Source organism: Heptranchias perlo, chromosome 7, assembly GCF_035084215.1.
Source record: "Heptranchias perlo isolate sHepPer1 chromosome 7, sHepPer1.hap1, whole genome shotgun sequence".
NCBI classification, from domain to species: domain Eukaryota; kingdom Metazoa; phylum Chordata; class Chondrichthyes; order Hexanchiformes; family Hexanchidae; genus Heptranchias; species Heptranchias perlo.
The window spans coordinates 10,288,593-10,576,950 of record NC_090331.1 but is presented as its reverse complement, the minus strand read 5'-3'; the positions used below and the strand labels follow the sequence as shown (position 1 = coordinate 10,576,950).

Sequence of the window (288,358 nt, the reverse complement as noted above, 5' to 3'; positions counted from 1 at the left end):
CACGTGAGTGCAAAAGACAAGGCTGAAGCGTTTGCAACCATCTTCAGCCAGAAGTGCCGAGTGGATGATCCATCTCAGCCTCCTCCCGATATCCCCACCATCACAGAAGCCAGTCTTCAGCCAATTCGATTCACTCCACGTGATATCAAGAAACGGCTGAGTGCACTGGATACAGCAAAGGCTATGGGCCCCGACAACATCCCAGCTGCAGTGCTGAAGATTTATACTCCAGAACTAGCTGCACCTCGAGCCAAGCTGTTCCAGTACAGCGACAACACTGGCATCCACCCGACAATGTGGAAAATTGCCCAGGTATGTCCTGTCCACAAAAAGCAGGACAAATCCAATCCGGCCAATTACCGCCCCATCAGTCTACTCTCAATCATCGGCAAAGTGATGGAAGGTGTCGTCAACAGTGCTATCAAGCGGCACTTACTCACCAATAACCTGCTCACCGATGCTCAGTTTGGGTTCCGCCAGGACCACTCGGCTCCAGACCTCATTACAGCCTTGGTCCAAACATGGACAAAAGAGCTGAATTCCAGGGGTGAGGTGAGAGTGACTGCCCTTGACATCAAGGCAGCATTTGACCGAGTGTGGCACCAAGGAGCCCTAGTAAAATTGAAGTCAATGGGAATCAGGGGGAAAACTCTCCAGTGGCTGGAGTCATACCTAGCACAAAGGAAGATGGTAGTGGTTGTTGGAGGCCAAGCATCTCAGCCCCAGGACATTGCTGCAGGAGTTCCTCAGGGCAGTGTCCGAGGCCCAACCATCTTCAGCTGCTTCATCAATGACCTTCCCTCCATCATAAGGTCAGAAATGGGGATGTTCGCTGATGATTGCACTGTGTTCAGTTCCATTCGCAACCCCTCAAATAATGAAGCAGTCCGAGCCCGCATGCAGCAAGACCGGGATAACATCCAGGCTTGGCCTCATAAGTGGCAAGTAACATTCGCGCCAGATAAGTGCCAGGCAGTGACCATCTCCAACAAGAGAGAGTCTAACCACCTCCCCTTGACATTCAACGGCATTAACATCACCGAATCCCCCACCATCAACATCCTGGGGGTCACCATTGACCAGAAACTTAACTGGACCAGCCATATAAATATTGTGGCTACGAGAGCAGGTCAGAGGCTGGGTATTCTGCAGCGAGTGACTCACCTCCTGACTCCCCAAAGCCTTTCCACCATCTACAAGGCACAAGTCAGGAGTGTGATGGAATAATCTCCACTTGCCTGGATGAGTGCAGCTCAAACAACACTCAAGAAGCTCGACACCATCCAAGATAAAGCAGCCCGCTTGATTGGCACCCCATCCACCACCCTAAACATTCACTCCCTTCACCGGTGCACTGTGGCTACAGTGTGTACCATCTACAGGATGCACTGCAGCAATTCGCCAAGGCTTCTTCGACAGCACCTCCCAAACCCGCGACCTCTACCACCTAGAAGGACAAGACCAGCAGGCACATGGGAACAACACCACCTGCATGTTCCCCTCCAAGTCACACAACATCCCGACTTGGAAATATATCGCCGTTCCTTCATCGTCGCTGGGTCAAAATCCTGGAACTCCCTTCCTAACAGCACTGTGGGAGAACCTTCACCACACGGACTGCAGCGGTTCAAGAAGGCGGCTCACCACCACCTTCTCAAGGGCAATTAGGGATGGGCAATAAATGCCGGCCTCGCCAGCGACGCCCACATCCCATGAACGAATAAAAAAAACATTCTGAGAATATAACGTCACTTTATACGAGGAGAATATAACATCACTTTATTTGAGGAGAATATACCATCACCTTACATGAGGAATATATAACATCACTTTATACGGGGAAAATATAATATCATTTTATATGGGAGATGTGGGGTGAAAATCCCTTGAACGGTGTTACATTGGAAGGAAGAGGTTAACTTGTGTCCCTTTCAAACCAGAACATTTGAAAACTACAAACACAACAACTGCCAGAATTTGACAAGCTTTCAGAGCAACTGCAGGAAGTTAAAGAGGTTTCAGAAGTTTATAACAGGCCTTTGACTTGTAAAAAGCCAACTGATAAGAAAGAGACCACAAAGTTAATTGGAGAAACCATGGCTATAAAACGAGTCTGTGTCCAGATAAAAGAAGCCGTGCGCATTCTAAATTGTTGTCCTACGCATTCGTAACTGTTGTTCACCATTTACATAAAAGATTTGGACTCGGCAATCGGAAGAACAATTTCAAAACTTGCGGACGACACCAAATTGGGGGGTGTAGTTAATACCGAGGAGGACTGGGACAAAATACAGGAAGACATTAATAAACTTGCAGAATGGACGTGTAATTGACAAATGAATTTCAATATAGGTAAGTGTGAGGTGGTACATTTTGGTAGGAAGAATAAAGTGGCCACATACTGCTTGGAAAATAAGAGTCTAAAAGTGGTAGAGGAACAAAGGGATCAGGCGGTACAGATTCACAAATCACTAAAAGTAGCGACGCAGGTTAATAAGGCCACAAAAAAAAGCAAATAACGCACTGGGGTTCATTTCGAGAGGGATAGAACTGAAATCCAGAGAAGTTATGTTAAACTTGTATAGAACCTTGGTTAGACCACACTTGGAGTACTGTGAACAGTTCTGGCCTTCATATTATAAAAAGGATATGGAGGCACTGGAGTAGGCACAAAAAAAGATTTACTAGGGGCCATAAATATAAGATAGTCACTAAAGAATCCAATGGGGAATTCAGGAGAAACTTCTTTACCCAGAGAGTGGTGAGAATGTGGAACTCGCTACCACAAGGAGTAGTTGAGGGGACTAGCATAGCTGCATTTAAGGGGAAGCAAGATAAACACATGAGGGAGAAGGGAATAGAAGGATATGCTGATCGGGTGAGATGAAATAGGGAGGGAGGAGGCTCATGTGGAGCATAAACACCAGAATAGACCTGTTGGGCCGAATGGCCTGATTCTGTGCTGTAAATTCTCCATAATTCTATGTAAATTGCCCAAGAGGAGGATTTGCATGCAGATAAGAGAGGCCTATGCATTCCAGTGGTCTGAGATAATTGCACATGGTTTTTACTGAGGTACATCAAAGAAGCTCTACTAACAGGGGTGATGATTGGACAAAAAAAATGACACTTTCCCCCAACCCTAAAAGATGATCACTTTAACTGCCTTGATGCAAATCCACATGATTTCGAAAGGTTGTATGTATTTCGTGATTTGCCTGATGTTCGTATGAATTGCTAATTCATTAAATAATCATGTTGCAAAGCACCAAGTGTATAAGGGGTGGAGTAAGGTGTCAGCCGTGGCTCAGTGGGCAGCACTCTCGCTTCTGAGGCAGAAGCTCGTGGGTTCAAGTCCCACTCCAGAGACTTGAGCACTCAATCCAGGCTGACACGCTCGACGCAGCACTGAGGGAGCGCTGCACTGTCGGAGTTGCCACCTTTTGGATGAGGCGTTAAACCGAGGCCCCATCTGCCTTTTCAGTTGGACGTAGAAGATCCCATAGCACAATTTCGAAGAAAAGATGGGGAGTTCTCCCCGGTGTCCTGGCCAATGTTTATCCCTCAACCAACATCACTAAAAAAAAAACAGATTATCTGGCCATTATCTCATTGCTGTTTGTGGGATCTTGCTGTGCACAACAGAAACTACACTTCAAAAAAAACTACTTCATTGGCTATCAAGCGCTTTGGGACATGCTGAGGTCATGAAAGATGCTATATAAATGCAAGTCTTTCTTTCTTATATGTATCCTTTGATTTTGCTTCATGAATGCTCGTATGAATTATAGCATCATTAAATAATTACTTCAGCTTAACAAAACTGCTGTAAGTATGACTTTCTTTGACTGACTATTGTCCAGGTTCAAGAATCATTGGAAAATCAGGATTTCCCTACAGCAATTATAACATCACTTCATACAAACGGAATACAATATCACTTTATACGAGTGGAATATAATATCACTTTATACCAGGGGAACACAGCACCAATTTATACAGAGAGAATATAACATCGCTTCATACAGGGAGAACATAACATCACTTTACACTCAGAGAATATAACATAATTTCAAGCACTAGGCAAATCAAGCACTAGTGTTCATTTCTAGAGGGATAGAATTGAAAAGCAAAGAAGTTATCATCTCCATATTATAGAAAGGATAAAAACAGAATATAGAGGCATTGGAGAAGGTGCAAAAAAGATTCACCAGGATGATACCAGAACTAAGAGGATATACTTATCAGGAAAGGCTGAACAGACAGTCACTCCAGAAAAGGGAAGTCTGAGGGGTGACCTGATAGAGGTCTTTAAGATGAGGATAGGGTTTTTTGATTCGTTCATGGGATGTGGGCGTCGCTGGCGAGGCCGGCATTTATTGCCCATCCCTAATTGCCCTTGAGAAGGTGGTGGTGAGCCGCCTTCTTGAACCGCTGCAGTCTGTGTGGTGAAGGTTCTCCCACAGTGCTGTTAGGAAGGGAGTTCCAGGATTTTGACCCAGTGACGATGAAGGAACGGTGATATATTTCCAAGTCGGGATGGTGCATGATTTGGAGGGGAACGTGCAGGTGGAGTTGTTCCCATGTACCTGCTGGTCTTGTCCTTCCAGGTGGTAGACGTCGTGGGTTTGGGAGGTGCTGTCGAAGAAGCCTTGGCGAGTTGCTGCAGTGCATCCTGTGGATGGTACACACTGCAGCCACTGTGGTGAAGGGAGTGAATGTTTAGGGTAGTGGATGGGGTGCCAATCAAGCGGGCTGCTTTAACCTGGATGGTGTCGAGCTTCTTGAGTGTTGTTGGAGCTGCACTCATCCAGGCAAGTGGAGATTATTCCATCACACTCCTGACTTGTGCCTCGTAGATGGTGGAAAGGCTTTGGGGAGTCAGGAGGTGAGTCACTCACCGCAGAATACCCAGCCTCTGACCTGCTCTTGTAGCCACAGTATTTATGTGGCAGGTACAGTTAAGTTTCTGGTCAATGGTGACCCCCAGGATGTTGATGGTGGGGGATTCGGCGATGGCAATGCCGTTGAATGTCAAGGGGAGGTGGTTAGACTCTCTCTTGTTGGAGATGGTCATTGCCTGGCACTTGTCTGGCATGAATGTTACTTGCCACTTATCAACCCAAGCCTGGATGTTGTCCAGGTCTTGCTGCATGCAGGCTCGGACTGCTTCATTATCTGAGGGGTTGCGAATGGAACTGAACATTGTGCAATCATCAGCGAACATCCCCATTTCTGACCTTATGATGGAGGGAAGGGTCATTGATGAAGCAGCTGAAGATGGTTGGGCCTAGGACACTGCCCTGAGGAACTCCTGCAGCAATGCGCTGGGGCTGAGATGATTAGCCTCCAACAACCACTACCATCTTCCTTTGTGCTAGGTACGACTCCAGCCACTGGAGAGTTTTCCCCCTGATTCTCATTGACTTCAATTTTACTAGGGCTCCTTGGTGCCATACTTGGTCAAATGCTGCCTTGATGTCAAGGGCAGTCACTCTCACCTCACCTCTGGAATTCAGCTCTTTTGTCCATGTTTGGACCAGGGCTGTAATGAGGTCTGGAGCCGAGTGGTCCTGGCGGAACCCAAACTGAGCATTGGTGAGCAGGTTATTGGTGAGTAAGTGCCGCTTCATAGCACTGTCGATGACACCTTCCATCACTTTGCTGATGATTGAGAGTAGACTGATGGGGCGGTAATTGGCCAGATTGGATCTGTCCTGCTTTTTGTGGACAGGACATACCTGGACAATTTTCCACATTGTTGGGTAGATGCCAGTGTTGTAGCTGTACTGGAACAGCTTGGCTAGAGGCGCAGCTAGTTCTGGAGCACAAGTCTTCAGCACTACAGCTGGGATGTTGTCGGGGCCCATAGCCTTTGCTGTATCCAGTATCGGGAGGAGGCCGAGATGGATCATCCACTTGGCACTTCTGGCTGAAGATGGTTGCAAACACTTCAGCCTTGTCTTTTGCACTCACGTGCTGGACTCCGCCATCATTGAGGATGGGGATGTTTACAGAGCCTCCTCCTCCCGTTAGTTGTTTAATTGTCCACCACCATTCACGACCGGATGTGGCAGGACTGCAGAGCTTTGATCTGATCCGTTGGTTGTGGAATCGCTTAGCTTTGAATATAGCATGTTGCTTCCGCTGTTTAGCATGCATGTCGTCCTGAGTTGTAGCTTCACCAGGTTGGCACCTCATTTTTTGGTACGCCTGGTGCTGCTCCTGGCATGCTCTTCTACACTCCTCATTGAACCAGCGTTGATCCCCTGGCTTGTTGGTAATGGTAGAGTGAAGAATATGCCAGGCCATGAGGTTACAGATTGTGCTGGAATACAATTCTGCTGCTGCTGATGGCCCACAGCGCCTCATGGATGCCCAGTTTTGAGCTGCTAGATCTGTTCTGAATCTATCCCATTTAGCACGGTGGTAGTGCCACACAATACGTTGGATGGTGTCCTCAGTGCGAAGATGGGACTTGGTCTCCACGAGGACTGTGCGGTGGTCACTCCTACCAATACTGTCATGGACAAATGCATCTGCGACAGGTAGATTGGTGAGGACGAGGTCAAGTAAGTTTTTCCCTCATGTTGGTTCGCTCACCACCTGCCGCAGGCCCAGTCTGGCAGCTATGTCCTTCAGGACTTGGCCAGCTCGATCAGTAGTGGTGCTACCGAGCCACTCTTGGTGATGGTCATTGAAGTCCCCCACCCAGAGTACATTCTGTGCCCTTGCTACCCTCAGTGCTACGTAGAGACGTAGAGAAAATGTTTCCACTTGTGGGCGAGCCCAAAACTAGAGGTTAATAATGTAAAATAGTCGCTAATAAATCCAATAGGGAATTCAGGAGAAACTTCTTTACCCAGAGAGTGGTGAGAATGTGGAACTTGTTACCATTCGGCCCAACTGGTCAATGCCGGTGTTTATGCTCCACACAAGCCTCCTCCCTCCCTACTTCATCTCACCCTATCAACGTATCCTTCTATTCCTTTCTCCCTAATGTGCTTATCTAGCTTCCCCTTAAATGCATCTATATTAGTCGCCTTGACTACTCCTTGTGGTAGCGAGTTCCACATTCTAACCACTCTCTGGGTAAAGAAGTTTCTCCTGAATTCCCCATTGGATTTATTAGTGGCTATCTTATATTTATGGCCCACTAGTTTTGGTCTCCCCCCCACAAGTGGCAACATCTTGTCTATGTCTACCCTATCAAACCCTTTCAGAATCTTAAAGATCTCTATCAGGTCACCCCTTAGTCTTCTCTTTTCTAGAGAAAAAAGCCCCATTCTGCTTAATCGTTCCTGAGAGATATAACCTCTCAGTTCTGGTATCATCCTAATAAATCTTTTTTGCACTCCTGTGCCTCTATATCCTTTTTATAATATGGAGGCCAGAACTGTTCACAGTACTCCAAGTGTGGTCTAACCAAGGTTCTATACAAGTTTAACATAGCTTCTCTGGATTTCAGTTCTATCCCTCTCGAAATGAACCCCAGTGCTGGATTTGTTTTTTTTGATGGCCTTATTAACCTGCGTCGCTACTTTTAGTGATTTGTGTATCTGTCCCCCCAGATCCCTCTGCTCTTCTACCACATCTAGACTCATATTTTCCAAGCAGTTTGTGGCCCCCTTATTCTTCCTAACAAAATGTACCACCTCACACTTATCTATATTGAAACTCATTCGTCAATTACACGCCCATTCTGCAAGTTTATTAATCCCTTCCTGTATTTTGTCCCAGTCCTCCTCGGTATTAACTATAACCTCTAATTTGGTGTCGACGCGCAAATTTTGAAATTGTACTTCTGATTCCAGACTTCAAATCGTTTATGTAAATAGTAAACAAAAGCGGTCCCAGCACCGATCCTGTGGAACACAACCTCCCACCTTTTGCCAAACAGAGAATATAACATCACTTCATACGTTGAGAATATAACATCAATTTATACAGGGAGAATACAACATCACCTTTTACACTTTTTACAGGGAGAGTATAAGGTCACTTTACAATCAGAGAATACAGCACCACTTTATACGAGTATATAACACCACTTTATAGGGGCCAGATAAGTGCCAGGCAATGACCATCTCCAACAAGAGAGAGTCTAACCACCTCCCCTTGACATTCAACGGCATTACCATCGCCAAATCCCCCACTATCAGCATCCTGGGGCTCACCATTGACCAGAAACTTAACTGGACCAGCCATATAAATATTGTGGCTACAAGAACAGGTCAGAGGCTGAGTATTCTGCGGCGAGTGACTCACCTCCTGACTCCCCAAAGCCTTTCCACCATCTACAAGGCACAAGTCAGGAGTGTGATGGAATACTCTCCACTTGCCTGGATGAGGGCAACTCCAACAACACTCAAGAAGCTTGACACCATCCAGGACAAAGCAGCCCGTTTGATTGACACCCCATCCACCACCCTAAACATTCTCTCCCTTCACCACCGGCGCACCGTGGCTGCAGTGTGTACCATCCACAGGATGCACTGCAGCAACTCGCCAAGGCTTCTTCGACAGCACCTCCCAAACCCGCGACCTCTACCACCTAGAAGGACAAGGGCAGTAGGCACATGGGAACAACACCACCTGCACGTTCCCCTCCGAGTCACACACCATCCCGACTTGGAAATATATTGCCGTTCCTTCATCGTCGCTGGGTCAAAATCCTGGCACTCCCTTCCTAACAGCACTGTGGGAGAACCTTCACCACACAGACTGCAGCGGTTCAAGAAGGCGGCTCACCACCACCTTCTCAAGGGCAATTAGGGATGGGCAATAAATGCTGGCCTCGCCAGCGACGCCCACATCCCATGAATGAATAAAAAAAAATAACTTTATACGAGCAGAATATAACATCACTTTATTCAGGCAGAATATAACAGCACTTTATACGAAGGGACTATAACATCACTTTACACGGGGAGAATATAACATCATATTTGAACGAGGAGAAAATAATATCACTTTTCAGTCACCATTCTAAGGAGAACAATCCCAGTTTCTCCAGTCTTTCCACATAACTGAAGTCCCTCATCCCCAGTACCATTCTAGTAAATCTCTTTTGCACCCTCTCTAAGGCCTTGACATCCTTCCTAAAGTGTGGTGCCCAAAACTAACTAAAATATTCCAGCTGGGGCCTAACCAGTGTTTTATAAAGGTTCAGCATAACTTCCTTGCTTTTGTACTCTATGCCTCTATTTATAAAGCCAAGTATGCCATTTTAACAGCCTTCTCAACTGTTCCCGCCACCTTCAAAGACTTTAGAACGTATACCCCCAGGTCTCTCTGTTCCTGCACCCCCTTTAAAATTGTACCATTTAGTTTATATTGTCTCTCTCCTCATTCGTCCTACCAAAATGAATCACTTCACATTTCTCTGCATTAAATTTCATCTGCCATATGGCTGCCCAGTTTACCAGTCTGTCTATGTTCTTCTGAAATCTGGTGCTATCCTCCTCACTATTTACGGCATTTCCGAGTTTTGTGTCATCTCCAAACTTTGAAATTATGCCCCGTATACCCAAGTCCAAGTCATTAATATATATCATAAAGAGCAGTGGTCCTAATACCGACCCCTGGGGAACACCACTGTATACTTCCCTCCAGTCTGAAAAACAACCATTCACCACTACTCTCTGCTTTCTGTCCCTCGGCCAATTTTATATCCACGCTGCCACTGTCCCTTTAATCCCATGGGCTTCAATTTTGCTAATATGTTTATTATGTGGTGCTTTATCAAACGCCTTTTGAAAGTCCATATACACATCATCGCCCGCACTACCCTCATCCGTTACTTCATCAAAGAACTCAATCAAATTAGTCAAACATCATTTGTCTTTAACAAATTCCCCCCCATGCTGACTTTCATTTATTAACCTATACTTTTCCAAGTGCCAATTAATTTTGGCCTGAATTAATGTCTCCAAAAGTTTCCCCACCACACATTAGTCTGACTGGCCTGTAATTGCTGGGTTTATCCCTCTCCCCTTTTTTGAACAGGGGTGCAACATTTGCAATCCTCCAGTCCTCCGACACCGTCCCCATATCTAAGGAGGATTGGAAGATTGTGGCCAGAGCCTTCGCAATTTCCACCCTTACTTCCCTCAGTAACCGAGGATGCATCCCATCTGGATCGGGTGACTTTTCTACTTTGAGTACTGCCAATCTTTTAAGCACCTCCTCTTTATTTTTATCCTATCCAATATCACTACTACCTCCTCCTTTACTACTACAATGGCAGCATCCTCTTTAGTGAAGACAGATACAAAGTACCTCAAGCATGTCCTCTGCCTCCACAAGAAGTTCCCTAATCAGCCCCACCCTTACTTTGACTACCCTTTTATTATTTATATGTTTATAAAAGACCTTTGCATTCCCTTTTATATTACCCGCTAATCTATTCTCATACACTCTCTTTGCCCCTCTTATTTCCTTTTTCAGTTCACCTCTGAATACACCACTTTATACGGGGGGAATATAACATCACTTTATACGGGGAGAATATAACATCACTTTATACGAGGAGAATATAACATCACTTTATACGGGGAGAATATAACATCACTTTATACGGGGAGAATATAACATCACTTTATATGGGGAGAATATAACATCACTTTGTACGGGGAGAATATAACATCACTTTGTACGAGGAGAATATAACATCACTTTGTACGGGGAGAATATAACATCACTTTGTACGGGGAGAATATAACATCACTTTATACGTGGGGAATATTAGATCACTTTACACTCAGAGAATCCACCTCCTGAGGTCCCACCATCACAGAAGCCAGTCTTCAGCCAATTCGATTCACTCCACGTGATATCAAGAAACGGCTGAGAGCACTGGAAACAGCAAAGGCTACAAGTCCCGACAACATCCCGGCTGTAGTGCTGAAGACCTGTGCTCCAGAACTAGCCGTGTCTTTAGCCAAGCTGTTCCAGTGCAGCTACAACACTGGCATCTACCCGACAACGTGGAAAATTGCTCGGGTGCGTCCTGTCCACCAAAAGCAGGTCAAATCCAACCCGGCCAATTACCGTCCTATCAGCCTACTCTCAATCGTCAGCAAAGTGATGGAAGGAGTTATCAAGAGGCACTTACTCACCAATAACCTGCTCACTGATGCTTAGTTTGGGTTCCGCCAGGACCACTCGGCTCCGGACCTCATTACAGCCTTGGTCCAAACATGGACACAAGAGCTGAATTCCAGAGGCGAGGTGATAGTAACTGCCCTTGACATCAAGGCAGCATTTGACTGAGTGTGGCACCAAGAAGCTCTAGTAAAATTGAAGTCAATGTGGATCGGGGGAAAACTCTCCAATGGCTGGAGTCACATCTGGCACAAAGGAAGATGATTTTGGTTGTTGGAGGCCAATCATTTCAGCCCCAGGATCTCGCTACAGGAGCTCCTCAGAGCAGTGTCCCAGGCCCAACTATCTTCAGCTGCTTCATCAATGACCTTCCCTCAATCCTGAGGTCAGAAGTGGGGCTGTCTGCTGGTGATTGCACAGTGATCAGCTCCATTCGCAATTCCTCAGATGGCTTGGGTCCTCCCAATATTTAGTTGGAGGAAATTTCTGCTCATCCAGTACTGGATGTCAGGCAAGCAGTGTAACAAACCAGATGCAGCACCACCCAAAGATGACGATCTCCTGGTCTGGGAAACAAAAGAAAGAACTTGCCTTTACACAGCGCCTTTCACCACCTCAGGACGTCAAAAAGCACTTTTGAATTGTTGTCACTGTTGTAATGTAGGAAGCGTGTCAGCCAATTTGCACACAGCAAGATCCCACAAACAGCATTGAGATAATGACCAGATAATCTGTTTTACTGATGTTGGTTGAGGGATAAATATTGGCCAGGACACCGGGCAGAACTCCCCTGCTCCTCTTCAAAGTAGTGTCACCTGAGAGGGCAGACAGGGCCTCGGTTTAACGTCGCATCCGAAAGACGGCACCTGTGACGGTGCAGCACTCCCTCAGCACTGCACTGGAGTGTCAGCCTGGATTTCGTGCATCAAGTCTCTGGAGTGGGACTTGAACCCACAACCTTCTGATTCAGAGGCGAGAGTGCTGCCCACTGAGCCACGGCTGACAGCTCATCATTGATAAGGTTATCTCCCTTCTCATAGAATCATAGGACTTTTCGGCACAGGAGGCCGTCATTCTGCCCCTCGTGCCGGCTGCAAAAGAGCTACCCAGCGCAATCCCACTTTCCAGCACTTGGTCCGTAGCCCTGTAGGTTACGGCACTTCAAGTGCACATCCAAGTACTTTTTAAATGAGTTGAGGGTTTCTGCCTCTACCACCCTTTCAGGCAGTGAGTTCCAGACCCCCACCACCCTCTGGGTGAAAAAAATTCTCCTCAGCTCCCCTCTAATCCTTCTACCAGTTATTTTAAATCTATGCTCCCCTGGTCACTGACCCCTCTGCTAAGGGAAATAGGTCCTCCCTGTACACTCTATCCAGGCCCCTCATAATTTTATATGCCTCAATTAAATCTCCCCTCAGCCTTCTCTGTTCCAAAGAAAACAACCCCAGCCTATCCAATCTTTTCTCATAGCTAAAATTCTATAGTTCTGGCAACATTCTCGTAAATCTCCTCTGTACCCTCTCTAGTGCAATCACATCTTTCCTGTAATGTGGTGACCAGAACTGTACGCAGTACTCCAGCTGTGGCCTAAATAGTGTTTTATATAGTTCGAGCACAACCTCCTTGCTCTTATATTCTATGATGTGGAGATCATAGAATCATAGAATCATAGAAGTTACAACATGGAAACAGGCCCTTCGGCCCAACATGTCCATGTCGCCCAGTTTATACCACTAAGCTAGTCCCAATTGCCTGCACTTGGCCCATATCCCTCGATACCCATCTTCCCCATGTAACTGTCCAAATGCTTTTTAAAAGACAAAATTGTACCCGCCTCTACTACTGCCTCTGGCAGCTCGTTCCAGACACTCACCACCCTTTGAGTGAAAAAATTGCCCCTCTGGATCCTTTTGTATCTCTCCCCTCTCACCTTAAATCTGTGCCCCCTCGTTATAGACTCCCCTACCTTTGGGAAAAGATTTTGACTATCGACCTTATCTATGCCCCTCATTATTTTATAGACTTCTATAAGATCACCCCTTAACCTCCTACTCTCCAGGGAATAAAGTCCCAGTCTGTCTAACCTCTCCCTGTAAGTCAAACCATCAAGTCCCTGTAGCATCCTAGTAAATCTTTTCTGCACTCTTTCTAGTTTAATAATATCCTTTCTATAATAGGGTGACCAGAACTGTACACAGTACTCCAAGTGTGGCCTCACCAATGCCCTGTACAACTTCAACAAGACATCCCAACTCCTGCATTCAATGTTCTGACCAATGAAACCAAGCATGCTGAATGCCTTCTTCACCACCCTATCCACCTGTGACTCCACTTTCAAGGAGCTATGAATCTGTACTCCTAGATCTCTTTGTTCTATAACTCTCCCCAACGCCCTACCATTAACGGAGTAGGTCCTGGCCCGATTCGATCTACCAAAATGCATCACCTCACATTTATCTAAATTAAACTCCATCTGCCATTCATCGGCCCACTGGCCCAATTTATCAAGATCCCGTTGCAATCCTAGATAACCTTCTTCACTGTCCACAATGCCACCAATCTTGGTGTCATCTGCAAACTTACTAACCATGCCTCCTAAATTCTCATCCAAATCATTAATATAAATAACAAATAACAGCGGACCCAGCACCGATCCCTGAGGCACACCGCTGGACACAGGCATCCAGTTTGAAAAACAACCCTCGACAACCACCCTCTGTCTTCTGTCGTCAAGCCAATTTTGTATCCAATTGGCTACCTCACCTTGGATCCCATGAGATTTAACCTTATGTAACAACCTACCATGCGGTACCTTGTCAAATGCTTTGCTGAAGTCCATGTAGACCACGTCTACTGCACAGCCCTCATCTATCTTCTTGGTTACCCCTTCAAAAAACTCAATCAAATTCGTGAGACATGATTTTCCTCTCACAAAACCATGCTGACTGTTCCTAATTAGTCCCTGCCTCTCCAAATGCCTGTAGATTCTGTCCCTCAGAATACCCTCTAACAACTTACCCACTACAGATGTCAGGCTCACTGGTCTGTAGTTCCCAGGCTTTTCCCTGCCGCCCTTCTTAAACAAAGGCACAACATTTGCTACCCTCCAATCTTCAGGCACCTCACCTGTAGCGGTGGATGATTCAAATATCTCTGCTAGGGGACCCGCAATTTCCTCCCTAACCTCCCATAACGTCCTGGGATACATTTCATCAGGTCCCGGAGATTTATCTACTTTGATGCGCGTTAAGACTTCCAGCACCTCCCTCTCTGTAATATGTACACTCCTCAAGACATCACTATTTATTTCCCCAAGTTCCCTAACATCCATGCCTTTCTCAACCATAAATACCGATGTGAAATATTCATTCAGGATCTCACCCATCTCTTGTGGTTCCGCACATAGATGACCTTGTTGATCCTTAAGAGGCCCTACTCTCTCCCTAGTTACCCTTTTGCCCTTTATGTATTTGTAGAAGCTCTTTGGATTCACCTTTGCCTGATCTGCCAAAGCAATCTCATATCCCCTTTTTGCCCTCCTGATTTCTCTCTTAACTCTACTCCGGCAATCTCTATACTCTTCAAGGGATCCACTTGATCCCAGCTGCCTATGCATGTCATATGCCTCCTTCTTATTTTTGACTAGTGCCTCAATCTCCCGAGTCATCCAAGGTTCCCTACTTCTACCAGCCTTGCCCTTCACTTTATAAGGAATGTGCTTACACTGAACCCTGGTTAACACAGGATGGACTGGGGTTGACAAATGTAAGGAATCTTACAACACCAGGTTATAGTCCTGGTGGACTATAACAGTTGGACTATAACCTGGTGTTGTAAGATTCCTTACACTTATATTCTATTCCTCGGTTCATAAAGGAAAGTATCCCATACGCCTTTTTAACCACCTTATCTACCTGTTCTGCTACCTTCAGGGATCTGTGGACATGCACTCCAAGGTCCCTCTGTTCCTCTACACTTCTGAGTATGCTCCCATTTATTGTGTACTCCCTTGCCTTGTTTGCCCTCCCCAAATGCATTCCCTCACTTCTCTGGATTGAATTCCATTTTCTCCCACCTATCCCAGTTAATATTATCTCCTCGGCGTGTGGAGTGCCACTTTATTGGGTGGGGGTGGGGGGGCAGGGGGTAAAAGAGATATCCTAGACTGTCCTCTAGCACCTTCCAGGACCTCTCTCAGAGTGGCGTTAGAAGGTGTTTATCAGTAGATATTGTGACCACCTTCCTGGTCAGGGAGCGGCACACGATGCAACTGGAAGCCTAAAAGGGTGAAGAAACAGAACTGAAGAAATGTTAAATCGCATTTGTTGACAAGAACTCCCCCTCCCAATTAGCTTAGTATCTGGACTTAGCCAATCGAAATAAATCCAAAATCAGAATGAGATGGAGATGAGCAGCAACTCACGGGAAGGTAAGAATCAACTGCAGGTCATCCAAGGAAAGATCTAGAAGGAAGCAGTCCATAAAACATGGAACTTTTCCATTTCTTGGCAGTTTTGAGTCTATTTTTTAATCTTCTACTGCTTCACTCTTCTACTGCTAATCCTCGGCCTATGCCCCCGGTTACCGATTCACCGACCAAGGAAAACAGTCATTCATTATTTACCCTCTCAAAACCTCTCGTCGTTTTTGAAAACCTCTATCAGGCCGACCCCCCCTCCCACCCGATAACCTACTCTGTTCCAGTGGGGGAAAAAAAAGGATGCTTAGTTTTTGCACCTTAATTAAAATTCCCTCGACAAAATGGCGACAGCCCCCTTGAAAAAGTGCCATTTCTTCCCAGCTTTCCAAAATACGCAATCGCTTATAAAATCCTGGCTTGATACGAGCATAAAAGCAATGGATCTTGGTTCTTGGCTGGAGCAGAGATCGCATCATATCGGTGAGTAGCTTTAGAGATAACACTTGGTCCGTTTGAGGGTGGTGGGTCGGAGAGGAATTTTCCAGAGTACTTTTTCCCTTGTCGGCCTTGGGTGTTTTTCTGTGGTTTTTTTTTTTGCCTCTCGCAGAAGATTACATGGCTGTGGGGGTGAGGAGGAGAAAGTGGGGTGGGGGTAGGAAGTGTTTGGTCAAGATGCTCCAGCCATCACGGGGCGGGGCAAGCTTGATGGACCAGCTAGGTCTTTTGCTGCCTATCAATTTTGCACGTTCGTAATTTCAACCGATGGTTGGCTACATGACCTGCAAATATCAAGCAACAGGCCATAAACACTGAAGGTAGCCTATCAGGAAATAACGGACGCCACTGCAGTAAATCTCTTCCTTTGCGTGAAAGGTTCAACAAAGGTTTGGAGCGAGCAGGATGAACAGACTGAGGGATCCCAAACTGTGGAATCGGCACACCGAGATGCTACTTACAGGCCCAGTTGGTTGATTGGTGCTCATTTACGCCTTGCTAGAGGCTTCCAGTCATCATGTTGGAGAACAGCATACGTCCCCTCCAAGGGTGGGATGCCTTGTTATCAAATATAGTTCATTTGTTGGGGTAAGCCCGAAACTAAGGGTCATAAATATAAGATAGTCACTAATAAATCCAATGGGGAACTCAGGAGAAACTTCTTTCCGCAGAGAGTGGTTGGAACGTGGAACTCGCTACCACAAGGAATGGTTGAGGCAAATATCATAGATGCATTTAAGGGGAAGCTAGATAAACACGTGAGGGAGAAAGGAACGGAAGGATATGATAATAGGGTTGCATGAAGTAGGGTGGGAGGAGGCTTGTGTGCAGCATAAACACCGGTATAGACCAGTTGGGCCAAATGGCCTGTTTCCGTGCTGTGTAGACTCGATGTATTTCTATGTAAGTTGGATTAAATCCCGCATTATAGTTAAATAACGAGTAATTGGACTTATGTCTACCTTCCTTGGGCAGGTTAAGTGGGGATTCATTGGGGTTGAAGTGGCCCCCAAGTTGATACTCCAGTGATCCCCCGTTCAGTTAAAAAGCCGTTAGCTTTGCTGCACTTATAGGGATCGATTTTCACTTGGGGGTTAATCCGCGTTACCGGGGCAGTAAGGGCCTAAAAAGATGTGGTGGGTAGCCTTGTCGCCCCGGTAACCCCCACGATCGAGGCACTGGAACTTTCACAGGGGCCTTACCGCAGATCGGCTGAAACGTTTGCCTGAAACGAGCGGTCGGCCTCTTTCCCCACGTAAATCAGGATCCCGATGACGTGGTTAGGACCCCGATTGGAATTTTAAGGGGCACGTGGGCAGAGCTGGCAAACACTCCCCCACCCCCCACCCCCCACCCCGTGCAACGGCGTTCCGAACCAGAAACGGCGCTTCTCCTCCTGGCTCCACAAAAATACCGCGAGCCCCTGTCGGCCTGTCCTCGCCCCCTTCCTCGTCATCGCACGTCCCCCCCCCCCTGCCCCCACCCCTCCCCAACTCTGCGCCCCAACCCAGCGGGGCCTCTGTCCACCTCCCAGGGCCCCTGTTTGGCGTCCGCAGCTCGCCTGCCGAATTCAACAGGAACAGCCGCCCAAAAGTCAAAATCGACCCCGTGATGGTTTTCAAACTTGGCCTGTGTGGTGATGCCCTAATAGCCAGCTGGCATTGGCTGTCCAGGCTCGCACACGATCGGGAAGGGGGGGGGGGTCGCAGGAGAGCTGCCGGTGACCGTGGAGATTCAGGAGGCTGAGGGGGAGAGGGGAGGAAGTCGGAAAGGAGAGAAGAAAAAAGCACATCCGAGTTTTAGTCTCGATCCTGCCTCGCGCGGCACTGCTTTCATCTTCAAACGGCATCGGAAGATGGTGACATCAAAAAAAAAACCACAGGCGGCACGGCAAAGGTGAGGGAAGCAGATGGATTCGACGGCTATGGGCAGCAGGGCCCGTTATAAACAAGGCGTCAGTCAGCCAGGCACAGGTGAGAATTCGTCTCGCATGAAAGGTCATTGGATGGGATGAAAGGGTTTTAACAGCCTTTACCTCAAAACGTGTTGTCATGACAGCCAGGCTGCTTTCTTCTTACTCTATCTGGGGAAGCACAATCGACGTGGTGGTCACTTGTTGTGACGAATTTCCTGGTCTCCTTTCTAAAATTGCCTTTCACTGGTTTGAACGCGGAAGGCATGTTAAAAAAGACTTCTGGCCGACAACCTGAACCATAGTTCCAGCTTGTGAGATGTGAAAGAGGAAAAGCTCAGAAGGTCTCAGGTGTCACCTAATCGCCGCGTCTCAATTTATCCAGTCTTCTCTCCGATACTTTTCAACCGTGATGGTACTGAATGGTCCTTCGCCTAGATTTCTCAACTTAGAGTAAAGAAGAGTTGAGTCCTTGCGAGCAAATGGTGTATGGAATGGAGAACAAACATCTATTGAGAAGGTGCATCCCGCACCTCTGTAACCTGAGGGGCGACAGTTCTCTTCCATCACTTCCCTCATCTCTTCTCACAATTCCTGCTTGATGTCAGATTTCTCCCCTCTCTCGTGAAACACCTCGAATCTTTTTTTTTTAAACCTCGACTGTGCGCCAAAAGTGATTCATTCATCGTGGGTTTCCACAGGCTTTGTCCAGTGTTCAGCACCTCGATCCAGTGGCCACTCTTCACGTGTAAACATAGGCAAGCAAGTATTGGTGGGCTATTCAACTTTAGAGGCATCGCATGAAATTCCAGCTCGGTCCTCAACGGATGTCCCCCCCAAAACAGACACACACACACACACACACGCTCGTGCACAGACACACACACACACACACACACACGCTCGTGCACACACACACACACACACACGCTCGTGCACACACACACGCTCACACACACACACACACACACACACACACACGCTCACACACACACGCTCGTGCACACACACACACACGCTCGTGCACACACACGCTCACACACACACGCTCGTGCACACACACACACACGCTCGTGCACACACACACACACACACGCTCGTGCACACACACACGCTCGTGCACACACACACACACACACACGTGCTTTCCATCGAGAATCACTGGAGAACAGGTAGGAGGCCCCTTGTAGCAACCCAATTCCTGCCTCGGTTCTGATCGCCAACTCAAGACATCTTGCAAACTGGGAGATTAGCCATTACTCTGGGGACCTGCCAGTTGGTGTGGTTCAGTTCCATATTGCACAGCAAATTTTTTTTTTTTTTTTTTAAAAAGAATTGTTTGAAAAATAAAAGCAGGCACGTTTCGCCTGCTGTGATAGCAGCTGGCAATGAGGTCCTCTCCAGCTAGTGTCAGATAAGGCACAATTGGCAAAATGATCTCCCGGCCCTCGCCGGTGCCTAGGCGTGACCAGCAATGAGAATTGTACAATAAATATCAAATGGGAAAGGGGAAAGAATATCAGAGATGACTGGATTCTTTCTTATCTTGCGAGACACTTGCTGCAAAGTTTCTGAAAATGGAAACCTCGAGCTTTATCAAACTGCGAAACTCCCAAGCCCAGTTCCAGAGCCCAATATAACCTCACAAGACAACCATAAGTCCCCCTGTTCTGAGTCTCCTAATAGGAGATCAACAGGAGGCCTGTCATTCGCGGGCAGTGCTAGCAGCTCCCAGCAAGGACAATCCCAACTGCGAATACGAAAGAAAGAACGTGCATTTATATCGGGCTTTCCGCGACCTCGGGACGTCCCGAAGCGCTTTACAGGCGACGAAGCACTTTTGAAGTGTAGTCACTGTTGTGATGTGGAAAACGCAGCAGCCAATTTGCGCACAGCAAGATCCCGCAAACAGCAATGAACAGCCTAGCTGAAGGGCCTTTTGTCACTTGATGCTTTCCAAAACGAAATAACGGCTAAAAAGTCACTGACATTGCAGTGCAATTTTCTCTTGATTAAAGACACTTTTTATTAGTATTCTTGCTGGCCAGAAGTGGTGCAGTGTTGCCCCTGTAGCGTCAGATGCACCTTGGCACCGTCACAGTGAGGGCACAGGATGTTGTTGTTGAGTCAATGAAACGATCATCAAGGTCATAATGAAAGACTTAAGTAGTTGAGAGTGAGGTGCAAGGTTACTGAAAAGAAGCCATTCTATTTAAGGCCCCACCTCAACCAAGGATTTCCAGGACCCCGGGAGAACTATTTGCTCCTCTTTGAATAGTGCCGTGGAATCGTTAACATCCACACGAAGCAGGAGAAAAGGCAGACGAGACCTGTGTTTAACGTCTCATGCGGAGCACGGCTCCTCTAACAATGCAGCAGGTCCCTCGGTAATACAGTGGAAGGTCTCCCTCGTGTCCTGGGGTGAGGCTCCAACCCACAACCTTCTGACCAAGAGGCAAGTACCACTTTTGCCTGGTTACCCTGTCTATGGAGGAAGCATATATCCAGCCTGTTCTGCTTCCCACACTGTATAATGGCCCGCTTTTCAAAACGTCCTACAAAAATGACAGGAATTCCAGTGGATAGATGGGAACACTTTACTTCTTTGCAACCCAAGAGTCATTTGGGGCTTGGTTTGCAAAGAAGTAGAAGTGTCTTGTGTCAGCCGTGGTTCAGTGGGTCGCACTCTCACCTCATAAGGTTGTGGGCTCAAGTCCCACTCCAGCGATTTGAGCACGTAATCTAGGCTGACGCTCCCAGTGCCAGTACTGAGGGAGTGCTGCACTGCTGGAGGTGCCGTCTTCCGGGTGAGAAGTTAATCCGAGGCCCCGTCTGCCCTCTCAGGTGAACGTAAAAGATCCCATGGCCACTATTCAAAGGAGAGCAGGGGAGTTCTCCCCGGTGTCCTGGCCAATATTTAACCCTCAACCAACATCACTAAAAACAAATGATCTGGTGATTATCACAGTGCTGTTTGTGGGATCTTGCTGTACACAAATTGGCTGCCGTGTTTCCTCCATTCCAACCGTGACTACACTTCAAAAGTATTTCATTGGCTGTAAAGTGCTTTGGGACGTCCTGAAGTCATGAAAGGCGTGGTATAAATGTGATATATTTATTTATTTTATTTCTGTCTTTCCCATTCTATTCAAATCTATTAAAAGGCCTGGCCTTCTGAGGAATGAAGAAACAATTTTACAAAGAAAATACACAGATCAGATTTCTGAATCTGAGATTTGGAGATTGTTCAGGTTTGGATAGTGTGCAAGCGATAAGCAGAGCTGCCAAGTGCAGGGAGTTATCCTTAACTGGAGATTTCTATGAAATGGGATAAAAATAGCCAGTTTGAAAATGCTTTTATTAAATTGCATTTAATTCCTTTATTCAGCAATTCAACCTGGACAAAAGCAAAACATGAACTAGATCTGATGAACAGATTACAGCTGTATAAGAACATAAGAAATAGGAGCAGGAGTAGGGCATCCGGCCCCTCGAGCCTGCTCCGCCATTCAACAAGATCACGGCTGATCTTCTACCTCAACGCCATTTTCCTGCCCTATCCCAATATCCCTTGATGCCTTTAATATCTAGAAATCTAACAATCTCTGTTTTGAATATACTCAATGATCACAGCCCTCTGGGGTAGAGAATTCCAAAGATTTACCACCCTCTGAGTGAAGAAATTTCTCCTCATCTCAGTCCTAAATGGCCGACCCTTTATTCGGAGACTATGACCCCCTGGTTCTAGATTCCCCAGCCAGGGGAAACATCCTCCTTGCAGCTACCCTATCGAGCCCTGTAAGAATTTTGCATGTTTCAATGAGATCACCTCTCATTCTTCTAAACTCTAGAGAATACAGGCCTAGTCTACTCAATCTCTCCTCATACAACAATCCCATCATCCCAGGAATCAGTCTGGTGAACCTTCGTTGCTCTCCCTCTATGGTAAGTATATCATTTCTTAGGTAAGGAGACCAAAATTGCACACAATGCACTAGGTGAGGTCTCACCAAGGCCCTATATAATTGCAGTAAGACATCTTTACTCCTGTACTCAAATCCTCTTATAATAAAGGCCAACATACCATTTGCCTTCCTAATTGCTTGCTTTCAGTGATTCATGTACAAGGGCACCCAGGTCCCTTTGAACATCAACATTTCCCAATCTCTCACCATTTAAACAATACTCTGCAATTCTGTTTTTCCTACTAAAGTGGATAACTTCACATTTTTCCACTTTATATTCATGCAATTGCCTGCAGGACATATTTGGAAGTGAGTTGGTTATGTTTTGGGCAATGAGCAATGAACCTCCCTCCCCACTGAGCAACTTGGGAATATTCATACTTGGATCAGGAATTATTGTAGGTAGAATTGTAAGGGTTTTGGTCCATTGGGGACTCTATTCATGAATGGGAAGGGGTTTAGTTTATTGAAATTCTATACAACGAGAATGAATGAGGATATGGTTTGGTCCACCTAAATTCTACATTCTGATTTGATTTTGCTGATATTCAACTACAGATGTTTTGGGAAAACAAGCAGAGCCTGAATTTTTCTGTTAGGCCTCAGTGCCTTGTCCCCGACCCCAGCCTATATCCTGGGGTCACGGTCATTAAGGGCAGGTGAAGGGTTGGGCATCGCGGCCATTTACTGTGTCGCTAGGGCGCCCACCTCGCATTCGGGGGGGGGGGGGAGGGGAATCACTGTAGTACTTTGCCGCTGTGTAGCACGACTGGCTATGCTTGCTGAAGTTAAACAGTTACACGTTTTTTAAATTGAGGCCTTGTATAATGAGAATAGCCATTACAATTTTAAAATTCTAATCCATGTTTTCAAATCTATCCATGGCCTCGCCCCCCTCCCTACCTATGCACCCTCTTCCATCCCTATAGCCCTCCAAGATCTCTGCGCTCCTCCGATTCTGGCCTCTTGCGCATCCCCGATTTCCATCGCTCCACCATTGACGGCCGTGCCTTCAGCTGCCTAGGCCCTAAGCTGTGGAATTACCTCCCTAAACCTCTCTGCCTCTCTCTCCTCCTTTAAGACGCTCCTTAAAACCTATCTCTGTGACCAAGTCCTGTCCTAATATCTCTTTATGTCAAATTTTGTTTGATAACGCTTCTATGAAACGCCTTGGGATATTTTACGACATTAAAAGGCGCTATTATAAATGCAAGTTGATGTTGTTGATGAGTGGCAGTAGCTGTTTTATTTGAACTTTGACATCTAGATATTTTTACCCCATTTAAGGTTATCGGGGTAGAAATTGGTTATGGCTCATTTTGAAGGCACGTAGACAGTGTGCCCAAACCATGGAGGCAAAATTTGAAATTATACCCACTGTACCCAAGTCCAGCTCATTAATATCTATCAAAAAGAGCAGTGGTCCTAATACTGACCCCCCCCTGGGGAACACCACTGTATACGTCCCTCCAATCTGAAAAACAACCAACCGTTCACCACCGTTCTCTGCTTTCTGTCCCTTAGCCAATTTTGTATCCACTCTGCCACTGTCCCTTTAATCCCATGGACTTTAATTTTGCCAACAAGTCTATTATGTGGTACTTTATCAAATGCTTTTTGAAAGTCCATATACACAGCATCAGCCACACTAGCCTCATCAACCCTCTCTGTTACTTCATCAAAGAACTCAATCAAATTAGTCAAACAAGCTTTTCCTTTAACAAATCCGTGCTGACTTTAATTTATTAGCCCATACTTTTCCAAGTGCCAATTTATTTTGTTCCGGATTATTGTCTCTAAAAGTTTCCCCACCACCGACATCAGGCTGATTAGCCTGTAATTGCCGGGTTTATCCCTCTCCCCTTTTTTGAACAGGGGTGTGACATTTGCAATCCTCCAGTCCTCTGACACCATCCCCATATCAAAGGAGGATTGGAAGATTGTGGCAATTTCCATCCTTACTTCCCTCAGTAACCTAGGATGCATCCCATCTGGACCAGGTGACTTTTCTACTTTGAGTACTGCCAACTTTTTAAGTGCCTCCTCTTTATCTATTTTTATCCCATCCAATATCGCTACTACCTCCTCCTTTACTGCGACATTGGCAGCATCCTCTTCTCTAGTGAAGACAGATGTGAAGTATTCGTTTAGTACCTCAGCCATGCCCTCTGCCTCCACAAGAAGATCTCCTTTTTTGTCCCTAATCAATCCCACACTTCCTTTGACTACCCTTTAACTATCTATAAAAAACTTTTGGGTTCCCTTTTATGTTAGCCTCTAATCTATTCTCATACTCTCTCTTTGCCCCTCTTACTCCCTTTTTAGTTTGGCAAAAGAACCAGAGGCGACATTTTTTACGCAGAGTTGTTATGATCTGGAATGCACCGCGCCAAAGGATGATGGAAGCAAATTCAATAACTTTCAAAAGGAAATTGGATAAATACTTGAAGGGAAAAAATTCACAGGGCTATGGGGAAAGAGCGGGGGAATGGGACTAATTGGATATCTCTTTCAAAGCGCCAGCACTGGCATGATGGGCCGAATGGCCTCCTTCTGTGCTGTAACATACTCTGATACTATGGGCCTTGCCCCTTTGTTTAGGTATCTCCATTTGAAAAAAAAAATCACATATGCCAACTAGACATCCTCCCACTCCATGACCCTGGCATTTTCTGGAGTTCCAACACAAGTATGCTACAGTGCTGGATTCAGTAAGCATTAATGCTTTGAATTATTGCACAGCGGTTGGAATCTCTAACTGCCTGGTTGGCTGCCAGACGACACTGACTGGCAAGGGCCAAAAGGTGTGGGAACAGTAGAACCCTCCCCTGCAGACCAAAGTTTGCCAACAAGTTCAAGCAATCACTTTACAAGAGGTCACGAGTGCTGTATTTCACTAGTAGGAGAGACAGTGTAATTGGAGAGGCAATGTCAACATGGCCTGCACGCACACTGCCTTGGCATGTCCCACGTAGCATGTCAAAACCACAAATACAAACGGTTTTTTTTTGGAAATCCATCTCTGCTCTTAACTGTACTATCTCCTTGATGTGGTGGCTGATCTCAACATTTTCAACTTGAATCCACTGCTTCCTCTCACCTTTTGAATCCTCCCCTAACAAAGAACTCGGCGACTGCAATGAACCAACTAGCATTCACTGGGGAGCTCGGACTAGAATCGTAGAATGATACAGCACAGAAGGAGGCCATTCTTCCCTTCGTGCCTGTGCCGGCTTTTTGTAAGAGCGATCCAATTAGTGCTACTCCCCTCTGCCCTTTCCCCACAGCCCTGCAAATTTTTCCCCTTCAAGTGTATATCCAATTCTCTAACGTGGAAATTAAATTCTAACGCATGGCACCAAACATTGATGCCGATTGCCTGGGACTGACAACTCTCCAATTTCTGAGAAGTCTGCTTTTTTTGATTAATACGTTGACCCTTTCCCTTCATATCTTGAAACTTAAGTCTTTTGGACTGAATTCCTCTTGCCTGGTTCCATGGGAATGGGTAGTGAGTTCACCCACTCGGCCTCGTGCTTTCTATGTGTCGGTGGGTGCCGCACCATCACATCCCACCCACCCTCAACGTTTCTGGGACGTTTTATTACGTTAAAAAAGACACTACAGAAGTACAAGAAGTTGCCCTTGGTTTTCACAGATCCAATTTTTTGTTTGAATGAAAGAACTTGCATTTATATAGCGCCTTTCATGACCTCAGGGCGCCCCAAAGCGCTTCACCGCCAATGAAGTGCTTTTGAAGCGTATTCGCTGTTGTAATGTAGGGAATCGCGGCAGCCAATTTGCGCACAGCAAGATCCCACAAACAGCAATGAGCTAACGGCCAGATAACCAGTGTTTTTTTTTTTTAAAGTGGTGTCGGGGTTGAGAGATAAATGTTGGCCAGGACATCGGGGAGAACTGCCCCTGCTCATCATCGAAATAGCGGCCACGGGATCTTTGGCGTCCACCCGAGAGAGCAGACGGGGGCCTCGGTTTAATGTCTCACCTGAAAGACGGCACCTCCGACAGTGCGGCGCTCCCTCCGCACTGGCACCGGGAGCGTCAGCCTAGATTTTGTGCTCAAGTCTCTGGAGCGGAACTTAAACCCACGACCTTCTGACTCAAAAGAGGTGAGGGTGCGCCATTAAGCAAATCGCTAAGAGACACCGCTGTCAGTTTATGCCATTAGCACTTGGCAAAATCTGCCTCTCAGAGAATAATTCAACTCCAACTGTAAATGCTAAAAATAAAAGCTGTTTAGGAACTAAAAATAAAAACGATTAGGGTTTGCTCATTGGATTTAGTTATTAAAAGCCACTTTATGTTCTCCCATGCCTCTTTGCCAAAGTCCATCACACGAGAGCCTGGATTAGTAGCTGGTGACGAGTATGCTTTGGCAGGTGGCATTGGATTTGGGCGTCTGGAACGTCAAAGTGACTGGCAAATTGGAAGCAATCATGGGTTATCTGCGCCACCCACGTCCTATCCTGCACCAAGTCCTGCTCTCCTTTCAATTGCACCTTTCCCAAACGTCCATCCTCCCACTCCGGCCGCCACCCGCGCGACGCGTTAAATTAAAAATCTTAATTTTCATCTTCAACGCCAGTACTGAGGGACTGCTGCGCTGTCGGAGATGCCGTCTTTCGGATGAGACGTTAAATCGAGGTTCCGTCTGCCATCTCGGGTGGATGTAAAAGATTCTCTTATTTCGAAGAAGTCCAGGGGAGTTCTCCTCAGTGTCCTGGCCGACGTTTATTCCTCAACCAACATCGGAAAACAGATTATAAGGTCATTATCACATTGCACTTTGTAGGACTTTGCGACGCACAAATTGGAACTATCAGCCTAAATTCCTACCCCAAGCTCCTTCTCTCCCCAAAACCTACTTCTTCAAAAATGTCTTTGGTGACCTCCCGTACTCTTCCATTACTGTTTCTCCTTGGGGAGCTCCTTACATTTTGAAATCTTTTCTACCTTCTTATTTGAGATTACTACGGTTCTTATATCTTTCCTAGGACCTTTTTTTTTTATTCGTTCATGGGATGTGGGCGTCGCTGGCAAGGCCAGCATTTATTGCCCATCTCCAATTGCCCTTGAGAAGGTGGTGGTGAGCCGCCTTCTTGAACGGCTGCGGTGAAGGTGTTAGGAAGGGAGTTCCAGGATTTTGACCCAGCGACGATGAAGGAACGGCGGTATATTTCCAAGTAGGGATGGTGTGTGACTTGGAGGGGAACGTTCAGGTGGTGTTGTTCCCATGTGCCTCCTGCCCTTGTCCTTCTAGGTAGTAGAGGTCGTGGGTTTGGGAGGTGCTGTCCATTAAGCCTTGGCTCTCCACTTGCCTGGATGAGTGCCACTGCAACAACACTCAAGAAGCTCGACACCATCCAGGACAAAGCAGCCCGGTTGATCGACACCCCATCCACCACCCTAAACGTTCACTCCCTTCACCACCGGCGCACTGTGGCTGCAGTGTGTACCGTCCACAGGATGCACTGCAGCAACTCGCCAAGGCCTCGTCAGCAGCACCTCCCAAACCCATGATCTCCATCATCGAGAAGAAGGACAAGGGCAGCAGGCATATGGGAACACCACCACCTGCACGCTCCCCTCCAAATCACGCACCATCCCGACATGGAAATATATCGCCGGTCCTTCATCGTCGCTGGGTCAAAATCCTGGAACTCCCTTCCTAACAGCACTGTGGGAGAACCTTCACCACACGGACTGCAGCGGTTCAAGAAGGAGGTTCACCACCACCTTCTCAAGGGGCAACTAGGGACGGGCGATAAATGCCGGCCCTTATCGACTATATCCCCAAGAACGAATTAAAAACTGTGGAACTCGGTAACTCCACCAGGCTTTCTCTAACAATCGCCAGCTCTTGAAACCAAAACTCGATGTCTTCCTGATTTACCTCTTCATTAAACCCAACCTTCTCTAGCCTCGCTGGTATTCAACATCTTGGGCTTTCACGCAAGTTTAAAAAAAGACACCATATATATATATATATACTTTGACTCCCTCCCTCCCTCCCTCCCTCCTTCCCCACAGGCTGCACTCTGAATTGAGCTCCTCTCTCCTAAGTAGACCACCACGTCCTTTTCAGTAAATATTAAGCAAGCGCTCTCCCCCAGTTTAATGATGCTGAACCAGTAATTTGAGTTTACTGGGGTGAACATGTCTGTTGATTGCACCTTGGATTCCACCTCCGCTCATCCGATGACACGTAGCCAGTCAACGCAGACACATGCCGATCTACACTCACCACTAACTACTGACAACAAGTGAGAGACTCACAAGTGACTGAGAACGAAGAGAAAGCCATAGTACAGCAGGCGATCCCACTGTGGGTATGCGCGTGTTTCTAAAATCTTACTTGTTATCAATCTTTCGCTCTCTCTTCCTCTCTCGTGGTTAATTAAAATATGGAGAGAAGCGATTAAAAGCCTTCTAGATGAGCTGGAAAATGTTATTTCCCCTGAGAGGCAAGAAGTCGATTTGCATCTTGGCTTTTGTCCAGAATATATATCTTCTCAAACTTCTGCTTTTGGCTTGGGCTCGCAGCTAAGCAGCAGCCACTAGAACATATCGAGCTGATTTGCTGCTTCCCCCTCTCTGTCGCCTCTCTCCACTCTGCCTGGGTTTCAAGGGGCCTCTGGCACCTCCAACAAGTGACCGTTGCTCTTGAGTGAGGCCAGATGGTCAGTGTCCACGCGCGGGCTATCTGATCACAGGAAACACCCATGTGAGCGAGGTCCTGTCCGATACAACAACAACAACTTGCATTTATATAGCGCCTTCAACATAGTAAAACGTCCCAAGGAGCTTCAGAGGAGCGTTTATCAAACAAAATTTGACACCGAGCCATATAAGGAGATATTAGGACAGGTGACCAAAAGCTTGGTCAAAGAGGTAGGTTTTAAGGAGCGTCTTAAAGGAGGGCAGCGAGGTAGCGAAAGGGGTTTAGGGAGGGAATTCCAGATCTTAGGGCCTAGGCAGCCGAAGGTACGGCCGCCAATGGTGGAGCGATTAAAATCGGGGATGCGCAAGAGGCAAGAATTGGAGGAGCGCAGAGATCTCGGAGGGTTGTGGGGCTGGAGGAGGTTACAGAGATGGGGGGGGGGGGGGGGGGGGAGGGCGCGAGGCCATGGAGGGATTTGAAAACAAGGATGAGAATTTTAAAAATCGAGGCGTTCCCGGACCGGGAGCCAATTTAGGTCAGCGAGCGCAGGGGGTGATGGGCGAACAGGACTTGGTGCGAGTTGGGATACGGGCAGCAGAGCTTTGGATGAGTTCAAGTTTATGGAGGGTGGAAGGTGGGAGGCCGAAGATACTAGGGGTTTCTCTTTGTTCGCAGTCACTTGCAAGGTCTGAGAGCCCCCCCTACAGTTGGCCATGCCTGGTGGTCAATGCAGATCAATCCCCAAAGCCAGTCCGGGTACTTGCGTAATCAGCTGACTGGAGATAGAACAGTCATTTGGATGTATTCATCCCAGTGAACTCACTGATTCAGTGCCATGAAGCTGGCAGAGCTGGCAAAGGGTTACTTCTGTCTTAATTGAGCTCTTCTCTCCTACGCATAGAGCAACCTGGGGGTGGGAGGGAGAGGGGTTAAATGTACAGGTGTACAAATTTAGGTGAAGCTCCAGCCTGCACCATTGTGACACTTCCATTTCCCAGACCAGCTATTCAGAGTCCATTCTGAGTAAGACTGTGACTAAATCAGCTGTGGCTCAGTTGGTCTCTCTTTTGCCTCTGAGTCAGAAGGCCGTGGGGTTCAAGTCCCACTCCAGAGACTTCAGCACAAAATCCAGGCTGACGCTCCCAGTGCAGTACCGAGGGAGTGCTGCACTGTCGGAGGTGCTGTCTTTCGGAGGAGATGTTAAACCGGGGCCCCCCGTCTGCCCTCTCTGGTGGATGTAAAAGATCCCATTGCAGTGTTTGAAGAAGAGGGGGGAAGTTCTCCCCAGTGTCCTGGCCAACATTTATCCCTCAACCAACGTCACCAGAACAGATGATCTGGTCATTTATCTCATTGCTGTTTATGGGATCTTGCTGTGTGCAAACTGGCTGTTATATTACAACAGTGACCAAACTTTGTTGGTTGAAAAGTGCTTTGGAACGTCCTGAGGTTGTGAAAGGCGCGATATAAATGCAAGTTCTTTCTTTAAGACTACCAATTTGTGGCATATTTAAGGGTATTTTAGTGCTCGGGGCCTATTCCCACTAGGAGCTGGATTGAGACTGACAAAACTCACTTCACAGTGGGACCCTTACAAACTGCAGAAAGAGGAAACTTCAAGGTTGGATTTGATCTCAGCGTCCAACCCATAATGCTATGCAGATTGTGGCCAAGGCAGAGTTGAGGGAGCTTTACTCTGCATCTAATTATCTTATACCTTACCTGGGGAATGCTTAATGGGTCTGAAATCAAAAGTACTCCGTCTCCCAACAGTAACATCCCTCAACCCAAAATTCAAACACAAAATAAAAGCTCTATGATTCCAGGTTTCTGTCCGTTCCATTCTAGGAGGAGTATAGGGACAGCCAAGTCTGTCTCAGCCTCCCATTTTCTGTCTTTTCACATGTTAAAGTGCCTCCGATCCACTTGCTGCCCATCCTGACAGTCCAGGACAGGTCAAGAACTCATCAGGAGGAGTAGGGGGGGGGGGGTACAAATGTCAACTAGGGTTGCCAACCCTCCAGGATTGCCCGGGAGTCCCGAGGAATTAAAGATTAACCTCCCAGACATTGCTGCGAGCAAAAACCCGGGAGAAAAATCATAGGGGCATTAAAAAAATGGTGAGGTTTCTTTTGTTTATCAGGTGTAAAAGTATTGGGCAGGGGGAGGGGGTTTGACTGGGGAGGTCAGTTGGAGGCCGGAGGTCATGCGACGAGACCTCCAGGAATGCATCCAACCAGAGATGGCAACCCCTAATGTTAACGGAAGAGTTTGTTCTCCTCCATTGGTGGAATATTTGTGTGGGGAGAGGGGAAGGACACTGAGGAAATAACATGTCAGCCATTGTTTGCCACAGCTCCCCACTGTCTGTAAAGTTACAGTTGCCCCTGGATTGGGCAGAGCTCTACTGAAGAGAGCACAAGCCGATGAAAGTTTGGGAATTGGTCCATTCTGCACGCTTCGGATTAGCTGACTGACACTTTAGTGCAACATGCAATCATTTAATAAAATATACGGACCTGTCTTTTGTAGTTTGTGTAAAATATCAATGGGATAGAGGAGCAAAGGGATCCTGGGGGTACACAGTCACAAATCATTAAAAGTAGCGACGCTGGTTAATAAGGCCATTAAAAAAGCAAACCAAGCACTGGGGCTCATTTCTGGAGGGATAGAATTGAAAAGCAGGGAAGTTATGTTAAACATGTATAGAACCTTGGTTAGCCCACACTTGGTGTACTGTGAAGTTCTGGTCTCCATATTATAAAAATGATATAGGGACACTGAAGAAGGTGCAAAAAAGATTTACAAGGATAATACCAGGACTGAGAGGTTATAACTATCAGGAAAGATTGGACACATCTAGAAAAGAGAAGGCTGAGAGGTGACTTAATAGAGGTCTTTAAGATTATGAAAGGGTTTGATATGGTAGATGTAGAGAACATAGGAACAGGAGTAGGCCATTCAGCCCCTCGTGCCTGCTCCGCCATTTGATAAGATCATGGCTGATCTGTGATCTAACTCCATATACCCGCCTTTGGCCCATATCCCTTAATTCCTTTGGTTGCCAAAAAGCTATCTATCTCAGATTTAAATTTAGCAATTGAGCTAGTATCAATTGCCGTTTGCGGAAGAGAGTTCCAAACTTCGACAACCCTTTGTGTGTAGAAATGTTTTCTAATCTCACTCCTGAAAGGTCTGGCTCTAATTTTCAGACTGTGCCCCCTACTCCTAAAATCCCCAACCAGTGGAAATAGTTTCTCTCTATCCACCCTATCCGTTCCCCTTAATATCTTATAAACTTCGATCAGATCAGATCACCCCTTAACCTTCGAAACTCCAGAGAATACAACCCCAATTTGTGTAATCTCTCCTCGTAACTTAACCCTTGAAGTCCGGGTATCATTCTAGTAAACCTACGCTGCACTCCCTCCAAGGCCAGTATGTCCTTCCGAAGGTGCGGTGCCCAGAACTGCTCACAGTACTCCAGGTGCGGTCTAACCAGGGTTTTGTATAGCTGCAGCATAACTTCTGCCCCCTTGTACTCCAGTCCTCTACATATGCTTTAAATTGTGGGGGAGACCAAAACTAGGAGCCATAGATATAAGGTAGTCACCGATAAATCCAATAAGGAATTCAGGAGAAATTTCTTTGCTCAGAGAGTGGTTAGAATGTGGAACTCACTACCACAAGGAGTAGTTGAGGCAAATAGCATAGATGCATTTAAGGGGAAGCAAGATAAACACATGAGTGAGAAAGGAATTGAAGGATATGTCGATAGGGTGAGATGAAGTTGGGAGAGAGGAGGCTCATGTGGAGCATAAACACTGGCATGGACCTGGTGAGCCCAATGGCCTGTTTCTGTGCTGTAAATTCTATGTAATTCTATGATGGATCCCTCCCATCAGTCTTTTGTGAGAATTCTGTACGGCAGTGATTATTTTTGGCACAGACCCAAACTAATTCGATAACACAGCCCGTTCAGCTCGAGTGGATTCCAACCTCTCATTTTCTCTTTGCTTTTCCTTTTTGTTAACCTCACTTCTCACGGTTGCCCTTTTCATTTCACCATTTGCTCCAAATGACCTCGGAGTTAACCCGTAACCATGCCAATCACTTGCGCTGCTGGATTTAGTGATCGCTATGACGTTGTCACCTTGGTAATGAGTTGCCAAGTTAATCCTGCATTTTGAAAGGTGACTTGTTGCTTTTACCTGTAGAACACATCAATTCTGTTGACCTGCTCTGGAACGTGTAGTGTGAGGGAAGGGAGGGGGGGCTCTCCTTAAACCCTGAACGAAATCCTCAATGTGGGAAATCGTAGGCATAGGCCCAAGTTCTAACACTCCATCACGCAGCATATTGTAATATATGTGAGTCTGATAGGAAAAAGGAAAGGGAAGGAAAAGAAAAGAGAACAAAAGAACTTGCATTTATATAGCACCTTTCACGACCTCGGGACGTCCCAAAGCGCTTTACAGCCAATGAAGTACCTTTTGAAGTGTAGTCACTGTTATAATGTAGGAAAAGCAGCATCTCTAATTAAGGGTCGATAGTTGAAACTTTAGCCCTGGACATAAAATTGGTGACCTGCGCTGGGCCACGTAGGGGTTTGAACACGAGGACGAGAATTTTAAATTGGAGGCACTGACGGGCTTGGAGCTAATGTAGGTCAGGGAGCACAGGGGGTGATGGGTGAGCGGGACTTGGTGCGAGTTAGGATACAGGCAGCTGAAGTTTAGGGACGGTTTCTTATTCATTCCCAGGGTTTACCCCGAATCCCCACAGCTTTGAGTTTAACTAAAAGCCTTTCATGAGGGACTTTGTCAAATGCCTTTTAGAAGTCTAGGTACCCTACATTGTAGGGCTTATCGCAATCCACTTGGGATGTTACTTCCTCAAAGAATTCGAGGAGTTTGATCAGACAGGATCTTGCCCTTCTGAATCCTACTATTATTGTAGGCTTTTATTGTACAGATACTCAAATTTACTTCTGATAATTGATTCCATTATTTTACATAAAACAGAAGTGGGATTAATGAGTCTGTAGTTGCCTGTGCCCGTTTTACCCCCCTTTATAAAAATGGACACCGCACTGGCCTATTTCCAATCTACCACTGTCCAGGGACTCCATGTAACAGCTGTCAGAGTCTCACAACTCCCCTCTCTAATCTGTCTCAGTACTGTGGGGTAAATGCCATCTATTCCTGGCTGTTTGTTTGTTTCTAGCCCATTTAGCTTGTCTTTGGCTTGACTAGACTTCCATCTCATTTATTTCAAAGCCGCACTGGCCATAAAACAAGTCATTTATTACATTTACAAACTCTGATTCTAAAACACCTGGGTTTTCCCAGTTTATATTCGCTTGATTGCAATCTCCCGTTAAAATGACTTCCCTATTCTCACATACCCTTCCTACCTACATTACGACATTGACTACACTTCAAAACTACTTCATTGGCTTTAAAGAGCTTTGGGACATCCTGAGGTCATGAAAGGTGCTGTATAAATGCAAGTTCTTTCTTTCGAGTTGATTTTCACCGCCTTGGTCTGGTGTTAACGGGGCCGATAATTGTCTTAAAATGGGGCCAGTAGCCTCACCTCCCCAGTTATCACCAGCGGGGCGGCCGGCTCCATTTTGAATGGGGGCCTACCGCCAAGTGTGCAAGGCGCCCGCCTGTGGCAGGCGATAGGGCTCTTTATTTATTGACATAAATAGGACCCCAATTGCCATTTTAGGTCCGAACTGGTCGAAACCTGCGTCGCGCGCACACTCTGACCGGTTCCGCAAGCGATGTAATCAAAGAGGCCCGGGCCAAAGGTAAGTACCGAGTTATTTTTTTTGCGGGTCGACAAAAATAATCTGGGCCTCTGCCTCCCTCGGGACCCCCTAATTGTCCCGCCCCCTTCCCGCACAAGCCAGAAACTTTGAGAACCCCTGTTGCCATGGGGATTTGAATTCACCTCCGGACTTTCTGTGTGGGCTCAGAAAACGCCAAGGAGTGTGAGAGAGAGAGAGAGAGAGAGAGAGAGAACGTAGATTTAAGACCAGATAAATCCCACCACTCAGAGCTGGCTTGTTGTTTTCCTTTGAGAGACCCCCTGTTCTGTACACTCCACACGAGCTGTAAATGAAGGCCAGTTGCAATTTTGATTTGGAGCCACAAACGTAAACCACCAAAGCCCAGGAGGACAAAACATATGGATTTTTTTTTTTAAAAAGCACCATTTCTCAGGGATGATTTGGAATACAATTAAAAGCACTTAACATTTCCACAACGCAAGCCAAACAACAGGGCAAGTTTGCTAACTAAATAGCGGCTAACTTGAATTACTTCATATATATTTATCACTCATAAAATTTCAAGTGGTTAAGTTCAAGCTGGCTTCAAAGGAGAGCAACCTGGGAGGATTCTAATATCCAATCAAAGCAGATTCCAACAGGACGATGATTGTAGATTTTCTGGATTCACTTCAGACATCCAGAGTGGGGAGCAAAATAGTCTCCAGTCCCACACCCACACTCAATACTTCGTCATAGAATCATACAGCGCAGAAGGAGGCCATTCGGCCCATCGTGCCCGTGCCGGCTCTTTCAAAGAGCTATCCAATTAGTCCCACTCCCCCCCCACCCCCCCCCCTGCTCTTTCCCCGGATTCACCTGCACATTTTTCCTTTTCAAATATTTATCCAGTTCCCCTTTTTGAAAGTTATTATTGAATCTGCTTCCACCGCCCTTTCAGGCAGCGCATTCCAGATCAAAAAAACAACTCGCTGTGTGAAAAAGTTTTGACTCATCTCCCCTCTGGTTCTTTTGCCAATTATCTTCAATCCGTGTCCTCTTGGTTACCGACCCTCCCGCCAATGGAAACGGTTTCTCCCTGTCTACTCTATCAAAACCCTGCATAATTTTAAAGACCTCTATTAAATCTCCTCTTAACCTTCTCTGCTCTAAGGAGAACATCTACCACTCACGGGTCAGTCACCAGCAAACTAAATGTCCCCAACCCGTATGCCTTAACGCCGGCTTTACAACAGCATTCCCACTGCCCCAACATTGCATCGTTTTCATTTCACGCACCAGCTACCCACTGCGGCCTCTCTCTCAGGGAGGGCCACACGTTTGGCAGCGATTAATGCCGAATCAGAGGTGGTTCTTTACCCTGGATTTTGCCCCTTCAGAATTGGGTTACTTCACATGGGACCATTCCAGCCAAAAGGCTTCCATTCCAGAAGTCTGGATTTAATTTGACTCCAATGTCCCGAAAGGTAGAAGGCCAACATGCAGCAATTCAGTTTCTGCCTGAGGCACCTGTATTCACAGATGATGCAGCACCAGAAATGAGGAGCGCTCCGGTTCACTGCTAAAGGACTGAATGTGCCGTTCCTTCATCGGCTCTGGGTCAAAATCCTGGAACTCCCTACCTAACAGCACTGTGGCAGAACCTTCACCACACGGACTGCAGCGGCTCGAAAAGGCGGCTCACCACCACCACCACCTTCTCTACAGGGTCAGCCGTGGCTCAGCGGGTAGCACTCTCGCCTCTGGGTCAGAGGTTGTGGGGTCAAGCCCCACTCCAGAGACTTGAGCTCAAAATCTAGGCCAACACTCCAGTGCAGCACTGAGGGAGCGCTGCACTGTCGGAGGTGCCGTCTTTCAGATGAGACGATAAGCTGAGGCCCTTTCTGCTCTCTCCGGTGGACGTAAAAGATCCCATGGCACTATTTTGAATAAGAGCGGGGCTGTTCTCCCTGATGTTCAACCAGCATCACTAAAACAGTATTACCTGGTCATTATCACATTGCTGTTTGTGGGATCTTGCTTTGTGCAAATTGGCTGCTGTGTTTCCTACATTAGGACAGTGACGACACTTCAGAAGTACTCCGTGGGCTGTGAAGCGCTTTGGGACGATCTGAGGTCGTGAAAGGTGCTATACAAACACAAGTCTTTCTTTCCTTCTTTCAAGGGCAACTGGAGATGGGCAATAAATGGCGGCCTTGCCAGCGACGCCCACAGCCCGAGGACAAATTTTTAAAACTGTGTGCTCATCACAGATGAACGACCGCTGTTCAGTAAATCACCACCAAAGCTCTTGCCCTCAAAGGAGCTTCTGTTCAGTCAGCACCAACCTCTTCGCAGCATGACTGTTTGCACAGAAAGGAAGATATGAACAGCGAGTATGCGGGGAGGTGGGGGGGGGGTGGCATAAAACCGCGAGGCTCCACACAATTGTTCTCAAAGACTCAGTTGCCAGCCTCACTAAAGAGGCTTTTATACCAGGCCAAGTGCCACATTACCGCTGGTGGCTAAAGGCTACGTCGAAAGTACTTCATTGGTCGTGATGCGCTTTAGGGCTTCCTGAGGGCATGGAAGGCGCTATATAAATTCAAATTCTTTCTTTTAACGCGTTGGATTTGCCAAAGGCAGCGGCGGATGGGAGCAGCCATTTTCTCTTGTTGAGCTGATCTTCCGCCTTAGCGAATCGTGCAAATTTCCTTTGACGTTGCTCTCGGTCGCTAAGCGCCAGCACTCTGGGAAGGATGTGGCACTGACAAGACACTTAACCCAGTATAAAAGCAGCTATAAAAGAGATGGGAGGCTCTTTGAATTGGGTAGTACACTAACTGCGGGCGGTCAGAGCTCATAGCCAAGGAAACAACAATGAAGGTGGAAGGGCTTTCCTTAAGGGTCAAACTGCACTTAGCACTAGAACTCACCAACTTTTCTCATTCTCCAGCAAACTTCATGTTGAAAGGGATATTTGTCACTAAGGCCTTCAATCAGAGACAGCAAACGAGGACACATTAACTACAAGTAATAAGGTTGCCCTTTTTTTTTATTATTCTCTCCACGCTTCACTTCAATGTTTTATTGCTGTTCTCCCAACTCCCTGTAATGGCTAACTTAAGCTTCCTCTGCACATTGATGTTTAATTTGTTCTTCGGATGTCAGCAACACCGGCAAGGTAGTATTTATTGCCCAATTCCTCATCGCTTGAGTACATTAAGAGTCAAGCGTGTAATGTGGGACTGCAGTCACCGTGTAGGCCCAGACAGATTCCCGATTCCCTTCCCTTCACAACATCAGTGTGGTTACTACGACACTAAAATAAAAGCAAGAATAGTGCGGATGCCGGAAATCTGAAATAAAAACAGAAAATGCTAGAAAAGGCTCAGCAAGTGAGGCAGCATCTGTGGAGAGAGAAACAGAGTTAACGTTTCAGGTCGATGATCTTTCATCAGAACTGGACGATGTTAGAGATTAATAGTTTATAAGCAAGAACAGAGCCAGGGAAAGGTGGGGGGGGAAAGAGGGAAAGAAAGAACAAAAGGGAAAGGTCTATGACAGGGTGGAGGGCAGGAGTGATTAAATGACAAAAAGGGATGATGGTGCAAGGCCAGGAGGGTGGTAATGGGACAAACATGAAAACAAAAGGTGGGTCCAGAGGAGCTGTAAATGGTTCCAGGATGTCCAAGAGAAAATGGGGCCGGTGGTCATGATCTAAAGTTATTGAACTAAATGTTGAGTCCGGAAGGTTGCAAAGTGCCTAAACGAAAGATGAGGTGCTGTTCCTCGAGAGTCTGTTGTGCTTCATTGGAACAGCGTAGGAGGACGAGAGCAGAGTGGTAAGAGTGGGAGTGGGGTGGAGAATTTAAATGGCAAGCGACCAGACGCTCAGAGTCAAATTGGTTCTATACGGCAATCTGGCAACTTTTCATGGTGAATTTTTGGTGCCATTGAATTCAATTTCACAACTTGGCAGAGTGGGATTGGAACACACGACCTCTAGGTTGCTCGTTCAGAAAGCAAGGAATTTCCTTGGAGTTGCTCCCACTCCACCGCTGTAATTTTACAGGAAAGTGCGGCAGAAACTTTCAGCAAAGTTACGGCAAAGGAGCCATTGCGAGGAAACTTCCAGTCATAGCGTCTTTCAGTCTTTCACGACCTCAGGATGTCCCAAAGCGCTTTACAGCCAATGAAATACTTTTGAAGTATAGTCACTGTTGTAATTGGGAAACACGGCAGCCAATTTGCGCACAGCAAGCTCCCACAAAGAGCAATGAGATAAATGACCGGATAATCTGTTTTAGTGTCGCTGGTTGAGAATTAGACATTGGCCAGAACACCGGGGAGAATTCCCCTGCTCGTCTTCGAAATATTGCCCTGGGATCTTTTGCGCCCACCTCGGAGAGGGGACAGGATCTCGGTTTAACATCTCATCTGAAAGACTGTCACTGCAGCACTCCCTCAGTACTGCACTGAAGTGTCAGCCTGGATTTTGTCCTCAAGTCTGCGGAATAGGCCTGCATCCATCACCTTCTGATTCAGAGCCCAGAGTCACGGCTGACACTTAAATAAGTGACACTTTGATAACCATCGATCAGTTGTACTAACCCTGGCTGATTTTTCCCATCCCTCATCCAAGGGCACGGAGGCTAATCATAGCACCATAAACATCACCCTGTCCAAGTCCACATTAACTCAGGACAGATCAGAGATTTGATGCCAGATGGTTTCTTTTCATTCAGTGACCTGGGATGGCAGTGATCCCCTGGGCCAGTGCAGACCCATGAAAACATTCGAATCCTTCCTAAATCTGGATAAAAAGCTTCCCTGCCATTTGTCAACGAACTTGCCAAATCTACACTGTTATTTTATGGCAGGCAACATAATGACCCTCACTGTGACATAGGTTGCGACCCAAGGAGTGACTTACTGGTACTTAATCACACAGAGTAGTGAGGTCCATGTACGATCCCTGCCCTGTGTAGAGTTTACTGATCTCAGCCAGACAACCGTAAGGGTGATAAGATTTGCCTCAGTGTTCTAAGCTCGGGCGAGGAGAATAAAAACAAACAGCCAGGGTTCCCTTCAGTTATCCAACAGCAAGACTAAAGCCATCGTCATCGACCCCCGTCACAAACTCCGTACCCACACAACCGATTCCATCTCCCTTCCCGGCCACTGTTTCAGGTTGAACCAGATTGTTCACAGCTTCGGGCGTCTTAACCTCAGCTTCTGACCCATATCTTCTCCATCACAAAGACCGTCGATTTCCACCTCGGTAACATCGCCCGTCTCCGCCCCTGCCTCCACCCGTCTGCTGCTGAAACCCTCATTCATGCCTTTGCCACCTCCAGACTCGACTATACCAATGCTCTCCTGGCCGGCCTCCCATCCTCCACCCTCCACGAACTTCAGCTCATCCAAACCTCTGCTGCCCGTGTCCTATCAAACAGCAAGTCCCACTCACCCATCGCCCCTGTGCTCACTGACCTACATTGGCTCCTGGTCCTCCAACACCTCATCTTTAAACTTCTCTTCCTCGTGTTTAAATCCCTTCGTTTCCCTGAGGATCACATGAGTTAAAAGAGAAATGGAGCAAGACACTGATGGTGACAGACAGGAAACAACAGAGACAGAAACTGAGAAACAAAGCTCGAGACATAGGGAGAATGAGAGAGAAAACACACAAGAGAGTGAGAGAAAACATCAGAGAAAGAGACAGAGAAACCGAATGACAGAGAGGAAATGAGAGAAAACATGAGAGAGAGAGAAAATTAGAGAAAGTGCACTAGAGAGAGAAAGCATATTAGAGAGAGAGAGACAGAGGAGAGGTAATAAAGTATGTAAGAGCACGCAAGAGAACAAGAAAAAACGGGCGAGAGATGGTCTTCAAGGTGACGTGAGCAAGAGAATAAAAGAAATGAGAAATGATGAAGGCCACATTCTAACCCTGGACCAAAAAAAGCTTTATTGCTTCCGTTTATTTCTGAGGGGAGGTGTGGTCACCTGTGTGTATGTAAACACAGGAAAACAAACTATAAATACACAGGAAACGTCTGGGAGCATTTTAAGGACAGAAACACTAAAAAGTCAAAAGGTTCTGATGGTTTCGGTAGGGACGCTTGCAATGTTTCTTGATTGCTGCTGAGTTTCATGTTTGTCTCCCAGAAACATGTATTACATCGAATTTACAGCACAGAAACAGGCCATTCAGCCCAACTGGTCTATGCCGGCGTTAATGCTCCACACGAGCCTCCTGCTACCTTACTTCATCTCACCCTATCAGCACAACCTTCCATTCCTCTCCCCTCATGTCATCCAGCGTCTCCTTAAATGCATCTATGTTATTCGCCTCAGCTACTCCTTGTGGTAGAGAGTTCCCCATTCTCACCATTCTCTGGGCAAAGAAGTTTCTCCTGAGTTCCTTATTGGGTTTATTAGTGATTATCTTACATTTACGACAAAGTAAATAGCAAAGTCAAAGTAATCAGACTGAAAAGGCCCTGCCCCACACCATAGTTCAGTAATATATGCAGGGCTGCACCAAGTATGACATTTTTAATTAAAAATAATGAAATCTAAAACCACAAAATGATATAATAGGGGCTCATGGCCAACGCGGAGCGGGCAATGCCTGCTCTGCACAATGAGCTCAGTCACTTGGATCCTGTTCTACACGACACTGTTTCCTTATCTTAATGGTTTCAGCAAACATTCAGTCTTTTAAGCCTATCAGCCGTGCAACAGATTCATGTGTTTGTTGAAAAAATAACAAATACAAGCGAACTCACTCCAGTGAACAGCGTGGCTTTCAGACTGCTGGGTGACGCCACGACCCCGCTTTAACGGCAGCTGTCGGCAAAAGAGTTTTCTAACCAGCCACGTGCCGGCACCGCAGGTTGCTCCAAAGATCAGCCGTAGGGTAGAGGAACACAACAACAACAACAACAACAACATGCATTTATATAGCGCATTAATGTCATAAAACATCCCAAGGCGTTTCACAGGAGCGTAAACTGGACAAAATTTAACATCATTGAATTATAGAATGATACTGCACAGAAGAAGGAGGCCATTCGGCCCATCGTGCCCATGCCGGCGCTTTGAAAGAGCTTTCCAATTAGTCCCATTCCCCTGCCCTTTCTCTGTAGACCTGCCACCGAGCCGCATAAGAAGATATTAGGACAAGTGGCCAAAAGTTTGGTCAAAGAGGTAGGTTTTTAAGGAGCGTCTTAATGGAGAGAGAGGTGGAGAGGCCTAGGGAGGGAATGCTAGGCCTTGGCTCTTAGGCGGCTGAAGGCATGGCCGCCATTGGTGGGGCGAATGAAGTCAGCGATGCACAAGAGGCCAGAATTGAAGGAACGCAGAGATGTCGGAGGGTTGGAGGAGGTTACAGAGATAGGGAGGGGCGAGGTCATGGAGGGATTCGAACACAAGGATGCGAATTTGAAATTTGAGGCATTGCTGGACCGGGAGCCAATGTAGGTCAGCGAGCACAGGGGTGATGGGTGAACGGGACTTGATGCGAGTTAGGATATGGGCAGCAGAGTTTTGGATGAGCTCAAGTTTACAGAGGGTAGAAGATGGAGTGCCGGCCAGGAGGGCCGATTAACGCAAGTTAATTTGCCTTTAATTCCCTCTTCCCTGATCCAACTACAGGAGATTTCCTTCAGTCTCTATTTCTAATGAAATAATAGACACGCTCTTTTCAAAGGTTTTTTATGTTTTCACTAGAAAGAGAGAACATAGGAAATCATCCTACTATTTTGGTACCAACACACAGAAATCAAAGGAAACTTATCCCCAATTTGTCTGGACAGGTTTTGATCGCCTGAGCGGATCGGAGAGGAATTTTCCAGAGTTTTTTTTCCCCCCCCTTATTGACCCTGGGCTTTTCTCTATTTGTTTTGCCTCTCTCAGGAGATTACATGGCTGCGGGGAGGGGGGCAGGAAGTGTCTCGTGATGATGGTCCAGCCATCATGTGTGCGTGGGGTAGGCTTGATGGATCAGGTGGCCCTTTTTCCGCCTGTCATTTTCGTACATCTGTAACGGCGTCTACTACATGAGAGCGATATATCCATTTCACTACACCATCCATCATTGGGGAAATTTATGCGCTGGGAACAGATGCTCAGTGGGATCAAGGTTGAAACCATCCCAAATAACTTCACTTGAAACCTTGCAGGTGACACCGGAAAGACTTTCATCCCATCTGCTTGGGCTGAATTTATACCCAAGCTCCAGAGTTGAAAAGGACGTTCTTCTAAAACACAGCACCATCTAGTCCCTTTGGTAGATTATCAACGGTCTGATTGATGTACAAAAATGCTACTTTAACATTAGCGCCATAGGGCGTGTTTGGTTGCAGTGGGGGTAAGAATCACATTAAATTGAACTTTAAATGAAGTAAGTGCAAAGAACAGTGTGTACTTATTCAAGTCAATTCTAAGGCAATTAATTTCTTTCTTCAATGCTTGTGTCAGTGCGGTGCCACAGAGAGGCTTGCATATCCATGTACCAATCTCAGCACGTCACCAAACAGTCAGTCAGGTCAGAAAGATGACCACCCAACCTCCCCTAGATCTCACGATTGCCAGAAGGCGTTTGTCGCTGTTTGGGCATGTGGCCAGGCTGGACCGACCCACCCCACACCCACTGGAAGGCCGAGAAGCACCCAACTCTTGACCATTACAGCTGACCACAGTCCTCCAGAACATAGGGATCTACTCCGCCATGGGGAGAGACGTACGATCCACCCACCAAGCAACGCACTGAAGGAGCCTGCTACAACGGTGATGAATCTTGGCCATGGTCTTCTGGAGAAGGCCTCGGAGAACAGCAGATGGGCCACCTGCCCTTGTGGCCAGATAATGATGCTGGGTGTTTTCAAGTCCAACCAATAGAAAAATGGGAAATCGAGGTGGGGGGGGGGGGGGGGGACATTTAATGAAAAGAAAACAAATACTGGAAATCTCAGGTAAAATAAGAACATGCACAAAACACACAGCAGATCTGAAAGAGAGAGGACAATACAGATGACGGGTCTCTACCCAAAACATTAGTCCGTCTCTCTCTTTAAGATGTGTTCTGGGGGATGGTGAGGGGAGGGGACGCGGCAGCAAGACCACATTTATTGCCCATCCCTCATTGGCCTGGGAAAGTTGCAGTGGGCCTTCTCCTTGAAACCCATGTCGTCCTTGTGCTGATGGTGCTCCCACAATGGTGTTAGGTGGAGAATTCCAGGATATCGACCCAGTGACAACGAGGTGTATGACTTGGAGGTGACCGTGTCTCCCCCCCCCCCCAAGGTTGCTGCTCTTGTCCGCCTCGGTGATCGGGGATTGGGAAGTGCGGTCGATACAAGTTCGGAGAGTTTTGCTATTATTTGCCGACGCTTGTGGGGCGTTGTCGTACTTTGTTGTTTCTCTCTATTCACAGGCAAAATTCAATCTCACCACTAGCAACTATTACTCCAAACACAGAGGGCAGAGGCCTTCAGTAAATCAGGTTTAATTCGAGTAAACACAGAGTTAATGAATTGTACAGCACATAATGTAATCCCAGTACAATCACCACCCATTCATTTAAGCACTGCATAAAATCATAGACTCTCATAGCACAGAAGGAGGCCATTCTGCCCATCCTGCCTGTGCCGGCTCTTTGAAAGAGTTATCCAATTAATCCCACTCCTCCAGTTCTTTCCCCATAGCCCTGCAAATTTTTGCTTTTCAAATATTTATCTAATTCCCTTTTGAAAGTCACTATTGAATCTGCTTCCACCGATCAAAACAACTCACTGCGTAAAAAAAAAAAATTCTCCGTAACACAGGAATGGTGAAAACGGGCAACATAAAAGAACCTTTAGAAGTTCTCAATGGTCCTCAGGGGTAAGATCAGAGAATAAAGGTGAATATGCCTGGACATCCATTGAAATGCAATTGGATCTGATCCAGGTCACAAGTCGGCAACAGGAGTGAGCTGTGAAATGATGACTCCTTCTCCTCGAGATTTGATGGTCAGTTATGTCTTCGTAATGCTCTTGATGTGTTGGACTTACAGTGACAGGAAGCCACATTTGCAAGGATTAGGTTTTTCTTAAATTCCTTTTCTTTTCCTTTCTTAATTCATGATCGTTAAATTCACAAGTGACAGCTGGATTGCCAAACTCATTAGGTTCTCATTTCCAACTAGTAATACAGGGTAGTTGCTCTAAATCATAGACTAACATTTTCTCCCTGCTACCTTACTGCCCAGACAACCTGATACAAATGATATGGTCTCTTCCCTCCACTGCCCTCAGTCCCCCAACATTAATAAACAATGCAGTCCTACCAGGCTACTTCTTCCCCAGTACCCCCAAGGCTGAATTGTAAATTATATGAAGCCCCATTCGGTTACCTTCTCCCAGTATCCAGTCCCCTCCAGTATAAATCAGATATGCAGTCCCACTGAATTACTCCCTCCTAAACATCTCCCAGCAATGGATTATCATCGGACCTCAGCGGCAGAAATGTTCAGAAACCAATACCTGAAAGAACACAAACAGTGCTCGACCAATAGCACTGATCACACTGTCTAAGAGATGCTCTTATACTTACCGTCTTCCTTTGTTCCAGTCTAGCGAGAGCCACTTCCCTGCGCCACTTTGTTCCAGATTCTACGTAGGCTCGTCGGCGACCAGTTCAGGAGGCGTCCCTTGATAATTCCCTTAGCATTTGCACATAGCGGAGGGCCACAGTATTTGATGCTGAACCTCTGCTACTCATCAGGGTGCTCACACGCCACGTTCAACAGGCCAACACAAGAGGGCCAATATTGAGATGGCAGATTAGAACAGTGGTGCTCCAGTAAGGTAATAGCCCCTCTAAGGTTCAACACTGCAGATAATCGAACACCCATCTTATCATACAGCAACAAATTTAGCTTGTGAGGTAACTAAGTTAACATCAATTGAGGATTAAATAGGTTACACCACATATAATTTGTGTCAAGTCACAAGTGTCCTTATTTGTTATGAACATGTCAACTTCATTCAGAGAGATCCTGCATCAAAAACTTCCCAAGTTTTGCAAAATACAGCAGAGGAGAATTAAATTCAAAATGAAAGTTTGGATTATGGCTGGTTTCTACAGCAACTACTGCTCAAATACAATTGCAATGTTTATCAAAAGTAACTCTCAACCTCAAAAGTTTCGTGTCAAGTTTTCCGAGCGGAACTTTGAGTGATTCTCAGCGACAGACCCACACCTCCGCCAAGGGCTGGCGGTGAATGATGCCGGTCATATTGACAAGCCCTGCATCCCAGTGTGAAGTCCTAATGGGGACAGAACATACCAGAGAAGGGGTCCTGCTAACACGCTGGAGTAGTTGGTGAACTCAATCAAGACAAAGGGTTTAAGAACCAACATAATTTTGTAATCCCAACTATCCAAACTTCTCCACTTTTGACACATACTGTCAATGATGATCAACATCATTTACCCAATGTGATAACCAGTGGGGTACTTCCAGAGTTAAAATAAATGGCCATCAGTAAACTGAGGCTCCAGAGTCAACGTTTCGGAGTCAGGCAAAGCACAGCCAAACACACAATAATTCACCTTTTTCTCTGCCCTCAGAATCCGCCTTATCCCAAACCACACTCAAGAACATCCTCTACTGCACCAATGTGAGCTTTTTCCATTTCCACCTTAGCTGTTCTTGAACCGTCAGTACGATTGCTAGTTCAGTGTCAATATGTTCCAAAACAGTGAGCTGTTCTGTACAGGGGCGAGACTATCTGAAATAAAAGTCAGGCAACATCTGTGAAGAGAGAATCAGAGCTAACGTTTCAGGTCGATGACCTTTCATCAGAACTGGATGGCTACCGGAATTCATTTCATGCAAGATCTTTACATAGGGTAGAAAAACAAGAAGACTTCGTCCCATCAATCTGTGCAGGGTCTGAGCCCAGATCTCAAAGGTGACAGGACTATTTGCTACCTCATTGCACCAACCAGTCCCACCACGTTTGGACCCCAATTATGAAATGAGTGAAGCAGCATCAAAAGTTTTTTCTTATTCATTCTCGGTATATGGGCATCACTGGCAACGCCGGCATTTATTGCCCACCTAGTTGCCCTTGATAAGGTGTTGGCGAGCCGCCTTCTTGAACCGCTCCAGTCCGTGTGGTGAAGGTTCTCCCATGGTGCTGTCGGGTAGGTAGTTCCAGGATATTGACCCAACGGCGATGAAGGAACGGCCGATATACATCCAAGTCGGGATGGCGTGTGACTTGGAGGGGAACTTGGAGGTGGTGGTGTTCCCATGCACCTGCTGCCCTTGTCCTTCTAGGCGGTGGAAGTCGAGTTGATGAAGGAAAGACCTAGGTTTTAAAATCAAAAACCTCTCCTCATTTCTATAAGAATAATTAAACATTAAAAACAGCAGCACTTACGGCAAAACCATGTGAGTTTAGCAGAGAATCCACACACGTGAACAGCAAAGTTGTAGTTTGTCAGTCAAATCTGTAGGCTGAAGACAGTTACAGAAATTCATGAACTATCAAAGGCCATCTACGTTAGTAATGTGGGTTAGTTTACTTTCGCCCGAGGCCGTATTCCTTTCGACAGATGTTGCCTTCGAAGGTGACCTTCCCATACAGCCATTTATAGATCAATACAACCACCTTCAACTTTACAGACATTATCAGATCTCTCCTGTGGTCCGCGAGGTTAAAAGACAAATAATCCATAAAGCGCACACTTCCTGTAAGTGTCACGTTTACTTGTCACACCTTGGCGTATCCTCCGATTCACCGATGAGCAATGCCACGGGAGATCTCCTAATAAGAAGTCAAGAAATCTAAGAAACAAATGTAAAATTTACCAATACAGTTACCCATTGCACCTTGCTATATTTGACCAACTTTTACCTCCATCGATCTCTCCTTTCTCAGGAAGCTCAGCCTTGTGTGCCGCTCCTACCTTTCACTGCTACGTGCCCCTTGAGTGCTTTAAGATCTTCCCGCAGGTACGATCTCTCCCACTCCGTCTTTCAGTCCCTCTCTGCGCACACGACTCTCACCGCCACCGACCAACCTCACGATGTTGAGGGTTGCCCGTTGCCTCCACTCCCTGCAAGCAATGCCACGGGAGATCAGCATAACGTACAGGGCTGCTGCTAGTCACACTACAGTGAACACAGAACATAGGAACAAGAACGTGGCACTCGATTTACATGGAAAACCTTCATTCACTTGTTTCCCAACCTAGAACAAAATAGCGTTACGTGGTGTCGAGACACACGGGAACAGAGGAACAGGAATAGGCCATCAAGGCCTTCGATCCTGTACCGCCACTTAATTAGATTGTGACTGATTTACACAGAAAACCGTCATTCATTTGTTTCCCAACCTAGAATAAAGTAGCGTGAAGTGGTATCAAAACACATAGGAACAGAAGTAGGCCATTCAGCCCCTCGAGCCTTTACAGTCATTCAAACAGACACCTCCACCTTGTAAAAGAGCCCATGGCACTATTTCGAAGAAGAGCAAGGGAGTTCTTCCTGCGATGCTGGCCAATATTGAGTGGTGGGCCGCCTTCTTGAACCGCTGCAGTCCGTGTGGTGAAGGTACTCCCACAGTGCTGTTAGGTAGGGAGTGCTAGGATTTTGACCCAGCGACGATGAAGGAGCGGCCGATATACGTCCAAGTCTGAATGGTGTGTGACTTGGAGGGGACCTGGGAGGTGATGGCGTTTCCATACACCTGCTGCCCTTTTCCATCTGGGTGGTGGAGGTCGAGTTGATGAACGAAAGATCTTGGGTTTTAAAATCAACCACTTCTCCTCATTTCTAGAAGACTTACAAACTGACCCCATGTTGGTTCAGTAGAATGAACACTAATAGTTTATGCAAATTAGTCCAATTAAACCAGGCAGGGATTTTACAAGAAACAGTGGGAGAAAAATCAGTGGTTTAGCAACTTATACAACTAAGCAAGTGATACTTTAATAATTAGCAGAATTTTGACTGGCAACGGAGCAATTAGATCCCAACTATCTCACTGTATCTCTGGCCCATGAAACAGGGGAATGCGCCTCAAACAGTAAGAATCCATGTAGACATCGGAGTGATTGGGTGATCCAGAATCTTTGATGTTCTTGCATAAAACGATATCTTTGGGTTTCATTTTCTTGTGCACCCATAAATGGTTAAAAATAGAGGGGTTAACCAGTGCGTTAAAGTAGTACAGAAAATAAAATTAATCCCATTGATGTAATTATTTAACAATCCCACTGATGTAATTATTTAACAGTTTCAATTGAAGACATTATGAGATTGGATGTTCTTACTTATAAGTTATTGCTCAAAATAATAGGGCTCACAGCATGGCGGGTAGATATTCACAGATTTATTAAGCAGACGATAATAACTATTAATTGACAATAATTAAACATATATTTAACAGCACCACTTACAGCAAAACCCTGCGAATTTCCCGGAGAATCCACACACGATAGCAGCGAAGTTGTCGGCTGATCGAATTCTGAGGTCTCTCTCCCAGCACTATTGTTTTTTTTCCCCAATCCTGTTTGTGCTTTAGCATTACCGAATCTCCCATTCATCTCCCGTCAATGACATTGGTTTTACACATTCTGATTGATCTGTCAATCAAATCCTTAGGCTGCAGACAGTCACAGACAGACATTCATGAACTATCAAAGGCCTTCTAACACTCCTGTATGGGTTAGTTTTCTATCACCCCAGACCGTATTCCTTTCGACAGATGCCACCTTCTAAGGTGGCCTTTTCAGACAGCTGTTTATGTATCAATACCATTACCTTCATTGTCAGATCTCTCCTGTGTCCCTGTGAAGTTAAAAGACAAATAATCTACAAAATGCCATTCTGTCTACGCACCTATTCGTACCTACAAAGGTCTTGTTACAGAATCTGTCCATATCATAGGGATAATCAATCTGCTAGTGAGATTTGTTCCAATTGAAAAGTTATTGGACACAGTTAAATTAATACAAAGAGAAATCAGTAGCATTCCTATTTTAACCCTTCGCTAACAAAGACACAGCATTTACATCACAGTGTAAAAACGAGTGAGTACTGGCTGGATTAGAGCTTTAATGCTTTCAACACCTGCAATGCTCCCAATTTTTTTTTCCCGAAGACTGGGGAAGAGCGCACACTTCCTGTAAGCGTCACACTTTGGCACACCCTCCTACACATCCGCGAGCAATGCCACGGGAGATCGGCGAACAATGCACCTCGCACACCGTGCTCACTTCCTGTGGCAATTCAATGGTTGAGCCAGAATAAATCAGTGGCGAATCAAGAGTGAAGAGCTGGGTAACATAAGACAAGTGGCTCGAAAAGCCAGCGGATTTCACGGTGCCTCGTGTGTTACAAGGGGTGACACCCTATTGTGATGAAGTAGCGTATTCTCCAATTCCTCACGAGTAACGCCACAGGATGTTGGCTCGTACGTGACTGCGTGTCTTGCGCATCATTCTTCAAATGTGTCCACAGCGCGAGAGGGGTCGTACTCTTGATTAGTTCGGATAACCACGTGATTCGCTCAGACGTGGACATTTAGGGTCAAGCTAATATTGGATAGAGCGCTTTCTAAAATCTTTACAAAAAAGCACGTGTAGAATTCAAGAAATCTAAGAAATAAATGTAAAATTTTCCCAATACAGTTACCCATTGCACCTTGCTATATGTGACCAACTTTTACCTCCATCGATCTCTCCTTTCTCAGGAAGTTCAGCGTTCTGTTCCGCTCCTACCTTTCACTGCTATGCTGGATCTGTGCCGCTCAAACGCTTTAAGATCTTCCTGCAGGTACGACCTCTCCCGCTCCGTCTTTTGGTCCCTCTCCACCCAAGTGACCTTTGACCTCCGCGTGCACACGACTCACTCCCCGTGAGCAATTCCACGGGAGATCGGCATAATGTATAGGGCTGCTGCTAGTCACACTACAGCGAGCAGAGGAACAAGAAAATGCCATTCGATTTACATGGAAAACCTTCATTCACTTGCTTGCCAACCTAGAATAAAATAGCGTTAAGTGGCGTCGAAACACATAGGAGGAGGAGTAGGCCAGTCAGCCCCTCAGACCTGTTCCACCATTGAATTGGATCATGGCTGATCTGTACCTCAATTTCACTTACCTGGCGTAGCTCCAATTCCCTTGATACCCTTACCTGACCCTTATGTAACTTCAGTTACATGACATGGCAATTGCACATGCACTGCTTTCCTTCTCTCGTCCCCTCCTTCCAAAAGCTTCGCTCCCTCCAAATGGCTCAGTGGGTAAATGCAAGGTCCAGTGAGGAGCGGAACTGTACAGTCCAGTTCTTGGTTCAATCCCTGGCCCGTGCTGAGCAAGCTGACCTTAGCCAAGGGCAACTATTGTGACACCACAGTTGGCCTCAGTGCCCCTAGTCGAGGAACGGGAAATATTAGTCTGGGTTCCCGCTCCTGATTGCTGGAAACCGCAGGTGTGGATGCTGGGTGAGGATAGGAGAGCATTTTGTAGCAATCAGAAGGTGGTGAACCCAACCTCCACACTTCAACTCCTAACTCAGACTGGTACTCTCGTGCAGTACTGAGGGAGTGCTGCAATGTCCATGGCATTATTTGAAGAAGAGTAGGGAGCTCTCTTAGAAACTTGGCCAACAGTCTATCCCTCAATTAACACCACTAAGAATTAACTAGTCATTTATTTCATTGCTGTTTGTGGGACCTTACTGTGTGCAAATTGGCTGTTGGATTTGCCGACATCACTGCCATGACTAAGTAATTCATTGTTAGCAAGTCCTTAAGAGAAGTTTCTGGCCGAGTAAAACTGAAGTCAATGGAATTTGGGGGGGAAAACAACTTTTATTTGCCACTTAAGTGTCTTTTCAATGGAATTGATCACAGCCCGCCAATACTCAAGACTAGGTTTTACAATCAGCACTTAAACTAAATGCGGTCAACGCTGGTTGGAGGGCGTCATCGTTTATGCCGATTGATGAAGAATCTCGAGTTTACAAGGTACAAGCCTTCCTCAGCATCAAAGTCTTCAGGAGATCAGAGGGAAACAACAAAAACCATATTTAAGCAAAAGTACGACACTCGAATCTCACTCACAGCCCTTGCAACTCAGTGCTGAAGGGCCAAGAAAATATTTCCCCAAACAGAACTGCCCAAAAATAACGGGTAGCTGCAGCCTTGGTCACATCCCAAGAGGTGAATCGTTTTCTCGACTTCCCTCTCTCTCTATTCACGCCCCCACAAACCCCGCCCCACCCCCACCCTCCCCCCCCCAAAAAAAAGTTAGTTGTGAAATTCCAGAGAATATTAAACCCATAAACAGTCAATTGGCAAACAGCAGGCCATCGCATAAAAGAAACAGACACCTCCTCCTCCTTGTAAAGGTCATCCAACGACTGTGGAAAAGTGGTTATTAATAAGTTAACATCTATCCAGAGATGAATGGCTGGCAGCTGCAATTGTTTCCAGTTTCTACAACAAAGGGAAGTGATAAGAAGCAGTGAGCAGTTCAGTGAACTGCACTGCACTTGGCAGCAGTTTCACAACTGGAAACAAATAAAAGATCCAACCGCTGTTTAGTTGCTGAATCTGTGCATGTCTTCACGAGACAAAAAAATTCAGTGCTCCACCAATGGTACAAGAAGGTGAAGACACAGATTTGATCCTGCTCCATGCTGAGCCAGTGGTGTCAGTCCTGGCTCAGTGAGTAGCACTCTCGCATCGGAGTCAGAAGGTCGTGGGTTCAAGTCCCACTCCAGAGACTTGAGCAGATAATCTAGGCGGACACTCCCAGATCAGCACCGAGGGAGCGCTGCACTGTCGGAGGTGCCGTCTTTCGAATGAGATGTTAAAACCGTGCCCTCTCGGCTGGACGTAAAAAAAAAAATCCCACGACGCTATCTGGAAGAAGAGCAGGGGAGTTCTCCCCCGTGCTCTGGCCAATATTTATCCCTCAACCAACATTAAAGCAGATTATCTGGTCATTTATCTCATTGCTGTTTGTGGGATCTTGCTGTGCGCAACGTTGCCTACATTACAACAGTGACTACACTTCAGAAAGTGCTGCATTGGTTGTAAAGTGCTTTGGGACTCCCTGAGGTCGTGTGAATCGCTATATCAATGCAAGTTCTTTCTTTCAGTCAGGACGACATCACAACTCACCTCAGCAGCTTGTTAAAAACAAAATGCCAGGGTTCCTTCCCGTTGCTGATCGCTATCCAGTGACTCCTGCTGGAAAGCCTTCAGAAGAGGAGGGGGGAGAAAACTGAAGAATAAATAATACTTTGTATGTATTTGAAGAGGTGACTCAGTAACCTAGGGTCAGTTATAGAAAGGTCAACGCAAGCTGCCCCATTCCCCCTTGAGAAGGTCACATAGATGAGAGTCAAGACTCATTAAGGAGCAGAGGGTTGGGGGGGAGGGATGGTTCAAGGCTGCAAAGTAATTCTCCCTGCTGGCAGCTTAGATTGGAGATGTTCAACATTTCAGGGATTGTTTTGTCCGATACATTCATCTTGCAAATTCTTCAGTTACGTTGCCAAATGATTCCAACCTTCTCAAAAGTTCTCTCTTCCCCTTAAAGGGGGCAAGATCCCCTTCCCCTCCCCCACAGTGCAAACACCAATTACCAGCGAGAAGGGTCAGAGAAGTGACCTATTCCAAGGCATTTTACAATGCCCCCATTAAATCATTACAGCATTAGTTGGAGGACATGACGCACAAACTGTGCAACTCTGGCCAAACCACACTTCAAGTCTACGTCCAGTTTTGGTCACGGGGGCTCAGAAGGAGACATTCAAGTCCTTGGGGGGGGTGGGCGCAGAGAAGAACCACAAGGCTGATCCCTAACGTCCAGAGGGGCAATTCTGACTCTTTCGGCGCAGACACTTCAGTAGCTTGCAATGTTCTTGTAGATCTCCTCTGCCCTCAGATCGCTGATGGGTGGGTTGTTTGAATACTTGCGCGTGCAACAGCTTCAGAATCACACATTTGTCATTGGCCGCACTCTGTCGTAAAACATGGGCAAATGTACATCAGCTCAAAGATGCATATGGGTCTGTTGGAAGGAGTGGGCTAAATGGAGCAAATAGCATCTCCTTCTTCCCTACGTATTTGCGCAAGTGCGTGGCACTCACAGCTTGTTTTATTTTCAATACGTGAAATGAAAAAATGGTTTTATTTTTCCAAAGATGCAGTTCTCCAATGGTACGGCTCGCGAGGTAGCCTGGAGCACGGTTGTAATGTTTAGCTGTTATCCTGGCCTGTCCCTTTAAGGCCACTGCTGTAACTCGGCAAATCCAGGTAACTCCATGACTGCTGAGGTTAATCCGAAAGCAGTTGTGACTGCTTGTAAATTTCGGGCTTTGCATCCATAACAGGAGTGCGACATCAGGCGCGATGGGCACACTAGGTTCAAGGCTCATGCAGACTCACACTCTTCAGGAAGGGGCAGTAAGCTTGGAATTTGAGACAACTCCGCACACAAAGCAGAACATCTCGTACCCCAACCCCACCGAGACTAAAAGACAGGCAAGGTGGTTGACCAATTGAACGTACAAACCTTCTTACAGTCGATGTTAGGTCCGTGGTGGGAGTGCCACAATTGTTTGCTGCACCCCTGGGCAGAGGTGAGGTGGGTGACTGGTAGCTTCAAAAAAATAACACAGCCAAGGTTCCCATTCCTGATTCCTATCCAAGAATCCCTGCTGGAATATTCACCCGGGTAGATATCAGGCAAGGACGGGTGGGGTTCAGCCGGGATGCCTGGACCCCCCCCCCCGCCCCACTTCCGTCCCCGATATGGTTGACTAGCCTGTCCGTCACATCCTATCTAGGCTCACACATGAAGGGCGGCCATTTGAGTGGCATCTCAGCACCTGCAAAGGGGAGTGAGAAACAGGAGGCGAAGACGCAATTTTGGCACAATTTATGCTTTGATGTCGCGCGCCGGCAAGCAAACGAAAAGAAAGGGCGGCCGAACTCTTTGTCAGGAAGACTGTGTCCCTTTAAATGGGCAAACCTGCAAGAGCTTGAGGAAATGGGCACTGCCCCTTTAAGAGGGGTAAGTTAAGCAGACGCTGAAAATATACAGAATTATTTTTTTTTAATAAAAATGGCTGGATTCATTATTTTTTTTTCTGTGCGCACCGACAGTCTTACTGTGCATCCCCCTCTCTCCACCCACCTCCGCGCCCCATTAACATTATATTCTTATCCACCCACGCATCCTCAGTCAAGAAAGGAATACGCTTGTTCAGCTTCAGGATCCAGAGACTGTAAAGCAGAATTGAGGTTTCCATGATAACCGGCCGTGGCATCAGAGGCCTAGAGCCAGGCAACAGGCCTCTCCTCAACACAGCCGCTTTGCAATAAATTTGGCATCAGAGGCACCAGATCCTTCATTATTTCCTTACCGAGGGAAACACTAGTGTTTCTTCTTCCACCTTGAGTGTTTATTTTTTTTAAAATTCCATTCTCGCGGTCTCCCACAGCCAAACTTTTAATAGTTCTAACGAGGCATACTGCTCAATGCTCCCAGAACACCACCTTAATATAGAAAATGAGGAGCTGAGGGTCCAGTAGCCCGACACTTATCCTTTTAAACGAGGTTGAGTTTAATCAATACATTTTTTTTTTTAAATGACATTTTGGAATTTATTCCAATGACCCATTTTCCATCAACTTAAAGCAGGTTCTCAAGCCCTTTGCCCCATCCGTCTGCTTCAAAACAAAAACAAAACCTTAATTGTACATTGACTTTCACTGGGTTTCCATTTTAATTGCCTTCAGCATCTCTGGGTTAGGATGAATATTATCGCTATTATTATTATCTGGAGATTCTTGCTGGAAAGTGCACACATGTGGACGTCAGGTGAGAACAACTCAACTGTGTCCCTCCACGATCAAATAACACGTCGATCCTCACCGTCTAGGCTCGTACATGAAGAACGTCCACTTAAAGCAGTAACTTTAGCAACATCCAGCATTGCCCTTTGCGCAAGGCTGCGATTTTATCAATGTATCTGTGTGGTGAGGAAGTGGGTGAGGGAGGGAGAGAATAAACAGGACTCCGTACGCATAACCCATTTGTCAAACAACTTCTCCCCCTCTCTTCACTCCCCTTTCCGTTGCACCGATTATTATCTTTAAACATTCAGTTTGAGTACATGCGGTGCTGACCTCTCTACTCTTTATTCCCAATCAGCCAATGCAAACTGGGAACAGCACCAAAGCAACGAAAAGGAGTCGAGCCCAGTATCCCAGCTGTACACACCGAGGAATAAACTGGCTTTAGGCAGAGAGAGAGAGAAAGCTTAAAAGAAACCTCTCATTTGAAACATCATTTTCTCCACATTTTCTAGTACGTTTTTTCTCTTAACAAATATTCAGCAAAGAATATGTGGAAAGAAACAATATTTATGTAATGTACAAGCGACAAGAAAGCCCAATCAAAATCTAGGAAGACAGCAAGAGATTAAGCTCGTGTGAAACAATTTTGCAGGTCTTCTGAAATCAGATTTTGGAAAATCATGAGGGTGAGGCGGGGAGAGCAAGTGAGAAGTGACTAACAAAGTGAAACGCTGAGCTTCTACAAAGGGTCACTGAGTGTACACAGCGAGCGGCTGAGTCATAGCGATCAAGAAGATCCCAGGTTTGATCCCCTGTCTGTGCAGAGTTAGCTGATCTCACCTGGGAGTTGGCAGACGGAGCAGCACGAGTGATCGCACAGATCACAGGACGTGGAGAAGCAGGAGCAAAATACACAACATTTACAAATATGATACGACATCTTGCAAGACAACAAGGAGGAGGACAAAAGCAAAATACTGCGGATGCTGGAAATCTGAAATAAAAACAGGAAACGCTGGAGAAGCTCGGCAAGTGAGGCAGCAGCTGTGGAGAAAAAGGTCTTCGACCTGAAACGTTAACTCTGTTTCTTTCTCCACAGATGCTGCCTGACTTGCTGAGCTTCTCCAGCATTTTCTGTTTTTATTTAAGAAGGAGGACAATGCGCCTTTAAGAAGAATACTTCAGCCTGCTCTCTCGGCATAACAACCAGTGATGCAGCGGAGTCGACCGACATCCCCCATTGCTTTTTTTTTTAGAAAATACACACACACAAAAAACAAATTGACTTTGAACTTTGCATAATGTGTGGAGACTCCCCTTAGATCCACCTCAACTCAACAAACTGCTTTCAAATTAAAAGTTGGAAGATATGCCAATGTTGACAGAAGCCATTTGGTGAAATAAAAGAGCCAGACCTTCCAGACATGATCCAGTGAAACAGTAGAGAAGCAGAGGATGGGTTTTATAATGGCCTTGGCAGGCTCCTTTGAGTCCTGTTTATGTTAATGCACAGAATATTTCCCTCAGCATTTCCATATTGTATATCACAGGGCTGTCTATTTGGTACAAACTAATTTATTATGTACAGGAATGAGAACATGGGAACATACAGGGCAGGGAGAGAGTACTGCGGTCCATGTGGTTGGCCCCAAAGTTCGAATACCATACACTACCCTCTCATTCATACCTGTCAGGCAAATGCCTGTCCAGTTCCCCACCGACAATATCCGGTTCCACTGCCCGGTCAGATAGCCTGTTCCATACATTCACCATTCGCCATGTAAAATGGTTAAACTTAAACCTTCTTTCTTCTGAGCCATAGATTAGGTCAAACACATTCTCAGGATTCAGTCCACCAATACAGTTTACAATCACGAATACCACAATGGGATCTCCGCAGAGCCAATATTTCCCCTACCTATTGTTTCAGTAACTGGTTTAGATTACAAGTAACGTGAAGTGTTGAGGGGGAGATCGACAAGGTCTCATTGACCGGATATCACCTTGGTTACCACGATGACTAGGAATGTGGCCACTATCACTTTAATAGGCAACATTATAAACATGCAACTGCTCACCAAGCATTTTTCAACCAGTAACTTGCACCAAGTTATTGCTGATCTCCCAATAGCAACTCTGCCTACTCAGTCTTGTATATTACCATAAACAATGCTGCCAATTTTTTGAACAAGCTTCGGCAAAAGCAGCAAAACTACTGGTAAAACAATTGAACATAAATCACGAGACGTATTGATCCACCATGATCGGTAAGAGAATATCCAATCAACGCCACATGCATCCAGATCCAACTTCAAGAAAAGACTACTTTCCAAAACTAACAGCCAGCTTCTGGTGGGCCCCAGAAATTTTTAAAAAAACAGATTTCAAGAGGAACTAGCAGAATCCCCTTCAAATCGCACAGTTTAATCATCAAACAAAGCCAATGGATTGTTCTGTTTCAACAGTTTTCTTACCTGCTTCCACAGGAAGGGGTCGACCAGGTTTCTCCTCCAAGAGATGCCGAGGTGCACGGCTGACAAGACGATGCCGCTGATGACGGCGGCCCTCATTCTGATGGGGAGCAAGGTGTAGATGGTGTAAATGAAGAAGACGGTCCACCAGATGCCTTCGGAGGCGGTGCGGGGCTCCACCAGGAGCACCCCGATGACCTCCACCGCAAGGATCACCAGGATCAGCAGGTAGCAGACGATCCACATGTGGTCCTGGTGGAAGCCGTTGCGGTTGCAGACCACCGTCAGCACGAGGACCAGGGCGATGGCCACGGTCAAGACCACCAGGTAAGGGAGCTCGTAGCCGCCGTCGGCGCAATGGAAAGCCAACATGACGGCGCAGGCCAGGGCCAAGACCCCCATCAGCATGGTCAAGCTGCTCTGGTTCAGGCGGAAGAAGTAACGTTGGTACAACTTCTCCAATTTCTCAGATTGGAACTTCTTGGACTGGAAGATCCGGAGGAGCCCGTGGCAGCAATCCACGATGGAGATCTCGACATCTGAAGCCGAGGAGTCAACATCTCCCAGCCTGGACCTGACCCTCTCCTCCAGCCCCAGCTCCACCGATTTGGGTCTGACCTCCCGGTCCAGGCGGTGCTGCTGCCTGGCACCGACCACGTTGTTGCTCCTGGAGCTCCCAGATCCCCCTTCCCTGCCCAGCTGTTCTTGCCAGGCCGACTTGGATCGGAAGCTCAGTCTGGTGGTCTTCCCGGGTAGGTGCCTCTGGCACTCCTCCTCCTCCTCCTCCTCCTCCACATCATCCCTCCAGCGCTTGCCGGAGGCTCTCCTGCCGGGCATCGCGATGCCGTTGGCTTTGGACTCGGGGTTGCCCTCTTCTCTCTCCGCCCAAGCTGCCCGGTGCTCGGTTCCCCGAAGAGGAGGAAGAGCAGGAGGAGACTGATGCCCAACACCCGGAGGACTCACACTGTTCGCCCGCGACATAGTCTCGCCCAAGAGGTGTTTCTTTTTTGTTGCAACTTTTCAACCAGTTTGTTTCACTCCGCTTCCTCTTTAATTTATCCACTGGCTCAGATTATCCACAGCCGTGAAACGCTATTACCCGGATCCCAAACTTTTATGGTGTGTGTGTGTGTGTGTGTTTTTTTTTCCTCTTGTCAATTTCTAGTTAGTTTCTTCCTGGGAACAATTCTTGAATGTCTCTCAAATCGACTTTCCTTCTAATCCCATCGACTTCCAAAGCGAATTGCAAACCCCAGCTTTTAAAAACCACCACCGCCCCCGTGAGAATAATCAGAAGTTTTTCTTCCAAGGAAAAAAAAAAGGAAAATTATTTACCCAAATCCGTCACCGGCGATCTTCCTGTAAATGTAGGGTTTTTTTTTTAAAGAAACCCTTTTAAGAACGCAGGAGTCGGTCCCATCTCCATGTTAAGGAACGATACCATTAAGGATGTGTGTACTTATTTAATAAAATGAAAGCTTGTGGAGGAGCAATTCTTGTCGATAAAATTATATTGTCCTCCGATAGCAGTATAAAAAGACCGGCGAGTTCGGGAGCAATTCCCCACAATAAATTATCCAGAGCAGGTGAGCTGACAAGCTCATGAAACTTCATCAATTGTTCCTTCTGGTCACTCATTAAGGCTTAAAAGCAAAGCTCTCTCTCTCTCTCTCTCTTTTTAAAAATCACCCTTTCCTTTTCCTTCGGAGCAGCAGTGATGTTGCCTTAAAATTCTTCATTTGCTCTCTAGCTGAGTGGAGGGACAAAAATGACCATTAATCGCCTGTGCTGGGTGGAGCAAGCAGACTGGCGGCGGACGAAGCGTAGTTCTTTCATTGGTAGCAATGAGAGAGAGAGAGAGAGATGTGCTCAGACTGCTTTTCCCGATCCAAATAATTCCACCCCTCCCACAAAAAAAAAACAATTCTTGACCAAGGCAAAAAAAAACAAGCAGGACATCAAATCAGCCTTATCGATCTCAGCCCCCTGCAAAAATTCCCCACCTTCACACAGAAAGATACGTGAGCATTTCAAAAGAGACGTATTATCCCATTCACCAACCCCAGCTGATTTGCAGAGCAGAACGCCGGTGTGTGCATTACAGGAGGAGCGCGCCCCGCTAAATGTGTGACTGTTACTTTTATTTTGCCTCCTCCTTTCAAATTCAAAGCAACCACAAGGCAAGAGATTTGCAACAAAATAACCTCAGGCATCAAACATCCTTCTGGGCTCCTTCTTCCAGTATGGTCAAGATTGATTCTCAATGGCAATGCATCGGTCCAAAGAGGCAAATATCCGATGATGAGAAGTAGGATTGGGGGGGAGGAAAATGCATTAAATAAAAACACTATTTTGTAAAAAAAATAAAATGCAATTTGAACGAATAAAGTGCAACTTTCCTGCGCTGGTTTGAAAATGGACACTGTGCGCGTCCCCGCACCCTCTTTTGTGCACCTTGTCAACCAAACTTGATCCAGGGCCAAGGAGACCCCGCCCTCCCAGGGAGTCGGACACGCCCCCCACCACCGCTCTCATTGGTCCGGCGCACGCCTTGATGTGCCGGTCCCGACCTCGCCCGGCCTCTCGATTGGTCGAGCGCCGCTGTCAGTCACCGTCACAATGGCTCATCAGGTTTGACTGTGGCGGCGAGTGGGCGGAGGGGAGGGGGAGAGTGGGCGGAGGGGAGGGGAGGGGAGGGGAGGGGGGGGCTTCGCTTACCTCGCTGGTCGTTGGAGATGGGAGTTCCTGGGAGGGGAGGGAAGAGGAGGAGGAGGAGGAGGAGGAGGGAAGGAAGAGAGAGGGAAGGAAGAGGGAGGGAGGGAAGGAAGAGGGAGGGAAGAGAGAGGGAGGGAAGAGGGAGGGAGGGAAGAGGGAGGGAGGGAAGAGGGAGGGAAGAGGGAGGGAGGGAGGAAAGAGAAGAGGGAAGAAAGAGGGAGGGAGGGAGGGAAGAGGGAGGGAGGGAGGGAGGGAAGAAAGAGAAGAGGGAGGGAGGGAAGAAAGAGAAGAGGGAGGGCAGGCAAAGTGGCTTCTTTAACCCTTTGAGGGGGACAGGCTTTGTAGAAAATCAATGCATTCAATTCATCTTTAAAGCCTTACACTCATCAGGAGTTTTTGTTCTTAAATAGGAAACTTTTTTCCCCCCTTCTGTGAGGAAATTATAAGTTAGGAAATCACTGCTTTCTTTAGATTTTGTCCTCTGCTGTGATTTGGTACTGCAGGTCTGTCTCACTTTTGTTTCCCTAAGCTGTAGTTATACTATTAGTTATGCATGAATTCAAAGCCAAACTGTTTAAGATTCTCTCCAAGAACACACTCATACCAATCTGAATTCATATGACTACAGTGTAACGTGAGCTCATCCAGAACTCTGCTGCCCGTATCCTAACTATGATGTGGCGATGCCGGTGATGGACTGGGGTGGACAAATGTAAGGAATCTTACAACACCAGGTTATAGTCCAACAGTTTTGTTTCAAAATCACAAGCTTTCGGAGGCTTTCTCCTTCGTCCTAACCAGCATCAAGTCCGGTTCACCCGTCACCCATCACCCACCCCGTGCTCGCTGACCTACAGTGGCTCCCAGTCCAGCAACGCTTCGATTTTTAAAATTCAAATCCCTCCATGGCCCCCATCCCTCCCTATCTCTGTAACCTCCTCCAGCCCCACAACCTGTCCGAGATCCGTGTTGCTCCGTTTCTGGCCCCTTCGCACTTCCCTTTGATTTTAATCGCTCCACCGTTGGCGGCCGTGCCTTCAGCTGCCCAGGCCGAAGCTCTGGAATTCCCTCCCTAAACCTCTCTGCCTCTCTGTCTTCCTTTAAGACGCTCCTTAAAACCTACCTCTTTGACCAAACTACACTCCTGTGAAGTGCCTTGGGACTTTTTACTGCGTTAAAGACGCTATATAAATGCTCCTTGTTGTTGTATAACTCCAGTCTGATGTGGAGCTGTATTTTGAATGGTCCATTGTGGTGAGATTGAGGCTTTGGAAAGGATGCAATGGAGGGCCATGAGATTAATTCCCAGTTTGAAGCAATTTAGTTACCAAGATAGACTAAAAGAGCTGGGAGTCTACACTTTAGAGAAGTGTAGACTTAGGGATGAACTGATCGAGGTTTATAAGATGATGAAAGGAATGGATTGTGTTTGTGTAGACACATTATTTCAATTAAATATGTTAAGGAGGACCAGCATGTCAGAATTTTATGTTATATAAGGCCAGAACTAGGTTAGATGTCAGGAGGTGGTTTATTTCCCAGAGAATAATACGCTTGTGAAACAGGCTGCCGGCTCGTGTGGTGAACACTGATTTGCTGAGTTCCATCAAGTGAGATCTGGACCTGTTTCTGGCTGGGGCGGAGATCACCTCTTACAAAAGGTAGGTACTGCACGTCATCAATCAGGGCCCAGAGTGATCTCTTGGACTAGTTTCGATCAGCCTAAGGGGGTCGGAGAGGAACTTTCCAGATTTTTTTTTTCCCTAATTGGCTTGGGGTTTTTACCGGGTTTTCGCCTCTCCCAGGAGATTACACGGTTTCGGGTGGGGTGGGGAGTGTGTATATCTTGTATGGGATGGGCTGGATGGACCAGAGGATCTTTTCCTGTCCGTCATTGTCCGTTTGTTCGTATTTAAAACTTCCTACAAGTCTTTCTAATGTGAGGACAGGGCGGCTGCTGCTGCTGTTGTTTCCCAATATTAAAAGTTAGCACTAGAAAAAGTGGAGCTCTGTGAACAGGTTGAAGTTTGCGTGTGCAGAGCTCTGCGGTTGCTGCATTTTGGTACCAGTTTGGCTGAGTTCATTGTGCAATATAACACAGGTGTGCCAACTCTGCGCTGCAGCCTGCAGGTAACAACTACTACTCCTTGCATTTACATTGCACCATCGATGTAGCAAACATCCCAAGGAGCTTTGCATGGGGAAAGAAAGAAAGGACACCTGGGCCATAATGGGAGACCAAAACCTTGGTTGAAAAGATAGGTGGGTAAAAGAATTGAAGAGGCAGAGGGGTTTAGACAGGGAGTTCGAGAGAATAGATTCCTAGTAGCTGAAGGCTCTGCTACAAATGGTGGGACAAAGTGGTTGCTGGAGGCCAATCATCTCAGCCCCAGGACATCGTTGCAGGAATTCCTCAGGGCAACGTCCTAGGCCCAACCACCTTCAACTGCTTCATCAATGACCTTCCCTTCATCATAAGGTCAGAAGTGGGGCTGTTTGTTGATGATTGCAGTGTTCAGTTCCATTCACAATTCCTCAGATAATGAAGCCGTCCGTGCCCGCATTCAGCAAGACCTGGACAACATCCAGACTTAAACTGGTAAGTGTCAAGTAGCATTTGCGCCACACAAGTGCCAGGCAATGTCCATCTCCAACAAAAGAGAGTCTAAAGCCTTTCCACCATCTACAAGGCACAAGTCAGGAGTGTGATGGAATACTCTCCACTTGCCTGGATGGGTGCAGCTCCAACAACACTCAAGAAGCTCGACATCATCCAGGACAAAGCAGCCCGCTTGATTGGCGCCCCATCCACCACCCTAAACATTCACTCCCTTCACCACCGGCGCACTGTAGCTGCAGTGTGTACCATCCACAGGATGCACTGCAGCAACTCACCAAGGCTTCTTCGACAGCACCTGCCAAACCCGCGACCTCTACCACCTAGAAGGACAAGGGCAGCAGGCACATGGGAACAACACCACCTGCATGTTCCCCTCCAAGTCACACACCATCCCGACTTGGAAATATATCGCCGTTCCTTCATCGTCGCTGGGTCAAAATCCTGGAACTCCCTACCTAACAGCACTGTGGGAGAACCTTCACCACACGGACTGCAGCGGTTCAAGAAGGCGGCTCACCACCACCTTCTCGAGGGAAATTAGGGATGGGCAATAAACGCCGGCCTCGCCAGCGACGCCCACATCCCATGAACGAATAAAAAAAACCCCACCTCCACTTGAAATTCAAAGGGAAGGGATGCACAAAAGGTCAGAGTTGGAGGGTCGAAGGACACAGGAGGTGGTATAAGGCTGGAGGAGATTGCTGAAATAGGTTAGGACAAGGCTGTGGAGGGATTTGAAGATGAAGATGAGAATTTTAAACTTAATGCGTTGGGAGACAGGGAGCCTATGTAATCGGTGACGATGGGGGTGCTGGGTGAGTAGTACTTAGTGCGGCACAGGACAAGGGTAGCTGAGTTTTGAACAGGTTGGAATTCACTGAGGGTGGGAGGCCAGCAAGGAGGATGTTGGAGATATCAAGCCTAAAGCAATAAAAGCATGGATAAGGATTTCAGCGGCAATGGGAGTGAGATAGGTGGCAAGAAGCAGGTGCTGTGGGGAAGGTGGAAATAAGTGGTCTTGGATAGGATATGAGAGTTGATACTCAGTTCTAGGTTGACATGTGCTTCGGTTTCAAATCCATCCATAGCATTGCCCCACCCTGCCTTAGCAATCTCTACCAGCCAGAGGCACCCTCCTCTCCGACACCAGGTTACTCCTCATTTCCCTCTGCTCCACACTTGGTGGCCAATCTTTCCGTCGCTGTGCCCACAGCCTTCTGGAACTCTCTCCGGATACCTTCCATATTTCCTTCTCCCCTCCGCTTTCAAAAACCTCTTCAAAAACCCTTGTCTTCAACTGTGTCTTGTTGCCCCCACTCTTCTCCCTTTCCCTCTGTTTTCTCCTCCAATGTAAAGCAGACTGAGATAAGTTGATAAGGCTGTTTTTAAAACAAAAACATACGAGCTCCTTGGCTTTATAAAGAGAGGCATAGAGTACAAAAGCAAGGAAGTTATGCTTAAACTTTATAAAACGCTCGTTAGGCCTCAGCTAGAGTATTGTGTCCGATTCTGGGCACCACACTTTAGGAAGGATGTCAAGGCCGTGGAGAGGGTGCAGAGGAGATTTACTAGATTGGTACCAGGGATGAGGGACTTCAGTTAAGTGGAGAGACTGGAGAAGCTGGGGTTGTTCTCCTGAGAGCAGAGAAGGTTAAGGGGAGATTTGATAGAGGTGTTCAAAATCATGAAGATCTTTTCCCAAAGGTAGGGGAGTCTATAACGAGGGGGCATAGATTTAAGGTGAGAGGGGAGAGACACAAAAGGGTCCAGAGGGGCAATTTTTTCACTCAAAGGGTGGTGAGTGTCTGGAACGAGCTGCCAGAGGCAGTAGTAGAGGCGGGTACAATTTTGTCTTTTAAAAAGCATTTGGACAGTTACATGGGTAAGATGGGTATAGAGGGATATGGGCCAAGTGCAGGCAATTGGGACTAGCTTAGTGGTATAAACTGGGCGACATGGACATGTTGGGCCGAAGGGCCTGTTTCCATGTTGTAAACTTCTATAAGAGTAGATAAGAAGAAAATGTTTCCACTGGCAGAAGGGTCGGTAACCAGAGGACACAGATTTAAGATAATTGGCAAAAGAGCCAGAGGTGAGATGAGGTGAATTTTTTTTTTACGCAGCGAGTTGTTATGATCTGGAATGCACTGCCTGAAAGGGCGGTGGAAGAAGATTCAATAGTAACTTTCAAAAGGGAATTGGGTAAATACTTTAAGGGGAAAAATTGCAGGGCTATGGGGCAAGAGCAGGGGGAAGTGGGACTAATTGGATAGCTCTTTCAAAGAGCCAGCACAGGCACAATGGGTCGAATGGCCTCCTTCCGTGCTGTAAGATCCTATAATTCTATCTTTCTGTACACAAGGAGCACTACAGAAATGAAAGCTGCTGTTGTTAAAACATAAACTATTTTGGGTTCAATGGGTTTGCAGTCCAGCTCCTTGTATATTTCCTTACACAATCACACTATAGACACCTTGGTGAGCACAGAGTCTTTAACCCGCCCCCCCCCCCCCCCCCGCATCTCAATATTTCCCCTCCTCGCGAGGGTATATTTCTGCAGTCCGCTGGCCATGCCCTGGTACCTTGTCTAAACGTCTATCCTTCATGCATAAGGCTAGATTGGTCACTGTGCGATACCCTGGAACAAGTCCTGCAATTTTGTAAATTACTGTGACAAGCATGGATTTACATGAGTGGTGTTATTTTTATTAAATATGATGCTTATTCCTAAAGAGACCTGCCAGTAGGTCAAACTATGCTGCAAGTTTGATCTTATAAAGCAATCCAAAAGTGGTGATGTAAAAGGAAAGCCTTGCATTTATATCGCGTCTTTCATGACCTCAGGACGCCTCAAAGCACTTGATAGCCAATGAAGTACTTTTTTTGTCAATTACCTTTAGTTACTGTTGTAATACAGGGAAAGTGGCAGCCAATTTGTGCACAGCAAGGTCCCACAAACAGCAATATGATAATAACCAGTTAATCTGTTTTAGTGATGTCGGTTGAGGGATAAACATTGGAGATCTCCCCAGCTCTTCTTCGAAATAATGCCTTGGGATCCTTTATGTCCACCTGAGAGGGCAGACAAGGCCTTGGTTTAATGTCTCATCCGAAAGACAGCACCTCCAACAGTGCAGCACTCCCTCAGTACTGCACTGGGTGTGTCAGCTTAGATATTGTGCTCAAGTCCATTGAGTGGGTCTGTGAACCTACAACCTTCTGACTCAGAGGCAAGAGTGCTACCACTGAGCCACAGCTGACAGATATGTAAAACACTGCCCAAATGCCATGTTCAGCTATCATTAGTAGCAGTATCACAAATATTTGGTCTGTACAGCGAACCACTACCAATGACAGCTGGTCATGGCAGAAGTTATAAAACAACAGCAGTTAACACGCTAAAGTCTTTAGTCTATGACAGACATTGTACTGGTTTCAGATTGTAATTTATACATAAACAACAGATTACACTTATACAATGACTTTAATGCTGCAAAACATTCCTTGGCACTTCACAAAGAGGGCAATCGGAAAAAAAAAAGACTTGCGTTTATACACTGCCTTATCATGTCCCTCAGAACCCATCTCAAAGGGCAGCCATTTTACATGTAGCAAGATCCCATAAACAGCAGCAAAATGAATCATAGAATGTTCCAGCACAGAAATAGGCCATTTGGCACATCAAGTCTGTGCTGTCTCCACATGAGTCACTTTATCTAATTCCTCTCTCTTTACCACTCTTTTTACGGTGCTACATAGCTCAGTGGCTCACTTCTAAATCATGAAGGTCGTGGGTTCAAGTCCCATTCCAGAGACCTGGGCGCATAATCTAGGCTGACACGTCGGTGCAGTACTGAGGGAGTGCTGCACTGTCAGAGGTGCTGTCTTCCAGATGAGACATTAAACCGAAGCCCCGTCTGCCCTCTCGAGTAGGCTTCAAAGATCCCACTATTTCGAAGAAGAGCAGAGGAGTTATCCCCAGTGACCTGGCCAATATTTATCTCTCACCAGTCAACATCTCTAAGGTTATCTGGTCATTGCTGTTTGTGGGACCTTGCCATGCATAAATTGGCGGCTGCATTTCCTACAATACAACAGCGACTACACGTCAAAAAGAGTAGTTAATTGGCTGCAAAGTGCTTTGGGACTTTCTAAGGTCACGAGAGGTGCGATATAAATGCAAGTACTTTCTTTCTGTTTTACCAGCTAATCTGTTTTTGGTGCCATTGGTCGAGGTAGGAATGTTGCCCGGGACACTGGGAGAACAGTTGGGGAAGGTGACTGATGGTGCGGGAAATTTGAAGAGGCTTCCAAAGGTAGGGAGGGATTTGGCAAGGTGGAGGGGATTGGGAAGAATCAACAGTGCAAAGCCTTCAGAATATCTTCGGAACATAGGAACAGGAGTAGGCCATTCAGCCCCTCGAGTCAGTTCCACCATTCAATTAGATCATGGCTGATCTGAATCTTAACTCCATCTACCCGCCTTGGTTCCATAACTCTTTATACTCGAGGAGAAAAATTGGAAAATATATTTCCTCTTTACAATAGGAGGCGTAAATGTCAAAAAAAAAAATTAAATGGTCGCGGGGCCTTTTCATGACAGTTTTAAGGTAATTGACAAAAGAGCCAGTGGGGAGACGAGGAGAACATTTTTTATACAGCGAGTTGTTATAACCTGGAATGCACTGCCTGAAAGGGCGGTGGAAGCAAATTCAACAATAACTTTCAAAAGGGAATTGGATAAATACTTGAAGGGGAGAAAATTGCAGGGCTGCGGGGAAAGAGCAGGGGATTGGGACTAATTGGGATTTTTTTTTTCTCAGAGAGCCGCGCAGGCATGATGGGCCGAATGGCCGCCTTCTTCTGTGCTGTAAGGTTCTATGAAAACACGTTTGGTCTATTTTTCCCCATTACAATTTTATGTTAAATTACTACAAGGCCTTGTACAATAGTTCAAGTAAGCTTGCAATGGCTTTATCGGGAATGTTCACAGGGATTGATCCCAACTGTGAAGGGGATGAGCAATGGGGGTAGATTAGAGAAGCTTAAACTCTGTTGTCGAGAGACAAAAAAAAGTATAAGTGGTGGGGGGGGGGGTTCTCATTGAGCTATATAAAGTATCAAGTGGTATAGATAGGGTGAAAGCAGAATATTCCTTCTAGGTAAGCACAATCGGCAAGACAAAGGATACAAATTTAAATTGGTGAAAAGTAAATTTAAAACAGATCATAGGAGACATTTCTTCGCTCAAGGACTAATAAATGCTGAAATAATTTACGAGATAAGGTTGCAGAGTCAAAGATGTTGGGATGTTCAAAGCACAGTTGGATGCTGGGTTTGAGTGAGTTGGAGTCCATGTACTGTCGCCAACCCTCCAGGATTGTCCTGGAGTCTCCAGGGATTAAAGATTAATCTCCTGCACACTTCTTCCAGCAACCGTAGAGAACAATCATTGGGGGCAATAAAAAAAAATAATGTTTTTTTTTTCATTTTCCTCGAACACTTTTGTTTATTCGTTATAAAAGTATTGGAGATAGAATAATCCAATCGGGTAAGGAAGAGTCTATTCACTTTCCAGTTGGCAGTGGGAAGGCGGGGGGGGGCGCCACGAGGGTGGATGCATCAGGCGACCAATGGCGGGAGCGTGGGGGCGGGGCGGTTGGAGGCAGGAGGGTCATGTGACGATACCTCCAGGAATACGTCCAACCAGAGTTGGCAAACTTAAGTCCGTGGGCCTCGATTGGTTGACTCTGTGCCCGTTTTACAGGCGGGAAAGCATCCAATATGGCAGGCGGTGTGCACGTGCCGCGCCAGGAGTACGCCACCTGCCATGTTGGTAAGGGTGGAAAAAGAGGCATCCGGGGCCCGTGCCTGAAACAGGCATTAGGTCTTTTCGCACGTGCAAATAAGGGGCCTGACGCCCCTTCCGCAAAATCGGTCTGCCTTGCAAGCTGCCAGCGCCGGCTGCGTTCAGGAAAACGTGGTCCACATGCGGCCTAACCTGCCGTCCTTAAAGGGACCACTAAGGGCCGTCACCAAAAACGTAAGTGCCTTGGAAGGTTTTACTGCAATCCTGGTGCTTTATAAATGCAAGCAGCTTAGAGGGTGGGTCTCAGACGTAAAGTCATCTCCCAGACCGTTCTCGTGATCCTCTTCGCACTGACAAGAGGCTTGAGAGCAGGTTGGCTGTTCTCCTTATTGGCTGAGTGCCCTGGGGAGACTGGGAGAAAACAACAGAGTAATTTTTAAAAAAAAAGAATATTAAATAGTTTTTTTTGGAAAAAAAAATGCAGTAAAAGTATTTTTTTTCAAAGAATAATGGGGTAGAAATTGGTTTGCTTTGAGCCCGAATTTTGGGAGTAAAACGGGCACAAAGGAAGCCAATTTAGCACTGGGACGGCATTGGTCCCACTGCTAAATTCGTAGAGGGCCCTTTTTTTTAGGCCTCCCCAGCGGACGCCTAAGTCAGGCGTTAGGTCCCTTAATTATGGAACTTGGGCCCCATCGAGAGGTTCATCAGCGACGAGCAGGGCGGGCGTCAGGCCTACCCCCCCCTCAGGATTCGTACGCGGCCCCTCGTGGCTGCCAACGACAGGTGGGTGTGGTAAATTTTATTTTTTTTAAACCGTATCTGTGGAGCCAGGAGGAGCGGGAGTTCTTAGCCCACTCCCAATAGGCCTCTTCGACTATCAGGAAAGATTCGACAGGCTGGGGCTTTTATCTCTTTTAAAAAAAAAAGAGGGGTGACCTACTAGAGGTCTTTAAAATTATGAAAGGGTTTGATAGGGTAAACGTAGAGAAGATGTTTCCACTCGTGGGGGGGCCAACACGAGGGGCCATAAATATAAGATAGTCTCCATTAAATCCAATAGGGAATTCAGGAGAAACTTCTTTACCCAGAGAGTGGTGAGAATGTGGAACTCACTACCACAAGGAGTAGTTGAGGCGAATAACCATCGATGCATTTAAGGGGAAGCTCGATAAACACATGAGGGAGAAGGGAAGAGAAGGTTATGCTGATCGGGTGAGATGAAGTAGGGAGGGAGGAGGCTCATGTGGAGCATAAACACCAGCATAGACCAGTTGGGCTGAATGGCCTGTTCCTGTGCCGTACAGAATGTAATTCTATGTAATTCTGCGGAACTCCCGGGAACTTATTTGAAGACTGCTGCCGGCAAGGCAGGCGGCTTGACATTTGACGGCTTTGCTCGGGTGAGCTGCCCGTGGACTGACCCTCGGGCCTCTCTGTTCGGGCGCAGGCCGGTCACCCAGTGTCGAGCCTGGACCCGAAAAGCGGGTTTACGTGTGATTTGCGCTTTGTAAAATTTACCTGAGCTCTCTGAAGAAGTTCACCTTGAGTTAACCGAGGGGTTACGGGGAGCGGGCAGGAAATTCAACATGAATTTAGATTTGAGGTTCAGGATCAGATCAGCCGTGATCTTATTGAATGGCGGAGCAGGCTCGAGGGGCCGATTGGCCTACTCCTGCTCCCATTTCTTATGTTCTTATGAAGCGCAGTTGTGGAATATCCAATTCTCAAGTACGGTACTGAGGAATCGCTGCGTTATTGGAGGTCCAACAAGGCCCCACCTCTCTATTCTGCTGATTCAGTTGGCTGATCAAAGCAGAGCAGGGAGTCCTCTGAATATCCTGCCTACTATTCCCACCCTCAACCGTTATTAGTCAAAAACTGACTGCTTGTTCATCTCTTTGCCATCTGTGGGATCTTGCTGTGTGCAAAATGGCTGGTTTTGTTCACCCGCGTAACAGCCACCACGCTCCAGAAATGATTTGTTGAGTGGATTTTGACATTCATAAAGGTGCCATGTTGGTGCAAGTATTTTTTTTAAAAGCCAGACTGTTTACCATACGGCATTTGGGTAAAACAAGATTATATTTATTATATGTTTAAAGGTGCTTAGCAACACTAAGTTTGTTTTGTAAAGGAGAAGAGCCTTGTGACATTTTCAACATTGGTAATATCAAACACACGTGACTCAGGGTTGGGTCTAAACACAACTTACTGTATTATATTTATAAACTAATTAAAGATGATTTTCCAAATACTGTTATGAAGATGGTGAACCAGCTAAGAGACACACACAAAACACTTACTACATTGTATCAACTTTCTACAATTTCTCCCCCCATCTTTATTCTTGATTGGCACCCCATCCACCACCCTAAACATTCACTCCCTTCACCACCGGCGCACTGTGGCTGCAGTGTGTACCATCCACAGGATGCACTGCAGCAACTCGCCAAGGCTCCTTCGACAGCACCTCCCAAACCCGCGACCTCTACCACCTAGAAGGACAAGAGCAGCAGGCACATGGGAACAACACCACCTGCACGTTCCCCTCCAAGTCACACATCATCCCGACTTGGAAATATATCGCCGTTCCTTCATTGTCGCTGGGTCAAAATCCTGGAACTCCCTTCCTAACAGCACTGTGGGAGAACCGTCACCACACGGACTGCAGTGGTTCAAGAAGGTGGATCACCACCACCTTCTCGAGGGCAATTAGGGATGGGCAATAAATGCTGGCCTCGCCAGCGACGCCCACATCCCGTGAACGAATAAAAAAAAAACTATGTGAATGCTTTTGCCAAATAAAGTCCTTCCCAACAAGTGGGAAATGGTTGGCAAAGCCTACCTCCAAAGGCCTCAACAATACTACTCCTTGTTTCTAATCCTTTTTTTCAAATCTCTCCATGGCCTCGCCCCCTCCCTATCTCTGTAACCTCCTCCAGCCCTACAACCCTCCGAGATCTCTGCGTTCCTCCAATTCTGGCCTCTTGCGCATCCCCCGATTTTCATCGCTTCACCATTGGCGGCCGTGCCTTCGGCTGCCTAGGCCCTAAGCTCTGGAATTCCCTCCACGAACCTCTCTGCCTCTCACTCCTCCTTTAAGACGCTCTTTAAAACCAACCTCTTTGAACAAGCTTTTGGTCACCTGTCCTAATAGCTCCTAATGTGGCTCGGTGTCAAATTTTGTTTGATAATCACTCCTGTGAAGCGCCTTGGGATACTTTACTACATTAAAGGCGCTGTATAAATGCAAGTTATTGTTGTTGTTTGGGTCCTGAGGGCAGAGAGGGGACCAGGTGGGCTTTCTTTCTCTCCCTTTTGCACAGTTCTGGGCCTCACAGCCCAACTGAGACTGGGAGATTAACTCTCAATCCTGTGGATTTGAGCGTAGAACCTGAGCTGACACTCCGGTGCAGTACTGAGGGACTGCTACATTATCAGAGGTGCTGTTCATCAAGTGAGATGTTAAACTGAGGTCCTATTTACTCTTCAGGTGAACTTTAAAGATCTCAACACAGTGAAAGAGCAGGCACTCTTGGCCAATATTCCTCTCTTTATCAACACCATCTAAAAATAGACATCTGCCAATGCAATAAGTCACTGCTCTGCAGAAGTAATTTATCGTGTGAAATCCCACTCCAGAGACTCGAGCACACAATCCAGGCTGACACCAGTGCCAGTACTGGGGGGGGGGGCCGCTACACTGTTGGAGATGTCTTTCGAATGAGACGTTAAACCGAGGTCCCGTCTGCCCTCTCAGGGGGTGGTCGTAAAAGACCCCATGGCACTATTTTTTGAAGAAGAGCAGAGGAGTTCTCCCCGGTGCCCTGGCCAATATTTTTATCCCTTAACCAACATCGCTGAGACAGATAATTTGGTCATCATCAATTTGCTGTTCGTGGGATCCTGCTGTGCGCAAAATGGCTGCCGTGTTTCCCTATATTACAACACTGACTACACTTTAAAAAGCACTTCGTTGGCTGTAAAGCGTTTTGGGACATCCTGAGGCCGTGAAGAGGTGCTATATAAATGCAAGTTCCTAGTTTCTAAATGCTTTGAGATGTTTTGATGTGATAAAGCATTATATAAATGCAAGTATTATTTGGCCCAGAATCCCCATGGAGCAAGTGGGATTTCCACCGCACTTACGGCGAAGTTACGACAGAGGGGCAGGAGCAGCACCGAGGAAATTCCGGGCGTTTATTTAGAAATATTAGAAGTGTGCAAGAATGTGGAGTTTCTCAGTTCCTGACACTGGATGAAAGCTAAGTAAACCAATTAGGGACTGAAAACTCCAGACTCCAAATAACTTCTGTTTAATATACAAGAGCGCTGAACCGGTATTAAATTCCAAGCATTATTTCCACTTTATCTACACATTAACGACACGTCTAAAAAAAGGCCTATTTTCCGCTCGCCGACAGCCAGCAGTAACTGTCCTAATAGGACGGTCACTAACGGCCTTTCTTGTTGCCAGATGACGTCACCGCGACCGCTGGAGAGGGAAAGGAAGTAAGGAGGAAAGAGCATTGATGATGTTCCTTATCACATCTTCCAGAAACATTCCAAACCACTTTGCACACAAGTAAATTGCTGTTGTAGTTCAGTGACTGTTTATACGGGGAAACGCGGCAGCCGTTTTGTGCACAGACAGGATCCCACAAAGAGCAGTGAGGTAAACGGCCAAACGGTTGGTGTTGATTGAGGAAGAACTCCCTTCGTGGAATCGTGCCACCGGACCCTTACCATCACCTAAACAAGCATTACCAGGCTTCGTGTGCCAAATGGTCTTGTTCCATGCAAGGGCTGTGTTTATTGCCCATCCCTAATTGCCCTCGAGAAGGTGGTTGGTGAGCCGCCTTCTATTTGAACCGCTGCAGTCCACGGGGGGAAGATGATGTTCCCGCAGTGCTTTCTTCATTTGTAGCGGTTTGATGCAACTGAGTGCCTTGCTCGGCCACTGTCAGAGAGCAGTTAAGAGTCAACCATGTTGGTGTGGGACTGGAGTCACATATAGGACCAGATAAGAACGGCAGGTTTCCTTCCCTAAAGGAAGGGGATTATAGTGAACCAATTGGGTTTTAACGACAATCTGACAGCTTCATGGTCACTTTTACCAGCTTTAGTTAGATTTTTTTTTTAAAAACTGAATTCAAATTCATAAGCTGCTATGGTGGGTTTCTGGATTACTAGTCCAGTAACATAACCACTAGGGCAACGTACCCTTTGTGTTCTGTTGGTGGGGCTGAACGCCTGCCCTAGTAGCCTACATACCAAGTCTTTTGCACATCTGAAGTAAATCATTGTAGAAAGGGGTTTGAGATGTTCCAGTGTGAAAAGTGCTATATAAAGTCAAGTATTATTTACTATTAGCAAAAAAAAAATCAATTTATAAAAGACGGAACACCTGGATTTCCATGTTCAAAGCATTGCAGTCAGCTGAAAGTCATTCTCAGGCCCGCAAGTTACCAGCTAATGGATGTTATCCGTAGGTGGCAAACATGCACTTTGAAACTTGTTTATCTTGTACAGACAAAGTCATAAAAATGTTTTAGTGTGCCAGGAACTAAGATATTGGAGACTGTTCCGTGTGTTGTACAGCATAGAAACAAATTGAAGGCTGGAATTTCTGTGTGTGTCAGCTTGGTGGCACTTTTGCTCTGAGTCAGAAGGATGTGGGTTCAAGCCCCACTCTGGTGCCTGAGCGCATAGTCTTGGCCGACACGTCAACGCAGTACTGAGGGAGTGCTGCATTGTTCGAATTGCTGTCCTTCAGATAAGATGTTAACCGATGCCCAGTCTCCCTGTTCCGCTGGTTAGGCTGAGTGAGAAGGATACCATGGCATGATTTGAGGAAGAGCAGGGGCTTCTATTTATGTCCAACCAACATTATTCCCTTAACCAACACCACCATAAACAGATCAATCGGTCATTAATCTCATTGCTGTTTGTGAGGTGTGTTTGTGTGTTGTCAACTTAATAACAGTTACTGCACGTCAAAGTTAATCATTTCATGTGAAGCGCTTTCAGAGTGATAAGGTTACATAAATTCTCGCTTCCCTGTATCGCTGGGTTGCCAACACACTTTGCCTCTTTGCCTCTGTTCACAGACAAACGTTGGTGCAATCAATCCGAACCTGGATCAACCCACACCTTGTTGGCTTTGATTCTCACATCATCAAAGGGTTTGCCTTAGATCTTCTCTCAGGTACAACAATGCCAATCGCTCGCGTAAGGGATCTGAGCATCCTACGTTTAGAGTGAGCCCATACTGCCCAACGTCGAACCGTACGATAGCATAAGCCAAGGGTTTAACAGTAATCTGAACTGTTAAAAGTTTAGGGTCTGCCTTGGATCTCCTCTCAGATGCACCGGTGCCAATCACCCCCATAAGCAGTCCGAGCATCTTACTTATTGGGGTGTCAAATACTGCTCGGTATGTAACTATACAATGGTGGAACAGTAGGACCTCCTTGTGATCTGAACTGGATATAGTGGGGCTGAAATTTGTCTCTGGCGATAGTGCAAGATGGGCGATAGCGAATCGACCGCTCGTTTTACACCCCGACCAATTTGCTTTTCCACTGAAGTCAATTCTTTATTGCCTGTTCTGTACTATCGCCCAAGTCTGAGGTGACCCAATGTGTCTTGTACATTCCGTCATACACACCTCCGATTGTCACCGTCTGCCTACCACATCTCAATTTGTCACTTTCTCTATCATTATCACTCTTTGTTTGAAACGTTGGCACTCTCTACGTGCAACAACTCTCATTCTTACTTTCAGTACGGCACATCTTAAATCTCATTGCCACTCTCTGATTGGGACATCTCTCACTGTCGCTGTATGAAACGCCTCTTTCATTCTCTGCAGGACACATCCCAATTTGTCACTCTCAGTATGCCATATCTCTCATTGTCACTCTCCCAATGACATATCTTAACTCTCCTTGTCACTCCCTGTATGAACATCCTTCATTTAATTCTCTGTATGACATAACTTTCATTGCCATGCACAGTACAATATAACTCTGTGTATGACATAATTTTCATTGTACAAATTTATTGTAACTCTCTGCATGAGACATCTCTTAGTGTCACTCTCTGTGGGTGTCAGCTGTGGCTCAGTGGGTAGCACTCTCACTTCTGAGTCAAAAAGTTGCGGGTTCATAAACCCACTTCAGACACTTTGAGCACAAAATCTACACCCAGTGCAGTACTGAGGGAGTGCTGCCCTTTCGGAGGTGCAATCCATCAGCTGAGATATTAAACCAAGGCCCTCTCAGGGGCACATAAAAGATCCTATGGTGCCAGTTTGATGAAGAGCAGGGGGAGTTCTCCCCAGTGTCCTGGGCCAATATTTATCCCTCGACCAACACCACAAAAAACAGATTATCTGGTCGTAATATTGCTGTTTGCGGGACCTTGCTGTGCGCAAATTGGCTACTGCGATTCCTACATTACAACAGCGACTACACATCAAAAGTACATCGTCGGCTGTAAAGCACTTTGGGACGTCCTGAGGCCGTGAAAGACACAAGTTCTTTCTTTTAACCTTTCCGTGCAGGGATCGTGAGGTCGGTATCCTGACGGCAGACAACTCGGGGCAAACCTTTCAGTTGACCCGCAATGATGGTGTAATTTCAGCAGGGTGGGCAATTGCACCCGCCCCGTGAATCTGCCTGTACCACCACCCCGCTCCCCCGCTCCCCCCCCACCTCCCAGCCAATTTCTCAGGATCATGGCGATTATCTGAGCCATCCGCCTTGGGTGGAAAGAGGAATAGCCGGTATAAGTTTGAAAAATCAAAAATAAAATTGCTTCTTCAAATCTCCCACCTTGCCCGTGCAATCGATCGCTCCATAAACTCTTGGACGATTATGGAGCAATCAGCCCTACCCCTCCTGCGGCCTATAGCAACCATGGGCACCAGGAAATGCACAACATTCCTAGCGCCCGGCGTGGTTAAGGTGCAGGTGATCGGAAATATCACACATGATATATTCCAATTAAACACGTCTAATCACACTCCGGGTGCCCATATTTGGGCAGGCATATTGTACACACGGCCTGCCTCTTGACAAGGCATCGTGGACGTGGTGTCACGTGGCGGGGAGCCAACAGGACAGCCCCCTACCCGATTTTACGCGGCTGCACGCAAAGCTTATATTAGTTTATCATAGTATCATCATCATAGTAGGTACAGCACAGGAGGAGGCCATTCAGCCCATCATGCCTGTGCCGGCTCCTTGAAAGAGCTATCCAATTAGTCCCACTCCCCTGCTCTCTCTCCATAGCCCTGTAATTTTTTTTCCTTTTCAAGTATATATCCTTTTGAAAGTTATTACTGAATTTGCTTCCACCACCCTTTCAGACAGTGCAGTCCAGATCATTACAATTCGCTGAGTAAAAAAAAAATTCTCTTCATCTCCTTTCTGGTTCTTTTACCAATTTCCTTAAATCTGTCCCCTCTGGTTACCGACCCTCCTGCCACTGGAAATAGTTTCTCCTTATTTACTCTATCAAAATCCTTCATAATTTTGAACGCCTCTATTAAATCTCCCCTTAACCTTCTCTGCTCTAAGGAGAACAATCCCAGCTTCTCCAGTCTCTCCACATAACTGAAGTCCCTCATCCCTGGTACCATTCTAGTAAATCTCCTCCACCCCCTCTTCACGGCCTTGACATCTGATATTGGCTTCCATTTTCACTCTGGCTACTTCAAAACTTCCTTACATTTGTACACCCCAGTCCATCACCAGCATCTCCACATCATGGCTACTTCAAAACCGTATGGAATAAAATGCAGAAATGTCTGTATCTTCTGTTCGGGACAGGTGATATCCCACATTTTAGTGGTGAGTTTCCCGCAATGCTGAGTCTGTAGTTTGAGAGTCTGTGCCCAAGACAATCTAAATCAGAACCTGCTGTAAATCTCCTAACATCTCAATCACCTTGACTCAGTTGGTAGCTCTCTTGCCTCTGATTAGCCCCATTCCATAGCTTTGACCATGTAATCTGACGTCTCCGTGCGGTACTGAGGGAGTGCTGCGCTGTTACATAGAATTTTACAGCGCAGATACAGGCTGTTCGGCCCAACCGGTCTGTGCCGGTGTTGATGCTCCACATGAACCTCCTCCCACTCTATTTACTTCATCTAACCCTATTGGCATATCCTTCTATTCCTTTCTCCTTCATGTACTTATCTAGCTTCCCCTTAAATACATCTATGCCAATTGCCTCAACTACTCCATGTGATAGCGAGTTCCACATTCTAACCACTCGAAGTTTCTTTTGAATTCCTTATTGGATTTATTAGTGAATTATCTTATATTTATGGCCCCTAGTTTTGGACTCCCCCACAATTGGAAACATTATCTCTACTTCTACCCTATCGAACCCCTTCATAATTTCAAGGACCTCTATCAGGTCACCCCTCAGTCTTCTCTTCTTGGAGAAAAGAGCCCCAGCCTGGTCAATCTTTCCTGATAGTCATAACCTCTCAATTCTGGTATCATCCTTGGAAATCTTTTTTGAACTTTCTCCAGTGCTTCAATATCCTTTTTGTAATACGGAGACCAGAACATTGAACAGTACTCCGAGTGTAGTCTAACCGAGGTTCTACACATGTTTAATGTAACTTCTCTGCTTTTCATTTCTATCCCTCTAGAAACGAACCCCAGCTGATGGAGGGGTTATTTTTTGAATGAGCCATTAAGCTAAAGCCCCACCTACCTAATTGGATGGGTGTAGAAGAAGAAAAGCAAGGAGTCTTCCTGGTGTCTTATGGCCAACGTTCATCCCTCAACCAACACTACCAAAACAAATTTGTCTCACCGTTTTTTTTTGTGGGATCTTGCTGTGCGCAGAATGGCTGCTGTGTTTGTCCATATAACAGTAATTGCGCTTCAAAAATAATGGATTGGCTGTGAAGCTTTTTGGAAAATGCCAAGAATGCAATAAGACCTATATAAATATAATTTCTGTTTTCTAATAATCTAACTGTATGTTGCAGAACGATGGTCATCAAAATTTGGTGCAGCTTATATTATTTAACTGTGTTTTCAAATGAGAGTAAAACGTCCAGACAGTGATTGAGGTGTGACAGAGCGATAGGGAACCAGGCAATCTCACTGCTCACAGGCTCAACAAGGTGAATGATGTCAGTGCCAGGGAATGTAATACAGTGTCAGCATCAAACACACCGCGGGCAGGTGCAGCACGGGTTAGATACAGAGTAAAGCTCCCTCTACACCGTCCCATCAAACACTCCCAGGGCAGGTACACCATGGGTTGGATACAGAGTAAAGCTCCCTCTACCCTGTCCCATCAAACACTCCCAGGACAGGTACAGCACGGGTTAGATACAGAGTAAGGCTCCCTCTACCCTGTCCCATCAAACACGCCCAGGGCAGGTACAGCACGGGTTAGATACAGAGTAAGGCTCCCTCTACACTGTCCCATCAAACACTCCCAGGGCAGGTACAGCACGGGTTGGATACAGAGTAAAGCTCCCTCTACACTGTCCCATCAAACACTCCCAGGGCAGGTACAGCACGGGTCCTTGAATTAAAGATTAATCTCCTGGACACCGTTGCGAGCAAAATCCGGGAGGAACATCATAGGGACATTAAAAAAAAATTGTATGTTTTTGTCGTTTTCTTTGAATGCTTTTGTTTATTAGTTATAAAAATATTGGAGATGGGAAACAAGGCTGTTTGGGGCGGGGCAGCTGGAGGCAGGAGGTCATGTGATAAAACCACCAGGAACACATCCAACCAGAGTTGGCAACCCTAAACGCAGCCCTCAACCTGAGAAGAGCGCCCCCTACTGCATTTCTTTATTACCCGCCCCAGCCAGCCAGTGTGAGCTGAGTGAGACTGCCTGACTCCCGATCACTCTATCACACCCTTTTCAATGCGAGGTTCCAGGTAAATTCTAATTCAATACTAAATACGAGTTCCAAGCGTGTTATTTCTTAGCCTCGACTAATTTCGCGTAAATATGTTGTTTTTTGTATCCCGATCATGAATTCGGAAATGGTACAAAGAGCCTGTGAACTGAGTACAGTTCTTGTTTGGTCAGCTGGATGTCATGACACCATGGAAACCATAACCGTGCTTGAGGCTAACAAACCGAGCTGCTGAGAGATTTACAAAGGCAGAGTTTCTGTTTGCCCAGTGTGGAGTGCGCACTCTCTCCCAGGAGGGGCAAACTCCATCGACTTAAACCCAGAGAGCTTTGGTGGCAGTTCCAAGGTGCAAGGGACACCCCTAAGTAGGGTGAGAGGGTGCTGCTGGGATTTAACCAGGTTTAACCTGTGCAGTTTACCAGTTACTGAGCTTCCTGCTGTGTCTCCAGCTAAAGACAACCCTACCCGACAGGGCGTTGGCCTGTAGGGTTACCTGAGTGGGAAGGGTCACCGGTGGGTACCCTTCTCGTTGAGCCAAACGGGCTGGTCAATCACTCACCCCGGAGCTTCAGGGCATTGGTTTACAGAGCCTGCCAGAGAGGGTCGACTTGCACGTCTACAGCGACTTTCACGACCTCAGGACGTCCCAAAGATCTTTACAGCCAATTTAAGTACTTTTTCGAAGTGTCGTCACTGTTGTAATGTAGCAGCCAATTTGCACACAGCAAGCTCCCACAAACAGCAATGAAATAATGGCCAGATAATCTGTTTTTAGTGATGTTGGTTGAGCGATCAATATTGGCTAGGACGCCAGGGAGAAATCCCCTGCTCTTCTTCGAAACAGTGCAATGGGATCTTTTACGTCCAACCTGAGAGGGCAGACGGGGCATCAGTGAGGAGAGAACAGCAGGCAAAGTTCAAGAGCCAGGTTCACTGTTACAAAGATTGCAAGAATCCCACCTGTACTGTGTTTCATTTTTTTAAACCTGTAGTACCTCTCGGTGGTAGTTCTGGAGTACTGCAGCTAGTGACGACCAATTACCTGCACAGAGGCACCATCTCTGGGGTGGGAAATGTGATTTACTCCCTCGCACATATCATCTTCCCCTCTTCCCTTCCCTCCTCCACCCCCCACTTCTGTACACAGGGCTGTGCCTCTAAATTACAGGGCGTATTGGAAGCACAACCCTCAGAATTGGGCCACGTCTCAAGGCCAAATTTTGGTGGCAAGCCCAAACCAAATTTTTGGGGGAAGAGAATTTGGATTCCGTGGCAGGTAGTCAGAGGGTGCCAGCCACTAGGGGTATAAAGGAGAGGCCTGGCCACCTGGGGCACAGGACAGGGCACCAGGCACTAAGGCTACATGGCCACTAGCAGTACAGAGAGGGTGCAGGCTCTGCCTGGATGTACCAGTAAAGGATGCTGGTGCAGAAAGTTACAAAGTGCTCAATATCTGGCAGCTAAGGTGAATCCTACCTTGTGGCATTTTCTTATTATTCACCTCAGGATGTGGGCGTCGCTGAGCAAGGCCGGCATTTATTACCCATTCCTAATTGCCCTTGAGAAGGTGGTGGTGAGCCGCCGCCTTGAACCGCTGCAGTCCGTGTGGTGAAGGTGCTCCCTCAATGCTGTTAGGTAGGGAGTTCCAGGCTTTTGACCCAGCGGTGACGAAGGAACGGCCGATATATGTCCAAGTCAGGATGGCGTGTGACTTGGAGGGAACATAGGAATACAGGAACAGGAGTGGACCATTCAGCCCCTCGTGCCTGCTCCGCCATTTGATAAGATCATGGCTGATCTGTGATCTAACTCCATATACCTGCCTTTGGCCCATATCCCTTAATACCTTTGGTTGCCAAAAAGCTATCGTTCTCAGATTTAAAATGAGCATTTGAGCTAGCATCAATTGCCGTTTGCAGAAGAGAGTTCCAAACTTCTACCACCCTTTGTGTGCAGAAATGTTTTCTCTCACTCCTGAAAGGTCTGGCTCTAATTTTTAGACTGTGCCCCCTACTCCTAGAATCCCCAACCAGCAGAAATAGTTTCTCTCTATCCACCCTATCTGTTCCCCTTAATATCTTACAAACTTCGATCAGATCACCCATTAATCATCTAAACTCGAGAGAATACAACCCCAATTTGTGTCATCTCTCCTCGTAACTTAACCCTTGAAGTCCGGGTATCATTCTAGTAAACCTACGCTGCACTTCCTCCAAGGCCAATATGTCCTTCCGAAGGTGCGGTGCCCAGAACTGCTCACAGTACTCCAGGTGCGGTCTAACCAGGGTTTTGTATAGCTGCAGCATAACTTCAGCCCCCTTGTACTCTAGATATAAAGACCAGCATTCCATGAGCTAGGCCCAACCATCTTCAGCTATTTCGTCAATGACCTTCCCTCCATCATAAGGTCAGAAATGGGGATGTTTGCTGATGATTGCACAGTGTTCAGTTCCATTCGCAACCCCACAAATAACGAAGCAGTCCAAGCCCGCGTGCAGCAAGACTTGGACAACATCCAGGCTTGGGCTGATAAGTGGCAAGTAACATTCGCGCCAGACAAGTGCCAGGCAATGACCATCTCCAACAAGAGAGAGTCCAACCAACTCCCCTTGACATTCAACGGCATTACCATCGCTGAACCCCCGCCATCAACATCCTGGGGGTCACCATTGACCAGAAACTTAACTGGACCAGCCACATAAATACTGTGGCTACGAGAGCAGGTCAGAGGCTGGGTATTCTGCAGCGGGTGACTCACCTCTTGACTCCCCAAAGCCTTTCCACCATCTACAAGGCACAAGTCAGGAGTGTGATGGAATACTCTCCACTTGCCTGGATGAGTGCAGCTCCACCAACACTCAAAAAGCTCGACACCATCCAGGACAAAGCAGCCCACTTGATTGGCACCCCATCCACCACCCTAAACATTCACTCCCTTCATCACCGGCGCACAGTGGCTGCAGTGTGTACCATCCACAGGATGCACTGCAGCAACTCGCCAAGGCTTCTTCGACAGCACCTCCCAAACCCGCAACCTCTACCACCTAGAAGAACAAGGGCAGCAGGTACATGGGAACAACACCACCTGCATGTTCCCCTCCAAGTCACACACCATCCCGACATGGAAATATATCGCCGTTCCTTCATCATCGCTGGGTCAAAATCCTGGAACTCCCTTCCTAACAGCACCGTGGGAGAACCTTCACCACACGGACTGCAGCGGTTCAAGAAGGCGGCTCACCATCACCTTCTCGAGGGCAATTAGGGATGGCCAATAAATGCTGGCCTCGCCAGTGACGCCCACATCCCATGAACGAATAAAAAAAAATTCCATGAGCCTTATTGATTATTTTCATTGACATTTCAATGATCTATGTATCTGAACCCCGAAGTTCCTTTGGACATCCACTGTTTTTAACTTTTTACCATTTAGAAAGTACCCTGTTCTATCCTTTTTTGATCCAAAGTGGATGACCTCACATTAATCGGGTACGGTAGCATAGTGGCCTGGACTAATAATCCAGAGTTATGAGTTCAAATCCCACCACGGCAGCTGGGGAATTTAAATTCAATTAATTAAATAAAAATCTGGAATTAAAAAAAACACTAGTATCAGTAATGAAACTACCGGATTGTCGTAAAAACCCATCTGGTTCACTAATGTCCTTTAGGGAAGGAAACCTGCCGTCCTTACCCGGTCTGGCCTATATGTGACTCCAGACCCAAAGCAATGTGGTTGATTCTTAATCACCCTCTGAAATGGCCTAGCAAGCCATTCAATTGTTCAAGAAGGCGGCTCACCACCACCTTCTCAAGGACAATTAGGGATGGGCAATAAATGCCAGCGACGCCCACATCCCATGAACGAATAAATTTTAAAAAAATGTCTACATTGAATTCCATTTGCCAGTTTTGCCCATTCACCTAATTTATCAATATCGCTTTGTAATTTTATGTTTTCATCTACACTGCTTACAATGCCACCAATCTTTGTGTCATTGGCAAACTTAGATATGAGACTTTCTATGCCTTCATCTAAGTCGTTAATAAATATTGTGAATAATTGAGTCCCCAAGACAGATCCCTGCGGGACACCACTAGTCACATCCTGCCAATGTGAGTACCTTCCCATTATCCCTACTCTCTGTCGCCTTTCGCTCAGCCAACTTCCTAACCAAGTCCGTACTTTTCCCTCGATTCCATGGGCTTCTATCTTAGCTAACAGTCTCTTATGTGGGACTTTATCATATGCCTTCTGGAAGTGCATATAAATAACATCCATTGACATTCCCCTGTCCACTACTTCAGTCACCTCTTCAAAAAATTCAATCAGGTTTGTCAGGCACGACCTACCTTTCACAAATCCATGCTGGCTCTCTCTGATTAACTGAAAATTCTCGAGGTGTTCAGTCACCCTATCCTTAATTATAGACTCCAGCATTTTCCCCACAACTGATGTTAAGCTAACTGGTCTATTATTCCCTGGTTTCCCTCTCTCTCCTTTCTTAAAAAGTGGAGTGACATGTGCAATTTTCCAATCTAGAGGGTCAGTTCCTGAATCTAGAGAACATTGAAAGATTATAGTTCGGACATCTGCAATGTGCTCACCTACTTCCTTTAAAACCCTGAGATGGAAACCATCTGGTCCTGGGGATTTGTCACTCTTTAGTGCTATTATTTTCTTCATTACTGTTGTTTTACTTATGTTAATTTTTTTGAGTCCCTGGCCCCGATTCAATATTAGTTTTCTTGGGATTTCCGACATGCTATCCTCTTTTTCTACTGTAAATACTGACGCAAAGTAATTATTCAACATGTCCGCCATTTCCCCATTGTCAATGACAATATCCCCACTTTCAGTTTTTAAGGGGCCAACACTGCTCCTGACCACCCTCTTTTTCCTAATATAACTATAAAAGTTCTTTGTATCGGTTTTGATATCCCTTGCAAGTTTCTTTTCATACTCTCTTTTTGTAGCTCTTACTATCTGTTTTGTGACCCTTTGTTGATCTTTGTATCTTTCCCATACACCAGGATCTGTACCATTTTTTGCCTTTTTGTGTGCCCTTTCCTTATGTCTTATACTGTCCCTTACCTCTTTAGTTGTCCATGGCTGTTTTTTTTGGCAAGTAGAGTTCTTGCCCCTCAGGGGTATAAACCAATTCTGTATCTCGTTAAATGTTTCTTTAAACATTTCCCACTGATCATCAGTTGTTTTACCAATTAACAGATTTGCCCAGTTTACTGTGGACAGTCTCTGTCTCATCCCATTGAAGTCGGCCATCCCAAGTCTAGAATCTTAGCAGCTGATTCACTTTTATCCCTTTCAAACACTACCTTGAACTCGATCATGTTATGATCGCTATTGGATAGATGTTCACGCACAGTTAAGCTGTTAACCAAATCTGGTTCATTACTCATTACTAAATCTAGTATGGCTTGCCCCTTGTTGCCTCTAGGACATACTACTGTAGTAAACTATCCTGGACACACACGAAATTCACTACCTTCTGACAGTTGCTAGTCTGCTTTTCCCAATCTATGTGAAGGTTAAAGTCCCCCATTAAGACCACTATGCCTTTCTTACACGCTTGTCTAATCTCTGCAATTATACAATCTAGCACTTCAGAGCTGCTGCCAGGGGACCTATACACAACTCCCACTATAGTCTTAGATCCTTTCCTATTTCTCATTTCAACCCATAAGATCTCTGTTGGCTGCTTACCCCTTGTTATATCCTCCTTGATCATTGAAGTGATTTCAAATCTAATCACTAAGGCTACTCCTCTCCCTCTTCCATTTTCCCTATCTCTCCTGTAGACCTTATAACCTGGTATATTTAGTTCCCAATCCTGACCATCCTGCAGCCATGTCTCAGTAATAGCTATAATGTCATACCCTCCAATTTGAATTGGAACCTGTAGTTTATTTAATTTATTCCTTATACTCCGTGCATTTGTTTTTAGAACTCTTAGTTGGGCCACACACCCTAGCCTGACCTTCAACTTTGATGCTGGGTTAATTGCCTTACGCCTTCTAGTTTTCACTTTATCTGTAGTGCCTAAGATACACTTTATTTTTGCTACTCTACACTTTTCCCTTTCACTTGTTCTTGAACAACTGTTTGTACTATTTGTATTATAAATTTCCCCTGGGTCTTCCCCTCTCTTGCTGCTCTCAACTTTACTCCCTTCTGACTCCCCGCTCAGGTTCCCATCCCCCTACCACTCTAGTTTAAACCTTCCCCAACAGCACTAGCAAACACCCCCGCGAGGACATTGGTCCCGGTCCTGCTCGGGTGTAACCCGTCTCGCTTGTACAAGTCCCACCTTCCCCAGAACCGGTCCCAATGTCCCAAGAATCTAAATCCCTCCCTCCTACACCATCCCTGCAGCCACGCATTCATCCGGTCTATTCTCCTGTTCCTATACTCACTAGCACGTGGCACTGGTAGTAATCCTGAGATCACTCCCTTTGAGGTCCTGCTTTTTAATTTATCTCCTAACTCCTTGAATTCACCTTGCAGGACCTCATCCCTTTTTTTTTAAAGCCTATGTCGTCGATACCAATATGGACCACGACTACTGGCTGTTCACCCTCCCCTCCAGAATGCCCTGGAGCCGCTCCATGACATCCTTGACCCGAGCACCAGGGAGGCAACATACCATCCTGGAGTCACGTTTGCAGCCGCAGAAACGCCTATCTGTTCCCCTTACAATTGAATCCCCTATCAATATAGCCCTGCCACTCTTCTTCCTCCCCTCCTGTGCAGTAGAGCCACCCGTGGTGCCACGAACTTGGCTCTTGCTGCTTTCCCCTGATAAGCCATCTCCCCCAACAGTATCCAAAGTGGTATATCTGTTTGAGAGGGAGATGGCTCCAGGGGACTTCTGCTGTACCTGCCCAGTCCTTTTACTCTGCCTGGCGGTCACCCATTTCCTTTCTACCTGCGTAATCTTTACCTGCAATATGACCACCTCACTGAATGTGCTATCCACGATAGTCTCAGCATCACGGATGCTCCACAGTGAATCCACCCGCAGCTCCATCTCCGAAATGCGGTTAGCCAGTTGCTGTAGCTGGACACACTTCCTGCACACATGGTCGCCAGGGACACTGGTAGTGTCCATGACTTCCCACATAGTACAGGAGGAGCATATCACGGGTGCGAGCTGTGCTGCCATGACTTGCCTTAGATTTACACTGCGTTCACCTCTCAGACTCTCCTCCCACTCTCGGACTGTCCTTTTACACTGTGCTCACCTCTCGGACTCTCCTGCCTCACCTGTGACGTCGCACAGTAGTTTTCTCTTGTTGCAGGTCTGCTGCTGCTTTTATCCCCACTCTGTCTTCTGCTGCTCAGGTCCGCCGCCGCTCTGCGGAAAAAAAGTTAGGAAAAGCAAGGCAAAGCAGCACCTCCTTCCCCCACTTCACCGAACTCCCACACTCACCAAACTCTCAGCTGTACTCTGTGCTCCGTTGCACTCAGTCAGGGGAACTTGGAGGAGTTGGTGTTCCCATACACCTGCTGCCCTTGTCATTCTAGGTGCTGTAGGTCGCGGGTTTGAGAGGTGCTGTTGAAGAAGTCTTGGCGAGTTGCTGCAGTGCATCCTGTAGATGGTGCACACTGCAGCAAAGGTACGCCGGCGATGGAGGGAGGGGATGTTTAAGCAAGTGGACGGGGTGCCGATTAAGCGGACTGCTTTGTGCTGGATGGTGACGAGCTTCTTGAGTGTTGTTGCAGCTGCACCCATCCAGGCAAGTGGAGAGTATTCCATCGCACTCCTGACTTGTGCCTTGTAGATGGTGGAGGCGCTTTGGGGAGTCAGGAGGTGAGTCACTTGCCACAGAATACCCAGCCTCTGATCTGCTCTAGCAGCCACAGTATTTATATGGCTGGTCCAATTGAAATTCTGGTCAGTGGTGACCTCCAGAATGTTGATGGTGGGGAACTAAGCAATGGTAATGCCATTGTCAAGGAGTGGGGTGGGTGATTAGGCTCTCTTTTGTTGGAGATGGTCATTGCCTGGCACTTGTGTGGCACGAATGCTACTTGACACTTACCAGCTTAAGTCTGCATGTTGTCCAGATCTCGCTGTATGCAGGCACGGACTGCTTCATTATCTGAGGAATTGCAAATGGAGCTGAACACTGTGTAATCATCAGCGAACAGCCCCACTTCTGACCTTATGATGGAGGGACGGTCATTGATGAAGCAGCTGAAAATGTTTGGGCCTGGGAAGCTGCCCTGAGGAACTCCTGCAGCGATGTCCTGGGGCTGAGATGATTGGCTTCCAACCACAACCATCTTCCTTTGTGCCAGGTCTGATTCTAGTCATTGGAGAGTTTCCCCCCGATTCCCATTGGCTTCAGTTTTACTAAGGCTCCTCGGTACCACAATGGGTCGAATTCTGCCTTGATGTCAAGGGCAGTCACTCTCACCTCACTTCTTGGATTCAGCTCTCGTGTCCAAGTCAGCTTATTGGTGAGTAAGTGCCACTTGATAGCAGCGTTGGTGACTCTTTCCATCACATAGCTGTTGATTGAGAGTATGCTGATAGGGCAGTAATTGGCCAGGTTGGATTTGTTCTGCAATGTGTGGACAGAGTATACCTGAGCAATTTTCCACATTGCCGGGTAGATGCCAGTGTTGTAGCTGCAATGGAACAGCTTGGCGAGGGGCACGGCTAGTTCTGGAGCTCTTCACGATAGCCGGGGTGTAGTCGGGGCCCGTAGCCTTTGCTGTGTCCACTGCACTCAGCCGTTTCTTGATGCCACGTGAAGTGAATCTGATTGGTTGAAGACTGTGATGGTGGGGACCTCGGGCGGAGGCCGAGAAGAATCATCCACTCAGCCGTTCTGGCTGAAGATGGTTGTGAACGCTTCAGTCTTGTCTTTTGCACTCGTGCGCTGGGCTCCGCCATCCTTGAGGATGGGTCTATTCATTGAGCCTTCTCTTCCCGTTAGTTGCTCAATTGTCCCTCATTCGCGACTGGATGTGGTAGGACTGCAGAGCTTTGACCTGTTGGTTATGGGAATCACTCAGCTTTGCCTACAGCACATAGTCCTATGTTGTAGCTTAACCTGGTTGGCACCTCAGCCTGGTGCTATTCCTGGCATGCTCTTCTACACTCCTCATTGAACCAAGGTTGCTCACTTAGCTTTATGGTGATGGAGGAGCGAGGGATATGCCAGGCCATGAAGTTACAGATTGTGGTGGGATACAATTCTGCTGCTGCTGGTGGCCCACATCGCTTCACCGATGCCCAGTTTTGAGCTGCTACTCGATCCTACTGAGTACAGTGGTAGCGCCACACAACACGATGTAGTCAGTGTGAAGATGGGAGTTGGTCTGCACAAGAGCTGTGTGGTGCCGACCAAGAGCGCCACAAACAGACGCAGCCACGACAGATAGATTGATGAGGATGCGGTCAAATAGGTTATTCCCTCGTGTTGGTTTTCTCACCAGCAGCCGCAAGCCCAGTCTGGCAGCTATGTCCTTCAGGACTTGGCTAGCTCAGTCAGAGGTGTCGCCTCATCAGATGAGATGTTAAACCAAGGTCCCGGTTGCCCTCTCAGATGATGTCAGAGTTCTTCTGCCCAACATTTATTCCTCAACCAAGATCTCTAAAACAGATCATCTGGTCATTTATCTCTCTATTGTTTGTGGGATCTTGCTGTGCACAAATTGGCTGGTGTGTTTCCTTACAACAGGGCTACACTTCAAAAAGTACTTCATTGGCTATAAAGCACTTTGGGCTAATGAAAGGTGCTATATAAATGCAAGTTCTTTGTTTTCTTTCACCCAGTTTCCCTTCCTGGCTCCTACGGCAGCTGACATTGTAAATGGTTCCCTCTCAAGTACTGTCCCAATCACTTATAAAACTGCTGTCACTCTCCTCACCCACGGTGGACCCCTCCCTCCTCGCAAACTACTGCTCGATCACTAACGTCCCTTTCTTCCCCAAACTCTTATGTTTAAATCTCTCCAACCAGGTTTCCGCCCCTGCTACAACACTGAAACCACCTAATTCAAGTTAAAAATCTCCTGTGACTAATTGTACTGCATTTGCCCACCTCATCCTTCCTGCAGAGTTTGACATGGTCGACTGCATCATCCTCCTCCGCCGCCTCCTCTCCTCCGTTGTCCAGCTTAGTGGGACTGCCCTCTTATACCCATCTCCAGCAATGGCTTCTCACCATTGCTCCTGCTCTCCTAGCCCGTCTCCCATCTTCCAACGCTCGTAAACTTCAGCTGTTCCAAACTCTGCTGCCCTATTAGCGTACACCAAGTCCCGCTCACCCATCACGCCGGTCCTTGCTGACCTACATAGTCTCCTGGTTCCCTCAACGTCTCCCATTTAAAACGATCATTCTCCCTTCATGGCATTGCCCCACCTCCAGCCCTACGTGGCCCAGAATTCTCCACTCCTCCGACTCTAGCCCCTTGTGCAACCCCATCTCCTTTGGCCACATATCCAGGCTCTGGAATTCCCTCCGTAATTCCTTCCATCTCCCTCTCCTCTTTGACCAACCTTTTGGCTCGGCATTCATTTTTTGTCTGATTACACCTCTGTAAAGCACCTTGTGGTGTTTTTCCATATTAAAAGGCACTATATAATTAGCAGCCCCAAACCCGAAAAAAAATTGCAGCAACACATGCGATTTCTGAGAAGTCGTTTAGTTAGCAGGTCATTAATTACAGAAAAAAAACAGCCAATGTCCTTGCTTAAGAAAAATTTCGCTCCCTTCGCATTGTGCAGAATACATGATCAACCACCACCCCAAACCACAGAAGTATCCAACTCCACTGTTAAAGGGGAGAGAGAATTTCAATGCGCAAAGCAGTGGAATAGTTGGAAGTTTGGTAATTTTTTTTTGGATTTTATTTTTGCTGTGGTGACCCTCAAGTTAGGTCTCCATACCCGCTAGGCCACTCTATTGAAATCAATTATGGGGACCATCACAGAGTGGCTCCAGTGAAAACTCTGCAACTTCAAACTGGCCTACGGTCCTGGTGCGCGGCCCCTTTAAATACAGGCCCGTGCTCTTGCTTCAAGCGCACCACTCAAGTTGCAGGATGGAGCCGACGTTTCAACGAACCTCTTACTCTACGAATAACGGTCAGTGACGTCGCTGCTGTTTCACAAGAGTTTATTACCATGGGCAGGCGCATCTTTTGAGCCGATCTGTGCTGAGGGCAACCGTGCAAACTCAAGTGTGTTTCTTTAAACTCAGGATCTAGACTACGCTACCATTGGCAACAGCACCGCTACATCGCCAAGACAACTTAAAAAGGTTAAAGCAAAACCTCGTCTACAGGGCCTGGTGACTACTGTATAACAAAGCATGAGCTAACAGGAACCTCGCGGTTTAAGAGACAAAATGTACGTTAATGGAAATCATGCTCATTTTTCTTTAAGAGGGGATTGACAAATTGGCGAACAACGATTAATAGCGTCACAGCAATCAGTTACTTTCTCCCCGCTCCCCCTCACATCCACCAAGAGACGGAAAAAGTTTCATTACAAATGTCTGCATGCAAAAAAAAAAGTGCAAACTTGGGAATGCTAAGAGTTTAAATCCTTAATTACAAAGAGCAATCCCTAATATACAAAAAGAACCCATCGAGATCTGTGGAGCATAGGCCGAGCCACAAATGCTCTTAAATCTTTTGTTAAAAAGTTATTTTTTTTTAAGCACAACACGTGATTCAGTTAGAGGCCAAGCAGCCAAGTTAAAAATTGGGGAGGAGTAATCGATCTGTTGAATTTTATTACAAACTGACCATTTGAGTTGGGATTGGCCAGCATTGCTGGAAAGCTGCAATCACGATTCCAGTTGGGTTCTTGTAAAGAAGTAGTGGTCAGATTTGTTGCACCACAAACCGTACACATTCTTCTGACGCAAAAAAAAAAAGCCAAACAGAACAGTCTTATAGTCGTTGGGTAGAAGATGGGGAAATAGGCAGAGGGGGAAAAGAAAACAAACAGGCCACACAGTACAGTTCCCAACAACGGTTTGTCAACAAAAAGCATGGTCAGGGATACCAGTGGTATCGCCAGCCTAGGGTTGCCAACCCTCCAGGATTGCCCTGGACTCTCCAGGAATTAAAGACTAATCTTCAGAACATTGCTGAGCGCAAAACCTGGGAGAAAAATCATAGGGGCATAAAAAATGTTTTTCTTTGAACACTTTTGTTTATTAGTTCTAAAAATATCAAATATGGGGAAAAAAAGGCTGTTTGACTGACAGTCAACAATCATGCAATTGGGTAATGAGTCTACTCGTTTTCCGATTGGTCGTGGGAAGGCGGTGCACTGCATCACTGCATGTATGGGTGTGTTGGGCGACCAATGGCGGCGAGGGGGGGTGGGAGGCAAGAGGTCATGTGATGACACCTCCAGGAATATGTCCAACCAGAGTTGGCAACCCGACATCAGTCTCAAACCAAAGACCAGCCCGACGGTGGGAACTGTCTGCTTGGCTACACATCCGAGCAAAGCCGGCTACTTGTTAAAGTTCTGCAGGGCAGCCATAACACCACTTCACCTCAACATCCTTTAAAAGGATATCTCCTTCCCCTTCTGGGTATCAGCCCCAACAACATGGCCCTGTTGCCAAGATTTCCTGAAGACCACTTGTACACTGAAGGAGTAATGTCGATGGAAGATGAATGGGCACTGGCCAGCCTCAATGGTGCTCTTCAATATATAGGATCCAACCTCTGGACACCCAGACTTTTAATAGGTCTCACGAGTTGCGGTTAGATCTCAACTTGCAACAAAACCCACAGAGCTAGACTCCCTTCTGGCTCTGGGAATCGAGGGGACTCTGCCGTCCCATGGAGCACAATCCGGAAATAATGCAAGTAGAAGAAGGTGACGCATGGAATTCGGGCTCCATTTGAACTCCGCTCCCCAGGGCCCTTTATGACAATATGACTATAAGAAACAAGAAGTTCCCACTTTACGCCACACCTCTCTGAAGACATTGGAAGTACAATTCATTCTTTGGAGGCCCCCCCACCCCACTTTCAGTCAGCCAACAAAAAAGCGACACCACCCCCTTTAAGTGTCGAACACTGATCACAAAGTGGTCTAATAGAAACCATGGAAATCACATCGGTCGAGTTCATCGGACGGAAGCGCACAATCCGGCGGAAACGGAGATCAGCTGATTTGAGGTAAGGTGACCGCCCTCTCCCCCCCACCCCCACCCCATGAAGGCGGCTGCAGCTACTCGCTCTTCTTGCTCTGTTCTCCGGTGGCCAACACCTTCCTCCTCTGGCGAAGCATGTGGAAATAGAGCTGTGGAAAAACTGATTCAGAAAGAATGAGTTAGTGTGGGAGGGGTCTGCGGGGAAAGGGGAGAGGAGATAACATTTTCAGGTTAAATTTCTTACAATCCTCCGAACACGGCATGTTCTACTTTGGGGTTTCACCTCCCCACTTTCACCACATAACTTTCTGCCCTCATCCCTTGAAGGTATAAATTTAAGGCTATCAGAAAAATTAAAAGGGACACAGACACAGATTCAAAATAGTTGGCAAAAACGCCAGAGACTAGGAGAATTTTGTTTTAACGCAGCAAATTGTTTTGATCTGGAATGATGCACTGCCTGAGAGGGCGGTGGAAGCAGATTCAATAGTAACTTTCAAAAGGGAATTGGATAAATACTTGGAAAGGAAAAAATTTCAGGGTTATGAGGAAAGAGCAGGAAAGTGGGACTGATTAGAAAGCTCTTTCAAAGAGCCGGCACAGGCACAATGGGCCGAATGGCCTCCTTCTGTGCCGTGAGATTCTGTAGAAGGAAATATTTCTTTACACAGAGGGTGCAATTCTCGGCCACAAACCGTTGCTGAAGCCAAGTCCATTAATTCTTTTTAAAACAAATTTAATAGTTGCTTGAAAGGAAGGAGTCGTAAAAGGGTGTGATAAGAAGAATGGGATTAGGGTGGCTCACACAGAAAAAACACTGGTGCAGACTTGATGGGCTGAATGGCCCATTTCTGTACTGTAACATTCCCCGGTTGTCTCTTGCTGGAGCACAATTCCAGTCCTCTGGTACCCCACCCAAGTGACCGTTCTTCACGCACGAGCCTAGACAGTACGCACCCCGCCGGGCTATTGGACCACAGAGTGCATCACAGCCAAGCTCAGCACGCTCCTCGCCTTCCAGCACAGGTAACTGGGTAACGATCGGGAGCTGAAACGCCGGCTGAGTTATCCTCTCCCCTAGTGCAGGGGGTACAGAGCCCGAGAGCAGCACCCCCACCTCGACTGTTACCTCGAGGAGGGATCAGCCAACAAGGTCTGAAACCAAACCTGCAGCCTGCCTCCTTCCCCTCCTTCCAAGCAGCTGTTTGGAGTGTAGGGAGAAGCCAGCGGCAAATTTACCAGAGAATTTTTGCCACTTTGCGGTGCCAGTCTCCTTCACCGTACGATAAAAAGGTCTTAGAGGGAGCAAAGATTTACTAGAATGGTACCAGGGATGGGAGACTTCAGTTACTGGCAGAGGCTAGAGAAGCTGGGATTGTTCTCCTTAGAACAGAGAAGGTTAAGGGGGTAATTTAATAGATTTTTTCAAAATCATGAAGGGTTTCGATAACGTAAATAAGGAGAAACTGTTTCCAGTGGCAGAGGCCACAGATTTAAGGTTATTGGCAAGAGAACTGGGGCGGAGGGGGGGGGGGGGGGGGGGGAGAGGAGAATTTTTTTTAAACCCAGAGAATTGTTAATGATCTGGAATGCACTGCCTGAAAGGGCGGTGGAAGCAGATTCAATAATAACTTTCAAAAGGGAATTGGAGAAATACTTGAAGGAAAAATTTACAGGGCTATGGGGAAAGAGCAGGGGAGTGGGACTAATTGGATAGCTCTTTCAAAGAGTCGGCACAGGCACTATGGGCCGAATGGCCTCCTTCTGTGCAGTGTGATTCTATGAAAACCAGTTTGCACTGGTATTATATTGAGCCTAATAGATGTTCAGCCATTTGATATCCCAACAAGGATCAACATGTTTGTTTACTTACGTGGAATATAGGAAATCATGACCAGGATCAGGACTGTGTAATAGTCGAAGGAGATGTTGTACTTGTTTGGCAGGGTTACCGAATACAAGCCAGTCTTTCGAACGTGAGGCAGTGCTGCGTATATGGTCAGCAGCTCCCCTGTGACGCCCATTGGATACAGTGCGATAAACAGCGTATACCTAAGTGGGAAGGGGAAGCGGAGAGCTTTTAAACAAAACGTTAAATCGTGCATTTCATAACAAACTCTGTTCCCAGGGTTATGGTTTCGACACACACTACATCCCGTTCCCAGGGTTATGGTTTCGACACACACTACATCCCGATCCCAGGGTTATGGTTTCTGCACACACTGCATCCCGATCCCAGGGTTATGGTTTCTGCACACACTACATCCCGTTCCCAGGGTTATGGTTTCTGCACACACGACATCCCGTTCCCAGGGTTACGGTTTCTGCACACACTACATCCCGTTCCCAGGGTTATGGTTTCTGCACACACTACATCCCGTTCCCAGGGTTACGGTTTCTGCACACACTACATCCCGTTCCCAGGGTTACGGTCTGCACAGAAACCACACCCCGTTCAGATGCAAGGGCCACAACATGCGGTCAGGGCTCTCTCTCAGCAACATACTAAACGCAAGGCTGCCATCAAGGACAACATTCAGGCAAGGAAACAGTGGCGACTGCAGCTTAACAAAAAGGAGACTGCATCCCTTTACCTGACCATCCACAGGATTAGAGTTTGAGTTTAAGAATGCGAACTAGGATTCTGAGGCAGATTTAGATATCCATGGGACAAGGGGGAAAGATGTGAGGGGAGGAAGATAAAGGGTTGTATCAAATCCCCAGAGGAGTTGGCACATATGTGGAAGACACTAGTTGATATACAAAATGGTCTACATTGTTTGAGTCTGAAAGGTCCCTGTCTTTTGGATGAGACGTTAAACAGAGTCTGCCCTCTCAGGCGGACGTAAAAGATCCCATGGCACTATTCGAAGAACGGGGGAGTTCTCCCCGGTGTGCTGGCCAATATTTAGCCCTCAATCAACACCACTGGAAAACAGATTATCAGGTCAATATCACATTGCTGTTTGTGGGACCTTGCTGTATGCAAATTGGCTGCCGTGTTTCCTTACATTACAACAGTGACTATACTTCAAAAGTACTTAATTGGCTGTAAAGCACTTTTGGACGTCCTGAGGTCGTGAAAGGCGTTATATAAACGGCAAGTTCTTTCTTTCTCTCATTATTGCCGAGTTTTACATTTTGGAACTGCTGGTCAATGATAGCCGGGGAGCAGACACCTTGGTGTAGAACTGTCCCTTCAGTCGCAAATGCTACATTGTGGTCACAGGCCCATTTGCAATGTCTCAGGAGATTGAAAATTAAACTTTTCTGATCTGTATGGGATTCTACACTATAGGTCTCTTCTGCCCCCATGGGCAGACGTCATAGAATCAGAGCGCAAAAGGAGGCCATTCGGCCCATCGTGCCTGTGCCAGCTCTTGAAAATAGCTATCCAATTAGTCCCACTTCCTCTGCTCTTTTCCCCATAGCCCTGCAAATTGTTCCTTTTCAAGCATACATCCAATTCCCCTTTGAAAGTGTTTACATGTCTCTTGGACCATCTCCAGGCACTTCACATGTAGTAAAATCACTTTGTAGGACAGTGACATATGCAAACATAACAGCCACAAAAAGTAATGAGTTGAACGACCAATTAATCTGTTTTTGGTGTTGTTTGAGGGATAGATTAAGCCAGGACACCAAGAGAATGCTGCTCATCTTCAAATAATGCCATGGGATCTTTTACACCCACCTGAACAGGCAGGGAGGGCTTCAGTTTAACATCTCCTCTGACAGACGACACCCCTGCAACAACACATCGCTCCCTCATTGATATGCTGATAGGGTTAGATGAAGTCGGGAGGGAAGAGGCTCGTGTGGAGCATAAACACCGGCACGGACCTGTTGGGTCGAATGGCCTGTTTCTGTGCTGTACATTCTATGTAATTCCTGTACTGGAGCGTCCGCCTAGATTACGTGCTCGAGTGCTGAAGTTGGGCTTAAACCCACTGCCTTCTGACTCGATGCGAGATAAGCTAAGCCAACAGTAAGACTGAATGGTGTCCTTTAGCAGTTAAACTCCTGAAATTTGTACAGTGAAAAAGATGTAGTGCCTGGGTAAATATGCACTATTTCCTCCTTATTACTAAATAATTATGTTTTTAAAAAAAATATTAAGTCTGAATACAGTTTAGGTTTAATAGAGTGACTCAATTTACCTTAAATAGTGCCTTGTCACATCTCAGAGGTCCTAAATTTAAATCCTAGATTTACAAAGATGATACCAGAACTGAGAAATTATACCAATCAGGAAAGACTGAACAGGCTGGGGCTCTTTTCTCTAGAAGAGAGAGAGAGATGAACTGATAGAGGTCTTTAAAATTATGAAGGTGTTCAATAGGGTAGACTTAGAGATGTTTCCACTTGTGGGGGAGTCCAAAACTAGGGGCCATAAATATAAGATAGGTCACTAACAAATCCAATGGGGAATTCAGGAGAAACTTCTTTATCCAGAGAGTGGCGAGAATGTGGAACTCGCTATCACAAGGAGTAGTTGAGGCGACTAGCATAGATTAAGAGGAAGCTAGATAAACACGAGGGAGAATGGAATAGAAGGATATGCTTAAAGGGTTAGATGAAGTAGGGAGGGAGCATAGACCTGTTGGGCTGAATGGCCCGTTTCTGTGCTGTGAAATTCTATGTAAAGAACTTTGCAGACAACAAATTACTCTAAAGTGCAGCGACTTGGGGATTCAACCACCATTATTTCCCCATCTGCCACCCCCTCCCCCCATAAAGCACACAGACAACAGAGAGGCTCAGCAGCGGTTAATGTTAAACTGCTTGCCTTGTGAGTAAACGACCGCAGTTATGGGCTCCGGTTATTTCGACATTCCTCACTCAACACAAGACGAGCAGCGAATGGTCAGAAAACAAAACCATGCTACTTCTCCACGCGCATACACACACACATACACTAAGATAACTCCTGTCTTACAGCGTCTCTTGCAGACGGGGGCTGTGGGTTATATTCTGGGGGAGAGAGGGGGCAGTGCGAGGCACCCTCCTCGCACCTTTCACCCCACTTTTTCTATCTACGTTACAGAAAGCTGCAAAGACAAGAGAAGAACAAAAAAAACACAAAACGAACGGCAAATGCTTGGAAATACACGGCAGGTCGTCAGCATGTAAATAAGAAAACAAAACCCAGGATGACGTCTCAGGTACGGTTCCGGTGAGAGGTCTGCTCCCAGGGTGTTAAACCCTCTCTTCTCCGTCAGCTGCTGGCAGGCCTGTGTATTTTCATCAGTTTATGTTATTACCGCAGACGGCCGCAATTTTACTAGACTAAAAAGAAAAGAGACGAGATGGAACAGAGAGTGGGGCTACATCTGTTGGTCAGAGTTAACTGTGGGGGGGGAATGGGAACAGATGGACGGCCACCAGACCTTTTAACTTTTCACCGAGGTCCGGTCTCAAATACATGACACAGACGTACAGTAAAATGGCAAGTAAACACGCACGCATGGCCATTCCTCATGCGTGAGCCTAGACGGTCAGCAGGATATTTGACCAAGGGTGCGTCACAGCCATGGCCAATCCTGACGTCACCCATCCTCCACTTTCAGCAGAGGTTACTGGACAGCGATCAGGAGGTGGGGGGTGGGGGGTGGGGGGGGGGCTTGGCTGATGGTGCCGACCACACCCCCCCCCCCCCATCCTAATTGAAGCACCAAAACCCAGTTGTGTCATCAATTCGGCAGACAGCAAGGGTCAAATCTGGGATTTCCCTGGCTCAGTAACTTGGTGGGTGAACACACTGGACCACTGGGTACCCCCAACAATGCCCAATTCCCTAACCTGAAGCCTCCGATTCTTGTGGGGGTACGTTTCCTTCGACATTGGCCTCCCCCCTGTAGCCTGCCCTTAGTGGCAGTTCTACAGGTTTGACTCAGAATGAACCGAGCCGTCCATAGACATGTGCGTCACCGAAATGCACCCCTAACTTGCGTCAACGAAACAGCTCTAAAGACTCAGAGTGGTGGGTTTTTGTGGGATGACAGTTACACAACTTTTTGTTTTTGGACAGATAATAAATAACCATGAAAAAAAAATGTTGAGACGTTAAGATTACACTCAACAAAAAGTACCCCATTAACTTCCCCCTTCCTCTTTAAAAGCAGCTGCTATTCAAGGAACTACGGTACCAAACGCGAAGGCGAGGGCAACGGTGGAACGGGGTATTAGCTTTGTGTGCCGCCCCCCCCCCCGCCGACCGGTGTGCAGCGACAAGCGGAACTCTCTTTGGCGAGATGTTACCTGGCCCATTTGATCAGGTAGGGCAGGTGGTTCAGGAGGCTGAAGGTGTAAAAGGAATAACGCACGATCTCAGTCAGCGTCCATGCGGCGACGAACAGGAGCACGCTGTCCTCACTCTGTACCTGAGGAGCACAAAAAGTGAAAAAAAAAGCAACAGCAGCAACAACACTTTGTACTGACACTCAGCGAGATTCACTGAACCTGCACACAACATTTACTCAAATAAGGCACGGTACTGTAGTGATTACAGTGATAGACTTGCAATTCACGAAATCGCACAGCACAGAAGGCGGCCATTTGGCCCGTCGTACCTGTGTCGGCTCTTTGAAAGAGCTATCCAATTAGTCCCACTCCCTCTGCTCTTTCCCCACAGCCTTGTAATTTCTTTTCTTTGAGTATTTATTCAATTCCCTTTTGAAAGTTACTATTGAATCTGCTTTCACCACCCTTTCCAGATCAGAACAACTTGCTGCGTTAAAAAAAAAGGGTCTCCTCATCTCCCCCTCCGGTTCTTTTGCCGATTACCTGTGTCCTCTGGTTACCGACCCTCCCACCGTTGGAAACAGTTTCTCCCTATTTACTCTATCAAAACCCTTCATAATTCAGAGTTCAAATCTCACTATGGCCAAGTTGCGAAGCTGAATTCTGGAGAAGAAAAAAAAATGACCATGAAAGCTGCCAGATTGTCAAATCGAAACACAAATGGTTCACACTAATGGCACTCTGATGACTCTAGTCTCACGCGATGTGGTTGACTCTTAATGCAAGCCACTCAGCTGTAAAAATAGGCAACTGGGGACAGGCAATAAATACGGCGGTGCCAGCGTCATTTACCTCCCAGACAGCGAGAATTTTTTAAAAAACCATTTACCTCAATGGCCTGCACACCAGCACGTCCAACCACTGAGTTACATCAGGTTAACTCTTTTCACATAGTTTCTGCTGTTTGATGACAAGGCTGGTGAACACATTGCCCCGGGTCAAACCGGGGAATACAGGCCAGGAAATACCCATGTTCAGGCCCTGATCTGATAACTGGGTAAGCAGTAGGGATGCTGCAGCTAGCCTCAATACCACTGGATTAAGAGAGGTGGGGGGGGGGGCAGGGGAGATTTGGCCAAGGTTCCCGCCACTAATCACTATCAAGTGACATCTACCTCCACCATCGGAAAGGGCGTGCACCTGGCTGTCAGGACAGGATTGGGCTTTACTGCGATGCCTTCTGTGGTGGAAAAGGCTGCCAGCACATTGTAGGCTCACATAAGGGAGGCCGCTTGATTGAGGTACCGGAAGGTAGCCTGTCCTAGAAAGGAGTCAAGGAACAGGGTGGAGGAGTATCCCTAATTACCAAAGGGAAGGTTACTGGAACACACGCTGATACTATAGAACCCCTTACCTGTTTCACACTGTGTGTAACTGCCCAGGTCAAGAACACCCGCGACATCACCTGGAACACAGTCAGGAGCAGGGAGGATGGAACGATTCCTGTGAAACAACAACAACAACTTGCATTTATTTAGCGCCTTTAATGTAGTAAAACATCCCAGGGCGCTTCACAGGAGCGATTATCATACAAAACTTGACACCGAACCACAGAGATATTAGGACGGATGATCAAAAGCTTGGTCAAAGAGGTAGGTTTTAAGGAGCGCCTTAAAGGAGGCGAGAGGAGGAGATAGCTGGATGGGTTTAGGGAGGGAATTCCAGAGCTTAGGACCTAGACGGCTGAAGGCACAGCCGCCAATGATGGGGCGATGGAAATCGGGGATGCGCAAGAGGCCAGAGTTGGAGGAGTGCAGAGTTCGGAGGGTTGAGGGACTTGGGTTCTGAATACAATGAAGTAACCCAAGAGAATTAGCAAGTAAAGCATGATTTTAAAAAAAGGTTTCTGTGACCAGCTCAGTTCTGCAGTCACTTGCCCTTCGAGCTTGATTTAAATATGTATCAGTAACGTGAAATGCACTGGTTTTTGACATTTGCCATAACATTCACAACCAGACCCAAATAAAATAAAAAGTGCCCCGTGAAGCTCCCCCTCCCCATTGTTTACTTGGTAAGTACACCTCCCTGTGTGGTACTGAGCCACACAGACCAGCACTTTTGGTCCCCCTGGTCTGCATTGAGTTCATAGAATCATACAGCACAGAAGGTGGCCATTTGGCCCATCGTGTCTGTGCACTCTCTTTGAAAGAGCTATCCAATTAGTCCCACTCCCCCCCCCCACCCCGTTCTTTCCCAGAGCCTTGCAAATTTTTCCCCTTCAAGTATTTATCCAATTCCCTTTTGAAAGTTACTATTGAATCTGCTTCCACCGCCCTTTCAGGCAGTGCATTCCAGATCATAACAGCTCGCGTAAAAAAAAAATCATCTCCCCTCTGGTTCATTTGCTAATAAATCTGTGTCCTCTGGTTCCGGACCCTTCTGCCAGTGGAAACATTTTCTCCTTTCTCACTCCATCAAAACCAGTCATAATTTTGAACACCTCTATTAAATCTCCCCTTAACCTTCTCTGCTCTAAGGAGAACAATTCCAGCTTCTCCAGTCTCCCCACATAACTGAAATCCCTCATCCTTCTGCAGGGCAGTGAAAGGGGCACTACAATTGGCCTCAGTACTCATAGCCTAAGGAAGCAAAAATCATCCCGAGTAGGAATCCTTGGGGGATTCCTACTGTGATCCCTCTTCACTGCAGTAATGTATTTATGTGTAGAGACTGTAGCTCCACCAGATGGCATGAGTCAGATATTGCAGCATTGTACCAAAAGGTGCCACCGGTGTCAGAGGAAATCTAGAAAGAAATTGAAAGTCGAAAGAATGCTCCAGATTCAAAAAACACAGAATACCAAGCAGCATCTGTACTCTACTGAAATACCGTGCGCTTGTCTTTTATTTAAGCATTGTTCCTAACGGAGGACCTATGCTTGCTGCATTGTGCTGTCCATTTCCTCCAACGGTGGCTCAGTTCTTGTGCGCCATTTTTCCCATTCAATTTGGCGCTTAGTTCCCACGTGAAAGGGATTTTAGTCTGCACAGCATGGCGGCACTTAAGGAGAGGTTGAAGAGACTTTTATAGCCCGCCTCTCCTTCCCCCATGACCCACGTCAGACACGCTGCACCTGGTATCCCTGGGGTTGCATGCCTGAGCTGGGATTGGGATGCTGTTCAACAAGAGATTGCTATTAGTAAGGAGTTCCCATCAAACAAGTGGAAAGGCCCGAACCACTGATCCCTCCATTCCCTTTTCCTTTCTCACTGTGGGGAAGCGCCTTCCTATATTTGATGCTCACCGTGTGGGGTAAGGTCAGACACAGACCTGCGGCCCATCGATCTGTGGCATTGTGCGCATTACCATATTCCAGAGAGTGGCCCTTGAGCAAGACTTGGTGCAGAGCTGGAGTCTCCAAACCTTTGTGGGCTACTTAGGTGCGTACCACGGGGCAAAAGAACTCTGGTTTAGGATTGTTGAGAGCAGACTTTCCAGATCTGCAGGATTCTAACAACACAAACTAGCACGAGAAATTTAAGTGCAGTTAGGACTTACTGACTTGCCAGATCTCAGAGGTTGCGTGTTAGTAACACTGTCGTAAACTATCAACTTGAATCATTTAAAAAGAGCGTTTTTTTCTTTAGAAAGGACAGAATCCTCTGGTCGGTAACCAGAGGACACAGATTTAAGATAATCAGCAAAAAATCCAGGGGGGAAAATAGGAATTTTTTTTTTAAAACGCTGAGAGTTATGATCTGGAATGCACTGCCTAAAAGGGAGGTGGAAACAGATTTGACAATGACTTTCAAAAGGGATTTGGATATATACTTGAAAAGGAAAAATTTGCAAGGGCTATGGGGTAAGAGAAAGACGAGTGGGACTAATTGGATAGCTCTTTCAAAGAGCCGGTACAGGCACAATGGTCCGAATGGCCTCCTTCTGTCCTGTTTGATTCTATAATACAATTGTGCCTCCAAATAACATTAAGTGTTTTTCTGCTTAAAAAAATTTAATTGACAGGCCTACAAGAATCGAGGAGTGTAACTGGTCGAAGAAAACTTTAAAAGCGCACGACGAGTTTAGCATTGGTACTAAACAGTTTCAACTTCGTACAGACAATGGGTTTGGGGGGCGTAAATCAGGTGCAAAGGAAGTGGAGCAAGACTGTCTCTCTTTGTGCCTTGTTCCAGTTTCAGCCAGCACTCACACTACAGCCGCACCGACATTACAGGCTGTAGGGCAATTGCACTCTTAAATTAACACCTGGTTTGCTGTTGCGATCCAGGGGAGCAGGGACCGAGAGTATCAAGACATCCCATAATATTTTTGAGGTTTGTAATCCGAGTGGTAGTCTCCAGTGCAGAAGCGCAGATTCTGACAGACAACGGCAGAGCCAAGAAAATTTTTAAAAAATGAATGGAATGAGAAGAACTAGCAAAGGGTTTTTTTTTTGGGGGGTGAATTTTAGCATTCGTCAAGGTGAGATTTTTGGACTCTATGGGAATCAAGGGATATGGGGATCGGGCGGGAAAGTGATGTTGAGGTCGAAGATCAGCCATGATCTTACTGAATGGTGGAGCTGGCTCGAGGGGCCGTATGGCCTACTTATGTTCTTTTGTGATGGATATCTGTGCCGGGAATGGATTACTTTCCACCTTTAGCATCCGGTGTCAGCATCATCCACTCTCGGGTCAGGAATATCAAGGCCAGATGCAGAATCAAACCTCCTCCACTCTGTCCCAAGTATACCCTCAGCCCCAACTTCAGGGAAGCACGCTCTATTGTGTTAGTGTCGTCCTATGTTTCCCGTATCGGCTATCCCTGCCGCCTCCGAGCGAGTGTGAAAACTCGCAACGAATCGCACATCAGTGCCCTCGCAGGACTTAGTTGAGGCGACCCAAAACTCATTTCACTAACAAGACTCAGACAGCTGTTGCATCTCAAACTGTTTGAAACCCAGCTTGCAGGTGAAAGGCGTGCCAGTTAACCCACTGAATCACGCAGTGCTGTCTCTTTCCGTCCTTACCCCAGGAATACACTTTAAAAATAATTGATTTTGAATCGGCATATTGCTGGAAAGAGTCACAATGCTAGCGAGATCCACCAACAGCAATTAGAAAATCATGCTCTTTTAAGTTAAGTAACTAAACCAGGGTATTATTTTTGTTAATATAGATCACACATGGCGTTGCTCACTGTGAGCTGGAGGTACACTCTTATCATAAGGGTGTCATCAACAACGTGCGATGGGAAAGTGTCACGGGAAGTGTGACACTTACTGAAAGTGCCCGCTGTACACAAGAGTCTTAATATATTACAGAAGAAAAAAAGCCTATTTTTAAAAAAATGAAATGGCTACCTTGTTCTTGGGGAATAGAGGTGCATACATACCTACAGCACAATGAAGGATCTGAAAGAAACAAAATAAGAGACAAATATTTAATAGTGTGCTCCTACTCCTTTATCGATTCATAAACCGAATTATAGAATGTACAGGACTGGAAGAGCTCATCAGCTTCGCCACAAGGTTCTAAATATCCCACTCACCGCCTCGCTCACACCTCAATCCCACTCACCGCCTCGCTCACACCTCAATCCCACTCACCGCCTCGCTCACACCTCAATCCCACTCACCGCCTCGCTCACACCTCAATCCCACTCACCGCCTCGCTCACACCTCAATCCCACTCACCGCCTCGCTCACACCTCAATCCCACTCACCGCCTCGCTCACACCTCAATCCCACTCACCGCCTCGCTCACACCTCAATCCCACTCACCGCCTCGCTCACACCTCAATCCCACTCACCGCCTCCCTCACACCACAATCCCACTCACCGCCTCGCTCACACCTCAATCCCACTCACCGCCTCGCTCACACCTCAATCCCACTCACCGCCTCGCTCACACCTCAATCCCACTCACCGCCTCGCTCACACCTCAATCCCACTCACCGCCTCGCTCACACCTCAATCCCACTCACCGCCTCGCTCACACCTCAATCCCACTCACCGCCTCGCTCACACCTCAATCCCACTCACCGCCTCGCTCACACCTCAATCCCACTCACCGCCTCGCTCACACCTCAATCCCACTCACCGCCTCGCTCACACCTCAATCCCACTCACCGCCTCGCTCACACCTCAATCCCACTCACCGCCTCGCTCACACCTCAACCCCACTCACCGCCTCGCTCACACCTCAACCCCACTCACCGCCTCGCTCACACCTCAACCCCACTCACCGCCTCGCTCACACCTCAATCCCACTCACCGCCTCGCTCACACCTCAATCCCACTCACCGCCTCGCTCACACCTCAATCCCACTCACCGCCTCGCTCACACCTCAATCCCACTCACCGCCTCGCTCACACCTCAATCCCACTCACCGCCTCGCTCACACCTCAATCCCACTCACCGCCTCGCTCACACCTCAATCCCACTCACCGCCTCGCTCACACCTCAATCCCACTCACCGCCTCGCTCACACCTCAATCCCACTCACCGCCTCGCTCACACCTCAATCCCACTCACCGCCTCGCTCACACCTCAATCCCACTCACCGCCTCGCTCACACCTCAATCCCACTCACCGCCTCGCTCACACCTCAATCCCACTCACCGCCTCGCTCACACCTCAATCCCACTCACCGCCTCGCTCACACCTCAATCCCACTCACCGCGTCGCTCACACCTCAATCCCACTCACCGCGTCCCTCACACCTCAATCCCACTCACCGCCTCGCTCACACCTCAATCCCACTCACCGCCTCGCTCACACCTCAATCCCACTCACCGCCTCGCTCACACCTCAATCCCACTCACCGCCTCGCTCACACCTCAATCCCACTCACCGCCTCGCTCACACCTCAATCCCACTCACCGCCTCGCTCACACCTCAATCCCACTCACCGCCTCGCTCACACCTCAATCCCACTCACCGCCTCGCTCACACCTCAATCCCACTCACCGCCTCGCTCACACCTCAATCCCACTCACCGCCTCGCTCACACCTCAATCCCACTCACCGCCTCGCTCACACCTCAATCCCACTCACCGCCTCGCTCACACCTCAATCCCACTCACCGCCTCGCTCACACCTCAATCCCACTCACCGCCTCGCTCACACCTCAATCCCACTCACCGCCTCGCTCACACCTCAATCCCACTCACCGCCTCGCTCACACCTCAATCCCACTCACCGCCTCGCTCACACCTCAATCCCACTCACCGCCTCGCTCACACCTCAATCCCACTCACCGCGTCCCTCACACCTCAACCCCACTCACCGCGTCCCTCACACCTCAACCCCACTCAACGCGTCCCTCACACCTCAACCCCACTCAACGCGTCCCTCACACCTCAACCCCACTCACCGCGTCCCTCACACCTCAACCCCATTCACCGCGTCCCTCACACCTCAACCCCATTCACCGCGTCCCTCACACCTCAACCCCACTCACCGCCTCGCTCACACCTCAATCCCACTCACCGCGTCGCTCACACCTCAATCCCACTCACCGCGTCGCTCACACCTCAATCCCACTCACCGCCTCGCTCACACCTCAATCCCACTCACCGCCTCGCTCACACCTCAACCCCACTCAAGGCGTCCCTCACACCTCAATCCCACTCACCGCGTCCCTCACACCTCAACCCCACTCACCGCGTCCCTCACACCTCAATCCCACTCACCGCGTCCCTCACACCTCAATCCCACTCACCGCGTCCCTCACACCTCAATCCCACTCACCGCGTCCCTCACACCTCAATCCCACTCACCGCGTCCCTCACACCTCAATCCCACTCACCGCGTCCCTCACACCTCAACCCCACTCACCGCGTCCCTCACACCTCAACCCCATTCACCGCGTCCCTCACACCTCAACCCCATTCACCGCGTCCCTCACACCTCAATCCCATTCACCGCGTCCCTCACACCTCAATCCCATTCACCGCGTCCCTCACACCTCAATCCCACTCACCGCCTCGCTCACACCTCAATCCCACGCACCGCCTCGCTCACACCTCAATCCCACGCACCGCCTCGCTCACACCTCAATCCTACTCACCGCCTCCCTCACACCTCAATCCCATTCACCGCGTCCCTCACACCTCAATCCCATTCACCGCCTCGCTCACACCTCAATCCCACTCACCGCGTCGCTCACACCTCAATCCCACGCACCGCCTCGCTCACACCTCAATCCTACTCACCGCCTCCCTCACACCTCAATCCCATTCACCGCGTCCCTCACACCTCAATCCCATTCACCGCCTCGCTCACACCTCAACCCCATTCACCGCGTCGCTCACACCTCAACCCCATTCACCGCGTCCCTCACACCTCAACCCCATTCACCGCGTCCCTCACACCTCAACCCCATTCACCGCGTCCCTCACACCTCAACCCCATTCACCGCGTCCCTCACACCTCAACCCCATTCACCGCGTCCCTCACACCTCAACCCCATTCACCGCGTCCCTCACACCTCAACCCCATTCACCGCGTCCCTCACACCTCAACCCCATTCACCGCGTCCCTCACACCTCAACCCCATTCACCGCGTCCCTCACACCTCAACCCCATTCACCGCGTCCCTCACACCTCAACCCCATTCACCGCGTCCCTCACACCTCAACCCCATTCACCGCGTCCCTCACACCTCAACCCCATTCACCGCGTCCCTCACACCTCAACCCCATTCACCGCGTCCCTCACACCTCAACCCCATTCACCGCGTCCCTCACACCTCAACCCCATTCACCGCGTCCCTCACAGGAACGTAGGAGCAGAAGTCGGCCATTCAGCCCCTCGAGCCTGTTCTGCCATTCAATTAGATCAGGGCTGATCTATACCTTAACTCCATCTACCCTCCTTGGTTCCGTAACCCTTAATATCCTTGCCGAACAAAACTCTATCAATCTCAGTTTTGAAATTTTCAATTAATCTTGCCTCAACAGCATTTTCTTTTTTGGGGGTCGGGGGAGGGAGGAATGTTCCAGATTTCCACTCCCCTTTGTGTGAAGAAGTTCTTTCTGACATCACCCTGAATGGCCTAGCTCTAATTTTAAGATTATGCCCCCTTGTTCTGGTCTCTCCCACCAGAGGAAATAGTTTCTCTCTATCTACCCTATCAAATCCTTTAATCATCTTAAACACCTCAATCAGATCACCCCTTAATCTTCTATATTCAAGGGAATACAGGCCTAGTCTATGCAACCTGTCCTCATAACTTAATCCTATTAGCCCCGGTATCATTCTGGTGAATCTGTGCTGCACCCCCTCCAAGGCCAATATATCCTTCCTGTGGTGCGGTGCCCAGAACTGAACTCAGTACTCTAGATGGGATCTAGCCAGAGCTTTGTAACGCTGTAATATAACTTCCACCCCTTTGTATTCTCGCCCTCGAGATAAAGGCCAACATTCCATTAGCTTTATAAATTAATTTTTGTATCTGTCCACTAGCTTTTAGTGATTTCTGTACTTGGACCCCTAAATCTCTCTGCTCATCCACAGTTCCTAGCTTTTCGCCATTTAGAAAATACCCTGATCTATCTTTCTTAAGTCCAAAGTGGATGACCTCACACTTCCCCACATGGAACTCCACCTCCAGAGTTTTGTCCACTCATTTAATCTATCAATATTGCAACCTTCTGTTCCTATCTACACTATTTACTGGGCCACCTAACTTAGTATCATCTGCAAATTTAGATGTACGGCTTTCTATTCCTTCATCCAAGTCATTAATAAATATAGTGAAAAGCTGAGGCCCCAGTACAGATCCCTGTGGGACACCACTAGTCACATCCTGCCAATTTGAGTACATACCCATTATCCCTACTCTGTCTCCTACCTTGTAACCAATTCCCAATCCAAGCCAATGGGTTGCCTCCAATTCCATGCGGTCTCATTTTTGTTAACAGTCTCTTATGTGGAACCTTGTCGAATTTTTTTTTTCATTCATGGGGTGTGGGCGTCGCTGGCAAGGCCGGCATTTATTGCCCATCCCTAATTGCCCTCGAGAAGGTGGTGGTGAGCCACCTTCTTGAACCGCTGCAGTCCGTGTGGTGAAGGTTCACCCACAGTTCTGTTAGGAAGGGAGTTCCAGGATTTTGACCCAGCGACGATGAAGGAACAGCGATATATTTCCAAGTCGGGATGGTGTGTGACTTGGAGGGGAACGTGCCTGCTGCTCTTGTCCTTCTAGGTGGTAGAGGTCGTGGGTTTAGGAGGTGCTGTCGAAGAAGCCTTGGTGAGTTGCTGCAGTGCATCCAGTGGATGGTACACACTGCAGCCACAGTGCGCTGGTGGTAAAGGGAGTGAATGTTTAGGGTGATGGATGGGGTGCCAATCAAGTGGGTTGCTTTGTCCTGGATGGTGTTGTTGGCCAGGGGCTGCAGAAATTACTGAGTTTATTCCAAACTGCTGACACACAGGCAAAAGCAACTTTTGAACTGGAGTAACCTGAGTTCAGTCGCTGGCCTGAGCTGGCTGGAACCGGTTTGAATTAGCTAAGTTTTGTGAAAGACAAAGGAGATGTGATAAGACACAAGTCCTTATTTAGAAAAGAAGTAATGAGGTAATGCTACCTAAGTCCTTGGGACAGAGCCAATGAGGAGAAGACACGGATTAGGCGAGCAAACCTAAACCAACGGGAGAGAGACAGCACAGCTTGAAGAGATAAGATTCAGAATAAGAATGAAGGATTTGGGGCGTGGAGCCAGCGAAGACTCTGGAGACCTAGTGGGTGTGCGTTTAGAATCATAGAAGTTTACAACATGGAAACAGGCCCTTCGGCCCAACATGTCCATGTCGCCCAGTTTATACCACTAAGCTAGTCCCAGTTGCCTGCACTTGGCCCATATCCCTCTATACCCATCTTACCCATGTAACTGTCCAAATGCTTTTTAAAAGACAAAATTGTACCCGCCTCTACTACTGCCTCTGGCAGCTCGTTCCAGACACTCACCACCCTTTGAGTGAAAAAATTGCCCCTCTGGACCCTTTTGTATCTCTCCCCTCTCACCTTAAATCTATGCCCCCTCGTTATAGACTCCCCTACCTTTGGGAAAAGATTTTGACTATCTACCTTATCTATGCCCCTCATTATTTTATAGACTTCTCTCAGATCACCCCTAAACCTCCTACTCTCCAGGGAAAAAAGTCTCAGTCTATCCAACCTCTCCCTATAAGTCAAACCATCAAGTCCCGGTAGCATCCTAGTAAATCTTTTCTGCACTCTTTCTAGTTTAATAATATCCTTTCTATAATAGGGTGACCAGAACTGTACACAGTATTCCAAGTGTGGCCTTACTAATGTCTTGTACAACTTCAACAAGACATCCCAACTCCTGTATTCAATGTTCTGACCAATGAAACCAAGCATGCTGAATGCCTTCTTCACCACCCTATCCACCTGTGACTCCACTTTCAAGGAGCTATGAACCTGTACTCCTAGATCTCTTTGTTCTATAACTCTCCCCAACGCCCTACCATTAACGGAGTAGGTCCTGGCCCAATTCGATCTACCAAAATGCATCACCTCACATTTATCTAAATTAAACTCCATCTGCCATTCATCGGCCCACTGGCCCAATTGATCAAGATCCCATTGCAATCCTAGATAACCTTCTTCACTGTCCACAATGCCACCAATCTTGGTGTCATCTGCAAACTTACTAACCATGCCTCCTAAATTCTCATCCAAATCATTAATATAAATAACAAATAACAGCGGACCCAGCACCGATCCCTGAGGCACACCGCTGGTCAAAGGCCTCCAGTTTGAAAAACAACCCTCTACAACCACCCTCTGTCTTCTGTCGTCAAGCCAATTTTGTATCCAATTGGCTACCTCACCTTGGATCCTGTGAGATTTAACCTTATGCGGTACCTTGTCAAAGGCTTTGCTGAAGTCCATGTAGACCACGTCTACTGCACAGCCCTCATCTATCTTCTTGGTTACCCCTTCAAAAAACTCAATCAAATTTGTGAGACATGATTTTCCACTCAAAACCATGCTGACTGTTCCTAATCAGTCCCTGCCTCTCCAAATGCCTGTAGATCCTGTCCCTCAGAATACCCTCTAACAACTTACCCACTACAGATGTCAGGCTCACCGGTCTGTAGTTCCCAGGCTTTTCCCTGCCGCCCTTCTTAAACAAAGGCACAACATTTGCTACCCTCCAATCTTCAGGCACCTCACCTGTAGCTGTCGATGATTCAAATATCTCTGCTAGGGGATCCGCAATTTCCTCCCTAACCTCCCATAACGTCCTGGGATACATTTCATTAAGTCCCGGAGATTTATCTACCTTGATGCGCGTTAAGACTTCCAGCACCTCCCTCTCTGTAATATGTACACTCCTCAAGACATCACTATTTATTTCCCCAAGTTCCCTAACATCCATGCCTTTCTCAACCGTAAATACCGATGTGAAATATTCATTTAGGATCTCACCCATCTCTTGTGGTTCCGCACATAGATGACCTTGTTGATCCTTAAGAGGCCCTACTCTCTCCCTAGTTACCCTTTTGCCCTTTATGTATTTGTAGAAGCTCTTTGGATTCTCCTTTGCCTTATCTGCCAAAGCAATCTCATGTCCCCTTTTTGCCCTCCTGATTTCTCTCTTAACTCTACTCCGGCAATCTCTATACTCTTCAAGGGATCCACTTGATCCCAGCTGCCTATGCATGTCATATGCCTCCTTCTTCTTTTTGACTAGTGCCTCAATCTCCCGAGTCATCCAAGGTTCCCTACTTCTACCAGCCTTGCCCTTCACTTTATAAGGAATGTGCTTACCCTGAACCCTGGTTAACACACTTTTGAAAGCCTCCCACTTACCAGACGTCCCTTTGCCTGCCAATAGACTCTCCCAATCAACTTCTGAAAGTTCCTGTCTAATACCATCAAAATTGGCCTTTGCCCAATTTAGAATTTTAACTTTTGGGCCAGACCTATCATTCTCCATAGCTATCTTAAAACTAATGGAATTATGATCACTGGTCCCGAAGTGATCCCTCACTAACACTTCTGTCACCTTCCCTTCCTTATTTCCCAAGAGGAGGTCAAGTTTTGCCCCCTCTCTAGTCGGGCCATCCACATACTGAATGAGAAATTCCTCCTGAATACACTCAACAAATTTCTCTCCATCCAAGCACCTAATGCTACGGCTGTCCCAGTCAATGTTGGGAAAGTTAAAGTCCCCTACTATTACCACCCTATTTTTCTTGCAGCTGTCTGTAATCTCCTTACATATTTGCTCCTCAATTTCCCGTTGACTATTTGGGGGTCTGTAGTACAATCCTATCAAAGTGATCTCTCCCTTCTTATTTTTCAGTTCTACCCATATAGACTCAGTGGGCGAACCCTCGGATATATCCCCTCTCACTACTGCCGTGATGTTCTCCCTAATCAAGAACGCAACTCCCCCTTCCTCTCTTACCTCCTGCTCTATCTTTCCTATAGCATCTGTACCCTGGAACATTGAGCTGCCAGTCCTGCCCCTCCCTTAGCCATGTTTCAGTAATAGCTATAACATTCCAGTCCCATGTACCCATCCATGCCCTCAGTTCATCTGCCTTGCCCATCAGACTTCTTGCATTGAAATAAATGCAGTTTAATCTGGACTTCCCTTGGTCTTTGCCCTGCTTTCTCAGACCAACTGTCCGGTCATGTTTTGTACACTCTCCCTTACTGCCTTTTGTTTCTGTCACCACTTTACTTCCCACTGACTTCCTGCATCGGTTCCCATCCCCCTGCCACATTAGTTTAAACCCTCCCCAACAGCACCAGCAAACACTCCCCCTAGGACACTGGTTCCAGTCCTGCCCAGATGCAGACCGTCCAATTTGTACTGGTCCCACCTCCCCCAGAACCGGTTCCAATGGCCCAAGAATTTGAATCCCTCCCTCTTGCACCATCTCTCAAGCCACGTATTCATCCTAGCTATCCTGTCATTTCTACTCTGACTAGCCCGTGGCACTGGTAGCAATCCTGAGATTACTACCTTTGAGGTCCTACTTTTTAGTTTAACTCCTAACTCCCTAAATCCAGCTTGTCGGACCTCATCCCGTTTTTTACCTATATCGTTGGTACCTATATGCACCACGACAACTGGCTGTTCACCCTCCCCCTCCAGAATGTCCTGCAGCCGCTCAGAGACATCCCTGACCCTTGCACCAGGGAGGCAACATACCATCCTGGAGTCTCGGTTGCGTCCGCAGAAACGCCTGTCTATTCCCCTTTCAATCGAGTCCCCTATCACTATAGCTCTGCCACTCTTTTTCCTGCCCTCCTGTGCAGCACAGCCAGCCACGGTGCCATGAACCTGGCCGCTGTCACCTTCCCCTGGTGAGCCATCTCCCCCAACAGTATCCAAAACGGTATACCTGTTTTGGAGGGAGGTGACCGCAGGGGACCCCTGCACTGCCTTCCTACTCTTCCTCTGTCTGTTGGTCACCCATTCACTATCTCCCTCAGTAATTTTTATCTGTGGTGTGACCAACTCACTGAACGTGCTATCCACGACTTCCTCAGCATCGCGGATGCCCCAAAGTGAGTCCATCCGCAGCTCCAGAGCCGTCAAGCGGTCAAACAGTAGCTGCAGCTGGACACACTTCCCGCAGGTGAAGGAACCAGGGACACAGGAAGGATCCCTGAATTCCCACATCCCACAAGAGGAACATGACACATACTGAATCCTAGTTTGGGTATAAAACTGTATAACCTGGTGCAAACTGCATGTATAATATCTAACCAGAAGTATAAGCTATATGTATATGATCTAACAACGTGAATAAAGCGAATTGAGAGTTGAGAGAGGATTGACTCTTCTCCTCTTTGTACTATGCCAATAACCGTAACCGGTGACCTCCGGTCAACAGTGACGAGCTTCTTGTGTTGTTGGAGCTGCACTCATCCAGGCAAGTGGAGAATATTCCATCACACTCCTGGACTTGTGCCTTGTAGATGGTGGAAAGGCTTTGGGGAGTCAGGAGGTGAGTCACTCGCCACAGAATACGCAGCCTCTGACCTGCTTTTGTAGCCACAGTATTTACATGGCTGGTCCAGTTAAGTTTCTGGTCGATGGTGACCCCCAGGAGGTTGATGGTGGGGGATTCGGCGATGGTAATACCGTTGAATGTCAAGGGGAGGTGGTTAGACTCTCTCTTGTTGGAGATGGTCATTGCCTGGCACGAATGTTACTTGCCACTTATGAGCCCAAGCCTGGATGTTGTCCAGGTCTTGCTGCATGCAGGCTCGGACTGCTTCATTATCTGAGGGGTTGCAAATGGAACCGAACACTGTGCAATCATCAGCGAACATCCCCATTTCTGACCTTATGATGGAGGGAAGGTCATTGATGAAGCAGCTGAAGGTGGTCGGGCCTAGGACAAGTCCATCGGTTGGGCCTAGGACATGTCCTTCGGGAAGTGCATATAAATAACATCCATCGACACTCCCTTATCACACCGCAACCCCGTTCGCCACGTCACTCACACTGCAACCCCGTTCACTGCTAAATATCTCGAGCTCCCTGCTGAATTTACTGACACTATCCGCTGATGTGTGGGGTTTGGAGGGTGGGGAGGGGAAACAATAATCAGCAGCAGCCACCTGATAATATTTTTGTAGGGAATCCTTGGTTGAATTGGGGCACTGCTTTCAACAAATTGATAATATGTACGCTTCAAGATATCGTTTGCTACTGAAGCTCCAAAGTAGCTTGGCTTTTCACTACGTTAACAAGCTGATTAATTTTTTTTTTAAAAACCAGACAATCCCCCAGTGTTTCAATTGATAAATGCTGTGCCAATACGACACAGAGCAGGGAGGTTCAAGGCTTCACGTCTGGTCTATGATTTCACCTCGAATGGGGAGTGTAAAATCTTCTAAAGTGGCCCAGGAAGCCACTCGATTGTATCAAACTTTCTCAGGGCAACTAGGGATGGGCAAAAAATGCTGGCCTTGCCAGTGACACTGGTTAAGGATGGCATATTCAGAGAATGAATATATTTTAAAAAAACACCTAGTCTCGCCTTCACACCACCTCAATTCTGCAGCCACAGTTAGGAGCGCACTACTTTTACTGCTCGATTAGACGGTGCGTTGGAGCTTTCGTAGGTTACTGTGATGGCAAAAACAGTTACGGTGTCAGCCGTGGCTCAATTGGTAGCACTCTCACCTCTGAGTTAGAAGGTCATGGGTTCAAGTTCCATTACAGAGGCTTGAGCACAAAATCTAGGCTGACACTCCCAGTGCAGCACTGAGGGAGCGCTGCACTGTCGGAGTTGCCGTCTTTTGGATGAGACATTAAATCGAGGCCCTGTCTGCCCTCTCAGGTGGACATAAAAGATCCCATGGCACTATTTCAAAGAAGATCAGGGGAGTTCTTCCCGGTGACCTGGGCCAATATTTATCCCTCAACTAACACCTCAAACTAATGATCTGGTCATCATCACATTCCTGTTTGTGGGACTTTGCTGAGCGCAAATTGGCTGCCATGTTTCCTACATTACAACAGTGACTACACTTCAAAAAGTACTTCATTGGCTATAAACACTCTGGGATCGCTCTGAGGTTATGAAAGGCAGTATATAAATGCAAGTTCTCTTAAGATCTGGGCGAAGCTCAGCTTTTATTTGTGCACCCACAGTGTTGGCGTTGCGCGCTTGCAGATTCAGGTCGGAGAACAAGCAGGTACTGGGACAGGCTGTAAGGGTCAAGTTTAGGACAGTATTACTAAAGGATTGCTGAAGGGCTAAGGGAGGCTCGGGCTCATTTCAGAAAGGGCTAGATGCTGCAATGGGAAGGTGGTTTCGTATTGTGGATGAATGAGATCAAGCAGGCTCGAGGACCTTCTTTATCTAAAGGCATCTTGTGAGGTAGAGCAGTCAGATGCAACTAAAAGTCCGTCTACTCTGCCCAACAATACGCTTCAGCCCCAACTCTAGAAGAGTGCCTCTACCGCGACCAGTGAGATATCACTTCCATTTCCCACACATTTGGTCTTTAATAGCGAGATTGCCACTTCAGGCTCCCACTTTATAAGCCAGTTTCAGCCACATCCTCTTCACACGCAATCCGCAAGAGGAGTGGTGGGTATCCTGCTCTGCAGTCATTGCAGTCACCACTCAAACAGGACAGCGGGAAGAGGGCCACGGGTTTGACTCTCGTCAACTTTCTGCCCGTCCACATGGAGATTCATCTGATCTTCGCTTGACGCCTTCTCATCAGGCTGGTATCCGGACCTTGTTGTGCTGATATACACCCCGTATCCCCCATTCCGTGGCACAGTACGCCAGTGCTCCATCTTTCCGTACATTCCTTTTAGCATCAGTGGGTAGCACTCTGGCCTCAAGTCAGAAAGTTGTGGGTTCAAGCCCCACTCCAGAGACTTGAGCATAAAATCCAGCATGGCACTTCAATGCAGTGTTGAGAGAGTGCTGTCTTTTGGTTGAGACATTAAATGCATCTGCCCTCTCAGCTGACCATAAAAGATCCCATGGCACTACTCAAACAAGAGCAGAGATGTGTTCAGTGTCCTAGCCAACAGTTATCTCTCAATCAACACCAATAAAACATTATCTGGTCATTTATCTTATTGCTGTTTGTGGAAGCTTGCTGTGCACAAATTGGGCTGCCCCATTACACTACACTACAACAATGACTACACTTCAAAAGTACTTCATTGGCTGTAAATCACTTTGGGACTTCCCGAGGTCGTGAAAGGCGCTATATAAATGCAAGGTCTTTCTTTTACCACCACTTATTAATGCAGGATCAAGAGGACATTCCTTAAGTAATCAGCACAATCCTGTAAATGTAATTCAGATAGAATTCGCCTTGAAATGTACACAAGAGTTTTTTGATTGGCGACAATACAAAGTCAAACACAGCCAGTCCCTCCCACAGCCAGTCCCTCCCACAGCCTGTAACCCCAGGAACGCCACAAGGCCAGGCTTCCCTGCAGTCCTAACAATTTACACTAATCATTCTCGCCAGTCTCAGCAGCAAACAGCCAGTCTCACCCAAAGCACCGTCCAACAAGCCTCCTCACCCGCCCCACAGTACCATACAGCCAACTCCCCCTACCCAGCAAAGCACTAACTAGCAGCTCCAGTACCTTTCTCTAGCTTTTGGCTGCAATTAAAGAGAGAACATCACTGTGAATTATGAACAATTGACAGTTCCTGTGCAACCCTGATAAAGGACAGACTCGTTACGTGAATCCTGAGTGTTCCAGACAGAAACGCAACAAAGCTGACGTGACTGTAAAAGGCAGCTCCCCTTGTGGGTGGTAGGCTCTGCCACCATCATCAGTGGCGTGACCCTAGCTTACCCGAGTTGCAAACTGTACTGTTTTCGGGAGCCAAGTTAAATAAATGTTGCAACCCTGTTTATGAGATAAGGAGCGTGCGGCCAGAGGAAAGCCCGGCAGCTATAACTGGCTGGAGTAAAAGGGACCATCTGCACCACCCACCTCCAGCAACGCCCCTGTCTGGAAGAACTTCAGCGGCTTTTCGATGGAATAATAGAGGCCGTGGTATGTGCCCTTCGCCAGGCCAGCTCGGATCAGACACACCGCGATGACTAGCCACCTGGAAGTTAAAACAACAGAATATTTATTAAGACGACGCTGTATTGCAACACCATTCCGCTCGTCACCAGCTTAAGGGGCTCCGAGCTGCAGCACCGTTAAAGGCAGAGTAACGCTCCCTATTCTACCCCAACATGCCTTAGGCCTAAGGCTCAGAACCAGTACCACGTACAGCAGCTGTGTGACATTTCCATTACCCACACCAGCCACCCCCTGAAGCTCCTCTGACAGAAATCCAACATGTGGAGATGCCGATGATGGACTGGGGTGGACAAATGTAAGGAGTCTTACAACACCAGGTTATAGTCCAACAGCTTTATTTGAAATCACAAGCTTTCGGAGCTTTGCTCCTTCGTCAGGTGAGTGTAGGAGGATTCCATATGCTGTACCTTTATGGAATCCTCCTACACTCACCTGACGAAGGAGGAAAGCTCCGAAAGCTTGTGATTTCAAATAAAGCTGTTGGACTATAACCTGGTGTTGTAAGACTCCTTACAGAAATCCAACAGTTTGATGCCTAGTTGCAAGCAGTTTCAACAACAGCTTGAATTTATATAGCGCCTTTAACATAATAAAACGTTCCAAGGCGCTTCACAGGACAAAAATTGACACTGAGCCAAGGGAGGAAGCATTAGGACAGGTGACCAAAAGCTTGGTCAAAGAGGTAGGTTTTAAGGAGCGTCTTAAAGCAAGAGAGGTAGAGCGGTGGAGAGGTTGAGAGAGTGGACCGGGAACCAATGTAGGTCAGCAAGCACAGGGGTGATGGGTGAACGGGACTTTGTGCGAGTTAGGAAACGGGCAGCAGTTCTGGATAAGCTGAAGTTTCACGCTGGGGGCTCAGGCGAGCTGGGTTTGCTTGATGGTGAAGGACGTCTCACTGCCTGTGGTTGAATTGTAAACCTCCTTACTGGTTGACCAGTATCTCATCCATGGGGCGGAACAACGATTGGTGAACGGATAGAGCTCGATGCTGTTGAGGTTACGAGCTGACCTTTTACATTGCAAGAAACAACCAGAACGTGAGAGTGTCAGGATTGTCCAACAGAGGGGCGAGAGTGAGAAACACAAACCCAATAGTACGAATAGACGGAGACGCACAAGACAGGCATCGTGACAAAAAGAGCAAGTGGATTCCATGGCAGAGGGGTTTAAACAGAGAATGACCCCTTGGGAAGCTGTTTTCAAGTATGAAATCATACAGTCCTCTCTGAAGGTTCAGTGAGCAACAGACTAGTTACTTGATCTCAACTAAGATAGTGGTAGGGGTGCTCCAATTGGTCTCGGCACCAATGGGTGCCATGGCACCTAGTCCTGATCGCTATCCAACACCCCCTGCTGGAAGTTTAGCGTGACAGCATTCTGCTCGCCAATGACGACCCCATGGTAGAATTGCAAACGCTCACTGTTAAGACTTACCAATTAACAACAGCCATGTAGGCAAGATATCCAAGGGCATACCCAAGCAAACGTGATGGCCTTCAGGAGTGGGAAAATTGACCGAAAGATGAAGCAAACAGTTTTCCCCTATATACAGCATCACTATTTATTTTCATGCACCTGCATTTACACTAGGCACACTGGGCTTGATTTTAGTGGTTTATATATGCTGGAGTTGCTCTTCGATGCAATCTCCGAGCCTGGATCAACCGACTGTCCAACTATGCAGATTGGGGTGGAAAGACAGCTGAGAGCCCAAAGCACGTTTCCGCTGCTGTCCATGCAAATACTAATTAGGAACCCGTTCCTTTCTCCTGTCCTGCCACCACCCCCCCACCTCCCCCGACCTTAGCTCAGCAGCTCCAACACCAATTGTAACAATCAAATTTGTCCTGTAGCTGAGATCGGCTAGCTCAGCACAACTCGTATAGCGTTTGGAATTTCAGTGATTAGATGCCTTTTAACCCACTTTAGATAAGACACTGTCTCACAAGGCAGAATCTTCCTTCTGTTCAGTCCAGATTGATGAGGTGAATCCATTGGGCCAGATTTCACAGTAGCAGGGCATCTAACAGTTAGTTCGATGTGCTCTTGCACCCTTCAGCTAAAAAAAAAGTGCCCACTAAGTTGCTGGAAGTGTGAGCTGATAAATGGAACAGGGAGGGAAACAGGGCATCTGGGATCTGAGTGAACAGGACAACTAACAGTCTATCTCCTTTACCAATGAGATTGAAGGATTGGGAAATAAACAGAAGGGCTGAGCAGGAGGGTGAATTAAAGGGGGAGAATTCAGTGTCCATTCAGGTACAGAAAGAGAAATAAAGAGGGAAAGAAAGATTGGATTATGAGAAAAAAAAGACAAGGGAAAAGTAAGAAAAAAATTTGACATTTTAAAATTCTCCTTAAACAATTCACAACCTGAAGGAATGAGACGCCACACTTATAGTTAATTTTCGGTGCCAGAGAGGTTGATTGGCGTCATTAACACATATCACATCGTTAACAGGGTACTTACCCTTGTAATTACTAGTCCTCAATATCTGCAGCGGGTTTAGTTCGTATCTACCGCACAAATACAGCAACTTCATGACTTTCAATGCATGTGAGGCAGACAGCGAAATGCCATTTTCATGAAGCTGATGGTGGAGCGGTGCAACTCGGACAGCAACTTTTGGATATTCGCACTTAACCGCACATCTGCCCCTCGCCTGAAGTACTGTATCGTTTATTCATAAACAACGGCGAGTGCCATTAGCCTCACTGTTATTTTGACAGCATAATCTGGCCCATTAATAATTCCAACAAACTTAGGATTCAGACTTTGTTTTGCTGTGCGCTCATCATTCCAAATTCACTTTGTGTCCTCAACATTATTTCCAATCCCCTTGGTCTTGTCAGGCCATCGCATCTCACCTCACCACCGCTCACCGTCACCTCCCCCCTCCCCCCCCCGCTATCCTGATCCCAGGCTCCTGGTAATGCACGGAGGGGATTAGAAGGCAGTTTGGGCTTTGCAAGTGAAACTTCCTCTGATTTGCCCTCCTTTCCCTTGCAGAAAGCCCCCGGTATCTCCTTCAAACAAAACCAAGCTCAGTATCGTTGTGTGTGGGGGAGGTCAGGTCGGAGGAGGGAGCAGGAGAGAATAATTTAAAACTAATTCTAGCAGCTTGCAATTTTCCAAGTGCGCTACACCACTGTGATGCCAGGTTTACTTTTTCCCCCTGGGGCAATATTCTCACTTCCTCCTTTCCTGAAGTGCCTCTTTGCGGGCGGCAGGGGTTAGAGTTCCATCTGTGCCAACCCACCAGTATCTCACTGAGGTGTTCATTCTTCATGTGCCAGCCTACGCAGCTATGTCACACTATTCAACCTTGGGGCCCTTCGCAGCTCAGGCCAATTCTTTTCCAACACCTAAACTTGTCAGTGGGGATGGCTGGACGGTGGGTAGGAGCAGGAACCCCCCCCACCCACCCATGGTGGATTTACCCCTCTTTAATCCAGAGGGGCGGAGCTCAATTACACTGTTGCTATCACCCACCACCCTGGCTGACATCAAGTAATTCAGCACAACTGCCCGTGGCTATCGGCAATTTTAAATCTAATTTCTTAACAATTTATTTTGAATACTAGGAGATGTACTATTGTGTTCACAGTAAATGAGATGATATTAAGGCAGGAGTCGTACGCTGTGTAATGCCCTCTGTATTATTCTGCTGCTAAGGTGGAGCCATGTTTAAGTTCACTTGTCCCTTTTAAGGCCATAGACTAATTGCTGTCAATTGAGGTCAATGAGAGATCAATTGTTGTTGTTGTTGACAGAAGCTTGTAAATTGGTAGGTGCTTGTAAATTCCCTGCACCCCGATCAGAAAGAAACAGCACGAAATGACTCTCCTTTCTTTTTCTGACACACTGCAATGCAACAGAGGTGGAAGATACAGATATTAGGACAAGAGTAATCCCTTGGCATGTTCCTTAAATAGAAACTTTTATGAGGACACAACAGATCAGGTCAGTGATACTGGAATAAATGCAGAGCTTAATTTGAGTCTGAATCCCAAGCCTGTTTAACAAAAAAAAAAATCCACCATCCATCACAAAGCACAAATGCTTCTCTTTAATCAGACCCAGAAAATGAAATCTAATTAAGCACACTAGCAGAAGTACAGTTTCCAAAAAAAAAAGTACAAAAACTGCCTCGTACAAAAGAGGCTGCTGTAGAATTATTTTGAGAAAAAATTTTAGGTGCTCTCCCCATGAGTTTGCAGTAAGTCTCCAGTTTTGAGTGACACATATCAGGGAGGTACTAAGAAAGAAAGAACTTGCATTTATATAGCACCTTTCACAACCTCAGGACGTCCCAAAACGCTTTACAGTCAATTAAGTACTTTTAAAGGAAACACGGCAGCCAATTTGCACACAGCAAGGCCCCATAAACAAAAATGTGATAATGACCAGATAATCTGTTTTTTTTAAAATAAAGTGATGTTGATGGGTAAATATTGGCCAGCTCTCCAGGAGAACTCCCCTGCTCTTCTTCAAATAGTGCAGTAGGATCTTTTACATCCACCTGTAAACCAACATCACTTAAAAAATTAGATTACCTGGTCATTTATCTGATTGCTGTTTGTGGGAGCTTGCTGTACGCAAATTGACTGCTGAGTTTCCTACATTACAAGTGACTACACTTCAATAAAAAGTACTTATTTTTGAAAGGGGCTAGATAAATGCAAGTCTTTATGGTTTTTTCTCTTAACTGCCTTCAAAAGCCTGTCTCTTTGACTGTGTAGTCTGTCTCCACCTTTAATTTATTTACTGTTCAGTGTTCACTTTGTGAAGTGCTTGGAGATGTTCTTTCACAAGTTATTGTATTTTATACAGAAGCTGCAGCCAAATAACAAGAAATCGTTTGATAATATTGAACCTTACTGTTCCTTTCTGCCCCAGGGAAAAAAAAACATTGCTTTTCTGCATATAGTACAGGAGAGAACCCTGAAACTAAACAACTGATTTAATCCGTTCTTTCAGGAGATATTTCAATCCAAAGACGGGTAGTAAACCTACTCCCCAGATATTTGCTGTTTGGAGAGAAATACATTCTCTCCCTCTCTTGTCTATATAAACATGTACCAAGCCCCCAGCCTTATACCCCTCTCCTCCACATTAAAGACATGATGTGGAGATGCCGGTGATGGACTGGGGTGGACAAATGTAAGGAGTCTTACAACACCAGGTTGGACTATAACCTGGTGTTGTAAGACTCCTTACATTTGTCCAGGTTGGACTATAACCTGGTGTTGTAAGACTCCTTACATTTGTCCACATTAAAGACTGCCAATTCAGCATCAGCTCACACTGTACCCCCGGACAACAGTGCACTTAAGCATCGGTTTGAAGAGTAGAGTTTCAACATGGGTGCACATAAGCAGAACAAAGTCCACTGATACACTACAATGACACTCACATACAATTCCCACTTCCTCAACAGTACAACCATTTGGCCAAATAATGAAAGTGTGGTTTAGGTGGGAGAGGGAGGGGGAGGGGGGAGGGAAAGTAATACTCCTATTGCAATATTTAGCCAGGAACTTGCTATATTTCATATACTTTCCCCACAAATAATCTACCCGAGACTCAGCAGCAGCTTCTTCTTCCCCCCACACCCAGTGCCACTGTACCAGGCTCTCGCTCTCATTTAGGGACCATCCATAAACGGCAATCTTTTCCGCCAGCGATAAATAACGAGGCAGTGGAGTGAAACGCTGCTTTGGCACTTGCGACGGTCGTTCCAACGCGTAAACTGACCGCACTGTTGCGATGTTATCGAGGAAGGCGCTCAAGCAACCTTTGTGCGCTTGCAGACAGAGGCGGCAATTTGCGGACGGCCCCTAGGCGGGTTCGCTTTAACAAACATCGAATTCGTCGCCTATTTTTTTTTTTGGGTTAAAAAAAAAGTGCAAGTTCTCACCCGGCCGTCATCACCACGTTGTAAATGACCATATAAGCGGTGGCGATGGGTCCCGGGCCCTTTCTTCTCCTGTGAGCTCCATCACTAGTCTGCTCCAGCCCACTCGCCGCCGCCATGGTGATCGACCGAGCTCCGACTCCAGCTCCACCCCGCTCAGCCCAGCGGTTGCTACGCGATATCTCACCCAACGCGCATGTGCAAAAAAAAAAATAGGTACCCGGTGCTGCCCCCTAGCTCGGCTGATAGGGAATGGCGCCTCCAAGACCAACGAATAAGCAGAGAGGTTCAAGAGATGCCAAGAAACCCGTTGAATTTGCGGGAAAAAAAAGGGGTCACAGCGCTGCCCCCCCTCCCTAATATTTAGATGTGGGGTTGAAAGGCCCTCCGCGCAGAAAGAAAAAGCAGCCAAGAGCCCGGTACAATCTGGCTTGGCTGCTTCAATTCCCAGACGACTAGCTCGTCCTCGCCTTCCCCGATGCTGCCCCCTATCCTGGCTGATGGCGAACTGCGGCTCCAGCTCGTCTCCTCGGTGCTGCCCCCTATCCCGGCTGATAGCGAAATGCGTCACCGGCACTTCTCCTCGGTGCTGCCCCCTATCCTGGCTGATGGCGAACTGCGGCTCCAGCTCGTCTCCTCGGTGCTGCCCCCTATCCTGGCTGATAGCGAATTGCGTCACCGGCACTTCTCCTCGGTGCTGCCCCCTATCCTGGCTGATAGCGAATTGCCGCTCCGGCTCGTCTCCTCGGTGCTGCCCCCTATCCTGGCTGATAGCGAATTGCCGCTCCGGCTCGTCTCCTCGGTGCTGCCCCCTATCCTGGCTGATGGCGAACTGCGGCTCCAGCTCGTCTCCTCGGTGCTGCCCCCTATCCTGGCTGATAGCGAATTGCCGCTCCGGCTCGTCTCCTCGGTGCTGCCCCCTATCCTGGCTGACTGTACTGGATGACCGCGGAACGACACCTCCCAAAGGAAGAAAGCGGGGCGGAGGCGAAGGACGAAAAAAAAAGGAATCACCTGACCGGCATTCGAGTTATTATTTTTTCTCTATTTCCCCTCACCTTCAACCCCTTCCGGAGACGCCATTTAGTTCTTGGCTGATTTCTGGGGAATATTTATTTTAAAAGATATTTGGGGTGATTGAAATTCGATTCGAGGCGAAGAGAAAAAAAAAAATTTCGTTCGAGGCCTCGGCCGTTAGGATGAGTCAGACGGTGGAGGAAGAGGGAGCGCTGTGGGGTTAGAGGTAGGGAGACCCGCCGCGGCCCGGACTGCGGCCCTGTAGACCCGGACACATCTCCCCTTCTTGAGGATCTTTTCCCGGCTGTTGATCGCGACCATGCCGTTCTTCTCCAGCAACCCCTTCGACCAAGATGTCGGTAAGTTGTGGCTGAAGCGATCAGAGTTTTTGGTTCGTGGGGGGATGGCTTCATATTTCTGTACCTTTTCAGTCGAAAATAACCGACTATTAGCCATGTGGAATCAAATCTATAAAGGGTCTTTGTCCTGTTAAGTTACAGGCAGGAGACAGGAAATAACCATCTTTCTATTATATATTACAAATACATATTTTGGTCTGTGTGTTGTATTATATATTGTATTTAAGTTGATTTCCTATGGCATTTATGATGACTGACAACTGCAACTTGCATTTATATAGCGCCTTTAACGTAGTAAAACGCCCTAAGGTGCTTCACCGGAGCGATCACCAAACAAAAATTTGACACCGAGACGCATGAGCTATTGGGACAGGTGACCAAAAGCTTTGCCAAAGAGGTAGGTTTTAAGGAGCATCTTAAAGGAGAGGGGTTTAGGGGCGTAGGCAGCTGAAAACAAGTAGGGGGATGCGTAAGAGGCCAGAATGCGAGGAGCGCAGAGCTCACGGAGGGTTGTAGGGCTGGAGGAGGAGGTGGCAGAGATAGGGAGGGGGCCAATGTGGGTCAGCGAGCATTGGGGTGATGGCTGAACGGGACTTGGGCCGAGTTAGGATACGGGGCAGCAGAGTTTTGGATGAGCTCAAATTTACGGAGGATGCAAGGTGGGAGGCCGGCCAGGAGAGCATTGGAACAGTAGAAACAAAATTTAACTCCATCATATTGGGTTCTGAGGTTTTAACCGGTGTTTTGGGGATTGCATTCCATGATTCTGTTCAGTTTGCCCATCAAAGAACAAAATCTTTGGGCTTGGGCTCAAAAAAATCCCGCTAAATCATGTCCTGCTCCAGAGTTTGCCAGCCAGAAATGGAGACAAGTGTATGATTGTTGTCATAATGCCTTCTTCGTGTTGCTGGGAGTGTGTATGTGACAGTGTAAAAATATAATACATGTGTCTAATGGGATTTAAAATAGAAGGAAAAAGTTTGCATACTAGAAGTCTGAAATATGCTCGAAATCCAGAGCCTATCTACATCTGAGAAGAGGAGTTAACTTTTTGGGGAAGAGATCCTTCAAATAAAACAGATTTGGGGTTGGGGTGGGGGGGGCACTTTATCCAAATGGCTTGTGATCGTTTACCCTCACCCAGTTTGGATAATCTGAATTAATTCCATTGTGGTTCTGTTTTCAATGATTACAAACGCCACATAGAAACCAATATATAGAATCAAAGAGCACAGAATGAGGCCATTCAGCCCATCATGTCTGTGCCGGCTATTTGAAAGAGTTATAAAATTCGTCCTACTCCCCTGCTCTTTGTCCATAGCCTGACAAATTTCTCCTTTTCAAGTATATATCCAATTCCCTTTTGATAGTTACTATTGAACCTGCATCCACCACCTTTTTAGGCAGTGTAGTCCAGATCATAACAACTTGCTACATTAAAAAAATTCTCCTCATTTCCCCCCTGGATTTTATGCCAATTATCTTAAGTCTATGTCCTCTGGTTACCAAACCTCCTGCCAGTGGAAACAATTTCGCCCCATCTACCCTATCAAACTCTAATTTTGAACACTTCTACCGAATCTCCCCTTAACCTTCTCTGCTGTAAGGAGAACAGTCCCAGCTTTTCTAGTCTCTCCACATAACTGAAGTCCCTCATCCCTGGTACCATTCTGGTAAATCTCTTCTGCCTCCCTCTCCCAAGGCCTTGACGTTCTTCCTGAAGTGTGGTGCCCAGAATTAGACGCAAAATAGTATGGCAAAATAAATAGACATTGCGACATAAATGCTCATCGTGAACTATGACCCCACATGGTGTCCATTGATTCGCTTGACACCTTCTTTGACCAATGGGCACCACAGGGTGTTGACTGTTTTAATTGGGTTTAATTTCCAAATTATCATTTAAGTTACTGTCATACTTTTTTTTAAAAGGTTGATTAGTTTGTCAGACCTTTGTTAATGATGCCCTCCTTTGGAGGAAGGGTGCTTGTGGTTGTTCACCCAGTGCCACCCTATTGGTCTGGAATAAAGCAGATTCATAAATGCGCCGGGATGTCCAGTAGGTTAATTCAGTTGGTGTTTGGATAAATAATGTAGGGTATGTATTTACCAGCGAGGATATATATGTTTCAATATAATAAAAATATCATCTTTATTTTGTCATCTAATGTACTTTTTTTGGTGAGAGTATCCACAGTGTGTTCTGATATTCTGTGACTCACTTCTTGTTCCCTTGATCCCCTCCTCACTCAGCTCCTGACCACTCAACTTTGCCTCTTGTGTACAGCTACTCCTCCTTTCCCCTGTTAGCTGACACTGTTAATGGCTCCCTTTCCTCAGGCAATGCCCCTCTCAAAACTGGCATCATCACCCCCTTCTCAAAAAACCCACTCTTGATCTGTCCATCTTCCAACCAACAGCCCACCTGTGATCTCCCTTTCCTCTCTAAGGACCTTGAATGTGTTGTTGTCTCCCAGTTCCATGTCCAGCTCTCCCGAAACTCCCTGTTTGAATCTCTCCGGTCCAGATTCCGACCTCTTTGCAGTACTGAGGTGGCTCTGGCCACAGTCACAGATTGCATCCTCTGTGTCTGTGGTGTGTTATTTCTCTGCTACGGTTCACTGTTGCAGAGTTCCACTCCCATTATCACCTTTCCTTCATCGTCCAGCTTTGTGGGACTGCCCTTGCATAGTTCCACCCCTACCTATCCAAATGTGGACAGCACTTTTCCAGCAATAGCTTTACTTTCTGCCCTCCACACCTAGGAGTAGCCCAAGAATCTCTCTTTGTTCCGTTCCTCTGCACGCTGCCCATTGGTGAGATCATCAGGCACAGGGTCAGATTCTAGATGTTTGTTGACCATACCCAGCTCTGCCTCTCCTCCACTTCTCTTGGCCCCATGGCCACATTCGTGCTGCCAAACTGTCTGAACGACAACAAGTTAATAGTTGGGGCCTCAACTATTCACTGTTAATGATTTAGATGACAGGATAGAGAGCCACATATCCAAGTTTGCCGATGACACAAAGATAGGCAATATTGTAAGCAGTGTAGATGAAAACATAAAATTACAGAGATATTAGTAGATTAAGTGAATGGGCAAAACTGTGGCAAATGGATTTCAATGTAGGCAAGTGTGAGGTCATCCGCTTTGGACCTAAACAGGACAGATCAGATTACTTTCTAAATGGTGAAAAGCTCGAAACAGTGGAGGTCCAAAGAGACTTAGGGATCCATGTACATAGATCATTAAAATGTCATGGACAGGTACAGAAAATAATCAAAAAGGCTAATGGAATGCTGGCCTTTATATCTAGAGGGCTTGAGTACAAGGGGTTAGAAGTTATGATACAGCTATACAAAACCCTGGTTAGACTGCACTTGGAGTACTGTGTTCAGTTCTGGGCACCGCACCTTCGGAAGGATATATTGGCCTTGGAGGGAGTGCAGCGTAGTTTTACTAGAATGCTACCTGGACTCCAAAGGTTAAATTACGAGGAGAGATTACACAAACTAGGGTTGTATTCCCTGGAATTTAGAAGATTAAGGGGTGATTCGATCGAAGTTTTCAAGATATTAAGGGGAACTGATAGGATATATGGAGAGAAACAATTTCTGCTCATTGGGGCGTCTAGGACTAGGGGTCATGGCCTAAAGATTAGAGCCAGGACTTTCAGCTCATCAAATTTGAAGTCCTTTGTCCTCAACTTCTGATTCCTTCTCGGCCTCATTCCTCACCCCACCCTATCTTTTGTAATCTCCTCCAGCCTAATATTTTCTTGCGTGCCATTCAAATCTCTTGCCCTGCCCTTCCCTTCGCCCACCATCAGTGGCAGCGCCAACAGCCAGCTCGACCCTAACCTCTGGAATTCTCTTTCTTAAACCCCTCCATTTCTCCAGTTCTCTCTCCACCTTTTTAAAAACCCTCTCCAAACCCTATCTTTTCGACCAAAGTTTCGGTTACCCATCCTGATCTCTCTCTTCTTTCCGCCCCCCCCACCCCACCACCTCCAATGGCGTGGTATCTGTTCCCTTATCTATTTTTGTTCATGAAATGCCCTGGAACTGTTTTTTTTATATTTGCTAACGGTGCTATCTACATACAATTTCTGCAAGCCTCTAGGCCAAATTATCTAATGACAACGCTGCATTAAATTATTAATTGCTAACTATATTCTCATATTTTAAATAAAATCATAAAATATACAATCCATTCAATGGGTAGCAGTGATCCTGTATGGGGGTACAAATGACTGCTTGAGTCTCACTCCCCTTTAATTTATTTTGCCAGTTTTTTCCCTCTCCTGAAGGTGCTGGGGTATGGCTGCAGGAGAAGCCCATCTACTACCTTATCCAAGTGGCCATTCACTTGGATAAGGTGATCCTCGATAGTGAATGTCAGAAACCTAACTGATTATGAGGGCAGCATATGCTGAGCCCAGGCCTGCCTTCATCATCAACAACAACTTGCATTTATATAGCGCCTTTTAACATAGTAAAACATCCCAAGGAGCTTCACAGGAACGTAAATCAGACAAAATTTGACACCGAGCCACATAAGGAGATATTAGGACAGGTGACCAAAAGCTTGGTTAAAGAGGTAGGTTTTAAGGAGCGTCTTAATGGAGAAGAGCGAGTTGGAGAGGGGTTTAGGGAGGGAATTCTAGAGCTTAGGGCCTAGGCAGCTGAAGGCACGGCCGTCAGTGTAGTGCGATTAAAATCAGGGACGCGCATGAGGCCAGAATTGGAGGAGCCCAGAGATCTCGGAGGGTTGTAGGGCTGGAGGAGGTTACAGAGATAGGGAGGAGCGAGGCCATGGGGGGATTTGAAAACAAGGATGAGAATTTTAAAATTGAGGTGTTCCCGGACCGGGAGCCAATGTAGGTCAGCGAGCACGGGGGTGATGGGTGAACGGGACTTGGTGTGAGTTAGGATATGGGCAGCAGAGTTTTGGATGAGCTCAAGTTTATGGAGGGTGGAAGATGGGAGGCCGGCCAGGAGAGCATTAGAATAGTCGAGTCTGGAGGTAACAAAGGCATGGATGAGGATTGCAGCAACAGAATTGCTGAGGCAGGGGCAAACACCTGCACACATATACTTTCCAATAGAAGTCACTGGCTAGCAATCAGGAGTGGGAACCCTGGCTGATTTTGTTCCTCTCGTTCTCTTTCCCCCCCCCCCCATTAAGGACCAAGGCCAATTATACGTTCCTAATTGTGATCCTGTCTGAAACCAGCACAAATCAGGAACCTGGACCTCCCAATCTGTACAGCGTGTCTAGGCATATGCTTTACCAGCTGTGAGATGTCAAATGACTCCACTTGTTACGTGAATGTTTTGGTTAGCTATGTTGCGGAGCAGAGATATGGTGACGTTGGTAATCGAGTATCTGTGACTGTGTACGTCAGCAGACTCTCAATAAGCCCTGGCCCTCAGTAGACAAAGTGCATCTGGACCTTTGCTCAAGGCCTTCCTAGATTTGACAGAGCTGGGATTCAGTGCTGTTACCTAAGAAGATGAGAGGCAGGCTTATCCCAGCTCTTATTTAGGTAGTGAAAGGACTCCATTAAAAATAGAGCCAGCGAATAGAACTCCTATAGCTTAATTCTTCCCTGGGGAAATACCTCGACTTCACTCAGTGACTGCCGACAGTGGCCTGATTGAAATCGGGAGCTAACCTTGAGGGGAATTACAGACCCACAGCCATTGTGACATTCTGAAAGTGCCCCTCGAGCAACGCTTTGGTTGGATTGTTGCCCTCGATTTTCAAGTTTAGTGAGCAACACAGGCAAATGTACTTCTGCACCATAAAGGTGCAGTGTATTTGAGGATTTTCTGTTTGCAAACTGGAAATTCCTGTTTGTTGGATTTTTGAAGGTGGCAGTAAAGACATCTGTGGAGCACTATAAGCAGTGTGGACTTGAGAGCAGACCTTTTTCTTTCTGAAACACCCAAAACATGCCGTCGTACCCTTGGTTGTGTTGAGTAAGTGCTGGAGTGTAGGTAATTGTTAGCAGCAATAGTGGCATTTTCATGCAGGCCCTCCCTAAAGGATGTCTTGGCGTATTTGATGAGAAAGATACATTTTTTTATCTAGAGGGAATGACATAAAAAGCAACCCTTCAACTTAAAATCAGAAAAGTAAATAGTGACACATATTGTCACTTAGCGTGTGAATTGGGAAAGGGCAAGTAGATAACTTTGTAGGTGATAACTTTGGAAGCATATCAGAGTTTAGAAGAATGAGAGGTGATCTCATTGAAACGTATAAAATTCTTAGAGGGCATGACAGGATAGATGCTGAGAGGATGTTTACTCTGGCTGGAGAGTCCAGAACTAGGGGTCACAGTCTCAGGATAAGGGGTCGGCCATTTAGGACTGAGATGAGGAGAAATTTCTTCACTCAGAGGGTTGTGAATCTTTGGAATTCTCTACCCCAGCGGGCTGTGAACGCTCAGTCGTTGAGTATATTCAAAACTGCGATCGATAGATTTTTGAACACTAAGGGAATCAAGGGATATGGGGTTAGGGCAGGAAAGTGGAGTTGAGGTTGAACATCAGCCATAATCTCATCGAATGGTGGAGCAGGCTCGAGGGGCTGTATGGCTTACACCTGCTCCTATTTCTTATGTTCTTATGTATCGTATGGCAATATATGCTTTCAAAGTTATCATCCATAAAAGTTAATTGCAGAGAAAATAATGAATATCTGGGAGTGAGTTAAAGGCTGGAATCTAATCGAGGGGTTCAGATGGATTATATATAGAATAATGGATACCCTCAAGTGAATTACAGGCTGGAATCTAATGAAGGGGTCCAGATGATTTATATATAGAATAATGGATTCCTAGGAGTAATACATATGACGCCACAAACTGTGACCTATCTGCCACTATAAATTAGGTAATTCTTATGTGAGGGAACTGAGGGACAAATTTGCATCTTTAAAAAATTTTCATTCCAGACAGGCTAGTGTGATATTATGCTGAAACAATCCAGTGCTCTGGTCAGACTGCACCTCGACCACCATGTTCAGTTTCCTTCACTGAGACGCAAGGTGGAAATGACTAGTCTGAAGGTATTACAGAGAAGAGGCATAAGGCTGATCCCTAGTGTCAGAAGTACGTTACTAGGAAAGATTGGAAGAACTTATGTCTGTTCTCAAGACTGCAGATTCTAGTCTTGGAATGATTTAAGATGCAGTTGGCTGCTGTGGGGGTTTGAGAACAAAAAGAGAATATGTTTTCCTAGAGGGATGATGAGCTAAGATAAGTCAAATGGCCTTCCTTGTCTGTCTTTATCTTGTGAAGATTAGTGATGGATGAACATTGTGGACTTCTGTTTCACAACAAACATACGAAATCAGCAAAAAAAAAAACTTGTGCACGCTGAAGTTCCAGTGAATTTTATTCATTTTTGTGTCTTGAAGGATTAGCGATTTTGTTGACTTATCAGCATGTTGTTTCTGTTGCTGCAAACTAATGAATGTTTCCTGCAACCAAAGTGCGTTTATCCTTTTGAGCGGGGAATTTAGTACAGGGTCGCTTTTTATGTCGTCATTTGTGGGGGGTCCCCAGGAGCTCACTACGCACAGCAACGGAAATGACGCGCTATTAGAATCAGCAAATTCAGATTTTGCTTTGCTTGTATTGTCGATATCTGCAGGGGATCCCCACACAAAAGTTTAGAAGCCTCTCCCATATAAGCCTCCTAGTATTGTCTGCAGTTTGCAGCTTGAAGTAGTTTCAGCTTCGTGCTGATTCAAACAGTGCTGTTCGTACAAAGTCATCTTTAAGACCAGGGATTAATGGGGCAATGGCAGCATGGATACGAAATTGGCTGAGAGACAGAAAGCAGAATGTGGTGGTGAACAGTTTTTCAGACTGGAGGGAAATGTGCAGTGGTGTCCCCCAGGGGGTCAGTATTTGGACCACTGCTCCCTTTGGTATATATTAATGACCTGGATTGGGTATTTGGGGCACAATTTCAAAGTTTGCAGATGGCACAAAACTTAGAAATGTAGTAAACAATGAGGACAGTAGCAGTCTTCAGGAGGACACAGACAGACTGGTGAAATGGGCAAACACTTGGCAGATGAAATTTAATGCAGAGAATTGTGAAGTGATGAAGTTTGGGAGAAAGAATGAGGAGAAGTAAATTAAATGAAATGGTACAATTTTAAACGGGGTGCACGTACAGAAGAGACCTTGGGGTTTAAGTACACAAATCTTTGTAGGTGGCAGGACAAGTTGATAAGGCTGTTAAAAAAGCATATGGGATCCTGGGCTTTATAAACAGAGGCACAGAGTACAAAAGCAGGGAAGTTGTGCTAAACCTTTATAAAACACTGGTTAGGCCTCAGCTGGAGTATTCTGGGCACCATACTTCAGGAATGATGTCAAGGCCTTGGAGAGGGCGCAGAGGAGATTTACTAGAATGGTACCAGGGATGAGGGACTTCAATGACGTGGAGAGACTGGAGAAGCTCGGATTGTTCTTCTTAGAGCAGAGAAGGTTAAGCGGAGATTTAATAGAGGTGTTCAAAATTATGCGGGGTGTTGGCAAGAGTAGATAGGGAGAAACTGTTTCCACTGGCAGGAGGGTCGGTAACTAGAGACACAGATTTAAGATAATTAGCAAAAGAACCAGGGGGAAGATGAATGATCTGGAATGCACAACATGAAAGGGCGGTGGAAGCAGATTCAGTAGTAACTTTCAAAAGGGAATTGGATAAATACTTGAAAAGGAAAAATTTGCAGCACTATGGGGAAAGAGCCTGAGAGTTGGACAAATTGGGTAGCTCTTTCAAAGATGCCCGATGGGCCGAGTGGCCACCTCCTGGTGCTGTATGATTCTTTCAAATTCAGGTAAAAGAAAGAAAGGCTTGTATTTATATGGTGCCTTTCATGACCTCAGGATGTCCCAAAGTGCTTTACAGCCAATGAAGTACTTTTTGATGTTGTAATGCAGGGAAGCAGTGTGAGACAGCAATCTTGAGAGAGTCTCGCATGGCCTTGGTTTCTCACTGGCTGGGGCCTAACGACCGATTACAAGTCCGTACCTGTAGTACAACGGCGATTCTTGCAAGACATTGGGCTCTGAAACCCCTCCGGGAATGTTGCTAACATTTAATGTTGAAACAAAATGAGTGCTAAAATTCATCTTAATTCTTTTGAACTGGTTGATTTTCCAAAGGAGTTCTGTTGGTGAGATCTCCTCTTCTATGTGGCTGTTTTTAAATTCCTATGAATTAGACATTTATACCGTATCCAGTTTTAACAAGACACCCTCCCCAGAATCCTCCACACAGCACAACAATGCTGTTTGAAGGCAACTAAACCAGGGCCCATTATGGTTTCATTTTGCATGTTCTAACAACAATTTATATAGCATCTTTAATGTAGAAAAGCATCGCAAGGCTGTGCACAGAGTGACATTCAAAAACAAGCATGCCAGATCAAAGGAGGAGATACTGGGAGAGGTGACCAAAACCATGATCAAAGAGGATGGTTTTAAGAAGGGCCTTTAAAGAAGGAGGTGGTGAGGCCGTGGAGTTTAGGGAAGGAATTCCAAAGTGTTGACCCTCGGCAGCTAAAGCCCAGGTGTAGGGAGAGGATGTGCACAAGAGGCCTGAGTCAGGGGAATGTAGAATTTGGGGTGGGAGGGAAGTGTAGGACTGGAGGGGTTAGAGATTTTTAGGGATGAGGCCGTGGAGAGATTTACACGAGGTTGAGAATTTTAAATAGACATTTACAATAACCACACGCTTCATTGCAATAAAAGTTGTCTTCTCATGGTGCATTGAATATATGAGCAATAGAACAGCAGTGCTCGTAGTACAGCCTTTTCACTTTCCAATCTTGTGTCCTGAGGACAACGACTTTCATAGAGATGCTGTCAGCCCTCTGGTACCTTGCCCAACTGGCCATTCTTCATCTACAAGCTTAGATGGTGACTGTTAGCTGGCTATTTGTCTGGGTAGGTCATCACAGCCAAGCCCAAACTTGTCCCCTGACATCCAGCACGATGATGATTAAGAATAACAAACCTGTTTGATTTGCCCCATGCCAGCCCTTAGGCAGTCCGTTGGATTTGGTTCATATGATGAAACCAGATCACTTGAACTTTGCTATTGTGATTCATGAGATTTGTTGGGTTACTGTCCGATCGTTGATTGACAGCCACCCAGTATCAATGGTTCGAATTTTTGTATGTTAATATCCTAGAAATGGACTTACAGGAGGACATGCAGGATTCATTGCTGCTGAGACAGTAATTGTGAAATGCCAAAATGTAGCAATAGCCTGTGACAGTTGTTGCAAAGATAGATCTTGGAATTAATAATCTGTTTACAGTATCAATCTACCACTGACTAAGCTATTGAAATCAGTGCCAGATTTGTACCATAAATCTAATTGTTTCCTAAAGAAAGAACAAACTTACATTTATGTAACGCCTTTCATGACCTCAGGACATCCCAAAGGGCTTTACAGCCAATTAAGTACTTTTTTTTTAAGTATAGTCACTGTTGTAATGTAAGGGATTTATCTGAATGGCATTCTGTTGGCTCAGCAATTAAGTCTCCATCTCTGAGCCACGAAGGTCCTGCCCTAGTCCGCGGTTAGCAGATTTTAGTGCGCTAACGGTTGCCAACATATAGTTCCCCAAAGTAGGAAAGGGAAAAATTGCTTGTGGTTCCTTCTCCAGATTGCTCTCTAGTATACCCTACTGGGAGTGTGTGTATGTCCTTTCTGAAGGTGGGCAAAGCTGGGCTCAGACGTGATGTCCTCCACAATTAAAAAGCTACTAACTTTCCGTCAAGGCCTGACTAATGGGCACTTGGGCAAGGTGCTGGAGGATGGTGTTCCCCCATGGAGCCTCAAGATGGTCGATGCCTTCTGACGAAGAGGTTAAATAATCACTAATAAATCCAGTAAGGAAATCGGGAGAAAATTCTTTACCCAAAGAGTGGTTAGAATGTGGAACTTGCTAGCACAAGGAGTAGTTGAGGCAAATAGCATAGATGCATTTAAGGAGAAGTTAGATAAACACATGAGGGAGAAAGGAATAGAAGGAGCATAAACGCAGGCATAAAACTGTTGGGTTGAATGACCTGTTTCTGTGCTGTAAATACTATGTAAAAATCAGAGAGGGGAAACATTTCTTTTGGGCTCCAACAACATTTCCAGTTAGTACGGAGGCTCCATATGGGTGAGCGATGCTGAAACTGTTTTCTTGCCTGTACAAGAAGGAGCAGTTGTAAACAATTTTACAACACCAAGTTATAGTCCAACAATTTTATTTTTAATCCCACAAGCTTTCGGGGGCTTTCCCCTTCCTCAGGCGGTGTGGAAGGGGAAAGCCCCCGAAAGCTTGTGGGATTAAAAATAAAATTGTTGGACTATAACTTGGTGTTGTAAAATTGTTTACAATTGTTAACCCCAGTCCATCACCGGCATCTCCACATCAAGAAGGAGCAGGAGGAGGTTTAGCACTTATGTTGGTCGTGGCCTTACTTAATTCCCCCCTCCCCCTTGCCTCTTTAAAATATGTCAGCTCTGTAAAAGAAAGATAAGGATGAAATATGAACTGTGACATTTTGGAGGCAGAGCAGTAGATTGGACCTTATTGAATCATTATCAGCAGCTAGCTTGAGAGAGGAATAGATAGCTTTAAAGGATGTGTTGCCTGACAAACTGCATCCAGTGATATATGGAAATCCTTCGGGAATGTTGGTTGGAATTTTAAAGGACCTGAACCCTCAACTACATTTTCTGAACTGCCCTGTAGGCTTTATATACTGGACAACGATTTGCTGGTCTACAAAGACATATATTTGTTGCAAATAAGAGCAGAAAATGGACAGTATCTGAGGGAGAATGCTGGGTCAGCATTTAGAATGACACTTCAATATCTTGCTGGGCTTTGATCCCGTGGTTAGTGTTTGGCATCTAATAGTAAAGGGTCTGGAGACTGTATTGGTAGGCAAAACAGTAATTGAACAATGGGGGTCCTTCTAGGTGGTGATGGTCCGGGTACAGAGTAGACACATTCCCACGAGGGGGAAAGGAAGGCCATCCAAAGCCGGAGCTCCCTGGATGATCAAAGATAGAGATTAAAATGAAACAGAAAAAGGAGACATGTGACTAGTATAAGGTTCGTGATACAGAGGAGATCTAAAAATGGGAATGAGGGGCAAAGAGAATATGAGAATAGATTAGCAGCTAACGTAAAAGGGAACCCAAAATCTTCTATAAACATAAATAGTGGAAGGGCGGGGCTGATCATCTTGTGGAAGCAGAAGGCATGGTTGAGGTACTAAATGAATACTTCGCATCCATCTTCACTAGAGAAGAGGATGCTGCCAATGCAGCAGTAAAGGAGGAGGTAGTAGCGATATTGGATGGGATAAAAATGGATAAAGAGGAGGCACTTAAAAGATTGGCAGTACTCAAAGTAGAAAAGTCACCCGATCCAGATGGCTTGCATCCTAGGTTACTGAGGGAAGTAAGGGTGGAAATTGTGGGGGCTCTGGCCACAATCTTCCAATCCTCCTTAGATATGGGGACGGTGCGAGAGGACTGGAGGATTGCAAATGTTGCACCCCTGTTCAAAAAGGGAAGAAGGATAAACCCGACAATTACAGGCTAATCAGCCTGATGGTGGTGGGAAAACTTTCAGAGACAATAATCCGGAACAAAATTAATTGGCACTTGGAACAGTATGGGCTAATAAATGAAAATCAGCATGGATTTGTTAAAGAAAAATCATGTTTGACTAACTTGATTGAGTTCTTTGACGTAACGGAGAGGGTTGAAGAGGGTAGTGCAGTCGATATTGTGTATATGGACTTTCAAAAGGCATTTGATAAAGTACCACATAATAGATGTGGTAGCAAAATTGAAGCCCATGGGATTAAAGGGACAGTGGCAGCGTGGATATAAAATGGGCTAAGAGACAAAAAGCAGAGAGTAGTGGTGAACGGTTATTTTTCAGACTGGAGGGAAGTATACAGTGGTCTTCCCCAGGAATTGGCATTAGGACCATTTCTCTTTTTGGTATATATTAATGACCTGGACTTGAGTGTACAAGGTATAATTTCAAAGTTTGCAGATGACACAAAACTCAGTAATGTAGTCAACAATGTGGAGGACAGTAACAGACTTCGGAAGGACATAGACAGACTGGTGAAATGAGCAGATGTATGGCAGATGAAATTTAATGCAGAGAAGTGTGAAATGATTCATTTTGGTAGGAAGAATAGGGAGACGCAATATAAACTAAATGGTACAATTTTAAAGGGGCTGCAGGAACAGAGAGACCTGGGGGTCTATGTACACAAATCTTTGAAGGTGGCAGGACAAGTTGAGATGGATGTTAAAAAAAAAGCACATGGGATCCTTGGCTTTATTAATAGAGGCATAGAGTACAAAAGCAAGGAAGTTATGCAAAACCTTTATAAAACAATGGTTGGGGCTCAGCTGGAGTATTGTATTCAATTCTGGGCACCGCACTTTAGGAAGGATGTCAAGGCCATAGAGAGGGTGCAGAAGAGATTTACTAGAATGGTACTAGGGATGTGGAGAGACTGGAGAAGCTGGGGTTGTTCTCCTTAGAGCACAGAAGGTTAGAAGAGATTTGATCGAGGTGTTCAAAATCATGAACGAATATGTGTAAATAAAAAGAAACTATTTCCAGTGGCAGAAGGGTCGGTAACCAGAGGACACAGATTTGAGGTGATTGGCAAAAGAACCAGAGGCAACATGAGGAAACAACTTTTTTACCCAGTTATGATCTGGAATGCACTGCCTGAAAGAGTGGTGGAAGCAGATTCAATAATAACTTTCAAAAGGGAATTGGATAAATACTTGAAGGGAAAAATTTACAGGGTTAAGGGGAAAGAGCAGGGGAGTGGGACTAATTGGGTAGCTGTTTCAAAGAGCCGGCACAGGCATGATGGGCTGAATGGCCTCATTCTATGCTGTAACACACTATGATGTGTGGCAGGCTCCTGGAATTGTTGTTTACTTGCCAGTATTTTAATCTTGCCAATAATGCATGTGCAGTCTGGATTTGCTTGGCTTATTTGAACAGGATTATATATTGTCACTGACTAAATTAAGAAGTCCTTAGAGTATGTCCATGTGAATTGTGAAATATACATAGGAATGTACAGTGCCAGAAAAGATCACTTCGGCCCATGTGTCTGGTCCCAACAGTATAACTATGGATTTTGATTCTGCAAACTTCCAATTGTCATGAGTGTCATCCTCTGACTTTGACTTTTTTTCTATTTGTTCATGGGATGTGGGTGTCGCTGGCAAGGCCAACATTTATTGCCCATTCCTAATTGCCCTTGAGACGGTGGTGGTGAGCCGCCGCCTTAAACTGCTGCAGTCTGTGTGGTGAAGGTTCTCCCACAGTGTTGTTAGATAGGGAGTGCAGGATTTTGACCCAGTGATGATGAAGGAACGGCGATATATTTCCAAGTTGGGGTGGTGTCTGACTTGGAGGGGACCACGCAGGTGGTGGTGTTCCATGTGCTTATTGCCATGGTCCTTCTAGGTGATAGAGGTCGCGGGTTTGGGAGGTGCTGCCGAAGAAGCTTTGGCGAGTTGCTGCAGTGCATCCTGTAGATGGTGAAGGGAGTGAATGTTTAGGATGGTGGATGGGGTCCAAACAAGCGGGCTTTGGGGAGTCAAGAGGTGAGTCACTCGCTGCAGAATACCCAGCCTCTAACCTGCTCTTGCAGCCACAGTGTTTATGTGGCTGGTCCAGTTAAGTTTCTGGTCGGTGACCCCCAGGATGTTGATGGTGGGGGATTCGGCGATGGTAATGCTGTTGAATGTCAAGGGGAGGTGGTTGGACTCTCTCTTGTTGGAGATGGTCATTGCCTGGCACTTGTCTGGCGTGAATGTTACTTGCCACTTATGAGCCCAAGCCTGGATGTTGTCCAGGTCTTGCTGCATGAGGGCACGGACTGCTTCATTATTTGAGGGGTTGCGAATGGAACTGAACACTGTGCAATCATCAGCGAACATCCCCATTTCTGACCTTATGATGGAGGGAAGGTCATTGATGAAGCAGCTGAAGATGGTTGGGCCTAGGACACTGCCCTGAGGAACTCCTGCAGCAATGTCCTGGGATGGTTTATCCCTCCTTGTCCTCAACCTCTCTGCAGTGATTGATATGGTCAACCACACCATCCTTCTCCATTGCTTCTCCTTTGTTGTCCAGGTCTGTGTGCGACTGCGAACATAGGAACAGGAGTATGCCATTCAATTAGACCATGGCTGATCTGTAGCTCAATCCCATTTACCCGCCTTTGTTCTATCCCTTGATATCCTTACCCAACAAAAATCTATCAACCTCTGCCTTCAAAGCTTGAATTGACCCACCATCCACAGCCTTTTGGGGAGTGAGTTCCAGATTTCCACTACCTTTTCTGTGGAAAAAGTGCTTCTTGATTTCACTCCTAAATGGCCTATCTCTGATTTTAAGATTATGCCCCCTTGTTCTGGATTTCCCCACTGGAGGAAATAGTTCCTCTATATTTACCATATTGAATCCCTTAATCATTTTAAATATCTTGAATTGATCACCCCTCAATCATCTAAACTCAAGGCCCTCATCTCCAAGGATCATCCTGGAATGCAAAGACAACTGCTGGCTTTTCTTCACTACAAACTGTCTTCTTAAACGCCTCTCCCCTGCCTCCTCCACCCTCCCCTCCAATAAATGTGAGGAGCTCATGGACATTTTTGTCACTAAGATTGAGACTCTCCTGTCAGCTGCCACTGCCGCTTCCCTCCCTTCCCCTAACCCACCAAACCAAACTTCCCCTACGGTTCCCCCCTGCCCAAGCCCTGAACTAACATCTTTCTCTAGTTTCTCTTCTATCTCCCCTCATGCCGTCTCATCTTGACCATGTGACCTACCTCCCTTGACCCTATTCCCACCAAACTGCTGACCACCCAACTTGCCCTCCGGTCACCCACGTTAGCTGATATTAACGGTTCCCTTGCCTCAGTTACTGTTCCTCTCACCATCAAATTTGTCATCACCCCCCTCCTCAAAAATCCACCCTTGACCCCTCTGTCCTTGCAAACTACCGCTCCATCTCTAATCTCCTTTTCCTCTCCAAAGTCCTTGAACATGACGACGCCTCCCAAATCCGTGCCCATCTTTCCTGCAACTCCACATTTGAATCCTTCCAATCAGGTTTCTACCCCGCCACAGTACTGAAATGGCCCTTATTGAAGTCACATGACATCCTATGTGACTGTGGGAAACTAACCCTCCTCATCCTTCTCGACCTGTCTGCAGCCTTTGACGTGGTTGACGACACCATTCCCCTCCAACGGCTCTCCTCTGTCGTCCAACTGGGTGGGACTGCATTCGTCTGGTTCCATTCTTATCTCTCCAGTTATAACCAGAGAATTACCTGCGATGGCTTCTCTTCTGGCTCCCACACCGTTACCTCTGAAGTTTCCCATGGATCCATCCTTGGCCCCCTCCTATTTTTCATCTACATGCTGCCCTTCAGCAACATCATCCAAAAATACAACGTAAGGTTCCACGTGTACGCTGACAACACCCAGCTCTACCTCAACACCACCACCTCCTTCGACCCCTCCACTATCTCCGATTTATCATACTACTTGTCTGACATCCAGTACTGGATGAACAAAAATTTCCTCCCAACTTAATATTGGGAAGACCGAAGGCATTGTGTTCGGGCCCCGCCACCAACTCCATTCCCTAGCCATCCACTCCATCCCTCTCCCTGGCCACTGTCTGAGGCTGAACCGGACCTTTCACATCCGTGGCATCCTATTTGACCCTGAGATGAGCTTCTAACAACATATCCGCTCCATCACCAAGATCGCCTACTTCCACGTCCGTAACATGCGCGTCTCCACCCCTGCCTCAGCTCATCTGCTGTTGAAACCCTCAACCATGCCTTTGTTACCTCTGGAGTTGACTGTTCCAATGCTCGGCCTATTGACTATTCCAATGGCTGGCCTGCCACCTTCCACCCTCTATAAACTCGAGCTCATCCAAAACTCTGCTGCCCGTATCCTAACTCGCACCAAGTCCCATTCACCCATCAACCCTGTGCTTGCTGACCTACGTTGGCTCCCGGTCCGGAAACGCCTTGATTTTAAAATTCTCATCCTCGTTTCCAAATCCCTCCATGGCCTCACCCCTCCCTATCTCTGTAGCCTCCTCCAGTCCTACAACCCTCCGAGATCTCTGCGTTCCTCCAATTCTTACTTCTTGCGCATCTCCGGTTTTAATCACTCCACCATTGGCGGCTGTGCCTTCAGCTGCCTAGGTTCAAGGCTCTGGAATTCCCTCCCTAAACCGCTCTGCCTCCCTACCCTTCTCCTCCTTTAAGATGCTCCTTAAAACCCACCTCTATGACCAAGCTTTGTCCTAATATCACCGTATGTGGCTCAATGTCAAATTTTGTTTGCTAACGCTCCTTTGAAGTGCCTTGGGATATTTTACATTGTTAAAAACGCTATATAAATGTTGCTGAATACAAGCCAAGTTTACACAACCTGTCCTCATAATTTAATCCTTGAACCCTGGTATCATTCTGGTGAATCTGCGCTGTATCCCTTTCTAGGCCAATATATCCTTTCTGAGGTACTGCAGATGGGGCCTGGCCAGACCTCTGTACAAGCCATAAGAGTACAAAAGCAAGGAAGCTATGATGAACCTTTATAAAAGACTGGTGCGGCCACAACTGGAGTATTGTGTCCGATTCTGGGTACCCCACTTTAAGAAGGATGTGAACACCTTGGAGAGGGTGCAGAAGAGATTTACTCGAATGGTACCAGGTATGAGGGACTTCAGTTATGTGGATAGACTGGAGAAGTTAGAGATTTGATGGAGGTATTCAAAATCATGGAGGGTCTAGACAGAGTAGATAGGGAGAAAGTGTTCCCATTGGCAGAATGGTCAAGAACCAGAGGACATAGATTTAAGGTGATTGGCAAAAGAAATAAAGGTGACATGAAGAAAATCTTTTTTTTACACAGCGACTGGTTGTGATCTGGAATGCACTGCCCGAGGGGGTGGTGGAGACAGATTCAACTATGGCTTTCAAAAGGGAATTTAAGTACTTGAAGGGAAAAAAATTTCAGGGCTACAGGGAAAGGGCGGGGGAGTGGGACTAGCTGGATTGCTCTTGCAGAGCACCGGCACAGACTCGATAGGACGAATGGCCTCCTTCTATACTGTAACCATTCTATGATTCTAACTGAAGCGTCAGATAAAGGTAAAGGCCAAAATCCCATTTGCCTTTTGATTACTTTTTGTACTGTGCACTAGCTTTTAGCGATTTGTGTACCTGGACACCTAAATCCCTTTGCACCTCCACAGCTCCTAGTCTCTCACCATCAATAGTTTGTATGCTAGTCACGCCCAATGCTACCTTTCCACTACATCTCTCGACCCCAGAACCACCTTCATTATTAGACTGCTTGTCTGACATAGTCATGGATGAGTCAACTGAATGAGAACAATTTTGTCCATTTTCGGACAGCCATAAAACGAGAAAATGCTGGAAACTCAGCAGGTCAGGCAGCATCTGTGGAGGGAGAAACAGACTTAATGTTTCAGGTCGATGCTCTTTCATCAGAACTGGAAGAAGTTAGAGTTTTCACATTTATAAGCAAGTACAGCGCCAGGGGAAAGGGGGTTAGGAGAGGGGGAGGAAAGAACAAAGGGGAAGGCCTGTGATAGGCTTGAGGGCAGGAGTGATTAAATGGTAAAAGGGATAAAGGTGCAAGGCAAAAGTGGGGGTGGTCATGGTACAATAAAGAAACAAAAGATGGATCCAGAGGAGGTGTAAATGGTCACAGCAGAACCATTACCAGCGCCTGCTGTCCGAGAAAACGGGCGTGGTATTTATGATCCAAAGTTGTTGCACTCAATGTTGGGGCCGGAAGGTTGTAAAGTGCCTCAGCCCCTCTGATAAACCCTGCACCGTTGCCACTGACTCCATCTCACCCCTAGCCACTTAGTCAGGCTGGGCAAAACTCCTTAGTATGCACCTAAATGAGCTTGAATCGGCCTTGTAGCCATTTCTTCCCTGTTGAGGGGCTGATTCCTCTTCCCATAATGGGGCACTGAGACCAAGCAGCCAGTTGTAATACTGTACAACTGCTCCTGCTAGGCTTAGCTAACTCAGGGTGGAACAGGGATTGAACCTGGGACCTTGTGGTGTCTCTGGCTCATCAGTGACATTTTTTATAATGATGAAAGGATTGGATGCCATCTGGTTAGACGGGTTATTGGAATTGGCTAAGGATGGTAGGACCAGGGGCCATAAAATCCATAGGTTAAGAGCTAGTTTAGATGCCAGGAACTATTTCTTTTCACAGTCATCACCCTCTGGAACCAACTGCCAATATGTGATATGGGAGTGTCTATATTCCTTTAACAGTGAACTTCACAGGTTCCTAAGAAGAGGACGTTGAAAAATGATGGTCAGAGCCTCTGCTATTTCCTCCCTTGCTTGTTTTAACTAACACTAAGTTTATCCCATCCAATATTTCACACTCCTCCTCCTTAACTACAATATCTGCATCGTCCTTCTCTTTTGTGAAGACAGACGCAAAGTATTCATTAAGAACCATACCCACATCTTCCGCCTCCACACACAGGTTACCTTTTTGGTCTCTAATAGGCCCTACTCTTTCCTTAGTTATCCTCTTGCTCTTTATGTATTTATAAAACATCTTTGGATTTTTCTTAGTTTTACTTGCCAGTATTTTTTCATGCCCTCTCTGCTTTCCTAATTTCCTTTTTAATTTCACCCCTGCACTTTGTATACTCCTCTAGGCTTTCTGTAGTATTGAGTTCTTGTGTCTGACATAAGCTTTCCTTTTCTTCCTTATCTTACCCTCTATCCTCCTTGACATCAGGGGGTTCTAGATTTGGTAGCCCCACCCTTTTTCTTTGTGGGAACATGTTTACTTTGCACCCCTTGAATCTCCCCCTTGAATGCCTCCCACTGCTCTGACATTGATTTACCTTCAAGTAGCTGTTTCCAGTCCACTTTTGTTATATCACTTAGCTTAGTAAAATTGGCCTTTCCCCAATTAAGAACTTTAACTCCTGTTCTATCTTTGTCCTTTTCCATAACTATGCTAAAACTAACTGAATTATGATCACTACCACCAAAATGCTCTCCCGCTGATACTCTTTCCACCTGCCCAGCCTCATTTCCTAAAACTAAATTCAGAACTGCCCCCTCCCTTGGGCTTGCTACGTTCTGCCTTAAAAAAGTTCTCCTGAATGCTATTTAAGAATTTTGCGCCCTCTATACCCTTCACACTGTTTGTGTCACATTTAATATTAGGGTAGTTGAAATTCCCTACTATTACTGCCCTACTGTTTTTGCACTTCTCAGAAATTTGAATATATATTTGCTCTTCTATCTCCCTCTGACTGTTTGGGGGGTCTATAGTACACTCCCAGTAGTGTGACTGCCCCTTTTTTTGTTCCTTCGCTCAACCCATATGGCCTCATATGATGATCCTCCTAACATATCATCCTTCCTCGCAGCTGTAATTGTTTCTTTAACCACAATTGAACCCCCCCCCACACACTCTTTTTATCCACTTCTCTATCTTGTCTGAAAACCCTGTAACCAAGAGCGTTGAGCTGCCATTCCTGCCCCTCTTTAAGCCATGTTTCTGTACTAGCTAAGATATCGTACTGCCTCGTGTCTATCTGTGTCCTCAGCTCATCTGCCTTATTCACTATACTCCTTGCATTGAGGTACATACCTTTTGAGCACCACCAAACTCTCTTGGAATTTGCTTGTCATTGGGAGTGGAGAGGGAGTTCCCAAAGTTTTTTTTCTGAATTGGCTACAGGTATTTTTTTTAAACCATCTCCTCAGGGGCAGAGCGGGCTTAGGGGATGAGTGGATGATGTGCAAGGCTCTACCGTTGACTGAACGGGGTAGACTTGATGGGCTTGTTGTCAGTATGAACCTTGCTACAAGAAGACCCTGTAGCTTCAGCAACAGTGGTTCTCCTGAAGACACTTGCCACCCCTTCTCCTGTGGCCTGAGCAAACTTGCTGTTCCAGTAGGAACAGGAGTAGGCTATCCAGCTCCCCAAGTCTGTGCTGCCTTTTAGTTAGATCATGGCTGATTAGGACCTAGACTCCAGTTACTTACGTTTGCTCTATATCCCTTGATACCCAGACCTAACAAAAATCCACCTATCGGTGGCTGTGGAATGTTGACCAAATGGGACTCTGCTACTTTTCTCTCCTTGCTCTTTTGCAAAAAATAGTAAGGGAATGACATTACGGAGCATAGTTATTCCAGTTTCCATACAGCAAGTGAAAGGATTTATTAAAATTGTGGGCTTTCTAGCTCCCCCACACCCTGTGGGGAAGTACCTCTGCAACTCTCCGCATGGTGCAATTGAAATCAGGAGTGCAGACCTGTGTTCCGTAGCTTTTTAAGAGTGGCCCTGAAAGAAAGTTGGGATTGTGGCCCGGTACAAAAAATTTAGTAACACTGCAGTAGATGGACTCTGACCTGAAGGTCCAAATTTCAAAACCCAGCCTCAACTGCCCTTCCTGGACAAGTTTCATTCGGTTTTGGGGGAGGGGAGAATGCAGGACTAGTTTTATCCTGCTAGACATAGCAGTGAATATGCTACTTTCCTGGATTTAATTGTGGTGGGTAATGAGTGGAATCAAAGTAAAAAGGAGAGGGAGAGAATAAATGAGTGATCTGAAGGCTATTTCTTCCTGCAGTTCTCTGAATAGACTTAATATAGCCTTTTATTTTTGGTACCAGTGTGCTGACGTGGTTCTGCCCTAATAAGGTTAATAACCCATTTCCTCTCACTATTTTTATTCAAGCTTAGGTTTTGAATTTGGGATCTGTTGTCTCTGTGAGCTTATTTGAACACTACAAAGGGGCCATTATTAGTTTCACCAACATAGCACTGAATAGCTGTAGAATCTTGCAACTCTGACAAACAGTTGTGTCCAGTTGTTGTACACATTTAAAGACTGCGCTTCAGAATCACCATGTGGCGATGCCGGTGATGGACTGGGGTTGACAATTGTAAACAATTTTACAACACCAAGTTATAGTCCAGCAATTTTATTTTAAATTCACAAGCTTTCGGAGGCTACCTCCTTCCTCAGGTGAACGATGTGGAAATGTTCACCTGAGGAAGGAGGTAGCCTCCGAAAGCTTGTGAATTTAAAATAAAATTGCTGGACTATAACTTGGTGTTGTAAAATTGTTTACAATTCAGAATCACCAGACAGAGAGTATATGAATTTAATTTGATCGTGTTGTCGTTTTCAATAACTCTACCACTATAGCACTGATTGCAATGGAAATGTTCTCCTATCAGCTGTGGCTCAGTGGGCAGCACTCTTGCCTCTGAGTCTGAAGGTTATGGGTTTAAGTCCCACTCCAGAGACTTGAGCACACAATCCAGGCTGACACTCCAGCGCAGTACTGAGAGTGCGCTGCACTGTCAGAGGTGCTGTCTTTCGGATGAGACGTCTGCCCCCTCAGGTGGACGTAAAAGATCCATGGTACTATTTCAAAGAAGAGCAGAGGAGTTCTCTCCAGTGTCCTGCCCAATACTTATCCCTCAACCAACTTCACTAAAACAGATTATCTGGCCATTATCGCAATGCTGTTTGTGGGACCTTGCTGTGCGCAAATTGGCTGCTGCGATTCCTACATTGCACCAGTGACTACACTTTTTTTTTAAAAGTACATCATTGGTTGTAAAGCGCTTTGGGAGGCCCTGAGGTCGTGAAAGGTGCTATATAAATGCAATTTTGTTCTTTCATCTTGTTTTCCTCACTTAAATCACCTTTTGTGTTAAATTTTAAAATTTTTCTCAGTTTATATATTTGCTTAATTTTTGAAAGTCCATAGCAGTGTAAGAAATTTGTGATGCATTAATTTGCTTTGTCGATTAGAGTACATGAGTGCAGCAGTATAGAGTAGCAGAATGCAAATTTGCATGCACAATTCTCTATATGCAGAATTCTCAACCTCCGTCATGTCGTTATTCGATTGGGGGCCCCAAGTGAAGGCGGGAAGCTTGCCCTTGGGGTGGGGCTAAGATTCATCCACCCAGACTGCCACGTCACACTTCCTAGGCTGGGACGTAGGTCATCTGATCTCCCAGCTGTGTGCTGCGTATGGACCAGGAAGAGGAAGGTAGAAAGAAAATGTTTTTGCAGAATTACTGCTAGTTTCCCAAGGGTTCCTGTCCCTCCCACTCTGGAATACAGCCCACATTAAAGCAGCTGTTAGAGTTAATGATGATGTAGCTAGGTAGTTATATGTGGAGGCTCTTGAATCAGTGCTCAGATATTGTACATTGCTGTATCTCTTCAGTTGCACTGTACTGTGCAGACCAAGGACAGCTGTGGGAAGGTTAGCAACAAGCTAACCTCTGAATGGAATAGAAAAACATTTCACATAGCATTGTAGGAGAAACTGCCCTGTAGGAAAATGAAGGCCTGAATATTCTAAGTTTAGAAAAGTTTTAACTGAACCCCTCAATGAAACATAGAAACATAGAAAATAGGAGCAAGAGTAGGCCATTAGGCCCTTCAGGCCTGCTCCGCCATTCAAAATTATCATGGCTGATCGTCCAACTCAGTACCCTGTTCCAGCTTTTCCCCCCATATTACTTGATCCCTTTAACATCTAGAAATCTATCGATCTGTGTTTTGAATGTACTCGATGACTTTTTATTCGTTCATGGGATGTGGGTGTCGCTGGCGAGGCCAGCATTTATTGCCCATCCCTAATTGCCCTTGAGAAGGTGGTGGTGAGCCAACTGAGCCTGCACCGCCATCTGGGTTGGAGAATTCCAAAGATTCACCACCCTCTGAGTGAAGAAATTTCTCCTCATCTCAGTTTTGAATGGCCTACCCTTTATTCTGAGACTGTAACCCCTGGTTCTAGATTCCCCAGCCAGGGGAAACATCCTCCTTGCATCTACCCTGTCGAGCCCTGTAAGAATTTTGTATATTTCAATGAGATCACCTCTCATTCTTCTAAACTCTGGAGAATACAGGCCTAGTCTACTAATCTCTCCTCATACGACAATCCCGCCATCCCAGGAATCAGTCTGGCGAACCTTCATTGCACTCCCTCTATGGCAAGTATATCCTTTCTTAGGTAAAGAGACCAAAATTGTACACAATATTCCAGGTGTGGCCTCACCAAGGCCCTATATAACTGCAGTAAGGTGTTGGTGTATTTTGCTTGCAGCCTTCCTCTTTAATTGGTGGCCTCCACTTCCTCCTTTGAGCACATTGATTTCAGACTCGTCATACTTGTTTGTAAATTGCACCATGCCCTGTTCTTCCCTATCTCTGAAACCTTCTAGTCTCAACTCACTCCCTCCACTCTTCAATTCTGGTCAACTGCGCTGACTCTGCATTCCTTAACTGGCCGAGCCTTCAGCCATCAGTGTGTGCTCCCAAACTCACTTCGACACCCCTCCACCTTCCCCATTTTTTAAAGCCTCCTCTATCTACTCTTCCAGCTTCTATGAAGTGCCTTGGGAGGCTTTGCTGCAGTATTTTGCTACATAAGTGCAGGTTCTTGTTGTTAATTAACATTGCAGCTAAGTTTACAAATTGGACAGCTGGGAATATTTTTACCGTGGCAACAAACAAGTTTTAACGTGTGATTCTTTGAGAGTAGAGGACTGGACAATCCAGCGATTTTTAAAATGCCTCCTCTACTTCCATATGATGTTGCGAGTAAGTACATAGGTGTAGTCCTGCAATTCATAGATCACGAGGATCTTGGGTTTGATTTCTGGCCTGTGCCGAGTTAGCTGATATCAACCACGATTTTCTCTTGATGCCCCCCTAGGGTGACAAAGTTGGGGGGAGTTGTGGAGGTGGTGGTAAATCAGCTTGGGGTTCTTGCTCCTGATTATTTTCCAATGACCAGTGCTGGACATATGGCGAGAATATGCTCAGAAGTTATGCCTTTGTGATGGAATAGCCTCATTTGGGCAAGGTGCTACAGGGCTGCCAGAAGCCATGGAGTCTCACCGAACATGAGCCATCAGCTTCAGGAGAGGAGGCGAGTTCTTGGCGGGTAAAAGTCCACAGCACAGCACTGATCACAATTTAACAGTGCATTGACAGGCTCAATCAGTGGTCACAGGCATGGTTTGTGTGGGCAATGTCACACTGGTGCCATAGAGAATGTAAAGGCCTGCAGGCATATTGTTGGAACAGAGTAGATTGACTCTTCCACCCTTTCGCTCCCCCCCACATTTGTCCCATGTTGTACCTGATCTGGGATGCTGATACCAGATGTAAAAAGTTTTTCATTCCACATCAGTGATCACTTAATAGCCAATCACTTAATTTTTGTGCATAAAGTACTGAACTGTAACTAACATGTCTTTTTCCTTCAGAAAAAGCCACAGATGAGCACAACACCAGTGAAGACTGGACTCTCATCATGGATATCTGTGATCGTATTGGGACTACACCAAATGGGTATGGATGGGAAATGTATTTTAACTTCTTTTCTCTTCCTCCTTCCACTTCTGGTTTTCCTCTTTTTTAAAAATAATTTTCTGAAGCGCATCCTCTTTAGAAGTTTGCTCGATGGCGCAGAGGGATTTATCAAGTGAGTAATTGAGCCACACAGACCGGGAATGTGCCAGGTTCAAGCCCTGGCCTGTGCTGAGTTGCCTGATCACAGCCAGGGTGGCGATAAGGTCACTACAGTTGGCCTTGGTGCTTTGATTTAAGAAGGAGGGAAATTGGTCACCATACCCACTCCTGATCGCTGTCCACTGACCCTTCCTGCAATTGCCTGTTGGTGAATATCACACATATATAATTCCCACTTGGGTGAGGCACTGGAGGATAACCATTGACTGTAGAACCAAAAGCGTGCATGCGTGTGTCTTCCAGTCCTCCTTAGATATGGGGATGGTGCCAGACGACTGGAGGATTGCAAATGTTACACCCCTGTTCAGAAAAGGGGAGGGGGTTAAACCTGGCAACTACAGGCCAGTAAGCCAAACGTCAGAGGTGGGGAAGCTTTGAGACATTAATCTGGGACAAAATTAATTGGCACTTGGAAAAGTATGGATTAATAAATGAAAGCCTGCACGGATTTTCAAAAGGCGTTTGATAAAGTGCAGCACGGTAGGCTTATCCTCAAGATTGCAGCCCATGGAATAAAGGAGTTATTAGCAACATGGATACAGAATTGGCTAAGGGACTGGAAACAGAGTAGCGGTGAACGATTTTTGGACTGGAAGGTGGTGTACAATGATGTTCCCCAGGGATCAGTACTGGGACCACTGCTTTTCTTGATATAAATTAATGACTTAGACTTGAGTGTACAGGGCACAATTTCAAAATTTGCAGATGACACAAAACTTGGAAGGGTAGTAAACAGTGAGGAGGATAGTGATAGACTTCAAGAGGATATAGACAGGCTGGTGGCATGGACGGACACGTGGCAGATGAAATTTAACGCAGAAAAATGCGAAGTGATACATTTCTGTAGGAAGATCGAGGAGAGGCAATATAAACTAGAGGGCACAACTCTAAAAGGGGTACAGGAACAGAGAGATCTGGGGGTATATGTGCACAAATCATTTGAAGATGGCAGGGCAGGTTGAGAAAGTGGTTGAAAAAGCATGTGGGATCCTGGGCTTCATAAATAGAGGCATAGAGTACAAAAGTATGGAAGTCATGATGAACCTTTAGAAAACACTGGTTCGGCCACAACTGGAGTATTGTCCTGTTCTGGGTACCGCATTTAGGAAAGATGTGAAGGCCTTAGAAAGGGTACAGTAGAGATTTACTAGAATGATTCCAGGGATGAGGGACTTTAGTTATGTGGATAGACTGGAGAAGCTGGGGTTGTTCTTCTTGGAACAGAGACGGTTGCGAGGGGATTTGATAGAGGTATTCAAAATCATGAAGGGTCTAGACAGAGTAGATAGAGAGAAACCGTTCCCATTGGTGGAAGGGTCAAGGACCAGAAGACATAGATTTAAGGTGATTGGGAAAAGAACCAAAGGTGACATGAGGAAAAACTTTTTTACACAGTGAGTGGTTCGGATCTGGAATGCACGGCCCGAGGGGGTGGTGGAGGCAGATTCAGTCATGGCCTTCAAAAGGGAACTGGATAAGTACTTGAAAGGAAAAGATTTTCAGGGCTATGGGAAAGGACGGGGGAGTGGAACTAGCAGGATTGCTCTTGCATAGAACCGGTGCAGACTCGATGGCCGAATAGCCTCCTTCCGTGCTGTAACCTTTCTCTGATTTGTTAAAGGCAAATCGTGTTTGACTAACTTGATTGAGTTCTTTAATGAAGTAACGGAGAGGGTGGTGCGGTTGATGTTGTGTAAATGGACTTTTAATGGCGTTTGATACAGTACCACCGGTTCTATGCAAGAGCAATCCAGCTAGTTCCACTTGTTGGCAAAATTGAAGCCCATGGGATTAAAGGGGCTTTGGCTGCATGGATACAAAATTGACTAAGAGACATAAATCAGAGAGTAGTGGTGAACGGTTGTTTTTCAGATTGGGGAGGAAGTGTGCAGCGGTGTCCCTAGGGGTCGATATTAGGACCACTATAAATGACTCAGACTTGGCTATACAGGGCATAATTTTAAAGTTTGCAGATGACATGAAACTTGGACCTGCAATAAACAATGAGGAGGATAGTAACAGACTTCAGGAAGACTTACTCAGACTGATGAGATGGGCAGATGAAATTTAACGTTGAGAAGTGTGAAGTGATTCATTTTGTACCCTATGCCTCTGTTTGTAAATTGTAAACAATTTTACAACACCAAGTTATAGTCCAACAAATTTATTTTAAATTCCACAAGCTTTCGGAGGCTTCCTCCTTCTTCAGGTGAATGGTGTGGAAATTCACCTGAGGAAGGAGGAAGCCTCCGAAAGCTTGTGGAATTTAAAATAAATTTGTTGGACTATAACTTGGTGTTGTAAAATTGTTTACAATTGTCAACCCCAGTCCATCACCGGCATCTCCACATCTGTTTGTAAAGCCAAGGATTCCATATGCATTTTTATTTACAGCCTTCTCAACTTGTCCTGCCACTTTCAGAGATTTGTTTACATATACCCTCAGGTCTCTCTGTTCCTGCACCCCTTTAAAATTGTATCATTTAGTTTATATTGCCTCTCCTCATTCTTCCTACCAAAATGTATTACTTAACACTTCTCTGCGTTAAATTTCATGTGCCATGTGTCTGCCCATTTCATCAGTCTGTCTATGTCCTCCTGAAGTCTGTTACTATCCTCCTCATTGTTTATTACATTTCCAAGTTTCGTGTCATCTGCAAACTTCAAAATTATGCCCTGTATAGCCAAGTCTGAGTCATTAATGTATAGCAAAAAGAGCAGTGGTCCTAATACTGACCCCTGGGGAACACCACTGTATATTTCCCTCCAGTCTGTAAAACAACTGTTCACCACTACACTGTCCATTTTGTCCCTTAGCCAATTTTGTATCCACGCTGCTGCTGTCCCTTCAATCCCATAGGCTTCAATTTTGCTAACAAGTCTATTATGTGGTACTTCCATCAAATGCCTTTTGAAAGTCCATATTCACAACATCAACCACACCACCCTCATCAACCCTCTCCGTTACTTCATCAAAGAACTCAATCAAGTTAGTCAAATATAGTTTGCCTTTAACAAATCTGTGCCGACTTTCATTTATTAACCTATACTTTTCCAAGTGCCAATTAATTTTGTCCTGGATTAATGTCTCTAAAAGTTTCCCCACCACCGATGTTAGGATGACTGGCCTGTAATTGCCGGGTATATCCCTCTCCCCTTTTTTGAACAGGGGCGTAATATTTGCAGTCCTCCAGTCCTCTGGCACCACTCCCATATCTAAGGAGGATTGGTAGATTGTGGCCAGAGCATCTGCAATTTCCACCCATACTTTCCTCAGTAACCGAGGATGCATCCCATATGGGTTGGGTGACTTTTCTACTTTGAGTACTGCCAATCTTTTAAGTACTTCCTGTTTATCTATTTTTATCCTATCCGATATCACTACTATCTTCTCCTTTACTGCTACATCGGCAGCATCTTCTCCAGTGAAGACGGATGTGAAGTATTCATTTAGTACCTCAGCCATGCCCTCTACCTCCACAAGAAGATCTCCTTTTGCTCCCTGACAGGCCTCACCCCTCCTGTCTACCCTTTTACTATTTATATTATCACAATGATTTCTGAGCCGGCTGTCAGTGATGGTGACTGTTCCAAAATTATAAACTTTCTTGCCTTTTGCTTGAATTATCCAAAAATGATTTGTCCGTTGTAATTAGGAACAGATAAAACAATATGAGAATATGAAATAAAAACAAAACTGTAGTCACACACAGCATTTGAAAAGAGCAAAGACAAGGCTGATATTTTGGGTGAAATAGCAAAGGCACACTTGCTGTGTATTTCAGCTTTTTCTATTTTTCTAATATTCGTGACTCTTGCGTAGCATTGCTCACGGTAAGTCAGAGGATACGATGTTTAATAAGAGCAGGGGCCATGTAACAAAATTCTGCTCAAGTGTATTTGCATGTAACTAAATTTTAGGTTTGTGTTCATTTATGACGACCAGGGGAATTTGCTTTGCGTTCTTGTAATTGAGCTTGTCATTCATTTCAGGTCAGACTGGCATTCTTAAAATCCAATTGTGATTAAGTAGACAGAGCTTAAAGGTCACTCTGTTTAATTGTTGTTTGGTCAGGGAACGCTGGAGACTGGAATCTGTCTGTTGGCAGCTCAGAAGTATAAAGCATGTAATGCCTGTTTTGCATCTGGAACAAAGTGTGACAGCTGGAATGTTGATTGTAGCTGTTATTATACTTGATTTATATTTTGCATATATCGTTTTGTGTCTCGATGTATTTTAACGCAAGTAATTTTATCCGTTACTTTTAACTTTAGGTCAAAAGATTGTCTGAAGGCCATTATGAAGAGAGTAAATCACAAAAATCCTCATGTGGCAATGAAAGCGATAACGGTGAGTGGGGCCAGTTCAGCGCCAATCCTTCCTTTCATTTCTTTCCTCATACAGAGTTTAAGATGAAACTTTATCTTCCCTCTCCTTTCAAAGCTCATGGCTGAGTGGTGAAATGCAACATGTTTTGTGACACTTAGCCGTAGAGACCAGGAAGGTTCCTGGTTCCCCAGATTGTACTCTGTTGAGACTGGGCTGTTAGTTGGGGGGATCGCAATTAGCCTCTGATAATGTCCGGCTTGGGAGGAGGTAAATACGAAGGAAATTCTTCTGGGAGTGTGCGTGCGAGGGCATTCAGTGGCCTTTGCTTAATGCCGTGATGAAGCTGAGTTTGTAAATAGTGCAATGATAGTTTAGTTGTCAAAGGCGTGCCTGAATTAACGAGCGTCTCTGATCAGCTCCATTTGAGCTGGCCAGCTCAGGTAACTCATAGAGACAATTTCCGCTACTGGTATCACACCAGTACTCACTATTTATACAGAAATATTCCCCCCCAAAAAAATCAACACCACACTTGTATATTAAAAAAAAATGTAAATCACAGTCACCGTACACAGAATTACATAGAAAATACAGCACAGAAACAGGCCATTTGGCTTAACGGGTCTATGCAGGTGTTTATGCTCCAAGCGAGCCTCCTCCCGCCCCTCTTCATCTCACCCTATCAGCACAGCCTTCTGTTCTTTCTCCCTCGTGTTTATCTAGCTTCCCCTCAAATGCATCTATGACATTTGCCTCAACTACTCCTTGCAAGTTCCACATTCTCACCACTTTCTGGTAAAGAAGTTTCTCCTGAATTCCCTGTTGGATTTATTAGTGACTATCTTATATTTATGGCCCCTAGTTTTTTTTTGTGTCCCCCACAAGTGGAAACATCTTCTCTACGTCTACCCTTTTAAAACTCTTTCATAATCTTAAAGACCTCTATCAGGTCACCCCTCAGTCTTCTCTTTTCTAGAGGAAAGAACCCCAGCCTGTTCAGTCTTTCCTGATAGTTATAACCTCTCAGTTCTGGTATCATCCTTGTACATCTTTTTTGCACCTTCTCTAGTGCCTCTATATCCTTTTTACCATATGGAGACCGGAATTGTGCACAGTTCTCCAAGTGTGGTCTAACCAAGCTTCAAAACAAGTTTAACATAACTTCTCTGCTTTTCAATTCTATCCCTCTAGAAATGAACTCTAGTGCTTTATTTATTTTCTTTATGGCCTTATTAACCTGCGTTGCTACTTTTAGTGATTTGTGTATCTGTACCCCCAGATCCCTTTGCTCCTCTACCCCATTTAGACTTTTATTTTCCAAGGAGTATGTGGCCTCCTTATTCTTCTTACCAAAATGCACCACCTCATATGTATCTATATTGAAATTCATTTGCCAATTACACGCTCGTTCTGCAAGTTTATTAATATTTTGTATTTTGTCGCAGTCCTCCTCAGTATTAACTATACCCCCCAATTTGGTGTCGTCCGCAAATTTTGAAATAGTACTTCCGATTCCCAAGAACAAGTCGTTTACCTTCAACCATGTAATTGCGATCCCCATTTTGCGAGCACCCGGACCTGTGAAGGAGCGGCCCATCATTGGTATTTGGAATGGAGAGTTGCCATGGGAACGCTCACGTTTTAGGCACCTCTCTGCTTGTTAAGTGTCTCCTAAGGTCAGCAATTAGTAACACGAGAGGATTTCTAGTGGGTGATGACAGCAGCCTCAACTATCTGTGTAGTGCTGTGCCTACATTTAAATCTTTTTCAAAGATCCAGTTAGTTAACGCTTATTGATTTGTTGTACTTCTAATGCTCTTTTTAAACCCTCTTCCAGGCATTCACAATGTGCTGATATACTCCCGATGGCCAAAGTAAAAATAACACTTTCTGCTGTCTAATTTTACAGTTACTAGGTGCCTGTGTATCGAACTGTGGGAGGATTTTCCACCTAGAAATATGTTCTCGTGACTTCACAAGTGAAGTTGGAAGTTTATTAAGTGTATATAATAAGGTACAGTACATCCGACTTTCTAGTAATCTCAGAACATTTGACACTTAGATGAGTTTGTAATGTAGGTATTACTGTTATTTTTTTTTGTTTTCTGCATGATGAATCAAGGCATCAGCGACATTTAAGCATGCACAATCTGACAATTTAACAATTATAGTGGCCCGGATCCTTCTGAAAAGTCGTGCCATAGTAATGGTGTATCTACCATCGTACGCCATTATTCTAGTGCAGAAGTTCAAGGAAATTGCGTCATGAGTGAGTTATACTGGTTTTTATGCCACGCCAAAATTTCCAACCCCCCCCCTCCCCCGGACTCGAACTGCGACAGTGGAAATTTATATTATGAGCCACAGTGCCCCACTCCAAGTCTCTTGGTGTTCCTTTAAGGTACTGTCGTGCAGAAAAGGCACTCTACGGGTTAAGATGACTTTGGGCAGTATACGCTTCGGAACATGTTTTTGACCACTGGCTGCACGGCTTCCAATTTACCGTCCTGCTCGCTAATTAGAAATATAGGAAAATATGGAGGAAGCTATTGACTGTGCGATCGACGCGCGAGATGTCTAAATTTACAGTGCACCGATCCCGCCTGTGCAGGAAAATCTGGGCATTGTTTTTGAATTTTTTTTTTTGTTGCCCAACATTCTTCCTGATGAAGGCTCTAACTCGTCCAGTTCCGACTGGCCATCTCGTGTGAGAGTCTAAACAGCCAATGTGTTGTCGCCAAGCCCAATCTTGTCCTTACCTGACACGCACACGTAGTTTCCAGACAGGGTCACTGGATAATGATTAGAAATGGTAAGCCTGGGTGATTTTTTTTTGTTTGTTTTGGCTGGGACCCGGCCAGCAAGTGGTCACCATATCTGCGAAGATCAGGGTTCAAGCATGGGATATCCTATTCCACGTGGTTTATTGCTATGCCGAGAGGCGACCTACGCTCACTAGGCTACTGGGCAAGTTGTCAATGAAAATTTATACGTGGCATTAAACTGCAGATCATCATAATGAAAAAAGCTGTTCGTTTAGCACCTTATCTCTTGTCTCAGGAATATCTTACAGTGCTTCATGTACAATGAATTACGTTGAAGCACAGTGACTGTTACTTGGGCAAATAATAGAAGCTCTTTGTGCATAGCAAGATCCCACAAATGGCAGTGAATAGAATCTGATTATGGTGGTGCTAGTCGAGGGGGGAAAGTCGTTCAAGAAACTCGTGCTCTTAGAATAGTTGCTGATTATGTATCTTAGGCTTTTTTCATACTAACCACTCATTGTAATGAGCTGCACCCTGCTGTTTGTATCCAGGCTCATCCGAAAGTGTGCGAGAAGCTGAAGGCATTAATGGTGGAATGGGTGGAGGAGTTTAACAAGGATCCCCAGCTCAGTCTTATTGCTGCTACCATCAAAGCACTTAAAGAAGATGGCGTCTCCTTTCCCTCATCTAGCTCTCAGGTATTTTTTTTTTACTATTCATTCTCGAGGCGGGGGTATCGCTCGCAAAGCCGACATTTATTGCCCATCCCCAGTTGCCCTTTCGAAGGTGGTGGTGAGCCGCCTTCTTGAACCACTGCAGTCCGTGTGGTAAAGATGCCCCCACAGTGCTGTTAGGAAGGGAGTTCCAGGATTTTGACCCAGCAACGATGAAGGCACGGCCGATAAATGTCCAAGTAAGGATGGTGTGTGACTTGGAGGAGAACGTGCAGGTGATGGTGTTCCCATGAGCCTGCTGCCCTCATCCTTCTGGGTGGTGGAGGTCGCAGATTTGGGAGGTGCTATACTGCAACAACTTTGTTTCAAAAGAGAAAAATATATTGTATTGAGCTTCGCCCAGGCACCTTAAATGTTAGAAAGGGAGGTACCTGTACACTTACTGCTGTTCCCCCATCAAGTCACCCTTCATAGTGACGTTTAACTACAACAGCAACAAATTGCATTTATATAACTCCTTTAACATAGTAAATTGTCCTAACACACTTCACAGGAACGTTATCAAACAAAATTTGACACCGATCCACCTAAGGAGATGCTAGGACAGGTGAAGAGGTAGGTTTTAAGGGGCGTCTTAAAGGAGGAGAGCGCGGTAGAGGGCTAGAGAGGTTTAGGGAGGGAATTCCAGAGCTTAGGGCCTAGGCAGCTAAAGGCATGGCCACCAATGGTGGAGCAATGACAATTGGAACACAGAGATCTCGGAGGGTTGTAGGTCTGCAGGAGGTAGGGAGGGGTGAGAGACTTGAAAACAAGGATGAGAGTTTTAAAATCGAGGCGTTGCCAGACCAGGACGCAATGTAGGTCAGCGAGCACAGGGGTGATGGGTGAACAGGACTTGGTACAAGTTAGGATACTTTTATTTGACAGAGAAGCAGCCTGCGAGCTCACATTTTGTGTTGGGTTCCTGACCACATGAAGTTCTGTTAGTGATGACATGAACAGGCAAAATAGGCTGTGAGGCATATTCCCTGTTTGATGCAGCATTGTGTGGGGAGTCATCGCTGGGTGGACTTGCCCAATTAGTCAAGAGGGTCATCATTGGTGGTGGTGGTGGCCCAGGAGCATACGGACCTTGCTGGGGCTGGAGGACCTGCATGGCCCAGGAGAAACTGGATAGAGGGAGATAGAGCAGAAGTCATTGTGTATCCTCTTTCTCCGTTTTTTCCCAAATAAAAAGACTTGGGGAATGAACGAAAAAGGCTGTGCCTGTGTTTTTCCTCAAATCTCTGCCACTGCTGATGAAATCAAACGATATAACAATGGCAATGTGGGTGGGTTTTCATCTGGAAAAATAACAAGGTAACAAATTGTGAGATGATAAAAGGATCATTTGGCCTGTCAAGCCCACTCCTTCTATAGATCATGTGCAATCTGCCCTGTCATGCCAACCACTTAATCTCCTTGGGAGTGGTGTGGGTGAGGAGGAGAAAACATTGCATAAACTTGCATGTGTTCCTCAAAGGTGAGAGAGAGCAGTCCTACAGTAGAGAATGAAGCAAAGGCAGAGACACGTAACAAGTATTTTGTCTCGGTATTTACAAAGGAACGTGAAAGAAGTAGCAGAGGAACCATGTATATATATTTTTTTATTTAAAGTTCATCAGTCACCAGGCCCAGATGATCTTCACTCCACAATACTGACAGGTTAGAGATGAAATGGATGAGGTACTAACCAGAAGTTTCCCAAAATTCTTTTGGAAGTTCAAAGGACTGGAAGTTGGCAAATATTACATCCTGTTTTTGAAAAAAAAAGTGGGGGGTTGAGGAAAGGGATAAACCGGGTAAATGTGGTCCAGTTAGCTTTACGTTGGCAGTTGGGAAATTGCTAGAAGCGATAATTAAAAAAAGACTTGTATTTATATAACGTCTTTCACGACCTCAGGATGTCACAAATAGCTTTACAACCAATGAAATACAATTTAAAGTAGTTACACTTGTTGAAATGTAGGAAATGTGGCAGCCAATTTGCGCATAGCAAGATCCCACAAACAGCAACGTGATAATGATCAGATAATCTGTTTTGGTGATGTTGGTCGAGGGATGAATATTGGCCAGGACACTGGGGAGAACTCCCCAGCTCCACTTCATATAGTGCCGTGGGTTATTTTATGTCCGCCTGAGAAGGCACCTCAGTTTAATGTCATCAGAAAGATGTAACATTTAGTGAGCACTTAAAGATATGGGCTAATCAGGGATAGCTAACATGAATTTGTTATGGGTGGGTCACGATGGCTGGTTATGGCTTGATTAATGAAATTCTCTGATTAAATTACTGATTGTATCAACAAAGATAATACTTTGGCTGCGGTATATTTGGACTTAGACATTGCATGCAAAAGTATCTTCGATGCCAAGGATTAGAATGTTGAGTGCATTATTTTTTTTATTTGTTCATGGGATGTGGGCGTTGCTGGCGAGGCCAAGTGGCTATTCAGTATGAATCGATTATAACATTTAGGGGGGAATGCGATATAAATACGTGAAGAAAAATATTGGGTACAGTGAAAGAGCGGGTAAATGGGATTAGAGTAGATATGGAGTCAGTACTGGCACAGGCACAGTGGGTCGAATGGGCTTTTTCTGTGCTGAAATTTCCACAATTCTGTAATGGAACAGAAACTTCGCTTTCCATATTCTAATTCAAAATGCCTGAGCATTTTAAACAGCAGAGAGAGAAAGGAGACACACTGAAGAACTAAGTGTTGAAGCCAAACTGCATCACGGGGGGTGGGGGGGGGGGGGGGGGGGGGAGTGGGACACAGAATGGATTTCGGAGAACACATACATGTGTTTTCATTTTTTTTATAAACCAGAGCCAGACTACTTCAAATTCATCTAAAAATGGCACTACAACAATAAGTAGAAATACTGAAGATGTTGATCTAGCTAAAGGTAAGGCATATGATTATTCTTAACGCGAATCTTTTGCTTTTAAAATGTGTGGGGATTTTATTTTTCCCATAATTTCAAAATTGAGTTCAAAAGTAGTCAGAGTTGATTGCCTATTGGCAGGCGGAGTGGGACGAGGGGGAAACTTTGGTTAAAAGTTTGGTGCGCCCCTCCCCCTAACGGCTCAGTGACTTTATCCAGCCGGCAGCTGTGCCATGCAAAGCAGTAAGGACTCGTGTTTGCCCCCGTGTACCCACCCCCCCCCCCCCACTTCCCGGCTGATGTGAAAAATGCCCCATTGGTCCACTAACAGGATACTTTTCTTAGGGCGGAGGTGAGGTGCACTGCTCTTTACTCTGCATCTAACTACCCTGTACCTAACCTGGGAGTGCTTGATGCTGACACTGGCTGGCCAAAATGGGAAAGACTTGCTAGTGCTAATGTCCATTCCCTTAATGAGCCCAACGTTCAGAAAACTTGCTCCCATTCTTGTGTGCTGTTAACTTTGTGCCACAGTTACAGCATGGTGGGGTGTACCGTCGGCCTGGCCTCGAACATGTGGCTTTAAATTCCAACCTCTCAGCTTCATTAAATTCTAAAGTGGGAGATTTGAGGGTAGCACCCAAAAGGACAGCTCAAAGTGTCATGTCAGGAGCTCCACAGTCTTTTCTGACACTGACCTAAAATATAATATAGATTGATGATTTAAACTATGCCGTGTACATGAGAGTAGATGGGAATCTTTCACCACCTCAGCCTCTAATAAAAGCGCATTCTTCAGCCAGGCGGGAATGCGCAAACTGTTATAAATTGGATAGCCCGGTGGTGAAGGATAGAATACTAGAGCCTAGTCTTCAGTTGCTTACAAGCCCTTATTCACAGAGCTCCACATTATACCCACCCTGGATAAGCTCTCTTATAAATGATTACAAGAGAGTCCCCAATCGATACGCACCACTTGAATACAATTAACACTAATTGATATAGATCACATGGATACAATTAACACACACAGTTGTGTAGAGAGCTCTACAGATGTTGCCAGCTGGCTAGAGGGAGTGCTTTGCAGTACGGAATAGCATTCAAGCCCTGGGATGTAGTGCTCTGTTTACTGCTCCAGCTCGCAACAATGACACTTGCCTTCTGGCAAAGGCATGGGTTTCAAAAGCAGGCCTGCCCCATGGCGGTCCAGCTCTCTCATGGAGCATCACAAAATATGCTTTCAAATAAAGCAAAGTAGAGCAGTAACGTAGTTATCCAGTTGTTCTTGAGGCAGTATTCAAGTTTCAACAGTTAATTAGACCAGGGCGCACAAATGTGATTGTCACCATTTTAAAATCATACACTCTGTCCTTATTTTTAACATGTATTTCCATAATAAATATCTATGTTCTCATATATAATGGAAACTGCTGATGTAAACTTTACATGCTATGATTATATCCTCCCCCATTTGAAGCACTGCAGCATCTCCACTGGTGGGAGGATGTAATTGCAGTGTGACAAGTTTACATAGGCAATTTCTATTATAGATGCGGATATAGGAATTTATTTATTATGGCAGAAGTTGATGGTAAGTGTGTGCAGGTGCTAGATTCTTAATATATTATAGATGGATATTACAGAAAATCACTTGAACGATGGCAAGGTGTAATTGGGTGTAGTTGACCCACCAAACAAATCATTTTTAAAAATATAATAAGCGCAGTAAAGCAAAGGGTGATATGTTGCAAAATATTTACATTTTTGTTTCCTTTTCCAGCTATTGAGCTTTCTTTGCAGGAGCAGAAACAGCAACAGCCGGAGACCAAATCTCTCTATCCGTCGGCAGAAAATCCTCAGAACAGCCACAAAACTGAAATCCGCATGGTTCGCGCACTGTACGACTTTGAGGCTGTTGAAGACAACGAGCTTACTTTTAAAGCCGGAGAAATTATAACCATTTTAGATGACAGGTATGTGTAGAAATGACTTGATTTGACAAGCTCGACACCCTCTGAACGAAGGCTTGATATTTAGCCCTAGGGAGCAAGAGTCCCCACAGCCAAGCCCTGCACGTTCGTCTCATCCCCAGCAACCAATTTCTTAGCTGATGTGCCAGCAGATTAGCTGTTTCATCAAATCGTACAGCACAGAAGGAGGCCATTCAGCCCATTGTGCCTGTGCTGGCTCTTTGAAAGATCTATTCAGTCAGTCCTACTCCCTGTTCCTTCCTCTGCAAATTTTTCCTTTTCAAGTATATATCCAACTCCCCTTTGAATTACTGTCTCTGCCAGTGTCCTTTTCAGAGGTGAATTCTTTTCACTAATAGGGCTCACCTCACGGCCCAATACTGGGTGGGGGAGTAGGATGAAAGACACCCCAACTGATTACCCCCAGGCTCATAAAGGTTGAGATACCAGTAGGCCTGAACCCCACAGGTAGCCACCAACCACAGATTCTGCTACCACAATATGGCAGCATCCCTTCCAGACAGTGGAGGCCACCAGCGCCACCACCCATCCGAGTCTCGATGCTGCTGCTTCTCCCTGCTGTCTGAGTCCCTGCCTGTTGCTGCCACTGTCGCCCAAAGTTGTGGAGTCAGCGAGGTAAAACCAGAAAAGTAAGAAATGAGCAGAGAGTGGGGATGGGAGGAGAAAGAGCAACTTATGCAGCGTTAACGGTACAACTTCAGCATCCGTGCAAACCAGCTTACACTTCACATCCACATTAACGAATGTGACTTGGGACATTTTACTACGTTAAAGGCGCTATATAAATGCAAGTTTGTTGTTGTGACCCACTCACTGCGTAACATAACGGGGATCTGGCCCACTCCTGCAAAAGATTGGACACCCCTGATGTAATGGGGTGCTTCAGTGCACTGTGTTGTAGCACCTCCAGCACTCGAATTTCTTTCCAAACCTTTTGAAGTGAATAGATCATGTACATGTGTCCTTTTTTTTCCCCCCACAGTGAGACCCACAGCAAGTGCCTATTGGAAACAAACAAAAAAATCACTCAACCACTGGCTGTCACTGGAATTGTGAGAATGTTCAGGTCTGCATTCCCTAGCTGGAAGAATAGGTGACCTCTTGCACACCTAGGCCAATTCTGTGCGAGGTGATGTGCAAGAGATGCACGAGCCTCTGATCTCCTGCCTCCCTCCCTGTGAGAAATCAGAGGAGAGGAGAGTGGACCTGAACCAATGTCCCAATACTTTGAGTCAATATATTGGTTACTCCCCCCAGGGCAGTGAGCTGCTTATGCAGTCTTCACCTGGGACAGTAGATATGCCACTCCAGTGTGCCAGGGTTCCACTCATTGAAAGCCCTGTTTAAGGTAAACTGCACTGTTGACCAATGTACATTTTTAAAATTTATGTTTATTAATGAAACTGAACAATGTAGCCCTGTAATTTTCATGAAAGGCTCTCCCGGTAGCCCACTTTGATGGCATTCCTAGAAAAACAACATAACTGGCTAAACATGGCCATTTATACCATTTCTCCAGGGTTTCTGCCTAACACCATCGCATAGAGCCGGTGAGGACTCGATGGGCCATATGGCCTCCTTCCATGCTGTAACCTTTCTATGATTCTATGAACACAGCTGGAGAAAGCTATAGAGAAAGACTTGCATTTATATAGTGCCTTTTACGACCTCAGGACGTCCCAAAGCGCTTTACAGCCAATTAAATACTTTTGAAGGGCAGTCACTGTTGTAATGTAGCAAACATGGTAACCAAATTGCGTACATAGAAAATAGGAGCAAGAGTAGGCCATTCGGCCCTTTGGGCCTGCTCTGCCATTCACAATGATCATGGCTGATCATCTAACTCAGTACCCTGTTCCCGCTTTTTCCCCATATCCCTTGATCCCTTTAACATTAAGAAATATATCTATCTCCTTCTTGAATACATCTAATGACTTGGCCTCCACTGCCTTCTGTGGTAGAGAATTCCACAGGTTCACCACCCTCTGAGTGAAGAAGTTTCTCCTCATCTCAGTTCTAAATGGCATACAGCAAGATTCCACTAACAGTAATGACATAAATGACCAGATATCTGTTTTAGTGATGTTGGTTGAGAGATAAATATTGGCCAGGACATCGGGGAGAACTCCCCTGCTCTTCCTTGAAATCGTGCTATGGGATCTTTTACGTCCACCTGAGAGGGCACCTCCCTCAGTACTGGCACTGGGAGTGTTGGTTTAGATTATGTGCTCGTGTCTCTGCAGTGATACTTGAGCCCACAACTTTCTGACTCTGAGGCGAGCGAGCCCTACAAAAATTCTTTTCTGAAGTTTGTTTCTGTAAAGCCAATCTGATTTGGAAAGCTGGTGAGGCACAATGTAAAAAAAAAACCTTCCATACATCGCTCTGGATGAGTAAGATAAATTGGATCCCAGAAGTCGATGGAGAGGGGGGAATCTGGTAGCACAAAGATTGCTTAGTACTTGATCAAACCAACAGAGCTTGAATATTGCTCGCTTCTAAACGGTGCAGCTGCCAGTGGAGATACTGCAATACTCTGTATATCATTTACGCATTTTAACTTGCCATTCCTGATGTGACACAGACACACTTGTGATTCCTGATCAATATCTAGCCAGCCTAGTCCGGAGTACAAAAGATGGTTTTGTCAGTGGTTTACTTTCCTGCTGAATTGTGCGTTCATTGAGCAGAGATCTGGGCAGTCCCATTTTTTTCTTCTCTGTGTACTCTAAATCAGCAGCAAGTATTCTGATTTGAGATAGATTTAAGTGCTGTTCACAATTCCCCTTATTACCCCAGCTTGACGGTTTTCACTTTCCACTTGTGGTTCTTATCTTTAGAGCTTCCCTGTTGGAGTCAAATTTTGTTTGGTGTTGTATTGTAGGCTTGTGTCTTATGGGAACTCTGTGGGTTGTCCAGGAGCTGTGTTACCAGACTATGCCACTAAGTCCACAGGCTGTGATTTCAGCCCCCCCCCCCCCCCCCCCCATTCTGTGTTTAAGTGCTTTTGTTCCTTGGTTTAAGTTGATTGTAAAAAGCGAACCACCGATATACACAATGCAGTATCTGCAATTGCAAATCCATACTTAACAGGAACATGTACCTTGGCATTAATTCATTCTAATGGACTGACTGTTGTGGATGTTGGCTGGCAGTGCAGCTGATGTGCTCTGCGTTATTAGAGCATAGATTATGTGAGCAATTACTTTCATGCAAATTAAACACTCCAGTATTTGCTTATATAATCTGATGTGGAGATGCCGGTGATGGACTGGGGTTGACAATTGTAAACAATTTTACAACACCAAGTTATAGTCCAGCAATTTTATTTTAAATTCACAAGCTTTCGGAGGCTACCTCCTTCGTCAGGTGACCGATGTGAAAAAAAAGGAGTAGGCCATTCAGCCCCTCTTGAGCCTGTTCCACCATTCAATTATAAACAATTTTACAACACCAAGTTATAGTCCAGCAATTTTATTTTAAATTCACAAGCTTTCGGAGGCTACCTCCTTCCTCAGGTGAACGATGTGGAAAATGACCGAGCTTCAACAGCTTTTTGGGGGGAGAGAATTCCAGATTTCCACTACCCTTTGTGTGAAAAAGTGCTTTCTGACATCACTCCTGAACTGTCTATCTCTAATTTTAGCTTGTGAATTTAAAATAAAATTGCTGGACTATAACTTGGTGTTGTAAAATTGTTTACAATTGTCAACCCCAGTCCATCACCGGCATCTCCACATCATGACTACCATTCAATTAGATCATGGCTGATCTGTACATACCCACCTTGGTTCCATATCCCTGAATACCCTTACCTAACAAAAATCTATCAATCGCAGACACAAAAAAATTTGTTTTTTTTTCACATCGTTCACCTGACGAAGGAGGTAGCCTCCGAAAGCTTGTGAATTTAAAATAAAATTGCTGGACTATAACTTGGTGTTGTAAAATTGTTTACACTTATATAATCTAATTGAGGTGATTAAGATGATTAACTAAGTTGATAGAGTAGATGGAGAGAAACTATTTCCTCTGGTGGGGGAGTCCAGAACAAGGGGGCATAACCTTAAAATTAGAGATAGACAGTTCAGGAGTGATGTCAGAAAGCACTTTTTCACACAAAGGGTAGTGGAAATCTGGAATTCTCTCCCCCCAAAAAGCTGTTGAAGCTCGGTCATTTGAAGGTTTCAAGACTGCGATTGATAGATTTTTGTTAGGTAAGGGTATTCAGGGATACGGAACCAAGGTGGGTATGTACAGATCAGCCATGATCTAATTGAATGGTGGAACAGGCTCAAGAGGGGCTGAATGGCCTACTCCTGTTCCTATGTTCCTATCTAGCATTGTGACTGTCTGGTGTGTGTTGATTAGATTTTCTGAGCACCATATTGTTTTAAGAATGTTTTTAAAAAGTTATAAATGTTTTTATATGTGGCTCAGGATGAAGGAGCTCGTTGTGATTAACTACTCGAGGTCATGGATACCCATGGAATCAGGCCCCTGTTGTTCCACAGTGTGCTTTTGGGTAGTGCTTACCTAATTGGCATGATTGGATAAAGAACATTTGTGGCTTTTTGTTCAAAAAAATTAATCAAACTTGGATATCGAGCAACTGTTTCTGTACCATGAGTGAGCCGATTTCACACACCACATTTAGCTGCAACTCCCTTCACTCTTTGGGTGAGATCAGGTTCAGTTCAAAGGAGTCTGTACCTGATTTAAAAACTGACAGACAGACAACTCCGCCGGTGAATCAGAGTGCTCCAAACAAATGGCCACCTGACTACTGTCTGGTTAATAGTGCTGAACAGGGTTTGAAAACCCCACCGTACCTGGTTTGTGCAACGCCAAGGGAAGTTTAGTAATGTAAAACTATAAAGAGCTCTTTTTAAAAAAAAATACACCTGTGAATGCGTGGAATGTGCTCGGATAGATTTAAAACTATCCACTAGAGAAGCAGTGAACCAAGTAGGTAGAAATTGTTTTTTTTAAATCGACTCGAGGGGTTGAGATCTGAGCAGCCACGTTTTTTTTCTGGTTCAGCATCACGGCAAGCAGCTGTTTCCAATGCTGAGCCTGAATTAAGGTTTCTGGTCTCCATATCAATAAAATCTAACATTAGTACAGCAGTGTAGCACAAAAACCATAATATCTCTAATATCCAGACTCGTGCAGTTACAATATATCTTTTGCTGTCTTGTTTAGTGACCCTAACTGGTGGAGAGGAGAGACGAACAGAGGAGTTGGGCTTTTTCCTTCCAATTTTGTATCAACCAGTCTGAATGCAGACCCTGAGCCAGGTAAGCGGAGCCGACCTGTCACGGTAATACAGTGCTTTTTGTATTTTCACGCACTTACCTTGGAAAATATGTGAAGTGTTGGAAGGATTCGCAGGTTGATTAACATTTTGACATGTTGGTGATGATGTTGTTTTCATATCTTCACACTCTTCCTTTGGAGAACAGTGTGAAGTAATGGAAGGATTTGCAGGCTGATAAACAGTCTGACGTGAGTGCTCCTTCCATGGCCAAGGTAATGCAGTACAGCCCGTCTGTAACAGATTACTTTTAAGAGAGGGTCTTGCATCGACAAACCCGAGTGTGATGCGTGCTCTGATTTCAGTGTTCTCTTTTTGCCACGGGTACTGAAAAGGCTTGCCTGTTTAACACCCAGAGGTAGAGCAGTGAAGGTTAAAAACCCTGGAATCGTTTCAGAGGCAGTTGGATACTGCGATGGAGGAACCTGTAGGCTCTTTCTAAATAAATGAGCTCGGATGGGCAGCAGCGATGCTACAGTTGGCCTCGACACAAGTGGTCCAAGGATGGAAAGAAAAATTAATTGCTATTCCTGTGACCTCTGACGACAAACAACACAAGTTTAAGCTTAGCTGTGATATTAGCCTACCCCCGTCCTCAAAAGTTAAGCACCTTGATGGTTCACCCTCTATAAATTTGAGCTCATCCAAAACTCTGCCCGTATCCTAACTGGCACCAAGTCCCGTTCACCCATCACCCCCTGTGCTCGCTGACCTACATTGGCTCCCGGTCCGGCAATGCTTCGATTTTTAAAATTCTCATCCTTGTTTTCAAATCCCTCTATGGTCTCGCCCCTCCCCATCTCTGTAACCTCCTAAACCCATTGAGATCTCTGCGCTCCTCCAATTCTGGCCTCTTGCGCGTTCCCGATTCTCATCGCCCCACCATTGCTGGCCATGCCTTCAGCTGCCTAGGCCCTGGAATTCCCTCCCTAAGACTCTCTGCCTCTCTATCTCTATCTTCCTTTAAGATGCTCCTTAAAACCTACCTTTGACCAAACTTTTGATCACTTGTTCTAATATCTCCTTATGTGGCTCGGTGTCAATTTTTGTTTGATAATCGCTCCTGTGAAGTGCCTTAGGACGTTTTACTATGTTAATGACGCTATATAAATGCAAGTTGTTTGTTGTTGTTTGTCAATAGGATGCTCAACTATGGAGAGTGGAGGAATATCACAGCTGAGCTCAATGCTGTTTTGTCTGATGTCAGTCAAAGGTCACAGGGCAGCAATCCTGACGTTTGTGTTCTCCATCCCTAGACCAATTGTGTTGAGGCCAACTGTAGCATTGCTGCTGCTATTGCCTGTAACTAACTTGTGAAATGTAGTGTTAGCCCACATCATAGCACAAGTGTGATGATATCCAGGCTTCTAATGTCAGTGTGTCATTGGGAAATATTGGGGTTTTGAGTTTTGGTTTTAATGGTGTGAAACCTGGTGATATGCTCATATATGTGTCATTCGGCAGCACTCAAATTCAAAAGCAGAAAAAGATGCAGTGTGTGTTATTAAAATCCTTTTACGGAATCTCTGGCAGAACATTAGACAGAATTCCAAACAGTGGTTCAATCACTGGGTTGCAGATAATTTGACATACTGCTCGAGCTTCACTCACAGTCTTTGGTGCCAGGTAAAGCCCTTAATTGAATTACTGCCTTGTAATCTCTCCTCCCTCCACCCAGTATCCTCTGTTTACCTTACAAGTAGGACTGGAGTAAGTGGCATAGGTGCTGGTGGGTGGATACGGTTTGAGTGAAGCATACTGGAGAACAGAGCAAATTATTCAGTACCAACAGCCGCAAGAGGGGTTTGGATGAACGTAGGAACAGGGTGACTGCAGCCATTCAGTCTTATTTTGTTCTCGTCAGTCCAGAACACCAAACCCTGCTGTCCTCCCACGAGAGCTCCCAGCTATTTCTCAACTGCCAAGTGTGCCGATAGCGACCATCCGTCCTGGCAGCCTGTTCCAGCTGTTGACAGCCTGTGCAAAGAAATAGTTCCTGCTGCCACGCGCTCTCTTCCTTCGATCCTTACCACTTGGTATAGACACCTGAGCGGAATTTATTTTCAATGGAAGGCGATTGTTAACAGGTCCCAGGTAGCTTGAAATGCTGTTCTGAGGAGTTTAGGATCGAAAATATTTTGACAGTGTCTGATAAATATGGTGGGTTGATGAAGAAATAGTGCCTGCCTCAGATGGAATGCCTGATGACCTGTTGTTTTTTTTCCCCCTCTCCACCCTGTTCTCTTTCTGGTAGTGCAGCTTCTTTCATGTAACGGGCTGTGCTGGGGGTTGTCTTCGTGTATTTGTTGCTGATCCTGCAGGGTTGTCGTGGCTTTTGGATTGCAGTAAGGAGAAAATGAAGTGTTTGATTCGAGACTATTCCAGACTTGGGAGCCAAAAGGTTTTGCTTTTGAATCCTTCTGTCTTTTCAAAGTGCATAAAATTTGTGTCATGTTTTAGGCTATAGGGGGAGGAAAAAATAGGGAGGCTGCAAGAGATGTGCAGTCTTGCCATTCTGTTGCATTGCCAAATAGCCAGTAAATAGGAGGATCAGCGCCGGAAGACCGGGCTTGATGGGTCTTTGTTTTGTGCTCTCTCTGGCTCTGTATCTGTGTTGGTCACTTTTGTACCCTCTCGAGGACAGAACTGCACACAACTTTTAAGTACTTGGCCGATGAGTGTAGCGCAGTACAGAAATCCTATCCTGTGGTTCTTATCAATCTGCATAAAGAATTTGTGATGTAAGCAGAAGTGATGATGTGGCACAGTGTGAATAGCACATGTATACATGCTCAAAAGAATGATGTGAAATTACTTAACGTTGGATCCATTTGTTCTGCGTTGACTACAGAGAAGGTTGTCGTAGCAGAGGAGACACCTGTACAAGACCTTCAGCCTTCTGAGCCCGAGCCGGTTTATATAGACGAGGTATGTGGGTTTTGTTCAGGTTTCAACGCTTTTTATTTTTCTGCTCATTTTGCAATTTTCTCCCTCCTCCCACTGGAAGCTGGCAGGCCTCCAGTACCTCACCCAACTGGCCGCTCTTCCTGTGTGTGCCTTGATGGCGATCGTCAGTGAGGCGCTCTGCGCTCCTCCAATTCTGGCCTCTTGTGCATCCCCGATTTCCCTTGCTCCACCATTGGTGACCGTGCCTCCACCTGTCTAGGCCCTAAGCTCTAGAATTAGAGTTAGAATTCCCTAAACCTCTCCACCCCTCTCACCTCCTTGAAGCTTTTTGTCACCTGTCCGAATATCTACTTACGTGTCTCGGTGTCAAATTTTGTTTGATAATCGCTCCTGTGAAGCGCCTTGGGATGTTTTACTACGTTAAAGGCGCTATATAAATGCAAGTTGTTGTTGCTCTGCTTTGGTGAGGTGCGTGGGGTTGGGGAGGCAATATCGCCGCTGAGCTCAATCCTGTTTTCTCTGATGTTTGTTAGGGGTCACAGGAAGGCAACCTGGAGCAGGAACCTTCAATTTTTTTTCTCTCCATTCGTAGACCAGTTGTGCTCACGTCAGTTGTGGCACAGCTGCTGCTCTCCTGGCTGAGAACCGTGGCCTTGGCACGGGCTGTGAGTTGAGCCTCGGCTTAGTACAACACTGGGTGGTGCATGTAGCCGCGGGGCCTTTGGAGAACTACCAGATTAGCCTGGAGCTAGAAATTCACAAACATCTGGCCTCACCCATAGCAATTGACTTGTGTGTGTTTCCACCAAAGAGACTTCATGGCCTTAAAGACTGGCCGGTTAAACAAAGCCCCACCTTTGCAGAATAGTACATTGTGCATTGCATGGTATGATCCTGCATACTGTAAGCAGCACTGCACGGAAACTGCTACTTTTGGAAAGCAGTATTTACAAAAGCAAGTTGACAGTGGGGTTTTTTTAATGCCCAATTTGAAATCCGTGCAACCACTCTCTATGAACTTTCCTACATTACAACAGTGATTACACTTCAAAACTACTTCATTGGCTGTAAAGCGGTTTGGGACATCCTGACGTTCTTATGCTTTCTTTTCCCTCGGCACTCCAATTTTGAGAGAGAGCATGAATATGGTTCAGAAGTAGTGTAGTCTGTTAGCTCTGTGTCACAAAATGGCCAGCTGCATGCTGTGCAAGTGCTTTTACCTACATAATGCATGCATGTTTGTGCTGTCAGAGCAGCACTTACTCACCAATAACCTGCTCACCGATGCTCAGTTTGGGTTCCGCCAGGACCGCTTGGCTCCAGACCTCATTACAGCCTTGGTCCAAACATGGACAAAAGAGCTGAATTCCAGAGGCGAGGTGAGAGTGACTGCCCTTGACATCAAGGCAGCATTTGACCGAGTGTGGCACCAAGGAGCCCAAGTAAAATTGAAGTCAATGGGAATCAGGGGGAAAACTCTCCAGTGGCTGGAGTCATACCTAGCACAAAGGAAGATGGTAGTGGTTATTGGAGGCCAATCATCTCAGCCCCAGGACATTGATGCAGGAGTTCCTCAGGGCAATGTCCTAGACCCAACCATCTTCAGCTGTTTCATCAATGACCTTCCCTCCATCATAAGGTCAGAAATGGGGATGTTCGCTGATGATTGCACAGTGTTCAGTTCCATTCGCAACCCCTCAGATAACGAAGCAGTCCGTGCCCACGTGCAGCAAAACCTGGACAACATCCAGATTGGGCTGATAAGGGGCAAGTAACATTCACGCCAGATAAGTGCCAGGCAATGACCATCTCCAACAAGAGAGAGTCTAACCACCTCCCCTTTACATTCAATGTCATTACCATCGCTGAATCCCCCACCATCAACATCCTGGGGGTCACCATTGACCAGAAACTTAACTGGACCAGCCACATAAATACTGTGGCTACAAGAGCAGGTCAGAGGCTGGGTATTCTGTGGCGAGTGACTCACCTCCTGACTCCCCAAAGCCTTTCTATCATCTACAAGGCACAAGTCAGGAGTGTGATGGAATATTCTCCACTTGCCTGGATGAGTGCAGCTCCAACAACACTCAAGAAGCTCGACACCATCCAGGACAAAGCAGCCCGCTTAATTGGCACTCCATCCACCACCCTAAACATTCACTCCCTTCACTACCGGCGCACTGTGGCTGCAGTGTGTACCATCCATAGGATGCACTGCAGCAACTCGCCAAGGCGTCTTCGACAGCACCTCCCAAACCCGCGACTTCTACCGCCTAGAAGGACAAGAGCAGCAGGCACATGGGAACAACACCACCTGCACGTTCCCCTCCAAGTCACAAAACATCCTGACTTGGAAATATATCGCCGTTCCTTCATCATCGCTGGGTGAAAATCCTGGAACTCCCTTCCTAACAGCACTGTGGGAGAACCGTCACCCTCACGGACTGCAGTGGTTCAAGAAGGTGGCTCACCACCACCTTCTCAAGGGCAATTAGGGATGGGCAATAAATGCTGGCCTTGCTAGCGATGCCCACATCCCATGAACAAATTTTTAAAAAAGATAGTGAAGTCATGAAATTAACCCTGTAGAAACCATTTTTGGAGAAATCCACAATTCATCTGTGTTTTTGAGATGTTTTATTTATCTGGAGGGGGGCAGGTGGAGAATTTTTGTGCCTGGGGTGAGGGATGTCAATGTCAGGAGTGAAATACAGACCCCCCTGTCTCCATCAACTGCTTCTGGGGCAGGTATATTATGACCAGATGCAGATTACAGCTCAATCTACTTTGTTCCAATAATCTGTCAAATCACACCCCTTACAGCACCGTTGTAATACTTCCATTTCCCACAACAGCCTTTCTTGTGGCCTCATAGTTTGTCATTTTAGTATTAAATTAGGGACAGTTTTTAGATTAAATTACAGTACAAATGTAGGCTATGCACCTTCCTGCAAATGCAGGAATCAGTTTCTTGTAACGCAGGAGGAGACTGTTTGGCTTGTGGAAGAGATGTCCACTTAATTTTGTTCCCTTATTCTTTCCCCAAACCCTTGCAATTTTTTCTTTTTAAAATATTTATCTACTTCCCTTTTAAATGTATTATGAATTCTGTTTCTGCTAAAATTTTGCATGTCCTAACAACCCCCTACATTATTAAAAAAAAATTCTCCTAAGCGCTCCCTTTGTCCTTTTAGTGATGGCTTTAAATTTATGCGCTCTGGAGATCAATTCAGCGATCAGTGGAAATAGTTTTCACTGTTTATCTGATCAAAAAAGGTTTTGAAAATTTTTAAATGTTTGTCAGTTTTCCTGTTTGTAATGTTTGGTTTCTTGAAATAATGAAACGCTTACTGAAACAGAAAATAATGAGGGACAGGTCTAGTTTTTTTTTTAATTATTAAAGGAGATACCAGGTGAAGGGCCATGGTCCATTGAGCAGGAAACCAAGGTTTAGAGGATTAGAATAAAATACAAGGTGTCAGCCTTTGCTCAGTGGGTAGCCCTCTTGCCCCTGAGTCAGCAGGTCATCTGTTCAAGTCTCACTCCAAAGATTGAGCACATAATTCAGGCTGACTCTTCATTGCAGTACCGAGGGAATGCTGTACTGTCGGAGGTGCCGTCTTTCCGATGAGATGTTAAACCGAGGCCCCGTCTGCCCCCCTCAGGTGGATGTAAAAGGTCGCGTGGCACTATTTCAAAGAAGAGCGGGGGAGTTCTCCACATTGTCCTGTCCAATATTTATCCCTCAACCAACATCGCTAAAAATCAAATTCTAATTGCTGTTTGTGGGACCTTGCTGTGTGTAAATTGGCTGCCGCGTTTACTGCATTACAGCAGTGACTACACTTCGAAAAGTACTTCATTGGCTGTAAAGCGATTTGGTGTGTCCTGAGGTCATGAAAGGCGCTATATAAATACAAGTCCTTTTCTTTTACATCAAGAAGCAGTTATTACAGGGCACCAAACTGGACTTTTAAAAGCCTGAAGGTTATTCAGGAGAGTAATTATAAGAATGAAACAAAGGAAATAGTTAAGGGAATGGGGTACAGTTTTTTTTTTACTGCAGCCACCTCAGCGTCCTGGAATATGCTTGCGGTACTCGATGTTAGAGAGGTGGCAGGGTATTCCACCCCAAAAAGATTCAACATCTACCCATCTACTGGGTTCAGATTATCTACGCTCATTACTGTTTTTAATGTTTTAATTTTTTTTTTTTTAAATGCTTTTGCAGGAAAAGATGGACCAGGTATTGCAGCTGCTTCAGAATGCAATTCCCACCGATCAGCAGCCTGATTCGGCAGAACTGCTACATCAAGAAGGTAACGAGCCTCGGATTATGAACATCAAAGCTAGCTTTATTATCTGTAAATACAGTCCGTAGATGAATCCTTTTCTTGCTTCCCATTTGATTCAAACGTTTAAAAGTGCTTTTACGCTGCCTATTTCCCACTGTTCTGTCTAGGGAGTGTGACCACCTTGGAATCTCCGCTGTGCGCCGTCGAGTCCCCATTGCTATATACGACGCAGGTGGTTGGCGGTCGTGGCTCCCTGTGTTTACTGAAACCAGCTCCCTTAACGTGATGATACACCGACATTTCTTTTAAGTGAAGTAAAATGCTCAGCTTCAGCTGAGCTCAGCCATCAATAGTCCCTTTAAAATGATACAGGTTCACTTCAGGAACGTGTTACGATTACCTGCAACTCGTATGCAGATAAAGGCCCTCTAATATATAGCGCATTGGTATGCATCCCTTCACTTCCGTCAGCCCTAGTACCGACGACTGGCTATGCTCCATTCTGTCCCAGAACCTAGATTGCAATATCGCAACTGTATGAACGGCTTATCAATTGGCTGCGACATTGCAATCTGAAAGACTGCACCATCTGAAATACAAACTAAATGAACAAATTCCAATAGACTGCTTTTGTATCCGGTGCTGGTTCCACCAGTTCCTGATGTGCGGTCCTAAAGTGAGCACCAAGCTGCCCTGTCTAACGGACAGGGAGAGCGCTGGGCTCTCCTGTCTAACAGACAGGGTAAGCACTGCTGGGCCTCGTTGTTTCTCGCTCTTTTTGTATGTTTATAAAGTTATCAGGCCTGTGAATACATGATATACAAGTGAAGTGGAAATAGTTGTGAATCAGCCTTGGGTTAGATGGCCTCTCGCTGTGCGTACTCAATCTCCTAACCACGCAAGTGTGAGGCAAGTGCATTAACTCCCATGCTGACCACCTTGTTTTTCCTCGTTCAGTTCTGACGAATGACCTGTTCTTCTATTTGTCCTGTGTTTTTAATTGTTCTGTATATTTATTCCCAGATGTCTGTCAACAAATGGGACCAATTATTGACGAAAAGCTTGAAGAAATAGACAGGTAGGAAGCCAGACAAGAAATCAGTTTTCCTGATTTGTTTTCTGTTGCGTTTGGTTACTTTGCAGTTATTCTACCTCTTAATTCTGACTCTTCCTGTTGCTCCAGTAGCCTCCGTACCTGACACAGACTTGCCAGAAACTTGCAGGTTCAAACCTGTGTCCCGTCTCTGGGGTTGAATGTCACTGCTCCATCTTCCTGTATCTGTGCAGTGCCCAAATGCATGTTAATGATTCATGCTTAGCATTATGTTATTACATGTTTTTCTTAATATAGTATGAATAAGTTTCACAACAAAAAAAGTTTTGTTTTCTCATATCGTGTTTGGCCTCCCATTCCGTGCTGCTGTTTCCACAAAGATCACCCCACTTCAGGGTAGGATGAGCCACTCTGTAGTGGCTGCTGAGCCTGGTGGAGCAGAACGCCCTCAGTACCGGGATTCCGCATATCAAGCTCAGCCAGTGAGAATGGATGCAGGATAAAACCCCTCCATAAAACTCTCATTGCATTTTCTTTTCCCTCCCTTTTTACCTTCCCTTTTTCTCTCCTCCTCCCCTGAGCGTACCGATACTCACTGGGATTCAGTCCCGTGTGTCGGCATCCGTCTAGTACCTCATTCAGTAGCAATTCTGGGAGCCCAAATAATAAGTGTCGGGCTATTTTGTCGTGCGGTGCATTACAGCCGAGCCTGACCCAGCCTTTACATGATATGGGTTACCGGACAGATATCAGTAGCAGGAACCTTGGCTTTTCCTTTCCCCGGTCCAAGGGTAGCGATGCCAATTATAATGCCTGTACTGCTGCTCTACTGATGATCGGTTAGCTGGAATTGAACTCGAACCTGGGACTTTCCTGGCCAGTGAGACTCTGTTCCGGGCCGGATAGTTACCAGCAGAAATATCGAGAGCGAAATCCTTTTTTTGTTCTTGCACACGAAGCATTAATCGCCCCACCGTTGGCAGCCGTGCCTTCAGCTGCTTTGGCCCTAAGCTCTGGAATTCCCTCCCTGAACCTCTCCGCCCCTCTATCTCTCTTCCGTTAAGACGTTTCTTAAAACCCACCTCTTTTTGTTTGATGATGCTCCTGTGAAGCGCCTTGGGATGTTTTTACTACATTAAAGGCTCTATATTAGTGCAAGTTGTTGTTGGAGCTTCGTGAATTCACAAAAAATTTTCAACGTGTCACATTTGGCACTTTTCCTCGTGATGAACCTGCAGGGTATTGATCCATTGCATGCTTTGTACCTGACACTAGCATAGTCTGATCGTTGATTCCACTGGGCTAGAGATAGCAGGAAAGACGATGTCTGTTTAAGAAGAGATTGGGGATCGGAAGTGGAGGAAACCTGTACAATCAAGTGAGACTGGTTTGAGAGTTGTTTGAGCGATATTAATATATTTGCATTGTTTGAACTGTGTAGGATAAAAATTCTAATCACCAAACCTCACGTATGCACTCTTAACATCTGTTTGAAAACAGTGTGCAGAGGAATGTGGGATGAGCACATTTTGTTCATGGGTGAAGTTTGCCAGTTGGAATTTCAACCCTGTGTTATTTATCATTCACTACAGAACCTTGGGTCAGCCTGTATTGTAGTTTGACGTGGGTATTAAACACTTACTTTTCAAATGAGTTAAATTATGCATCTATAAATGATATGCATGACTTGGAAATACGTTTTCTTCTTGTATGTTCTTTGGTTCCTTGGGTATAATGACTGGTCTCTTAAGTGACCTATCCATAACTCTCTTATTCAGGAAGCACTCTGAGCTGTCGGAGCTGAACGTGAAGGTTTTAGAAGCACTGGAGTTGTACAACAAATTGATGAATGACGTGCCTATGTACTCTTCCATGTATTCCAAGCCTCAGACCCAGTCCCAGGCTCAGGCTTTCTATGCACAACAGTCGGCCTCTGTTCCTATGCAGGTTAGTTCCAGAGTGTGGCAGTAGAACCTGGCAGCCTTGCTCACTAGAGAGGGATGGGGAAATGTGGCACTGGTGCAATAGGGAGTTCTTTGCTGAAATTGGGGGGGCAAGACGCATAGTTGAGAAAGATTAAGGGGAGCGTCACACTGCAACTAACTCATGTCAGGCTTGGAGTGTTTAATTCGGACATTGGGTACAAAAGGTGCTCTATTCTCCAGCTCTGACCCCTCTTTGATAAGCACAGAATTTGACTCAAAAGTTGAAATTTATTACAATGTTAAAATGTGATGTGCCATGTATGTTGAGAGCGGGAGACTTAACTCATGGTCAGTAGGTGGTACCTTGAGGCAGTGACCTGTGTGTTGTGGAGGGCCAGGAATGTCTGAAGACTACTTTAGGAGCACTGTGCAGAGCCCCTGCACCCTCCTGCTCTCCCGTCTAAGGTGTGGTGCCTATTTCATCCATGTTGGAAAAGGGAAATGCTGAGTGAACCCCGTCTGGTTCAAACCCAGTCCAGCGCTCAACTAACTGGGAATATTGAAGGCTTTCCATCAGTGATGAGAATTTATATAGATCTGATGGTTTAAATTTTATTAAACCGGTCTTTGTACCTAAGAGTATAGATTCTAACAGCGTAATTGTTGAGAAATTACTGATTTTGTTTTCAGAAGCCACGGTCTGCCATATTGACTCTTATTATCAACCATATCTTTAAAAGCGAAGAAACACAAGTTGGGACTGTGGCTATTGTCCGAACGTTTGTGACGGTTTGGGGATTGTGGCTGGTAACTCGAGTGGTTTGAGCATTCAGTCGGAAGCTGCAAGTTCGAAACGCTGGCAGCATGTACCAGTTGAACTTATTTGCCTCGATTGGGTCACAAGTCCACACGCACTCCATCTTCTGACTCTTCAGCGGGGTGTTCCAAGACAGAGTGCAGGTGGACTTGTGATGTGTTCCAGGGAGGGGCTCAGGAAGGAGAGTGGAGAGAAGAAAAGTGTCACTTCCTGACATTCGTTGACAGCTGAAACCCAGGCTGTCTAGGGGTCCCGGGCTGGATGATGACGTGTGCTTTTGAGCATCTTTATCAGACAAAGAAGGTGTTTTAATATAATTCTACTGATGATGAAACTTTTTAAATTTGTTCTCTGGATGTGGTGACGCAGGCAAGGTACTTCAACAATGCCATCGTCTGCAGCGTGGAAAGTCAACAGTGTTCCATTTTTAAAATCCGTGTGGGTGTTGCATAGTCCAAAAAATATCATTGTTTACACCAACAGAAAGGACCAAGTGTGTTTGACATAAAATCATACAGCATCATAGAATCGTACAGCACAAAAGGAGGCCATTTGGCCCATCGTGCCTGTGCCGGCTCTTTGGGTAGCTTTTTCAATTAGTCCCGTTCCCCTTGCTCTTTTCCCCATAGCCCTGTAAATTTTTTCCCCTTTAAGAATTTATCCAATTCCCCTTTGAAAGTTACTATTGAACCTGCTTCCACCACCCTTGCAGTTAGTGCATTTCAGATCATAGCAATTCACTGCCTAAAAAAAAAAGTTCCCTCATCTCCCCTCTGGCATTTTTGCCAATTACCTTAAATCTGTGTCCTCTGGTTACTGACCCTCCTGCCAGTGGAAACAGATTCTTTCTATTTACTTTATCAAAACCCCTCATAAATCGCCCCGTACCCCCTTCTCTGCTCTAAGGAGACATCTACATGTGTGATATCTATATCTAAAGGGAATGCAGGAAGCAGTGAATGAACATTTTTGGAAGGCTGTTTCCAGTTGGGTTCCGCAGGGCTCAGTACTAGATAAGGTGGTTAAGAAGGCGTACGGGATACTTTCCTTTATAAGCCGAGGTATAGAATATAAGAGCAGGGAGGTTATGCTAGAACTGTATAAAACACTAGTTAGGCCACAGCTTGAGTACTGCGTACAGTTCTGATCACCACATTGCAGGAAGGATGTAATTGCACGAGAGAGGGTACAGAGGAGATTTACGAGGATGTTGCCAGGACTGGAGAATTTTAGCTATGAGGAAAGATTGGATAGGCTGGGGTTGTTTTCTTTGGAACAGAAAGGCTGAGGGGAGATTTAATTGAGGTGCACAAAATTATGAAGGGCCTAGATAGAGTGGATAGGAAGGACCTATTTCCCTTAGCAGGGGGGATCAATAACCAGGGGGCATAGATTTAAAGTGATTGGCAGAAGGATTAGAGGGGAGCTGAGGAGAGATATTTTCACCCAGAGGATGATGGGGATCTGGAACTCACTGCCTAAAAGGGTGGTAGAGGCAGAAACCCTCATCGCATTTATAAAGTACTTGGATATGCACCTGATGTGCCATAACCCACAAGGCTACGGACCAAGTGCTAGAAAGTGGGATTAGGCTGAGTAGCTCATTTTCGCCCGGCGTGAACACAATGGGCAGAATGGCTTCCTTCTGTACCCTAACTGTTCTATGATTTCTATGATTTTAAGCTTTAATCGGGGCACTACCCTTCTCTTACTTTTGTGAACACAGTGATGAGCCCGCTTAACCTTCCGCAAATGTTAGTAACATGCTACCTCTGTGTTCTTCGCAGGTGTATCCAGGACAGTCCCAGGGTGGGACTTACATGGCAGCGGGCATCTCCCAAGTGGCAGCAGGCCAGAGCTACAGTTTAGGACCTGATCAGATTGGCGCACTGAGGTCTCTGCCACCAACTATAAACTCAGCTGCTACGAGCCAGAGCAGTCAGACGCCCTACCTGAGGTACAGTGATTTCAAAGGATGGACTAACTTGTGTGCGGCTCATGCGAGCTGTTTTGCCTCCTTCCCTGAAGGTGCTCACTTGCGCTCGGGCTACGGTGCCACCAAGTGCCGACGGTTTCACCGTGCCTGACCGCAGTGGAGGGTCTGACAGCTGAGCCGCAACTCTGCGCTGGCGTGACATTCCAGTGGATGGTGATCGGGAATGGGGCTCACAGCTGATCATCTTTTTCCATGGCTCAGTGGGTAGCACTCTCGCCTCTGAGTCAGAAGGTTGTGGGTTCAAGTCCCACTCCAGAGACTTGAGTACAAAATCTAGGCTGACACTTCAGTGCAGTTCTGAGGGAGTGCTGCACTGTCAGAGGGTCTTTTGGGTGAGACGTTAAACCGAGGCCCCGTCTGCTCCCTCAGGTGGACGTAAAAGATCCCATGAAACTATTCGAAGAAGAGTAGGGGAGTTCTCCCTGGGGTCCTGGCTAATATTTATCCCTCAACCAACATCACTAAAACAGATGATCTGGTCATTTATGATGATGCTGTTTGTGGAATCTTGCTGTGCGCAAATTGGCTGCCGCATTTCCTACACTACAATAGTGACTGCATTTCAAAAGTACTTCATTGGCTGTAAAGCACTTTGAGACATCCTGAGGTGCTATATAAATGCAAGTCTTTCTTTCTTTTCCCAGTCCAGGGACACCGTGGCCAATTGTCATGTCCCAACTGCTGACCTGGTTGTATCAACTAACTCAGTACAGACCAGGGGGTCAAATTCTTGGCATGTATGGCTCCATACTACACTGGGCAATACATTTACCCACTGGACCATCAAGGAGCTCCTGATTTTTAAAATATTATTATTACAACTGTGATATTTAGAGTTATCGCCGTTCCTTCATTGTCGCTGGGTCAAAATCCTGGAACTCCCTACCTAACAGCACTGTGGGAGAACCTTCACCACACGCACTGCAGCGGTTCAAGGCAGCGGCTCACCACCACCTTCTCGAGCAAATAGGGATGGGCAATAAATGCCGGCCTCGCCAGCGATGCCCACATCCCATGAACGAATAAAAAGAAAAGATTCAGAAGCTGTGGGACAATGGAGCTTTCTGAGTCACTAGCAAAATTTTGCCTGTAAAGGGAATGAGGATGGTCAGAAGCAGGAGTGGGGCCTCTGTGTCCTAAGTTATTAGAACGTGCAATTGGGCCTGTGATCCCACCACACGGTGAGTTCCTAATCTCGACATCGCCATCACAAGAAGGTGGGAAGTGGAGCCCACCCCCGTCTGGTCCCTAAACTCTGGAATTCCCTCCTTAAACCTCTCCACCTCTCCCTTTATACTTTAAGATGCTCCTTAAAACCTACCTCTGTGACCAAGACCTTTCATAATGTCTCCTTCTTTGGCTGGGTGTCAATTTTTGTCTTGATAACGCTCCTGTGACGCGCCTTGGAACCTTTCACTACGTTAAAGGCGCTATAAAAAACGCAAGTTGTTGTTGTTAGGGAGGAAGCAAGGTGAGAAACTGACCCTAGGTCTCTTTCACCGAGGGGTCAGTGACCAGGGGGCTTAGATTTAAAGCGATTGGTAGAAGGATTAGAGGGGAGCTGAGGAAAAATTTTTTCACCCAGAGGGTGGTGGGGGTCTGGAACTCACTGCCTAAAGGGGTGGTAGAGGCAGAAACCCTCACCGCACTTAAAAGGTGCTTGGATGTGCACTTGAAGTGCCGTAACCTACAGGGCTACGGACCAAGAGCTGGAAAGTGGGATTAGGCTGGATGGCTCTTTTTTGGCCAGCACAGACACGATGGGCCGAATGGACTCCTTCTGTGCCGTAAATTTCTATGGCAGAGGCACAGAAGCAGATTGCTCGGCAGCTGTCTTGGTGTGATCCAGGGAAACACGAAGAAACTACCTTGGGAAGGGCGTGAATCTCTTATTTTGAAAGAGGGAGGATCAAAGAAAATTGAGCATCATGCTGACGACTACTTTGTCGCTCTCTTGTCACCGTTTCTGTCGTATTCCGTGTCCTGGATAATGATTCATCCTCCCCTCCAAGTAGCATGTTCCCATTCACAACTGAGATTCTTACTGAATTGTATCTATTTAATTCATCAAATACATGGTAGTGAAAAATTATTACTTAAACTTTATTGCTTTGTGGGGAGCGAAGTACAGAATGTGATCAGCCATTTGGCCCAACGAACTGGGCATAAATTTGCATTGTTAAGATCTCTCTCAACAGACTTCAGGAAGACATAGACAGGTTAGTGGAATGGGCAGACAGGTGGCAGATGCAATTTAATGTGGATAAGTGTGAGTTAATCCATTTTGGGAGAAAAAAAGCAAGGAATGAGGGGTTTTGAGAGTAAATAGGGAGAAACTATTCCCAATGATTGGGGGCGGGGGGCGGGGGTCAGTAACCAGAGGACACAGATTTAAGGTGTGCAAAAGAGCCAGAGGGGAGATGAGGAGAATTTTTTTTACGCAGCGAGTTGTTAAGATCTGGAATGCACTGCCTGAAAGGGCGGTGGAAGCAGATTCAATAGTAACTTTCAAAATTGAATTAGATAAATATCTGAAAAGGAAAAATTTGCAGGGCTACGGGGGAAAGAGCAGGGAAACGGGAATAATTGAATAGCTCTTTCACAGAAAAGGCACAGTGGGCCAAATGGCCTCCTCCTGTGCTGTACGATTCAATAAATGGGAGCCTACAGTCAATGGAAAGGTATTGAAGGGTGTAGTTTAATTTTGAGAGACCTGTTGTTTCATTAGCAGTGCCCTCCCTCGTGCCAGTTGAGACAAGTAAACAGTATTAGACCAGGGACGGATCCCAGCGGAACGCCGCCAATCCGTGCCCCCCACCCCCACCCCGTAGGTACTCGTATCCATTGATCAGAGTTAACTTCTGCTTTTTCTTGTTAAGCTGGTCTTCAGTGTAGCTAGCTAATGTGCCACTAATTCCATGAACCTTACTCCTCTTTAACAGCCTTAAATGCCTTCTGAAGGTGCAAGTCATTTATCTCCACCGCCTAGCCCTCGTTCATTAGCTTGATTATTTGCTCCGAGCGTCCCGGTAGGGCTGCACTCTCCAAACTCTGGTGTTCCACTTCACACCGCCGCCTCTGTTGAAGTGTAAAATCCGGAATCGGGGCCTGACCTGACTGGAGTGTGGCGGAGGGACTTGTCTTTTCATCGCTCCTCCATTGGTGGCCGTGCCTTCAGCTGTCTAGGTACCAAGCTCTGAAATTCCCCCCCCCTAAACCTCTCCGCTTCTCTCTCTGTCTCTTCCTTTAAGATGTTCCTTAAAACCTACCTCTTTGACCAAGCTTTTGGTCACCTGTCCTAATATCTCCTTAGGTGGCTCGGTGTCAAATTCTGTTTGATAATCGCTGCTGTGAAGTACCTTGGGACGTTAACGGCGCGATATAAATGCACATTGTTGTCACTATATGCAGCCTTTTAGGAAAGGAGGTCTGTCTTGAAACAGTGAATTGGGATATCTTCTTAAAAACTTCTTTAAATTTGTTACGCAGCACCGGACCGCCGCCAACGTACATGAACCAAGCAACAAGCCTCCAGGTGACGACTGGTCCAGCAACTCCCTACACAGCGCAAGTAGGACTGAGTAACGACATGTCCACCTATCAAAACACTACCATCAGCGGACCTCCGGCCGCAGGCTACCCCATGGTCTCCCAGGCCCAGCACATCCCTCAACAACACTCTAACTACTTTCAGCAGCCTCTGCTTTAAGAGAAGTCACACCTCACGTGCATCTCTTCCAGGATCTAGACGGATATACTGGTTTCCGTATTATTGTGCTAGATGCTGCCCTGCCGAGGTTTTATGCAATGTAATGGGAGTACTGCACTAATGAGTAAGGCCTGCATTGGAGATACCCCCCTTTTAAGGGGGCATTTACTGTGGGCTGTTTTCTCCCTCGCTGCCTTTCAGCCTCCCGTTTTAATGAAACTAATTTCCTACGTTCTCACAATCTTTACGTTTACCTCTCTCGGCTGCGTGTGTTGTTTAAATGCGTCCGTCCTCTTGTCTCGCTCCTCCTGCGACTCACAGGGCTCGGCAGCTCCGGTAAGTTGCCCTCGCTGGAAAATCATGGAAGCAGCATGCCCACTGTAACCGACCCCGTAAAAGGAGCGTTCCCATCCAGGCCTCCGTCACAGTATTAGAACTGCCGGAGGTTCCTGTCGGGATCTACCCTCGCGCAGTTCCGAGACAGCCTCGGAGCCAGTTGATGATAGAAGGTTCAAATCTGGCCCTGTGCTCGGTCAGCTGAACTCAGCCGCAATAGCAGTGGGAGGAGGCCGCAACGCACCTGGGTTAGGGAAGGGAGAATTGGCCAGTTACAAGAAAACGCATGACCCTTGCAGGGGTACCCGAAGGCGCCCGAGTTGAGAATGAGCGTGGAATAGTTTTTAAATGTTTGTAGCTCAGTGGAGATGAACACGTTGTTTCACTGCCTGCCCCCTGCCCCAAACAGGAGCTGGAAATGCTGTGGTCTTGTTTATAACTTAGCCCAGGTGTCTGTGTGAGAACATCGTACTGATTTTGGACAGTGAGAAGTACAAGTGCCCCACCCTGCTCTAGTGTGTGGGTAGGTCATGGGTTTTATGCCAGTTGCTTATTTTTCTGGCCGTCACCGTTTCCCAGTCTTGACTCTGCCGTTGTAGGAGGTGCTGAGCAGGACCTAGAATTCACCCGCAATGTGTGGTGGTTTACTTACACGCGTACATGCCGCAGCCTGATTAGTAAGTTGACAGAAACCTAGGAGAAGGTGGTCTGAGCATGAAATTGATGAGGTGGGACCTCAGAGCAGTGTTACAAAAAGTTTCATAATTAACACTTTATATATAAAAAAAATCTCAACACCCAGGGCTTTGAGAGAACAGTCAGCTCAGCCTGATTTGATCAAAGAAAAAAGAGTAAAGCAGAAGTGATGATGCACAATGAGCATATTATGGGCTGGATTCACGGTGTAGTGAGCATATTATGGGCTGGATTCACGGTGCAGTGAGCATACTATGGGCTGGATTCACGGTGCAGAGAGCATACTGTGGTCTGGATTCACGGTGCAGTGAGCATACTATGGGCTGGATTCATGGTGCAGAGAGCATATTATGGGCTGGATTCAGGGTGCGGCATGGCTCAGTTACGTTGCCTTTTCTGACTGAGCCGTCATTGCAGCTCCTCTTTAACGGGTTCCAAATAGTTTCATGTAGTTGTGAACATCCTGATTTCACCGCTGTGTAACACACACAATATTGATTTAATTATCTCTGGCTCGGTACCGATTTGCATCCTTCATTTATTGTACTGGCTCTGCTCGAATACCATGGTGTCTCCAAGCTTCTACTTTTGTTTTGTAGTTTTTGGGGGAGAACGAGTGCTTCGATCCCGAGTGTTCCTGGGCCTGTGGTGATTGACAAGTTGTAATTCCCTCAAAAGAAACAATATGCCTCCTGCCTTCAAGCACTGCCCAACGTCCCCCCCACCACCAATCAACACATGCACTGTACACCTTATGGAACTTGTCAGTTGCAGCATCTTTCTGCCTTGAGACGAAAGCTTTGCGAGACCCACGATTAATGATAAGACTCTCACATTTTCACACACCTCACCAGATTCTCACTGAAACAGTCCAGTTCTCCCCTGTAGATGTTGGAATCGTGTCTTTTTTTTTTGCCCGTGTTCGTCCCCAGACATTATGTGGCATTTGTGAGCACTAACTGCAAATTTACAACAAAGAGTACGGTTACTGGAGGAGAGAAACTGTAAGCTTAGCCGTTAGACGGTCCACCAGGGAGAGTGCAACACTTGTGGATCATTTTTATAGCCTGAGAATGCAGCTTCTTGTCCTCGGTATCCCATCGGGTAACGTGACTCGTAACAAGGTAGCACTCGTACTCTCGTCTCCACCCCCTCCCCACCCAGATCAACCAGTGGTTGCACAGTAATGAGCATTCGAATTAAGACTGGCCAAGATGCAGAATTTTTGTTAACTTAAATGCAATCAGATGTTCTTGCCTAGGTACACCTGGGACATTGGATGTGTGATGGTTTAAAAATAAATCTAGGTTAATCGTGTTGTAAGGTTTTAGTGGCGAACTCTACACAGTAGTACAAATCAGTGCAAGACGTAATGAAAAGCAATCTTGGACAGCAGCTGCTAAATAAACGAACAAGGCTCGAATCTCAATTGGCAGGCTGTCTCTTTTTTTTATATAAAGTAAGAGTAGGATCAGTTCCAGAGAATAGAGAGGAGGGGGTTCTGTTGCATTTGAAACTTTAAAAAAAATTATAATTATTGGCTGTAAAACTTTATACATTAGTAATATTCTTCCTTTCCCGGTGTCAAAGTTGCTTCTATACTCTGATCTGGTGCCACTGTAGGTCTTGATCATATTTTACAGTGATCTCGTAGGGTTCCCTGGCAAGACTGTTCAACACTTGTATGTCAGAGCAAGGCACTTGCAGGTCCACTTGAAGCATTTTATTTATAATGGGGTTTTCTACCAACCAGACTTCTTTCCCCCCCCCACACACAAAATAAAAATGGTAACATTCCTCCCCCCAATGCTTTCAAAACGTACGCGGTCATGAAGACTCCACTTGTAACAACTATTGCGGTTCTACCCCTCCTCCCCTCACCCCCCTGCCCAGAGATTGGCAAAGTGTGATGGGGTTGCCAGCCCTTGCTCACACTGTAGATGGCTCCACCCTGGAATTGCCATCAAACTCCAACTCCCCGGTAAAGCTGATGGCATGTGGTCTGCAGAGCAGTCGTTTCTTTGTGGAATTTTGTTCTGCGGTGTTTGGGGCCATGGCTGGATCCCGTCAGACTCTCGCATGCAGTCTGTTTCTCTTAATTCAAATTATGTTAGTTTTATTTTTATTTGGCACTAAATTCTCACTGTTGTTTTATTTACATAGAATTTACAGCACAGAAACAGACTGGTCTATGCCAGTGTTTATGCTCTACGTGAACCTCCTCCAACCCCTCTTCATCTAACCCTATCAGTATATCCTTCTATTCCTTTTTCCCTCATTTGCTGATCTAGCTTCCCCTTCAATGCAGCTATGCTATTTGTCTCAACTACTCCATGTGGAAGCGAGTTCCACATTCTCACCACTCTCTGGGTCAAGAGGTTTCTCCTGAATTCCCTGTTGGATTTATTGGTGACTATCTTATATTTGGTCTCCCCCACAATTTGCATTGCTTAATTCAAGTTATTGGATAATTCAGATTTTCTTGGCTGCGAAATAGGACTTTTGAGTTATCGGGAGTAGACCGTATACTGTAGGCTAGAAGCTACACTCAGCCTGAGGTTTGTAGCAAAAATTGGCTTGAAGGAAGGTGATGATGCTCATTTTATCTTTGCTTCCTGTTTTATTTTAAATCTGCTTATATTTACATAAACTAACTACTTGTCCTTAAAATCAGCACAATAAGATGGAAACCAAACGATTTCTTCCCTCCCCTCCCTCCCCCCCCCCCCCCCCCCTTCCAAATAAATTCTATTATAATGTACGTTGAACAGAGATTGTTTATAGTTGTGTTTTACTTTATTCGCTTCTCCTCACAAAGAAAACCTTCTGGCGGTTTTCACTGTTTTTCCCACTCTGACTGTTGCTTTCGTGTGTGATGCTCGATCATTGTAATTGGGAGTGTGGGATTAATCTTTTTCTTCAAGTTGTTCTTGCATCGTCTAAGAACCTTGTTTTTAATTTTATTTTATTCTTTCCCAGTTGAGTGCTGTAATATATTATAGATGCAAGATGTCAGCAAGAATGATATGCACTGTTTGCTTGTACTGACATTTACTAGGCTTCTATTGCCTTCCAATTCTTTCAAATAATAAAGGAATTAATTTTTGTTTAAAAAAAATACCTATCAATGTTTTGCCCTTTTTCTGTGTCTGATATTTTCCTCCCAATTTTATGGTTTCGGATGAGACATTACCCAAGACCCCGTCTGCCCTCTCAGGTGAATGTAAAAAGATCCCACGGCACTATTTGAAGAAGAGTACTGGAGTTCTCCCTGGTGTCCTGGCCGACGTTTATCCCTCAACCAACATCATTAAAACAGATTATCAGGTCATTTATCTCATTGCTGTTTTTGGGAGCTTGCTGTGAACAAATTGGCTGCCGCGTTTCCGACATTACAACCGTGGCTATACTTCAAAAGTTCTTCATTGGTTGTAAAGCGCTTTGGGACGTCCTGAGGTTTTGAAAGGCGCTGTAGAAATACAAGTTCTTTTCCGCTGCCTGCTATCCCTTACCTGATCCTAGATCTCTGATAACTTCCCCCCCTCCCCTCGATGTGTTTTTTTTCTACTTCCCCTTTCCATAGGTTCTCACTGCTGTTTGTGGGACCAAGCTGTGTGTATGTTGGCTGCTGTTCATGCCGACATAAGAACAGTTGACTGCCGTTTATCAGTATTCTTTGGGACATCCTAAGGATGTGAAGGGGTTTAGGATATCAGCAGAAAACATAATAGGGGAGCAGGAGTAGGTCATCCAGCCCCTCGAGCTTGCTCTGCCATTCAACAAGATCATGGCTGATCTTCTAACTCAACTCCATTTTCCTGCACCATCCCCATATCCCTTGATGCCTTTAATATCTAGAAATCTATCGATATCTGTTTTGAACCCACTCAATGACTGAGCCTCCACAGCCCAGTGGGGTACAGAATTCCAAAGATTCACCACTGTCTGAGTGAAGAAATTTCTCCTCATCTCAGTCGTAAATGGCCAACCCCTTATTCTGAGACCGTGACCCCTGGTTCCAGACTCCCCAGCCAGGGGAAACATTCTTGCATCTACCCTGTCGAGCCCTGAAAGAATTTTGTATGTTTCAATGAGATCACCTCTTATTCTTCTAAACTCTAGAGAATACAGGCCTAGTCTACTCAATCTTTCATCATATGACAATCCCGCCATCCCAGGAATCAGTCTGGTGAACCTTCGCTGCACTCCCTCTATGGCAAGTGTATCCCTTCTTGGGTAAGGAGACCAAAATTGTACACAATACTCCAGGTGAGGTCTCACCAAGGCCCTATATAATTGCAGTAAGACATCTTTACTACTGGACTCAAATCCTCTTGTAATAAAGGCCAACATACTATTTGCCTTCCTAATTGCTTGTCACACCTGCATGTTAGCTTTCATGTACAAGGACACCCAGGTCTCTTTGAACATCAACATTTCCCAATCTCTTACCATTTAAAAAATACTCTGCATCTCTGTTTTTCCTACCAAAGTGGATAACTTCACATTTTTCCATATTATATTCCATCTGCCATGTTCTTGCCCACTCACTTAGCCTGTCTGTATCCCCTTGAAGCCTCTTTGCATCCTCCTCACAACTCACATTCCCACCCAGTTTTGTGCATAGCAAACTTGGAAATATTACATTTGGTCCCCCATCCAAATCATTGATTTAGATTGTGAATAGCTGGGTCCCAAGCACCGATCCCTGCAGTACCCCACTAGTCACTGTCTGCCAACCTGAAAAAGATCCATTTATTCCTATTCTGTCTGTTAACCAATTCTCAATCCATGCCAGTATATTACCCCCAATTCCATGTGCTCTAACTTTGTTCACCAACCTGTGAGGGACCTTATCGAAAGCCTTCTGAAAATACAAAAACACCACATCCACTGGTTCCCCCTTATCTATTATATTAGTTACATCCTCAAAGTACTCCAATAGGTTTGTCAAACATGATTTCCCTTTCATAAATCCATGTTGACTCTGCCAAATCCTATTATTATTTTCTAAGTGTCCTGTTAACACATCCTTTATAATAGATTCTAGCATTTTCCCTACTACTGATGTCAGGCTAACAGGTCTGTAGTTTTCTCTCTCCCTCCTTAAATAGTGGGGTTATATTTGGCGAGACCATGCAGACGCTGCGACAACGGATGAACGGACACCGCGCAACAATCGCCAAACAGGAGGGTTCTCTCCCTGTCGGGGAACACTTCAGCAGTCATGGACATTCAGCCACCGACCTTCGGGTAAGCATACTCCAAGGCGGCCTTCGAGACACACGACAACGCAAAATCGTCGAGCAGAAATTGATAGCCAAGTTCCGCACCCATGAGGACGGCCTCAACCGGAATCTTGGGTTCATGTCACACTACACGTAACCCCACCAGCGAACAAATGTTATCTGTTTTTAATATAACGGGTCATTGACTTGTCTTCCTTCTCTTTTTTGGGGGGTTTGTATATTCGGTGGCCTTTTAGGTGTCACCTTTCTGTCTGCTCACTGTGATTGCCTTGGCAACGGGCAGTAATCCCCAGGCATTGTTCTGTGATTTTCAAATGCGAAGGATTCGAAAATTTCATTTCCACACCATTCACCTGAGGAAGGAGGAAGCCTCCGAAAGCTTGTGGAATTTAAAATAAATTTGTTGGACTATAACTTGGTGTTGTAAAATTGTTTACAATCTTCCGTGAAGACAGACAGTGTTTGTTTAATTTCTCTGCCATTTCCTTATTCCCCATTATAAATTCTCCCGTCTCTGTCTGTAAGGGACCCACGTTTGCCTTCGCCAGTCTTTTCCTTTTTGCATACCTGTTTACTGTCTGTTTCTTGCTAGTTTACTCTCATTCTATTTTCCCCTTCTTTATCAATTTCTTGGTCCTCCTTTGCTGAATTCGCTACATGTAACCCCACCAGCAAACATATGTTATCTGTTTTTAATATAACAGGTCATTTGCTGTCTTTTCTATTTTTTTTGGTGGTTTGTATATTCGGTGGCCTTTTCGGTAACACCTCTCTGTCTGCACACTGTGATTGCCATGGCAATGGGCAGTTGGAAAGACTATCTGTAATCCCCAGGCATTGTTCTGTGATTTATAAATGCGAAGGGTTTGAGGATTTCATTTCCACAACATTCACCTGAGGAAGGAGGAAGCCTCCGAAAGCTTGTGAATTTCAAATAAAATTGTTGGACTATAACTTGGTGTTGTAAAATTATTTACAATTGTCAACCCCAGTCCATCACTGGCATCTCCACATCAAATAAACTGGCAAAGGGAGTGCTTCTGTTGTATGACATCTACCTGAGGCCAAATGCTAAATCATCTGACTCCTCCTATTCATCTGGACTATGACCCCCCCCTCCACCAACAAACATTATCATTTCCCAGACTTGTCACTGACCATATCTCCAGCGATCTCCCCACCCATATTGATTTCAGTTTTCGTCTCCAAATGCTGCTTCTACCTCTTCCAAGATACATAATTGTAAACTTGTTTCAGCTTGCTGCTGGCCCACTAGTTTCCCCCTTACCTTGACTGCTCTTTTTTCCCCCTTGTCCAGTCTCTATCTACCTACATTACCTTACTGATGGCCTTTGTTGCTTTGACAATTTGAAGTACACTGGTGCCAGTGGCCAATAGGGATGGGCAATAAATGCTGGCCTTGCCAATGATGTCCATATCCCATGAGCAAATAATTTTTAAAAATCTTCTGGTTTTCACTATGGACATACTGTCTCTCTACATCTCCATGCCTCACCAAAATGGTCTCTGGCTCCTTGAATAGCAGCACTAGAGGTCTCCATCCAACACCACCCATTGCCACTTGTCTGAACTGGTGTGACACGACTCCACTCACTTCCTCTAGATAAAAACGATCTGCAAGGATTTGTTAGCTACGTGTAACATTCTTTATTACAATCCTACTCCAATCCCCTTCCCAAGCTGTTTGTTAGCTTGGCCCAGTTGGTAGCACTTGCCCGAGGCAGATCAATGTCCTCCCCCTCCTTTGTCCTTACTGCCCCATCTCCAACCTCCTTTTGCTCTCCAAAGTCTTTGAACCTATTGTTGCCTCCCAAATCTGTGCCCGTCTTTCCTGCAACTCCATGTTGAATCCCTCCAAACAGGTTCCCACCCCTGCCACAGCACTGAAGCGGCCCTTATCAAAGTCACAAATGACATCCTATGTCACAGTGACTAGCCCATCTCATCTTTCTCGACCTGTCCACAACCTTTGACACGTTGAACCACACAATCCTCCGATGCCTCCATGTCGTCCAGCTGGGTGGGACTGCGCTCTCCTGGTTTCATTATCTATCCAGTTGTAGCCAGAGAATCAGCTGCCACGCAGCAAGACCCGGACAACATCCAGGCTTGGGCTGATAAGTGGCAAGTAACATTCACACCAGACAAGTGCCAGGCAACGGCCATCTCCAACAAGAATCTAACCACCTCCCCTTGACATTCAACGGCATTACCATCGTCGAATCCCCCACCATCAACATCCTGGGGGTCACCATTAACCAGAAACTTAACTGGACCAGCCTCAAATATTGTGGCTGCAAGAGCAGCCAGTGACTCACCTCCTGACTCCCCAAAACCTTTCCACCATCTACAAGGCACAAGTCAGGAGTGTGATGGAATACTCTCCACTTGCCTGGATGAGTGGAGCTCCAACACCAAGAAGCTCAACACCATCCAGGACAAAGCAGCCTGCTTGATTGGCACCCCGTCCACCAACCTAAACATTCACTCCCTCCACCACTGGCACACCGTGGCTGCAGTGTGCACCATCTAGCGATGCCCACATCCTATGAATAAACAAAAAAAAGGCTTCTCTTCTGGCTACCAGTTACCCCTGGAGGCCCCCAAGGGTCTATCCTTGGCCCCCTCCTATTTCTCATTTACATGCTGCCCCTCAATGACATCATCCAAAAAACATCAAGTTCCACATGTACGCTGATGACCTCAGCTCTACCTCACCATCACCCCTCTCGATCCCACCACTATCTCTGATTTATCACACTGCTTGTCCAACACCCAGTACTGGATGAGCAGAAATTTCCTCCAACTAAATATTGGGAAGACTGAACCCGTTGTCTTCGGTCCCTGCCACAAACTCTGTTCTCTAGCCACCGACTCCATCTCTCCCCAGCCACCGTCTGAGGCTAGACGTTCGCAACCTTGACGTCCTATTTGACTGAGATGAGCTTCCGACCCCATAGCCGCTCCATCACCAAGATCGCCTACTTCCACCTCCATAACATCACTCATTTCAGCTCATCTGCTGCTGAATCCCTCATCTATGCTTGAGTTGACTATTCCAATGCTCTCCTGGCCAGCTAATTTCCACCCTCCATTAATTTGAGCTCATCCAAAACACTGGTGCCTGTATCCTAACTTGCACCAAGTCCATTCACCCATCACTCCAGCAGCACCTCGACTTTAATCCTTCCACAGCCTCATCCCTCCCTATCTCTGTGACCTCCTCCAGCCCTATAACCATCCAAGATCTCTGTGCTGCTCGAAGTCTGGCCTCTTGCACAGCCCCAAATTTTAAATCGCTCCACCATTGGCGGCTATGCCTTCAGCTGCTTAGGCCCTAAGCTCTGGAATTGCTTCCCTAAAACCTCTCCACCTTGAAGATGCTCCTTAAAAACCCAACTCTTTGACCAAGCCCTGTCCTAATATCTCATGTGGCTCAGTGTCAAATTTTGTTTAATAACCCTCCTGTGAACGGTCAATTATATTTTAGATGTTAAATCCAGCCTCTTGTCTGCACAAAATCCCACTCACTTAAAACCTCTGCTTACTGACCTACAATGTCACCATGGCCTCCAACCTATCAGATTTAAATTGATCATCTGGTTTAAATCCCTTTATGGCTTGGGTCTCATATCTCTAACCTCTAGTCCTACAACCACCCCTGCCCCAACCCAAACTGTTTCTCTGACTGCAGCTTCTGGTACATCCTCCCCCTCCCCTACTGTTGGTGGCTGTGCCTTCATCCATCTGGGCTCAGTGCTCAAATTCCCTCTCTGAACCTCATGATGCTCCCAAATCCCCATCTCTGACAAAGCTTAGTCACCCCTAACCTCGGTCTTTTTTTTTTTATTACACCTGTAAAACAATGGGATTTTTTTCCTAGGTTAAAGACACTGTATAAATGCAAGTGGTTGTTGAAGCAAACATAACCAATTCCATGGTACTGTTTTGAAGAGTAGAGATCTCTTGGTGTTCCAGCAACCATCTCAGAATCACTGCTTCATCTCATCGAATGTGGGATCTTGTTGCAAAATTGCTGCACTGTCTACATAACCGTTCAAAAAGTATTTCGTTGGATGTGAAATGCTTTTGGAACATCCCAGGATATGTTAAAATGTTATACATAGACAAGCTCTTAACTCTGTTGGTGCCATCTCCTGTGCTTCAGAACTTCATTGACTACACTTCCAATTTCCACCCATCTCCAAATCTTGCTGGGGGAAAATCAGGAGTTCATTTATGTTGCCCCATAGTGACTAATCCAAACTCAAATCTACTTGTGACATGCAATATAAACTTCACCCACTCAGGCCATGTGAATCTGAGAGTTATCACGAATTATTTTTAAATGCCACCACTCAAGCTGCTTACATGTTAAAATGTAACAAATTACTCAATGTTAGTGAATTTCCAACTGGTGTCCAGCCCGTTCCCACCCAGGCATCAAAGGGGAGCCAAGCCATCTTAAAATCACACACTAAGCAGATATACATCTCAATAATATTTATTTTCCCAGAATAGAAAACTTGAAAAACAAACAAAGTTCTGTTTTGCTCTGACAAGGTCTTGCTTCAGGTCTGCGCGCTCATTACTCCTCGCCACAGATTGGGAGAGATGGCTGTTGCTGGTAGTGTGCCAATGCTGGTGAATCTCTTTACAAGCCCAGCTTGGTCCTTCTCCAGTGTCTCCTCTTGGAGTTGTACCTACATGTGCGAGAGAAACAGCAGTGAGCAAGGCTCAACGTCTTTTAGCTCTTTCCAAATTCAACTGCGAGCAAAAGCAATCAATCAGAGCTATTCCCACTTCAGACCGGATCCCCAACAGCCATCAATATGCTATCTGCACATGGCTCAAGGCACTTTAGTAGCTATAACATAAGCAAACAGCTAGCATTTCAGACTCTCTGCAAGTTTGCAAGCAAACGTGTAGCTGTTATAACCAAATCTCACCATTGGAAGGTAAGACTGAATAGAATGCACTAACAGCCTTTGATCTCAGCAGGGTAAATGACAGCGCATCACGGAAAGAAGCACTGCAATTGCAGTCTGCTGTTACAGGAAATGGTCTAAGAAAAAGACAATTAAAAATTCTATTATTCATTCAGATGACTAACGTGCTGGTAGACCCCTGCCCACCATCTCTTGTAAACATCTACCAGGTCAATTGTTTCAGCTTCCAGACCACCAATTCATTACAAACCATTATTCAAACGTCCTCTCAAAACCAGACAGTTTAGTACAGCTGACTTTTGTATTTAAAAAAGCAAGGCACCAGTAATTGACGCCAGGGGTTCGAATCCCACCATGGCGAGTTGTGAAACTGAATTCAATAAATCTTGGAATTTGTGGGCAGACACTAGTAAAAAGTGAAAAAAAAACTCAACTGGTTCACTAATGTCCTTCAGGGAAGGGAACCTGTCACCCTCTCTTCTGCCCTACATGTGACACCAATCCCACACTATCTGGTTGACTCTCAATGACTTCAAGTCAACTAGGGATGGGCAAAAAGATCAGATATTGCCAGGAGATAAAACCACAGCATGAAGCCAATCAGCAGCAAGTGTACACCATGAGCAGGACCCACCCACCCTTCTAACTTGTAGAACTGGCAGAGTTCTGCATTGTCAAGCTATCTCCAGACTCCCGTTCTGTTCACCGGGCCTGACTGCAACACTCAGACAGCCACCTGGCCTCTGCTCGGCCCTTACACACCAAGCAGCATGACTGAAATGGGCAACAAGGAGGATCCCTTCCCTCCCACCTCTCTATGGAGTTTACTAAAGACCGAGAGAAGAATAATGTATGTGTAGCAAGGGAGGAAAGAGGGAAAAATGTCAGAATCCAATTCACTTCTTGCATATAACCTCAACTGCTTGTATTCACTAAACACCTATATATATGAGCACCGCCAGGTCCCAGCACACTGGTCTTAAGCAGTCAGCTGCAAGTCAAAAAAGGAAATTCTGTCCAATTAGCCAAGACCAGCTGCCAAGATCCTTTTTTAAAAATATATTAAAAAAAAGAGAAAGCTCCTCCCAGCAGCCCATCGTATCAAATACAGACAGGTTTACTTCAGGCTCGCAGTGGGCTGTGCAAGACCAGTGTACCAGGAACCGGCCGCCTAGCATAGGTCTTGTGCAGTATATAAGCAGCTTTACTCAAATAGCTTCCAGCCTACTTTATCCTGTTACACAGCTCAGGATGCTCACGCCAAACAGGAAGTTTCGAAGCATTTGAAGCTATGCAGCACTGGGGGCAAGTGTACTGCTGGTTACTGGGCACCCTCAAATTTCTGCAGAGATTCATGGTCTCTTCCACTTAATTCATTTCTGTTGGATTTGAATTTTGAGCAAAAAAGCCTCGAATAGACTGGACCTATTTATATTACAGCAATAGCCCACACACGATCACGCTCAATCATTCCAGTTTGTCCCAATACCCGGCCTGTGTCCCCCCGAGGAGGGCAGTCACTAGTTGTCACCTGACGTACCAGAGTCTCATTGTGCAAACAGTCTGCACAGGGACTCCTCACAAGTGGCTTGGAGAGAAGAACTCACCATAAAACAAGTGCTGTCACCACCCTCCTGACCACAGATTAGATACACATCCCATTTAGCAGTGGTTCCACCGCTCAGGGCAGAACTTTAGCTGCCAGCCTTGCCATAACCCAATCATAGTGGGCATGTTCTTGTACTCTGCCTCCAGTTAACTCCTTTCAGCAGAGGTCACTTCAGTCTTCACAAGTTTCCTCATTAGCTACAGAGAGGGAATTTGCCTTCAGCGTGGTGCAACAAGCTACTCTTGATTGCAGGCTTACCAAACATGAACTGCTTAACTCAGGTCTTAAAATGGAAGAAGCTTGGGCAAGAGGTGCCTGCTGGGAGGCTGACCACCTGTCACTCAACATCTTGGTAGGCTCAGCCCCTCCCTCCACCATTCCCCCCCCCCCTCCCCCCTTTGCCACACATGTTAACCTTGATGTGGAGATGCCAGTGATGGACTGGGGTGAACAAATGTAAGGAGTCTTACAACACCAGGTTACAATCCAACCTGGTGTTGTAAGACTCCCTACATGTTAACCTGACACCTTGTTCCTGGATCTCACATGGGCTGACGGCCAACCTTCTGTTGCATGTCTAGGAGTTCCAAATCATAAACTCCATGCAGAGAAAACCAACACTAAATCACAAGCATAAAGTAAAATAACCTACAAGAAAAGAGTAAAATTCAAAGCTCTAAAGATAGTGACTGGGGACGGAGACATCATGGCCTAATAAGCATCAATATCAGTTAAATGAGAGTTTTGATGGGTTGAATGAAATATTTGTACTTTTTTGCAGATGTTTAGGCCCAATTTCAACTATTATTATTTATTATACTTTGCTGTTAAATGAAATTTTGTTCATCAAAAATAAGGCAACACATCCAAACCAGCCATCCAGGCCCTACTCCATAGGATGTCCTCTCTAAACCCCACCTTGCTATTTGTCCCCTACTTTACAAATGGCCTAAAAGCCTTTCTTCAATTGTGCTTCAGTCATCTCTAATTCTTTTACTACCGTTACAGTCTGTACCGTTAAGCACCTTGGGATGTTTTATCAAAAGGTGTTCTACAAGTGAAAGTTGCCATTATACGATCACTTCTGGACTGCAATGAAGCAGTTCTCACTGGGAAGTGACACACAAGTTCAGTCCTGAAGTTAGGCCCGTGTTAACTCTTCTTCCCCCAAGGACAGTCTTCCTCACGGCACTCAAGTTCACCACCAGATGGAATATAATTTGTAAGGTCTCAATACATTTAAAACTTACTGCTTCAGAGCCAGGAAGCATGACAAGGCATTGGCAGTCTGGGAGCCATCAGTATACAGGCATGGGATAACTGAACGATGAACGCTATGACCAGCTGAATGGCCGTCACGCACAGTGATGGGGTGAGGTGGGGCACACACACACGCAAAATAGGTGCATCGTTCGATGTTGAAGACAGTCAGAATATCTCACATTCTGCAGTGAGTTCTTTGGTGACCGACGACACCTATTCGTGCTGGGAATGAGCAGCCGCAGATTGAACAGTGAATCCTGGATACACCAGGTTAGGGATCTTGATTTTTTTTTTCCAGGCGAGATGTCCTCAGCTGGCGTTTACATTCAGCATCAGCGATGTGACCGGCCTCACAGCAGGAAGTGCCTTCATGAATTTTTCTCCCCCACCCCATGTTTCACCCAAGCTGCCTGAGACATCTAATGAAGATCAGATGGCAAGACAAGATCCCAGACAGCTAAATTCTTGAAAAAACTGACACCAGGAGCACAGATGCTGTGATCTTGAAGACACGGTGGTCAGGTCATGTGCTACAAACGTCCGATAAACCAACCCAGATGATTTTTTAATGGCACGTTGACAACCGGGAAGTGATTTTGTCTATAAGTGGGAACTCACGGTAAGGAAGCATGGTGAAAAACCATCCATGAAAGCACCTCCTTTATACTGGTGCAGAATGTAAAACACCAGCAGAGGAAGTCTCACTTACTGTTCAACCTGCGGACGCTCACGCTGAGCGCAAATAGGTCTCAGTCACCAAAGAACTCACTACAAAAAAAAAAAATGGCTGTCTTCTGATATTGAAGGATAACACATGTCTATATGCATACATCTATAATACATAGGCTGTTATAACATCTTCCAATTCTGACAAAGGGTTGACCTGAAACGTTAACACTGTTTCTTCTCCACAGATGCTGCCTGGCTTCTCCAGCATTTTGTTTTTATTTCAGATTTCCAGCATCTGTAGTATTTTGCTTTTGTTCTAAAGGGATGGACTGTTCCTCTCACAATTATCGTGTGGCTGTTTGTATTTCTAATCTTGGGAAGAGTGTAGTGATTTTTTTGCCCATCGCTACATTTACTGAGAATGTGGCGGGCCTTCTCCTTGATCTCCTGCAGCTCGCATGGAATTCCAGGATACTGATCCAGCAACTATAGAAATATAGAAAATAGCAGCAGGAGTAGGCCATTTGGCCCTTCGAGCCTGCTCCTCCATTCAAGAGGATCATGGCTGATCCTCTATCTCAATACCATATTCCCTCTCTCCCCATACCCTTTGATGCCTTTTGTGTCTAGAAATCTATCTAGCTCCTTCTTAAATATATTCAGTGACTTTACCTCCACAGCCTTCTGTGGTAGAGAATTCCACAGGTTCACCACCCACTGAATGAAGAAATTTCTCCTCATCTCAGTCCTAAATGTCCTACCCCGTATCCTGAGACTGTGACCACTCGTTCTGGACCCGACAGCCAGGGGAAACATCCTCCCTGCATTCAGTCTGTCTAGAATTTTATATGTTTCAATGTGATCCCCTCATTCTTCTAAACTCTAGTGAAAACAGGCCTAGCCGACCCAATCTCTCTTCATACATCAGTCCTGCCATCCCATGATTCAGTCTGGTGAACCTTCGCTGTACTCCCTCTAAGGCAAGTATATCCTTTCTTAGGTAAGGAGACCAAAACTGCACACAATACTCCAGGTGTAGTCTCACCAAGGCCCTGTATAACTGCAGTAAGACATCCTTGCTCCTGTACTCAAATCCTCTTGCAACGAAGGCCAACATACCATTTGCCTTCCTAAGTGCTTGCTGCACCTGCAGGTTTGCTTTCAGTGACTGGTGTACAAGGACACCCAGGTCCCTTTCTACATCAACATTTCTCAATCTATTACCATTTAAATAATACTCTGCTTTTCTGTTTTTGCTTCTGAAGTGGATAACTTCACATTTATCCACATTATACTGCATCGGTCATGTATTTGCCCACTCACTCAACTTGTCTAAATCATCTTGAAGCCTCTTTGCATCCTCCTCACAACTCACAATCCCATCTAGTTTTGAGTCATCAGCAAACTTGGAAATATTACATTTGGTTCCCTCATCCAAATCATTGATATATATTGTGAATAGCTGGGGCCCAAGCACTGATCCCTGCAGTACCCCACTCGTCACTGCCTGCCACCCCGAAAAAGACCCATTTATTCCTACTCTGTTTCCTGTCTGTTAACCAATTTTCAATCCATGCCAGTATATTCCCCCCAATCCCATGTGCTTTAATTTTGCACACTAACCTCTTATATGGGACTTTATCAAAGGCCTTCTGAAAATCCAAATAAACCACATCCACTGGTTCTCCCTTATCTATTCTACCAGTTACACCCTCAAAATCCTCCAGTAGGTTTGTCAAACATGATTTCCCCTTCATAAATCCATGTTGACTTTGTCTAATCCCGTTGATATTTTCCAAGTGTCCTGTTATCACATCCTTTTATAATAGACTCTAGCATTTTCCCCTACTACTGACGTCAGTCTGTAGTTCAGTTTTCTCTCGATGAAGGACCTAAGAACAGAAAATGCTGGACAAACTCTACAAGTCAGGCAGCATCAGTGCAGAAAGGAGATATATATATATATATATGCATGCAATATATATACTTTTCTCAGTTAGAATCAGTGTCTTCACAACAAAAGGTTTGTGATGCACAAAGTGTAGAGCTGCAGCCAGCAGTCCCTGGGTTTGCTGGCGGATTTCCCCACCTGATTTTGTTGCCGGTTTTCATGCGGATCCACTGCGGAATCGGCCGGTTCTGCTTCATCTTCTTGGCGAGGAAGCGCTTGATCCTGAAGGTTTTGTGCGACGGCTGCAGAATAAATTAAAATAAATCGATCAATAAAAAAAAAGAGGAAACAAACAAAGAAAATAATTCACTCCGTCCACCGCCGAGCGAGGCCCGGTCCACAGGTCTCCGCGTCCCCTACCTCAGGGGGGGGGGGGGAAACAAACGGGCGCATTTATTTAATCTTTTATAAATTTTATTTCAATACACCGCCTCAAAATTACAACCAGCCTTTCTCTACGGATATATGATGTTTGATTGACCGTCAGCGGGCCAGAATGAGACGGATGGCGAAGGATTGGCTTCGCTCACACTCACCATGGTCAAACCTCCACTCCGGCTACCACAATGGCGGAAAGAGAAAGGGCCCGCAGCAGGTCAGGGGTCAAAGCTGCCGACGGTTGGAGGGGGGGTCCAACAACTCACGGCTGTCTAATCAGATGCCCGAAAAAAAGACAGAAGAAAAACCCTATACACGAAGAACTATTTCTAGCTCTTCCGACGCCTTGTTCTGGTGTATTTCACTATGGTGATTTAAAAAAAAAAAATTAATGATGCTTATAGATTTTTTTTTTAAAAAAACAAGCAGGTTATTTTGTAGCTGCTCTTTGCGTGCGACAGGCGGAACGGAAGGACCCTCCCGACCGTCGCGTGTCTGCTGCTGGTGGCGATCTGGCGCTAAGGAGAAGCGGCTGCTTCGTGTACCGCGCTCATTCGTTGGGTTCTTGAGAGTCTTCGATTACCGGCTCCCGGCTGCGCTCGTTATGTCGGTCACGGACTTGTTCAGCGTTATTCAGACCTCCCTCGCCGCGGACCAGGATGTCAGAGAGGTGGGTTTCCATAGCAACTGAGGGGGGAGGGGGTCGCTTAATTGGCCAATATACCAACCCCCCCCCCCCAGGTAGGAATGTTTGGTTTCCATAGAAACAAGAGGGAGGGGGGAGGCACCTAATTGGCAGTAGACCCTCCCCAGGTAGGAATGTTTGGTTTCCATAGAAACAAGAGGGAGGGGGGAGGCACCTAATTGGCAGTAGACCCTCCCCAGGTAGGAATGTTTGGTTTCCATAGAAACAAGAGGGGGGGGGGGAGGCACCTAATTGGCAGTAGACCCTCCCCAGGTAGGAATGTTTGGTTTCCATAGAAACAAGAGGGGGGGGGGGGAGGCACCTAATTGGCAGTAGACCCTCCCCAGGTAGGGATATTGGGCCAGATTTTGCTGTCAGAATAACAGGGAGGTTGATGGCGCTCGCCGTTACTCATGCAGCGATCGCACAGCGACTTCGGGCGAGGGGGGCAAGACGAACGCGGGATATCCAGGAGTCGCTGTCCGAGATGGGCCGCTCCGCCGTTGGCTTCGTGAAAACGGCACCTCGCTGTCTGCCTCGCCGTTGAAATGTATTGAACGGTGTGAAGTTGCTGTGTTTGCGTGGTAGATACAAACTAAACCCGCCACAGAGAGTGAAGACTTGTCCGTTCCAGTCTAAGTATCCTTTTAAACGATGTGATGAGTGTTAACTAATGCCAAACAACCTCTAGTGCTGAAAATTAACTATTACAAGTGTGGAGTCTCATTCCTTCAGGTATTAATTGTTGTTGGAGATTTTAAAGATGTCAAATTTAATTTATTTTCTTTGTCTCCTCCCCCTTAATCCAACTTTTATTTCTCTTTGTGTACCTGATTTAACATGGAATTCACCTATCCTAATTTACACTTCCTTCTCAGTCCTTGCACTGTGAATTTCACAATCCTTCAGTCTGATTGCTAGAGGAGATACCCAGTCGCTTGCCCTGTTTCCCTCGCTGCGCCATTATCAGTAACTTGCTACGCAAAAAATTTATAAACCTAAAATGTGGAAGGGCAAGTCTCACTAACGGCAGATGCCGTAGATGCCCTGCTACAGCAAACTAGAGAGAGATGAAATCACCCAACTGAACAATAGATTCTCCCTGGTTAGGTATGGCCAGGACCCAGTGAGCTACTGCAAGCTCCTAAAGATCTACATTTATTTTATTTGCATACTTACAATCATAGAATCTTACAGCACAGAAGAAGGAGGCCATTCAGCCCATTGTGCCTATGCCGGCTCTTTGAAAGAACTATCCAATTAGTCCCAGACCCCGACTCCTTGCCCGTAGCCCTGCAATTTTTTTCTTTTCAAGTATATATCCAGTTCCCTTTTGAAAATTACTATTGAATCTGCTTCCACCACCCTTTCAGGCAGTGCATGCCATAGAAAAGATACAGCACAGAAGGGGGCCATTCGGCCCATTGTGTCCGCGCCAGCTCGAAGAACATTCCGATCCCACCTTACAGCACTTTAGGTGCAGGTCCAGGTATTTTTTTTCTATAAAAAAAAGTTGAGGGTCCCTGCCTCTACCACCAATTCAGGCAGCGAATTCCATACACCCACCACCCTCTGGGTAAAAAAGTTTTTCCTCATGTCCCCTCTAATCCTTCCGCCGATCAGCTTAAATCTATGTCCTCTAGTTCAAGAACTCTACGCTAGGGGAAACAGGTACTTCCTGTCTACTCTATCTAGGCCCCTCAAATTTTGTACACCTCAATCAAGTCTCCCCTCAGCATTCTCTGCTCCAAGGAAAACAACCCCAGGTTCAAGAAGGCAGCTCACCGCCACCTTCTCAAGGGCAATAAATGCTGGCCTTGCCAGCAACAGCCACATCCCATGAACGAATATAAAAAAAATCCAAACTCTCCTTGTAGCTGCAATTTTCAACCCCTGACAACATTCTTGTAAATCTTCTCTGCACTCTCTCCAGAGCAATTATGTCCTTCCTGTAATGCGGTGACCAGAACTGCACACAACACTCCAGCTGTGGCCTTACCAGCATTTTATACAGTTCCATCATTAAATCTCTGCTTTTGTATTTTATGATGTGGAGATGCCGGTGATGGACTGGGGTTGACAATTGTAAACAATTTTACAACACCAAGTTATAGTCCAGCAATTTTATTTTAAATTCACAAGCTTTCGGAGGCTACCTCCTTCGTCAGGTGAACGATGTGGAGATGAAATCCTCGAAATGAAGTCGCATTTATAATTCACAGAACAATGCTTGGTGATAACAGACAGTTTTTTCAACTGCCCGTTGCCAAGGCAATCAGTGTGCAGACAGACAGGTGTTACCTGTCAGGTCTCAGAATATACAAATCACCAAAAAAAACAAACAAAAAAAAAACAGCGATAGAGAGGTAGAAACATAGAAAAGACAGCAACTGACCCATTATATTAAAAACAGATAACATTTGTTCGCTGGTGGGGTAACGTGTAGCGTGACATGAACCCAAGATCCCGGTTGAGGGATCTTGGGTACCTCAGCTAATAATGGAGAGCATTCTGTGTGCCTTCTTCACATCCTTATCTACCTGTACTGCCACCTTCAGGGACCTGTGCACATGCACTCCAAGGTCTCACTTCCTCTACCTCTCAATATATCCCCATTTACTGCATATTCCCTTTTACTGTTTGCCCTCCCTAAATGCATTACCTCACACTTCTCCGGGTTGAACACCATTTGCCACTTTTCCACTCACTCCACCAACCCATTGATATCTTCTTGGAGCTATCTACAGCTATCCTCTTCACTATCAACTACATTGCCAATTTTTGTGTCGTCTGCAAATTTGCCAATCATGCCGCCTACATTCAAGTCCAAATCATTAATATAAACCATAAACAGCAAGGGACCCAACACTGAGCCCTGTGGCACACCACTGGAAACAGATTTCCATTCGCAAAGATATCCATTGACTTTTACCCTTTGTTTGCTGTTACTGAGCCAATTTTGGATCCAATTCACCACATTTCCCTGTATCTCATGGGCTTTTACCTTTCTGACCAGCCTGCCATGTGGGACCTTGTCAAATGCCTTACTAAAATCCATGTAGACAATATCCACTGCACTACCCTCATCAATCTTCCTTGTCACTGCCTCAAAGAATTCAATCAGATTTGTAAGGCATGACCTTCCCTGAACAAATCCATGCTGACTATCCCTAATTAAACCATGCCTTTCCAAGTGACAGTTTATCCTATCTCAGTATTGTTTCTAATAGTTTGCCCACCACCGAGGTAAGACTGACCGGCCTATAATTGTTCAGCCTTTCCCTCGTACCCTTTTTAAACAATAGTACTATGTTTGCAGTCTTCCAGTACCTCCCCTGTATTTAGCGAGGATTGGAAAGTGATCCTCAGAGCAGCCGCTATTTCCTCCCTGGCTTCCTTCAGTAGCCTCGGAAACAATCCATCTGGCCCTGGTGACTTATCAACTTTCAAGGATTCCAGTCCCTCTAGTACTTCCCCTCTCATTATGATTACCCTATCCAATATTTCACACCTCTCCTCTTTAACTACTACATCCGAATCATCCCTTTCCTTTGTGAATACCGAGACAAAATATTCATTTAAAACCCGACCCACATCCTCTGCTTCTACACACAAGTTACCCTTATCATCCCTGATAGGTCCCACCTTTTCCTTAGCTATCCTCTTGTTCTTAATGTACTGATAAAACATCTTTGGGTTTTCTTTAATCTTACTAGCTAATGTTTTTTCATGCCCTCTCTGCTATCCTTATTACATCATCCTTGTACTTTCTATACTCCTCTAGGCTTTCTGCAGTATTTAGTTTTCTGTGACAGTCATAAGCTTTCTTTTTCTGCGTTATCTTGCCCCGTATACTTCTAGACAACCAGGGGGCTCTAAATTTGGTAGTGCCACCTTTTTTCTTTGAGGGGACATGTCTGCATTGTACCTGTAGAATTTCATTTTATTGCCTCCCACTGATTTCTCCTCAAGTTGTTGTGTCCAGTCCACTTCTGCCAAATCACCTCTTAGTTCTGTAAGGTTTGCCTCCCCCCAATTTAAAATGTTTACTTCTGATTTAACTCTGTCCTTTTCCATAATAATGCTAAAACTAACTAAATTGTGGTCACTATCCCCAATATGGTCACCCACGTGCCCATCTTCATTTCCCAGGACTAAAATCTAGAATTGCATCCCCTCTTGTTGGGCTTGTCACGTACTGGCTAAAAAAATTCTCCTGGACACCGACCAAGAATTTTGCACCCTCTGTGCCCCTCACACTGTTTGAATCCCAGTTGATGTTAGGGTATTTGAAGTTCCCTACTATTAGTGCCCTCAGAAATTTGCCTACATACTTGTTCTTCTATCTCCCTTTCACTATTCGGGGGTCTATAGTACACTCCTAGTAGTGTGACTGCCCTTTTTTTATTTCTTAGCTCAACCCATATGGCCTCGATTGATGATCCATTTAGCATATCATCCCTTCTCACAACTGTAATTGATTCTAACTAATAATGCTACCCCCCCCACTTTTTTAAAATCACCCACTCTATCCTGCCTGACAACCCTATTTCCAGGGATATTGAGCTGCCAATTATCCCCCTCTTTAAACCAGGTTTCCATTATAGCGATGATATCATGCTGCCATGTGTCTCTGTGCCCTTAGCTCATCTGCTTTGTTTGTAATACTCCTTACATTGAAGTATATACCCTTTAACCCTGTCAAATTCTTGTGCTGAACACGATTTAACCTTTGCTTCTTTTTCCTTTGAGTCGCTAACTACGTCACTAACTGCTTTTCTACTGCCTGTTTCCTGGTCTGAATTTGTCCTATCTGTACCTGCCCTTTGGTTCCCATCTCCCTGCCATACTAGTTTAAATCTTCCCCAACAGAACTAGCAAATGCCCCAACGAAGATATTGGTCCTGCTTGGGTGCAACCCATCCAGCTTGTACAGGTCCCGCATTTCCCAGAATCGGTCCCAATGCCTCAGGAATTTACACCATCTCTCAAGCCACACATTCATCTGGTCTAGTCTCTAGCACATGGCACAGGAAGTAATCCTGAGATTACTACCTTAGAGGTCCTACTTTTTAATTTATTTCCTAACTCCCTATATACTGCTTGCAGGACCCAATCCTTTTTGTAAAAAAAACTGATGCCGTTGGTACCGATATGGACCATGACCTCTGGCTGTTCACCCTCCCCCTTCAGAATGTCCTGCAGCCACTCCATGACATCCTTGACTCCAGCACCAGGGAGGCAACATACCATCCTGGAGTCACTTCTGCAGATGCAAAAACACCTATCTGTTCCCCCTTACGATGGAATCCCCTATCACTATTGCTCTCCCATTCCTTTTCCTCCCCTCCTGTGCAGCTGAGTCACTCATGGTGCCACAGTCGTGACTCTTGCTGCATTCCCCTGATAAGCCATCTCCCCCAACAAATCCAAAGCAAAATCTGTTTGAGAAGGAGATGGCCCCAGGGGACTCCTGCTCTACCTGCCTAGTCCTTTTACTCTGCCTGGCAGTCACCCATTTCCTTTCTGCCTGCATAATCTTTACCTGCAGTGTGACCACCTCACTGAACATGCTATCCATGATAATCTCAGCATCACAGATGTTCCATAGTGAATCCACCACCAGCTCCAGCTCCAAAAATGCAGTCAGCCAGTAGCTACAGCTGGACACACTTTTTGCACACATGATCACCTGTAGTGTCCATGACTTCCACATAGCACAGGAGGAGCAGATCACAGGTGCAAGCTCTGCTGCCATGACTTGCCTTAGATTAAGCTCATTAGTTACTCCCTTTAAGAAGTTTACTCCTTTAAATTACTCTTAATTTAGAGAATGTTAACTACACTAGGGACCTTGATTCACTAAAAAACACTTCTTGCCATAACTAAATTAAGTTTAGTTTTTTTTTAAAAAAATTTAGTTTTATGTTATAAGTTACTTAGCCCACAGTCCTAAGAAAGAAAACAGAAGAGATACTCACCACCTACCTATGACATCACACTGCAGTTTTGTTGTTGCTGTGACCCACTCTCACTGTAGTGTGCTTTGCTGTCTAAACAAATGCTCTTCACTCCCCAAATTCCCAGTTTATAGATTCTGTCAATAGCTGCTACTTCATGCATTAGCAAAACCCTTCTGAATTTATGCTAGCTAGAATGCCAATCACCTGAGTCAGCCCCAGCTGACAGTAGATTACCAGTTCTAACCAGTCACCTAATTAACTAGGTGACTAACTGCCACTTCAGGCTGCTTGTTTACCACTAACTGAAAACTGCAAGTTAAGATTAAATTTAAGTTAAATGCTTGATGCCAAACTTAGTCAAATTTTACATAAAGATCAACCATTAAAAATCCCCTCATTCACCAAATTCCCAATAATAGACTCTGTCGAAACCAGACTCCGTCGATAGCTGCTACTCCGTGCTCCTTCACTCCATGCGTTAGCAAAACCCTTCTGAATTTATGCTAGATTTAGATCTAGAATTTATTCCAGATACTACTTGCTTAAACCATAGTGCAATATGCACATGTTCTGACACCATTATCCTCTTTGGACCTAATCAGTCCATGAAGTTGATTTACATTAACTTGAAAATGTTCAACTTGTCGCACAAAAAAATTCTCCTCAACTCCCCCCTGATTCTTTTGCCAATTATCTTAAATCTGTGTCCTCTGGTTACCGACCCTCTTGCCAGTGGAAACAGTTTCTCCTTATTTACTCGATCAAAAACCCCTCATAATTTTGAACACCTCTATTAAATGTCCCCTTAAACTTTGCTCTAAGGAGAACAACCCCAGTTTCTCCTAACTGAAGTCCCTCATCCCTGGTACCATTCTAGTAAATCTACTTGCCAAGTTTCAATTGACAACTTTTTTTTTCTGCTACAGTCCAACCTGATGAAAGGCCATGTTTGGAATATTGTGTGTATTGTGGGGCATCCAGAGAACTTCAGAACAGGTGACAAGGATGATTCCAGGATTTAGGAAAGATCATGCATTGAAATAGCAGCTAGCTGTGTCCTCAGGACATTTCAGTGTCATTTTTATGACACACACACACACACACTTGCTGACTAAATGGTGGATTCTGAGAGTCTCCTTTACTTTCTCTCACTATGTTGCTGTATTCACCCCATTCTCCCATTTCTGTTGATAATTTATAGGAAATAAGAAAAGTTGTTCAAGCCCTTGAACAGACGGCTCGTGAGATTCTAACCCTGCTGCAGACTGTCCATCAGACATCTGGCTTTAAAGACAGTAAGTATGAGGGAGAAAGAAATCAGTACCGTAGTACATTTTTCTGGCTGGTTGATTTTTAATTTTGTTTTTTCATTCATTTTCTGTCTTTGTATGTGTGTCTTTTTATGTCCTTCTCTCCTATTTTCTTCAGCCGGGGCTCAGTGGGTAGCACTCTCGCTTCTGAGTCAGAAGGTTGTGGGTAGCTTTCCAAAACCCTGGTTAGACCGCACCTGGAGCACTGTGAGCAGTTCTGGGCACCGGTCCTTCGGAAGGACGTATTGGCCTTGGAGGGAGTGCAGCGTAGGTTTACTAGAATGATACCCGGACTTCAAGGGTTAAGTTACGAGGAGAGATTACACAAATTGGGGTTGTATTCTCTGGAATTTAGAAGGTTAAGGGGTGATCTGATCGAAGTTTATAAGATATTAAGGGGAACGGATAGGATGGAAAGAGATAAACTATTTCTGCTGGTTGGGGATTCAAGGAGTAGGGGGCACAGTCTTAAAAATTAGAGCCAGACCTTTCAGGAGTGCGATTAGAAAACATTTCTACACACAAAGGGTGGTAGAAGTTTGGAACTCTCTTCCGCAAACGGCAATTGATACTAGCTCAATTGCTAAATTTAAATCTGAGATAGATAGCTTTTTGGCAACCAAAGGCATTAAGGGATATGGGCCAAAGACGGGTATATGGTGTTAGATCACAGATCAGCCATGATCTTATCAAATGGCGGAGCAGGCACGAGGGGCTGAATAGCCTACTCCTGTTCCTATGTTCAAATCAGGGACTTAGAACCATAGAAAAGATACAGCACAGAAGGGGGCCTTTCGGCCCATCTTGTCCACGTCGGCTCAAAGAACAACCAGGTGCCCATTCTAATCCCACCTTCCAGCACCTAGTCCATAGCCCTGAAGCTTACAGCACTTTAGATGCAGGTCCAGGTCCCTGCCTCTACCACCCTAACCCTAACCCTAACCCTAACCCTAACCCTAACCCTAACCCTAACCCTAACCCTAATTCCATACACCCACCACCTTCTAGGTAAAAAAAATTTTTCCTCATGTCCCCTCTAATCCTTCCGCCAATCAGCTTAAATCTATGTCCTCTAGTTCTTGAACTCTCCGCTAGGGGAAACGGGTACTTCCTGTCTACTCTATCTAGGACCCTCATAATTTTGTATCCTCAATCAAGTCTCCCCTCAGCCTCCTCTGCTCCAAGGAAAACAACCCCAGCCTATCCAATCTCTCCTCGTAGCTGCAATTTTCAAGCCCTGGCAACATTCTTGTAAATCTTGAGCACAACATCAATGCTGACAATCCAGTACAGTACTGAGGGAGTGCTGCACTGTCGGAGGTGCCGTCTTTCAGATGAGACGTTAAACTGAGACCCGTCTGCCCTCTCCGGTCGATGTAAAAGATCCTGTGGCGCTATTCGAAGAAGAGTAGTGGTGTTCTCCCCGGTGTCCTGGCCAACATTTATCCCTCAACTAACACCTAAAAATAGATTGCCTGGTCATTATCACATGGCTGTTTGTGGGACTTTGCTGTGCGCAAATTGGCTGCCACGTTTCCTACATTACAAGTGTGACTACACTTGAAAAGTACTTAATTGGCTGTAAAAAAACCTTTGCGAAGCCCTGAGGTCGTGTAAGCTGCTATGTAAATGCAAGTCTTTCTTTCTTTCCCGCTATTCACTACTTCACCTCCCTTGAAACAAAAAAAGTGAAAAGGGTAGGGGAATGGGGCTATATGCCTGGCTCTTTCAGAGAGTCAGCACGAGCAAGATGTGCCAAATGACCTTACATTTTGAGCCTTAACATTCTTGGTTCTATTCCATGACTCCCGCTACCCAAAAGAACAGGTTTGAGACCTTTTCGCAAGCTGGTTTCTTGCACCTGGCCACTGGGACAGCGCAACAGTGACTCGAGATGACTCTCCCTCCCCCTCAGTAGAGAACCACCAGCCTCCATTTGTTTTATGATTGTGCCCCCTTGTCCTGGACTCCCTCACCAGAGGAAATAGTTTCACTGTGTCGTGCCTATCGAATATCCATAATCATCTTAAACACCTCAATTAGATCACCCCTAAATCTTCTATACCCAATGGGAATAACACCATCACTTGCACATTCCCCTCCAAGTCACACACCATTCTGACTTGGAAATATATCGCCATTCCTTCATTGTCGCTGGGTTAAAATCCTGGACCTCCCTACCTAACAGCACTGTGGGAGACCCTTCACCACACGGATTGCAGCGGTTCAAGAAGATGGCTCACCACCACCTTCTCAAGGGCAATTAGGGATGGGCAATAAATGCCGGCTTTGCCAGTGATGCCCACATCCCATGAATGAATAAAAAAAATAAAAACCAAGTTTATGCAAACTGCCCTCATAATTTAAGCCCCGGTATCATTCTGATGAATCTGTGCTGTACTCGCTCCAAGGCCGATATATCTTTCCTGAGACTCGGTAGACCATCCCAGGTGTTAGTCGCTCTTTGTGTGATGTTTCCTGACATCAGCCCTGAACTTGTCTTTTCCCAGTTTTTACCTATGTCCCCTTGTCCTGCAGACATGGTTTAACTTAAAATAGTGCTCCTTTACTATTTTACTTCACATCATATACCTTTTAGAAGGTCCCCCCACCCCCATTTGGTGCAGAGCTTTTCTAACCTGTTGAATCACAGTCCTCTTGATAGTAGGGATCACCGCTTGGCCCACCTCTACACAGATTCCAGGGCTTGACTATTTGCCTTCTGTCATGGCGACCTGAACTGAATACATTACTCAAGAAAGAAGTTGCATTTATATAGCGCCTTTCACGACCTCAGGATGACCCAAAGTGCTTTACGACCAATGAAGCACTTTTTTGAAGTGTAGTCACTGTTGTAATGTAGGAAACGTGGCAGCTAATTTTGCGCACAGCAAGCTCCCACAAACAGCAGTGACATAAATGACCAGATCATCTGTTTTAGTGATGTTGGTTGAGGAATAAATATTGGCCCAGGACACCGGGGAGAGCTTCCCTGCTTTTCTTCGTAAGGTATGGCTTGATGGTAGTGAACTTTATATTTTATGGTTTTAGCATGATGAGACGCCCTATTAATAAAGATTTAGATCAGTCCAAGTCATTGATTATTTATTTTTGTATGTGTTAGTACCAAATAAGTGCCAGAAAGCACGGGAGCACTTTGACACCGTGAAGACGCATCTAGCAGAACTGAAGACCAAGTTCCCTGCGGACCAGTACTACAGGTTGGTGATGAAAATAAAAATTCAAGTGGTGGAAATGGAAATGGAAACAGGAGACACTGGAAATGCATAGTAAGCCCTTCACAATCTGTAAAGCGAAAAGACAGCTTAATGTTTTGGGTTAAGACCTTTCATCAGAACTGAAACATTAAACTTGAATTTATATTGTCTCTGAGAAATGTCTCGGTACATACATAACAGTGGATTAGTTTGAAGTGCAGTGACTTGTTATGTAGGGGACCCCTCTTTCCTCTTCACAGATGCTTGTAAGGAATCTTACAACACCAGGTTATAGTCCAACAATTTTATTTTAAAATCACAAGCTTTCGGAGATAATCTCCGAAAGCTTGTGATTTTCAAATAAAATTGTTGGACTATAACCTGGTGTTGTAAGATTCCTTACATTTGTCCACCCCAGTCCATCACCGGCATCTCCACATCATGGCTACTATTCACAGATGCTGGCAGACCTGATGTGCATTTCCAGCATTTTCCTGTTTCACAGCAGATTAGCGTCGTGTATTTGTGTCATTTTGTAAGGCAGTCGTGTTTCCCACGTGGAGTGCAACCCATGCACATCCACCCTCGTCACCAGGTTCATGGCATCAGTACTCAACTCCATTCAGAATAGCTCCTCCTTAAAGCAGTTCTTTATTCGTTCTCGAGGTGTGGGCGACACGGGCATGGCCGGCATTTATTGCCCATCTCCACTTGCCCCGGGAAGTTGCTGTTGGGCCTTCCCCTTGAACCGCTGTACATGTTGTGCGTTTGTGGTGAGGCTGCGGTGCTCTGGGATGTGCTCCATTAATATTATGGGGTAGATTTCAGATCGCAGGCTGCAATGTGGAAAGCATTGCGCAGTCGTGCGCCTTGTGATTCCGCCACCCGTTTTCAGCCAATTACCTTCCCTTGTTGCAAAAATTTGAACCTGGTCCTGTATGTCTCATTATGGGCAGTGCATCGACCAACTGAGCCCTCACTGGAGCCACAAGTTACCGTAGTTACTCAGATAGGCTTAAGGAGTTGGGTCTATTTACCTTAGAGCAGCGTAGCCTTGGAGGCGACCCGATTGAGATTCATAAAATAGTGAAAGGGCTGGACAGCGTTGCCTATTGATGGATTATTCCAGTTTGACAGATCGGGGAGGACCAGGGGACGTGCGTTTAAACTACGCGAGGGTAGAAATGGACTGGATGTTGGGCGGTTCTTCTTTTCCCAGAGAGTAGTGAGCCTCTGGATTACATTGCCGGCCTGCGTGGTGGGTGCTGACTCTGTAGCCTTCAAGAGGGAGCTGTTCCAGTTCAAGAACTGGGGCAGAGGTCGCATCATGTGAAAGGTAAGTGGTTTTACAAATAACACACGGTTCATGTGATCTCCTGGACTGGTTTTAATCACCTGAGGGGGTCGGAGAGGAATTTTCCAGAGTACTTTTTCCCTTAACTGGCCCAGTGGTTTTCTCTTTTGTTCGCCTTTCCCAGGAGATTACATAGCTGTGGTGGTGGGTGGGTGGGGGGATGGGAAGGGGAGGGGAGAGAGAGTGTATTTAGTCACGATGACTCGGCCATCACGAGTGTGGGGCAGGCTTGGTGGACCAGCTGGTCTTTTCCCGCCCGACGTTTTCGATGTGTGTAAATCATTTTTATTTTCCTCGACAATTTTTTCCGCTCCTCCAGGGAAGCCCGGCTGACTTCCCCTCCCGAACCCTGGGGCGCCAAGGCGAATTGTAACATTCCCATCACCAATTTGGCACATACCAAGCGTCGAGCCTGGGATCTTCCTCAGCTGTATGACTCAGCTATTCACTACAATAAACTTTGTGAGCCGTCAAAGCTCTTCCCAAAATATAAAGAATTGCAACCACTAGAGGGCATAGCAGCTTTATTGCTGTAACCTGCCTGTTAAACTGGATCTGGTGTGAGGATTTACTGCATTTTTTTTCATTCACCCCGCTAGCAAGGCCAGCATTTATTGCTCATCCCTAGTTACAACTTGCTAGGCCACGCCAGAGGGAATTTAAGGGTTAACCACGTTGGTGTGGGACTGGACTCTCATATAGGCCAGACTGGATAAGCACGGCAGGTTTCCTTCCCTAAAGGACATTAGTGAACCAGTTGAGTTTTTACGACAGCTTAGACCACACCTCTGTGAGCAGTTCTGGGCACTGCACCTTCGGAAGGACATATTGGCCTCGGAGGGAGTGCAGCGTAGGTTTACTAGAATGATACCCGGACTTCAAGGGTTAAGTTACGAGGAGAGATCACACAAATTGGGGTTGTATTCTCTGGAGTTTCGAAGGTTAAGGGGTGATCTGATCGAAGTTTATAAGATATTAAGGAGAACGGATAGGGTGGATAGAGAGAAACTATTTCCGCTGGTTGGGGATTCTAGAAGTAGGGGGCACAGTCTAAAAATTAGAGCCAGACCTTTCAGGAGCGAGATTAGAAAACATTTCTACACACAAAGGGTGGTAAGTTTGGAACTCTCTTCCGCAAACGGCAATTGATACTAGCTCAATTGCTAAATTTAAATCTGAGATAGATAGCTTTTTGGCAACCAAAGGTATTAAGGGATATGGGCCAAAGGCGGGTATATGGAGTTAGATCACAGATCAGCCATGATCTTATCAAATGGCGGAGCAGGCACGAGGGGCTGAATGGCCTACTCCTGTTCCTAGCTTCATGGTCACTTTTACTGATACCAGTTTTATATAATCGAGATTTTATTTTAAACTGAATTCAAAGTTCAATTCTTAAACTGACACGGTGGGATTTGAACTCGCGTTTTCTGGATTATTAGTCCAGTAATATACCACTGCACTGCCACGCATTGTGATGTCTTTGAGTGCAGACACAAACTCTTGTCTCATGCTGAATTTTGTTATCCAGGTTTAATGAACACTGGAGGTTCGTGCTGCAACGCCTCGTCTTCCTGGCAGCGTTCGTGGTCTATCTGGAGTCGGAAACCCTGGTGACTCGGGAAGCCGTTGCAGGAATACTAGGAGGTGCGTTACGCCCCTGTTGCCTTATTTCTGTTTTTTTGTTTTTGTTGAGCCCCTGTAGCTGTGAGACATCTCTCCTCCATAAAGCTCCTGGCCTGCATAGCGAGGACTTGGAGGTGCCTGAAGATTGGAGGGTAGCAAATGTTGTGCCTTTGTTTAAGAAGGGCGGCAGGGAAAAGCCTGGGAACTACAGACCGGTGAGCCTGACATCTGTAGTGGGTAAGTTGTTAGAGGGTATTCTGAGAGACAGGATCTACAGGCATTTGGAGAGGCAGGGACTGATTAGGAACAGTCAGCATGGTTTTGTGAGAGGAAAATCATGTCTCACGAATTTGATTGAGTTTTTTGAAGGGGTAAACCAAGAAGATAGATGAGGGCTGTGCAGTAGACGTGGTCTACATGGACTTTAGCAAAGCCTTTGACAAGGTACCGCATGGTAGGTTGTTACATAAGGTTAAATCTCACGGGATCCAAGGCGAGGTAGCCAATTGGATACAAAATTGGCTTGACGACAGAAGACAGAGGGTGGTTGTAGAGGGTTGTTTTTCAGACTGGAGACCTGTGACCAGCGGTGTGCCTCAGGGATCGGTGCTGGGTCCGCTGTTATTTGTTATTTATATTAATGATTTGGATGAGAATTTAGGAGGAATGGTTAGTAAGTTTGCAGATGACACCAAGATTGGTGGCATTGTGGACAGTGAAGAAGGTTATCTAGGATTGCAACGGGATCTTGATAAATTGGGCCAGTGGGCCGATGAATGGCAGATGGAGTTTAATTTAGATAAATGTGAGGTGATGCATCTTGGTAGATCGAATCGGACCAGGACCTACTCCGTTAATGGTAGGGCGTTGGGGAGAGTTATAGAACAAAGAGATCTAGGATTACAGGTTCATAGCTCCTTGAAAGTGGAGTCACAGGTGGATAGGGTGGTGAAGAAGGCATTCGGCATGCTTGGTTTCATTGGTCAGAACATTGAATACAGGAGTTGGGATGTCTTGTTGAAGTTGTACAAGTTGTAAGGCCACACTTGGAATACTGTGTACAGTTCTGGTCACCCTACTATAGAAAGGATATTATTAAACTAGAAAGAGTGCAGAAAAGATTTACTAGGATGCTACCGAGACTTGATGGTTTGACTTATAGGGAGAGGTTGGATAGACTGAGGACTTTTTTCCCTGGAGAGTAGGAGGTTTAGGGGTGATCTTATAGAAGTCTATAAAATAATGAGGGGCATAGACAAGGTAGATAGTCAAAATCTTTTCCCAAAGGTAGGGGAGTCTATAACGAGGGGACATAGATTTAAGGTGAGAGGGGAGAGATACAAAAGGGTCCAGAGGGGCAATTTTTTCACTCAAAGGGTGGTGAGTGTCTGGAACGAGCTGCCAGAGGCAGTAGTAGAGGCGGGTACAATTTTGTCTTTTAAAAAGCATTTGGACAGTTACATAGGTAAGATGGGTATAGAGGGATATGGGCCAAGTGCAGGCAATTGGGACTAGCTTAGTGGTATAAACTGGGCGACATGGACATGTTGGGCCGAAGGGCCTGTTTCCATGTTGTAAACTTCTATGATTCTATAATAACTTTAAGGGCCAACCATTCCCCCTCTTGTGCGTTGGTGTGCAACTATGCTCTGCCACAGAGCTGTAGGGTGTGGACATTCCCTTGTGTGATAGGAGAAGGGAGGCTCAGCACGTCCCCGAAAGGAATTAATTCATCATGTGGGTTCCAGTCCCCCTTTTACCCACGTTTGCTGTACTGCTGTGCTTTATAACCTACATTTGCATTGTATTAAGTATCGTGCGAGGTGGCCCAGGTAATTGGTCAGCCCAGTGCACGCATTACACGTTCTGTCCTTTTCCTCCCTCCTTCTCTTGGCGGCGATGGCTCGTGCTGGTGTACAGTTTCGTGGATGGTGGCCTGGCTTTCGCTGCAAAGGCCGTTTGTCACGAGCAAACCTTTGACGGCGAGTGTCGATGGGATCTGCTGTCACGGGCTGGGGGGGCGGGGGTGTGTCACAGCTCCATCCGGTCCTGTCCTCGCCCTCACGCCCATACTCTCTGGGCAGCGGAGAACCCTGAGCGCTGAGACAACCCTACAGCTGCAGATCAGATACCTCGGCACAGACTGTGACTGGAACCTGGCTCTGTCCAGTGTACTCACCGACTGATCCGTCAGTGAAACGCAATGTATTTTTTAAACTATACCTTTAATGGCAGATGAAACTTAATGCAGAGAAGTGTGAAGTCATATAGGAAGAATGAGGAGAAGCAATATAAATTAAATGGTACAATTTTAAAAGGGGTGCAGGAACAGAGAGACCTGGGGTTTTATGTACGCAAATCTTTGAAGATGGCAGGACAAGTTGAGAAGGCTGTTTTTAAAAAAAAAAAGCATATGGAATATGCTGGGCTTTATAAATAGAGGCACAGAGTACAAAAGCAAGGAGGTTATGCTAAACCTTTGTTAAACACTGGTTAAGCCTCAGCTGGAGTATTGTGGCCAGTTCTGGGCACCTGACTTTATACTTTCTTATTTCCTACAAATATCAACAGAAATAGGAGAATGGGGTGAATTCATCAACATAGTGAGAGAAAGAAAGGGAGACTCTCAGAATCCACTATTTAGTCAGCAACTCTGTGTGTGTGTGTACCTGTGCGTGTGTGCGTGATAAAAATGACACTGAAATGTCCTGAGGACACGGCCAGCTGCTATTTCAATGCATGATGTTTCCTAAATCCTGGAATCATCCTTGTCACCTGCTCTGAAGTTCTCTGGATGCCCCACATTACACACAATATTCCAAACATGGCCTTTCATCAGGTTGGACTGCAGCAGAAAAAAAAGTTGTCAATTGAAACTTGGCAAGTAGATTTACTAGAATGGTACCAGGGATGAGGGACTTCAGTTAGGTGGAGAGACTGGAGAAACTGGGACTGTTCTCCTTAGAGCAGAGAAGGTTAAGGGGAGATTCAACAGAGGTGTTCAAAATTATGAAGGGTTTTGATGGAGTAACTTACCCTGGCAGGAGGGTCGGTAATCAGAGGACACAGATTTAAGATAATTGGCAAAAGAACCAGGGGAGAGTTGAGGAGAATTTTTTTTACTCAGCGAGTTGATATGATCTGGAATGCACTGCCTGAAAGGGCGGTGGAAGCAGATTAAATAATAACTTTCAAAAGGGATTTGGATAAATACTTGAAAAGGAAAAATTTGCAGGGCTATGGGCAAAGAGCAGGGGGAGTGGGACTAATTGGATAGCTCTTTCAAAGAGCCAGCACAGGCATGGTGGGCTGAATGGCCTCCTTCTGTGCTCTATGATTCTATGAATTGTGAGTTATTTGCATGTACTGTTTAATTACTGACGGTAGAATTGCCATTCCTAATTCTAACTTTTTTTGGGGGGGGGAAATGCAGTTGAAGTGCACCGAGACAAAGGATTTCATCTCGATATCGAGGACTATCTTTCAGGACTGCTGATCCTTGCTAATGAACTGGTAAGACATAGTAACGAATGACAGAATGCACGTAAAGGCAGACGGACCTGTAGAGTAAATTACAGCACTGCTCGTGGGATTTAACATTTACGCAGCTCACTGAGGGGCTGAGATATCTTGTACTTTTAAAATATTTAATTCTCGGGATGTGGGCGTCGCTGGCGAGGCCAGCATTTATTGCCCACCCCTAATTGCCCTTGAGAAGGTGGTGGGGAGCTGCCTTCTGGAACCGCTACAGACCCTGTGGAGAAGGTTCTCCCACAGTGCTGTTAGGAAGGGAGTTCTAAGATTTTGACCCAGCGACGATGAAGAAACGGCCGATATATGTCCAAGTCGAGCTGATGTGTGACTTGGAGGTGATGGCGTTCTCATGCACCTGCTGCCCTTGTCCTTCTCAGTGGTGGAGGTCACGGGTTTGGGAGATGTAATAGTGATCTCCACAAAATTTCTATATGCAAACCATCTAAATCCCATGATTAAACTACAACCTGTAACTCATGCCTGGGTATCTGCTTTTCTGTCGGTAAATCATCCCAACCCCCTCAAGTCAGATTCCAGTCCATTACTCACTCATGGGATCTATTAATCTATAATTGAACCATCCAAATTGGATCACAACGCAGTAAGCTCACTGAGGTCACTCTTCATTTTTACTGTGTTGAGTCTTGCCGACAAGCACTGCCAATATTTGCATGTGAATTATTGTTCTGTAGGTCACCGTGTGGCCCAGGAGGCTTATCCAGAATGTAGCTGAGCCACATGGATTAGGGTTTGATTCCTGCTGTATATGCACTTAGGCAATCTTAGTAGAGGGGGGCAGGGGGGAGGTCTTAATTGGCTTTGGTGCCCCTGGGTTAGGGAGAGGAAACTCAGCCAAGGTTCCAACTCCTGACCGCTATCCAAAGACCCCTACTGTGTGAGGGCAGGACTGGCTTGTGTTGTGATGTCTCCCCTTAATGAATCGCCTGCCGATATTCACTGCTTAGAATCGCGCATGAGCAATGGCCGCGCAACACGGAACCGGAGGCCAGCTGATGCCCTCGCCTCCCTCTCTCTCCCCTCCACTCCTCGTTTCCCCCTCACCTCCCTCTCTCTCCCCTCCGCTCCTCGCTTCCCCCCTCCACTCCTCGCTTCCCCCCTCCACTCCTCGCTTCCCCCCTCCACTCCTCGCTTCCCCCCTCCACTCCTCGCTTCCCCCCTCTCCAACCCCTCCCCCTTTTTAGAACTCTCCCCATTTTTAAATCCCTGGAACAGTAACCCAGCTAGAAGTCAACTCCTTCGGGGGGTGGGGGGGGAGAATTTTGCGCGGGGGGGAGGCGGGTTGCGGGGAGAGAAGTGCTAGGGGCTGCGGACACAGGAGAGGAGGATCATTGGAGGGGCAACAAAATGGGTTTGGAAACGTGAGATTGGCACCTTTTGTAATAACGCAGCGTTTCCCGTTCTCTTCCTGCACGTGGGGTTAGTCGAGGCTGGCCCTGAACAGCGTCACCGCTGGCGATTACTCCCGGCCCCTCCGAATCTCCTCCTTTATCAACGAGCTGGATTCCGGATTCCGCCTGCTCAACCTGAAGAACGACTCATTGCGGAAGCGCTACGATGGCCTAAAGTACGACGTCAAAAAGATAGAGGAGGTGGTGTACGACCTGTCGATACGGGGGCTCGGGAGGGGAGACGAACCCACCGAGGGCAAGGTGGCAGGAAAATAACTTTCGGGAGCTGGGGGAGGGAGGGGAGGGGAGGGGAGGGGAGGGGTGGGGAGGTAATTTGGTTATTGATGGACATTGTTTGTGGTGTGACCATCATGTTGGAGATGGGAAAGATGTTGGTTACTCCGTGACTCTGGCGTACGGCAAAGGGAGTGAAATTATTCCACACTTCCTGGAGCTGGAGCCCTTGAGTTTAAAAAGGTTTCATTTTCCTCCGTGGAACGCTCAGTGTTAAGGGAGTTGTTGTGCAGCCTTTTTTTTTTAAAAAGAGAGCAAAACGACGACTGTGGTCTTTAAAAGTGCTGAGCTTTCCTGGAAATGCACAGTTCATCCCACCCTCTCCACTACAGTAGAGCTCGATTAGAGTCATTTAACATCAGATTAGCTTTTCATGTGCTGCAAATGGAATAAACCAAATGTAGAGGCGTGTTTGTGGTTTTATTTTTTGGGGGTGGGGGAAGGAAAGAAGATTTGGGATTTGGATTCTGATCCAGTCTGAAGACTGGGAAGTCCTGGAGGATCCTGAAGATAGTCAAGTGAATGGAAACGGGTAAGTCCAGAATATCACTTTTAAATTCGATTGCAAGAGTAGGACATGTGGCTTTGGGTTCAAACTCGTTTTTTTTTAAAAATCAAATTTTGCACTGATAATTTTTCTTCACAACAAAGAGTGATCAATACATGGATTGATCGTACAGATAGAGTAGTGGAGGCAAAAACCCTGGAATTATTTGAGGAACAGTTAGGTGCTGTAATGAGGGGTCGTGTAGGGTTTTCCAGGCTGGTTGCAGTACAGTGGGCCAAATGGCTTTCTTGACTATCTTGTGGTCTTGTGACTGTACAGTAACCAGGACCAGGGTGGCGGTGTTCCACCATAAGGTGGTAATGCACTTCCACAAACTGATTTTCAGTCATATTTATTTCCACACTTACCCTCTTTGGGCCCCTCTCTTCCGCCCTCCCTATTTTCTCCCCTCTAGATGCTGACTCATGCCCACCTATAGTTCCAACTGTGCCAGCTGGCCTGCCACCGCCTCACCCCAGGTCCCCCACCTTTTGCGTGTGATCCTAGACAATGAGTTATCATTAAATGATATAGCACAGGAGGAGACCGTTCGGCCCTTCGTGCCTGTGCCGGCTCTCTGAAAGAGCTATCCAATTAGTCCCACTCTTTCCCCATAACCCTGCAAATTTTTCCTTTTTAAGTATTTATCCAATTCCCTTTCGAAGGTCACCATTGAATCTGCTTCCACTGCCCTTTCAGGCCATGCATTCCAGATCATCACAACAACTCACGTTAAAAAAAAGTCTCCTTATTTTAAAACTCTGTCCTCTGGTTACTGACCCTCCTGCCAGTGGAAACAGTTTCTCCCTATCTGCTCTTATCAAAACCCTACACAACTTTGAACACCTCTATTAAATCTCTCCTTAACCTTCTCTGCTGTAAGGAGAACAATCTCAGCTCCTCCAGTCTCTCCACGCAACTGATGTCCCTCATCCTTTCATAGAATCATAGAATCATAGAAGTTACAACATGGAAACAGGCCCTTCGGCCCAACATGTCCATGTCGCCCAGTTTATACCACTAAGCTAGTCCCAATTGCCTGCACTTGGCCCATATCCCTCTATACCCATCTTACCCATGTAACTGTCCAAATGCTTTTTAAAAGACAAAATTGTACCCGCCTCTACTACTGCCTCTGGCAGCTCGTTCCAGACACTCACCACCCTTTGAGTGAAAAAATTGCCCCTCTGGACCCTTTTGTATTTTTTTTTTTTATTCGTTCACGGGATGTGGGCGTCGCTGGCAAGGCCGGCATTTATTGCCCATCCCTAGTTGCCCTCGAGAAGGTGGTGGTGAGCCGCCTTCTTGAACCGCTGCAGTCCGTGTGGTGACGGTTCTCCCACAGTGCTGTTAGGAAGGGAGTTCCAGGATTTTGACCCAGCGACAATGAAGGAACGGCGATGTATCTCTCCCCTCTCACCTTAAATCTATGCCCCCTCGTTATAGACTCCCCTACCTTTGGGAAAAGATTTTGACTATCGACCTTATCTATGCCCCTCATTATTTTATAGACTTCTATAAGATCACCCCTTAACCTCCTACTCTCCAGGGAAAAAAGTCCCAGTCTGTCTAACCTCTCCCTGTAAGTCAAACCATCAAGTCCCAGTAGCATCCTAGTAAATCTTTTCTGCACTCTTTCTAGTTTAATAATATCCTTTCTATAATAGGGTGACCAGAACTGTACACAGTACTCCAAGTGTGGCCTCACCAATGCCCTGTACAACTTCAACAAGACATCCCAACTCCTGCATTCAATGTTCTGACCAATGAAACCAAGCATGCCGAATGCCTTCTTCACCACCCTATCCACCTGTGACTCCACTTTCAAGGAGCTATGAATCTGTACTCCTAGATCTCTTTGTTCTATAACTCTCCCCAACGCCCTACCATTAACGGAGTAGGTCCTGGCCCGATTCGATCTACCAAAATGCATCACCTCACATTTATCTAAATTAAACTCCATCTGCCATTCATCGGCCCACTGGCCCAATTGATCAAGATCCCGTTGCAATCCCAGATAACCTTCTTCACTGTCCACAATGCCACCAATCTTGGTGTCATCTGCAAACTTACTAACCATGCCTCCTAAATTCTCATCCAAATCATTAATATAAATAACAAATAACAGCGGACCCAGCACCGATCCCTGAGGCACACCGCTGGACACAGGCATCCAGTTTGAAAAACAACCCTCGACAACCACCCTCTGTCTTCTGTCGTCAAGCCAATTTTGTATCCAATTGGCTACCTCACCTTGGATCCCATGAGATTTAACCTTATGTAACAACCTACCATGCGGTACCTTGTCAAATGCTTTGCTGAAGTCCATGTAGACCACGTCTACTGCACAGCCCTCATCTATCTTCTTGGTTACCCCTTCAAAAAACTCAATCAAATTCGTGAGACATGATTTTCCTCTCACAAAACCATGCTGACTGTTCCTAATTAGTCCCTGCCTCTCCAAATGCCTGTAGATCCTGTCCCTCAGAATACCCTCTAACAACTTACCCACTACAGATGTCAGGCTCACTGGTCTGTAGTTCCCAGGCTTTTCCCTGCCGCCCTTCTTAAACAAAGGCACAACATTTGCTACCCTCCAATCTTCAGGCACCTCACCTGTAGCGGTGGATGATTCAAATATCTCTGCTAGGGGACCCGCAATTTCCTCCCTAACCTCCCATAACGTCCTGGGATACATTTCATCAGGTCCCGGAGATATATCTACTTTGATGCGCGTTAAGACTTCCAGCACCTCCCTCTCTGTAATATGTACACTCCTCAAGACATCACTATTTATTTCCCCAAGTTCCCTAACATCCATGCCTTTCTCAACCGTAAATACCGATGTGAAATATTCATTCAGGATCTCACCCATTTCTTGTGGTTCCGCACATAGATGACCTTGTTGATCCTTAAGAGGCCCTACTCTCTCCCTAGTTACCCTTTTGCCCTTTATGTATTTGTAGAAGCTCTTTGGATTCACCTTTGCCTGATCTGCCAAAGCAATCTCATATCCCCTTTTTGCCCTCCTGATTTCTCTCTTAACTCTACTCCGGCAATCTCTATACTCTATCTTTGTACCATTCTAGTAAATCTCTGTGCCCTCTCCATGGCCTTGATGTCCTTTCTAAAGTGCGGTGCCCAGAATTGGACACAATACTCCAACTGAGATCTAATCAGTGATTTATAAAGGTTTAGCATAACTTCCCTGCTTTTGTACTTTCTGCCTCTATTTATAAAGCCCAGGATTCCATTTGCTTTTTTAACAGCCTTATCAACTTGTCCTGCCTCCTTCAAAGATTTGTGTATGTGAACCCACAGGTCTCTCTGTTCCTGTACCCCCTTTAAAGTTGTACCAATTAGTTTTTATTGCCTCTCGTAATTTTTCCTTCTAAAATGTATCACTTCACACTTCTCTGCATTAAATTTCATCTGCCATACGTCTGCCCATTTCACCCAGTCTGTCTATGTCCTCCTGAAGTCTGTTACTGTCCTCCACATTGTTTAATATATTTCCATGCATTGTGTCATCTGCAAACTTTGAAATTATGCCCTGTGTACCCAAGTCCAGGTCATTAACATATATCAAAAAGAGCAGTGGTCCCAACACCAACCCCTGGGGGACACCACTGCACACTTCCCTCCAGCATGAAATACAACCGTTCACCACTACCCTGCCTCACAGCCAATTTTGCATCCACGCTGCCCCAGCCCCTTTAATCCCACGGGTTTTAGTTTTGCTAACAATTTTATGCACCATTCACCGGTGGGGAGGCTCACCTGCATACTGTACACCTCATAGTGTGCTGAGGTAGCAGGTCTTGGAGTTGGATAACAGGTGAGGTTACTATGATTGGGCCCGACTGGGGAAAATGATCGCCCAGGGTTTGCTTTCCAGTAACCCATGCTGCAACTTGTATGCGTGTGGTTAGTGGGTGAGGACAGGATCTGGCTTAGTTGTGATGGCCTTGGTGGTTGAATAGCCTGCCGAACTCACATGCCTGGGTTCACGTGTGAAGATTGGCACGGTACTAACGGATGGCCGGCACCTGTAGAACTGCCATCCCAGGACAGGCCACTGCTTTCAGAGGAATCCCAAACCTGATTTCCCCACAGTATTTTGTAAATGTAATTCCAAGTATTTCTAGCAAAAAAAAAACATGTTGTTTTAGAAACAAAAAGAATTGCAATCAAATAAGTTACGATCTTCTTCTTTGATTTGAAAGTAAAATACATTTGCACGTGTAAACATCACTCGGCCGTCAAAGAAAGAAAAGACTTACAGCCGTGCCTCAGCGGTAGCACTCTCGCCTCTTTGGGTGAAGGGTCCCACCCAAAAATGCAAATCTGTCTTTCCCTTTTAAATGCTGTTTCATCTGCAGTGCATCTTCTGTCTTTATTGGAATTGCATTGGTCTGGAACATAGGAACAGGAGGAGGCCATTCAGCCTTTTGAGCTTGTTCCGCCATTCAGTCAGATCATGGCTGGTCTGTATCTTAACTCCATTTACACGCCTTGGATCCTTGGTCCCTTAAAGCCTTGCCTAACAAAAATCTATCAATCTCAGTCTGAGTTGGACTCAGACAACAATAACTTGCACGGGGCCTGGAGGTGTGGTAGACGGTGGGGAGGGTGGTGATAGGCTTCGGGAGGGCATGGACAGGCTAGTGGAATGGACGGACACGTGGCGGATAGAGTTTGGCGCTGAGAGGTGTGGGGTGATGCATTTTGGTGGGAGGAACGGGGAGAGGTAGTGTGGACTGAAGGGTGCGGCTCTGGGGAGGGCGCAGGAACGGAGAGACCTGGGGGCATATGTGCACGGGTCGTTGAAGGTGGCAGGACAAGTTGGGGGGCGGTTGGGAAAGCTTACGGTATCTTGGGCTGTATAAATGGAGTACAAATGCGAGGATGTTGTGTTGAGCCTTCGTGGAACACTGGTTTGGCCACAGTTGGAGTATTGTGTCCAATTCTGGGCACCGCACTTTGGGAAGGACATGGGGGCCTTAGAGAGGGTGCAGAGAAGATTTACTAGGGTATTCCAGGGATGAGGGACTTCTGTTGTGTGGATAGTCTGGAAGGGCAGGGATTGTTCTCCTTGGAACAGAGAGGGTTGATGGGAGATTTGATAGAGGTGTTCAAAATCGTGACGGGCCTGGACGGAGTGAATGGGGAGGGGCTGTTCCCACTGGCGGAGGGGTCGCGGACCAGAGGACACGGGTTTGAGGTGGTTGGGGGGGGAGCCAGGGGTGATAGGAAGAAAAACTTTTTAACGCAGCTGGTGGTTAGGATCTGGAATGGTCTGCCTGGGGGGGGGGTGGTGGAGGCAGAGTCGGTTGTGGCTTTCAAAAGGGAATAAGAAGGAGAAAGATTTGCAGGGCTGCGGGGGAGTGGGACTGGCTGGATTGCTCTTGCAGAGAGCCGGCGCAGGCTCGATGGGCCGAATGGCCTTCTTCTGTGCCGTAACCATTCTACCATTCTATATAGCACCTTTAACGTAGTAAAACATCCCAAGGTGCTTCCCAGGAGCGTTAGCAAACAAAATTTGACACTCAGCCACATAGAGAGATATTAGGACAGGTGACCAAAAGTTTGGTCTAAGAGGTAGGTTTTAAAGAGCGCATAGAGGTGGAGAGGTTTAGGGAGGGAATTCCAGGGCTTAGGGCCTAGGCAGCTGAAGGCATGGCCGCCAATGGTGGAGCGATGAAAATCGGGGTTGTGCAAGAGGCCAGAATTGGAGGAGCGCAGAGATCTCGGAGGGTTGTAGGCTGGAGGAGAATACAGAGATAGGGAGGGGTGAAGCCATGAAAGAATTTGAAAACAAGGATGAGAATTTTAAAATTGAGGCATTGCCGGACCAGGAATCAATGTAGGTCAGCGAGCACAGGGTGAACGGGACTTGGTGCGATTTAGGATAGGGGCAGCAGAGATTTGGATGAGCTGAAATTAATGGAGAGTGCGAGGTGGGAGGCCGGCCAGGAGAGCAGTGGAATACTGGAGTCTGGAGGTAACACAGGCATGGATGAGAGTTTCAGCAGCAGATGGACATGGGAGGTGGGGTGGATCCAGATCTTGGAGGCAGAAGAACAGTGTGTGATGCCATTTCACCATACAGTTCAATTTCCATGCACTCCCACAGCCACCACCCCCCACCGCGTGTCCATATACATTTTCAGGGTCATTGGCCTATGGTGACCGAACAGGTCAAACTCCACTTTCATTATATTGGTCTCGGGTTGGCGGGGGGGGGGGTTAATTTGATTTGAATGGAGATGAAAATTGGGTGGGTCGTATAACGGGCGAACAATCCATTCCGCAAATTTACCGCTCGACCGATGATGGTGAAAATGACCCCGCTAGGATTTTTATCAATGTTCCGGGGATCACGTTCCATTTCTCCGTGAAAACCAGCATCCTTGATCATTCCGCAGATTTACCAGCAATTTGCAAGTAAGAAGAAAACTTTTCTGCACGTTCTTTTAGAATTATTTTTTTTTAATTATGATAAGATGCACAATAATACACTATACACATCTCGGTAATGTCAGGTCCACGTTAAAGTCGTAAGGAATTACCTACATTTATGGTACAAAAAAATTCCAGAGGAAAAAAAAATTACAAAGTTGAAACACAATTCAATAGTTGGTTTCTCACGAGTCTTGAGGTTTCAGAATTAAGTATGTGCAATTATTTCACTACAAGCAACAGCCTGAACCTTTGCTTGTAACTTTGTAGGTGGCGTAACTACGGCTTGTCTAAAAAGGGGGCAGGTTACGATGTAGTCACGATCCAGACACTAATGGTCTGGCGAGCACAGAAAGATACTCTACTTGGTGTCTCACGAAGACCAGATATATAGTAAGATGACCTACTTACAAGTGGCTAAAATGCAGACCGAAATGTGTATATAATTAGTAGAGCTCCCTTGATGCTTTCCGTTGAGTTGGATATATGGGGTCATGAGTGAAATGTTGGTCACGGACCAATGTATTTAGGTGGCAGCTGTGACTCAGTTGGTAGCACTCTCACCTCCGAGTCAGAAAGTTGTGGGTTTAAGTCCCACTCCAGAGATTTCAGTACAAAATCCAGGCTGACACTCCAGTGCAGTGCTGTGGGAGAGCTGCACAGTGGGAGGTGCTATCTTTCGGATGAGAGGTTAAACCAACGCCTCTCAGCTGGATGTAAAGGATCCCATGGCACTATTTCGAAGAAGAGCAGGGGAGTTCTGCCCGGTGTCCTAGCCAATATTTATCCCTTCACCAATACATATTATCTGGTCATTTATCTCTTTGCTGTTTGTGGGATCTTGCTGTGTGTAAATTGGCTGCCGCGTTTCCTACATTACAATTGTGACTACATTTCAGAAGTACTTCCCTGAGCTGTAAAGCGGGTTGGGACGTCCTGAGGACGAGAAAGACGCTACAGAAATGCAAATCTTTCTTCTTTCTATTAATCCTCCCTTCCCCATTTATAAATTTAATTTTTTCCTCGCTGCTTTTGACTCTGGCCACCGCTAGTTTTGTTGAAGACCTACCCCGTTAGGATCTCATTCTCCGATAATTGTTTCTTTTTCCTACTGATTTCCACAATGTCGGTGCTGTTTTTGCGTCTGAATTGTGATTGGCGGGGCTATCAAATGACAGGTTTTTTGAGCAGGCACTCTGAAAGTTTCTAAAGTGTAAATTGGATACCAAAAAAAATTCATTTTTATAAACAGCTCTCAATTTTTTTCCCCCATTTAATTCTGAATCCTGTCACGTGCACAGATTAGTTACTGAGATTTTTTGTGAATTTTCATCATTGTCAAAGGAAGTCCAGCTGCGATCCCAACCCTTCCGGTAGGGGTAGAAATCTGTCCTGGGCGGTAACGAAAAGAAAGATTTGCATTTATATGGCGCCTTTCACAACCTCAGGATGTCCCAAAGCGCTTTACAGCCAATTAAGTACTTTTGAAGTGTAGTCGCTGTTGTAATGTAGGAAATGCAGCAGCCAATCTGGACACAGCAAGGTCCCACAAAGAGCAATGAGAGAATGACCGGATAATCAATTTTTTTTTAGTGATGTTGGTTGAGGGATAAACATTGGCCAGGACACTGGGGAAGAACTCCCCTGCTCTTCTTAGAAATAGTGTCATGGGATCTTTTACATTCACCTGAGAGGGTAGACAGAGCCTTGGTTTAACATCTCTTCTGAAAGACGGCACCTCTGACAGTGCAGCACTCCCTCAGTACCACACTGAAGGGTCAGCCTAGATTTGTGCTCAAGTTTCTGGAGTGGGAACCCACAACCTATCTGATTGAGAGATGAGAGTGATACCAACTGAGCCACAGCTGACACCAAATGAGCGAGAGCCCGATTTTCTTGCCCACAGTGGCTCAGGTATCGGGTTACTGCGTCTGCCACACAGGGTTGTCTTAGTTCCTGTCTTCCATCGTGGGGAAGCAGCAGCATCTGCCCTCAGTGATTCTGAAGCGGTGGTTGGCTGAGTGTATGCAAGGGAACAAAGAAAACCAAGACCTTAAACCTTCCTCAGCATGTCAGAGCTCTCTTGTCAAAAAGCCATTTCAAAACAATGGGAGGGATAAAAGGGGGGGTTTCCTCTGAGCCGAGGTGACTTCGAGATTATACACTTGATGAAAGACCAGAACCAAGTCAGCCCTGTGTGGCAGACTCGCTAATCCAACACCCGAGTCAGGTCTGCAATAATCCAGAGCACCGTTGATGATTGATCAGCCAGCCTGGCTCATTAATGGCACATGGAGGTGTAGACCTGTCACGCGTGGTCTGGGATTCAACCCACTTGGTTCCAGATAAACCATGCAAGCCAGTGCCCTAATGGAGAGGGTGATCCTGGCCTGATAAGTAGCGGAAAGCTTCCTCATATTCTGTGCTGGTAGGCCTTATGCTTTTAGCCAGTTAAACTCCAGTAGTTAGCTTAGAGGTCCCTAAGCCATCTTGCCAATCTGTGCCTTAGCTCCCTGGACTTGGGTAAGTGGAATGCATCCCTACATGGAGAGATTATTGGGTAAACAGAAACTCTACCTGTGTGGGTTTTTCAGTAGTTTGTTGGAGACTCTTCCATTGAGCTTATCAGACACTCAACTGACCAAAAAAACAAATCACTGAACGATGAATGTCTAGCAGACGGATCAGCAATATAATCTAATTCAAGCATCCAAAGGATCTTGCATCAGAATCCAAACTGGAGAAATTTGGATATACATTAACTCAACTGAATTACTGAGTTGGGATCAATTCAGAGTTCCACCAATTGCCAAGTAACGAATGACTTGACTTCCTTCCCACTGGTTCGAATTCTGACTGACAGTGAACATACACATTATAAGCGAAGAATGGAAAAAAAAAATTGGGCTTGAGAGGAAGTGACGGAGATGGGGACCCTACATCAACAACAACACGCACTGATATAATGCCTTTAATGTAGTGAAACGTCCGAAGGCGCTTCACAGGAGCGATTATCAAACAATATTTAACACCGAGCCATACAAAGAAATATTAGAACAGGTGGCCAAAAGCTTGGTCAAAGAGGTAGGTTTTAAGGAGTGTCTTAAAGGAGGAGAGAGAGGCGGAGAGGTTTAGGGAGGGAATTACAGAGCTTAGGGCCTAGGCGACTGAAGGCAAGGAGGCCAGTGGTGGAGCGATGAGAATTGGGGATGCGCGAGAGGCCAGAATCGGAGGAGAGCAGAGATCACGGAGGACTGTAGGGCTGGAGGAGGTTACAGAGATAGGGAGGGGGCGAGGCCATGGAGGGATTTGAAAACAAGGAAGAGAATTTTAAAATCGAGGTGATGCCAGACCGGGAGTCAACGTAGGTCAGCAAGCACAGGGGTGATGGGTGAACGGAACTTGGTGTGGGTTAGGATACGGGCAGCAAAGTTTTGGATGAGAAGTTTACAGAGGTTGCAAGGAATAGTCGAGCCTGGAGGTAACAAAGGCATGGATGAGGTATATAAGGTCGTAAAAAGGTAAATCCAGAACACGATTACAAACAGGAGCATGACTATAGGACAAGGTGACACAGACTGGTGAAAGTTTAAGACTCGGTCAAGAGGTTCGTTACAAAAAGCGCGATTAACATGGGGAATGGACTCCTGGATACAGTAGTGGAAGCAAAAGCATTGCAATCAGTTATGGACACTGTGACTAGGAGACTAGGTTCTTTGTGAATGGAGGAGGTGAGATGGGCTGAAAGATCGTCCTGCTCTCTTTCTATCTCGTGAACAGAGAAATGGGAATTGCCTAAGAGTTTCAGATGAGAACGTTCAGAGAACTCCAAAAACAAGAATACAGCCAACAGTAAATAAACCTGACGCATCAGTAAAGTTTCAGTCCATTTAGGATTAAAGCCTGCAGTGAAGTTAATCCTCCTGCTAATACAACAGCTCTTAGCAATGCAGCTCAGTCAGAACAAATCAGTAGGGGCCCTGACAGCTCACAGTGGTGACTTGTTTAATTCATGCCTAAAGCCCTCCTCACACTCCATTCTTGTGTAAAACATTAAAAGCATTACATTGGAAAATGGGACAGGAAAATTCCACTCATCAAAAACAGAAGGATCTGAATCTTTAAATGCTTCTTTCTCTGGCTTCCATCTGCTTTGATCTCTTGTGGCCTCCTGCAGTTCTTCTCTCCTACCTGGCTGGCTTCCTCCCCTCCTTGCCTGCTTCTCTCCCCACCATCTGCTTCTTCCTTCCGTGCCTGCGTTGCCCTTCCCTGCAGTGCTCTTCACGACTACAAGCGTCTTTTAGACAGAGAAATAGCTTGCATTTATATAGCACCTTTCATATCCCCAGGACATAGGGTTGCCAACTCCAGTTGCATGTATTCCTGGAGGTTTTGTCACATGACTTCCTGCCTCCAAATGCCCCGTCCCCACTGGTCACCCGATACGTCAATCTTCACAGGGCACCGCCTTCCCACGGCCAATTGGAAAGTGAACAGACTCTTCATTGCCCAATTTGATTAATTCTCAACTCTCAGTCAAACAGCCCTTTTTTCCCCACCTCCACTATTTTCATAACTAATAAACAGAAGTGTTCAAAGAAAATGAAAACACACAACTTTGTTTAACGCCCCTATGATTTTTCTCCCAGGCTTTGCTCGCAGCCGTGTCCTGGAGATTAATTTTCAATTCCTGGAGACTCCAGGGCAATCCTGAAGGGTTGGCCACTCTACCAGGCCATTCCAAAGTGCTACACAGCTGATGAGTTACTTATGTTTGAAGTGTAGCCACTGTTGTAATGTAGGCAAACATGACAGCCAATTTGTCCACAGCAAGGTCCCACAAATAGAGAAATAAATGACCAGTTGATTTGTTTTTAGTGGTGGTGGTTGAGGGATCAAAGTTTGTTCTTCAACAACAAAAACTTGCATTTATATAGCGCCTTTAATATAGAAAAACATCCAAAGAATGTCACAAAGACGTAATTAGACAAAAATGGACACCGAGACAAAGGAGATGTTAGAAGCTTGGTCAAAGGGTTTTAAGGAGGGCCTTAAATGGGGCGAGAGGAAGTTGGAAAGGCAGAGCAGTTTAGTGTGGGAATCCCAGAGCGTGGGGACTGACGACTGAAGCACGGCTGCCAGTGGTGCGGCAAAGTGGGGGGGGGGGGGTGCACAGAAAGCCAGAGTCAGATGGAGCCGTGAGGGGGTTGTAGGGCTGAAGAATGTGAGAGAGATAGGGAAGGGTGAGACCACGAAGGGAATTAAACATGATGATGGGAATTTTAAATTTGAGGCGTTGGGGGTCCAGGAATCCTAATGTACACCTTGAACAGATAGGCAAGGCCTCAGTTTAACGTCTCATCCAAAAGACAGCACTCCATCAGTGGGACTTGAACCCACAACCTTCTGATTCAGTAATGAGAGTGCTACTGCCGAGCCAAGCTGACACCGTGGGCGAAGCTCTCCACTTCAGCGTGGGCATAGAGGGGGCGGTAGCAGATTGGCTGCCCGTCATGCACCCCACCAGACTTTCCACTAACTTCCGATCTGCTACAGTCAATTCACTGCCTGAAAGGGCGGTGGAAGCAGATTCAATAGTAACTTTCAAAAGGGAATTGGATAAATACTTAGAATCATACAGCACGGAAGGCCATTCGGTCCATTGTGCCTGTGCCGGCTCTTTGAAAGAACATTCCAATTATTCCCACTCCTCTTTCCCTGCAAATTTTTCCTTTTCAAGTATTTATCCAATTCCCTTTTGAAAGTTACTATCAAATCTGCTTCCACCACCCTTTCAGGCAGTGCACTCCAGATCATAACAACTCGCTGCGTGAAAAAAATTCTCCTCCTCTCCCCCTTGGTTCTTTTGTCAATTATCTTAAATCTTTGTCCTCTGGTTACCGACCCTCCTGCCAGTGGAAACAGTTTCTTCCTATCTACTCTATCAAAACCCCTCATAATTTTGAACACTTCTATTAAATCTCCCTTTAACCTTCTCTGCTGTAAGGAGACAAATTTGAAAACTTGAAAAGGAAAAAAATTGCAGCGCGATGGGGAAAGAGCAGAGGAGTGGGACTAATTGAATAGCTCTTTCAAAGAGCTGGCACAGGCACAAGGGGCTGAATGGCCTCCTTCAGTGCTGTAAGATTCTATGATTTTATCCGTTTTCACCCCCCGCTGAAGTTCAAAGTTTTGTCCTGCATGTTACACTAAAGTAGCTTCGGACTATTTATTACTGGACAAATGCTGAGAATTTTAAAAACTTTTTTTTCCCAGGGATATTTCTGCCCCTCAAAGCGAAGGGTCTTGTTTCTGGGGAATGGAACTCCCAATGTGGACAACTGCAGGCACAGACGCACTTCCCATCACCCAACTGTGTTGCATCATTGGGAAAGATTTGCAGGGCTATGGGGAAAGGGAAGGGGAATGGGACTAATTGGATAACTCTTTCAAAGAGCCAGCGCAGGCACGATGGGCCAAATGGCCTCCTTCTATGCTGTATCATTCTATGATTCTGTGATTGCTGAAAGTGACCTTTGAACAAGACATTGCTTGATGCAATGGTCCTTGACAAAAGGTTTGTGAATATCGATAAGTGGGCAACTCGATGAGTTACATAACCTACTTAATCGGATAGAGAAAGCCACATTCCTGGACAACATTCCTTCCTCAGCAAACACCGCCCAAAAAACATATTCATTCATCTCTTTGCTATTTGTGGGATCTTGCTGTTTGCAAATGCCGATTGCATTTGTCTGCATATCAATAGTGACTGCACTTCCAAGTGATTGCCTGAATGTGAAGCATTCTGGGGCATTTCTAAAAGTCATATAAATGCACGTCTTTCCTTCTACACCTGAAACCTTCAGATATGACGGGGCAGTAGACAAGGTGTCACAGGTTCAGGGTTATGAAGGGCAATTTAGAGCAGTTATCAAGAAGTATTTCTTTCCGCATAAGACGATCAACTGATGGAACACGTTGCCAGGAAAGGGCTCATTTAAAAAACAGCTGGACACTAGGAACAAACATAGGACACAGGAACATAGGAACAGGAGTAGGCCATTCAGCCCCTCGTACCTGCTCCGCCATTTGATAAGATCATGGCTGATCTGTGATCTAACTCCATATACCTGCCTTTGGCCCATATCCCTTAATACCTTTGGTTGCCAAAAAGCTATCTATCTCAGATTTAAATTTAGCAATTGAGCCAATATCAATTGCCATTTGCGGAAGAGAGTTCCAAACTTCTAGCACCCTTTGTGTGTAGAGATGTTTTCTAATCTCACTCCTGAAAGGTCTGGCTCTAATTTTTAGACTGTGCCCCCTACTCCTAGAATCCCCAACCAGCGGAAATAGTTTCTCTCTATCCACCCTATCCGTTCCCCTTAATATCTTATAAACTTCGATCAGATCACCCCTTAACCTTCAAAACTCCAGAAAATACAACCCCAATTTGTGTAATCTCTCCTCGTAACTTAACCCTTGAAGTCCGGGTATCATTCTAGTGAACCTACGCTGCACTACCTCCAAGGCCAATATGTCCTTCCGAAGGTGCGGTGCCCAGAACTGCTCACAGTACTCCAGGTGCGGTCTAACCAGGGTTTTGTAATGAGGAACATAGGACATTGGAACAGAAGTAGGCCAGTCAACCTGTTCCGCCATTCAATAAGATCATGGCTGATCTGTATCTTAACTCCATTTTCCCGCCTTGGCTCTATATCCTTTAATACCCCAGTTAAACACAGTAGGGTTGGTATTCTGGAAGGATGAGATCAAATGGGCCACCTTCGTCTGCACCGATCTTGTGAATACTGCTAAAGACGCCATCGGGCCTGGGAACCTCATGCCACAGAAGTAACATTGGCAAAGGCACATGACCTCATGGTCTCATGAGAGGATGACCATTGACAGCATTAAGACTGTAAAATAGAACATTTATGTTGTGCAATCATAAGTAGGATGGCCAACCTGGAAGTAGTCGGATTATATGGAACAACAACTTGCATTTATATAGCACCTTTAACGTAGTAAAATATCCCAAGGCTTTTCACAAGAGCGGTGTCAAACTGAGCCACATAAGGAGATATTAGGACAGCTGACCAAAAGTGTGGTCAAAGAGGTGGGCTTTAAGGAGCGTCTTAAAGGAGGAGAGAGAGGTAGAGAGGCTTAGGGAGGGAATTCCAGAGCTTACGGCCTAGGCAGCTGGAGGAACGGCCACTGATGGTGGAGCGTTGAAAGTCGGGGATGCGTAAGAGGCCAGAATTGGAGGAGTGCCGAGATCTTGGAGGGTTGTAGGGCTGGAGGAGGTTACAGAGATAGGGAGGGGGGCGAGGCCATGGAGGGATTTGAAAACAAGGATGAGAATTTTAAAATCGAGGCGTTGCCGGACCAGAAGCCAATGTAGGTCAGCGAGCACAGGGGTCATGGGTGAACGGGACTTGGTGCAAGTTAGGAAACGGAGCAGCAAGAGTTTCGGATGAGCTCAAGTTAATGGAGGGTGGAAGATGGGAGGCCGGCCAGGAGAGCAAACTATCACTCATTCTGCAAACTATTTTCCCCACGACAGTTTTACCAATCTGTCATTTTGAAGGCTGAAAGCTTTTTACATTTGATGATACAGATGACATTTAATTAGTATCAAACCTTACATTGTGTAATTTACAGTCACTGGGAGTGGAGAAAACACTGATCCATATTACATGAGCACACAAGACATCAAGGTCTTCCAGAATCATTTGAGGTATTCAAGATTGTTAAGGGTTGCGATAAACTGAACCCCAATAATGTCTTTGACATAATCACAAACTCTACGACGAGCGAGCACAAATCCAAGCTCAGAAGAGGGAAGAACAGACAGTTTAGATTTAACTATTCTACACAGAGAGTCATACATATATGGAACAGGTTGTCTAAGGAGGCAGAGGGTGGATGGTATCAGCAAACCAGAGAAAGCAACTAAGAGGTATGAGAGACAAGGTAGGGCGGGATATGTTTTGAACTTTGGGCCTGACCAGATGGACCTGATTGGTCTCTTCCAGTTCGGCCCATCGCTAAGTTCCTATATACACATTGCACAGATCATCTGCATGTGCGCAGGACAACAACAACAACCACTTCCATTTATACAGCGCCTGTAAGGTAGTAAAACGTCCCAAGGCGCATCACAGGAGTGTTATTAGACAGAATTTGACACCAGGTCCACGTAAGGAGATATTAGGTCAGGTGATCAAAAGCTTGGTCAAAGAGGTAGGTTTTAAGGAGCGTCTTAAAGGGGGGGGAGAGAGAGGCGGAAATGCAGAGAAGTTTAGGGAGGGAATTCCGGAGCTTAGGGCCCAGGCAGCGATGGAAATTGGTGATGCGCAAGAGGCCAGAATTGGAGGAGCGCAGAGATCTCAGAGGGACAATCCTGTATCTTGCCAACACCCCTCAAGTCTTCCATTTATAACAGTAAATGTGTTGGACCGAATAACACAAAAGCAGTCCTAGAGACCGTTTGGCTGAGTTGGTTGATGCAGAGAGCCTACCATGGAACTGAGCCATGCAGTTCAATTGTTGATCTGTGGTGAGTTAGCTGATCTCAGCTGGGACCTCAGCATCCCTGGGTCAGAGAAGGGAAAGACCTGTCACAGTTCCTGCTTCTGACTGGCATCTGTTAATCCATGCCAGAAAGTGCACAGCACGTGAGGACCAAGATGGAGCTCAGCCGATTCCGGCTCTCCCCCCCCACCATGGTGGAAGATCCTGCAGACACTCACCGTCTAGGCTCATGCGTGAACAATGACCACTTGGGTGAGGTACCGGGACGTGGGGGGTGGTGGTCTGCAACTGTGGAAGCTGAGTTAGCTCCTTCAAGGGAGGAGGGGAGATTTTGGAGGAGGGGAAAGAATCCTCAACTGTAGCCTGATTTGTGCTTTGTGTTTATTTGTTCAATATTTGAGCTCTGATGGTATTGCACAGGACCAAATGTAGTCCCTCAGGTGACGTGTGGTTAGAGGCCAGGAGATAATTGGGCTAGAGTGCGCAGACGTAATTACCCACTTTGAAGTCCATATTTTTGTATTTCCATTATACAAAGTCCTGTGTCCACATTTATAATGGGATAAAGACCCAAAATGCTGGAAACACTCAGCAGGTCAGGCAGCATCTGTGGGGAGAGGGGAAGGCAGGGTTAATGTTTCAGGTCACTGAGCCCTAATTGAATATTCTGCTTATAATGGAAACGGTGCTTGTAAACTCCTCACGCTGTCATTAAACGCTCCTGCCAGTGGTGGCGCTGCAGAGTCTTCACTAGGCGTAATGTGTGTGACGTGTTTACATAGGCAGGTTCCATTATAAATGTGGACATAGGAATTTATAATGGGAAAAGTTGGCAGCCTTAAAATTTTTAATATAGAGATTTAAGTAGTTGGAAGCGCTTTAGCAAAGAGGAGTGCTTGGGTACATGACATTTTTTTTAACCTTTTTTTGTGCTCATCAAGTTGAGGGATGTTAGTGCTGGGGAATGAGACTGCCCAAACTTCGAGTCAACAGCGGGCCCTTACAGCCAGCAAAGGAGACTTACATCCCTTTAGTCTGGGCTAGATTTAAACCCAGATCGCAGAGGCATCTAACCCACTGCAGCACCAGTTCCCCCTCCCCTTTTAATTTTATTTTGTTACCCAACTCGAGTGAGACAGCACACCTTTGTATTGCTGAGATGACACTTAAACGTGTGACATTTATACGTGACTCTAGCCGATCTCCTGTGTCCCTGCTCACCTGGGGTCTGGAGCAGGGTTGCAGTGTTCAGCTGCTAACCCGGGCTGTGCCTTTAAGGCCACTGCTCTAAATAGGTGAACGTTAACTACTCATAAACGGCTGATGTCAATCAGAGGACAGTTGTAAATTCCAGGCCGCGGGTCAGTGCCTTGGCTTTCTTTTGTTAAGGTCGTTTTGCATCCGTGACGCAGTGTGACATCTGGAGTGTGACATCTGTCGTGTGACGGGTGCGGGCTAGACACCAGACTTCATATATATATGTACACATATATAAAAATAAAATAGATCATTTAAAAACCAATATGGATAAACAGATAGCTGATCCAAACTGAAACTGGTTCTGTTTCTGGGGACAAGGAGTGAGCGGACCGAACAGTATTAAATCGAGTTTCAGACTCCAGTGTATTGCTGTTATATTAATGTGGGCAGTTCAGTCAAAACCAACCACCCAAGGTTATGAGGCTGCTCCTGAAGGAGAGGTATGGACAGAAAGTGCTTTGTAGGTCAGACTAATACACGAGACACGGTGACCGCAATCGCCTCTCCAGTTGCCCAACGTGAATACGGGAAACCGCACTGACAACTGCCCTGGGCCGCGAGTTGCCGCCAGTCTGGTGTTAGTCTATACGCTCAAGTTTATATCCAGAAACTTTGAAAATGTAAACGGAATGTGAAATGTCTGCGTTTTTAAACATATAAAAATTCATCCCCCCCACCCCTCCCCCCCGACTTCAGTTAGAGTTGCCAACCCTCCAGGATTGTCCTGGATTCTCCAGGAATTAAAGATTAATCTCCTGGACATTAAAAAAGAAATTGTGATTTTTTTTTCTTCATTATCTTCGTTTATTAGTTATACAAATATTGGAGATGGTTTGTGGGGGGGGGGGGGGGGGGGGTGGGGGGGGAAGTGAAAACGTCTGTTTGACCAGGCTGGAGGTGGGCGGTCACGTGATGAAACCTCCAGGAATATGTCCAACCAGAGTTGGCAACCTCCACCCCCATTATTTCCTCTGTCTGACGATGTGAGGGGACAATATTTAGGGGTAATTTGATCGAAGTTTCCATGATATTAAGGGGAACTGATAGGATAGATAGAGAGAAACTATTTCCGCTGGCTGGGGAAATCTAGGACTAGGGGATGTAGCCTGAAAATTAGAGCCAGGTCTTTCGGGAGGAAACACTTCTACACGCAAAGGGTGGTAGAAATTTGGAACTCTCTTCCGTAAACGGCAGTTGATGCTAGCTCAGTTGTTAATTTTAAATCTGAGAATGACAGATTTTTGTTAACCAAAGGTATTAAGGGATATGGGGCTAAGGCGGGTATATGGAGTTAGGTCGCAGATCAGCCATGATCGCATTGAATGGCGGAACAGGCTCCAGGGGCTAAATGACCCACCCCTGTTCCTATGTTTTCAATTAATCAGCAGCCAAGCAAACGTCAAGTCATGATCACTCCCCCCCTCCCGCTCCCCGGCCTCCCCGAGCTGCCCCATGTGCTCCGCCTAGAAAAAGTTGGTCAACTCTATTGTGTACTGTACTGGGCTCAGCACTAATACGCTAAGTGAAGTGTAGAGGCAAAGTTAGATAAACTTAGAACTAGGGGTCGGCAACTCTGGTTGGACGTACTCCTGGAGGTTTCATCACATGACCTCCTGCCTCCAATCGCCCCGCCCCCACGCTCCCGCCATTGGTCGCCCGACACGTCCATCCTCGCGGTTCCCCGCCTTCCCACGGCCGACTGGTGAGCGAGCAGAATCTTCATTACCCAACTGGATGACTCTTGACTGTCAGTCAAAGAGCCATTTTTCCCATCTCCAATACTTAAATAACTAATCAGCGGAATGGTTGAAAGAAAATTAATATTTTGTTTAACGCCCCAATGGTTTTCTCCCCGGGTGTTTTTTTGCTCGCAGCAGTGTCCCGGAGATTAATCTTCAATTCCTGGAGACTCCAGGGCCAATCCTGGAGGGTTGGCAACCCCTGTTCAGAAGGATGTGCCTCTGGCTCCATCTCCTTCCCCCCCCCTCCCTTCCCCCATTCAGTAACCAGTGCCTGTAACATTTTTTTTTGGGGGGGGGGGGGGGCGGTCGTTGGAGGGAGAGATGACCCTTTCTCTCACTGGGCTCAGGCCCTGCTGTAGTTGGCGTTGATCATGATATTGGGAAGTGCGTTGCGCCTCTTCCTCCAGGCGCCCAGATCCCGCGAGTAGCGCTTGATCAGCCTGAACCAGTGGCGGGTGCGGGGCTTGTCGGCGTCCCGGAAGACGAACGCCTCCTTGCGGATGTCCAGCAGCTCGAACGTGTCGTCGCAGTCCGGGTCCGAGGAGACCACGCAGTTGCTGAGGTGGATCGGGCGTCGGAACAGGGCGAACTTGCCCCCGCTCTTGTCCCGGATCAGGACCAGCGCGGCGTCCCGCACCGGCTGCTCCGGACCGTCCTCGCCCGCCGTCCCTTCCGGGCCGGCCTCGGGCTCGGGCTCCCGGCCCGCGTTGACCATCAGGAGCACGTGGAGGTTCTGGAACTTGAGGGACTTGCTCCCCTTCTTCGCCCACTGGCCGTCGTTGGGCTGGGAGGACTGCAGCGTCCCTTCCATTGCGAAGCGCGTCTCCTCCCGCGGCCAGCCCACCGCCCTGACGGCGATCTCCCTCATCTCGATGTCCACCACCTCCCGGTTCCTCCGGCTCTCGCGGCGGAAGGAGCGCAGGGACCACGGCGGGGGGCCCTCCTGCTTGGTCTTCATGTTGATGTGCTCCAGGTGGGACTCCACCCTGCTCTTGGCCTCCCGCAGGCCGCAGTGGTCCGGGTGGTACTCGGGGGTGGAGCTGCTGATCCGGCTGAGGAGCAGCGGGTACTTGGTGACCCGCTGCAGCGGCGCCATCAGGAACGAGCGCAGGTTCATCCGACGCAGGGCCGTGTTGTCATTCTGGGACACGTCCAGGAAGATCCTGGAAGCAAGCAATGGAACACTAGTTAACCCACAGCAAGTCTGTTCCAACAGCATTGACTTGTATCATCAATTAATTGACTAGTATAATAGGTCGTACTTAACAGGAAAGGCTAAACAGGCTGGGGCTCTTTTTCTGTAGAAAAGAGAAGGCTGAGGGGTGACCTGATAGAGGTCTTTAAGATTATGAAAGGGTTTGATAGGGTAGACGTAGAGAAGATGTTTCCACTTGTGGAGGGGACCAAAACTAGAGGTCATAAATACAAGATGGTCACCAATAAATCCAATAGGGAATTCAGGAGAAACTTCTTTTCCCAAAGAGTGGTCAGAATGTGGAACTTGCTACTAGTTGGGACGAATAGCATAGATGCATTTCAGGGTAAGATAGATAAATATATGAGGGAGAAAGGAATAGAAGGATATGCTGATAGGGTTAGATGAAGAGGGGAGGGTGGAGGCTCTTGTACAGCATAAACACCGGCATAGACCTGTTGGGCCGAATGGCCTGTTTCTGTGCTGCAAATTCTGTGCAATTCTATGTAACCTGGAACTTGGCTTGTCATAGAGTCATAGAGTTATACAGCACGGATAGAGGCCCTTCGGCCCATCGTGTCCATGCCGGCCATCAAGCCCAGTCTAATCTAATCCCATATTCCAGCATTTGGTCCGTAGCCTTGTATGCTATGGCATTTCAAGTGCTCATCCAAATGCTTCTTGAATGTTGTGAGGGTTCCTGCCTCCACAACCCTCTCAGGCAGTGAGTTCCAGACTCCAACCACCCTCTGGGTGAAAAAGTTCTTTCTCAAATCCCCTCTAAACCTCCCGCCTTTTACCTTGAATCTATGCCCCCTTGTTATAGAACCCTCAACGAAGGGAAAAAGCTCCTTAGTATCCATCCTATCTATGCCCCTCATAATTTTGTACACCTCAATCATGTCCCCCCTCAGCCTCCTCTGCTCCAAGGAAAACAAACCCAATCTTCCCAGTCTCTCTTCATAGCTGAAGCGCTCCAGCCCTGGTAACATCCTGGTGAATCTCCTCTGCACCCTCTCCAAAGCGATCACATCCTTCCTGTAGTGCGGCGACCAGAACTGCACACAGTACTCCAGCTATGGCCTAACCAGTGTTTTATACAGCTCCATCATAACCTCCTTGCTCTTATATTCTATGCCTCGGCTAATAAAGGCAAGTATCCCATATGCCTTCTTTACCACCTTATCTACCTGTTCCGCCGCCTTCAGGGATCTGTGAACTTGCACACCAAGATCCCTCTGACCCTCTGTCTTGCCTAGGGTCTTCCCATTCATTGTATATTCCCTTGCCTTGTTAGTCCCTCCAAAGTGCATCACCTCGCACTTTTCCGGGTTAAATTCCATTTGCCACTGTTCCGCCCATCTGACCAACCCATCTATATTGTATTCTGTTGCGTTTAGAAGGTTGAGGGATGATTTATTCAAGGTGTTTAAAATGATTAAGGAAACTTGATAGGGTTGATAAAAGAGAAACTATTTCCTCTGGTGGGGCAATTGAGATCAGGGGGACATAATTTTAAAATCAGAGCTAGGCCATTTAACAGTGAAATCAGGAAGCAATTTTTCACACAAAAAGGGTAGCGGAAATCTGGAACTCCCTTTCCCCAAAAGGCCGTGGACGCTGGGGATCAATTGGAGCTTTCAAGACTGACATAAATAGATTTTTTGTCGGGTGAGGGGATCAAGGGATATGGAGCTAAGGCTGGTAGATGGGGTTGAGGCTCAGATCACCCACGACCTGATTAAATGGCAGAATAGACTCGAGGGGCTGAATGGCCTACTCCTGTTCGTACGGTCATTGTAACAAGGTGTAAAGAGGCGATGGGATTCCCACCTGAGGAGCTCCTTCTCTTTCTCCAGAGTGTTGAGCATGTTGATGGAGGTGGACTGGTGGATGCAGTAAGTCTGAAACGCTGGCAGCATGTTAACAAACTCCAGGAACATCTCGCCAATGCACACTGCTAAAAAGTCCTCGTCGTCCTGGCAACAGGTTAAAAAGAAAGGAAGATTAGAAGACCAGCACCCGAACGCTGCCTGACTTTTCCACTGCCTCCCCTCCTCTCGTGAAGTTGCTGACTGACGCTGGCGTACGATTCCACCGCTCTCCGGCAATCTCCCGCGCAAGTGGCCCTGTCGTCACGCGTCGGCCTCTGCAGTGAGTGTCGGCGGGCTATTCAGAGCGTCGCAATCAAGGCAGCACCCCCCCCCCCCCCACCCCACCACCCGTCCTCTACTGGTGTCCGCACATGCACACATCCCAAACATCCCCCTCCCCTAGCTCCCAGGACCTGGAACCATTCGAGGGCGTTCCCTCCTCAATGCTGATGAGGGATCTAACATGGGACCTTCTTGGACTCCAGGGCTCAGTACCTCACTGAGAAGCTCACTTATCATCAGCTCTGTCCAGGAGCGGACTTGGCATTTTACTGAAACCTACTCTGGTAGGTAAACTTCTTTACCCAGGGAGTGGTGAGAATGGGGAACTCGCTACCACAAGGAGTAGATGAGACAAATAGCATAGATGCATTTAAGGGGAAGCTAGATAAGCACATGAGGGAGAAAGGAATAGAAGGTTAGGCTAATAGGGTTAGATGAAGTAGGGAGGGAGTATGTGTGTGGAGCATAAACACCAGCATAGACCAGTTGGGCCGAATGGCCTGTTTCTGTGCTGTAAAATTCTATGGGCCGGAAATTAAGCTGAGTGGCGAACATATGTCGCCCGCTGCTTGTAACTAACTCACCCACAAACTTTCCGCGTCAACCTGCTTTAATTGAGAGCTGCAAGAAGAGCAGCGGTCGATCCTGGGCTTCTCTGAGTGGTGACAGCGGGGAAAGGATCTCTCTGTCCCCTCCACCTATCAGCTTGAAGCAAGCCACGCTGTGAGAACCAGGAAGTGAGGTTCATTCACAAGCCGTTCACGGGCAGAGTAAGAACCAGGAAGTGTCAGATAAGATTAGTAAATGTACTATAAAATAAAATAGAGAAAGCAAAATAAAGAGGGTAAGATTAAAAGATTGAGCTAAAAGAGACAGAAAGAAAAAAAAAGAAAAAGTTTCAATTACTTTTTTTTAAATGCCCAAAAACTATTAAAATCAGGAGTAATGAGATGCCACATTTTTAAAAGTTAATTATCAGTACCAGAGAGGCTTTTGGCAGACATTAAGACATACCATGCCTTTAAAAGTTAGTTTAGGCCTGATATAACTCAGTACCTTTTTCCTGGTGAGATTAGTTAGTTTTGAGCTAGGCAGGAGAGCAAGTTGGCGCTGGTCCATTGATTGCAGCTGGCGAGGTCCCTTTAAGGAGCAGCTATCAGATCAGCAGGGAATCAGGAAAAGCAAGTGCAGTCACTGGAACTTGCTCTTCAATTTGCTGTTAGGCTCACCGTTATTTTACGAGGAATTTCTGGCCCATTGCAATTCTATGTGTTAATTGTATCCATATGATTTATATTAATTAATGTTGATGAATCGGTCCTCCTCCATGTTGAACACCACTTGGAGGAAGCACTGAGGGTAGCAAGGGCACAGAATGTACTCTGGGTGGGGGACTTCAATGTCCATCACCAAGAGTGGCTCGGTAGCACCAGTACTGACCGAGCTGGCCGAGTCCTGAAGGACATAGCTGCCAGACTGGGCCTGCGGCAGGTGGTGAGTGAACCAACACGAGGGAAAAACTTACTTGACCTCGTCCTCACCGATCAACCTGTCGCAAATGCATCTGTCCATGACAGTATTGGTAGGAGTGACCACTGCACAGTCCTTGTGGAGACGAAGTCCCGTCTTCGCACTGAGAACACCATCCGACGTGTTGTGTGGCACTACCACCGTGCTAAATGGGATAGATTCAGAACAGATCTAGCAGCTCAAAACTGGGCATCCATGAGGCGCTGTGGGCTATCAATCGCAGCAGAATTGTATTCCAGCACAATCTGTAACCTCATGGCCCGGCATATTCCTCACTCTACCATTACCAACAAGCCAGGGGATCAACCTTGGTTCAATGAAGAGTGTAGAAGAGCATGCCAGGAGCAGCACCAGGTGCACCTAAAAATGAGGTGCCAATCTGGTGAAGCTACAACTCAGGACTACATGCATGCTAAACAGCGGAAGCAACATGTTATAGACAGAGCTAAGTGATTCCACAACCAACAGATCAGATCAAAGCTCTGCAGTCCTGCCACATCCAGTCGTGAATGGTGGTGGACAATTAAACAACTAATGGGAGGAGGAGGCTCTGCAAACATCCCCATCCTCAATGATAGCGGAGTCCAGCACGTGAGTGCAAAAGACAAGGCTGAAGCGTTTGCAACCATCTTCAGCCAGAAGTGCCGAGTGGACGATCCATCTCGGCCTCCTCCCGATATCCCCATCATCACAGAAGCCAGTCTTCAGCCAATTCGATTCACTCCATGTGATATCAAGAAACGGCTGAGTGCACTGGATACAGCAAAGGCTATGGGCCCCGACAACATCCCGGCTGTAGTGCTGAAGACTTGTGCTCCAGAACTAGCTGCGCCTCTAGCCAAGCTGTTCCAGTACAGATACAACGCTGGCATCTACCTGACAATGTGGAAAATTGCCCAGGTATGTCCTGTCCACAAAAAGCAGGACAAATCCAATCCGGCCAATTACCGCCCCATCAGTCTACTCTCAATCATCAGCAAAATGATGGAAGGTGTCGTCGACAGTGCTATCAAGCGGCACTTATTCACCAATAACCTGCTCACCGATGCTCAGTTTGGGTTCCACCAGGACCACTCGGCTCCAGACCTCATTACAGCCTTGGTCCAAACATGGACAAAAGAGCTGAATTCCAGAGGTGAGGTGAGAGTGACTGCCCTTGACATCAAGGCAGCATTTGACCGAGTGCGGCACCAAGGAGCCCTAGTAAAATTGAAGTCAATGGGAATCAGGGGGAAAACTCTCCAGTGGCTGGAGTCATACCTGGCACAAAGGAAGATGGTAGTGGTTGTTGGAGGCCAATCATCACAGCCCCAGGACATTGCTGCAGGAGTTCCTCAGGGCAGTGTCCTAGGCCCAACCATCTTCAGTTGCTTCATCAATGACCTTCCCTCCATGGTCAGAAATGGGGATGCTCGCTGATGATTGCACAGTGTTCAGTTCCATTCGCAACCCCTCAAATAACGAAGCAGTCCGAGCCCGCATGCAGCAAGACCTGGACAACATCCAGGCTTGGGCTCATAAGTGGCAACTAACCACCTCCCCTTGAAATTCAACGGCATTACCATCGCCGAATCCCCCACCATCAACATCATGGGGGTCACCATTGACCAGAAACTTAACTGGACCAGCCATATAAATTCTGTGGCTACAAGAGCAGGTCAGAGGCTGGGTATTTTGCGGTGAGTGACTCACCTCCTGACTCCCCAAAGCCTTTCCACCATCTACAAGGCACAAGTCAGGAGTGTGATGGAATACTCTCCACTTGCCTGGATGAGTGCAGCTTCAACAACACCCAAGAAGCTCGACACCATCCAGGACAAAGCAGCCCGCTTGATTGGCACCCTATCCACCACCCTAAACATTCACTCCCTTCACCACTGGTGCACTGTGGCTGCAGTGTGTACCATCCACAGGATGCACTGCAGCAACTTGCCAAGGCTTCTTCGACAGCACCTCCCAAACCCGCGACCTCCAGCTCCTAGAAGGACAAGGGCAGCAGGCACATAGGAAAAACTCCACCTGCACGTTCCCCTCCAAGTCACTCACCATCCCGACTTGGAAATATATCGCCGTTCCTTCATCGTCGCTGGGTCAAAATCCTGGAACTCCCTTCCTAACAGCACTGTGGGAGAACCTTCACCACACGGACTGCAGCGGTTCAAGAAGGCGGCTCACCACCACCTTCTCAAGGGCAATTAGGGATGGGCAATAAATGCCGGCCTCGCCAGCGACGCCCACATCCCGTGAACGAATTTTAAAAAAACTTGATTGGTGCGTATCAATTGGGGACTCTCTTGTATCCATTTATCTGAGAGCTTATCTAGGGGGTGCACAATGAATAATGTGGATCTCTGTGAATAAAGGCTTGGAAGGAAACAACTGAAGACTAGGCTCTTGTATTCTATCCTTCACCACCGGGCTATCCAGTTTATGACACTATGTGCTCCACTGTCTAAACACAGGGAAATAAGGCACACAGGATAGAATTGTAATTACTGTGATTATAGTGTATGTGTTTTGAGGGGTCAGTGATTTTAAATTGATTTCTTACCATTTTTTCAATCTATATTTACAGACCACGCTTTAGATACCAATCTCCAACCACTGGGCAGAGTGCACAAGTGTGGTCCAGCTAAGCTCCCAATAGTTTCTGAGACCAGCACCTGGTGTAGTAATGAGCCAGGACCAATCACTGAGCCATTTTGAGTATACTGATCTCAGCCAGGATTACAGTTGGTGTGTTACAATTGGCCTCATCACGCCAAGCTCCCTCTACCCTGTCCCATCAAACACTCCCAGGGCAGGTACACCATGGATTAGATACAGAGTAAAGCTCCCTCTACCCTGTCCCATCAAACACTCCCAGGGCAGGTACACCACGGATTAGATACAGAGTAAAGCTCCCTCTACCCTGTCCCATCAAACACTCCCAGGGCAGGTACAGCACGGATTAGATACAGAGTAAGGCTCCCTCTACACTGTCCCATCAAACACTCCCAGGGCAGGTACACCACGGGTTAGATACAGAGTAAAGCTCCTTCTACACTGTCCCATCAAACGCTCCCAAGGCAGGTGTAGCATGAGTTAGATACAGAGTAAAGCTCCTTCTACGCTATCCCATCAAATACTCCCAGGTCAAACACGGGTTAGATAAAGAGTAAAGCTCCCTCGACACTGTCCCATCAAACACTCCCAGGACAGGTACAGCACGGGTTAGACACAGAGTAAAGCTCCCTCCATACTGTCCCATTAAACACTCCCAGGGCCTCTACCTCTACCACCTAGAAGGACAAGGGCAGCAGGCACATGGGAACACCACCACTTGCACGTTCCCCTCCAAGTCACACACCATCCCGGCTTGGAAATATATCGCCGTTCTTTCATCGTTGCTGGGTCAAAATCCTGGAACTCCCTTCCTAACAGCACTGTGGGAGAACCGTCACCACACGGACTTCAAGAAGGCGACTCACCACCTTCTCAAGGGCAATTAGGGATGGGCAATAAATGCCGGCCCTGCCAATGACGCCCACATCCCATGAATGAATAAAAAAATACAGGGTAAAGCTCCCTCTACGTTGTCCCATCAAGCACACCCAAGGCAAGTACAGTAGGGGTTAGATACAGAGTAAAGCTGCTTCCAAACTATCCCATCACACACTCCCAGGGCGGGTACAGCACGGGTTTAGATACAGAGTAAAGCTCCCTCTACCCTGTCCCATCAAACACTCCCAGGGCAGGTACAGCGCAGGATAAAGACAGAGTAAAGCTGCTTCCAAACTATCCCATCAAACACTCCCAGGGCAGGTACAGCACGGGTTTAGATACAGAGTAAAGCTCCCTCTGCACTGTCCCATCAAACACTCCCAGGGCGGGTACAGCACGGGTTTAGATACAGAGTAAAGGTTCCACTTCTCCGCTGTGTGTGGAGGTTCGGCCTTGGCTCTGCTGCCCTCCATTAACAATTAACTAACAATTCACACACGAGGAGCAGCCACTTGGGCAAGAGTGACTGAGGCAGGTGGATCCGCACCCCGACAAGAGTCAGTGCCCTCGGGAACGGAGGGCAAAATATTTGGTGGGCAGGAGGAAAGTAACAACAAAAAGTACATCGTTCACCTGAGGAAGGAGGTAGCCTCCGAAAGCTTGTGAATTTAAAATAAAATTGCTGGACTATAACTTGGTGTTGTAAAATTGTTTACAATTGTCAACCCCAGTCCATCACCGGCATCTCCACATCATGACTACCATCGACACCACAAACTGCCGGCTCACAGTGGAAAGGGATTTCCACATCGTTCACCTGAGGAAGGAGGTAGCCTCCGAAAGCTTGTGAATTTAAAATAAAATTGCTGGACTATAACTTGGTGTTGTAAAATTGTTTACAATTGTCAACCCCAGTCCATCACCGGCATCTCCACAACAAAAAGTACATTGAAGAAAACGCTTTTGCTCGGTTACAGGACAGCGACCACTAACACCAATCACGCACTTGCATTTATATTGCCATGGGGACGAGTTGGGCATGCTGATTAGAGAGCGCGGCTATTTGGATGCTTTGATGCAGGTGTTAAAAGAAAATGAAAGAACTTGCATTTGTATAGCGCCTTTCACAACCTCAGGACGTCCCAAAGCATTTTACAGCCAATGAAGTACTTTTTGAAGTGTAGTCACTGTTGTAATGTAGGAAACGCGGCAGACAATTTGTGCACAGCAAGGTCCAACAAACTGTAATGTGATAATGACCAGATAATCTGTTTTTGGTGATGTCGGTTGAGGGATAAATATTGGCCTGCTGGTCACCGGGGAGAACTCCCCTGCTCTTTTTCGAAATTGTGTCATGGGATCTTTTACGACCAGTTGAGAGGGCAGACGGGGCCTCAGTTCAACGTCCCATCCGAAAGACGACTCACCTGATCAAACGCTTGCTCGGTGGAGTCCTGCAGCCGTTGCAGGAATTTCTCGTTGACCTCTATGAGTTCCTGTATGTTACTGAAGACCACGGCGAGTTGTTCCGGGGTCAGGAGCCCGGCCGCCTGCATGGGGAGGTAGAACTCCTCCTTGATGATGCGCAGGTCCTCCCCGTAGCTCGACTCCGTGTTGACGAACTCCAAGATGGCCTCCTTGCGCTCCGTCCTGCGCTTCGCGCACTTGCCACAGAGGTTGTCCCTTCTCTTCGCCGCGTCCCTCAGGTCCGCCTCAGAGACGTCTCTCTCCCCACAGTCCAGGCAGGGTCGATGGGCCACCCAGGCCTGGACAGAGCGCGCCGTCTCCCCCACACGACTTTTCCATTTCTTGGCCATGGCAGGTCCAATACCGCTGTCTGCTCTTTCCACCTCCGCCGATTTGCTCTTCCTTGCCCGCTCTTCCTCCTCCTCCTCCCTCTCTTCACTCCGGTCATTTAGTCCAACCACACCACTATCGGTGCTCAGGTTACTCCAACGATGCTTCGTTCTGTGGGCGGAGCTGGGCCCCACGTGACCATCTCTTGGCTTTGTGCTCGGAGAAGAGTCGGCCGTCCTGCTGGACGGGTTGGAATGTGGATCTGAGTATCGGAGATTGTAAAATTACACTCGTTATAAGATTTCACAAACTGGATACGAGAAGGTGAGGTATTAATACAGACTGTCATGGGATACTAACACACGCGGTCATGGGATACTAACACACGCGGTCATGGGATACTAACACACGCGGTCATGGGATACTAACACACGCGGTCATGGGATACTAACACACGCGGTCATGGGATACTAACACACGTGGTCATGGGATACAAACACATGCGGTCATGGGATACTAACACCCACCGTCATGGGATACTAACACACACCATCATGGGATACTAACACCCACCGTCATGGGATACTAACACACACTGTCATGGGATACTAACACACACCGTCATGGGATACTAACACACACCGTCATGGGATACTAACACACACTGTCATGGGATACTAACACACACCGTCATGGGATACTAACACACACCGTCATGGGATATTAACACACACCGTCATGAGACACTAACACACACCATCAAGGGATATTAACAAACACCGTCATGAGATACTAACACACACCGTCAAGGGATACAAACACACACCATAATAGGATACTAACACACACCGTCATGGCATATTAACACATACCGTCATGGGATATTAACACACATCGTCAAGGGATACCAACACACACCATAATTGGATACTAACACACACCGGCATGGGATATTAACGCACACCATAATGGGATACTAACACACACCATCATGAGATACTAACACACACTGTCATGAGGTACTTACACACACCATAATGGGATACCAACACACTCCACTATGGGTGCGATACTGGCACCATGGAGTAATAATGTACAACATCATAGAAGTAACAATGTGTAGCATCATGAAGCAAGACTTTGCAGCATCACAGAATAATTATAGGTGGTATCATAAAGTAATAAAAGGCAATACTTTAGAAACGGATGCAGGTTAAATGATAACTAAGTACTCGAGGGTAAATCCATCGGTAAGGACTCACCATTCACAGTAATTACTCCTACAATCATGTTCTCCTCTCCATATCAGTTAAAAAGCTCCTTTCAATTTTCTTTTTCTATACTTCTGTTGTATTTGGAGGGGCAGGAGAGCAAACAACAAATTAGGTGAGAGTTGGACACAGGATCCGAACACATTTATCAGCCCACTCGCTAGGGTACAGTTCCACCGGCACCAGACAACCTCCAGGACATCATCCAACTGATCATTTTTCACGTGTGAGCCACAACAGCAGGCTATTTGAGTTGGGGGAGGTGGGGAATCAAAGTCCAGTCAAATCCTCCTGTCATCCAACAGCCACCAGAGGATCAGTAGACAGCAATCGGGAATCATGGAAAGTTACGGTACAGAAGGAGGCCATTCGGCCCATCGTGTCCGTGCCGGCTGAGAAAGAGCTATCCAGCTTAATCCCACTTTCCAGCACTTGGTCCGTAGCCCTGTAGGTTACGGCACTTCAAGTGCACATCCAGGTACTTTGTAAGTGAGTTGAGGGTTTCTGCCTCTACCACCCTTTCAGGCAGTGAGTTCCTGACCCTCACCACCCTCTGGGTGAAAAAAATTCTCCTCAGCTCCCCTCTAATCTTTCTACCAATTACTTTAAACCTATGTCCCCTGGTCACTGACCCCTCTGCTAAGGGAAATAGGTCCTCCCTGTACACTCTATCCAGTCCCGTCATAATTTTATATACCTCAATTAAATCTCCCCTCAGCCTCCTTTGTTCCAAAGGAAATTACTCCAGCCTATCCAATCTTTTCTCATAGCTAAAATTCTCCAGCCCTGGCAACATCCTCGTAAATCTCCTCTGTACCCTCTCTAGTGCAATCACATCTTTCCTGTAATGTGGTGACCAGAACTGTACGCAGTACTCAAGCTGTGGCCTAACTAATGTTTTATACAGTTCCAGCATAACCTCCCTGCTCTTATATTCTATGCCTCGGCTAATAAAGGAAAGTATCCTGTATGCCTTTTTAACCACTTTATCTACCTGTCCTCATACCTTCAGGGATCTGTGGACATGCACTCCAAGGTCCCTCACTTCCTCTACACCACTCAGTATCCTCCCATTTATTGTGTACTCCCTTGCTTTGTTTTCCCTCCCCAAATGCATTACCTCACACTTCTCTGGATTGAATTTCATTTGCCACTTTTCTGCCCACCTGGCCAGTCCATTGATATCTTCCTGCAGTCTACAGCTTTCCTCCTCACTATCAATCACACGGCTAATTTTTGTATCATCTGCAAACTTCTTGATCAAGCCCTCCACATTTAAGTCCAAATCATTAATATATACACCACAAAAAGCAAGTGACCCAGTGCTGAGTCTTTCAGAACCCCACTGGAAACAGCCTTCCAGTCGCAAAAACACCCGTCGACCATTACCCTTTGCTTCCTGCCACTGAGCCAATTTTGGATCTAACTAGCCACTTTCTCTTAGATCCCATGGGCTTTTACTTTTTTGACCAGTCTGCAATGTGGGACCGTGTCAAAAGGCTTCCTAAAATCCATGTGCACTACATCAAACGTGTTACCCTTATCGACCCTCCTTGTTACCTCCTCAAAAAAATGTTTTTGATGGACCAAATTAATCAGCAGCAATGATTGAAACTGCTAAAAACTCCGAGCAATCAGCACTGGGAGAGAAAGACAGTTTAACATTTTGGGGGTAACTCTTACATTTTAATATGTTTAAAATAAATGGGTTAACAACTGCACTACACCTGCGCACAGTGGAATTTTACACAAACATATTAACCGGATTATTTGACAAACTCAAATGGTTAGATGCTGATTGACTTGTACATCTCCTCGGTTTCCTGTTTCTGTTTCAGATTTCCAGCATTCAAGGCTTTTCTCACTACTAATGCAGCTCTCTGAATTTAAAAAAAAGTCTTTTAATTTTACCATGTAAGGATGATTTGCAGTACGTAGAGAAATCTGCACAGGGTACCAGGTCATCTGATAATCACATTTTAAAAATTAATTTAATATTCTCAATTCAGCTACGTGCAAAGCTGATAAAAGTACAGTAAAAGTCAATGTATAAACTCCACCAGTCTATAAAGTATAGCCTTATTTTAGTTACCATTTTGGTAAAAAGGGAATGGGAAGTTTGGCTGACGTTTCCCCTCCTTAATCCAGTGTGCTGTGGTCATGTTGTACCACCACTTCTGCTTGAGATCAGCTAACTCACCACAGACCAGGGAGTGAACCTGGGACCTGTATGAATCAGTACCACACCACGTGGTGAGTTTATTAGCTGAGCTCTGGGTATGGTGGTGCAATGGTGATGCAAACAACACAATTGGCATAATTCACCAGAAAAGCCAGGAATCAGGGCCTGAACGGCCTCATCTGATGAAAATCGAGAGATTCCCTGTGTTTCTCCCCCAAGCAAGATGACGCAGAAATCGCAACATCATACAGCTTTGTAACGTGCAATTTAGTGTCAAGAAACGTGGCAGCCAATTTGCGCCACGGTAAGGTCCCACAACAGCAATGCGATAGTGATCAGATCATCTGTTTTTTTTTTAAGTGATGTTAGTTGAGGGATGAATATTGGCCAGGACACCAGGGAGGACTCCTTTGCTCTTCAGCTGCGGCACAGTGGATAGCACTCTCGTCTCTGGGTCAGAAGGTCATGGGTTCAAGTCCTACTCTAGAGACTTGAGGACAAAATCCAGGCTGACACTCCCAGTGCAGTACTGCACCGTTGGAAGTGGTGTCTTTCAGATGAGATGTTAATCTGAGGCCCCCTCTGCCCTCTCAGGTTGGACGTAAAAGATCCTGCAGCACTATTTCGAACACGAGCAGCGGAGTTCTCCCGGTCCTGGCCAATATTTATCCCTCAACCAACATCACTGAAAAACAGATTATCTGGTCATTATCACATTGCTGTTTGTAGGAACTTGCTGTGTGCAAATTGGCTGCTGTGTTTTCTACAATACAACAGTGACTATACTTCATTGGCTTTAAAGCGCTTTTGGGACATCCTGAGGTCATGTAAAGGTGTTATATGCACACATGAATTTTCCAGAAGATGTCACTAAGAAAGGACTCGCATTTCCATAGTTCCTTTCACAGTTTCATGAACGTCCCAATGCGCTTTACAGCCAATGAAATACTTTTGAAGCATAATCACTGTTGCAATGTAGGAAATGCTAGCAGCCAATTTGCGCACAGCAAGATCCCATAAACAGCAATGAGATACATGACCAGTTAATCTGATGTTCCCATAAACAGCAATGAGATACATGACCAGTTAATCTGATGTTCCCATAAACAGCAATGAGATACATGACCAGTTAATCTGATGTTCCCATAAACAGCAATGAGATACATGACCAGTTAATCTGTTTTAGTGATGTTGGTTGAGGGACAAATATTGGGCAGGACATCAGGGAGAATGCCCCTAGCTCTTCTTCGAAATAGTGCCCTGGGATCTTTTAGTGGGATTCGAACCCACGACCTTCCTGACTCAGAAGCGACGGTGCTACCCACTGAGCTAAGGTTCACGCCTTGAATTCCAGCACAAGTTGCTCGACTTACACCCGCCTCCACCGCAGTCTTTCTCTTGGCGTCTCTTCTGGCCGAGGCCCCAGGCGACGGCGGCTATCCTCATCTCCAGCTGCTTCCGCTTGACCGCGTCAGCCGGCATGGGGTCGCTGAAATGGGGGCGCAGGCGGCATTCGCGCTGGGCCTTCGCGGTCTCCGTGGTCCCGTAGGCTGCGTCGGAGCTGGACCTCCGACAGCTTGGGAGGGAATGCTGAGGGAGACAAATCGGGAAAAGGCAGGGAATTACAACACACACACACACACAAAAAAAAATTAACAGAACGTTCGATCTTAACCAGCGCTCCCAATTTTCTCTGGGACAGCGGGTGCTGGTAATGGAGGATGGCGGCAACAGAGCCACTGGGAGCGGAGGAGGTGTGGTCTGGTGCTTGGGGTGGGGATCGCCCATCGGTACACAGCCGGCGGGGTGGTCCGCACCCCTGGGGTCTACCCAACTTTCTCCACCACATTCCAGGGCCACAGAAGCCTTCTCCTCTTTGCCAGTTTTTCCATGTTTCCCTCCCCCTCTGCTGTGATCATTTACACCTCCTTTTGGTTCTTCACTTGTCCCATTACCATCTCCCCTTTAGTCATTTATTCACCCCCGCCCTCCACACCCTATCACAGACCTAACCCCTTTATTTCTTTCCTCCCCTCTCCCCCTTTCCCCGAGCTCTGTACTTGCTTATAAACAGTTACATTTCTAACATCCTCCAGTTCTGATGACAGGTCATCGCCCTGAAACATTAACTCTGTTTCTCTCTCCACAGATGCTGCCTGACCTGCTGAGTATTTCCAGTGTTTTCTATTTTTATTTCAGATTTCCAGCATCTGCAGTATTTTGCTTTTGTAACAGAAGTGCTGTGTTGAGTCATTTCAGGTTGTCAGCGCTGAACCCGGATAGCAGCACCCCGCAGCCCAAAATCGATTCCTTCCCTCCACGACTTTTTAAAAGTTCTCTCTTGCCCCCACTCCACCTCCACCAGTCTCTGGCCAGAGGGGACAACCAGGTGACCTCTTTCCAGTCCATCACTAATGTTGTTTAGAAGCTGCAGCGAGAAAATGGGAGTGACTAGTAGTCACATTATTCTATATATAATCCATCTGAACCCCTCGATTAGATTCCAGCCTGTAACTCACTCTCAGGTATCCATTATTCTATGTATAAACCATCTGAACCCCTCGATTAGATTCCAGCCTGTAACTCACTCCCGGGTATCCATTATTCTATATATAATCCATCTGAACCCCTCGATTAGATTCCAGCCTGTAACTCACTCCCGGGTATCCATTATTCTAAATATAATCCATCTGAATCCCTCGATCAGATTCCAGCCTGTAACTCACTCCCAGGTATCCATTATTCTATATATAATCCATCTGAACCCCTCGATTAGATTCCAGCCTGTAACTCACTCCCGGGTATCCATTATTCTATATATAAACCATCTGAACCCCTCGGTTAGATTCCAGCCTGTAACTCACTCCCGGGTATCCATTGTTCTATATATAATCCATCTGAACCCCTCGATTAGATTCCAGCCTGTAACTCACTCCCGGGTATCCATTATTCTATATATAAACCACCTGAACCCCTCGATTAGATTCCAGCCTGTAACTCACTCCCGGGTATCCATTATTCTATATATAATCCACCTGAACCCCTTGATTAGATTCCAGCCTGTAACTCACTCCCGGGTATCCATTATTCTATATATAAACCACCTGAACCCCTCGATTAGATTCCAGCCTGTAACTCACTCCCGGGTATCCATTATTCCATATAAAATCCATCTGAACCCCTCAATTAGATTCCAGCCTGTAACTCTCCCGGGTATCCATTATTCTATATATAAACCATCTGAACCCCTCGATTAGATTCCAGCCTGTAACTCACTCCCGGGTATCCATTATTCTAAATATAATCCATCTGAACCCCTCGATTAGATTCCAGCCTGTAACTCACTCCCGGGTATCCATTATTCCATATAAAATCCATCTGAACCCCTCAATTAGATTCCAGCCTGTAACTCTCCCGGGTATCCATTATTCTATATATAAACCATCTGAACCCCTCGATTAGATTCCAGCCTGTAACTCACTCCCAGGTATCCATTATTCTATATATAATCCACCTGAACCCCTCGATTAGATTCCAGCCTGTAACTCATTCCCGGGTATCCATTATTCTATATATAAACCATCTGAACCCCTCGATTAGATTCCAGCCTGTAACTCACTCCCGGGTATCCATTATTCTATATATAAACCACCTGAACCCCTCGATTAGATTCCAGCCTGTAACTCACTCCCGGGTATCCATTATTCTAATGCAATGTAAATTTAATGTAAATGGAAATGGGTGAATCTCATGACAACCCATGACGTTTTGAGATAGTAGCTGGGTAATTTGAGACATGACGTGTGGTAAGTGTAGCGTCGCTTGGGGGGAAAAAGGTGACGATGGACCGATGGTTCCCAAAGCTCTCCACCACTGGTGGTTTTTCTCACGTCATGTCTGGGTCTGTGGTAGACTAACTGATAGCGATTGATTGCTATGATTAGTCAACATCTGCTTTATCATTACATCATGCGACTACCGGGGTGGTAGAAGGCGAACTGGATGGACCTTGGTCTTTTGTCGTCTAGCAGTTCCTATGTTGCTATGTTCCCACTGTAAACCTCTCTCAAGAGTCCATCAATTACACAATGCGCACAACTGACACCTAAGAGGATGGTGGTGCTCGTTCAAACCGCAATAAAGCTCAAATCAGTCACAAACAAACTTGCTCATCTGATCCCCTGTCCATGAGGTAAATCTTCGTGTCCTACAGTGTTCTTGTCTCACAGTCAAAGCAATAAAGAATCGGCTTATTTACACAGTCTGTCTGCCGAACACCAGCAGGCTTCCTATTGCATTCAGTGCTGCAGTCCTGGGTTGCCGTGGAAACCGGGGCTGACTGATTGGCCTGTCCCTCGATGGTGATGTCATCCAGCTCCTGCTGATGAGATGATTGGATGGCTGCAGATTCTGCAGCGCAGCTGTCAAAGGAAGCAGAGGAAATTTATAAAAAACAAAGTCCAATAGCTAAATGGTTTAATATGAGTCTTATAGGTTGCTGGTCCTATAGTGAGTGCGCCATTTAGGGCTCACACAAAACTGCATGTTAAAAGTCTTCAACGATATTGCCAGTACTGGGATGTTAGTTGTTGCGTGATTGAATTAAAAAGAAAGAACTTGCATTTATATAGCGCCTTTCACGTCCTCAAAGCGTTTTACAGCCAATGAAGTACTTTTGAAGTGTAGTCACTGTTGTAACGTAGGAAACGAGGCAGGCAATTTGTACACAGCAAGGTCCCATAAACAGCAATGTGATAATGACCAGATAATGTGTTTTCTTTTTTAGTGATGTTGATTGAGGGATAAACATTGGCCAGGACACCGGGGAGAATTCCCCTGCGCTTCTTGGAAATAGTGCCATGGGATCGTTTACATCCACCTGAGAGGGCAGACGGGGCCTCGGTTTGACATCGCATGGGAAAGACGGCACCTCCGACAGTGCAGCGCTCCCTCAGTATTGCACTGAAGTGTCGGCCTGCGTTTTGTGCTCAAGTCCCTAGAGTGGGACTTGAACCCACAACCTTGTGACGCAAAGGCAGAATGTTGGTCCTTAGGGCAAGTTCCTGCTCTAAAGGGAGAATGGCTGGGTGGAACGAGTGTTCCCACAGTAGCTGACCTAGGGAAAACAGATGGAACAAAGATTTTTCTAATAAAGGCAGAGATAATCTAAAAAAACAGTGCGGATCCCCCCCTCAACAACCCCACTCCAAGTGGCTGAGGCGTCAAAAAACACAGCCCTGTGTAGTATTGAGCCAGCTAGACCGCGGAGCTGTACCCTAGCAATGGTCAGCAATGACTCATGGCTACAAGTGCTGGCAGCTTTCAGATATCGCTGTCAGCAGTCACAGCTGATCCTGATATCCCCAGTACTGCACTGAAATGTCAGCTTAGATTACATACTCAAGGCCATTTTGTGACTTGGACCTTCCGCTTCAGAGGAGAGAGTGCTGCCAACTGAGCCAGGCTGACACTTGACCAATAGGTCAGGAAGGTCTCACTTTTGATCCCTGATCTGTGCTGAGTTAGCAGTCGGGGGCCACCAACAACGGTCATGAACACGACCTCGGCTAGGGAGTGGTCGAAAAATTTTTAAAAATCGGCCAATCTTTTTGCTCCTGATCGCTATCAGATGCTAGGGAACATAGGAACATAGGAACAGGAGTAGGCCATTCAGCCCCTTGTGCCTGCTCCGCCATTTGATAAGATCATGGCTGATCTGTGATCTAACTCCATATACCTGCCTTTGGCCCATATCCCTTAATACCTTTGGTTGCCAAAAAGCTATCTATCTCAGATTTAAATTTAGCAATTGAGCTAGTATCAATTGCTGTTTGCGGAAGAGAGTTCCAAACTTCTACCACCCTTTGTGTGTAGAAATGTTTTCTAATCTCGCTCCTGAAAGGTCTGGCTCTAATTTTTAAACTGTGCCCCCTACTCCTAGAATCCCCAACCAGCGGAAATAGTTTCTCTCTATCCACCCTATCCGTTCCCCTTGATATCTTATAAACTTCGATCAGATCACCCCTTAACCTTCGAAACTCTAGATGCTGGAGCGAATGTCTGTCTGGAATCCCCTCCATGGCCTCGCCCCCTCCCTATCTCTGTAACCTCCTCCAGCCCTGCAAACCCTCCGAGATCTCTGCGCTCCTCCAATTCTGGCCACTTGCGCATCCCCCGATTTTCACTGCTCCGTTGGCGGCCGTGCCTTTAGCTGCCTAGGCTCTAAGCTCTGGAATTCCCTCCCTAAACCTCTCCGCCTCTCTCTCCTCCTTTAAGACGCTCCGTAAAACCAACCTCTCTGACCAAGCCTGTCCTAATAAATCCTTATGTGCCCCGGTGTCAAATTTTTGTCTGATTACGCTCCTGCAAAGCGCCCTGGGCTGCTTTACTAGGTTAAAGGCGCTGTATAAATGCGAGTTGTTGTTGCTGTGCGTGTGTGTGTGTGTGTGTGTGTGGAGATGCCTCACATTAGGACAAGATTGGGCTCAGCCGGGCTGTGATGTACCACCCTCCACAATCGAGGTACCGGAAAACCCACTGCCACCCAGCGAGAGGAGGATGAGTAAAAAGTGAGGGGAGGGGGAGTGGTGGGGGGGGGGGGCGGTGGAATTTGATAGCTAAAACAAAATGGTCTTACTGAGCAAAGGGAAGTCCCCTTGAATGAACTGCAGTGGGATTTTTTTTTTGGGAACAGTTGAGCCGGGATCTCTGTTAAGTCCCGGCGCATTAGCCTGTATCAGTCAGCTCCAGGTCTGCTGTAAGTGATCTAAAGGTCGCACTTTACAATTGATGACACCATTAGTCACCAAGAAAGGATTTGGCTCATAAATATTTAATACACGGTGGGACTCATGAATTAAAAATAGCCGCTTCTGGAAGGTCTGATTGCAATCTGCTGCGAACACATATTGAAGCTTCTTATAGGCTTTCCGCTTAACCTCAGCGAACTCGATTGATTCACGCTCGAGTCTGCTTGTTTCTCACTCTCGAGGAGGGCCACTCGACTTCCTCCGCCACTTGCATCCCTCGGTGCAAACCAGTCGACGTTCAGCGAGCCCATGAAAACGGGGCTCTACCAATTCACCGTCGGTTTAAAGCTGCCTGGTTCAATCGGAGCAAACGCGGTGGGGACAGTCCTGGGGGGGGGCGCGGTGATTTCAAACCCCAAGAACGGGTGGGTTGGGGGCGGGTGGGAGTTGTTTTTTTTTGGGTCGCGACCGCAACCCGGCTTTATTTCCGGGTTTAACGTCGGTGCGGAGAAGTCCAGGCTTCTCACTGGGAACGCCAAGTCCAAACATTTTTGCGGTCGCGACCCGAGAAAACAACTGTTTTCAACTCTCACCCGCGCCCCCAACCCGCCCGTTCCTGGGGTTTAAAATCACCACCCCCCCCACCCCCCCGGTCTCTCTGGGAACTCCCATCTTACACAGTGGAGCGCCCAGCGTTCCTCATGAGGCACGGATCCTGACATTTGAGTGTAAAAGCATGGTACCGAGGCCACTCACCCCAAAAAGGAACTAAGAACCCTGCAAGTATAAGAGTGGAAAAGTTCCTCAACTGCCCACTTTATTCCACAAGAGCACTGTCTGAGGCAACCCCTATAATGTAACGGAACAGACACTTTTACATAGAATTACACAGCATTTTACAGCACTGAAAGAGGCCGTTAAGCCCAACGGCTCTATGCCGGTCTTTATGCTCCACACGAGGCTCCGCCCATCTTCTTTCACCTCACCCTATCAGCACGCCATTCCATTCCTTTCTCCCTCAAGTGTTTATTCAGCTGCCCCTTAAATGCATCTGTGCTATTCGCCTCAACTACTCCTTATGGTATCGAGATCCACATTCTAACCACTCTCTGGGTGAAGAAGTTTCTGCTGAATTCCTTATTGGATCCATTAGTGACTAGCTTATATTTGTGTCTGCTAGCTTTGGACCCCCCCACCCCCCCCCCCCACAAGTAGAAACATCTTCTCTACACCCTATCAAACAACTTCAGAATTTTAAAGACCTCCTTTAGGTCTACTGACATATATTAACGCCCTGGATTTGGGTATACAGGGCACCATTTCAAAGTTTACGAAACTCGGAAATGTAGTAAACAGTGATGAGGATAGTAGCAAACTTCAGCAGGACATAGACAGACTAGTGAAATGGGCAGATGGAATTTAACGCAGAGAAGTGCAAAGTGATGCATTTTTGAAGGAAGAATAAGGAGAGGCAATACAAAACTGACGGGTACGATTTTAAAGGGGATCCAGGAGGAGAGAGACCTGGCGGTTTATATACAAAAATCTTTGAAGGCGGGAGGAGAAGTTGAGAAGGCTGTTAAAAAAAAAACATACGGGATCCTTGGCTTTATAAACAGAGGCAGAGAGTGAAAAAGCAAGGAAGTTATGCTAGACCTTTATAAATCATTGGTTAGGCCTCAGCTTGAGCATTGTGTCCATTCTGAGCACCACACTTTAGGAAGGATGTCAAGGCCATGGAGACAATGCAGAGGAGATTTATTGGAATGATACCTGGGATTAACCTTAGAGCAGAGAAGGTTACATAGGAACATAGGAATATAGGAACAGGAGTGGGCCATTCAGCCCCTCGTGTCTGCTCCGCCATTTGATAAGATCATGGCTGATCTGTGATCTAACTCCATATACCTGCTTTTGGCCCATATCCCTTAAAGCTTTGATTGCCAAAAAGCTATCTATCTCACATTTAAATTTAGCAAGAGAGTTCCAAACTTCGACCACCCTTTGTGTGTAGAAATGTTTTCTAATCTCTCTCCTGAAAGGTCTGGCTCTAATTTTTAGACTGTGCCCCCTACTCCTAGAATCCCCAACCAGCGGAAATAGTTTCTCTCTATCCACCCTATCCGTTCCCCTTAATATCTCATAAACTTCGATCAGATCACCCCTTAACCTTCGAAACTCCAGAGAATACAACCCCAATTTGTGTAATCTCTCCTCGTAACTTAACCCTTGAAGTCCGGGTATCATTCTAGTAAACCTACGCTGCACTCCCTCCAAGGCCAATAGGTCCTTCCGAAGGTGCGGTGCCCAGAACTGCTCACAGTGCACCAGGTGCGGTCTAACCAGGGTTTTGTATAGCTGCAGCATAACTTCTGCCCCCTTGTACTCTAGTCCTCTAGATACAAAGGCCAGCATTCCATTAGCCTTCTTGATTATTTTCTGCACCTGTTCATGACACTTCAATGATCTATGTACCTGAACCCCTAGATCCCTTTGGACATCCACTGTTTTTAACTTTTTATATTTAGAAATTAAAAAGGTTAAGGGGAGATTTAGTAAAAAGGTTAAGGGGAGATTTACTAAAAAGGTTAAGGGGAGATTTAGTAGAGGTTTTCAAAATCATGAAGGGTTTTGCTAGGAGTAAATAAGGGGAAGCTGGCAGGAGGGTCGGTAACCAGAGGACACAGATTTAAGGTAATTGGCAAAAGAGCCAGCGCCTCTACATCCTTTTTGCTGTCAAAGGCATTGAAACCTTCATCCCACAGAGATGCTGCCTGCTGCCTCTGCTATAAAATGCTTGTGGTAGCAAAGCTGATAGCTCCTGCCTGTGGCACTTGGCGTAGGGTCCACCATCTCTCGGGTCTAGCTGCGGGCAAGATTGTACCAATGTTGAGCTGTGAGGAGCTTCCTTCAGCCAGAATGAGAGTGTTAAGAACCTTGAACTAGCATCACGCGCGCCAGATTGCTTTAAACTCACAGTCCACAACCTCCAAGTGACTAACTGCACATTTATATAGTCTTCCCATCGCTGTTGGACTCACCCTGCAATTTATAAGAGGGCAATTCAGCAACAGCGTGATCGACCCAATTATGGAACAACAACAGAGTGCCTTTAATGTCGGAAAAAAGGTCCCAAGGTTCTTCACAGGGGAAAAAAAGAAGTGGGTACTGAGTCTTTGTGGGTCAGTTAGGAGAAGTGGCCGAAAGCTTGGCCAAAGAGATATATACTGAGAAGGGTTTTGAAGGTGGAAGGGGAGGGAGTTCCATACAGTAGGGCTGAAGCAGTTGAAGGTTCTGCCACTGAAGGCTGAGTGAAAGGGGGGAAATTGTGGGGGGTAGATGCACAGGAGACCAGTGTCAGAAGCCTGGATGGTGTGGGATGGGAAATAAGCCTGGAGAAGGTTCCAGAGGTAGAATGGGGCGAGGGCCCGGGGGCGTTTTAAATTTGATCTGTGGGAGGACAGGGAGCCTGTGTAGGTCAGCGAGGACATGGGGGAGTGGTGGGCGGAAAAAAAAGAGAAAGACTTTATATAGTGCCTTTCACGACATCCCAAAGCGGCTTACAGCCAATTAAGTAATTTTTCTTTTTGAAATGTAGTCACTGTTGTAATGTAGGAAACGCGGCAGCCAAATTGCAAGATCCCACAAACAGCAATGAGATAATGAGCAGATAATCTGTTTTAGTGGTGTTGGTTGAGGGATAAATATTGGCCAGGACTCCGGGGAGAACTCCCCTGCTCTTCTTCGAAATAGTGCCATGGGATCTTTTACGTCCACCCATGAGGGCAGACGGGGCCTCGGTTTAACATCTCATCCGAAAGACGGCACCTCCGACAGTGCAGCGCTCCCTCGGTGCTGCACTGGAATATCAGCCTGGATTTTGTGCTCAAGTCCCTGGAGTGGGACTTAGACCCACAATCTTCTGACTCAGAGGAGAGAGTGCTTCACACTGAGCCACAGCTGTATTCTTAGCGACGGGGGCGGCAGCAGAGTATTGGATGATTTGGAGTTTGTGGAGGGTGGAGGTCGTGATATTGGCACCTTTGATGGTTTTATCCTTCTGCACTGCCTCTGCTCTGTGGCTCAATTCCAGAGCACCAGCCTCTCATCGTTCCATTCCTACTTGCCACAATGTGGTCCCTACATTTTCCCTATTGGCTTCTTAAAACGTATCGCTTTTGACTGTGCCTTTGTTCATCTCCCCTAACTTGCCTCTTTTAGTATCCTTGAAAATCACCTTGAAACATTTTGATCGGCGCTATATGAATTTATCAAAAAGCTGTTGTCTCTGTTGCATTTATCAGCTGAACTATTGGACTAAGCGTCAAATTTTATAGAATTTAATACAAGTGCATGAAAGGAATGTGTCTTTGTTTTGGCCTTGACTGTAACAAGTCAGTGAACACCCCATAGCTCCTGAACGTACGCTAACGGAAGGCATGTTTGCTGGTGCTGATCGAGGTAACATAGTGAGAAATTATGGTATTTCGACATTTTTCTCACATGCAAAAGAGGGTAATTAGCAAACGGACTTTCCAGAGTAGCTCACCACCCTATCTGTCCTACCTGAAAGTTGGGCAGTAAATTACTCTGTGAAATGACAGAGCATGTTAATGATGGCACTTAATTATATGCAAATTACATATGCAAATTAGACTAATTAGACGACAGGTTTTCCCCTGTAAATTCTAGGGTAGAACTTCACATTTGAGAATTTGTACTACATTCCCGTGCACCAATTTTACACAGATGTTAACCTATTTATTTTCCCATCCTTCTATCTCCCATCATGACAAAATTTGGTGGGGATATTTTTACGCTGACACCTATGACATCCATAAATCTCCCTTTCCACTCTGGTTCCATCCTCCACCCTACAATACCTAGCTCTCCTGCAGATAATGTTGACCGTCTCATAGAATCTTACAGCACAGCCCATCGTGCCTGTGCTGGCTCTTTGAAAGAGCTATCCAATTATTCCCACTCCCCTGCTCTTTGCCCATAGCCCTGCAAGTATTTTCCTTTCCAAGTATTTATCCAATTCCCTTTTGAAAGTTATTATTGAATCTGCCTCCATCACCCTTTCAGGCATCGCATTGCAGATCAGAACAACTCGCTGCCTAAAATAAATGTTTCCTTATGTCCCCTCTGGTTCTTTTGCCAATTATCTTAAAGCGGTGTCCAATGGTTACATGAGAACATAAGAATATAAGAAATAGGAGCAGGAGCAGGCCACACAGCCCCTCGAGCCTGCTCCGCCATTCACTAAGGTTATGGCTGATCTTCTACCTCAACTCCACTTTCCCACCCTATCCCCATATCCCTTGATTCCCTTAGTGTCCAAAAATCTATCGATCTCAGTTTTGAATATACTCAACGACTGAGCATCCACAGCCCTCTGGGGTAGAGAATTCCAAAGATTCACACCCTCTGAGTGAAGAAATTTTTCCTCATCTCAGTCCTAAATGGCCAACGCCTTATCCTGCGACTATGACCCCTAGTTCTAGACTCTGCAGCCAGGGTAAACATCCTCTCAGGATCTCCCCTGTCAAGCCCTCCAAGAATTTTATACGTTTCAATGAGATCACCTCTCATTCTTCTCAATGCCACAGAATATAGGCCAATTCTACTCTATCTCTCCTCATAGAACAGCCCTCTCATCCCAAGAATCAATCTAGTGAACCTTCGTTGCACGCCACCCTCCTTAAGGCAAATATATCCTTCTTCAGGTAAGGAGACCAAAACTGCACCCAGTACTTCAGGTGTGGTCTCACCAGAGCCCTGTACAATTGCAGCAAGACTTCCTCACTCTTGTACTCCAACCCCCTTGCAATAAAGGCCAACATACCATTTGCGTTCCTAATTGCTTGCTGTACCTTCATGCTAACTTTCTGTGATTCGTGTACAAGGACACCCAAATCTCTCTGACGACCAACATTTCTTAGTCTCTCACCTTTTAAAAAATATTCTGTTTTTCTATTCTTCCTACCAAAGTGGATAATTTCACATTTCCTCACATTGTAATCCATCTGCCACCTTCTCGCCCACTCACTTAACCTGTCTATATCGCTTTGCAAACTCTTTGCCTCCTCCTCACAGCTTACTTTCCCAACTAGCTTTGTATCATCAGCAAACTTGGATACATTACACTCGGTCCCTTCATCTAAATCACTGATTTGGATTGTAAACAGCTGAGGCCCAAGCACCGATCCTTGTGGCACCCCACTGGTTTCAACCTACCAACCCGACAAGGACCCATTTATTCCTACTCTCTTTTTTGTCCGTTAACCAATCCTCAATCCATGCTAATATATTAACCGATCCCATGAGCCCTAATCTTGTGTAACAACTTCTTGTGTGGCACCATATCGAATGCCTTTTGAAAATCCAAATATACTACTGGTTCCCCCTTATCTACCCTGCTGGTTACATCCTCAAAAAACTCCAATATATTTGTCAAACACGATTTCCCTTTCATAAAACCATGTTGACTCTGCCTAAGCATATTATGATGTGGAGATGCCGGTGATGGACTGGGGTTGACAATTGTAAACAATTTTACAACACCAAGTTATAGTCCAACAATTTTTATTTGAAATCTACAAGCTTTCGGAGGCTTCCTCCTTCGTCAGGTAAACATTTACCTGACGAAGGAGGAAGCCTCCGAAAGCTTGTAGATTTCAAATAAAAATTGTTGGACTATAATTTGGTGTTGTAAAATTGTTTACAATAAGCATATTATGATTTTCTAAATGCCCTGTTACCAAGTCCCTAATAATAGATTCCAGCAATTTCCCTACTACTGATGTCAGGCTAACTGGCCTATAGTTCCCTGTTTTCTCTCTCCCTTCTTTCTTGAATAGCGAGGTTACATTTGCTACCTTCCAATCCACGGGGACCGTTCTAGAATCTAGGGAATTCTGGAAGATCACAACCAATGTATCCACTTTCTCTGCAGCCACCTCTTTTAAATCCCTAGGATGTAGGCCATCAGCTCCAGGGGATTTGTCGGCTTTTAGTCCCATTAATTTCTCCAGTACTTTTTCTTTACTAATATTAATTGCTTTAAGTTCCTCACTGTCATTAGACCCTTGGTTCCCCACTATTTCCGGTATGTTTTTTGTGTCTTCTATTGTGAAGACAGATACAAAATACTTGTTTACCGTCTCTGCCATTTCCTTATTCCCCATTATAATTTCTCCTGCCTCTGCCTCTCAGAGATTACTTTCGCTAATCTCTTCCTTTTTACATACTTGTACCCTCCTATCAGTGGAAACAGTTTCTCACTATGTATTCTATCAAAACCCCTCACAATTTTGAACACCTCTGTTAAATCTCCCCTTAACCTTCCCTGGTCTAAGGAGAACAATCCCAGATTCTCTAGTGTTTTCACGTAACTGAAGTCCCTCATCCCTGGCATCATTCTAGTAAATTTCCTCTGGACTCTCTCCAAGGCCTTGACATCCTTCCTAAAGTCTGGTGCCCAGAATTGGACACAATACTCCAGCTGAGGAATAACCAGTGTTTTGTAAGGTTTCAGCACAATTTGTACTCAATGCATCTATTAATAAGGTCAAGGATCTAAACTCGCTTCTCTCCTCAAGCTGTACCCTCAGTGGTTTGAGCAAAGCAATGGTTCGCAGATATTTTTATATTGGAGGGGGGTTCCCTTCAAATAATGACACATTCCCGGGGATCCCCTGAAAATATTGACAGACTCCCTAACTTCCAAAAGACAGTGTTAGCTACCCAAAGGAAAACAAGTGCTATCATTGCAGGAATTTTCTTGACTACGCTTCGAAAATTTGCAAGTAATAAATTCGGAATATACAGAAATCTGATGACAAGCTATGTGGCAAAGAACCTCTCCCCACTGCTCCATCCCGTTCGACATCAACTTTTATCCCCACTACGCCTATCAGACCCTCGTCACTTGGATATCCAGTAATATCTCTCCCATCGCCCTCAACATGTGAGCGTCGAGGATGGTGGGAGGGACAACGAGGTGTCCTCCAGCCGACCCTGCGTGCCTCACGGTGAGTATGGTTTTCAGAACGGCTGTTTTCGTTGCTGAACCTGCTGCCTGTGTTATGCAGCTCCCCATGAGAACACGCCTCACTTGAGGAACTGCAATTGGGCCTTTCCACCCTGGCTGGGAAGGGGGGGGGAAGTCAGCTGTGTTTTCTACTCCTGATTTACTCACTCCTGGGCCAATATTTATCCCTCAACCAGCATCGCTAGAACAGATTATCCGGTCATTATCACGTCGCTGTTTGTGGGATCTTGCTGTGCACAAATTGGCTGCCGGGTTACCTACATTACAACAGTGACTACATTTCAAAAGTACTTCATTGGCTGTAAAGCGCTTTGGAATGTCCCGAGGTCGTGAAAGGCACTATATAAATGCAAGTCCTTTTTTTATATTTAATTAACAAACGTCCACCACCATTCAGTAACCAAACAAGTAAAGCACTCACAACAATCAAAAGAACGCTCGCACTCTGCTTTACATCTCACCATTTTACCAGCCAACTCACAAAAAGGTTAAAGTTCACACGCACACGTGGTGTGATTATGAGTATTGAGATCACCGGCCCAATGACGGTATCTATTACTCATTTCTCATTTACTAATCAGAAATACAATTAGCCACATCTGGATTCCCAATCAGCCACATGTGGATAGCGGCTAATGTATTGGGCAACACTGCTCCAAGGCATCTGCTTTTAGCCGCATAAGAACGGTCTCCGAGGTTTTTCCTTCTTTCACAGTGGCCTCTGCTTGCACTCAGGTTCCCAACACTCCCGGACTGACCGGGAGTTTCCCGGAATCGGGGGTTCTCCCCCCACAAGCCCTACCTCCAGCAGCCCGGGAGATCGGCGATTTGAATTTCCTGCCGCAGTGTAACCGCCCCCACAGAGACCCGCGACCGCATGGAGTGCAGTCGAGGAGGAGGCCGGAGAGTCGGCAATCGGCAATCGGGGAGTCACGGCAATCAGGGGGGAGGGGGCTTTTAAATGGGGTCTCTGAAATAGGGGGATCTCCGAAATGGGGGAGGTCTCTGAAATGGGGGGAGTCTCTGAACTTGGGGTCGCTGAAATGGGAGGGTTTAAATGGGGGTGTCTGAAATGGGCGTTTCCTCGATTTTCCCTCTTTCCCACCCTTGGTTTCTCCCCTTTCCCGCCCTCGGTTTCCCTCTTTCCCCTCCCTCGGTTTCACCCCCTTCCCCTCCCTCGGTTTCCCCCCTTCCCCTCCCTCTGTTTCCCCTCTTCCCCACCCTCGGTTTCCCCCTTCCCCTCCCTCGGTTTCCCCTCTTCCCCTCCCTCGGTTTCCCCTCTTCCCCTCCCTCGGTTTCCCCCTTCCCCTTCCTCGGTTTCCCCTCTTCCTCTCCTTCGGTTTCTCCTCTTCCCCTCTCTTGGTTTCCCCCTTCTCCTCCCTCGGTTTCCCCTCTTCCCCTCTTTCGTTTTCCCCCCTTCTCCTCCCACGGTTTCTCCTCTTCCCCTCCCTCGGTTTCCCCCCTTCCCCTCCCTCGGTTTCCCCCCTTCCCCTCCCTCGGTTTCCCCTCTTCCCCTGCTCATGGACGGCCTCCTGGTTCTCGGAGCTCCTCCCAGAACGACTGCTGGCGCGAAACCATGAGCAACGATACCAGGGACCCAATCTTTATACGGTAAATGCAATAACATTTGCAGAAGTCACGTGATCAGATGTCATGTGACCGAGTGTCACGTGATCAGGTGTCACGTGATAGGGCACCACATGGTCAGATGTGATGTGGTCAGAATGTCATTTGATCAAACCTCCAGGAAATGCCTCCAACCAGATTTGGCACTTTACACAGTAGCAAACCTGTTTGCGAGGGTCTTGGATGCGTACAACTCTGTTAAGAGTGAACACCTGGTCTTTAAGGCCCCATTGTTGAGAAACTGGAATTCCATTTTTACATTGTTTCCTTTTTTTTCCATGTTATTTTCTCTCCATTTTATTACCCTTCCTTCTCTGAAGGTGTTGACTCCTTTGATGGACCAGGGCACCTTTTCCAAATGACCGTTATTCATTTGGAAACCTTGATATGGGTCACCAAGTCCAGTTCACCCATCACCCCTGTGCTCGCTGACCTCCCAGTCCGGCAAGGCCTCGATTTTAAAATTCTCATCCTCATGTTCAAAACCCTCCATGGCCCTCGCCCCCTCCCTATCTCTGTAACCTCCTCCAGCCCTACAACCCGTCGAGATCTCTGCGTTCCTCCAATTCTGGCCTCTTGCGCCTCCCTAATTTTCATCGCTTCACCATTGGCGGCCGTGCCTTCAGCCGCCTAGGCCTTAAGTTCACAAATTCCCTCCCTAAACCTCTCCGCCTCTCTCTGCTCCTTTAAGACGCTCTTTAAAACCTACCTCTTTGACCAAGCTTCTGGTCACCTGTCCTAATGTCTCCTTATGTGGCTCGGTGTCAAATTTTGTTTGATAATCGCCCCTGTGAAGTGCCTTGGGACGTTTTGGCTACGTTAATGGCGCTATATAAATGCAAATAGTTGTTTGTAGGAGTGGCAGTCTCTTGCACTGTGAAGGATGTCAGTGCCAAACCTAATCATATTCCCACCCAATGCCAACACATCACAAAGGGGCTGCTGAATGACAATCAAGTATATGAACCGTAGCTAAGTTTCTTTTCTCAGTGACTGAACTTGGGTTTTCTTGGTCTGCATGGCTCAGGGACGACGGGGTAAACTTTCTGAGGCCTGTGCGCCCTGTGGTTTCCTTTCCAGCAGCCCCCGTGGTTTTTCGGCGTGCACCGGCTGAATGCAAGGCCTCGCTGGAATGCACGAGGTCTCGGGAAATGCTTTCCTGGTGTCTTTACTCCTAAGGCACCGGATGAACCAATACATTGGAAATCCACACTTGACGCAATGAGTTTATCTGTAGTTACCCTACCAAAATATCAAGAGAAGAACCAAGATAAAACACTGACCCGTACTGGCCGCTATTCTACCTGACATCTTATATACCTAGAGACATATTTTATTTATGCTGCCTTCTTAATTCCATTCGATCTCCAGGTCTGATGCCTTCTTTCATTTCCTCTTGTTTTTCTTTGACTCTACATCCTCACCAACTACCATCCAATCTCCAATTTCTTCCTCTTTGAAGTCCCTACACGTGTTCTTCCTCACTCGGCTCCAAACCACCCATCACTGTCCCATCACTGTCGCTACAAATCCCTCCAATGTGGTCTCTGCCCTGCCCAATGCACCGTTACTGCCCTGGATAAAGTCGCCAATCACATTCTTTGTGACTGTAACCACGGTGTGCTGCCCCTTCTCGTCCTCTTTGACCTCTCTGCAACGTTTAACACGGTCAATTGTTCCATAGATAGATTTTTGGACTCTAAGGGAACCAAGGGATATGGGGATCGGGCGGGAAAGTGGAGTTGAGGTCGAAGATCAGCCATGATCTTATTGAATGGCGGAGCAGGCTCGAGGGTCCGTATGGCCTGCTCCTGCTCCTATTTCTTATGTTCTTATCCACTGCCTCTCCTCTGTGGTCCTCCTCTGTGCCACTCTCCTGGTTTGGTCGTACGTCTACTGGTCCCAATAACGCCAAGACATCAAACGAAAAAGAAAAAAAACTTGCATTTATATAGCACCTTTCACGACATCCCAAAGCACTTTACAGCCAATGAAGTACCTTTGAAGTCTAGTCACTAATGCAATGTAGGAAACGCAGCAGCCAGTTTGCGCACAGCAAGGTCCCACAAACAGCTTTGTGATAATGGCCAGATAATCTGTTTTTAGTGATGTTGGTTGAGGGATAAATATTGGCCCAGGACACCAGGGAGAACTCCCCTGCTTTTCTTCAAAATAGTGCCATGGGATCTTTTATGTCCACTTGAGAGAGCAGACAGTTTAACGACTCAGCTGAAAGATGGCACCTCCAACAGTGCGGCACTCCCTCAGTACTACACTGGGAGTATCAGCCTAGATTTTGTGCTCAAGTCTCTAGAGTGGGACTTGAACCCACAACCGTCTGACACCAGATGCAAGAGCGCTACCCACTGAGCCACGGCTGACATCTCCTATAACGGCTTCTCCTTCCAATCACACTGTCACCGCAACGTGCGCAAGACGCCACCCCTGGACCCCATCTTTCCCTTGTCTACGTCCTGCCCCGTGGCAACATCATTCACAGCCAAAGGGTCAGCTTTCACAAGTATGCCCTACCGCACAACCAGAAAACAGAGAGTAGGAATAAACGGGTCATTTTCAGGTTGGCAGGTTGTAACTAGTGTCTGACAACATCAGCAAGACTGAAGCCATTGTGCTTGGCTCCAGCCAAAAAAATTCCATTCCTGAGCCATGGACTCCAACCCTCTCCCAGCTGCTCACTCAGTCCGAGCTCCTTATTCGCAACATCGGTTTGACCTGAACTGAACTTCAAACACAATATTCTAGCCACCACTACCACAGCCTATATCCACCTCCACAACGCCGTCAGCCCTATAAACTTTCTTCAACCCCCCCCCCCCCAATAATGTCCAACCTTGCCCACCTCCGAGCCCTGTCCCAATTTCCCCTCCAGCCCTGTCCTTGCTTCCTCCGTCCATGTCCTCTTCCCTCCATCCCTGTCCTCTTGCCTCCATCCCTCCCCTCGTCCCCTCCATCCCTGTCCTCTTCCCTCTATCCCTGTCCTCTTCCCTCCATCCCTGTCCTCTTGCCTCCATCCCTCCCCTCGTCCCCTCCATCCCTGTCCTCTTCCCTCCATCCCTGCCCTCTTCCCCTCCATCCCTTTCCTCTTCCCCTCCAGCCCTCTTCTCTTTCCTCCAGCCTGCTCCTCATCCCCTCCATCCCTGCCCTCTTCCCCTCCATCCCTGCCCTCTTCCCCTCCATCCCTGCCCTCTTCTCCTCCATCCCTGTCCTATTCCCCTCCATCCCTGTCCACTTCCCCTCCATCCCTGCCCTCTTCCCCTCCAGCCCTCTTCTCCTTCCTCCAGCCTGCTCCTCTTTCCCTCCATCCCTGTCCTCTTCCCCTCCATCCCTGCCCTCTTCCCCTCCATCCCTGCCCTCTTCCCCTCCATCCCTGTCCTCTTCCCCTCCATCCCTGCCCTCTTCCCTCCATCCATTTCCTCTTCCCCTCCAGCCCTCTTCTCTTTCCCCCAGCCCGCTCCTCTTCCCCTCCATCCCTGCCCTCTTCCCCTCCATCCCCGTCCTCTTCCCCTCCATTCCTCTCCTCCTCCCTCCATCCCGCTCCTCTTCCCCTCCAGCCTTCTCCTTGCATGCTCAGCCTTACCCTGGACTGCCGGTGATTTAATGCTTTGGTGTTAAAATCCTTGATAACTTTGAAACAGAAGAAATAATATTCGTCACAGATGAATAACATTCACCTTTGTCAGCATTTCTGGATTTCCCCTGCAGCATCCTGATGAACATAACCTTCCCGTTCCCTACACTGCAGGGTCTGTGGATCTCCGAGTATAATTGCTGAATCATAGAGTGAGCTTGGGGCCATTTTGCAGTGCAACCAATATCTGTTTAGACTGTCGGGACTTGATTCACCCTTTACAATCGGCAGGAACTATCTGTTCTTTTTTTTCGCTGAACTACTGAGTAGACAATCAAAACCTTTTAAAATTCCTGCACTTGGCAGGCAAATTAACACACACAAACACGAGAAAAGGGAATAAGCAAAGATTAATTTACAGGGATGACAGAAATATGGCCCCCTCCTCCCCCAACCACCCCCCTCATTTAATGCTGATCCTCTCTCCTACCTCACCCCCCTCATTTAATGCCGGCCCTCTCGCCTACCCCCCCCCCATTTAATTATGGCCCTCTCTCCTACCCCCCCCCCCATTTAATGATGGCTCTCTCTCCTACCCCCCCCCCCATTTAATGCCGGCCCTCTCTCCTACCCCCCCCCCATTTAATGCCGGCCCTCTCTCCTACCTCACCCCCCTCATTTAATTATGGCCCTCTCTCCTACCCCCCCCCCATTTAATGATGGCTCTCTCTCCTACCCCCCCCCCCATTTAATGCCGGCCCTCTCTCCTACCCCCCCCCCATTTAATGCCGGCCCTCTCTCCTACCTCACCCCCCTCATTTAATTATGGCTCTCTCTCCTACCCCCCCCCCCCATTTAATGCCGGCCCTCTCTCCTACCCCCCCCCCATTTAATGCCGGCCCTCTCTCCTACCCCCCCCCCCATTTAATGCTGGCCCTCTCTCCAACCCCCCCCCCATTTAATGCTGATCCTCTCTCCTACCCCCTCTCCCCATTTAATGCCGGCCCTCTCTCCTACCCCCTCCCCCATTTAATTATGGCCCTCTCTCCTACCCCCCCCCCCATTTAATTATGGCCCTCTCTCCTACCCCCCCCCCCATTTAATTATGGCCCTCTCTCCTACCCCCCCCCCCATTTAATTATGGCCCTCTCTCCTACCCCCTCCCCCATTTAATGCCGGCCCTCTCTCCTACCTCACCCCCCTCATTTAATGCCGGCCCCCTCTCCCCCCCATTTAATTATGGCCCTCTCTCCTACCCCCCCCCCATTTAATGCCGGCCCTCTCTCCTACCCCCCCCCCCCCATTTAATGCCGGCCCTCTCTCCTACCCCCCCCCCCCCCATTTAATGCCGGCCCTCTCTCCTACCCCCCCCCCCCCCCCATTTAATGCCGGCCCTCTCTCCTACCCACACCCCCATTTAATGCCGGCCCTCTCTCCTACCCCCCCCCCCCATTTAATGCCGGCCCTCTCTCCTACCCACACCCCCATTTAATGCCGGCCCTCTCTCCTACCCCCCCCCCCCCCCCATTTAATGCCGGCCCTCTCTCCTACCCCCTCCCCCATTTAATTATGGCCCTCTCTCCTACCCCCCCCCCCCATTTAATGCCGGCCCTCTCTCCTACCCCCTCCCCCATTTAATTATGGCCCTCTCTCCTACCCCCTCCCCCATTTAATGCCGGCCCTCTCTCCTCCCCGTCCCCCCTCATTTAATGCCAGCCCTCTCTCCTACCCCCTACCCCCATTTAATGCCGGCCCACTCTCCTCCCCGTCCCCCCTCAGTTAATGCTGGCCCTCTCCTCCTTCCCGACACCCACCCTCAGTTAATGCTGGCTCTGTCCCCCTTTCCCTCATCCCTAGTTACCATGGGGACAAGGGGAGAACAAAACATCTTATTTAAAAAACAAGAAAATAAAAAGTGTTTTTTGTCTGTGAGAATGACTTGTTTTGAATCTTTGAGACCTGATTCCTAGATCCCAATGTAAGCAATCTCACAACACCGGGTTATAGTCCAACAGTTTTATTTGAAAATCACAAGCTTTCGAAGGCTTTCTCCTTCGTCAGGTGAGTGACGAAGGAGGTAAGCTCCGAAAGCTTGTGATTTTCAAATAAAACTGTTGGACTATAACCTGGTGTTGTGAGATTGCTTACATTTGTCCACCCCAGTCCATTACCGGCATCTCCACATCATGGCTAGATCCCAAATAGACATTGTGTATTACAAGGACGGGGCTGTCTCGCTATTGTGTCTATCACTTCAGCTGTGTGTGTGTGTGTATTTATATGTGTGTGTGTAAAAAACAAGGGTACATCATTCTACCATATCGTCAAAAAAAAAATTCTTGATAAATCTGGTGATCTGACAGTTTAATTTGATGGTTGGAAATCCCATCAGACCATTAACATTAGTGTGTCTGTCAAAGGATGCCTCACAAATCTACAAATAGCCACGGGTGAGGAAGAGCAGGCTGAGCATATGGCTACGGTCAAATGGAAGTGGCTAATTTACTGCCAGGTCAACCTGCCGAGGGTCAAAGGTTGAGCTAATAGCTTGCGTTACCTTTTCTTGATGAGGTCGATGGCTGAGCCAAGGAGGCCGTCCTTCATCTGCTGTAACTTGGCGCCATAGCCGGAGACATCTTCCAGTAGCAGCGAAGGACAACAAGACGACTGGGCCTCGTGGCCCGCCGTTTTCTCCGCACAGCCCGAGCCCGGGACGAACCCTCTCCGACTCGCCGCTCGCCGCCGGCTGGCCGTCTCGCCGCTCCCGCCCGGAGCTGCCTCGGTCTGCACGGGTGAGCCGGGAGACGGGCACGTGCAGATGGGCGCCGGAGAGGCGCGGCGCTCTTCCCCGCAGAGCGCGGACGTCGGGCCTGTTTGCGGGGCCGGAGGTGTTCCGCGGGGACTTCCGCTGCCGTCGGGCGAGGCGTCGATTTGTTGACCGGGCCCTCGGCTCTCCGAGGGTCTGCAGCGGGGTGCGTGGTCGCAGCGGGTGGGGTCCTCGCACCCGGTCGGCAGCTCCCTCCACGTGGTGTGGGGTTCCAGCAGAGTCAGCGATGGGCAGCTGCCGCTGTTTGTCCTTCTCCCCGTGCTCTCCTCGCGGTCTCCCTGCAGCTCTGCTTCGTTGCTTGGAGCCTGGCGCTTTTCCCTCTTCCTCATTCTTTTGAACTCTTCGAAGGACGGGATGAGGGCCCTGGCCTTGGAGCTTCGTCTCCTCTCGGACGCCAGGGTCGGTGATCCCTCAGAAACGTACCTATTCCTTTCATGCTCGCCAACCCACACCGCTGTCTGGGATTTGACCACCTCCCCGCCCTCCTCCCTGGGGGGCAGGGTCAAGTTCGGACTGCTGTTCTGGCGCCGCAACTTCAGCCTCCTCATGGCTTCCTCCTTGATCTCCGCAGGGCTCGTCAACCTCTGTGACCTTTGCCGGGGGGCGGCGGCGGCGGAGCCATTTTGCTCGGCGGCTGAGGGACCTCCCGCCTCTTCGCCGCCTTTCGTCGCACAGCCGGACTTGCAGTGCCCGCGGTTCTCCCTTCCCGCGCAGTCCTTCCCAGCGGGCTCCCCCGGCGGGACCTGAGGGCGGACGGGCTTGCTCAGCTCCGCGGCCTTGCTGCTCTGCAGCCGGAGTTTCTCCTTCAGCCCCCTTTTGGCGTCGCCGTTCCGGGCCTTCTCGTTCATCGGCGGGAGCAGCCACTGCGGTACCTTGGCCGACGGAGGCGGGTCCCTCCCTGCCGGCATCCCGGAAGCGGGACCGACGGGAATGTTCCCGCCGGGCCTCAGCAGGCTGTCGATGTCCGGGCCCTCGGTCGAAACCTCGTACCAGCGGCTGGTCGTCCGACAGCGGAAGACGAACTGGCTCTCCGCGCCCCGGCAAGGTGGGCTGAGCGTGCGCCGTTTGCCGTCGGTGAACCCGGCCCGGTGGAGGTCCTCCAGGCTCTGATACAGCCTGGCTCCCGGCTTCGCCGCCGGGGAGCGGCTGGGTCGGGCGGGGCGCCTTCGCTCCGTCGCCCGCAGGCGATTCGACGGTGGCTGCGCGGTGGAGGCCGGGCAGCGCGTCAGGCTCAAGTCGTCCGGCGGAAGGCCGTCGCGGCAGCAAGGGATGGCCCGGCTCTCGTGCGTGCCGGAGGTGTACGTCATAGCGAGTCCAATCGGGGAGGTGGGATCTGGATCCAAAACGGGGAAGCAGGCCGGCCGGTCATTTGGGCAGCGACCAAAGTCCATGCCACAGACGGCAGGTGAGGCTGCTGCTGGGGACTCACATGGTGCAGCGTTCACATCTGGCATGGAGACGGTGCATACCTGAACCTCCATGTGTCTACTGCAGAGAGGAGACTGAGTATCCTGCCAGAGGAAACAGAAAGGCTCTCACTATTGTCCCATTGGCTTTAATGTCACACAACAAATGCACCAGAACATGCTTGGCTTCCTAACAGAACATGACGGGAACTGAAACACGTAGTTTTTCTGGTCAAATGCTATGAAAGATTGTTTCCGCTATCTGGATCGTTGATGTCCTGTATAGTTTCAGATTCATATTTATATAAACCATCTGAACCCCTCGATTAGATTCCAGCCTGTAACTCAACCCTGGATATCCATTATTCTATATATAAACCACCCAAACCCCTCGATTAGATTCCAGCCTTTAACCCACTCCTAGATATCCATTATTCTATATATAAACCATCTGAACCCCTCGATTAGATTCCAGCCTGTAACTCACTCCCGGGTACCCATTATTCTATATATAAACCATCTGAACCCCTCGATTAGATTCCAGCCTGTAACTCACTCCCAGGTATCCATTATTCTATATATAAACCATCTGAACCCCTCGATTAGATTCCAGCCTGTAACTCACTCCCGGGTATCCATTATTCTGTATATAAACCATCTGAACCCCTCGATTAGATTCCAGCCTGTAACTCACTCCCGGGTATCCATTACTCTATATATAAACCATCTGAACCCTTCATTTAGATGATAGCCTGTAATCATCCCCGGGTAACCATCGTTGTCCATTTAATGAGCAGATTCTCATTGGTAGAATTGGCCAGTTATTGATCCTATCATCAATAATACAAATGGTATAAGACATACCGGAGAGTAGTCTCACTATGTCGCAGTGCTGAAGGGTTTTCTTTAATCCCTTGCTGGTACAGGAGAACAGTGAGTCAGAAACCCTGTTGCCAAAAGGCCACGTGATCAGATGGCTTATTTTACATCCAAAGTGACTCACCCCATTTTCGTTGAGTCTGTCTGCTTGCTCCTCGCTTGTGTCCGTGTGGTTTTCAGGTTACTGGTTGCACCGTGAATGTGGCTGTCACCAAAGCTTTGCTTGTTTCTGAGGAACTGGCTGGGGGGTCAGCAGATAGAGACCACACAAGTATGTCTCAGCGGAAATAAAAGCACTTGATCCAAGACAAGAGAAGCGTAGGGTTAGACTTTCAGACAACCTGGAAGAGACATGGGAAATGACAACGCTGAGAAAAGCTTCACAAGCAAGTTGAACCAGGAAACAAATGGCTCTTTAACCTTCTGCGTATACGTCTTATTCAGGATTAGAAGGTGACATTATCAAGGACTCCTTGTAAACACCAAAGTGTTAGTGTTCATGGGACTCTTATTAACACTTTGAGTACTCTAGAGGGATAGAATTGAAAAGCAGAGAAGTTATGTTAAACTTGTACAGAACCTTGTTTCTTGGAGTACCGTGCATAGTTCTGGTCTCCATATTACAAAAAGCATATAGAGGCACTGGAGAAGGTGCAAAAAGAATTTACAAGGACGATACCAGAACTGAGAGTTTATGACTATCAGGAAAGATTGAACAGGCTGGGGCTCTTTTCTCTAGAAATGAGAAGACTGAGGGGTGACCTGATAGAGGTCTTTAAGTTATGAGTTATGAATTGGAGGTGTTTAAGATTATGAAAGGGTTTGAAAGGAGGTGCTGCAGGGCTAACGGCCACTCCTTTTTGGAAGATGGCGCTTCTTTTTTTACAAAGATAATCGGCAAAAGAACCAGAGGGGAGATGAGGAGAATTGTCTTTTACGCAGTGAGTTGTTGTGGTCTGGAATTCACTGCCCAAAAGGGTAGTAAAGCAGATTCAATAGTAACTTTCAAAAGGGAACTGGATAGAGGCTTGGGTATAGAGGGTATAATTTCAAAGTTTGCAGATGACACGAAACTCGGAAAAGCAGTAAGCAATGTGGAAGATAGTAACAGACTTCAGGAGGACATAGACAGACTGGTGAAATGGGCAGACACATGGCAGATGAAGTTTAATGCAGAGATGTGTGAAGTGATACATTTTGGTAGGAAGAATGAGGAGAGGCAAAATAAACTAAATGGTACAATTTTAAAAGGCGTGCAAGAACAGAGAGACCTGGGGGTGTATGTACACAAATCTTTGAAGGTGGCAGGACAAGTTGAGAAGGCTGTTTAAAAAAGCATATGGGATCCTGGGCTTTATTAACAGAGGCACAGAGTACAAAAGCAAGGAAGTTATGCAAAATCTTTATAAAACATTGGTTACATCTCAGCTGGAGTATTGTGTTCAATTCTGAGCACTGCACTTTAGGAAGGATGTCAAGGCCTTGAAGAGGGTGCAGAGGAGATTTACTAGAATGGTACCAGGGATGAGGGACTTCAGTTATGTGGAGAGACTGGAGAAGCTGGGGTTGTTCTCCTTGGAGCAGGGAAGGTTACGGGGAGATTTGGTAGAGGTGTTCAAAATCATGAACGTTTTTGATAGAGTAAATAGGGAGAAACAGTTCCCAGTGGCAGAAGAGTCGCTGACCAGAGGATACAGATTGATGGTGATTGACAAAATAACCAGAGGCGACACGAGGAAACATTATTTTACGCAGCAAGTTGTTATGATCTGGAATGCACTGCCTGAGAGGGCGGTGGAAGCAGACTTAATAATAACTTTCAAACGGGAATTGGATAAATACTTGAAGGGAAAAAAATTTGCAGGGCTATGGGGAAAGAGCAGGGGAGTGGGACTAACTGGATAGTTCTTTCAAAGAGCCGGCACAGGCATGATGGGCTGAATGGCCTCCTTCTGTGCTGTATGATTCTGTGATTGTACCTCCCAAACCCGCGACCTCCACCACATAGAAGGACAAGAGCAGCAGATGTGTTGGAACGCCATCACTTCCAAGTTCCCCTCCAAGCGTCCACCATCCCGACTTGGACGTATATCGGCCGTTCCTTCATCGTCGCTGGGTCAAAATCCTGGAGCTCCCAACCTAACAGCACTGTGGGAGCAACTTCACCACACGGACTGCAGCGGTTCAAGAAGAAGGCCCGCCACCACCTTCTCAAGGGGCAACTAGGGATGGTCAATAAATGCCGGCCTCGCCAGCAACACCCATATTCTGAGACTGAATATAGTGTACAATGAGGATAGGATGGGAGTCTGGCTATGAAGTCAGCCATGATGTGCTGACGATGGTATAGTCTGCCGACGCTCGATGACGAGACACACGCTTTAAGAATGGCCACTTGAGTGAGATGTTGTCGGTCTCCGTGGAACGATCACGCTGGCAAGAAGAGGAGAGGATTACAGCGCCGAAAATTGGATGGAGAAACAAACAATATTAGTTACGGATAGCAAGTTGGCTACAAAACAGAAAACAGAGAGTAGGGGTTAAGGGTATCTACTCAGACTGGCAAATGGTGAGAAGTGGTGTCCCACAGGGATCGGTGCTGGGACCACTGTTGTCCACAACTTACATTAACGATTTGGACTCGGGAGTCAGAAGTACAATTTCAAAATTTGCAGTTGACACCAAATTGCGGAGGGGGGTGGTGGTGTAGTTAATACAAAGGAAGAATGCGTCAAAATGTAAGAGGACATCAATAAACTTGCAGAATGGGCGTGTAACTGAGTTTCAATATAGGTAAGTGTGAGGTGGTGCATTTTGGTAGGAAGAATAAGGAGGAAAATAAGAGTCTAAACAGGATAGAAGAGCAAAGGAATCTATGGTACAGATACACAAATCACTAAATATAGCGAAGCAGGTTAATAAGGCCATAAAAAAAGGCAAGTCAAGCACTGGGGTTCATTTCTAGAGGGATAGAATTGAAAAGCAGAGAAGTTATGTTAAACTTGTATAGAACCTTGGTTAGACCACACTTGGAGTATTGTGCACAGTTCTGGTCTCCATATTATAGAAAGGACATAGAAGCATTGGAGAGGGTGCAAAAATGATTCACAAGGATAATATCAGAACTGAGAGGATATCCTTATCAGGAAAGGCTGAACAGGCTGTGGCTCCATGCTCTAAAAAAGAGAAGGCTGAGGGGTGACCTGATAGAGGTCTTTAAGATTATGAAAGAGTTTGATAGGGTAGACGTAGAGAAGATGTTTCCACTTGTGGGGGAGACCAAAACTAAAGGTCATAAATATAAGACAGTCACTAATAAATCCAATAGGGAATTCAGGAGAAACTTCTTTACCCAAAGAGTGGTAAGAATGTGGAACTCGCTACTACAATGAGGAGTTGAGGCGAATAGCATAGATGCAGTTAAAGGGAAGCTAGATAAGCACACAAGGGAGAAAAGAACAGAAGGATAGCCTGATAGGGTTAGATGAAGTCGGGAGGGAGGAGGCTCGTGTGCAGCATAAACGCAGACATAGACCAGTTGGGCCGAATGGCCTGTTTCTGTGCTGTAGTTTCGACGTAACTCGAGTTACACACTAGCAGTCAGAAGAGAAGCCATAATGCGGCCTGCAGACCAGGCTGTAGGGGCAGCTAGTTGTCTGAAGTGGTCTCTGGCAGCTGTTAGCTTTTATCACTGGGAATTGATTTCGGTGGAAAGTCTGCTGCTTTTTCCCTTGGGAGGATGTCCCTAAATCTCAGAGATCGCGTTAATCTGTCACAGCGCACTGCCAGTAAATTTCCACAGGTCTGAAATACTTTTGATGCACTGTACATTCCCCGGGGTCTAGTTTACTTTACATTACACCACCGATTTTCTCAGTCACCGCCAGGCCCCTGAAATCTATGAGGAATAAATGTATGGTAATAATAATTTCATTCTGATATATTTCTAACTATCATAATTTCACAAATATTAGGAACATTTCCATGAGAAAAGACTCCCATTTATAAAGCACCTTAGTACATCTCTCAGAAACACCTTAAAGCATTTCCTATCCAATTAAATAATTTTGAGGTGCAAACACACACAGCAAGATCATAGAATCTTACAGCACAGAAGGAGGCCATTCGGCCCATTGTGCCCGTGCTGGCTCTTTGAAAGAGCTATCCAATTAGTCCCACTCCCCCCACTCTTTCCTCGTATCCCTGCAATTTTATCCTTTTCAAGTATTTATCCAATTCCCTGTTGAACGTCATTATTGAATCTGCTTCCACCGCAGTCTCAGGCAGTGCATTCCAGATCATAGCGGCTCGCTGCGTAAGAAACAGTTTCCTCATCTCCCCTCTGGTTCTTTTGCCAATTATCTTAAATCTGTGTCCTCTGGTTACCGACCCTCCTGCCTGTAGAAGCAGTTTCTACCTACCCAGTCTATCAAAACCCTCCATAATTTTGAAGATCCCACAAAGAACAATGAGATGGTGGTGGTCAGAATGTTCAGACACCAGTGGAACACCATAGTTATTGGGATCTTGAAAAACATCTGAACATGCAGATTGGGCCTTGGTTTCACATCTCATCAGCCCCTCTGACAATGCAGCGGCCCCTCAATATTGCACTGAAATATCAGGTTAGATTCTGCGTTCAAGTGCGGATTGAACCCACAACCTTCTGACTCAGAGGCAGGAATGCTACCAACTCAGCCGAGCAATCGATTAACTGACAAGCAACTCAGCTCTTCCTGCAACGTCCACCATTACTCCATCCGGAAGGGGTTGGGCAGGCGATTGAGGACCAAGTCTGTACCGTTACCACTCCAAGTAGCCTCGAGGAGGTAAACCAGCCTGGCCTTAGTGGGCCGAACGGCCTGTGCTCATTCCATGCTTTCTCATATTCCTATCGTAGTGAGCAGGATAAGATACCCTGCCTCGCTTTCCTGAGCTCAGGTCATCGAGGCCAAATGTACAGCCCAGTTACCTCAGCTCAGGCAGGGGATTGACCCGGGAAATCCCTGTTTGGAATGGTTCAGTAGCGCAATGTGGAGACGCTGGAGGAGCAGGAAACTTTCTATCCAGTATATTTGCACATCTGGTTGTTTTCAAATACTTTAAGACATCATTTTGATCAACTGACTTTTCTCCAATAATTGTTTTTGGCTGCACTGGTGTCAGCCTTGGCGAAGTGGGTAGCACTCTCAACTTTGAGTCACGAAAGTCATGGGTTCAAGTCCACAATCTACAGACTTGAGCACAAAATCTAGGCTGACTGTTCAATGTAATACTGAGGTAGTACTGCACTGTTGGAGGTGCTATCTTTCACTTGAGATGTTGAACTGAGGCTGCCCTCTCAGATGGGTGTAAAAGATCCCATGGGCACTATTTTTGAAGAAGAGAAGGGGAGGTGACCGGGCCAATATTTATCCCTTAACCAACACCGCCAAAAACAAATTAGCTGGTCATTTATCTTTCAACCAACGAATTACTTTTGAAGTGTAGTCACCGTTGTTATGTAGGCAAACACTGCAGCCAATCTGTGCACAGCAAGACTCCACAAAGAGCAATGAGATCAACAACTAAATTTAAATCTGAGATAGATAGATTTTTGGCAACCAAAGGTATTAAGGGAAATGGGCCAAAGGTGGGTATATGGAGTTAGATCACAGATCAGCCATGATCGTATCAAATGGCGGAGCAGGCACGAGGGGCTGAATGGCCTACTCCTGTTCCTATGTTCCTAACAACCAGATGATCTGCTTTTGATGGTGTTGGTTGAGGGACGAAAGTTGGCCAACTTCAATAATGTCAAGTTAGAGACTCTTCTTCCTCCTTAGATAATCAAAACTCACTGCACCATCTACTGCTCTAACGAACTCTTACCCGGGACCTCAAATTGGTGGAACTTTACACATCATTCAGTTTTCTCTTCCTCCAACAATCGGAGGGCTTTTAAAACTCAAGTTTGATGTCCTATCAGCACTGCTTGATTCATTTTGCTTTCTCTCCGACATTATTTGCAACCTTGCTGGTGTCCTCTGCTATGGGTCTTGGTCCTTCACCCATGTTTCTCAATTTAAAAACGTCCCATAAATCTGTTGGTCGATTCAGCGTACTGCGCAGTGATGAGTAACGACCTCAATCTCCCTATTTTATCGCTCTGAGCCTTGAGACAACAGATAGAACTCGCTGCGGACAAAGATTATGTTAAGGATCAATCCGGTTGGTTTGTGCCCGATGTGGTATGTGTGGAGATTGACCTCTTCAAGGTTGGATATTCAAGAATAATTCAAATCTACCACTAATCCTTGTCTCTAAATTTGTCTATTGTGGAATTTTTATTTTGATCTTATTTTTGTACCTCGGGATGCATCGGCCTCGATAAAAATGCAGAAGAAACTGGTTGGCAAAGATAATTATTTTTCCTTTAATTCATTCTCGGGGTGTGGGCGTTGCTAGCAAGGCCGGCATTTATTGCCCATGCCTAGTTGCTCTGAACTGAGTGGCTTGCTTGGCCGCTTCAGAGGACATTATTGCCGGACTGGAGTCACGTGTAGGTCAGACTACATAGGGAAGGTCGGCAGGTTTCCCTCCCTAAAGGACATTAGTGAACCAGTTGAGTTTTTATGACAACCCCACAGCTTCATGGTCACTTTTACTGATATCAGTTCTTTATTTCCAAATTATTTTCTTTAACTGAATTAAAATTCTCAAACTGCCATAGTGGGATTACTAGCCCAGTAACATAACTCCCGCGTTATCGTACCCCAGTCAGTAATGAAACATTTTTCTCCGCTGCAAATTCCACCCTTTCCACTCCTCTCCTGAAAGCACTGAGTCCCTCAATCAGGGATGATTCCGATGGTGACAGTCAGTCTTCAGTACATTGATCAAGCTGCCAATCGTATGGAAGGCCAGACAGTGCCTGTCCCACTACAGAAACATTAGCACAAAATCCAGGCTGACACTCCCAGCGCAGCACTGAGGGAGTGCTGCACTGTTGGAGGTGCCGTCTTTCGGATGAGACGTTAAACTGCGGCCCCGTCTGCCTTCTCAGGTGGACGTAAAAGATCCCATGGCACTATTTCGATGAACAGCAGGAGAGTTCTCCCCAGTGTCCTGGGCCAATGCGTATCCCTCAACCAACATCACTGAAACAAACAATCTGGTCATTATCACATTGCTGTTTGTGGGAGCTTGCTGTGCGCAAAATTAACTGCCGCGTTTCCCACATTACAACACTGACTACACTTCAAAACGTATTTAATTGGTTGTAAAGCGCTTTGGGACGTCCTGAGGTTGTGAAAGGCATGATATAAATGACTTTCTTCCTTTCTAAATTATGAAGATAGGTTGCACAGACTAGGCTTGTATTCCCTTGAATATAGAAGATTAAGGGGTGATCTAATCAAAGTGTTTAAGATGATTAAAGGATTTGATAGGGTAGATAGAAACTATTTCCTTTGGTGGGAGAGTGCAGAACAAGGAGGCATAACCTTAAAATTAGAGCTAGGCTGTTCAGGGGTGATGTCAGGAAGCATTTCTTCACACAAAGGGGAGTGGAAATCTGGAACTCTCTCCCACCAAAAGGCTGGGGGTCAATTGAAAATTTCAAAACTGAGATTGACAGATTTCTGTTGGGCAAGGGTATTAATGGGTACGGCACCAAGGCGGGTAAATGGAGTTAAGATACAGATCAGCCATGATCTAATTGAATGGCGGAACAGGACTCGAGGGGCTGAATGGCCTCCTCCTGTTTTTGTTCCAACACGTTTCCTCTCTGAAGGTAATTTAAAAAAAGAATTTTAAAAATTTCCCTCCACACTTGAAGATTCAGACTCGTGTTGGGAGTCTGGTTAATGTTGAGCATCAACTGCCCTCCAGTACCTGACTCAAATGGCCATTTGTCACGGCAGTCTGGAGTGTCAGCATCTGCCAGCTGTTCGACCATGAGGAGCGTCACAGCCAGGGTCGTTCCTGTCGTCACCCAACCTTCCGACTGGAGTCACTGGCCAGTGATAACCAGCAACAAGACTTGCTGAT

At 46.4% G+C, this 288,358-nt stretch overlaps 6 protein-coding genes across 8 annotated transcripts in view; 2 read left to right on the top strand and 4 right to left on the bottom strand.

Annotated features, from left to right (window-relative positions):
* The window catches only part of adcy5 (adenylate cyclase 5), a 442,325-nt gene extending 382,292 nt beyond the window's left edge, over positions 1 to 60,033 (bottom strand). The window contains exon 1 of the mRNA XM_067987067.1: positions 57,724 to 60,033. Within this exon, the coding sequence (XP_067843168.1) occupies positions 57,724 to 58,701 (978 nt within the window). The 5' untranslated portion in view covers positions 58,702 to 60,033. The remainder of the gene's footprint in view (positions 1 to 57,723) is intronic.
* Positions 60,034 to 90,444: 30,411 nt separating this feature from the next.
* hacd2 (3-hydroxyacyl-CoA dehydratase 2) lies at positions 90,445 to 123,865 on the bottom strand. Its single transcript, XM_067987066.1, has 7 exons — positions 123,694 to 123,865; positions 117,674 to 117,791; positions 104,578 to 104,596; positions 100,598 to 100,686; positions 99,202 to 99,323; positions 94,814 to 94,992; positions 90,445 to 93,100 (listed from the first exon to the last, which is right to left on the bottom strand). Exons 1-7 carry the CDS (start codon positions 123,807 to 123,809, stop codon positions 93,018 to 93,020), a joined length of 726 nt encoding a protein of 241 aa, XP_067843167.1. The 5' UTR covers positions 123,810 to 123,865; the 3' UTR covers positions 90,445 to 93,017.
* Positions 123,866 to 124,643: 778 nt separating this feature from the next.
* On the top strand, positions 124,644 to 189,668 carry stam2 (signal transducing adaptor molecule (SH3 domain and ITAM motif) 2). 2 transcript variants are annotated; one of them, XM_067987063.1, is made up of 14 exons: positions 124,644 to 125,066; positions 150,535 to 150,619; positions 155,075 to 155,150; positions 157,039 to 157,143; positions 158,449 to 158,595; positions 161,445 to 161,523; positions 163,283 to 163,475; positions 168,699 to 168,793; positions 171,662 to 171,738; positions 175,952 to 176,039; positions 177,039 to 177,093; positions 178,848 to 179,016; positions 181,599 to 181,768; positions 185,297 to 189,668. In XM_067987063.1, exons 1-14 carry the CDS (start codon positions 125,027 to 125,029, stop codon positions 185,514 to 185,516), a joined length of 1,599 nt encoding a protein of 532 aa, XP_067843164.1. In that variant the 5' UTR covers positions 124,644 to 125,026; the 3' UTR covers positions 185,517 to 189,668. The 2 variants fall into 2 exon arrangements, with proteins under 2 accessions (XP_067843164.1, XP_067843165.1); XM_067987064.1 differs by lacking the exon at positions 161,445 to 161,523 and having other exon boundaries at positions 163,303 to 163,475.
* A 6,638-nt stretch (positions 189,669 to 196,306) lies between these two features.
* Positions 196,307 to 202,902, bottom strand: rpl39 (ribosomal protein L39). The gene is made up of 3 exons (XM_067987062.1): positions 202,796 to 202,902; positions 202,398 to 202,501; positions 196,307 to 196,521 (listed from the first exon to the last, which is right to left on the bottom strand). The coding sequence occupies exons 1-3, from the start codon at positions 202,796 to 202,798 to the stop codon at positions 196,473 to 196,475; spliced, it is 156 nt and encodes a 51-aa protein (XP_067843163.1). The 5' UTR covers positions 202,799 to 202,902; the 3' UTR covers positions 196,307 to 196,472.
* Positions 202,903 to 203,095: 193 nt separating this feature from the next.
* tsn (translin) lies at positions 203,096 to 222,439 on the top strand. 2 transcript variants are annotated; one of them, XM_067987060.1, is made up of 6 exons: positions 203,098 to 203,307; positions 210,487 to 210,580; positions 213,720 to 213,816; positions 216,699 to 216,814; positions 220,227 to 220,306; positions 221,770 to 222,060. In XM_067987060.1, exons 1-6 carry the CDS (start codon positions 203,242 to 203,244, stop codon positions 222,010 to 222,012), a joined length of 696 nt encoding a protein of 231 aa, XP_067843161.1. In that variant the 5' UTR covers positions 203,098 to 203,241; the 3' UTR covers positions 222,013 to 222,060. The 2 variants fall into 2 exon arrangements, with proteins under 2 accessions (XP_067843162.1, XP_067843161.1); XM_067987061.1 differs by lacking the exon at positions 220,227 to 220,306 and having other exon boundaries at positions 203,096 to 203,307; positions 221,770 to 222,439.
* A 19,485-nt stretch (positions 222,440 to 241,924) lies between these two features.
* arhgef49 (Rho guanine nucleotide exchange factor 49) lies at positions 241,925 to 279,523 on the bottom strand. Its single transcript, XM_067986917.1, has 9 exons — positions 278,753 to 279,523; positions 277,773 to 278,692; positions 259,454 to 259,616; positions 256,571 to 256,785; positions 255,259 to 255,286; positions 254,020 to 254,061; positions 251,373 to 251,906; positions 244,610 to 244,755; positions 241,925 to 242,744 (listed from the first exon to the last, which is right to left on the bottom strand). Exons 1-9 carry the CDS (start codon positions 279,521 to 279,523, stop codon positions 241,925 to 241,927), a joined length of 3,639 nt encoding a protein of 1,212 aa, XP_067843018.1.
* Between the last annotated feature and the right edge of the window lie 8,835 nt (positions 279,524 to 288,358).

What these genes read in the sequence shown, in the direction of transcription:
- tsn (XM_067987061.1), top strand. Translation starts at nt 203,242, where the DNA reads ATGTCGGTCACGGACTTGTTCAGCGTTATTCAGACCTCCCTCGCCGCG. An exon ending in CCTGCGGACCAGTACTACAG is followed by an intron (nt 213,817 to 216,698) that starts GTTGGTGATGAA and finishes TTTGTTATCCAG; the next exon opens with GTTTAATGAACACTGGAGGT. An exon ending in CGTTGCAGGAATACTAGGAG is followed by an intron (nt 216,815 to 221,769) that starts GTGCGTTACGCC and finishes ACGTGGGGTTAG; the next exon opens with TCGAGGCTGGCCCTGAACAG.
- hacd2 (XM_067987066.1), bottom strand. Translation starts at nt 123,809, where the DNA reads ATGGCGGCGGCGAGTGGGCTGGAGCAGACTAGTGATGGAGCTCACAGG. An exon ending in TTACACACAGTGTGAAACAG is followed by an intron (nt 99,324 to 100,597) that starts GTAAGGGGTTCT and finishes TGTGCTCCTCAG; the next exon opens with GTACAGAGTGAGGACAGCGT. An exon ending in CATGATTTCCTATATTCCAC is followed by an intron (nt 93,101 to 94,813) that starts GTAAGTAAACAA and finishes TTTCTGAATCAG; the next exon opens with TTTTTCCACAGCTCTATTTC.
- arhgef49 (XM_067986917.1), bottom strand. Translation starts at nt 279,523, where the DNA reads ATGGAGGTTCAGGTATGCACCGTCTCCATGCCAGATGTGAACGCTGCA. An exon ending in TAATAAACTCACCACGTGGT is followed by an intron (nt 254,062 to 255,258) that starts GTGGTACTGATT and finishes AGTGGTGTAGAG; the next exon opens with GAAGTGAGGGACCTTGGAGT. An exon ending in ATGTCCACAGATCCCTGAAG is followed by an intron (nt 251,907 to 254,019) that starts GTATGAGGACAG and finishes CACAGAACGAAG; the next exon opens with CATCGTTGGAGTAACCTGAG.
- stam2 (XM_067987063.1), top strand. Translation starts at nt 125,027, where the DNA reads ATGCCGTTCTTCTCCAGCAACCCCTTCGACCAAGATGTCG. An exon ending in AGATGTTGATCTAGCTAAAG is followed by an intron (nt 161,524 to 163,282) that starts GTAAGGCATATG and finishes TTCCTTTTCCAG; the next exon opens with CTATTGAGCTTTCTTTGCAG. An exon ending in CGGCCTCTGTTCCTATGCAG is followed by an intron (nt 179,017 to 181,598) that starts GTTAGTTCCAGA and finishes TGTTCTTCGCAG; the next exon opens with GTGTATCCAGGACAGTCCCA.
- rpl39 (XM_067987062.1), bottom strand. An exon ending in AAAACCGGCAACAAAATCAG is followed by an intron (nt 196,522 to 202,397) that starts GTGGGGAAATCC and finishes TCGCACATGTAG; the next exon opens with GTACAACTCCAAGAGGAGAC.